The 247,926-nt window shown below is 43.3% G+C and overlaps 2 protein-coding genes across 3 annotated transcripts in view; one reads left to right on the top strand and one right to left on the bottom strand.

The window, feature by feature from the left end:
• Positions 1–22,347: 22,347 nt before the first annotated feature.
• Positions 22,348–182,956, top strand: LOC128706306 (uncharacterized). Of its 2 annotated transcripts, XM_070102475.1 has the most exons (11): positions 22,348–22,493; positions 51,319–51,435; positions 68,526–68,678; positions 71,005–71,151; positions 87,862–88,017; positions 95,851–95,986; positions 116,357–116,529; positions 123,760–124,167; positions 154,646–154,782; positions 156,666–156,807; positions 180,457–182,956. In XM_070102475.1, exons 1-11 carry the CDS (start codon positions 22,401–22,403, stop codon positions 180,883–180,885), a joined length of 2,091 nt encoding a protein of 696 aa, XP_069958576.1. In that variant the 5' UTR covers positions 22,348–22,400; the 3' UTR covers positions 180,886–182,956. The 2 variants fall into 2 exon arrangements, with proteins under 2 accessions (XP_069958576.1, XP_069958578.1); XM_070102477.1 differs by lacking the exon at positions 156,666–156,807 and having other exon boundaries at positions 180,457–180,593.
• A 50,613-nt stretch (positions 182,957–233,569) lies between these two features.
• LOC128699926 (uncharacterized) overlaps positions 233,570–247,926 on the bottom strand; it is a 161,015-nt gene continuing 146,658 nt past the window's right edge. Inside the window, exon 6 of the mRNA XM_070102474.1 lies at positions 233,570–233,805. Coding sequence (XP_069958575.1) covers positions 233,570–233,805 — 236 coding nt within the window. The remainder of the gene's footprint in view (positions 233,806–247,926) is intronic.

Here is a 247,926-nt window from a genome sequence, read left to right as displayed (position 1 = left end):
ATCTTTATTTCACAAACAATAAACTTTGCTAGTTCTTGGAATGTTGTAAAAACTCTGCCCTTTACTCCCACATAACTCTCAAAATATTTGGAATATTTCCACAAATGTGCCACGAGAAATTAGAGAAATCATTATTTTACAATTTCTGTGAATATTATTCCACTTAATTAAGTAATAAAGGCGTACCTTAGCGAAATAAGTGAATAAGTTACTTCCGAGATATTGGCCTGGAGGGCCGGCCAGCCCCCCGTCTCGAAAAAAAAAAATCGCAAAAATCGCGTTCATTTCGGTGTATTTCTTAGTAAACTGGTGTTCTAGTGCAGTTATCCTCTTCAAAACACTGTTTTCTCTTACTCAGAGACAAAAGAATATGACATGAGAGGAGTAACTCATTTATATCGAAATATTCCCGATGGCCTCTCGCCATATTATGGCTTATTTTATTCAGTCTAGAGTATATAACATGTTTATATGTTATTTATAGTGTTTATTATATCACATTAGATCAATTCTGATAGACAAATAAGCCGTAGAGTTGATATATAAGCTGGAATTTGTGCATGGGGCTCAACAACAATTAACCATCTCAGACCACTAATTACCCAACAAAAGGCTGCAGTTAGAATGACAACAAATTCTCACTACAGGCAGCACACTCCACCAATATTCAAAACACTCAACCTACTCACCATACAAAACATCCATACTTATTATTGCACTTATTACATACATAGAACACTTAACTCTGATATTAACCCTCCCCTCAAACATCTTGCCAACCTCAACAGAACACATGACCATAACACAAGGCACAGATCACTCTTTGATGTTCCTCGTGTCCATCTCACACTATGCAAAAACTCAATGCACATAAAAGGCCCTAAAATCTGGAATTCATTACCTGTAAATATAAAAGAAACACTACCTGTTTATAAATTCAAGTCTCTTCTCAAAGATCACTTACTCACCCAAAACCAAATAAATACTGAATAACTGAACCTTATAAATTGTATATCCTGAATGTTACTCACAATTATATCACATAAATGTTAAACCTAAAACCCAATCTAACTTTATTATTTTTTAAATACACTACCTAACAGAATACTCCATTCTACTGAATGAACAGCAATGCAAGCAACCATATGACCTGTTTTTGTAATACTCATTTGTACTTTATAGTTATCTGTTTACATTAATGTTTTATCACTGATTTCATCATTGCTTAGTTAATCTTAAGTTAATTGTAAGCCAGCCCGTAATGCTATGCTTATAAGTGGCTTTGGCATGCTGCTCTTACCTGTATTTTTTTGTACCTCTGTATGTATGCTCAAATTGTTAATAAATAAAAAAATAAATAAATAAATAAATAATAATGAAGTGATTGCTCCTGGCACTCTCTGGAGCGGGAACAGTGCCGAGTGTTCCCAGATGGTGCCTGATTGGCTGGCACTCTACGGATAAGCTCCGCCTACTTTTATATGATGCCAAATAGTCAGTTATTATATTAGAAAGAATAATGCAAGAAAAAGCGATAAAAAACAAGGAAAAAACTCCAAAAAATATATGTGCCGTGAGCAGACTCGCTACCAACATCACCGTCACCTTACCTGATATAAATGACTGTAATTTCTTATAGAAACGTCGTAGAACATTCATTCTGGTACCATTGTGTTGCCAAAGAGTTAAGCTATTTTTTCTGTACATATAACTCAATTTCCATAATTTTTCGATTTTTTTTTGGACGCGCGGAAAATTGCCTGGTCGGCCCCTTATTGATTCAAGCGTTCCCAGTAATTGAGGTGTTTTATCTCCATTATGCGCACCGTGAAAGTTCTCTGTACATTTTCTAGGTCAGCAATTTCACCTGCCTTGAAAGGTGCTGTTAGTGTGCAGCAATATTCCAGCCTAGATAGAACAAGTGACCTGAAGAGTGTCATCATGGGCTTGGCCTCCCTAGTTTTGAAGGTTCTCATTATCCATCCTGTCATTTTTCTAGCAGATGCGATTGATACAATGTTATGGTCCTTGAAGGTGAGATCCTCCGACATGATCACTCCCAGGTCTTTGACGTTGGTTTTTCGCTCTATTTTGAGGTAATCTGACTATGGAGACATCCTTCGCTATACATACAACTGAGCACCTTTTGCAGTAGGAATTGCATATCTTTCATTATGTTGGCACCATGGCCATTGTGTGTAATTCTAATACGGTGGCATCCTGTCTCTAGGACAGGCTGCCATAAACCACGACAGTGGCATCACCTAGTGTTGTGCCAATGACACTGCACACCCGACGCCGTATTGTGACATCTTCCCAACACTGGGTCTCTGTAGTTTACACTAGAGTTTGACATAGAAAACACAGCGGGAACACACCGGGGACACACGTTTAGGAACTGTCACTACGGCCAGACCTGGCAGGTGGTCGAAGGTCCTTGTCCTGAACTACTGACTCACATTTACTACACAGTGTTATAAACCTGTGAGGTTTTGGTTTAATATGTTTATTATGCACCCCATACTCATCCTGTGGGCGGTAGTCAAAAGATTACAGAGGTACATAATGGGTCCAAGGACTGGACTCCAAAGTTTTGATAGCTGAGCAAGTTACAAAGGTAATGAACTAGATCTGTTCACAGTCGTAACCAAGTTACAAAGGTAATGAGCTCCAGGTAGAGCTGGTCACACTCATGACTAATTACAAAGGTAATAAATCACAAACACGTTAATACATGGTTACAATCATGAACACATTACAGAGTAATGATCAGTTAACGAACATTCTAGGGAATGAATCATTGCCCCAACAACAGATGTTGCTAGGTGCCTGTATCTCCTCGGCAGGACAGCCAGACAGCCATTGCAAACGGCAGCAGGTTGCGCCAGGATCTACTGCTTGCAGGAGCATCATCAACCTGTCACTATCTCATCACAAGTCCTGCAGACGACTTGACAACACTAGCCATCTGTTGGCAGAACCTCCACAGCTAGCAATCTCTCATCATCAGGACTATTAATGCCTGTAAGACACTGATTCAGGATGATCCAGAGGATTTCCTCTTATTGGAGGCTAATGTGAGTTTTTTTGGAGGAGAGGTAACGAGCCTACACCCTCGCATCTCAAGAACTTTAAGCCTTATTGAAGGGTTCAGAGGAGGATGTGAACTGGCTGAAGTTCAGGAGAGTTATCCTGATAGGGAAGACTATGTATTAGAGGCTATATGTAGCTACAGATGAGAGCTCGGCCAGCGAGATAACACAGGTGGCGTCCACCAAATCCCAGGAGCTGCCGGGACATGACTCTTGCCCGCAGATGCTGTTAAGATTACCGGAAATACAGCTACCTACATGTAATAGGAGCGAATTTGAAGAGTTTATTGTGAGTTTCCAGTCCCTAATTCGCGAACGGGCCTATCTCGACAATCCTGCCAAATGTAATTACCCGAGAACGCAGTTGAGGGGCGAGGCTTATCAGCTCATCAAAGGACTTGATATTACAGAAGTGAACTATCAGCATGTCATCCAGATCCTGGAACTAAGTTAATGTGTGTCAGGGTAACGTCTTCTGCCTGAACAAAAAATGGTAAAATAAATAATGAATAACTTGAGGAATAATAACTAAGATAATTTACTAAGGATTTGACTTAAAATTAAGTAAAATCAAATTAGCTGCTGCAGTTCCAGTATGATGTTGAGACAGGAGCATCTTACGTCCAAGATGGCCTTCTGTGTTGTTTTAAAAGAAACAGTGTTGATTATCCTGGGTGTCGGTGTTCGTCTGATGCTCTGGAAATCTTGTCGATACTTGGTCTCAGTACCGAACTTCAGATATCAAAGAGATGAGGAGTCGTTATGTCCCGCTATGTCCTGTTGACAGGGATCTTGTTCCAGTTACTAGTGTCTACCCTGGTTGACCAGGCCAGCAGCAGAGCTGATAATAACAACAACACTGGTTATATACGGGTTAATAAGTATAACATTGAAGAAAGACAAAGGTGGTATTCTACTTCAGTATCATTACTGCTAACCAGGTAATTCAGTAACAAAGAATATAAATACTCCTGGTAGATCATCATATCTGATCGGGAGAGGAGTGGAGGTGAAGTGACTCTTCAAACAGTGGACTTCTGGGTTTTGTACACATATCTTACAGTTCGGATTTAGAACACTTTTTGGGGCTAAATTTTGGTCTGGTTTTCATACTTCAGTCCGGAAATCACATGTATTATACGCATCTGCCCGCCTGGGAACCCTGTCAGTCTGGCTTTGTCAATGGCTGAGTGAGCATCCATCTGAAGCATTATGCAGTTTTTGTGCTTGTTTATTGATAGCGTCTGCAAAATAAGACACCATGGGCCCAAAGAAAGTTCCTAGCGGAGGATCACTGAGAAGAGCTAACCTCTGAAGAGCTGCAAGATCTTCATCTGGAACAGCAACAGACCACAGCTGAGGAAATTGCTTCAGAGGAGAAAGAGAGAGGGGAGAAGGTGCTTTCTTCAGTGACATAGCTGATACAAGCCATATCTGCAAAATGTTCAGTGATAATGCCTTGTCCCATTTTAGGCAAATCTTAAAGAAATGCCAGAAGCAAAGCCCTCTGGACATATTTTTAGTGCGACACGGGTCCAGTGCCAGTAAAAAACAAATAAGGGAAGTAACCCCAGAGATGGCTTTGATACCTGAAGTCCTTATGGAGGGTGATTACCTTTCCAAACAATAACCTCAACTCCTCCTCTCCTCGCATTCTTCAGTACGCCAAAAAGAGTCTTCAATGAAGGTATGGAAAATTTTATATGGGGTTACCTGTATGTACCTCAACATTACATTCATACACATAATCTCATTGGGAGGCGACAACCATATATTGTTTACAGTAGTTACCCCATGTAGACATGTGAGAAACTTAGCCACCCCTGGTCACTGCAGGTGGCTCCTTCGACCTCACAATCTTACCCATATCTATCCGAGACCAGTATGCAGTGGATAGCACCCACAAGTACGGTGTTACTAATTAATTGTAGACTGTATAGATTATATTGGTTTGACTGAATGAAAGGTGGGAGTAGGTTACACACATATATATATCCATCAAGGAAAGAACTCTTGTACATAATCTCACCACTTACCAGATATTCTCTGGTGGTCACTTGATGTAGCTGGATCACCCACAACCTATCCAATTACAACACACCTAACTGGCCAGTATCAGTCTGCTATAACTAGAAGGGTTACTTAACTGTGGGTGATTGATGCTCCTTATTTCCTCCATTCACCATCTCATTTCGATGTCCTGCTACACCGATACGGTTCTTATTTCAGCAGGATGAGGTATCCATTGGTTTGTCCCAGTTTAGAAGTCATGACTCCATAAACTTCACAATCCTCGGGACAGGAACCATGAGGTTAAAAGATGCTCACTCGGAGAACGGCGACTCATTTCACTTCACACATTCTCTTAACTTGGTGTTATTATCACTGATTACTTCACAGCCCACCATACAGTTTACCATCTCATAACTATTATGCACATTAGAGGTCACTCCATTAAGATCTGAGATCAATGAGTGATGATTAAATCCCGGGTATTTTCCCCTGAACACACTCCATGGCGTCACACCAGTTCCCACCGGTGCCTACCATTATTCACTAATTTTACCACTTTATTACGGTGGTCCTGTAAATCACATTCCCTCACTCTTCACCAGGAACAGTTATGACACTTCCTATTATAAAGTGAGGCCTATATTAACCCTTAGGCCGCCGTGGATGCCAATTTCCTGGTCCCATTTTTTGCCAGCCTCTTAACTCCATTCAAAACACTCCCACCTCCTCTCCCCTCCACCCGTCCACGCAGGCGCAGAGCTTCCCTGTTAAGTAAGTAAGTAAGTAAGTAAGTAAATTTATTCAGGTATACACAATACAGTTACATAGAATTATCATACATAGCAGCATATGTGTAGAGAACCTGGGATAACCCAAAAAAGTCAGACAGAGTGACTTATTTCCATTGGGGTCCTTTATTTCCATTGTTGGTTCTCTTCCATTTTCAAAAGCTTTTTTTGACCCATATCAACACATTAAACACCTATTAGGCACTATAGCTTCGGAAAATTAAAATATTTTCCACAAAAGGTTTATAATGTTCATTTATCATTAAAATTAGTCATTTATACTTATTTTCATTGTTTTCTGTATGATTTTTTGTTAATATTTTTGAGTGTCTGGAATGGATTAATTGTATTTACATTATTTCTTATGGGAAATATTGATTCAGTTTTCGTATGTTTCAGTTTTAGACCGAACTTCTGGAACGGATTAAATACTAAAACCGAAGTTTCACTGTAATAATAATAATAATAATAATAATAATAATAATAATAATAATAATAATAATAATAATAATAATAATAATATCTTTATTTACTACAAGTACATGTACAAGGTATACAAGTACATGTACAAGGTATACATGTACATGTACAAGGTATACAAGTACATGTACAAGGTATACAAGTACATGTACAAGGTATACAAGTACATGTACAAGGTATACAAGTACATGTACAAGGTATACAAGTACATGTACAAGGTATACATGTACATGTACAAGGTATACAAGTACATGTACAAGGTATACAAGTACATGTACAAGGTATACAAGTACATGTACAAGGTATACAAGTACATGTACAAGGTATACATGTACATGTACAAGGTATACAAGTACATGTACAAGGTATACAAGTACATGTACAAGGTATACAAGTACATGTACAAGGTATACAAGTACATGTACAAGGTATACAAGTACATGTACAAGGTATACAAGTACATGTACAAGGTATACAAGTACATGTACAAGGTATACAAGTACATGTACAAGGTATACAAGTGCATGTACAAGGTATACAAGTACATGTACAAGGTATACAAGTACATGTACAAGGTATACAAGTACATGTACAAGGTATACAAGTACATGTACAAGGTATACAAGTACATGTACAAGGTATACAAGTACATGTACAAGGTATACAGACCATAGCTGAGAACAATGACATACTACTATATAGAAAGTCCCTTGTTATGCTCTGCATGTCGAGCAAATTAGGTCAGTGTCCCAGGATGCGACCCACACCAGTCGACTAACACCCATGTACACATTTTACTGATGGGGAACATAGACAACAGGTGGAAAGAAACGCGCCCAATGTTTCTACTCTGGCTGGGAATCGAACCAGGTGTAGAAATTAAAGCAAATCAGACCTAAAGAAACTGAAGTTTAGCCTCAGGCCACTAGATGGTAGTATGGTTCCAAGTAGTGGGAACAACCATAACCCCCTTCGTAATGACTTTTCCCTCACACTGTGACAAGGGCCATGATTACCACCAAACATGATTACAAGTGCATGTACAAGGTATACAAGTACATGTACAAGGTATACAAGTACATGTACAAGGTATACAAGTACATGTACAAGGTATACAAGTACATGTACAAGGTATACAAGTACATGTACAAGGTATACAAGTACATGTACAAGGTATACAAGTACATGTACAAGGTATACAAATACATGTACAAGGTATACAAGTACATGTACAAGGTATACAAGTACATGTACAAGGTATACAAGTACATGTACAAGGTATACAAGTACATGTACAAGGTATACAAGTACATGTACAAGGTATACAAGTACATGTACAAGGTATACAAGTACATGTACAAGGTATACAAGTACATGTACAAGGTATACAAGTACATGTACAAGGTATACAAGTACATGTACAAGGTATACAGACCATAGCTGAGAACAATGACATACTACTATATAGAAAGTCCCTTGTTATGCTCTGCATGTCGAGCAAATTAGGTCAGTGTCCCAGGATGCGACCCACACCAGTCGACTAACACCCAGGTACACATTTTACTGATGGGGAACATAGACAACAGGTGGAAAGAAACGCGCCCAATGTTTCTACTCTGGCTGGGAATCGAACCAGGTGTAGAAATTAAAGCAAATCAGACCTAAAGAAACTGAAGTTTAGCCTCAGGCCACTAGATGGTAGTATGGTTCCAAGTAGTGGGAACAACCATAACCCCCTTCGTAATGACTTTTCCCTCACACTGTGACAAGGGCCATGATTACCACCAAACACGCATTTTGATTGGCTCGATCTGAACCCCCACCCATTGTTTTTCAGAGTTGCAAGCGTTCAGAATCACACTTGAAACTGTTTGCAGTCTCTACTCTCCTACATAAACGTAGAGAAGAGTGACTGGGTTTTCAGTCCCGCTGTACTAAGGAAGCTGCCAGAGAAAGTTCTGGAGTACTTGAAATAACGATTCAGCAAGTGTAGGTTCACCTGGGCTCAGATAAGCGAAGGATTGCAATATTATTGTGGCTTATGTGTAGAATACACTGCAAAATGATTTCAATCATGTTAAATGGCCACCCAGTGTGTCACCACATAAGGAGCCAACTGCTAACGAGTCTCATACCCCTTGTCACTCTGGGATGAGTGAAAGAGAGGTGGAAAGGCCAGACTCCACCTGCCTCCACCCACACTACTGATTGCTTACTATGCTTTGGGTCACACTGGGCCCCTTCTTGTGATGAGTTCATGACGGTCCCTGACCAGAAACATAGAGTCCAAGTACTAAGATTCTGTGACAAATGCCTGGGTGATCGATCACCCAGGAAGTGACTGCAGTTCCAGATACCTGAAATGTTGGAAGTGCAGGGGTATGCATAACACAACATATTGTTATAAATTTGTGCCCCCCTAAAATTCTAATACCCCAACTACTTTTGATTGTCATTGTTGTATTCAACTACCATTCTACCTCATAGTCTTAATTGTGTTTAATATCTACAGAATCTATCTCCTTTTTTACAACTTACCACATCACTGTTCCATCTTATTTTAGTATAAACTAACCATAACTTGTCTTCAATAATTCTACCTCACTTTAAAAAATACTCAATTACCCATTTTTATTCTAAAATCCCTATTATTGCCCAATTTTGCTTTAAACTATATTGATCAGACTTATTGTAAACTTCTTTTATTGTCCATTTTATTCTATACTTTTTTAAACTAGTATTTTCAACTACAACTTTTATATTATCCTGTCTACCATCTTACTAGCATATTATAACCAAGTCATTGCCATTTTTATTTTTATCATTTTTTTTATTATTCTTTTGCTACCTTAATTTGTGTATTTTATCTTGTCAATTTAAATCTAGTTATACAATAATTCTTGTAAACAACTTATATAAGACCTTAGTGCAATTACAATTGAGAGTCTTGTGCCTTTTTTATATTATTAGATTAAACTCAGTTGTACTATAGTCAATACCAAATTCATTATATTAGACCATAGTGTAATTACTAGTGAGAGTCTGGTGCTATTTTTAATTTGTATTTTTATATTATTAGATTAAATCTAGTTGTACTATAGCTCATTCTAGCTCAAAACATAGACTCCACAAAAGTCATTATATTAGACCTTAGTGCAATTACAAGTGAGAGTCTTGTTCTATTTTTAATTTGTATTTTTATATTACTAGTTTATACCTAGTTGTACTTTAGTTCATTCCAGCACAACACACAGACAACATCAACTTCATTATGTGTAGTAGTGACTATACTCTATATGACCAAAATACTCTAGCTATATACTTGTCCACACTTCCTACCACTACAGATATCAGTACTAGAACTCAACACACAACTCAGGATATAAATAACCATAATTTAAACCTAGAAAATGATTGATCAAGTTGACCCTGATCTAAACCTCCATAATCTGACACCCAATCAAAAACTATTGGAAAGTAACTGCCTTTATTACACAGCATCACAAGCCACCACTATCCTAAACAATGCTAAAAGTCTATCAGTACTTAACTACAACATCAGGTCCTTAAGCAAACACTATGATGACCTCCTAGCACTCCTTGAATCACTAAAGACACCCTTCTCCTGCATTATTCTTACTGAGACCTAGCTTAAGCAGGACACAATAGATATCTACCCACTACCAGGATACACAGCAATTCACAACTGCAGACCAAACCAAGTTGGGGGTGGTATTGCAATCTATTACTCTAACCAATTATCTTGTCTTAGCACCACTTGCTTTAGTGATGAATATGGGGAATACATTTTTGCTAATTTTACTGTAAAAAACCTTAAGGCACCTATAACAATCGGTGCCATTTACCGGATACCTCACACAAACATCCCAAATTTCAGTGAGAAATTAAAGTCACTAATATCAAACAGACAAATGAATAAGCACCACCTTCTCTTAGCTGGAGACTTCAACATCAACCTTGGCTTACTAGATGATCAGCCTGTAACTGATTTCATCAACAATATGAACAACACACTTCTCATACCAACAATAACTAAACCAACCAGGCTCACTGAGACAAGTGCAACCATAATAGACCACATATGGACCAATATACTAGCCCCCCTTAAATCAGTGATAATCACAGATAGCACTACAGACCACTACCCTACCTTCCTCCTGACAAACATTAGTAAACCACCACTTGAATACAATAAAGTTTCATTTAGACTCCATGATGAGGCCTCAGTAAGAAAGTTCACAACTGACCTAGAGACTGTTGACTGGCCAATGGTATTGATGACTGGACAGACATTTTTCTTAACAAATTACTTAGACTATACAACAAACATTGTCCTATAAAAACGAAACAGATCACAAACAAACGGCTTGATTGCCCATGGCTAACCAGCACCATTCTGAAATCCATTGATAAGAAACACCAATATGAAAAGCAATGTAGACAGGGCTTAATACACAAAGATATTCTTAAACACTATTCATCAGTTCTCACCAAAGTAATAAAGAAAGCCAAACAACTATACTACTCCAGTCGATTCACAGACACTAGAGGAGATATGAAAAAGACCTGGAAAACACTCTCTCAGATTCTAAGGGCCCAAAAACTGAAAAAAAAAAAAGCACTAATGATGCAATCATAAAAATGCTAGATCTGCTTTACACAGCATTGGAAAATAAGGAATATCCACTAGGAATTTTTATTGACCTAAGAAAAGCTTTTGACACAGACCACGACATCCTACTCCACAAACTTGACCATTACGGTATAAGAGGCCATGCGCTTGCTTATTTCAAATCTTACCTTACTAATAGGTATCACCATTAAAGACACAGCATCAACAACACGGCCACTTGATACTGGAGTTCCACAGGGAAGTGTCCTTGGTCCCCTGCTCTTCCTCATATACATCAATGATCTTCCAAACGTATCCCAACACCTGAGACCCATTCTCTTTGCTGACGACACGACTTATGTCATCTCTCACCCTAATCTTGCCACCCTCAACACCATTGTTAACGAGGAGCTGATCAAAATATCGACTTGGATGACAGCCAATAAACTTACGCTTAACACTGGCAAAACCTACTATATTATGTTTGGTAGCAGAGCAGGAGATGCACAAATTAACATTAAGATCGACAACACTCTAATTACCAGACATAATGAGGGCAAATTCCTAGGCCTATACCTTGACAACAACCTGAATTTCAGCACCCATATCCAACACATAACCAGAAAAGTATTCAAAATGGTTGGGATCCTCTCCAAGATACGATACTATGTGCCGGAAACTGCCTTTCTCACACTATCTTTGAAAGGGTCCTAAGAAGCAAGATCACCACCCATCTAGAAACCCATCAGTTACACAACCCAGGGCAACATGGGTTTAGAACAGGTCGCTCCTGTCTGTCTCAACTACTGGATCACTACGACAAGGTCCTAAATGCACTAGAAGACAAAAAGAATGCAGATGTAATATATACAGACTTTGCAAAAGCCTTCGACAAGTGTGACCATGGCGTAATAGCGCACAAAATGCGCGCTAAAGGAATAACAGGAAAAGTTGGTCGATGGATCTATAATTTCCTCACTAACAGAACACAGAGAGTAGTCGTCAACAGAGTAAAGTCCGAGGCAGCTACGGTGAAAAGCTCTGTTCCACAAGGCACAGTACTAGCTCCCATCTTGTTCCTCATCCTCATATCCGACATAGACAAGGATGTCAGCCACAGCACCGTGTCTTCCTTTGCAGATGACACCCGAATCTGCATGACAGTGTCTTCCATTGCAGACACTGCAAGGCTCCAGGCGGACATCAACCAAATCTTTCAGTGGGCTGCAGAAAACAATATGAAGTTCAACGATGAGAAATTTCAATTACTCAGATATGGTAAACATGAGGAAATTAAATCTTCATCAGAGTACAAAACAAATTCTGGCCACAAAATAGAGCGAAACACCAACGTCAAAGACCTGGGAGTGATTATGTCGGAGGATCTCACCTTCAAGGACCATAACATTGTATCAATCGCATCTGCTAGAAAAATGACAGGATGGATAATGAGAACCTTCAAAACTAGGGAGGCCAAGCCCATGATGACACTCTTCAGGTCACTTGTTCTATCTAGGCTGGAATATTGCTGCACTCTAACAGCACCTTTCAAGGCAGGTGAAATTGCCGACCTAGAAAATGTACAGAGAACTTTCACGGCGCGCATAACGGAGATAAAACACCTCAATTACTGGGAGCGCTTGAGGTTTCTAAACCTGTATTCCCTGGAACGCAGGAGGGAGAGATACATGATTATATACACCTGGAAAATCCTAGAGGGACTAGTACCGAACTTGCACACGAAAATCACTCACTACGAAAGCAAAAGACTTGGCAGACGATGCACCATCCCCCCAATGAAAAGCAGGGGTGTCACTAGCACGTTAAGAGACCATACAATAAGTGTCAGGGGACCGAGACTGTTCAACTGCCTCCCAGCACACATAAGGGGGATTACCAACAGACCCCTGGCAGTCTTCAAGCTGGCACTGGACAAGCACCTAAAGGCAGTTCCTGATCAGCCGGGCTGTGGCTCGTACGTTGGTTTGCGTGCAGCCAGCAGCAACAGCCTGGTTGATCAGGCGCTGATCCACCAGGAGGCCTGGTCACAGACCGGGCCGCGGGGGCGTTGACCCCCGAAACTCTCTCCAGGTAAACTCCAGGTAATACCACTCATTTATCCATACCTCACCTATGCTATTTGTGCTTGGGGATCAACTGCAGCAACACACCTAAAGCCAATAATAACCCAACAAAAAGCTGCAGTAAGAATAATCACTAAATCCCATCCCTGGCAACACACCCCCCCACTCTTCATAGATCTAAACTTACTCCCTGTTCAGTACATCCACACTTACTACTGTGCAATCTACATCTACAGGACCTTAAACTCCTATATCAACCTTGACCTAAAATGCTTTCTTGATAGTTGTGACAGAGCCCACAGGCATAACACCAGACACAAACATCTCTACGACATTCCCCATTGTCCGACTAAACCTTTACAAAAATTCAATGTATGTCAAAGGCCCTAAAATCTGGAACACCCTACCTGAGAACTCGAGAACTGCAGACACATTCATCACCTTCAAAACTACCATTAGAAAACATCTTATCTCCCTGATAAACCCCATCAACTAACTACACGAATACCACCTGGTGGTTCACACTTACACTCACTCACTCACTCATTTGACCATAAACAGAAATATTAATCTCAATCTTAAAATAATGAATCCTGTGATACTCCAATACTGAAACTATGTACTGTGCCAAAACAAAAGCATTCACATTGCTAAACTCACAAACTAGTATTTAGTCACTTAGCCATAATACCAACTTACCTCATAATTTGTAATATTTTAAAATTAAGAATTAAACTGAGTCTGCCCGAAATGCCTAGCCATGCTAGGTGTTCTAGTGGTACACTCTGTAATTATTATTTTACTACATGTAAACCAAACAATAACCAAATTCTGTAAACTCAGCATTGTAATCCTTATAGAGAATAAACTTTGAATTTGAATTTGAATTCTGTCCCTACTGTACTATAACCACATAGAAAACAGGAGGATGCAGGTCACAGCTGAAAACTGGAGGGAACTATTCTTTCTCCCTCCAGTCTACACGCCTTGAGGGGCGGCTATGTTGTGCGGCGCGCGCGAATTAAAAAAAAAATAGAAAAAAAAATATGAAAATTGAACTAATGGTATATAAATATAGCTTAACTATTTGGCAACACAATGGTACAAGAATCGTTGTTTCACGATGTTCCTACACGGAATTATAGTCCTTTATAACATGTATGGTGACACCACCACTCACAGCATGCCTATTCACATTTCGATTTTTTCATTTAATTCTTGTATTATTCTTTCTAAGATAATTGACGATTTGGCATCATAACAGAGTGAGTGGAACTAATACAGAGTCTGAGAGAACACTACGGCTTATTTACCTATCATAATTGATCAAATATGATATACACAGCATAAATAATACGCTAATACTCCAGAATGAATAGTATTTGGCAAATACCGAGCAGTCCGACAGAGGTATCAAGTTACAGCTACGATGGTATGGGATAGTCCTACCAGTGACTATGCCTACCAGTGACTATGCCCTCGTCTGCTACATGTCTCTCTTCACTGACGCCTATATAAGCGCCAGTCTCCTTACCTGTGCTTCAGAATCTCTACAACCACGGAGTTGTAAACACCACCTCCAAGGCTGAGGGACTGATTACCTCATCTTTTGTATATAGTTCTTCTGTTTTCTAATTATGTCCAAGAATTTGTATTGATAAAGCCACTGGATGGCGAAACGTCTACAATAAAGATATCCAGATGTTGCACAAGTGTCTTAACTTTCATCATAGTCCTACCTACACAAATTCTCCCCTGGGTACTTGTATTATAGAAAATGAAGTGTGCCACAGGGCTAACTATGATATACACTCGTAATAAGCGATAAGATTTTCTTCGGATTTTTAGCCCCGGAGGGTTAGCCACCCAAGATAACCCAGAAAAGTCAGTGCGTCATCGAGGACTGTCTGTCTTATTTCCATTGTGGCCCTCAATCTTGTCCCCCAGGATGCCACCCACACCAATCCACTACCACCCAGGATGCCACCCACACCAGTCCACTACCACCCAGGATGCCACCCACACCAGTCCACTACCACCCAGGATGCTACCCACACCAGTCCACTACCACCCAGGATGCCACCTACACCAGTCCACTACCACCCAGGATGCCACCCACACCAGTCCACTAACACCCAGAGTGCCACCCACACCAGTCCACTAACACCCAGGGTGCCACCCACACCAGTCCACTAACACCCAGGGTGCCACCCACACCAGTCCACTAACACCCAGGATGCCACCCACACAAGTCCACTAACACCCAGGATGCCACCCACACCAGTCCACTACCACCCAGGATGCCACCCACACTAGTCCACTAACACCCAGAATGCCACCCACACCAGTCCACTAACACCCAGAATGCCACCCACACTAGTCCACTAACACCCAGGATGCCACCCACACCAGTCCACTAACACTCAGGATGCCACCCACACCAGTCCACTAACACCCAGGATGCCACCCACACCAGTCCACTAACACCCAGGATGCCACCCACACCGGTCCACTAACACCCAGAATGCCACCCACACTAGTCCACTAACACCCAGGATGCCACCCACACCAGTCCACTAACACCCAGGATGCCACCCACACCAGTCCACTAACACCCAGGATGCCACCCACACCAGTCCACTAACACCCAGAATGCCACCCACACTAGTCCACTAACACCCAGGATGCCACCCACACCAGTCCACTAACACCCAGGATGCCACCCACACCAGTCCACTAACACCCAGGATGCCACCCACACCAGTCCACTAACACCCAGAATGCCACCAACACCTGTCCACTAACACCCAGGATGCCACCCACACCAGTCCACTAACACCCAGGATGCCACCCACACCAGTCCACTAACACCCAGGATGCCACCCACACCATTCCACTAACACCCAGAATGCCACCAACACCTGTCCACTAACACTCAGCATGCCACCCACACCATTCCACTAACACCCAGGATGGCACCCACACCAGTCCACTAACACTCAGGATGCCACCCACACCAGTCCACTAACACCCAGGATGCCACACAGACCAGTCCACTAACACTAAGGATGCCACCCACACCAGTCCACTAACACACAGGAAGCCACCCACACCAGTCCACTAACACCCAGGATGCCACACACACCAGTCCACTAACACCCAGGATGCCACCCACACTAGTCCACTACCACCCAGGATGCCACCCACACCAGTCCACTACCACCCAGGATGCCACCCACACTAGTCCACTAACACCCAGAATGCCACCCACACCAGTCCACTAACACCCAGAATGCCACCCACACTAGTCCACTAACACCCAGGATGCCACCCACACCAGTCCACTAACACTCAGGATGCCACCCACACCAGTCCACTAACACCCAGGATGCCACCCACACCAGTCCACTAACACCCAGGATGCCACCCACACCGGTTTACCTACCTGGATTTTACCTGGAGAGAGTTCCGGGGGTCAACGCCCCCGCGGCCCGGTCTGAGACCAGGCGTCCTGATGGATCAGAGCCTGATCAACCAGGCTGTTGCTGCTGGCTGCACGCAAACCAACATACGAGCCACAGCCCGGCTGATCCGGAACTGACTTTAGGTGCTTGTCCAGTGCCAGCTTGAAGACTGCCAGGGGTCTGTTGGTAATCCCCCTTATGTGTGCTGGGAGGCAGTTGAACAGTCTCGGGCCCCTGACACTTATTGTATGGTCTCTTAACGTGCTAGTGACACCCCTGCTTTTCATTGGGGGGATGGTGCATCGTCTGCCAAGTCTTTTGCTTTCGTAGTGAGTGATTTTCGTGTGCAAGTTCGGTACTAGTCCCTCTAGGATTTTCCAGGTGTATATAATCATGTATCTCTCCCTCCTGCGTTCCAGGGAATACAGGTTCAGGAACCTCAAGCGCTCCCAGTAATTGAGGTGTTTTATCTGCCACCCACACCAGTCCACTACCACCCAGGATGCCACCCACACCAGTCCACTACCATCCAGGATGCCACCCACACCAGTCCACTAACACCCAGTGTGCCACCCATACCAGTCCACTACCATCCAGGATGCCACCCACACCAGTCCACTAACACCCAGGGTGCCACCCACACCAGTCCACTACCATCCAGGATGCCACCCACACCAGTCCACTAACACCCAGGGTGCCACCCACACCAGTCCACTAACACCCAGGGTGCCACCCACACCAGTCCACTAACACCCAGGATGCCACCCACACCAGTCCACTAACACCCAGGATGCCACCCACACCAGTCCACTAACACCCAGGGTGCCACCCACACCAGTCCACTAACACCCAGGGTGCCACCCACACCAGTCCACTAACACCCAGGATGCCACCCACACCAGTCCACTAACACCCAGGATGCCACCCACACCAGTCCACTAACACCCAGGATGCCACCCACACCAGTCCACTAACACCCAGGATGCCACCCACACCAGTCCACTAACACCCAGGTGCCTATTTGCTGCTAGGTGAACAGGACAACAAGTGTAAGGAAACGAGTCGAAATGTTTCTACCCCGCCGGGAATCGAACCCAGGCCCTCCGTGTGTGAAGCGACCATACTAACTTTATTATTTTAAGAATGAAGACAGAATAAATTACAGTAATCAGATTCGTAAGAAGTTCGGATTACCAGTGTTTTATCAGCCGGTAGTGCCAAACAGCAGTGCCAGTGCCAGTACCCAGCTATTTATTGCCATATATGTTTTATGGTATTTTTTTCTCAGTTGTTTGTTGGGCTATCTTACAGAAACTTGGGCATTATGTAATTTAAAGATACTTGGTATGGTACACCAAAAATGGAAAAAAATCAGACGATAAATAACGAAGTTCTTAAATAACGAAGTTCTTAACAGGTGGGCGCAGCCTTTTGACTGCCCTCACTAACCTAAGTTGGACGGCCTTACCAGTAACGCTACTCACATTGCTGAATGAGCTTCTAAGTACCCAAGTAACTGCCTTCTTTGACCAAGGATCTCAGATGTCCTTTATTTTCTAGAGTACGCTGAAGGGTTTGGGAGTAACTCCGCATGATTAGGTGTCACTGGACCTGGCTGGGTTCTTCCAGTATTCTAGCAGCCGGCTTTATGACCTAATGAGCATCACAGTCTGTCTGGGGCAGCGATCCAAGACAACGCTGTGGTCGTTGATCAACTACCTGCAGCCATATACATGGGAGGGTTGCAGACAGCCATCACCACGTTTAAGGCCGCTGGTTTGGAACTAGTCTACCTTGACACTCAAACCTAGAATGTCGGGCTGATAAACCTACAGCAAATTTGTGCATAGCACAGCCACAGTGTGTGTGATATTTAGGTGCTAAACACAGCCGACGGCCAAATGATATTCGGGCCACTTCCCTGGGGCGAGGAAAGTGACCATGGGGAAATCGACCGCAAGGGAAGTGACACTGGGACAAGTGTCCTAATGGGAGCTACTGCCAGTCTCTGCCAAACAGAGACACCCAGCTGGTCAGGAAACGGTTGGGTTACAGCTGAGGGCAGATCACTACAACACCCTCACCTCATACAAGCAGACATAGTCTGCTTAAAACACAGCTGTCCATCCGGAGTTACACACTGATAAGTCCAGGTATCCCACACTAGACAGGGTCCTGTTGGCCACCTCCTGTGTCAACACATCCTTACAAGTCCAGGGAAAAGATAAGTCATTCAAACTATTGTTATACTGGGTGAGAGGAGAACAGCGAGAACAATTCTCAGCTGACCTTGATTGCCTAAAGAGCAGGAGTCAGTCAGCGAGGACACCAAACTTAGTCTGGACTCTGGGACTCCACCTGGACTCTGAGAACATACTGAGGTGCCATGAAACTCTGTACCTATCACTGGGGAAACATCGCTGTGTGAGCACCACCGACACTCCACGGCCACCTACCCTCAATTGTCCATCCAGAGCGAGACCCAGTGCGTCACCTGGCGACCCCGACGAAGCAATTCCATAATTCGGGATGCCTCTTGGGTGACCGCTCATGACCGTGTTTGACTAGGTCAAACACTCACCCTCCCCAAGTGTGGGAAATTTCATGATTCCTCAGAAATGTTACACCCACCCCTAGTTGGGGGAATGTAGGGGAGGGAGAATGACACCTATTAGGTACCAGCTCTGTGTACTTATACTTACTAAGACCTAGCCTTGTATCTCCTTAGGCTAATTATTCACTACAATTACTACTTACCATTTCATTTATTTAAGTTAAGTTAGAGAAAGTCATTTAACTAAACATAGGAAGTACAATACCAATACATTAAATTGGCCGTAGCCACCTTCAGGGCGCCAGTTTGAGTGACGATGGAGTAGCGTGAGCTGATGGCTAGTAGTCATATTTCAGCAGCGAGAAGGGGGTTTACCTGGAGTTTACCTGGAGAGAGTTCCGGGGGTCAACGCCCCCGAGGCCCGGTTCGTGACCAGGCCTCCTGGTGGATCAGAGCCTGATCAACCAGGCTGTTATGCTGGCTGCACGCAATCCAACGTACGAGCCACAGCCCGGCTGGTCAGGTACCGACTTTAGGTGTTTGTTCTGTGCCAGCTTGAAGACACCAAGGGGTCTACTGGTAATCCCCCTTATGTATGCTGGGAGGCAGTTGAACAGTCTCGGGCCCCTGACACTTATTGTATTGTCTCTTAACGTGCTAGTGACACCCCTGCTTTTCAGTGGGGGGATGTTGCATCGTGGTGTGTGTGAATTCATGACGGGGTAGGGTTATTGGTCCCTGTTTCAGTCAAGAAATTCAACTAGGGCCTGCTGCCCCACCTTAGCTCCTAAAATAAAGGGCACACACCTCTATTCTTCACAGGAGAGGTAAGTGGTAAGACTATGGTAAGTGGTAAGAATATGGAGTCTGTCAGGTGCAGGAGATAGCTGACCTTGATACAAACCCCAGTGAACAAGTGTGCACTCAGTGCAACTGGAATACTTACAAGGTGTTAGCTGTGGGTGCACCTGAGCATACCTGTTTGGGGAGTCACAACTCACTTACGTAATGAGTGTTTGCGTTACAGGTCCGTGTCGAGGAGTTACGAGGGAGTTACGGGTAAATCCGCGAGTTCCGCGAGAGTAGTCGCCTCTCAGCACTAGTGTTAACGTGACTGACTCCCAGACGTGGCTCACCTTCCCCTAGCTAGGTGCTTCTTGCTGGGGAAAGAAGTACCTACGAATTATTTAATGTATGGGAAGTGTAATTACTACGTTAAGCTGGTGACTAATGCTAACTGAGCCTAAATATATGTAGTGTAAACAGTTACGATAGTGTGGAAAGAGGCCTAAGACGTTACGAGGTTATGTCTTAGTAATTATATGTACACAGAGCTGGCACCTTATAGGGGTCGTCCCCCTTCCCCTACATTCCCCCAACTGGGGGGTGTAATGATTCTGGGGAATCACGAAATTCCCCACAAAGACTTCCCCTAAAAAAATATGTGAAATATCTATAACATTCCCGTCCATTATCATGGACCATGAGCTGGAGCCACCAGTACTTAACCTAAAATAATAGTATTAACTCCTCTGCTTCAACAAATACCAAGAAGTGGGTCCCAAAAATTTTAAAAGACTTAGTTTAAAGTTTAAATCTATCTCACTTCCCTTGCCAGATAATAAACTGTAATAAAGTTGGTAGAATTACCGACAATATGTAAAGTAAAAGGACACAAGTGCAACTAATGTGACATTTACTTTGGCAACGTTTCGCTCTCCAGGAGCTTTATCAAGCCATTACAAACAGTACATGGACACAGAGGGTATATAAACGCTCCTGAAAACAGTAAACCCTGCCATCACATAGTCTCTCCTGTTATACTACACAAAGCACAGAGAGTGAACACTGAAACAAGCTGCCTCATTCCAGTCTATATTTGTCCAACCTATTTTTATGTTACCCAAGTAATAGCTTTTATATCCTTTTACTCATGTACGAATTAATTGCTCTACCATATTGTATTACTTTTGTCACTACTACTACTACTACTACTACTACTACTACTACTACTAGTATTGCACCTCACTCTGAGCCTTTATATACCCTCTGTGTCCATGTATTGTTTGTAATGGCTTGATAAAGCTCCTGGAGAGCGAAACGTTGCCACAATAAATGTCACATTAGTTGCATTTGTGTCCTTTTACTTTACAGATAAGAGATACTTGTCTAGTTGAAAGGTTATGGTTAAGGCTGGTGGTGATATATAGGAAAGAATAAGGTTATGAGGACAACAGAAAAATTAGATAACGAAATATTGGATATCAGGTTGGAGGGAGAGAGTATGGAGGAGGTGAATGTATTCAGATATTTAGGAGTGGACGTGTCAGCAGATGGATCTATGAAGGATGAGGTGAATCATAGAACTGATGAGGGAAAAAAGTGAATGGTGCACTTAGGAGTCTGTAGAGACAAAGAACTTTGTCCTTGGAAGCAAAGAGGGGAATGTATGAAAGTATAGTTATACCCACGCTCTTATATGGGTGTGAAGCATGGGTGATGAATGTTGCAACAAGGAGAAGGCTGGAGGCAGTGGAGATGTCATGTCTGAGGGCAATGTGTGGTGAATATAATGCAGAGAGTTCATAGTTTGGAAATTAGGGTGAGGTATGGGATTACCAAAACTATTATCCAGTTGGCTGAGGGAGGGGGGGTTGAAGTGATTCGGGCATGTAGAGAGGTAGAAACAAAATGGAATGACTTAAGGAGTGTACAAATCTGTAGTGAAGGGAAGGCGGGGTAGGGGTCGGCCTAGGAAAGGTTGGAGGGAGGAGGTAAAGAAGGTTTTGTGTGCGAGGGGCTTGGACTTCCAGAAAGCATGTGTGAGCGTGTTAGGCGTGAATATAGACAAATGATTTTTAATACTTGACGTGCTGTTGGAGTGTAAGCAAGGTAACATTTATGAAGGGGTTCAGGAAAACCGGCAGGCTGGACTTGAGTCCTGGAGATGGGAAGTACAGTGCCTGCACTCTGAAGGAGGGGTGTTAATGTTGCAGTTTAAAAACTGTAGTGTAAAGCACCCTTCTGGCAAGACAGTGATGGAGTGAATAATGATGAAAGTTTTTCTTTTCTTGGCTACCCTGCCTTGTTGGGAAACGGCCGATGTGTTAATAAAAAGATATGCTAAACACATCAATCACATAGAATGCCTCTTAATTAGAAATTCTAGCAAGACTTACAACTGCAGCAAAACAGATCACTGTCAAAACTAGAATCATTCTGTAAATCCTCGTGTAAGATAAACTCATTTAATTTTTCAGAAAGGGAAGCCGTGGTCCTGTTGACTCCTCTCATGGGAAATGTGAACGTTGCTCTACGTAAGCTCGTTGACCATGGCAAAGTTGGTATGGGCATCACAAGGTACATCAACATTGTCGCTAATCTGGTAAGTAAAGCCTACTTATAACTGTTTTTGAGCTGTGTTATTTATATAGAAGTATCTGGAGTTCGTATCTCTTCCAGTACGGCTGGAAAACTTTAGGGACGTGTTTCCATAAGACACCTGCTGTCCCTGGCCACACCCAGGGTCTAAAATGGGTACCTGGGTGTTAGTGGACTGGTGTGGGTCACATCCTGGGTGTTAGTGGACTGGTGTGGGTCACATCCTGGGTGTTAGTGGACTGGTGTGGGTCACATCCTGGGTGTTAGTGGACTGGTGTGGGTCACATCCTGGGTGTTAGTGGACTGGTGTGGGTCACATCCTGGGTGTTAGTGGACTGGTGTGGGTCACATCCTGGGTGTTAGTGGACTGGTGTGGGTCACATCCTGGGTGTTAGTGGACTGGTGTGGGTCACATCCTGGGTGTTAGTGGACTGGTGTGGGTCACATCCTGGGTGTTAGTGGACTGGTGTGGGTCACATCCTGGGTGTTAGTGGACTGGTGTGGGTCACATCCTGGGTGTTAGTGGACTGGTGTGGGTCACATCCTGGGTGTTAGTGGACTGGTGTGGGTCACATCCTGGGTGTTAGTGGACTGGTGTGGGTCACATCCTGGGTGTTAGTGGACTGGTGTGGGTCACATCCTGGGTGTTAGTGGACTGGTGTGGGTCACATCCTGGGTATTAGTGGACTGGTGTGGGTGACATCCTGGGTGATAGTGGACTGGTGTGGGTCACATCCTGGGTGTTAGTGACTGGTGTGGGTCACATCTTGGGTGTTAGTGGACTGGTGTGGGTCACATCCTGGGTGTTAGTGAACTGGTGTGGGTCACATCCTGGGTATTAGTGGACTGGTGTGGGTCACATCCTGGGTATTAGTGGACTGGTGTGGGTCACATCCTGTGTGTTAGTGACTGGTGTGGGTCACATCCTGGGTGTTAGTGACTGGTGTGGGTCACATCGTGGGTGTTAGTGGACTGGTGTGGGTCACATCCTGGGTGTTAGTGGACTGGTGTGGGTCACATCCTGGGTATTAGTGGACTTGTGTGGGTCACATCCTGGGTGTGAGTGGACTGGTGTGGGTCACATCCTGTGTGTTAGTGGACTGGTGTGGGTCACATCCTGGGTGTTAGTGGACTGGTGTTGGTCACATCCTGGGACAAAACTGACCTAATTTGCGGGAAATGCTCAGCATAACAAGGGACTTTCTATATAGTAGTATGTCACTGATGTCAGCTATGGTCTGTATACCTTGTACATGTACTTGTATACCTTGTACATGTACTTGTACCTTGTACATGTACTTGTATACCTTGTACATGTACTTGTATACCTTGTACATGTACTTGCATACCTTGTGCATGTACTTGTATACCTTGTACATGTACTTGTATACCTTGTACATGTACTTGTATACCTTGTACATGTACTTGCATACCTTGTACATGTATTTGTATACCTTGTACATGTACTTGCATACCTTGTGCATGTACTTGTATACGATGTACATGTACTTGTGTACATTGTACTTGTATACCTTGCACATGCACTTGTACACCTTGTATTTGTACTTGTATACATTGTGCATATACTTGTATACCTTGTACATGTACTTGTATATCTTGTACATGTACTTGTGTACCATGTACATGCACTTGTATACCTAGTACATGTACTTGTATACGTTGTACATGTACTTGTGTTCATTGTACATGTACTTGTGTACCTTGTACATGTACTTGTATACCTTGTACATTTACTTGTATACCTTGTACATGTACTTGTATACCTTGTACATGTTCTTGTATACCTTGAACATTTACTTGTATACCTTGTACATGCACTTGTATACCTTGTGCATGTACTTGTATACCTTGTACATGTACTTGTATACCTTGTACATGTACTTGTATACCTTGTACATGTACTTGTATACCTTGTACATGTACTTGTATACCTTGTACATTTACTTGTATACCTCGTACATGTACTTGCATACCTTGTACATGTACTTGTATACCTTGTATATGTACTTGTATACCTTGTAAATGCACTTGTACACCTTGTATATGCACTTGTATACCTTGTACATGCACTTGTACACCTTGTATATGCACTTGTACACCTCGTACATGTACTTGTATACATTGTGCATATACTTGTATACCTTGTACATGTACTTGTATACCTTGTACATGTACTTGTATACCTTGAACATGTACTTGTATACCTTGTACATGTACTTGTATACCTTGTACATGTACTTGTATACCTTGTACATGTACTTGTATACCTTGTACATGCACTTGTGTACCTTGTACATGCACTTGTGTACCTTGTACATGCACTTGTGTACCTTGTACATGCACTTGTGTACCTTGTACATGCACTTGTGTACCTTGTACATGCACTTGTATACCTTGTACATGTTCTTGTATACCTTGTACATGTACTTGTATACCTTGTACATGTACTTGTGTACCTTGTACATGTACTTGTGTACCTTGCACATGTACTTGTATACCTTGTACATGTACTTGTATACCTTGTACATGTACTTGTATACCTTGTACATGTCCTTGTATACATTGTACATGTACTTGTGTACCTTGTACATTTACTTGTGTACCTTGTACATGTACTTGTGTACCTTGTACATGTACTTGTGTACCTTGTACATGTATTTGTATACCTTGTACATGTACTTTCGTACCTTGTACATGTGCTTGTATACCTTGTACATGTACTTGTGTACCTTGCACATGTACTTGTATACCTTGTACATGTACTTGTATACCTTGTACATGTACTTGTGTACCTTGTACATGTACTTGTGTACCTTGTACATGTACTTGTATACCTTGTACATGTACTTGCGTACCTTGTACATGTACTTGTGTACCTTGCACATGTACTTGTATACCTTGTACATGTACTTGTATACCTTGTACATGTACTTGTGTACCTTGTACATGTAATTGTGTACCTTGTAGATGTACTTGTGTACCTTGTACATGTACTTGTGTACTTTGTACATGTATTTGTATACCTTGTACATGTACTTTTGTACCTTGTACATGTGCTTGTATACCTTGTACATGTACTTGTATACTTTGAAAATGTACTTGTATACCTTGTACATGTACTTGTATACTTTGCACATGTACTTGTATACCTTGTACATGTACTTGTATACCTTGTACATGTACTTGTATACCTTGTACATGTACTTGTATACCTTGTACATGTACTTGTATACCTTGTACATGTACTTGTATACCTTGTACATGTACTTGTATACCTTGTACATGTTCTTGTATACCTTGTACATGTACTTGTATACCTTGTACATGTACTTGTGTACCTTGTACATGTACTTGTGTACCTTGCACATGTACTTGTATACCTTGTACATGTACTTGTATACCTTGTACATGTACTTGTATACCTTGTACATGTCCTTGTATACATTGTACATGTACTTGTGTACCTTGTACATTTACTTGTGTACCTTGTACATGTACTTGTGTACCTTGTACATGTACTTGTGTACCTTGTACATGTATTTGTATACCTTGTACATGTACTTTCGTACCTTGTACATGTGCTTGTATACCTTGTACATGTACTTGTGTACCTTGCACATGTACTTGTATACCTTGTACATGTACTTGTATACCTTGTACATGTACTTGTGTACCTTGTACATGTACTTGTGTACCTTGTACATGTACTTGTATACCTTGTACATGTACTTGCGTACCTTGTACATGTACTTGTGTACCTTGCACATGTACTTGTATACCTTGTACATGTACTTGTATACCTTGTACATGTACTTGTGTACCTTGTACATGTAATTGTGTACCTTGTAGATGTAATTGTGTACCTTGTACATGTACTTGTGTACTTTGTACATGTATTTGTATACCTTGTACATGTACTTTTGTACCTTGTACATGTGCTTGTATACCTTGTACATGTACTTGTATACTTTGAAAATGTACTTGTATACCTTGTACATGTACTTGTATACTTTGCACATGTACTTGTATACCTTGTACATGTACTTGTATACCTTGTACATGTACTTGTATACCTTGTACATGTACTTGTATACCTTGTACATGTACTTGTATACCTTGTACATGTACTTGTATACCTTGTACATGTACTTGTATACCTTGTACATGTACTTGTATATCTTGTATATCTAACCCTTCCATCACGTCATTCACATATACCAAAAATATTACTGGTCCTAGGACCGACCCCTGTGGGACCCCGCTCGTCACAGGTGCCCACTCTGATACCTCATCACGTACCATGACTCGTTGTTGCCCCCCTGTCAGGTATTCTCTGATCCATTGCAGTGCCTTTCCTGTGATATGCGCCTGATCCTTTAGTTTCTGCACTAATCTCTTGTGAGGAACTGTGTCGAAGGCCTTCCTGCAGTCCTGTAGTGTGTATGTACTCACCTATTTGTGGTTGCAGGGGTCGATTCACAGCTCCTGGCCCCGCCTCTTCGCTGATTGCGTGCGTGTGTGTGTGTGTGTGTGTGTGTGTGTGTGTGTGTGTGTGTGTGTGTGTGTGTGTGTGCGTGCGTGTGTGTGTGTGTGTGTACTCACCTAGTTTAGGTTGCAGGGGTCGAGTCCGAGCTCCTGGCCCCCGCCTCTTCACTGGACGCTACTAGGTCACTCTCTCTGAACCATGAGCTTTATCATACCTCTGCTTAAAGCTATGTATGGATCCTGCCTCCACTACATCGCTTCCCAGACTATTCCACTTCCTGACTACTCTGTGGATGAAGAAATACTTCCTAACATCCCTGTGATTCATCTGTGTCTTGAACTTCCAACGGTGTCCCCTTGTTGCTGTGTCCAATCTCTGGAACATCCTGTCTTTGTCCACCTTGTCAATTCCTCTCAGTATTTTGTAAGTCGTTATCATGTCCGCCCTGTCTCTCATGTCCTCCAGTGTTGTCAGGTTGATTTCCCTTAATCTCTCCTCGTAGGACATACCTCTTAGTTCTGGGACTAGTCTTGTTGCAAACCTTTGCACTTTCTCTAGTTTCTTTACATGCTTGGCTAGGTGTGGGTTCCAAACTGGTGCCGCATGCTCCAATATGGGCCTAACGTACACGGTGTACAGGGTCCTGAACGATTTCTTATTAAGATGTCGGAATGCTGTTCTGAGGTTTGCTAGGCGCCCATATGCTGCAGCAGTTATTTGGTTGATGTGCGCTTCAGGAGATGTGCCTGGTGTTATACTCACCCCAAGATCTTTTTCCTTCAGTGATGTTTGTAGTCTCTGGCCCCCTGGACTGTACTCTGTCTGCGGTCTTCTTTCCGCTTCCCTAATATTCATGACTTTGCTCTTGGTGGGATTGAACTCCAGGAGCCAATTGCTGGACCAGGTCTGCAGCCTGTCCAGATCCCTTTGTAGTTCTGCCTGGTCTTCGATCGAGTGAATTCTTCTCATCAACTTCACGTCATCTGCAAACAGGGACACCTCTGAGTCTATTCCTTCCGTCACGTCGTTCACAAATACCAGAAACAGCACTGGTTCTAGGACTGACCCCTGTGGGACTCCGCTGGTCACAGTTGCCCACTCTGACACCTCGCCACATACCATGACTCGCTGCTGTCTTCCTGCCATGGCAAGTATTCCCTGATCCATTGTAGTGCCTTCCCTGTTATCCCTGCTTGGTCCTCCAGTTTTTGCACTAATCTCTTGTGTGGAACTGTGTCAAACGCCTTCTTGCAGTCCAAGAATATGCAATCCACCCACCCCTCTCTCTCTTGTCTTACTGCTGTCACCATGTCATAGAACTCCAGTAGGTTTGTGACACAGGATTTCCCGTCCCTGAAACCATGTTGGCTGCTGTTGATGAGATCATTCCTTTCTAGATGTTCCACCACTCTTCTCCTGATAATCTTCTCCATGATTTTGCATACTATACATGTCAGTGACACTGGTCTGTAGTTTAATGCTTCATGTCTGTCTCCTTTTTTAAAGACTAGGACAACATTTGCTGTCTTCCATGCCTCAGGCAATCTCCCTGTTTCTACAGATGTATTGAATATTGTTGTTAGGGGTACACATAGCACTTCTGCTCCCTCTTTCAGTACCCATGGGGAGATGTTATCTGGCCCCATTGCCTTTGAGGTATCTAGCTCACTCAGAAGCCTCTTTACTTCTTCCTCGGCTGTGTGCACTGTGTCCAGCACTTGGTGGTGTACCCCACCTCTCGGTCTTTCTGAAGCCCCTTCTGTCTCCTCTGTGAACACTTCTTTGAATCTCTTGTTGAGTTCCTCACATACTTCACGGTCATTTCTTGTTGTCTCTCCTCCTTCCTTAGCCTGATTACCTTGTCCTTGACTGTTGTTTTCCTCCTGATGTGGCTGTATAACAGTTTTGGGTCAGATCTGGCTTTCGCTGCTATGTCGTTTTCATATTGTCGTTGGGCCTCCCTTCTTTTCTGTGCATATTCGTTTCTGGCTCTACAACTGTTCTCCTTATTCTCCTGGGTCCTTTGTCTTCTATATTTCTTCCATTCCCTAGCACACTTGGTTTTTGCCCCCCTGCACCTTTGGGTGAACCATGGGCTCATCCTGGGTTTTTCATTATTCCTGTTACCCTTGGGTACAAACCTCTCCTCAACCTCCTTGCACATTGTTGCTGCATATTCCATCATCTCATTAACTGGCTTCCCTGCCAGTTCTCTGTCCCACTGAATCCCGTTCAGGAAGTTCCTCATTTCCGTGTAGTCCCCTTTCTTGTAGTTTGGCTTCATTCGTCCTGGTCTTCCTGCTTCCCCCTCCACTTGTAGCTCTACTGTGTATTCGAAGCTTAAAACCACATGATTGCTGGCCCCAAGGGGTCTTACATGTGTGATCTCCTAAATATCTGCACTACTCAAGGTGAATACTAAGTCCAGTCTTCCTGGTTTATCCTCTCCTCTCTCTCTTGTAGTGTCCCTTACGTGTTGGTACATGAAGTTTTCCAGTACCACCTCCATCATCTTAGCCCTCCATGTATCTTGGCCCCCATGTGGCTCCAAGTTCTCCCAATCGATCTCCTTGATGTTAAAGTCACCCATGATCAGGAGCTTTGCCCTGCATGTATGAGCTCTTCTGGCCACTGCAGCCAGTGTGTCAACCATCGCTCTATTACTCTCGTCATACTCCTGCCTCCTCCTCCTCCTGTTCTGTGGTGGGTTATACATCACTGCAATTGCCACCTTGGGACCTCCAGAGTGAAGCGTTCCCGCTATGTAATCACTTTCTTCTCCGCTGTCTCCTCTCTCCAGCTCATCAAAATTCCATCGGTTTTTCATCAGCAGTGCCACTCCTTCACCCTCCCTGTTCCCTCTGTCTTTCCTCAGGATCTGGTATCCCGTTGGAAAGATGGCATCTGTTATCATATCCGTAAGCTTGGTTTCTGTGAGAGCTATGATATCCGGTGATGCCTCTTTGACTCTTTCGTGCCACTCCTCTCACTTATTTGTTATTCCATCAGCGTCTGTGTAACATACCTTCAGTTTCCTTTCCAACACTGTGGTTTGGGGGGCCTGTGAGGATGGGAGACCTGGTAGCATACTGTGGGATTCTATAGCTCGGTGTTGGGTGGAAGCTGTGGGTATGGACTGTAGTGTGTGTTGGGATGGTGTGATAGGTTGTATGGTTCTGAGGATAGTTGTGTGTGCACTTGCCCTTGCTGCTCTGTTCTGCTCTGACTGTGTGTGTACTCACTCACCTATTTGTACTCACCTATTTGTGGTTGCAGGGGTCGAGTCACAGCTCCTGGCCCCGCCTCTTCGCTGATTGCTACTAGGTCCTCTCTCTCCCTGGCCCATGAGCTCTATCATACCTCGCCTTAAAACTATGTATGGTTCCTGCCTCCACCACATCACTTTCTAGGCTATTCCATGGCCTGACTACTCTATGACTGAAGAAATACTTCCTAACATCCCTTTGATTCATCTGAGTCTTCAACTTCCAATTGTGACCTCTTGTGTCTGTGTCCCATCTCTGGAACATCCCGTCTTTGTCCACCGCGTCTATTCCGCGCAGTATTTTATATGTCGTTATCATGTCTCCCCTGACCCTCCTGGCCTCCAGTGTCGTCAGGCCGATTTCCATCAACCTTTCTTCATAGGACAATCCCCGTAGCTCTGGGACTAGTCTCGTTGCAAACCTTTGCACTTTCTCTAATTTCTTGACGTGCTTGACTAGGTGTGGATTCCAAACTGGTGCTGCATACTCCAGTATGGGCCTGACGTAGATGGTGTACAGAGTCTTAAACGAATCCTTACTGAGGTATCGGAACGCTATCCGTAGGTTTGCCAGGCGCCCGTATGCTGCAGCAGTTATCTGATTGATGTGCGCCTCAGGAGATATGCTCGGTGTTATACTCACCCCCAGATCTTTTTCCTTGAGTGAGGTTTGCAGTCTTTGGCCATCTAAACTATATTGTGTCTGCGGTCTTCTTTGCCCTTCCCCAATCTTCATGACTTTGCATTTGGCAGGGTTAAATTCAAGGAGCCAGTTGCTGGACCAGGCTTGTAGCCTGTCCAGATCTCTTTGTAGTCCTGCCTGATCCTCGTCCGATTTGATTCTTCTCATTAACTTCACATCGTCTGCAAACAAGGACACTTCTGAGTCTATCCCTTCCGTTATGTCGTTCACGTATACCAAGAACAGCACAGGTCCTAGGACTGACCCCTGTGGAACCCCGCTTGTCACAGGCGCCCACTCTGACACCTCGTCGCGTACCATGACTCGTTGTTGCCTCCCTGTCAGATATTCTCTGATCCATTGCAGTGCCTTTCCTGTTATGTGTGCCTGGTCCTCTAGCTTTTGCAGTAACCTCTTGTGAGGAACTGTGTCGAAAGCCTTCTTGCAGTCCAAAAATACGCAGTCGATCCACCCCTCTCTCTCTTGTCTTACTTCTGTCACCTTGTCATAAAACTCTAGTAGGTTTGTGACACAGGATTTTCCTTCCCTGAAACCGTGCTGGTTGTCAATTATACACTTGTTTCTTTCCAGGTGCCCCACCACTCTCCTCCTGATGATCTTCTCCATGACCTTGCATACTATACACGTTAGTGATACAGGTCTGTAGTTTAGTGCCTCATGTCTGTTTCCCTTTTTAAAAATTGGGACTACGTTTGCCATTTTCCATACCTCAGGGAGTTGCCCAGTTTCAAATGATGTGTTGAAGATCTTTGTTAATGGCTCACACAATATCTCTGCTCCCTCTTTAAGGACCCATGGAGAGATGTTGTCTGGTCCCACCGCCTTTGAGGTGTCAAGTTCGCATAGCAGCTTCTTCACCTCCTCCTTGGTTATATGTACCTCATCCAGCACTTGCTGGTGTGCCCCCCTGTTCTGATTTCTTGGAGTCCTACTGGTTTCCACTGTAAATACCTCTTTAAATCTTGTGTTGAGCTCCTGACATACCTCTCGGTCGTTTCTTGTGAATTCCCCATCACCCTTCCTCAGTCTGATTACCTGGTCCTTGACTGTTGTTTTCCTCCTGATGTGGCTGTACAACAGCTTCGGGTCAGTCTTTACTTTTGATGCTATGTCATTTTCATATTGTCTCTGAGCCTCCCTTCTTATCTGTGCATATTCGTTTCTGGCTCTACGGCTGATTTCTTTATTTTCCTGAGTTCTCTGTCTTCTGTACCTTTTCCATTCTCTAGTACACCTAGTTTTTGCCTCCCTACACCTTTGGGTGAACCAAGGACTCGTTCTGTTCTTCCCATTATTTCTGTTTCCCTTGGGAACAAACCTCTCCTCTGCCTCCTTGCATTTTGTTGCTACATAGTCCATCATTTCTTGTACTGGTTTTCCTGTCAGTTCCCTCTCCCACTGAATGTCTTGAAGGAAGTTCCTCATGCCTGAGTAGTTCCCCCTTTTGTAGTTTGGTTTTTCCCAGCCTATTCCTGCTACTCTCTCCACTTGGAGCTCAACTATGTAGTCGAAGCACAGAACCACATGATCACTAGCTCCCAGGGGCCTTTCATACATGATACCCTCGATGTCCGAACTACTCATGGTGAATACAAGGTCCAACCTTGCTGGTTCATCCTCTCCTCTCTCTCTGGTAGTGTCTCTAATATGTTGATGCATGAGGTTCTCCAGTACCACATCCATCATCTTGGCTCTCCATGTTTCGGGACCCCCATGGGGCTCCAGGTTTTCCCAGTCAATCTCCTTGTGATTGAAATCACCCATAACTAGTAACTTTGCTCCCCCCATGTGTGCTCTCCTGGCCACCTCGGCTAGTGTGTTGATCATTGCTCTGTTGCTCTCATCGTATTCTTCTCTTGGCCTCCTGCAGTTCTGTGGTGGGATGTACATTACTGCAATTATCACCTTATGTCCCTCAGACTGGATTGTTCCTACTAAGTAGTCCCTTTCGCCCATGCCATCCATTCCTTCCATTTTCTCAAAACCCCACTGGTTTTTAATGAGCAGTGCAACTCCTCCTCCCCCTCTCCTCCCTCTGTCTTTCCTGAAGATTTGATATCCGGATGGAAAGATTGAATCTGTTATTATTCTGGTGAGTTTTGTTTCTGTGAGTGCTATTATGTCTGGGGATGTCTCTTTGATTCTGTGTGTGTGTGTGTACTCACCTATTTGTACTCACCTATTTGTGGTTGCAGGGGTCGATTCACAGCTCCTGGCCCCGCCTCTTCAATGATTGCTACTAGGTCCTCTCTCTCCCTGCTCCATGAGATTTATCATACCTCGCCTTAAAACTATGTATGGTTCCCGCCTCCACTACTTTACTTTCTAGGCTATTCCACGGCTTGACTAATCTATGACTGAAGAAATACTTCCTAACATCCTTTTGATTCATCTGAGTCTTTAACTTCCAATTGTGACATCTTGTGTCTGTGTCCCATCTCTGGAACATCCCGTCTTTGTCCACCTCTTCTATTCCGCGCAGTATTTTATATGTCGTTATCATGTCTCCCCTGACCCTCCTTGCCTCCACTGTCGTCAGGCCGATTTCCCTCAACCTTTCTTCTTAGGACAATCCCCGTAGCTCTGGGACTAGTCTTGTTGCAAACCTTTGCACTCTCTCTAATTTCTTGACGTGCTTGACTAGGTGTGGATTCCAAACTGGTGCTGCATACTCCAGTATGGGCCTGACGTAAATGGTATACACAGTCTTGAACGAATCCTTACTGAGGTATCGGAACGCTATCCGTAGGTTTGCCAGGCGCCCGTATGCTGCAGCAGTTATCTGATTGATGCGCGCCTCGGGAGATATGCTCTGTGTTATACTCACCCTCAGATCTTTTTCCTTGAGTGAGGTTTGCAGACTTTGGCCGTCTAAACTGTATTGTGTCTGCGGTCTTCTTTGCCCTTCCCCAATCTTCACGACTTTGCATTTGGCAGGGTTAAACTCAAGGAGCCAGTTGCTGGACCAGGCTTGTAGCCTGTCCAGGTCTCTTTGTAGTCCTGCCTGATCCTCATCCGATTTGATTCTTCTCATTAACTTCACATCGTCCGCAAACAAGGACACTTCTGAGTCTATCCCTTCCGTTATGTCATTCACATATACCAAGAACAGCACAGGTCCTAGGACTGACCCCTGTGGAACCCCGCTTGTCACAGGCGCCCACTCTGACACCTCGTCGCGTACCATGACTCGTTGTTGCCTCCTTGTCAGGTATTCTCTGATCCATTGCAGTGCATTTCCTGTTATGTGTGCCTGATCCTCTAGCTTTTGCAGTAACCTCTTGTGAGGAACTGTGTCGAAGGCCTTCTTGCAGTCCAAAAAAATGCAGTCGATCCACCCTTCTCTCTCTTGTCTTACTTTTGTCACCTTGTCATAAAACTCTAGTAGGTTTGTGACACAGGATTTTCCTTCCCTGAAACCATGCTGGTTGTCAATTATACACTTGTTTCTTTCCAGGTGCTCCACCACTCTCCTCCTGATGATCTTCTCCATGACCTTGCATACTATACACGTTAGTGATACAGGTCTGTAGTTTAGTGCCTCATGTCTGGCTCCCTTTTTAAAAATTGGGACTACATTTGCCATCTTCCATACCTCAGGGAGTTGCCCAGTTTCAAATGATGTGTTGAAGATCTTTGTTAATGGTACACACAATATCTCTGCTCCCTCTTTAAGGACCCACGGAGAGATGTTGTCTGGTCCCACCGCCTTTGAGGTGTCAAGTTCGCATTGCAACTTCTTCACCTCCTCCTTGGTTATATGTACCTCATCCAGCACTTGCTGGTGCACCCCCCTGCTCTGATTTCCTGGAGTCCTACTGGTTTCCACTGTAAATACTTCTTTAAATCTTGTGTTGAGCTCCTGACATACCTCCCGGTCGTTTCTTGTGAATTCCCCTTCACCCTTCCTCAGTCTGATTACCTGGTCCTTGACTGTTGTTTTCCTCCTGATGTGGCTGTACAACAGCTTCGGGTCAATCTTGACTTTCGATGCTATGTCATTTTCGTATTGCCGCTGAGCCTCCCTTCTTATCTGTGCATATTCGTTTCTGACTCTTCGGCTAATCTCTTTATTTTCCTGAGTTCTCTGTCTTCTGTACCTTTTCCATTCTCTAGTACACCTAGTTTTTGCCTCCCTACACCTTTGGGTGAACCAAGGACTCGTTCTGTTCTTCCCATTATTTCTGTTTCCCTTAGGAACAAACCTCTCCTCTGCCTCCTTGCATTTTGTTGCCACATAATCCATCATTTCTTGTACTGGTTTTCCTGTCAGTTCCCTCTCCCACTGAATGTCTTGAAAGAAGTTCCTCAAGCCTGAGTAGTTCCCCCTTTTGTAGTTTGGTTTTTCCCACCCTATTCCTGCTGCTCTCTCCACTTGGAGCTCAACTATGTAGTCAAAGCACAGAACCACATGATCACTAGCTCCCAGGGGCCTTTCATATATGATATCCTCGATGTCAGAACTACTCAAGGTGAATACAAGGTCCAGTCTTGCTGGTTCATCCTCTCCTCTCTCTCTAGTACTGTCTCTAACATGTTGATGCATGCGGTTTTCCAGTACCACATCCATCATCTTGGCTCTCCATGTTTCGGGACCCCCATGGGGCTCCAGGTTTTCCCAGTCAATCTCCTTGTGATTGAAATCACCCATAACTAGTAACTTTGCTCCCCTCATGTGTGCTCTCCTGGCCACCTCGGCTAGTGTGTCGACCATTGCTCTGTTGCTCTCATCGTATTCTTCTCTTGGCCTCCTGCAGTTCTGTGGTGGGTTGTACAATACTGCAATTATCACCTTATGTCCCTCAGACTGGATTGTTCCTACTAAGTAGTCCCTTTCGCCCGTGCCATCCATTCCTTCCATTTTCTCAAACCCCCACTGGTTTTTAATGAGCAGTGCAACTCCTCCTCCCCCTCTCCTCCCTCTGTCTTTCCTGAGGATTTGATATCCGGGTGGAAAGATTGAATCTGTGATTATTCTGGTGAGTTTTGTTTCTGTGAGTGCTATTATGTCTGGGGATGTCTCCTTGATTCTTTCGTGCCACTCCTCATACTTATTTGTTATTCCATCTGCATTTGTATACCACACCTTCAACTTTTTTTCTAAGATTGTGGTCTGGGAGGTGTATTGGGGTTGGGGAAGTGGGAGACCTGATAAGGAACTATGGGTGGTTGCTGTGGGGGTGGAGTTTGTAATGCAGTGGGTGGGGGCATTGGATGTGGCATGGGTGTTTTGGTTTAGAGCGTTTGGTTGCACTGGGGTTGTGCCTGGTTGGGAGGCTTCTATAGGAAGTTGTGAGGGAGGCTGTATTTGATCTTCCTGTGTCTGGGATCTCCTGTCTGTCTTCTCCATTCCCTCTCTTTCCTCCTTTCGACTTTGTACCATCTCTCTCTGTTTCTGCCTTTCTGATTGTGTTCTGTTGCAGTCGAGATACACCTTCCTGTATGCCTTCATGTCCCTTAATCGTGCTTTCTCCTGCAGGATCCTATTCCGAGTCGATTCTGCCTTGAAGGTCACTTTCACTGGCCGGGTTCTTTTTTTTACAAACCCCCCTATTCTCTGAAAATTTTCCAGCTGGGTCATGTCGTCTTCTCCTATTGCTTTCATGATGCTTTCAATTGCTTTTTTTTCCCCACTGCATATCCCTGTGTATCCCCTCTTTCAGTTTGATTTCCTCCATTGCTGCTTTCCTTTCTTCAGTTTCACTAGCTAATGTACTTGGGCTTAGTGGCCTGTCATTTTCCTTTCTCGGCTTTCCCTGGGCTCTGCTGTGGTCTGTTAGGGCCTCCACATATAGCTTAGCTCTTTCATTTACTACAGTCTCCACTGATTGAGCTTCTACATGCAGTTTTTCTCCTTCTTTCCCTACAGTCCCCTTATATGTGGCTGAGGTAGCAGTCTCTGTTGTCTATCCCAAAATGTTCTTTAGTTCTTTAGGCTGTTTCAGATTTTTCAGTTCCTCTTCTAAACTCTGTATCCTAGCCTCTGCTGCTTTGACTTGCACCTCCCACTTCCTGCTTTCTATGTCTAACCTCTCTTCCATTCTCATGCTAAGTTCTTCTAGTTTCTTTTCCCATTCATGTTCCATTTTTGTGAGCTCTGCTGCCCAATCTTCCTTTGCAGTTTCCTATTCCTGTCTCTTGGCTTTTCTTGTTGCTCTCTGGCAACCCATTTTTGTTTTATCCTGATTGCCTCAGAGTGGGAAACCTATGTAGTTCTGTATGTTAGGTTAGTAGTGTGTATGTCAGAGTGTGGGGGGGAAGGTAGTGGAGGAACTGTGGCTATGTGGGAAGGAGGGAGAAGCAAGTGGGTGAGTGGGAGAGGGAGAGGGGGAAGGAGGGAGAGGTGGGGAGGGGGAGAGTGAAAGATGGTGGGGAGGGATCAGGTGAAGGAGTGAGATGCCAGTGGGGGGAGGAGGGGAGTGTATGTGTAAGTCTGGCAATGTGTGTGTGTACTCACCTATTTGTACTCACCTATTTGTGGTTGCAGGGGTCGAGTCCTAGCTCCTGGCCCCGCCTCTTCACCGGTTGCTACTAGACCCTCTCTCTCCTCGCTCCATGAGCTTTATCAAACCTCGTCTTAAAACTGTGTATGGTTCCTGCCTCCACTACGTCATTTTCTAGGCTATTCCACTGCCTTACAACTCTATGACTGAAGAAATACTTCCTACTATCTCTCTGACTCATTTGTGTCTTCAACTTCCAATTGTGGCCTCTTGTTTCTGTGTCCCCTCCCTGGAACATCCTGTCCTTGTCCACCTTGTCTATTCCACTCAGTATTTTATATGTCGTTATCATGTCTCCCCTGATCTCTCCTGTCCTCCAGTGTCGTCAGGTTGATTTCCCTTAATCTTTCTTCATAGGACATTCCCCTTAGCTCTGGGACTAACCTTGTTGCAAACCTTTGTACTTTCTCTAGTTTCTTTACGTGCTTTATCTAGTGTGGGTTCCAAACTGGTGCCGCATACTCCAGTATGGGCCTGACATACACGGTGTACAGTGTCTTGAATGATTCCTTACTAAGGTGTCGGAATGCTGTTCTCAGGTTTGCCAGGCGCCCATATGCTGCAGCAGTTATCTGATTGATGTGTGCTTCTGGAGACATGCTCTGGTGTTATACTCACCCCAAGATCTTTTTCCTTGAGTGAGGTTTGTAGTCTTTGGCCACCTAGCCTATACTCTGTCTGTGGTCTTCTGTGCCCTTCCCCTATCTTCATGACTTTGCATTTGGCAGGATTAAATTCGAGAAGCCATTTGCTGGACCAGGTGTCTGCAGCCTGTCCAGATCCCTTTGAAGTTCTGCCTGGTCCTCATCAGATTTAATTCTCCTCATTAACTTCACATCATCTACAAACAGGGACACTTCTGAGTCTAACCCTTCCGTCATGTCGTTCACATATACCAAAAATAGCACTGGTCCTAGGACCGACCCCTGTGGGACCCCGCTCGTCACAGGTGCCCACTGTGATACCTCTTCACGTACCATGACTCGTTGCTGCCTCCCTGTCAGGTATTCCTTGATCCATTGCAGTACCCTTATTGTTATATGTGCCTGATCCTCTAGCTTCCGCACTAATCTCTTGTGAAGAACTGTGTCGAAGGCCTTCTTGCAGTCCAAGAAAATGCAATCAACCCACCACTCTCTCTCTTGTCTCTTACTTCTGTTACCTTGTCATAAAACTCCAGTAGGTTCGTGACACAGGATTTGCCTTCCATGAATCCATGCTGGTTGTCGTTTATAATCTTATTCCGTTCCAGGTGCTGCACCACTCTCCTGATAATCTTCTCCATGAATCTGCACACTATACACGTCAGTGACAAGGGTCTATAGTTTAGTGCCTCGTTTCTGTCTCCTTTCTTAAAAATGGGGACTACATTTGCCATCTTCCATACCTCAGGTAGTTGCCCAGTTTCGAGGGATGTGTTGAAGATTGTGGTTAGTGGTACACACAGCATATCTGCTCCCTCTCTAAGGACCCATGGGGAGATGTTGTCCGGTCCCATTGCCTTTGAGGTATCAAGTCACTTAGCAGTACTTCTTCACCTCCTCCTCATTGTTGTATGTCATCCAACACTTGTTGGTGTATTCCTTGTTGATGTCCCCATCTGGTCTGTCTTCCCACAGTCCCTTCCTGTCTCTACTGTAAAAACTTCCTTAAATCTCCTGTTGAGCTCCTCACATACCTCCTTTCTTGTTGTTCTCCTCCTTCTTTCCTCAGCCTTATCTGGTCCTTGACTGTTGTTTTCCTCCTGATGTGGCTATACAACAGTTTCGGGTCAGATTTGATTTCGATGCTATGTCATTTTCATACTGTCGCTGGGCCTCCCTCCTTATCTGTGCATACTCATTTCTGGCTCTGCGACTGATCTCCTTATTTTCCTGGGTCCTCTGCCTTCTGTACTTTTTCCATTCTCTATTGCACTTTGTTTTTGCCTCCCTACACCTTCGGGTAAACCAGGGGCTCATTCTGGTCTTCCCGTTGTTACTGTTGCCCTTGGGAACAAACCTTTCCTCTGCCTCCTTGCATTTTGTTGCTACATATTCCATCATCTCATTTACTGGCTTTCTGTGTGTGTGTTTGTGTGTGTGTACTCACCTATTTGTACTCACCTATTTGTGGTTGCAGGGGTCGAGTCATAGCTCCTGGCCCCGCCTCTTCACTGATTGCTACTAGGTCCTCTCTCTCCCTGCTACATGAGCTTTATCATACCTCGCCTTAAAACTATGTATGGTTCCCGCCTCCACTACTTCACTTTCTAGACTATTCCATGACTTGACTACTCTATGACTGAAGAAATACTTCCTAACATCCCTTCGATTCATCTGAGTCTTCAACTTCCAATTGTGACCTCTTGTGTCTGTGTCCCATCTCTGGAACATCCTGTCTTTGTCCACCTTGTCTATTCCGCGCAGTATTTTATATGTCGTTATCATGTCTCCCCTGACCCTCCTGGCCTCCAGTGTCGTCAGGCCGATTTCCCTCAACCTTTCTTCGTAGGACAATCCCCGTAGCTCTGGGACTAGTCTTGTTGCAAACCTTTGCACTTTCTCTAATTTCTTGACGTGCTTGACTAGGTGTGGATTCCAAACTGGTGCTGCATACTCCAGTATGGGCCTGACGTAAATGGTATACAGGGTCTTGAACGACTCCTTACTGAGGTATCGGAACGCTATCCGTAGGTTTGCCAGGCGCCCGTATGCTGCAGCAGTTATCTGATTTATGTGCGCCTCAGGAGATATGCTCGGTGTTATACTCACCCCCAGATCTTTTTCCTTGAGTGAGGTTTGCAGTCTTTGGCCATCTAAACTATATTGTGTCTGCGGTCTTCTTTGCCCTTCCCCAATCTTCATGACTTTGCATTTGGCAGGGTTAAACTCAAGGAGCCAGTTGCTGGACCAGGCTTGCAGCCTGTCCAGGTCTCTTTGTAGTCCTGCCTGATCCTCATCCGATTTGATTCTTCTCATTAACTTCACATCATCTGCAAACAAGGACACTTCTGAGTCTATCCCTTCCGTTATGTCGTTCACATATACCAAGAACAGCACAGGTCCTAGGACTGACCCCTGTGGAACCCCGCTTGTCACAAGCGCCCACTCTGACACCTCGTCACGTACCATGACTCGTTGTTGCCTCCCTGTCAGGTATTCTCTGATCCATTGCAGTGCCTTTCCTGTTATGTGTGCCTGATCTTCTAGCTTTTTCAGTAACCTCTTGTGAGGAACTGTGTCGAAGGCCTTTTTGCAGTCCAAAAAAATGCAGTCGATCCACCCCTCTCTCTCTTGTCTTACTTCTGTCACCTTGTCATAAAACTCTAGTAGGTTTGTGACACAGGATTTTCCTTCCCTGAAACCATGCTGGTTGTCAATTATACACTTGTTTCTTTCCAGGTGCTCCACCACTCTCCTCCTGATGATCTTCTCCATGACCTTGCATACTATACACGTTAGTGATACAGGTCTGTAGTTTAGTGCCTCATGTCTGTCTCCCTTTTTAAAAATTGGGACTACATTTGCCATCTTCCATACCTCAGGGAGTTGCCCAGTTTCAAATGATGTGTTGAAGATCTTTGTTAATGGCACACACAATATCTCTGCTCCCTCTTTAAGGACCCACGGAGAGATGTTGTCTGGTCCCACCGCCTTTGAGGTGTCAAGTTCGCATAGCAGCTTCTTCACTTCCTCCTTGGTTATATGTACCTCATCCAGCACTTGCTGGTGTACCCCCCTGTTCTGATTTCCTGGAGTCCTACTGGTTTCCACTGTAAATACTTCTTTAAATCTCGTGTTGAGCTCCTGACATACCTCTCGGTCGTTGCTTGTGAATTCCCCATCACCCTTCCTCAGTCTGATTACCTGGTCCTTGACTGTTGTTTTCCTCCTGATGTGGCTGTACAACAGCTTCGGGTCAGTCTTGACTTTCGATGCTATGTCATTTTCATATTGTCGCTGAGCCTCCCTTCTTATCTGTGCATATTCATTTCTGGCTCTTCGGCTAATCTCTTTATTTTCCTGAGTTCTCTGTCTTCTGTACCTTTTCCATTCTCTAGTACACCTAGTTTTTGCCTCCCTACACCTTTGGGTGAACCAAGGACTCGTTCTGTTCTTCCCATTATTTCTGTTTCCCTTGGGAACAAACCTCTCCTCTGCCTCCTTGCATTTTGTTGCCACATAGTCCATCATTTCTTGTACTGGTTTTCCTGTCAGTTCCCTCTCCCACTGAATGTTTTGAAGGAAGTTCCTCATGCCTGAGTAGTTCCCCCTTTTGTAGTTTGGTTTTTCCCATCCTATTCCTGCTACTCTCTCCACTTGGAGCTCAACTATGTAGTCGAAGCACAGAACCACATGATCACTAGCTCCCAGGGGCCTTTCATACAAGATATCCTCGATGTCTGAACTACTCAAGGTGAATACAAGGTCCAGTCTTGCTGGTTCATCTTCTCCTCTCTCTCTGGTAGTGTCTCTAACATGTTGATGCATGAGGTTTTCCAGTACTACATCCATCATCTTGGCTCTCCATGTTTCGGAACCCCCATGGGGCTCCAGGTTTTCCCAGTCAATCTCCTTGTGATTGAAATCACCCATAACTAGTAACTTTGCTCCCCCCACGTGTGCTCTCCTGGCCACCTCGGCTAGTGTGTCGACCATGGCTCTGTTGCTCTCATCGTATTCTTCTCTTGGTCTCCTGCAGTTCTGTGGTGGGTTGTACATTACTGCAATTATCACCTTATGTCCCTCAGACTGGATTGTTCCTACTAAGTAGTCCCTTTCACCCGTGCCATCCATTCCTTCCATTTTCTCAAAACCCCACTGGCTTTTAATGAGCAGTGCAACTCCTCCTCCCCCTCTCCTCCCTCTGTCTTTCCTGAAGATTTGATATCCGGGTGGAAAGATTGAATCTGTTATTATTCTGGTGAGTTTTGTTTCTGTGAGTGCTATTATGTCTGGGGATGTCTCCTTGATTCTTTCGTGCCACTCCTCATACTTATTTGTTATTCCATCTGCATTTGTATACCATACCTTCAACTTCTTTTCTAAGACTGTGGTCTGGGAGGTGTATTGGGGTTGGGGAAGTGGGAGACCTGATAAGGAACTATGGGTGGTTGCTGTGGGGGTGGAGTTTGTAATGTAGTGGGTGGGGGCATTGGATATGGCATGGGTGTTTTGGTTTAGAGTGTTTGGCTGCACTGGGGTTGACCTGGTTGGGAGGCTTCTATAGGAAGCTGTGAGGGAGGTTGTATTTGATCTTCTTCCTGTGTCTGGGATCTCCTGTCTGTCTTCTCCATCCCCTCTCTTTCCTCCTTTCGCCTTTGTACCATCTCTCTCAGTTTCCGCCTTTCGTCTTGTGTTCTGTCGCGGTCGAGATACACCTTCCTGTATGCCGGCATGTCCCTTAATCGTGCTTTTTCCTGCAGTATCCTGTTCCGAGTCGATTCTGCCTTGAAGGTCACTTTCACTGGCCGGGTTCTTTTTTTTACAAACCCCCCTATTCTCCGAAAATTTTCCAGCTGGGTCATGTCGTCTTCTCCGATTACTTTCATGATGCTTTCAATTGCTTTTTTTTCCCCTTGTTTTCTTGCTTCATATGTTTCCCCTTCAACTTCCTGTAGCCCATACACAAAGACTGACCTCACCCTTTCATTCTCCCACTGCATATCCCTGTGTATCCCCTCATTCAATTTGATTTCCTCCATTGCAGCTTTCCTTTCTTCAGTTTCACTAGCTACTGTACATGGGCTCAGTGGCCTGTCATTTTCCCTTCTCGGCTTTCCCTGGGCTCTGTTGTGGTCTTTTAGGGCCTCCACATATAGCTTAGCTCTTTCATTTACTACAGTCTCCACTGATAGAGCTTCTACATGCAGTTTTGCTCCTCCTTTCCCTACAGTCCCCTTATTTGTGGCTGAGGTAGCGGTCTCTGTTGTCAATCCCATAATGTTCTTTAGTTCTTTAGGCTGTTTCAGATTTTCCAGTTCCTCTTCTAAACTCTGTATCCTGGCCTCTGCTGCTTTGACTTTCACCTCCCACTTCCTGCTTTCCATGTCTATCCTCTCTTCCATTCTCATGCTAAGTTCTTCTAGTTTCTTTTCCCATTCTTGTTCCCTTTTTGTGAGCTCTGCTGCCCAATCTTCCTTTGCAGTTTCCTCCTCCTGTCCCTTGGGTTTTCTTGTTGCTCTCTGGCAACCCATTTTTGTTTTATCCTGATTGCCTCAGAGTGGGAAACCTATGTAATTCTGTATGTTAGGTTAGTATTGTATATGTCAGAGTGTGGGGGGGGGGGAGGTAGAGGAGGAACTGTGGCTATATGGGAGAGTAGTGGGGAGGGGGAGTGGGAAGGAGAGTGAAGCAAGTGGGTAAGTGGGTGAGGGAGAGGTGGGGAGGGGGAGGGTGAAAGAGGGAGGGGAGGGATCAGGTGAAGGAGTGAGATGTCGGTGGGGGAGGGGGGGAGTGTATGTGTGAGTCTGGCAATATGTGTGTGTGTGTGTGTGTGTGTGTGTGTGTGTGTGTGTGTTGTGTGTGTGTGGGTTGGGGGGTGGGGGGGGGTGTGTGGGTGGGTGTGGGGGGGTGTGTGGGTGTGTGTGGGTGTGTGGGTGTGTGTGGGTGTGTGTGTGTTGTGTGTGTGTGTGTGTGTGTGTGGGTGTGTGTGTGGGGGTGTGTGGGGGGTGTGTGTGGGTGTGGGTGGGTGGTGGGTGTGTGTGGGTGTGTGGGTGTGTGTGGTGTGTGTGGGTGTGTGGGTGGTGTGGGTGTGTGGTGTGTGGGTGTGTGTGGGTGGGTGTGTGGGTGGGTATGTGTGGGTGGGTGTGGGGTGGGTGTGTGGGTGGGTGTGTGGGTGTGGGTGTGTGTGTTGGGTGTGTGGGGGTGTGTGTGTGTGTGGGGTGTGTGTGGGTGTGTGTGTGTGGGGTGTGTGTGGGTGTGGGTGGGTGGGTGTGGGTGGTTGTGTGTGGGTGTGTGTGGGTGTGTGTGGGTGGGTGTGGGTGGGTGTGTGTGGGTGTGTGGGTGTGTGTGGGTGTGTGTGTGTGTGTGGGTGTGGGTGTGGGTGTGCGTGCGCACACTAGGCTACGCTACTCTTTTGAAGATTATAAAAAAAAAATTTCACAATCAATTCCTTATTATATGCACTAATATATACTATATAATATTAATTGCGTACACTTGTGTTTGTGTGTGTGTGTGTTTACTAGCTTGTCGTTCTTTGAAAAAGAGGGGGGGGGGGTTACGTTAACACTATTTGTTATTGTTGTTGTTTCACCGGTACTCTCCCGGCCCAGATCTCCGCACACTAGGCTACTTTACTTTTTGAAGATTATAGGATTATTTTTTCTCACTCAATTCCTTATTATTATATACTAATGTTTATTATAACAATAATTACGGGTGCACACGTGTGTTTGTATGTGCGTACTTGTTTACTAGCTTGTCCCTCAGAAAAACGGGGGGGGGGGGGGGTTCACTAGGCTACACAACTCTTCTGGAGTTTACCTGGCGATATTTAGATAATTTACTAACCACTATCTATCTCCTGGTACTGAAATAGGGAGAGAGAGATGGTATAGCATACAACCAGCAGGGCGAGACACTTGAGACTTTAGACACTAACCAAAATTAACCACAAATAGGCAAGTGATGTCGTCTGCACAACAATGGAGGTTCCTGCTGGTCGTCTATCAACTCCTTCAATTTTGTAACTCCTTCAGGAACTTTATCATGCATTCAAGTTTTTATTTTCTTTTTCTTTTAAGACTTGGTATTCCCTCTTTTTTCTTTAGTACAGTATTATGGTCATAACAAGTCTGATGATGTTAGCTACATTCACAACACCAACAGCTGGGGATTGACTAATTTTTCTTACTTTCAGTATTTACTTAATCACTCTTTTATGACCTTATCACTACACTGCTGCTATAATCAACCAACATATGTATTTGTTAATATTTCAGATCACACCGTTAACCCAATTAACTGTTTGGATATTTTGTGTCAACACTGCGGCCAGTAGCCTGATCAGCTGACTGCTACCCTCCCTCACTCAAATTTCATTCAAATTTAAATTGTAAAATTCTTGATCCTATCACATTATTCGCACTCTTGAAAGCTATTACACTCTTGTAGGTATGTTCACTGATTCACTCACGTACGATGACCGCTAATAATATCTTAGGACAGCCACTAGAACGCTAAATCCTGGGAGCACTATTTAGCGATACTGCTTCACGTGTGTGTGTGTGTGTGTGTGTGTGTGTGTGTGTGTGTGTGTGTGTGTGTGTGTGTGTGTGTGTGTGTGTGTGTGTGTGTGTGTGTGTGTGTGTGTGTGTGTGTGTGTGTGTGTGTGTGTGTGTGTGTGTGTGTGTGTGTGTGTGTGTGTGTGTGTGTGTACTCACCTAGTACTCACCTAGTTGAGGTTGCAGGGGTCGAGTCCGAGCTCCTGGCCCCGCCTCTTCACTGATCGCTACTAGGTCACTCTCCCTGAGCCGTGAGCTTTATCATACCTCTGCTTAAAGCTATGTATGGATCCTGCCTCCACTACATCGCTTCCCAAACTATTCCACTTCCTGACTACTCTGTGGCTGAAGAAATACTTCCTAACATCCCTGTGATTCATCTGTGTCTTCAGCTTCCAACTGTGTCCCCTTGTTACTGTGTCCAATCTCTGGAACATCCTGTCTTTGTCCACCTTGTCAATTCCTCTCAGTATTTTGTATGTCGTTATCATGTCCCCCCTATCTCTCCTGTCCTCCAGTGTCGTCAGGTTGATTTCCCTTAACCTCTCCTCGTAGGACATACCTCTTAGCTCTGGGACTAGTCTTGTTGCAAACCTTTGCACTTTCTCTAGTTTCTTTACGTGCTTGGCTAGGTGTGGGTTCCAAACTGGTGCCGCATACTCCAATATGGGCCTAACGTACACGGTGTACAGGGTCCTGAACGATTCCTTATTAAGATGTCGGAATGCTGTTCTGAGGTTTGCTAGGCGCCCATATGCTGCAGCAGTTATTTGGTTGATGTGCGCTTCAGGAGATGTGCCTGGTGTTATACTCACCCCAAGATCTTTTTCCTTGAGTGAGGTTTGTAGTCTCTGACCCCCTAGACTGTACTCCGTCTGCGGCTTCTTTGCCCTTCCCCAATCTTCATGACTTTGCACTTGGTGGGATTGAACTCCAGGAGCCAATTGCTGGACCAGGTCTGCAGCCTGTCCAGATCCCTTTGTAGTTCTGCCTGGTCTTCGATCGAGTGAATTCTTCTCATCAACTTCACGTCATCTGCAAACAGGGACACCTCAGAGTCTATTCCTTCCGTCATGTCGTTCACAAATACCAGAAACAGCACTGGTCCTAGGACTGACCCCTGTGGGACCCCGCTGGTCACAGGTGCCCACTCTGACACCTCGCCACGTACCATGACTCGCTGCTGTCTTCCTGACAAGTATTCCCTGATCCATTGTAGTGCCTTCCCTGTTATCCCTGCTTGGTCCTCCAGTTTTTGCACTAATCTCTTGTGTGGAACTGTGTCAAACGCCTTCTTGCAGTCCAAGAAAATGCAATCCACCCACCCCTCTCTCTCTTGTCTTACTGCTGTCACCATGTCATAGAACTCCAGTAGGTTTGTGACACAGGATTTCCCGTCCCTGAAACCATGTTGGCTGCTGTTGATGAGATCATTCCTTTCTAGGTGTTCCACCACTCTTCTCCTGATAATCTTCTCCATGATTTTGCATACTATACATGTCAGTGACACTGGTCTGTAGTTTAATGCTTCATGTCTGTCTCCTTTTTTAAAGATTGGGACTACATTTGCTGTCTTCCATGCCTCAGGCAATCTCCCTGTTTCGATAGATGTATTGAATATTGTTGTTAGGGGTACACATAGCGCCTCTGCTCCCTCTCTCAATACCCATGGGGAGATGTTATCTGGCCCCATTGCCTTTGAGGTATCTAGCTCACTCAGAAGCCTCTTCACTTCTTCCTCGGTTGTGTGTACTGTGTCCAGCACTTGGTGGTGTGCCCCACCTCTCCGTCTTTCTGGAGTCCCTTCTGTCTCCTCTGTGAACACTTCTTTGAATCTCTTGTTGAGTTCCTCACATACTTCACGGTCATTTCTTGTTGTCTCTCCTCCTTCCTTCCTTAGCCTGATTACCTGGTCCTTGACTGTTGTTTTCCTCCTGATGTGCCTGTACAACAGCTTTGGGTCAGATTTGGCTTTCGCTGCTATGTCATTTTCATATTGTCTTTGGGCCTCCCTTCTTATCTGTGCATATTCATTTCTGGCTCTACGACTGGTCTCCTTATTCTCCTGGGTCCTTTGCCTTCTATATTTCTTCCATTCCCTAGCACACTTGGTTTTTGCCTCCCTGCACCTTTGGGTAAACCATGGGCTCATCCTCTTGTAGTGTCCCTTACGTGTTGGTACATGAAGTTCTCCAGTACCACCTGTGTGTGTGTTGTGTGTGTGTGTGTGTGTGTGTGTGTGTGTGTGTGTGTGTGTGTGTGTGTGTGTGTGTGTCAGTTTTTTTTTTTATATTTTAAATGTGTGTCAGTGGTCCTTGACTGGCCGCAACTTCTTGTGACCTGACCCCCACTCTCCTGGGGCTTACCCCACCTACTTACAATGTTGCCCTTAGAAGCTGTGTGTGTATATGTGTATACGTGTGTATTCGTGTGTATTGGGGAGGTATTGGGGAGGTATGAGGGGTAGATACTGTTAATACATACCAGTAATTCTGGGTTGTAAAAAGTGGAAATTGCTACTAGGGTCTAAAGCTTCTATGAGTGTCTGCCCTTGTGTGTGTATATGAGAGAGGGATGGTTAGGGGGGTGGGGTAGATGGTGTGGTTTAAAGATCCGTTATACCTCTCTGTTCCAACTGTCTTTCCTAGAAATGCTACTCTCTCCACTTATTGCCCTCTCTGGATTTAAGTATCAATTATTGCTGGTTATTATCCTATTCCTTGTTAACGTTGAGAGAGGACTTCCTAGCTTCCTAAGTATTCTTAGTACTAATAACTACTGTAATAGCTTGCAGGAGTGAGTTACCAGTATCTAACAGCGATGCAAAGCCTGCAACATGCAAACCACAAAATATGTGAGTGATACTTGCGCTGGCAACGGTCATGACAAGTTGCCAGATGCTAATGACGAAGTCGTCGTACGTAGTCCTTAAATCCCTATTTTGGAGATCCTTACCTGTGTTGATTATAGCCACATGTGCTCATACATCCCTCGTTCCTCACGCGATTTCACTTTTCATTTATGATAGTATACACTTCACATTATATGCACTTCACTTTATATGTATAATGGCACACAACTTGTCGTGACGTCACTGCTTTAAGCAGGCCTACTGCTGCCACCTTCCCTTGTTATATATTTTATTTTTCCTTTCCCCTTTTACTTATTAACTTTTTCACTCTCACTGTATGGTGCCCCACATTTCACTCGTTAGCCAAACGCTGATAATTCTTGAACAGCCGCTTCCACACTCACTTTGATCTTTGTATGTTTGAATCTGTGTGGCAACAGTGCCTATAGACTCACAATGGCTTGGCGCTTTGAAATATTGATAATTTCAGCTTCGTCTCGACTATTTTTAACTAATAACTTTAGTTATCACTCGTATTATTGTTCACTGACGATGTCACTACCACTTATTACTGCTAGCATTTACTGCACGCCTTAAAAAACACTAGGGTTCTCGGAGCCTTGTGCACTCACGTCTGCGTGTGTGTGTGTGTGTGCGTGCGTGCGTGTATGTATGTGTGAGTATGTGTGTGTATGTATTACTATCTTGTCTCACTCTCTGATGAGGTTCCCATCTATTTTGTATTCACATAAATATGTCGGATAGGCTGTCAACAAGGATTGTCGGATAGGCTGTCAATAAGGATTGTAATATCAAAGCGACATCACTTCAAGCTCTGCCGAAGTAAAAACCTGTCAAACACCTGTAGTTGCTGACCTATGTGATGAATGGTTTTGAAAACCGACAAGTTGAAGAATTGAGACACTTATGCAACACATGGGAATCTTTATTGAAGAAACGTTTCGCCACACAGTGGCTTCATCAGTCCAATACAAAGTAGAAATGAGTAAGGAGAGTAGAAGTTTGAGGTAATCAGTCCCTCAACCTGGAATCGATGTGTTCAGTCCATCACTCTTGTAGGAAGTGCAGCATAGGGCCAGAGAGGTGGCTTATATACTGCGGTGAGATGAGTCCAAGCTGGAGGAGGTGGGATCACAGTTGGACCTGCCACTAGTGTAAGTAGGTCGTCGTCCAAAGGTTGGGCAAGCGTTGAAGTCTTTGTACCAAGATCCCATGATGTTGCAGTGTCTGACAGATGTGATGAATGGTTTTGAAAACCGACAAGTTGGTACAAAGACTTCAACGCTTGCCCAACCTTTGGACGACGACCTACTTACACTAGTGGCAGGTCCCACTGTGATCTCACCTCCTCCTGCTTCAACTCATCTCACCGCAGTATATAAGCCACCTCTCTGGCCCTATGCTGCACTTCCTACAAGAGTGATGGACTGAACACATCGATTCCAGGTTGAGGGACTGATTACCTCAAACTTCTACTCTCCTTACTCACTTCTACTTTGTATTGGACTGATGAAGTCACTGTGTGGCGAAACGTTTCTTCAATAAAGATTCCCATGTGTTGCATAAGTGTCTCAATTCTTCAGCTGCTGATCACACAGTTGATTGCTTGCTGGTGATGTTGTCTCTCGGAAACCTATCTCAATCAAAAATTTATTACCTGATATATAAAATCCATCAACTGGGAAGGAATATGACAGGAAAATCATAGCTAGTTCTATGCTTCGTCTATGTAACTGACACAGACTGGGAGCTGCACACTACTGATAAACCCAGTTTTGTTCGATGTAAATTAACTGAATTAAAAATTTAGCAAGAGGTGTTAGCAGGCATGTATTACCATATGTTTGTGTCTTAGGACATTGATCACAAGAACATAAGAACAAAAGAATGGAGGAACACTGCAGAAGGCCTACTGGTTCATGCAAGGCAGGTCCTTATAGCAAGGCAGGTCCTTATTGCAAGGCAGGTCCTTATATGCAAGGCAGGTCCTTGATCAGTTCCAGGACCTTGATCAGTCCCAGGACCTTGATCAGTCCCAGGGCCTTGATCAGTCCCAGGGCCTTGATCAGTCCCAGGACCTTGATCAGTCCCAGGACCTTGATCAGTCCCAAGACCTTGATCAGTCCCAGGACCTGGATCAGTCCCAGGGCCTTGATCAGTCCCAGGACCGTGATCAGTTCCAAGACCTTGATCAGTCCCAGGACCTGGATCAGTCCCAGGACCTTGATCCGTCCCAGGGCCTTGATCAGTCCCAGGACCGTGATAAGTCCCAGGAACATGATCAGTCCCAGGACCTTGATCAGTCCCAGGACCTGGATCAGTCCCAGGACCTTGATCCGTCCCAGGACCGAAAGTATTTCTAATAAATATCCTCTACTGTTTGCTCTCGTGTTGTTTTTAAACAACGTTTGGGAATTAAGTATCAAGGTTCATATATATATATATATGAATAATCAGAACATAGGAGAGAGGAACTTACGACGACGTTTCGTTCCGACTTGGACCATTTATAAAGTCACACTGACACAGTCGAAGTCTAAAGGTGATAGTGTGACTTTGTAAGTGGTCCAAGTCGGGCCGAAACGTCGTGGTAACCTCCTCTCCCCTACGTGGGTGTTATCTGTGTATTATTCCAGTCACGATATTGTGCCATTTTGTTCTTAATCATTTGTTCCATGTATACCTTTCTATATATATGTATACCCTTAAATTTATTCCATGTATCCCCCTGAATATACTAAAGTAATGAAATCTCCCTTTTTTCTTGCAGGTGTTCAATCTTTCTCCGAATAATGCAAATTTTGGATCGTCCATCCAGGAGGCAGACAGGAAGTTGATTGCCTTGTTTGAACTGTTGTCACATCGCTTGGATCAGATAGAATATGGGGTGGGTACAGCACTAATAATATTAATAATAATAATAATAATAATAATAATAATAATAATAATAATAATAATAATAATACCTTTATTTACTACAAGTACATGTACAAAGTATACAGGTACATGTACAAGGTATACAAGTACATGTACAAGGTATACAAGTACATGTACAAGGTATACAAGTAAATGTACAAGGTATACAAGTACATGTACAAGGTATACAAGTACATGTACAAGGTATACAAGTACATGTACAAGGTATACAAGTACATGTACGAGGTATACAAGTACATGTACAAGGTATACAAGTACATGTACAAGGTATAAAAGTACATGTACAAGGTATACAAGTACATGCACAAGGTATACAAGTACATGTACAAGGTATACAAGTACATGTACAAGGTATACAAGTACATGTACAAGGTATACAAGTACATGAACAAGGTATACAAGTACATGTACAAGGTATACAAGTACATGAACAAGGTATACAAGTACATGTACAAGGTATACAAGTACATGTACAAGGTATACAAGTACATGTACAAGGTATACAAGTACATGTACAAGGTATACAAGTACATGTACAAGGTATACAAGTACATGTACAAGGTATACAAGTACATGTACAAGGTATACAAGTACATGTACAAGGTATACAAGTACATGTACAAGGTATACAAGTACATGTACAAGGTATACAAGTACATGTACAAGGTATACAAGTACATGTACAAGGTATACAAGTACATGTACAAGGTATACAAGTAAATGTACAATGTATACAAGTACATGTACAAGGTATACAAGTACATGTACAAGGTATACAAGTACATGAACAAGGTATACAAGTACATGTACAAGGTATACAAGTACATGTACAAGGTATACAAGTACATGAACAAGGTATACAAGTACATGAACAAGGTATACAAGTACATGTACAAGGTATACAAGTTCATGTACAAGGTATACAAGTACATGTACAAGGTATACAAGTACATGTACAAGGTATACAAGTAAATGTACAAGGTATACAAGTACATGTACAAGGTATACAAGTACATGTACAAGGTATACAAGTACATGTACAAGGTATACAAGTACATGTACAAGGTATACAAGTACATGTACAAGGTATACAAGTACATGTACAAGGTATACAAGTACATGTACAAGGTATACAAGTACATGTACAAGGTATACAAGTACATGTACAAGGTATACAAGTAAATGTACAAGGTATACAAGTACATGTACAAGGTATACAAGTACATGTACAAGGTATACAAGTACATGTATAAGGTATACAAGTACATGTACAAGGTATACAAGTACATGTACAAGGTATACAAGTACATGTACAAGGTATACAAGTACATGTACAAGGTATACAAGTACATGTACAAGGTATACAAGTACATGTACAAGGCATACAAGTACATGTACAAGGTATACAAGTACATGTACAAGGTATACAAGTGCATGTACAAGGTATACAAGTACATGTACAAGGTATACAGACCATAGCTGACATCAATGACATACTACTATATAGAGAGTCCCTTGTTATGCTGAGCATTTCCCGCAAATTAGGTCACTTTTGTCCCAGGATGTGACCCACACCAGTCCACTAACACCCAGGATGTGACCCACACCAGTCCACTAACACCCAGGATGTGGCCCACACCAGTCCACTAACACCCAGGATGTGACCCACACCAGTCCACTAACACCCAGGATGTGACCCACACCAGTCCACTAACACCCAGGATGTGGCCCACACCAGTCCACTAACACCCAGGATGTGACCCACACCAGTCCACTAACACCCAGGATGTGACCCACACCAGTCCACTAACGCCCAGGATGTGACCCACACCAGTCCACTAACGCCCAGGATGTGACCCACATCAGTCCACTAACGCCCAGGATGTGACCCACACCAGTCCACTAACGCCCAGGATGTGACCCACACCAGTCCACTAACACCCAGGATGTGACCCACACCAGTCCACTAACGCCCAGGATGTGACCCACATCAGTCCACTAACGCCCAGGATGTGACCCACACCAGTCCACTAACGCCCAGGATGTGACCCACATCAGTCCACTAACGCCCAGGATGTGACCCACACCAGTCCACTAACGCCCAGGATGTGACCCACACCAGTCCACTAACGCCCAGGATGTGACCCACACCAGTCCACTAACGCCCAGGATGTGACCCACATCAGTCCACTAACGCCCAGGATGTGACCCACACCAGTCCACTAACGCCCAGGATGTGACCCACACCAGTCCACTAACACCCAGGATGTGACCCACACCAGTCCACTAACACCCAGGATGTGACCCACACCAGTCCACTAACACCCAGGATGCCACACATACCAGTCCACTAACACCCAGGATGTGACCCACACCAGTCCACTAACACCCAGGATGTGACCCACACCAGTCCACTAACACCCAGGATGTGACCCACACCAGTCCACTAACACCCAGGATGTGACCCACACCAGTCCACTAACACCCAGGATGTGACCCACACCAGTCCACTAACACCCAGGATGTGACCCACACCAGTCCACTTACACCCAGGATGTGACCCACACCAGTCCACTAACACCCAGGATGTGACCCACACCAGTCCACTAACACCCAGGATGTGACCCACACCAGTCCACTAACACCCAGGATGTGACCCACACTAGTCCACTAACACCTAGGATGTGACCCCACACCAGTCCACTAACACCCAGGATGTGACCCACACCAGTCCACTAACACCTAGGATGTGACCCCACACCAGTCCACTAACACCTAGGATGTGACCCACACCAGTCCACTAACACCCAGAATGTGACCCACACCAGTCCACTAACACCCAGGTTTGACCCACACCAGTCCACTAACACCCAGAATGTGACCCACACCAGTCCACTAACACCCAGAATGTGACCCACACCAGTCCACTAACACCCAGAATGTGACCCACACCAGTCCACTAACACCTAGGATGTGACCCACACCAGTCCACTAACACCCAGAATGTGACCCACACCAGTCCACTAACACCCAGGATGTGACCCACACCAGTCCACTAACACCCAGGATGCCACCCACACCAGTCCACTAACACCCAGGATGCCACCCACACCAGTCCACTAACACCCAGGATGTGACCCACACCAGTCCACTAACACCCAGGATGTGACCCACACCAGTCCACTAACACCCAGGATGCCACCCACACCAGTCCACTAACACCCAGGATGTGACCCACACCAGTCCACTAACACCCAGGATGCCACCCACACCAGTCCACTAACACCCAGGATGTGACCCACACCAGTCCACTAACACCCAGGATGTGACCCACACCAGTCCACTAACACCCAGGATGTGACCCACACCAATCCACTAACACCCAGGATGTGACCCACACCAGTCCACTAACACCCAGGATGTGACCCACACCAGTCCACTAACACCCAGGATGTGACCCACACCAGTCCACTAACACCCAGGATGTGACCCACACCAGTCCACTAACACCCAGGATGTGACCCACACCAGTCCACTAACACCCAGGATGCCACCCACACTAGTCCACTAACACCCAGGATGTGACCCACACCAGTCCACTAACACCCAGGATGTGACCCACACCAGTCCACTAACACCCAGGATGTGACCCACACTAGTCCACTAACACCCAGGATGCGACTCATTATTATTATTAAGGCAGCTTATAACCTGCCCACCACCAGTCAAGACATAATTTAACCCTGAATTATTTTCGGTAAAAGTCTCAGCACATACACACTGAGAAACATACACCTCTCAGGGGATACGACACACACACTGAGAAACATACACCTCTCAGGGGATACGACAAACACACTGAGAAACATACACCTCTCAGGGGATACGACATACACTCTGAGAAACATACACCTCTCAGGGGATACGACATACACACTGAGAAACATACACCTCTCAGGGGATACGACATACACTCTGAGAAACAAACACCTCTCAGGGGATACGACATACACACTGAGAAACATACACCTCTCAGGGGATACGACATACACACTGAGAAACATACACCTCTCAGGGGATACGACATACACACTGAGAAACATACACCTCTCAGGGGATACGACAAACACACTGAGAAACATACACCTCTCAGGGGATACGACATACACACTGAGAAACATACACCTCTAAGGGGATACGACATACACACTGAGAAACATACACCTCTCAGGGGATACGACAAACACACTGAGAAACATACACCTCTCAGGGGATACGACATACACACTGAGAAACATACACCTCTAAGGGGATACGACATACACACTGAGAAACATACACCTCTCAGGGGATACGACAAACACACTGAGAAACATACACCTCTCAGGGGATACGACAAACACACTGAGAAACATACACCTCTCAGGGGATACGACATACACACTGAGAAACATACACCTCTCAGGGGATACGACATACACACTGAGAAACATACACCTCTCAGGGGATACGACAAACACACTGAGAAACATACACCTCTCAGGGGATACGACAAACACACTGAGAAACATACACCTCTCAGGGGATACGACAAACACACTGAGAAACATACACCTCTCAGGGGATACGACATACACACTGAGAAACATACACCTCTCAGGGGATACGACAAACACACTGAGAAACATACACCTCTCAGGGGATACGACATACACACTGAGAAACATACACCTCTCAGGGGATACGACAAACACACTGAGAAACATACACCTCTCAGGGGATACGACATACACTCTGAGAAACATACACCTCTCAGGGGATACGACATACACACTGAGAAACATACACCTCTCAGGGGATACGACATACACACTGAGAAACATACACCTCTCAGGGGATACGACAAACACACTGAGAAACATACACCTCTCAGGGGATACGACATACACTCTGAGAAACATACACCTCTCAGGGGATACGACATACACACTGAGAAACATACACCTCTCAGGGGATACGACATACACTCTGAGAAACATACACCTCTCAGGGGATACGACATACACACTGAGAAACATACACCTCTCAGGGGATACGACATACACACTGAGAAACATACACCTCTCAGGGGATACGACATACACACTGAGAAACATACACCTCTCAGGGGATACGACAAACACACTGAGAAACATACACCTCTCAGGGGATACGACATACACACTGAGAAACATACACCTCTAAGGGGATACGACATACACACTGAGAAACATACACCTCTCAGGGGATACGACAAACACACTGAGAAACATACACCTCTCAGGGGATACGACATACACACTGAGAAACATACACCTCTAAGGGGATACGACATACACACTGAGAAACATACACCTCTCAGGGGATACGACAAACACACTGAGAAACATACACCTCTCAGGGGATACGACAAACACACTGAGAAACATACACCTCTCAGGGGATACGACATACACACTGAGAAACATACACCTCTCAGGGGATACGACATACACACTGAGAAACATACACCTCTCAGGGGATACGACAAACACACTGAGAAACATACACCTCTCAGGGGATACGACAAACACACTGAGAAACATACACCTCTCAGGGGATACGACAAACACACTGAGAAACATACACCTCTCAGGGGATACGACATACACACTGAGAAACATACACCTCTCAGGGGATACGACAAACACACTGAGAAACATACACCTCTCAGGGGATACGACATACACACTGAGAAACATACACCTCTCAGGGGATACGACAAACACACTGAGAAACATACACCTCTCAGGGGATACGACATACACACTGAGAAACATACACCTCTCAGGGGATACGACATACACACTGAGAAACATACACCTCTCAGGGGATACGACATACACACTGAGAAACATACACCTCTCAGGGGATACGACATACACACTGAGAAACATACACCTCTCAGGGGATACGACATACACACTGAGAAACATACACCTCTCAGGGGATACGACAAACACACTGAGAAACATACACCTCTCAGGGGATACGACATACACACTGAGAAACATACACCTCTCAGGGGATACGACATACACACTGAGAAACATACACCTCTCAGGGGATACGACATACACACTGAGAAACATACACCTCTCAGGGGATACGACATACACACTGAGAAACATACACCTCTCAGGGGATACGACAAACACACTGAGAAACATACACCTCTCAGGGGATACGACAAACACACTGAGAAACATACACCTCTCAGGGGATACGACAAACACACTGAGAAACATACACCTCTCAGGGGATACGACATACACACTGAGAAACATACACCTCTCAGGGGATACGACATACACACTGAGAAACATACACCTCTCAGGGGATACGACAAACACACTGAGAAACATACACCTCTCAGGGGATACGACAAACACACTGAGAAACATACACCTCTCAGGGGATACGACATACACACTGAGAAACATACACCTCTCAGGGGATACGACATACACACTGAGAAACATACACCTCTCAGGGGATACGACAAACACACTGAGAAACATACACCTCTCAGGGGATACGACAAATACACTGAGAAACATACACCTCTCAGGGGATACGACATACACACTGAGAAACATACACCTCTCAGGGGATACGACATACACACTGAGAAACATACACCTCTCAGGGGATACGACATACACACTGAGAAACATACACCTCTCAGGGGATACGACATACACACTGAGAAACATACACCTCTAAGGGGATACGACATACACACTGAGAAACATACACCTCTCAGGGGATACGACATACACACTGAGAAACATACACCTCTCATGGGATACGACATACACACTGAGAAACATACACCTCTCAGGGGATACGACATACACACTGAGAAACATACACCTCTCATGGGATACGACATACACACTGAGAAACATACACCTCTCAGGGGATACGACATACACACTGAGAAACATACACCTCTCAGGGTATACGACATACACACTGAGAAACATACACCTCTCAGGGGATACGACATACACACTGAGAAACATACACCTCTCAGGGGATACGACATACACACTGAGAAACATACACCTCTCAGGGGATACGACATACACACTGAGAAACATACACCTCTCAGGGGATACGACATACACACTGAGAAACATACACCTCTCAGGGGATACGACATACACACTGAGAAACATACACCTCTCAGGGGATACGACATACACACTGAGAAACATACACCTCTCAGGGGATACGACATACACACTGAGAAACATACACCTCTCAGGGGATACGACATACACACTGAGAAACATACACCTCTCAGGGGATACGACATACACACTGAGAAACATACACCTCTCAGGGGATACGACATACACACTGAGAAACATACACCTCTCAGGGGATACGACATACTGAGAAACATACACCTCTAAGGGGATACGACATACACACTGAGAAACATACACCTCTCAGGGGATACGACATACACACTGAGAAACATACACCTCTCAGGGGATACGACATACACACTGAGAAACATACACCTCTCAGGGGATACGACATACACACTGAGAAACATACACCTCTCAGGGGATACGACATACACACTGAGAAACATACACCTCTCAGGGGATACGACATACACACTGAGAAACATACACCTCTCAGGGGATACGACATACACACTGAGAAACATACAACTCTCAGGGGATACGACATACACACTGAGAAACATACACCTCTCAGGGGATACGACATACACACTGAGAAACATACACCTCTCAGGGGATACGACATACACACTGAGAAACATACACCTCTCAGGGGATACGACATACACACTGAGAAACATACACCTCTCAGGGGATACGACATACACACTGAGAAACATACACCTCTCAGGGGATACGACATACACACTGAGAAACATACACCTCTCAAGGGATACGACATACACACTGAGAAACATACACCTCTCAGGGGATACGACATACACACTGAGAAACATACACCTCTCAGGGGATACGACATACACACTGAGAAACATATACCTCTCAGGGGATACGACATACACACTGAGAAACATACACCTCTCAGGGGATACGACATACACTCTGAGAAACATACACCTCTCAGGGGATACGACATACACACTGAGAAACATACACCTCTCAGGGTATACGACATACACACTGAGAAACATACACCTCTCAGGGGATACGACATACACACTGAGAAACATATACCTCTCAGGGGATACGACATACACACTGAGAAACATACACCTCTCAGGGGATACGACATACACTCTGAGAAACATACACCTCTCAGGGGATACGACATACACACTGAGAAACATACACCTCTCAGGGGATACGACATACACACTGAGAAACATACACCTCTCAGGGGATACGACATACACACTGAGAAACATACACCTCTCAGGGGATACGACATACACACTGAGAAACATACACCTCTCAGGGGATACGACAAATACACTGAGAAACATACACCTCTCAGGGGATACGACATACACACTGAGAAACATACACCTCTCAGGGGATACGACATACACACTGAGAAACATACACCTCTCAGGGGATACGACATACACACTGAGAAACATACACCTCTCAGGGGATACGACATACACACTGAGAAACATACACCTCTCAGGGGATATATAATGGCGCTTATTTGGTAGCCTGTAGAGCGGTGTTAATGATATACTTCTTCGGAGGCTTCTTACTTTATTGATAAGTAGTGTTGGGTTACACAGGCTTGTGTGTTTGTGCCCATGGCCCGGGCAGGGCCATCCCACGAGAGAGAGCTGGGAGTACTTGTGTCTTGATGCCAGGCCGCTGTGTGAGTGAGAGCGAGGCAAGTCTGGGCATACTGAAGTGGCAAGGCCTATAGATGGCAGCACCAGCATAGCGCGAAATATGAACTAAGCTGGCAGACAGCATGGGCTGTCTGTGCAGACAGTACAGGCTGTCTACATACGCTCGGCCACCTACCGCGCGTCGTCCCGACGCGACAATACTGGTAGTAAAAGAAACTCTGTCTCTCTCTCGTAGGAACAGGGCACAGAACACAAAATAAAAACATATATATACATATGGACATGGAAAAAAAAAAAACTTCCTACAGGGAGGGAAGAAAAAAACATGTGGGGTGTGCTAAACATCGTGGTCAAAGGCAGTGAGCGTCGAAGGGCATCACTGCACGCCTTCCTGCGTCTGGACAGATACTGCAACACGGGAGACATCGCTGCGGCTGAGCTGTGACGTAACAGGGTACGGTCTCCTCTGGAACGGTGAAGCAGACATCGTAGGAGTCGCTGCAGGTTTTCACTCAACCTGGGGCACGACATGCTGGTGCCCTCGAGTGAGGCGTCGACAAAACTCGGCAACTGGGCAGGACTTCTGGCAAGCGACTCAGGACACTTCTCGACTGGTACTGTCACTGCTGGGCTGTCACTGCCGGCGAGCGTGGAGCGAGTTGTGGAGCGAGTCGTGGCAGAGACGACTGGGCGAAACATCTGGGAGTCGTAACATCATACACCAGACTGCAGTGAGAGAGCTAGCAGTCAAAGTGACATCTTCTTTGTGCAGGCTGCTCACTGAAGCTTGTGACACGAGGCTGACACAGCGCCTGCCGACAGGCCTGGCTGCGGCTTGACGAGTATCATCTCTCGACAGTGGAGTTATAGCAGAGGGTAGTCTAAGCGTCCCCAGACTTGTTTCTCTACATATAACTGCACTCTGAAGGTCTGGAGGTGAAGTGAAACAAATCTCGATGGGAATCGTAGCAGGTACGATTCTACAGAACATCACGAGCGACGAGCATAAAAGCTTTCTGTACAAGGGGGCTCATACGCTCAGGGCTGAGTAATCAGCTGTCAAACACACTGGTCAGGCGGGTGACTTAGTGGTACAACTCAAGGGTCTGACCACAGACCTCACTGGACACACGGAAAACTTACAAACACACCGCTGTACATACGGTACAACATGGCTTAACTAGCAAAAGATGCTTTTCTGCGCATAAAACTGACTAAGACATACTAAAATGTGAGAACACTGACTGAGAGGAATTAATTAACACACGACATATATCTTCTCTCAATCTTCTCGACAATACTGAAATAATTACTAGAACACTCGATGTGACATCATGTGATGTCAGGCGTGATGTCGCGAGGTGACGTCAGCAGCAGTGACGTCAACAGACATCTCGAGGTGACGTCAGGCAGACATCGTAAGGTGACGTCATGAAGTCGGGCAGCATCGTGGGTGGCGTCGATGTGATGCGGGCAGCAGACCACAGCATGTGGCCTGGGATATCTGGTAACTCACGTGGCTTTGTAGGTCTACGTGACATCGGCCACACCCACGTGACGTCGTAATCCACGTAGCTTCGAGTGGCCTCGGGCACTCGGATACACAGCACTGGCAATGAATTCATACGAAAAACAGCAGAAAACACAGCAGAGGGAGTGGGCAGTGGTGAGTGGTGTATGGTAGGCTAGGAGCGTGGTGAGTGTATGGCAGGGCGAGCACCTAGCCATTCCTCCTCCTCCTCCTCCACCCACAACCACGTGGAGAAGCTCACACTGGACGCAGAAATCACCACAAAACTCACCTCTGGCTTGCTGAAACAGCTGTGCTGAGCTGAACAACAACAGCAACATACAAGTGACGCTGAACACGTGACTTGAGAAACAGCGTGGGACACTGTAGCGTGGAGTCACTGGGACGCCACTCACAATTCTCGGAGAATTTCGGCAAATTTCGGCTGGATCCTGCTTGTACCTGTGTCTGGATGCTCAAACGTGCAGACACGACATCAGGATAACTCGTTGAGAGACGGATGCTTCTTGTGTAGGGTGATGAAGTGAAGATGACTTCATAACTCTTCCTCCTCTCTCTCCAGGCAAACACAACTGCTGCAAGCACCGCTGGTACCATTTATAATGGCGCTTATTTGGTAGCCTGTAGAGCGGTGTTAATGATATACTTCTTCGGAGGCTTCTTACTTTATTGATAAGTAGTGTTGGGTTACACAGGCTTGTGTGTTTGTGCCCATGGCCCGGGCAGGGCCATCCCACGAGAGAGAGCTGGGAGTACTTGTGTCTTGATGCCAGGCCGCTGTGTGAGTGAGAGCGAGGCAAGTCTGGGCATACTGAAGTGGCAAGGCCTATAGATGGCAGCACCAGCATAGCGCGAAATATGAACTAAGCTGGCAGACAGCATGGGCTGTCTGTGCAGACAGTACAGGCTGTCTACAGATACGACATACACACTGAGAAACATACACCTCTCAGGGGATACGACAAACACACTGAGAAACATACACCTCTCAGGGGATACGACAAACACACTGAGAAACATACACCTCTCAGGGGATACGACAAACACACTGAGAAACATACACCTCTCAGGGGATACGACATACACACTGAGAAACATGCACCTCTCAGGGGATACGACATACACACTGAGAAACATACACCTCTCAGGGGATACGACATACACACTGAGAAACATACACCTCTCAGGGGATACGACATACACACTGAGAAACATACACCTCTCAGGGGATACGACATACACACTGAGAAACATACACCTCTCAGGGGATACGACACACACACTGAGAAACATACACCTCTCAGGGGATACGACACACACACTGAGAAACATACACCTCTCAGGGGATACGACATACACACTGAGAAACATACACCTCTCAGGGGATACGACACACACACTGAGAAACATGCACCTCTCAGGGGATACGACACACACACTGAGAAACATACACCTCTCAGGGGATACGACATACACACTGAGAAACATACACCTCTCAGGGGATACGACATACACACTGAGAAACATACACCTCTCAGGGGATACGACATACACACTGAGAAACATACACCTCTCAGGGGATACGACATACACACTGAGAAACATACACCTCTCAGGGGATACGACATACACACTGAGAAACATACACCTCTCAGGGGATACGACATACACACTGAGAAACATACACCTCTCAGGGGATACGACATACACACTGAGAAACATACACCTCTCAGGGGATACGACATACACACTGAGAAACATACACCTCTCAGGGGATACGACATACACACTGAGAAACATACACCTCTCAGGGGATACGACATACACACTGAGAAACATACACCTCTCAGGGGATACGACATACACACTGAGAAACATGCACCTCTCATGGGATACGACATACACACTGAGAAACATACACCTCTCAGGGTATACGACATACACACTGAGAAACATACACCTCTCAGGGGATACGACATACACACTGAGAAACATACACCTCTCAGGGGATACGACATACACACTGAGAAACATACACCTCTCAGGGGATACGACATACACACTGAGAAACATACACCTCTCAGGGGATACGACATACACACTGAGAAACATACACCTCTCAGGGGATACGACATACACACTGAGAAGCATACACCTCTCAGGGGATACGACATACACACTGAGAAACATACACCTCTCAGGGGATACGACATACACACTGAGAAACATACACCTCTCAGGGGATACGACATACACACTGAGAAACATGCACCTCTCATGGGATACGACATACACACTGAGAAACATACACCTCTCAGGGGATACGACATACACACTGAGAAACATACACCTCTCAGGGGATACGACATACACACTGAGAAACATACACCTCTCACTGAGAAACATACACCTCTCAGGGGATACGACATACACACTGAGAAACATACACCTCTCAGGGGATACGACATACACACTGAGAAACATACACCTCTCAGGGGATACGACATACACACTGAGAAACATACACCTCTCAGGGGATACGACATACACTCTGAGAAACATACACCTCTCAGGGGATACGACATACACACTGAGAAACATACACCTCTCAGGGGATACGACATACACACTGAGAAACATACACCTCTCAGGGGATACGACATACACACTGAGAAACATACACCTCTCAGGGGATACGACATACACACTGAGAAACATACACCTCTCAGGGGATACGACATACACACTGAGAAACATACACCTCTCAGGGGATACGACATACACACTGAGAAACATACACCTCTCAGGGGATACGACATACACACTGAGAAACATACACCTCTCAGGGGATACGACATACACACTGAGAAACATACACCTCTCAGGGGATACGACATACACACTGAGAAACATACACCTCTCAGGGTATACGACATACACACTGAGAAACATACACCTCTCAGGGGATACGACATACTGGCCATAATGTGTTATATATCTGTCATAATTTAAAATTTCGACTTAACGTTTGCAATTTTGCTTGTCTGTTTTTTCCACTCGACAATTAACAATAATACAGTACTTGTTCTGTGTGCGAACGGCTCAGTTATATCTGTCAGTATGTTAGATAGAAGTTATGGGAATGAATTATTATAATCAAGGGGGAAGCGCTAAACCCGGAGGGTTATACAGCCCACGGGGGAGGGGGGGATGTGGAAGGCATTCAGGGTTAATTCGGGGAACTGGAGCACAGATCCAATTCCCTAAATCAAGAGCCCGTCACCAACATCAAGGAACCTTCCTTGAGGGGCAGAAGTTATGGACATGAATTAGAATTTGTATCCGGAATCAAAGTTAATATTTTAAGTCGTTAATGTTTATTAAGGCAGAGACGTCTATCTAATACACAAACTAATTTTCCGGGAGACTTATCATTTAGTATACCTGGAGTATATCTGGGGAAGGTTTCGGGGGGCAACGCCCCCGAGGCCCGGTTTGAGACCAGGCCTCATGGTGGATCAGGGTCTGATCAACCAGGCTGTTATTGTTGGCCGCACGCAACCCGACGTATGAACCAAAGCACAGTTGGTCAGTTACTGACTTTAGGTACCTGTCCAGTTCCTGTTTGAAGACTGCCAGGGGTCTATTGGTAGTCCCCCTTATGTATGCTGGGAGGCAGTTGAACAGTCATGGGCCCTGGACACTTATTGTATGGTCTCTTATCGTGCTAGTGACACCCCTGCTTTTCATTGGGGGGATGTTGCATCGTCTCCCGTGTCTTTTGCTTTCATAGGGAGTGATTTTCGTGTGCAAGTTCGGTACTAGTCCCTCTAGGATTTTCTGGTGTATATAATCATGTATCTCTCCCTCCTGCGTTCCAGGGAATACAGGTTTAGGAACCTCAAGCGCTCCCAGTAATTGAGGTGTTTTATCTCCGTTATGCGCGCCGTGAAAGTTCTCTGTACATTTTCTAGGTCAGCAATTTCACCTGCCTTGAAAGGTGCTGTTAGAGTGCAGCAATATTCCAGCCTAGATAGAACAAGTGACCTGAAGGGTGTCATCATGGGCTTGGCCTCCCTAGTTTTGAAGGTTCTCATTATCCATCCTGTCATTTTTCTAGAAGATGCGATTGATAGAATGTTGTGCTCTTTGAAGGTGAGATCCTCTGTCATTATCACTCCCAGGTCTTTTACATTAGTTTTTCGCTCTATTGTGAAGTTGGGATTTGCTTTATACTTCGATACAATTTTAATTTCCTCACGTTTTCCATATCGAAGAAATTGAAATTTCTCATCATTGAACTTCATATTGTTTTCTGCGGCTCATTTAAAGATTTGGTTGATGTCCGCCTGGAGCCTTGCAGTGTCTGCAATGGAGGACACTGTCATGCAATTTCGGGTTGCAAATGAAGACACGGTGCTGTCTATGTCAGATATGAGGATGAGAAACAGAATGGGAACGAGTACTGTGCCTTGTGGAACAGAGCTTTTCACAGTAGCTGCCTCAGATTTTACTCTGTTGACTACTACTTTTTGCGTTCTATTTGTTAGGAAATTATAGATCCATCTACCAACTTTTCCTGTTATTCCTTTAGCACGCACATTGTGCGCTATTATACCATGGTCACACTTGTCAAAGACTTTTGTAAAGTCTGTGTATATTACATCTGCATTTTGTCTTCTAGAGGATCCTGGACCTTGTCATAGTGGTCCAGTAGTTGGAACAAGCAGGAGCGACCTGCTCTAAACCCCTGCTGCCCTGGGTTGTGTAACTGATCTGTATTTAGATGGGTTACAGTCTTGCTTCTTAGAACCCTTTCAAAGATTTTTATGATATGGGATGTTAACGTTATCAGTCTGTTGTTCCTTGTTATTGCTTTACTGCCACCTTTGTAGACTGGGGCTATGTGAGTGAGTGTGGGACGACTCCTGTGTCTATGTTGGATAGAGTTTTTGCTGTATATACATTTTTTTATAATATAAATTTGAGAACTTTGATCATAACTATTGTGACCCCTGAATGGGTCACAATGTATATAATGTATATTACCTGTTCTTATAATTTTATATTGCTTATATTTGCGATAATAGCTAATCGAAAATATATTGCTTTATATTATTATTTGACTTAGTTATATTATTAGGTAGGATGTACTATTTATATATATTATTCAGTGCTCATAATTAAAGTCTTGAGTGTCTAACTACTGTAATTATCGCTCGTTGCTCGTTACTCTGCCGGCTTCTCGGTGTTGCTGGGCAGCAGCAGTCCACGGAGTCATGTGATCAGGGGGGGTGATCACACCTCGCCTGGAGTAGTCTTCCTGGGCTGGCTCAGTCTCTGGTCAGTTGGACGTTCTCCTAACAAGACGTCCCACACTCCTCTCCCTTGTGGGCCCTTGTTGGAAGATCGTCTCTCTCTTATTATTATTGTTGTTGGTTCTGTAGAACTCTGTTCACAGAACATTGTATAGACTTAGTGATTTTCGACGTAGTACAGTGGACCCCCGCATAACGATCACCTCCGAATGCGACCAATTATGTAAGTGTATTTATGTAAGTGTGTTTGTACGTGTATGTTTGGGGGTCTGAAATGGACTAATCTACTTCACAATATTTCTTATGGGAACAAATTCGGTCAGTACTGGCACCTGAACATACTTCTGGAGTGAAAAAATATCGTTAACCGGGGGTCCACTGTACTGAGGTTGTGTCGCTTAGACACTCTGAGTAACTCAGGTCCTGAGCTGTAGCTTCTGACCTAACTTGTACTGGTATCTGTGTACTGTCACAGTCAGGGATTTTCTAATGCTGAACTTAGATTCAGTAGTATGGGAGTTTTGTGACTTTTGTGGAGGATCTGCTGATGGTCCGTACTTAGTGTCGTTATATTATCTCCTTGTTCCTGAATGTGTCGCTGTTGCTTGTTATATTGCTGTTCGGCTTATCAGTCATTTTATTGTTCAAGCAAGCTGTTCTGATTGCCAGGTTGGTCAAGAAGTTAGTTTATGTGAGGACTTTTAGTCAGTCACTGGTTAAGTCTAGTCGATTCTTGAGACATAGCGAACTACTTAGAGCACTTACACACATACACACACAAACTTACACACATACACACAAACTTACTTGTATATATTTGTATTATGTTATTAAATGTTAAAAATGTACCAGACGGTACTTAAAAGCCATAAAGATGTGATATGTACCTTCAGCACAATACTACTGTACAACAGAGAGAAGTGTACCAACTTGTATCCTATATTATATTCAATTGATTAATTTAATTTACTTTGATAATATACGCCTAGACAATTTTGTTATAAATAAATTTATTAAATTTTAATTTATTTAGTTAGTAGCCTACCAGTTGTAATCTTGAAGCACTACAGAGTCTTATTAAATTCTAATGGATAATTGGACAAGGATACTGACTACTTGTTACGAAAACCCAGTAACAGGCTGGATGCTAGAAGGGCAGTCCTTTCTAGTATTACCTGGAGATCTCTAAGCTTATTAGAAATCACGTTTTTTGTAAACATAACTTATTTAGAATTACCATGTATTATATTAAAATTGAACCTTTGTTATTGTAGGTTCATGGTGTATCAAATTCGTTGCGAAACATAGCTACTGGACTGCAAGATCTGGTCCGCTGGGAAATTACCGTCAATCAAATGGAAGAATACACAAAGTCTATTAACACCTTCTACCATCGATTCCTTTTATACCAGAAGATAAAGGACGAGGCAAGTTTTTTCAATATTTTTATTGCAGGATAATTGAGTGATTACTTTCATATACCTTGAAATATATTTTATAATAGGGACGACATGTGACAACTGTGCTGGTGTGTTGCCTAGCATGTCCTGGAGTAACACTGGTGAAGGTTGCTATGGACGACATGTTACAACTGTGCTGGTGTGTTGCCTGGCATGTGTCCTGGAGTAACACTGGTGAAGGTTGCTATGGACGACATGTGACAACTGTGCTGGTGTGTTGCCAGGCATGTGTCCTGGAGTAACACTGGTGAAGGTTGCTAGGGACGACATGTGACAACTGTGCTGGTGTGTTGCCAGGCATGTGTCCTGGAGTAACACTGGTGAAGGTTGCTAGGGACGACATGTGACAACTGTGCTGGTGTGTTGCCTGGCATGTGTCCTGGAGTAACACTGGTGAAGGTTGCTAGGGACGACATGTGACAACTGTGCTGGTGTGTTGCCTGGCATGTGTCCTGGAGTAACACTGGTGAAGGTTGCTAGGGACGACATGTGACAACTGTGCTGGTGTGTTGCCTGGCATGTGTCCTGAAGTAACACTGGTGAAGGTTGCTAGGGACGACATGTGACAACTGTGCTGGTGTGTTGCCTGGCATGTGTCCTGGAGTAACACTGGTGAAGGTTGCTAGGGACGACATGTGACAACTGTGCTGGTGTGTTGCCTGGCATGTGTCCTGGAGTAACACTGGTGAAGGTTGCTAGGGACGACATGTGACAACTGTGCTGGTGTGTTGCCTGGCATGTGTCCTGGAGTAACACTGGTGAAGGTTGCTAGGGACGACATGTGACAACTGTGCTGGTGTGTTGCCTGGCATGTGTCCTGGAGTAACACTGGTGAAGGTTGCTAGGGACGACATGTGACAACTGGGCTGGTGTGTTGCCTGGCATGTGTATTGAAGTAACACTGGTGAAGGTTGGTAGGGACGACATGTGACAACTGTGCTGGTGTGTTGCCTGGCATGTGTCCTGGAGTAACACTGGTGAAGGTTGCTAGGGACGACATGTGACAACTGTGCTGGTGTGTTGCCTGGCATGTGTCCTGGAGTAACACTGGTGAAGGTTGCTAGGGACGACATGTGACAACTGTGCTGGTGTGTTGCCTGGCATGTGTCCTGGAGTAACACTGGTGAAGGTTGGTAGGGACGACAAGTGACAACTGAGTAGTTAAAGACTCACTGAACACCGAGTCATATTGGGACTCTAGTAACTCACTCATTTGTTTGCTGTTATCTGTGTAGGTCCCATCTTGCCTCAGCAGGTGCCCAATACTAGATGTTGTTTTAGTCTTAGATTTGGCATAAGAGAAGAAGTATTTTGGGTTAATTTCAATTTCCCTTATGACTCTAAGTTCTTTCTGAGATTCTTGTCTCTTGTAAGATTCCTTAAACTCTCGTTCGTTATTTGCTATTTCTCTGACCAATGCCTCCCTTCATATTTCAGATATACTGGCCACTCTCAGCAGCTCTGTGATTCTTCACCTTCGCCTGTATAGGAAGCGTCTATCTTTAGTTTACATCTTCTCTTTCTTTTTCTTAATGGGATGTGCCTTAAGTGGACCTCAAGTGCGACAGAGTTAATTTTTTGTTACTGAAGTTGAATTTTGTGAAGACACCCTCATAATTGGTCATATTTTGCTGGTCAGGAGTCCTGTGCATACATCTGTACCTCTATTATGTTGTGATCTAAGTGTATTGTCTTTGATGCAGTTATATTACGGATCAGATTATTGTTGTTAGTGAAGATGAGGTCCAGCTTCTTTTTCTAGTATTGTAGGCTCTATACTCCTCCATTACAGGTGTCTCAAGTTCAAATCCCCCAGTAGCAAGATGTCTGGGGCAAGAGTTTGGAGATTTTCCAGACAGTGGTCAGTATTCAAAAGCTGTTCCTGGAACTGCTGGGAAGTTTCCAATCTTTACTGCCAAAACTTCAGCTACATCATTAGAGGTGTTTGGTAGTTCTGAGCAAATGAGTGACTCCGTGACGTGCCGGCCAACCCCCCCTTGTTGCCTGTTCACTCTGTCGCATCGGAATAGGATAAAGACTGGAATATAAAACATATAACAAACGTTCCAGAGTAATAATGTATATTGTAGTAATTCTATATATTTTACCAATGTGAAATTTTTGATCTTAGACATAAGCTGAGGATACAATTTGGGCACTTTCTGTGGACGGAAGAATAGAGGTTGACTTAGTGAACGAAAGTATAATGAGAAAAATTTTTAATACGTATTATATGTTGCTTGAATAATGTCTCATTTAAGAAAACTGTGTCTGAAAGATATTCTTTTAACAGATAGAGGATCACACATTACTAGACTTTGCCAACTCCATAGTGTCCCATGACCCACACTCAGTAATGGCATCCATGGTTCACTTATACACTATGACAGCACCGGAGGCTGCTCAGAGAGCCAACCTGCGCTTATTCTCAAACCTGCAGGTACAGTGCAATCATCACTTTACTTACATAATCTAATTTGTGTTAATATATATATATATATATATATATATATATATATATATATATATATATATATATATATATATATATATATATATATATATATATATATATATATGTATATATATGTATATATATATATATATATATATATATATATATATATATATATATATATATATATATATATATATATTCTTCTTTCTTTCAACACACCGGCAGTATCCCACCGAGGCAGGGTGGCCCAAAAAGAAAAACGAAAGTTTCTCTTTTAAATTTAGTAAAATATACAGGAGAAGGGTGTTACTAGCTCCTTGCTCCCGGCATTTTAGTCGCCTCTTACAACACACATGGCTTACGGAGGAAGAATTCTGTTCCACTTCCCCATGGAGATAAGAGGAAATAAACAAGAACAAGAACTAGTAAGAAAATAGAAAAAAAACCCAGAGGGGTGTGTGTATATATGCTTGTACATGTATGTGTAGTGTGACCTAAGTGTAAGTAGAAGTAGCAAGACGTACCTGTAATCTTGCATGTTTATGAGACAGACAAAAGACACCAGCAATCCTACCATCATGTAAAACAATTACAGGCTTTCGTTTTACACTCACTTGGCAGGATGGTAGTACCTCCCTGGGTAGTTGCTGTCTACCAACCTACTACCACAGGATGGTAGTACCTCCCTGGGTGGTTGTTGTCTACCAACCTACTACCACAGGATGGTAGTACATCCCTGGGTGGTTGTTGTCTACCAACCTACTACCACAGGACGGTAGTACCTCCCTGGGCGGTTGTTGTCTACCAACCTACTACCACAGGATGGTAGTACCTCCCTGGGTGGTTGTTGTCTACCAACCTACTAACACAGTATGGTAGTACCTCCCTGGGTGGTTGTTGTCTACCAACCTACTACCACAGGATGGTAGTACCTCCCTGGGTGGTTGTTGTCTACCAACCTACTCCCACAGGATGGTAGTACCTCCCTGGGTGGTTACTGTCTACCAACCTACTACCACAGGATGGCAGTACCTCCCTGGGTGGTTGTTGTCTACCAACCTACTACCACAGGACGGTAGTACCTCCCTGGGCGGTTATTGTCTACCAACCTACTACCACAGGACGGTAGTACCTCCCTGGGTGGTTACTGTCTACCAACCTACTACCACAGGATGGCAGTACCTCCCTGGGTGGTTGTTGTCTACCAACCTACTACCACAGGACGGTAGTACCTCCCTGGGTGGTTGTTGTCTACCAACCTACTACCACAGGATGGTAGTACCTCCCTGGGTGGTTACTGTCTACCAACCTACTACCACAGGACGGTAGTACCTCCCTGGGTGGTTGTTGTCTACCAACCTACTACCACAGGATGGTAGTACCTCCCTGGGTGGTTACTGTCTACCAACCTACTACCACAGGATGGTAGTACCTCCCTGGGTGGTTGTTGTCTACCAACCTACTACCACAGGACGGTAGTACCTCCCTGGGTGGTTGTTGTCTACCAACCTACTCCCACAGGATGGTAGTACCTCCCTGGGTGGTTACTGTCTACCAACCTACTACTACAGGATGGCAGTACCTCCCTGGGTGGTTGTTGTCTACCAACCTACTACCACAGGATGGTAGTTCCTCCCTGGGCGGTTGTTGTCTACCAACCTACTACCACAGGACGGTAGTACCTCCCTGGGTGGTTGTTGTCTACCAACCTACTACCACAGGGCGGTATTACCTCCCTGGGTGGTTGTTGTCTACCAACCTACTACCACAGGATGGTAGTACCTCCCTGGGTGGTTGTTGTCTACCAACCTACTACCACAGGATGGTAGTACCTCCCTGGGTGGTTGCTGTCTACCAACCTACTACCACAGGATGGTAGTACCTCCCTGGGTGGTTGCTGTCTACCAACCTACTACCACAGGATGGTAGTACCTCCCTGGGTGGTTGTTGTCTACCAACCTACTACCACAGGATGGTAGTACCTCCCTGGGTGGTTGTCAACCAACCTACTACCACAGGATGGTAGTACCTCCCTGGGTGGTTGTTGTCTACCAACCTACTACCACAGGATGGTAGTACCTCCCTGGGTGGTTGCTGTCTACCAACCTACTACCACAGGATGGTAGTACCTCCCTGGGTGGTTACTGTCTACCAACCTACTACCACAGGACTTTAGTACCTCCCTGGGTGGTTGTTGTTTACCAACCTGCTACCACAGGATGGTAGTACCTCCCTGGGCGGTTGTTGTCTACCAACCTACTACCACAGGACGGTAGTACCTCCCTGGGTGGTTGTTGTCTACCAACCTACTACCACAGGACGGTAGTACCTCCCTGGGCGGTTGTTGTCTACCAACCTACTACCACAGGACGGTAGTACCTCCCTGGGTGGTTGTTGTCTACCAACCTACTACCACAGGGCGGTATTACCTCCCTGGGTGGTTGTTGTCTTCCAACCTACTACCACAGGATGGTAGTTCCTCCCTGGGTGGTTGTTGTCTACCAACCTACTACCACAGGATGGTAGTACCTCCCTGGGTGGTTGCTGTCTACCAACCTACTACCACAGGATGGTAGTACCTCCCTGGGTGGTTGCTGTCTACCAACCTACTACCACAGGATGGTAGTACCTCCCTGGGTGGTTGTTGTCTACCAACCTACTACCACAGGATGGTAGTACCTCCCTGGGTGGTTGTCTACCAACCTACTACCACAGGATGGTAGTACCTCCCTGGGTGGTTGTTGTCTACCAACCTACTACCACAGGATGGTAGTACCTCCCTGGGTGGTTGCTGTCTACCAACCTACTACCACAGGATGGTATTACCTCCCTGGGTGGTTACTGTCTACCAACCTACTACCACAGGACTTTAGTACCTCCCTGGGTGGTTGTTGTCTACGAACCTGCTACCACAGGATGGTAGTACCTCCCTGGGCGGTTGTTGTCTACCAACCTACTACCACAGGACGGTAGTACCTCCCTGGGTGGTTGTTGTCTACCAACCTACTACCACAGGACGGTAGTACCTCCCTGGGTGGTTGTTGTCTACCAACCTACTACCACAGGATGGTAGTACCTCCCTGGGTGGTTGTTGTCTACCAACCTACTACCACAGGATGGTAGTACCTCCCTGGGTGGTTGCTGTCTACCAACCTACTACCACAGGATGGTAGTACCTCCCTGGGTGGTTACTGTCTACCAACCTACTACCACAGGATGGTAGTATCTCCCTGGGTGGTTGCTGTCTACCAACCTACTACCACAGGATGGTAGTACCTCCCTGGGTGGTTGCTGTCTACCAACCTACTACCACAGGATGGTAGTACCTCCCTGGGTGGTTGTTGTCTACCAACCTACTACCACAGGATGGTAGTACCTCCCTGGGTGGTTGTTGTCTACCAACCTACTACCACAGGATGGTAGTACCTCCCTGGGTGGTTGTTGTCTACCAACCTGCTACCACAGGATGGTAGTACCTCCCTGGGCGGTTGTTGTCTACCAACCTACTACCACAGGATGGTAGTACCTCCCTGGGCGGTTGTTGTCTACCAACCTACTACCACAGGATTGTAGTACCTCCCTGGGTGGTTGTTGTCTACCAACCTACTACCACAGGATGGTAGTACCTCCCTGGGTGGTTGCTGTCTACCAACCTACTACCATAGGATGGTAGTACCTCCCTGGGTGGTTGTTGTCTACCATCCTACTACCACAGGATGGTAGTATCTCCCTGGGTGGTTGCTGTCTACCAACCTACTACCACAGGATGGTAGTACCTCCCTGGGTGGTTGTTGTCTACCAACCTACTACCACAGGATGGTAGTACCTCCCTGGGTGGTTGCTGTCTACCAACCTACTACCACAGGATGGTAGTACCTCCCTGGGTGGTTGTCTACCAACCTACTACCACAGGATGGTAGTACCTCCCTGGGTGGTTGTTGTCTACCAACCTACTACCACAGGATGGTAGTACCTCCCTGGGTGGTTGTTGTCTACCAACCTACTACCACAGGATGGTAGTACCTCCCTGGGTGGTTGCTGTCTACCAACCTACTACCACAGGATGGTAGTACCTCCCTGGGAGGTTGTTGTCTACCAACCTACTACCACAGGATGGTAGTACCTCCCTGGGAGGTTGTTGTCTACCAACCTACTACCACAGGATGGTAGTACCTCCCTGGGTGGTTGTTGTCTACCAACCTACTAACTAGGATATATATATATATATATATATATATATATATATATATATATATATATATATATATATAAATACAAACACTGGTCTCTGGCTGAAGGAGACTCGAACCTACGAACCTTGGAACAAGGTATGCAGTGCTTTACCAGTCTACCGACACTGGACAATACCTTGGAGTCCAGCTTGCGCTAGACTTTGATCCAAGGCAGCCAGCTTTCAGGGAGAAGGCTTACAGCTTTTCATCTCAACAACAAGCCATGGTGCTTGGTAACAGCCCACACTAACTCCCAAGAGCTTAGGCAGGTATGACCACACGTGACCATTGAATAGCTGAGGGATTGGCTGTTAGGGTAGCTTGGCATAGAAATTGACTAGTGGGCACCTTATGAGGAGTTTATATATATATATATATATATATATATATATATATATATGTATGTACTATATATATATATATATATATTTTTTTTATTATTATCACACTGGCCGATTCCCACCAAGGCAGGGTGGCCCGAAAAAGAAAAACTTTCACCATCATTCACTCCATCACTGTCTTGCCAGAAGGGTGCTTTACACTACAGTTTTTAAACTGCAACATTAACACCCCTCCTTCAGAGTGCAGGCACTGTACTTCCCATCTCCAGGACTCAAGTCCGGCCTGCCGGTTTCCCTGAACCCCTTCATAAATGTTACTTTGCTCACACTCCAACAGCACGTCAAGTATTAAAAACCATTTGTCTCCATTCACTCCTATCAAACACGCTCACGCATCCCTGCTGGAAGTCCAAGCCCCTCGCACACAAAACCTCCTTTACCCCCTCCCTCCAACCTTTCCTAGGCCGACCCCCTACCCCGCCTTCCTTCCACTACAGACTGATACACTCTTGAAGTCATTCTGTTTCGCTCCATTCTCTCTACATGTCCGAACCACCTCAACAACCCTTCCTCAGCCCTCTGGACAACAGTTTTGGTAATCCCGCACCTCCTCCTAACTTCCAAACTACGAATTCTCTGCATTATATTCACACCACACATTGCTCTCAGACATGACACCTACACTGCCTCCAGCCTTCTCCTCGCTGCAACATTCATCACCCATGCTTCACACCCATATAAGAGCGTTGGTAAAACTATACTCTCATACATTCCCCTCTTTGCCTCCAAGGACAAAGTTCTTTGTCTCCACAGACTCCTAAGTGCACCACTCACTTTTTTCCCCTCATCAATTCTATGATTCACCTCATCTTTCATAGACCCATCCGCTGACACGTCCACTCCCAAATATCTGAATACATTCACCTCCTCCATACTCTCTCCCTCCAATCTGATATTCAATCTTTCATCACCTAATCTTTTTGTTATACTCATAACCTTACTCTTTCCTGTATTCACCTTTAATTTTCTTCTTTTGCACACCCTACCAAATTCATCCACCAATCTGTGCAACTTCTCTTCAGAATCTCCCAAGAGCACAGTGTCATCAGCAAAGAGCAGCTGTGACAACTCCCACTTTGTGTGTGATTCTTTATCTTTTAACTCCACGCCTCTTGCCAAGACCCTCGCATTTACTTCTCTTACAACCCCATCTATAAATATATTAAACAACCACGGTGACATCACACATCCTTGTCTAAGGCCTACTTTTACTGGGAAAAAATTTCCCTCTTTCCTACATACTCTAACTTGAGCCTCACTATCCTCGTAAAAACTCTTCACTGCTTTCAGTAACCTACCTCCTACACCATACACCTGCAACATCTGCCACATTGCCCCCCTATCCACCCTGTCATACGCCTTTTCCAAATCCATAAATACCACAAAGACCTCTTTAGCCTTATCTAAATACTGTTCACTTATATGTTTCACTGTAAACACCTGGTCCACACAACCCCTACCTTTCCTAAAGCCTCCTTGTTCATCTGCTATCCTATTCTCCGTCTTACTCTTCTTTCAATAATAACTCTACCATACACTTTACCAGGTATACTCAGCAGACTTATCCCCCTATAATTTTTGCACTCTCTTTTATCCCCTTTGCCTTTATACAAAGGAACTATGCATGCTCTCTGCCAATCCCTAGGTACCTTACCCTCTTCCATACATTTATTAAATAATTGCACCAACCACTCCAAAACTATATCCCCACCTGCTTTTAACATTTCTATCTTTATTCCATCAATCCCGGCTGCCTTACCCCCTTTCATTTTACCTACTGCCTCACGAACTTCCCCCACACTCACAACTGGCTCTTCCTCACTCCTACAAGATGTTGTTCCTCCTTGCCCTATACACAAAATCACAGCTTCCCTATCTTCATCAACATTTAACAATTCCTCAAAATATTACCTCCATCTTCCCAATACCTCTAACTCTCCATTTAATAACTCTCCTCTCCTATTTTTAACTGACAAATCCATTTGTTCTCTAGGCTTTCTTAACTTGTTAATCTCACTCCAAAACTTTTTCTTATTTTCAACAAAATTTGTTGATAACATCTCACCCACTCTCTCATTTGCTCTCTTTTTACATTGCTTCACCACTCTCTTAACCTCTCTCTTTTTCTCCATATACTCTTCCCTCCTTGCATCACTTCTACTTTGTAAAAACTTCTCATATGCTAACTTTTTCTCCCTTACTACTTTCTTTACATCATCATTCCACCAATTGCTCCTCTTCCCTCCCGCACCCACTTTCCTGTAACCACAAACTTCTGCTGAACACTCTAACACTACATTTTTAAACCTACCCCATACCTCTTCGACCCCATTGCCTATGCTCTCATTAGCCCATCTATCCTCCAATAGCTGTTTATATCTTACCCTAACTGCCTCCTCTTTTAGTTTATAAACCTTCACCTCTCTCTTCCTTGATGCTTCTATTCTCCTTGTATCCCATCTACTTTTTACTCTCAGTGTAGCTACAACTAGAAAGTGATCTGATATATCTGTGGCCCCTCTATAAACATGTACATCCTGAAGTCTACTCAACAGTCTTTTATCTACCAATACATAATCCAACAAACTACTGTCATTTCGCCCTACATCATATCTTGTATACTTATTTATCCTCTTTTTCTTAAAATATGTATTACCTATAACTAAACCCCTTTCTATACAAAGTTCAATCAAAGGGCTCCCATTATCATTTACACCTGGCACCCCAAACTTACCTACCACACCCTCTCTAAAAGTTTCTCCTACTTTAGCATTCAGGTCCCCTACCACAATTACTCTCTCACTTGGTTCAAAGGCTCCTATACATTCACTTAACATCTCCCAAAATCTCTCTCTCTTCTCTGCATTCCTCTCTTCTCCAGGTGCATACACGCTTATTATGACCCACTTCTCGCATCCAACCTTTACTTTAATCCACATAATTCTTGAATTTACACATTCATATTATCTTTTCTCCTTCCATAACTGATCATTTAACATTACTGCTACCCCTTCCTTTGCTCTAACTCTCTCAGATACTCCAGATTTAATCCCATTTATTTCCCCCCACTGAAACTCCCCTACCCCCTTCAGCTTTGTTTCGCTTAGGGCCAGGACATCCAACTTCTTTTCATTCATAACATCAGCAATCATCTGTTTCTTGTCATCCGCACTACATCCACGCACATTCAAGCATCCCAGTTTTATAAACTTTTTCTTCTTCTCTTTTTTAGTAAAATGTCTACAGGAGAAGGGGTTACTAGCCCATTGCTCCCGGCATTTTAGTCGCCTCATACGACACGCATGGTTTACGGAGGAAAGATTCTTTTCCACTTCCCCATGGACAATAGAAGGAATAAAGAGGAACAAGAACTATTTAGAATAAGGAGAAAAACCTAGATGTATGTATATATATATATGCAAGTGCGTGTCTGTGAAGTGTGACCAAAGTGTAAGTAGGAGTAGCAAGATATCCCTGTTATCTAGCGTGTTTATGAGACAGAAAAAGAAACCAGCAATCCTACCATCATGCAAAACAGTTACAGGTTTCTGTTTCACAGTCATCTGGCAGGACGGTAGTACTTCCCTGGGTGGTTGCTGTCTACCAACCTACTACCCATATATATATATATATATATATATATATATATACATATATATATATATATATATATATATATATATATATATATATATATATATATATATATAAATATATAAATAGATATATATATATATATATATATATATATATTATATATATGTATATATATATATATATATTTATAGTGTATATATATATATATATATATATATATATATATATATATATATATATTCATATATATATATATATATATATATATTTTTTTTTTTTTTTTTATTATCACACCGGCCGATTCCCACCAAGGCAGGGTGGCCCGAAAAAGAAAAACTTTCACCATCATTCACTCCATCACTGTCTTGCCAGAAGGGTGCTTTACACTACAGTTTTTAAACTGCAACATTAACACCCCTCCTTCAGAGTGCAGGCACTGTACTTCCCATCTCCAGAACTCAAGTCCGGCCTGCCGGTTTCCCTGAATCCCTTCATAAATGTTACTTTGCTCACACTCCAACAGCACGTCAAGTATTAAAAACCATTTGTCTCCATTCACTCCTATCAAACACGCTCACGCATGCCTGCTGGAAGTCCAAGCCCCTCGCACACAAAACCTCCTTTACCCCCTCCCTCCAACCCTTCCTAGGCCGACCCCTACCCCGCCTTCCTTCCACTACAGACTGATACACTCTTGAAGTCATTCTGTTTCGCTCCATTCTCTCTACATGTCCGAACCACCTCAACAACCCTTCCTCAGCCCTCTGGACAACAGTTTTGGTAATCCCGCACCTCCTCCTAACTTCCAAACTACGAATTCTCTGCATTATATTCACACCACACATTGCCCTCAGACATGACATCTCCACTGCCTCCAGCCTTCTCCTCGCTGCAACATTCATCACCCACGCTTCACACCCATATAAGAGCGTTGGTAAAACTATACTCTCATACATTCCCCTCTTTGCCTCCAAGGACAAAGTTCTTTGTCTCCACAGACTCCTAAGTGCACCACTCACTCTTTTTCCCTCATCAATTCTATGATTCACCTCATCTTTCCTAGACCCATCCGCTGACACGTCCACTCCCAAATATCTGAATACGTTCACCTCCTCCATACTCTCTCCCTCCAATCTGATATTCAATCTTTCATCACCTAATCTTTTTGTTATCCTCATAACCTTACTCTTTCCTGTATTCACCTTTAATTTTCTTCTTTTGCACACCCTACCAAATTCATCCACCAATCTCTGCAACTTCTCTTCAGAATCTCCCAAGAGCACAGTGTCATCAGCAAAGAGCAGCTGTGACAACTCCCACTTTGTGTGTGATTCTTTATCTTTTAACTCCACGCCTCTTGCCAATACCCTCGCATTTACTTCTCTTACAACCCCATCTATAAATATATTAAACAACCACGGTGACATCACACATCCTTGTCTAAGGCCTACTTTTACTGGGAAAAAATTTCCCTCTTTCCTACATACTCTAACTTGAGCCTCACTATCCTCGTAAAAACTCTTCACTGCTTTCAGTAACCTACCTCCTACACCATACACTTGCAACATCTGCCACATTGCCCCCCTATCCACCCTGTCATACGCCTTTTCCAAATCCATAAATGCCACAAAGACCTCTTTAGCCTTATCTAAATACTGTTCACTTATATGTTTCACTGTAAACACCTGGTCCACACACCCCCTACCTTTCCTAAAGCCTCCTTGTTCATCTGCTATCCTATTCTCCGTCTTACTCTTAATTCTTTCAATTATAACTCTACCATACACTTTACCAGGTACACTCAACAGACTTATCCCCCTATAATTTTTGCACTCTCTTTTATCCCCTTTGCCTTTATACAAAGGAACTATGCATGCTCTCTGCCAATCCCTAGGTACCTTACCCTCTTCCATACATTTATTAAATAATTGCACCAACCACTCCAAAACTATATCCCCACCTGCTTTTAACATTTCTATCTTTATCCCATCAATCCCGGCTGCCTTACCCCCTTTCATTTTACCTACTGCCTCACGAACTTCCCCCACACTCACAACTGGCTCTTCCTCACCCCTACAAGATGTTATTCCTCCTTGCCCTATACACGAAATCACAGCTTCCCTATCTTCATCAACATTTAACAATTCCTCAAAATATTCCTTCCATCTTCCCAATACCTCTAACTCTCCATTTAATAACTCTCCTCTCCTATTTTTAACTGACAAATCAATTTGTTCTCTAGGCTTTCTTAACTTGTTAATCTCACTCCAAAACTTTTTCTTATTTTCAACAAAATTTGTTGATAACATCTCACCCACTCTCTCATTTGCTCTCTTTTTACATTGCTTCACCACTCTCTTAACCTCTCTCTTTTTCTCCATATACTCTTCCCTCCTTGCATCACTTCTACTTTGTAAAAACTTCTCATATGCTAACTTTTTCTCCCTTACTACTCTCTTTACATCATCATTCCACCAATCGCTCCTCTTCCCTCCTGCACCCACTTTCCTGTAACCACAAACTTCTGCTGAACACTCTAACACTACATTTTTAAACCTACCCCATACCTCTTCGACCCCATTGCCTATGCTCTCATTAGCCCATCTATCCTCCAATAGCTGTTTATATCTTACCCTAACTGCCTCCTCTTTTAGTTTATAAACCTTCACCTCTCTCTTCCCTGATGCTTCTATTCTCCTTGTATCCCATCTACCTTTTACTCTCAGTGTAGCTACAACTAGAAAGTGATCTGATATATCTGTGGCCCCTCTATAAACATGTACATCCTGAAGTCTACTCAACAGTCTTTTATCTACCAATACATAATCCAACAAACTACTGTCATTTCGCCCTACATCATATCGTGTATACTTATTTATCCTCTTTTTCTTAAAATATGTATTACCTATAACTAAACCCCTTTCTATACAAAGTTCAATCAAAGGGCTCCCATTATCATTTACACCTGGCACCCCAAACTTACCTACCACACCCTCTCTAAAAGTTTCTCCTACTTTAGCATTCAAGTCCCCTACCACAATTACTCTCTCACTTGGTTCAAAGGCTCCTATACATTCACTTAACATCTCCCAAAATCTCTCTCTCTCCTCTGCATTCCTCTCTTCTCCAGGTGCATACACGCTTATTATGACCCACTTCTCGCATCCAACCTTTACTTTAATCCACATAATTCTTGAATTTACACATTCATATTCTCTTTTCTCCTTCCATAACTGATCATTTAACATTACTGCTACCCCTTCCTTTGCTCTAACTCTCTCAGATACTCCAGATTTAATCCCATTTATTTCCCCCCACTGAAACTCTCCTACCCCCTTCAGCTTTGTTTCGCTTAGGGCCAGGACATCCAACTTCTTTTCATTCATAACATCAGCAATCATCTGTTTCTTGTCATCCGCACTACATCCACGCACATTTAAGCAACCCAGTTTTATAAAGTTTTTCTTCTTCTCTTTTTTAGTAATTGTATACAGGAGAAGGGGTTACTAGCCCATTGCTCCCGGCATTTTAGTCGCCTCATACGACACGCATGGCTTACGGAGGAAAGATTCTTTTCCACTTCCCCATGGACAATAGAAGAAATAAAAAAGAACAAGAGCTATTTAGAAAAAGGAGAAAAACCTAGATGTATGTATATATATATATGCATGTGCGTGTCTGTGAAGTGTGACCAAAGTGTAAGTAGGAGTAGCAAGATATCCCTGTTATCTTAGCGTGTTTATGAGACAGAAAAAGAAACCAGCAATCCTACCATCATGCAAAACAGTTACAGGTTTTTGTTTCACAGTCATCTGGCAGGACGGTAGTACTTCCCTGGGTGGTTGCTGTCTACCAACCTACTACTATATATATATATATATATCAAACTGCAGCAGGCCAGGATTCGACCCCACGGCACATTATCCTGCCTCAAGAGACAACACAACGTACGTGTCACTGTATCCACTATGCCATCGAGGTCTGAGCTTTGTTCAGACGTCTGCAACACAATTGTCCTCAAAGATTTGTTAAGTTATACCATGAATTAAGGAAATATCCTGGACTTCACCTTACGATAGGAAAGTAAATGCGATAGTAATTATGCACAAGGTAGATTACAGGGGAAAAATAATTACGATATTAGGAGACAGAGAAACTAACGCGCCTCTTATGTCACAATTAATTCGTGTTGCTGTGTGGACATAACAGAATCAACACTTCTCTAAAACACCAAGTTATGTTAAATATTCGACTCACAACAGACAAGAGAATTTTATGAGTCACTGATCGCGGGTTCAAGCCCCGCCCGTGGTATGGTTTGTTTGCAATCAGGTCATTACGATTTCATGAGTCACGACATCTGTGTTATTATTATTATTAAATTCAATGAGAAGTTAAAACCTTAAGAATCATACAGAATGTTGGAACGGGAGGTAAACAGGTATTAACCGAAGAAAACAGAAGGTAACTCCAAGTACCGAAGAAAACAGAGGGTAACTCCAAGTACCGAAGAAAACAGAGGGTAACTCCAAGTACCGAAGAAAACAGAGAGCATCTCCAAGTACGGAGGAAAACAGAGGGTAACTCCAAGTACCGAGGAAAACAGAGAGCATCTCCAAGTACCGAGGAAAACAGAGGGTAGCTCCAAGTACCGAGGAAAACAGAGGGTAACTCCAAGTACCGAAAAAAACAGAGAGCATCTCCAAGTACGGAGGAAAACAGAGGGTAACTCCAAGTACCGAGGAAAACAGAGAGCATCTCCAAGTACCGAGGAAAACAGAGGGTAGCTCCAAGTACCAAGGAAAACAGAGGGTAACTCCAAGTACCAAGGAAAACAGAGGGTAACTCCAAGTACCAAGGAAAACAGAGGGTAACTCCAAGTACCAAGGAAAACAGGGTAACTCCAAGTACCAAGGGAAACAGAGGGAAACTCCAAGTACCAAGGAAAGCAGAGGGTAGCTCCAAGTACCAAGGAAAACAGAGGGTAGCTCCAAGTACCAAGGAAAACAGAGGGTAGCTCCAAGTACCAAGGAAAACAGAGGGTAACTCCAAGTACCAAGGAAAACAGAGGGTAACTCCAAGTACCAAGGAAAACAGAGGGTAACTCCAAGTACCAAGGAAAACTGAGGGTAACTCCAAGTACCAAGGAAAACAGAGGGTAGTTCCAAGTACCAAGGAAAACAGAGGGTAGCTCCAAGTACCAAGGAAAACAGAGGGTAACTCCAAGTACCAAGGAAAACAGAGGGTAACTCCAAGTACCAAGGAAAACAGAGGGTAGCTCCAAGTACCAAGGAAAACAGAGGGTAGCTCCAAGTACCAAGGAAAACAGAGGGTAGCTCCAAGTACCAAGGAAAACAGAGGGTAGCTCCAAGTACCAAGGAAAACAGAGGGTAACTCCAAGTACCAAGGAAAACAGAGGGTAACTCCAAGTACCAAGGAAAACAGAGGGTAACTCCAAGTACCAAGGAAAACAGAGGGTAGCTCCAAGTACCAAGGAAAACAGAGGATAACTCCAAGTACCAAGGAAAACAGAGGGTAACTCCAAGTACCAAGGAAAACAGAGGGTAGCTCCAAGTACCAAGGAAAACAGAGGGTAGCTCCAAGTACCAAGGAAAACAGAGGGTAGCTTCAAGTACCAAGGAAAACAGAGGGAATCTCCAAGTACCAAGGAAAACAGAGGGTAGCTCCAAGTACCAAGGAAAACAGAGGGTAGCTCCAAGTACCAAGGAAAACAGAGGGTAACTCCAAGTACCAAGGAAAACAGAGGGTAACTCCAAGTACCAAGGAAAACAGAGGGTAACTCCAAGTACCAAGGAAAACAGAGGGTAGCTCCAAGTACCAAGGAAAACAGAGGGTAGCTCCAAGTACCAAGGAAAACAGAGGGTAACTCCAAGTACCAAGGAAAACAGAGGGTAACTCCAAGTACCAAGGAAAACAGAGGGTAACTCCAAGTACCAAGGAAAACAGAGGGTAGCTCCAAGTACCAAGGAAAACAGAGGGTAGCTCCAAGTACTCAGGAAAACAGAGGGTAGCTCCAAGTACCAAGGAAAACAGAGGGTAGCTCCAAGTACTGAGGAAAACAGAGGGTAACTCCAAGTACCGAGGAAAACAGAGGGTAACTCCAAGTACCAAGGAAAACAGAGGGTAGCTCCAAGTACCAAGGAAAACAGAGGGTAGCTCCAAGTACCAAGGAAAACAGAGGGTAGCTCCAAGTACCAAGGAAAACAGAGGGTAGCTCCAAGTACCGAGGAAAACAGAGGGTAGCTCCAAGTACCAAGGAAAACAGAGGGTAGCTCCAAGTACCAAGGAAAACAGAGGGTAACTCCAAGTACCAAGGAAAACAGTGGGTAGCTCCAAGTACCAAGGAAAACAGAGGGTAGCTCCAAGTACCAAGGAAAACAGAGGGTAGCTCCAAGTACCAAGGAAAACAGAGGGTAGCTCCAAGTACCAAGGAAAACAGAGGGTAGCTCCAAGTACCAAGGAAAACAGAGGGTAACTCCAAGTACCAAGGAAAACAGAGGGTAGCTCCAAGTACCGAGGAAAACAGAGGGTAGCTCCAAGTACCAAGGAAAACAGAGGGTAACTCCAAGTACCAAGGAAAACAGAGGGTAGCTCCAAGTACCAAGGAAAACAGAGGGTAACTCCAAGTACCAAGGAAAACAGAGGGTAGCTCCAAGTACCGAGGAAAACAGAGGGTAACTCCAAGTACCAAGGAAAACAGAGGGTAGCTCCAAGTACCAAGAAAAACAGAGGGTAGCTCCAAGTACCAAGGAAAACAGAGGGTAGCTCCAAGTACCAAGAAAAACAGAGGGTAACTCCAAGTACCAAGGAAAACAGAGGGTAGCTCCAAGTACCGAGGAAAACAGAGGGTAGCTCCAAGTACCAAGGAAAACAGAGGGTAACTCCAAGTACCAAGGAAAACAGAGGGTAGCTCCAAGTACCAAGGAAAACAGAGGGTAACTCCAAGTACCAAGGAAAACAGAGGGTAGCTCCAAGTACCAAGGAAAACAGAGGGTAGCTCCAAGTACCAAGGAAAACAGAGGGTAACTCCAAGTACCAAGGAAAACAGAGGGTAACTCCAAGTACCAAGGAAAACAGAGGGTAGCTCCAAGTACCAAGGAAAACAGAGGGTAGCTCCAAGTACCAAGGAAAACAGAGGGTAACTCCAAGTACCAAGGAAAACAGAGGGTAACTCCAAGTACCAAGGAAAACAGAGGGTAGCTCCAAGTACCAAGGAAAACAGAGGGTAACTCCAAGTACCAAGGAAAACAGAGGGTAACTCCAAGTACCAAGGAAAACAGAGGGTAACTACAAGTACCAAGGAAAACAGAGGGTAGCTCCAAGTACCAAGGAAAACAGAGGGTAACTCCAAGTTCTTGCATCAAAAGCCCCTCATCACCAATATGTTGAATATATTTTTCCAGTTGACTCCCAGAGTTTATCACCACAACAACCATCGAAGAAGCTTACCTGGAGAGGGCTTCGGGGGGTCAACGCCCCCGCTGCTCAGTCTGAGACCAGGCCTCGGCTCGGTCTGAGACTGGAAATCTCCCGCACGTCCAAGGTGTTTAAACAATATTTCTCACGCAGTTTGGAGTCCAGAATGGACGATAAAATAAGAATCAATTACCTACTTACAAAACCTCGACAAGTTTTGCAATTATTACCTAATCAGTTTTCCTTATGTGCTTATGTTCAATTATGTTCTTATTTTTCACATGTGCGTATTTTTCCTTATGTGAATATTTTTCCCTATGTGCTTATTTTCATTATGTTCTTATTTTAATGTTCTTATTTTCATATATTCTTATTTTAATGTTCTTATTTTCCTTATGTTCTTATTTTAAAGGTCTTATTTTTCTTATGTCCTTATTTTAATGTTCTTATTTTCCTTATGTTATTATTTTTGTCTTCTTATTTTCCTTATGTTCTTATTTTAAAGGTCTTATTTTCCTTATGTTCTTATTTTAAAGGTCTTATTTTCCTTATGTTCTTATTTTAAAGGTCTTATTTTCTTTATGTTCTTATTTTAAAGGTCTTATTTTCCTTATGTTATTATTTTTGTCTTATTTTCCTTATGTTCTTATTTTAAAGTTCTTATTTTCCTTATGTTCTTATTTTTATGTACTTATTTTCCTTATGCTCTTATACCCTTGTCTGATTATTTCTCCTTACGTGCTTATTTTTTCAATATTTACGCATTTCCATTCCTTATTAATACAACTTTACACGTGTTTAGTTTCCCACGAACATAAACGACCCGAAGGACGTCGTATTTCCATTCCTTATTAAATACAACTTTACACGTGTTTAGTTTCCCACGAACATAAACGACCCGAAGGACGTCGTATTTCTATTCCTTATTAATACAACTATACACGTCTTTAGTTTCCCACGAACATAAACGACCCGAAGGACGTCGTATTTCCATTCCTTATTAATACAACTTTACACGTCTTTAGTTTCCCACGAACATAAACGACCCGAAGGACGTCTACAACATAGAAGACACCACAAGTTCAAGAGCATTCTATAACTTACTGAAGAGTGTTGTGAAGTGGCAGGACATGCCATCGTCACAACCTAGCTTGTTCACCATGTTGCACGATGCTTTGCAAGTGAGTACTGCAACACATGTGCTTGTTGATATCTCTGCCTTTACCTTCAGCTGATATATAAGTAAGTTAGAATTGTTTTAAATTCACATTGAAAATTATCAAGTGTATTTTTTAGGCATGCAAAAAGAGGACTCCGTAAATGATAGGTAACCTTGTATATTTATCTAATATAGGTTAAGGTTTTATATATATATATATATATATATATATATATATATATATATATATATATATATATATATATATATATATATATATATATATATATATATATATATATATGATGTGTGTGTGTGTGTGTGTGTGTTTGTACTCACCTCACCTTGTTGTAATCACCAAGTTGTGGTTGCAGGGGTCGAGTTACAGCTCCTGGCCCCGCCTCTTCACTGGTAGCTACTAGGTCACTCTTCATGTTCCATGAGCATTATCATATCTCTTTTTAAAGCTGTGTATGGGTCCTGCCTCCACTACATCACTTCCCAGACTATTCCACTTCCTGATTACTCTATGAGTAAGAAATACTTCCTAACATCCCTGTGATTCATCTGAGTCTTCGACTTCTAATTGTGACTCCTTGTTCCTGTGTCCCATCATTGGAACATCCTATCTCTGTCCACCTTCTGAATTTCTCTCAATATTTTATGTTGTTATCATGTCCCGCCTATCTCTCCTGTCCTCCAGTGTCGTCAGCTCGATTTCCCTTAACCTCTCCTCGTAGGACATGCCCTTTAGCTCTGGGACATTAGAGAAAGTGCAAACCTTTGCACTTTCTCTAATTTCCTTACGTACTTGGCTAGGAGTGTGTTCCAAACTGGTGCTGCATACTCCAGTTTAGGCCTGACATACACGGTGTACAGAGTCCACAACGATTTCTCATTGAGATGTCGGAATGCTGTTCTTAGGTTTGCTAGGCACCCATATGCTGCAGCAGTTATTTGGTTGATGTGCACTTCAGGAGATGTGTTCGGTGTTATACTCACCCCAAGATCCTTTTCCTTGAGTGAGGTTTGTAGTCACTGTCCCCCTAGACTAAACTCCGACTGCAGTCTTCTTTGCCCTTCCCAATCTTCATGACTTAGCGCTTGGTGGGGTTAACTCCAGGAGCCTGTTTCTAGACCAGGCCTATAGCCTGTCCAGATCCCTTCGTAGCTCTGCCTGGTCCTCTTCTGATTAAATTCTTGTCATAAACTTCGCATCTGCAAACAGGGGCACTTCTGAGTCTATTCCTTCTGTCATGTTGTTCACATATACCAGAAACAGCACCGGTTCTAGGACTGACCCCTGTGGAAACCCGCTTGTCACAGGCCCCCACTCTGACACCTTGTGCCTTCCCTGTTATCCCTGCTTGGTCCTCCAGCTTATGCACTAATCTCTTGTGTGGAACTGTTTCAAAAGCCTTCTTACAATCCAAGAAAATGCAATCTACCCACTCCTTTCTCTCTTGTCATACTCCTGTCACCATGTCATAGAACTCCAGTAGGTTTGTGACACAGGATTTCCAATCCCTGAAGCCTTACTGGTTGTTGTTGATAAGCTCATTCATTTCTAGGTGCTCCACCACACTTTTCCTGATAATCTTCTCCATGACTTTGCATTCTATACATGTCAGTGACACTGGTCTGTAGCTTAGAGCTTCGTATCTGTCTCCTTTTTTTTTAAATTGGGACTACATTTGCTGTCTTCCATACCTCAGGTAGTCACCCTTTTTCGATAGATGTGTTGATTGTTGTTAGTGGTACACATAGCATCTCTGCTCCCTCTCTCAGGACCTGATTGAGACATATCCTGCCCCATCGCCTTTGAAGTATCTAGCTTGCTTAGTAGCCTCTTCACTTCTTCCTCGGTTGTATTTATTGAGTCCAACACTTGATGGTGTACCCCAGCTCTCCAGCTTTCTGGAGTCTCTTCTGTCTCTTCTGTGAAGACTTCCTTGAATCTCATGTTGAGTTCCTCACATACTTCTCGGTCGTTTCTTGTGATCTCCCTTCTTTCCTTCCTCAGCCTGATTACCAGGTCCTTAACTGTTGTTTTCCTCCTGATGTGGCTGTACAACAGCTTCGGGTCAGATTTGGCTTTTGCTGCTATGTCATTTTTTGTATTATCGTTGGGCCTCCCTTCTTACCTAAGCATATTAATTTCTATGACTGCTCTCCTTTGCCTGCTATATTTCTTCCATTCTTTAGCACACTTGGTATTGGCTTCTCTACACCTTTGGGTGAACTAAGGGCTCATCCTGGCCTCATTATTTCTGTTACCCTTGTATACAAACTTCTCCTCAGCTTCAGGAAATTCTCCATGCGTGTGTAGTCCCCTCCTGTCCTTACTGCTTCCCTCTCCACTTGTAAGTCTATGTGTTTGAAGCTCAGAACCATGTGGTCACTGGCCCTGAGGGGTCTTTCATATGTGATGTCCTCAATATCTGCACTGCTCAAGGTGAATATTAGGTCCAGTCTTGCTGGTTCGTCCTCTAGTCTTTCTCTGATAGTGTCCCTTATGTGTTGGTACATGAGGTTTTCCAGTACCACCACCATACGTTTCTGGGCCGCCACATGGCTCCAGATCCTCCCAGTCAATTTCTTTGTGATTGAAGTCACCCACAATCAGCAGCTTTGCCCTGCTCACATGAGCCCTTCTGACCACTTCAGCCATTGTGTCAACCATTGCTCTGTTACACTCATAATGCTCTTGCCTTGGCCTCCTCCTCTTCTGTGGTGGGATATACATCACTGCAATTACCACCTTGGAACCTCCAGACTGACGTGTTCCTATTATGTAGTCTCTTGCTTCTCCTCTGTCTCCTCTCTCCAGCTCATCAAAATCCCATTGGTGTTTGATGAGCAGTGCCACTCTTCCACCCCCTCAGTTCCCTCTGTCTTTCCTCAGGATCTGATATACCATTGGAAAGATGGCATCTTTCATCATTCCTGTGAGCTTGGATTCTGTGAGAGTTATGATGTCCGGTGATGCCTCTTTGATTCTTTCGTGCCACTCCTCTCACTTATTCATTATTCCATCAGTGTTGGTCTACTATACCTTCAGGGGGCAGTAGGGGAAATTTCCGCGCGCGCTCACCGAAAAATCGAAAAAATATGGATATTGAGTTATATATACTGAAAAATAGCTCAACTCTTTGGCAACACAATGGTACCAGAATGAATGTTCTACGACGTTTCTACAAGAAATTATAGTCATTTATATCAGGTAAGGTGACGGCGATGTTGGTACCGAGTCTGCTCACGGCCTATATATTTTTTGGAGTTATTTTCTTGTTTTTTATCGCCTTTTCTTGCATTATTCTTTCTAATATAATAACTGACTATTTGGCATCACAAAACAGTAGGCGGGACTTATCCGTAGACTGAGCGACAGCTGGGAACCAGATGGGAACGGTCGGCAGTGTTCCCGCGCCTGAGGTGCCAGCCAGGAATCGCCCATTATTACGCTTATATCAGCTTATATATCAACTCTACGGCTTATTTGTCTATCAGAATTGATCTAATATGATATAATAAACACTCTAAATAACATACAAACATGTTATATACTCTAGACTGAATAAAATAGGCCATAATATGGCCAGAGATTATCGGGAATATTTCGATATAAAAAGTGTTACTCCTCTCCATGCCGTCTCTGAGTAAGAGAAAACGGTGTTTTGAAGAGGCTAACTGCACTAGAACATCAGTTTACTAAGAAATACACCCAAACAAACGCGATTTTCGCGAAATTTTTTTTTTTTTTTTGAGACGGGGGCTGGCCGGCGCTCCCGGCCGATATCTCGGAAGTAACTTATTCACCTAATGTCCAAACTTCCCGCTTTATTACTGAATTAAATGGAATATAATACTCACAAAAGTTGTAGAATAATGATTTCTCCGTTTTTCGGTGAGCAAATTTTGGAAATATTCCAAATACTTTGGGAGTTATGTGGGAGTAAAGGGCAGATTTTTTTGCAATATTCCAGGAACTAACAAACTTTATTTTTTTGTGAAATAAAGATACGTTTATTTAGAGAAAAGGGCTCAACGAATATTAGTATAAGCATTGTTCTCTCGGCCCCAAGTGTCCAAACAACCTTGCGTAGTCCCATATAAGAGAAAGTTTGGCCACAAGGGCATTTTCAGTAAATCAGTCATTTCTCAGTTGTTGTTTGAGGTATATTTTTGATAAATATTTTCAAGAAAGAGTGAAACGACTTTGTCTTGTGTACCAAAACTGGAGAAAATCGGACAGTAAACAACAGAGTTACAGATTTTGCCCTACTGCCCCCTTCAGTTTCCTCTCCAACACTGTTCTGGGGGTCTGTGGGGGTTGGAGACCTGGTAGTGTTCTGTGGGATTCTACAGCATAGTGTGCGATAGAGGCTGTAAATGTATATTGTGGTTTGTGTTGAGATGGCATGTTTGGCTGTGGGGTTCTGAGTGTGGTTCTTTGTGTGCTTTTGCTTGTTGCTCTGCCCAGCTTGGGTTGTCCTCTGCTGACTCTGTCTTTGTATCTCTTCCTAGCCCCTCTTGCTTCTGTGTCTTCTCCCTCAGCTACTGTTGTTCTGTTCTTGATCTGTCGTGGTCTAGGAACACAATTTTGTATGTTGATGATTCCTTCAGCCATGGTTTCTCTTGCAGGATCTTGTTCTGCACCATTTCTGTCTTGAAAATTTACTATCTCAGTCATGTCCTCCTCACCTATTTCTTTGATAATGTTTTCAATCTCCTGTTTTTCTTTCTTCTGTCTTACATTGTGAGTCCTTTGCTCTCCTGAAGCCCATGAATAACTACTGACTTCTCCCTCTCCTCCTCCCACTGCTTTTCCCTCTGTGTCCTGGGTCCCGTTTGTGCAAAGCCATTATCTCTCTTATTTTTTCCTGTAACTCGTGGTGGCATAGTAATGCCTCTGCATGGAACCTGTCACTTTCTCTACTTTCTCCCCCTTCATTGCTATCTCTGCTCCTAACAGCTCTTCTGCTATGTTCCTTGGCCTTGCTTAGTGGATTGATAGGGCCTTAGTGTAAGTTTTGTCTCCTTATTTTCCATTGGACTAATCATTTAATAGAGGTGTACCTGCTTCAGGTGCCATGTCTCCTTTGAGCAATAGCCCTGTGACTCACTTTAGCATATTTATCTCATATTCTAGAGTCTGTATCCTGGCTTCTGTGGCTTCAGCTTGTGACTCCCATTTCTTCTTCTCTGCCTCCATCCTCTTCTCCATTTTCACAGAAAGCTCACTTAGATTGCTCTCCCACTTTTGTTTCATTCTTTTACATTGCTCTTCCATCCATTCTTCCTTACCAGGACCATCTTTCTTTGATCCCCTGAGCCTTCGACTTTCCCTCTGAGACCCCAGTTTTTTTTAATGAGTTGGGTTTTGTAGTGCACGTGTGTGCTGTTTGTGGGTGTATTTGTGTGTGTGTGTGTGTTAGTGTGTGTGTGTGTGTGTGTGTGTGTGTGTGTGTGTGTGCGTGTGTGTGTGTGTGTGTGTGTGTGTGTGTGTGTGTGTGTGTGTGTGTGTGTGTGTGTGTGTGTGTGTGTGTGTGTGTGTGTGTGTATGTCATGCCTAATAAGCCAGCCTTGTCAAACTGGCAGAACTCCCTTGACAATTTGACTTTTACCCAAAATTACTCTACAGATTCACAATACTTTTTCGTTGACAGTGATAAAGAATGTTTTTATTTTTGGACCAGAACTAATTTAGAAACCTTAATTAAACGGGCATAATTTTATAGCAAAATTCTGCTGTGTATAGTGTAGATATGTTTAAATTTATTTAATATTGCTTCAAATGGATGATATATATGTGTATATATATATATATATATATATATATATATATATATATATATATATATATATATATATATATATATATATATATATATATATATATGCAATAAGATCACAGTAAACAGGTGATTTCAGAATATGCAAAACAACCACTCTGAAAGAATAGAGAAATTCCAAGCGCTTTCGTGACTACTCACATTATCAAGGAACTATGAAAGTGAAGCATCCAAGGAAGCTATATAAGGGGTCCGGCCAGCACCTCACTATCAGATCCCACAACGGTTAAACACCTGACGCGCGCCGGCCCAACTGGACAGGTCCTTTGCACAACTCACCCACAAACTATTCTACCCAAGAAAATTTAAAAATTATTATTTGTCCAATGCTCTATTTATTCATGTAAGAGATTTTAACCATCCAATTGATTTTCAAAAAGTTGAGAAAGTAGTATCAAGCAAGTCCATGGTCGACAGGAATATAATTGAATCTTGTTTCATAAAAGCAGTTTTGACAATAATATGAATATTTCCTTTGGTTTATATAAATTAGATCCATTTATAATTAATAGAATTTGGGAAGAATTTAATAATACACTGGACAAATAATAATTTTTAAATTTTCTTGGGTAGAACAGTTTGTGGGTGAGTTGTGCAAAGGACCTATCCAAGTTGGGTCGGCGCGCGTCAGGTGTTTAACCGTTGTGGGATCTGATAGTGAGGTGTTGGCCAGACCCCTTATATAGCTTCCTTGAATGCTTTACTTTCATAGTTCCTTGATAATGTGAGTAGTCACGAAAGCGCTTGGAATTTCTCTATTCTTTCAGAGTGGTTGTTTTGCATATTCTGAAATCACCTGTTTACTGTGATATTATTGCAAATATATATATATATATATATATATATATATATATATATATATATATATATATATATATATATATATATATATATATATATATATATATATATATATATATATATATTTAATGTTATGGTCACACTGATTTCCACTGATTTACTGTAAAAAAAAAAAATCTGCTAATTAGTTTCCCTGAATCCTTTCATAAATGTTACATTACTCACATTCCAACAGCATATCAAGTCATAAAAACAGTTTGTCTCCACTCACTTCTAACATACTCACGCATGCCTGCTGGAAGTAAAAGCCTCTCGCACACAAAACCTCCAATTTTGCCAAATAAGCCGAACTCAAAAATTATACTTTTCCAAAAAGTTATTTTGCAGATTGATGAGTTTTTTTCATTGTGTCATACATACATTTTCATTTTTGGGCCAAAAGGAATATAGAAACCTCACGAGCATGACACATACATGACCTTGGAAGCTACAGGACTAATTTCATTATCCTCCCATTTGGAATACTAGTTTTTTTCGAGTGGAACACGTATTAATACATCCATGAATGAGTACTGCAGCTGGTCGGGAACCGAACCCCAGATATTTTAGAATTCCTCCCAGGAAACCCAACAAAATTCCGAGACGACTTAGTCCACTCGGCCATCAATGCTTCAGACATCGTGTACCTAGTACCAGTGGACATGTCACCCTTAACTCGAGCACCTATTCACCTAGTTGTGGTTGCAGGGGTCGAGTCATAGCTCCTGGCCCTGCCTCTTCACTGGCCTCTACTGGGTCACTCTACCTGCACCATGAGCTTGATCATACCTCCACAGTCATGTGTGTTTGTAAACCACTCGTTTGTGAGTGTGTTCGTATCTGTAATGCTCGCGAAGACAGGTATTCCAAATGGGAAGACAATGAAATTAGTCCAGTAGCCATGTATGTCTCCAAGTGAAGACATTTTCAATTTCTTCTCCCTCTCTTCTGGCTTCAGTATCCATTCTTATGCCTCTGAGATTTATTAAGTCACTCTAAGAACAATTCCCAGATGTATCAAACGTGTTTTTTTAATCAGTGTTCAAGAAACATTCTCATTCGTAATATTTTAGGGAGAATCTTTGATGATTCCAGGGAGCAATGTTGAACGTCAGCTGTATCAGTATGCATCCTTAAAAACATTTTTTGTATGCTGACAGATTAGTGATGTTTGTCAGCTGCATCAGTCACCACAGCAGCTGATGAATGGTCTCCACCAGCTGGTGGCAGTTGCACAAGCACGAGGATACATCATGCTAGAGTTTGCTTGGATGATACTCAGAGTACACAATGAGGGTGAGTCCTGTGTCAGGACTCTATCTTAAATTGCATTTTAAATTTTTCTTGTATTTACCTTGTTTTTCCAGCCAAAGGGTAAATTTGATTTTCCAGTTGGAAAATTTTGGTTCTGTATTAAAAATTGGTAAACAAATGCGGTAGGTGTCACTGGAGGTACTCATAAACATTAACCAGTCAAAAATTTAGAGAGAGCAGTCGACGCTTGGTACTCAAAACACCTGGGAAAGGCACTTAACTCGACTCACGAAATCGTGATGTCACGATTGCAAACAAACCATACCACGGGTGGGGTTAGAACCCGCGATCAGAGGGACATGAAACTCCAGACCGACGCCTCAGCCACTGGTCCAGTGGCTAAGGCGTCGGTCTGGAGTTTTATGACTCTCTGATCGTGGGTTCTAACCCCACCCGTGGTATGGTTTGAAAGACACTTAAAGTGGAGAGAAGTTGATCAGTTTTTTCTTTATAATAGTGTGATGAATCTCTTAAAATATTCGTTTAAATATAACTAAATTCTGTCAGATTATGAGTTGAAATTTGGGAACAAAAATCTTATGCAGTAATTATGACGCTTCACCATAGTTGTAGTGCTGGACCTGGAGTTTACCTGGAGAGGGTTTCGGGGGGTCAACGCCCCCCGCAGCTCTGTCTGAGACCAGGCCTCATGGTGGATCAGGGTCTGATCAACCATGAGGCCTGACCGCACGCAAACTGACATACGAACCACAGCCTGGTTGATCAGGTACTGACTTCAGGTACCTGCTGGACATAAATAACAAAAAGACACAATACCGTGACTGGAACGATACACAAATAACCCGCACATAAAAGAGAGAAGTTTACGACGACGTTTCGGTCCGACTTGGACCATTGACAAAGTCACACTAACAGAGGTGGAGCAGGACGGCTATATATAGGCAGGAAGAGGTGGAGGTAGAAGTAGTAGTAGTAGTAGTAGTACAAGAATTGTATATAATACCGACAGGATGAAATGACACATGCACAACACCCGGGCATCCCCACCGTAGACGTTTCGCCATCCAGCCAGCCACTGGATGGCGAAACGTCCACAACAAAGACAACCAGACGCCGCACATGTGTCTTAATTTCATCAGTAGTTGTAGTAGTAGTAGAAGAAGAAGAGGTAGTAGTAGTGGTAGTGGTAGAAGTGGGAAATAAGGAAGGCGAGCCAGTCAAATACAAAGGAAGGGGAGCACTGCAAGAGAGCTAGATGCCCACAGAGGGAGAGCAAGCGCACAGAGGTGCGTGAAAGGGGAAGTGGTGAAATAAATGAAGAAGGAACAGAAACACGAGACAGGAGAGAGAAAGACAACCCAGAGGAGAAAAGGAGAGTGGAAAGGGGAAGAGGAAAAAGAAGAAGAAGAAGAAGAAGAAGAAATGAGGATTCAGGTTAAGTCACGGGTGTTCTGAAGTTTGGAGCATTTTACAATGTAGTGGGAGAGGAAGGCATCTACAGAGACGAAGCCAGGGCTAAGGTTCATACAAGGAAAGTTATGTATTAGAGAGGATTCAACTAAACGGCGACTGTTCGAGTTGGAAGTAGGGAAGACAGATTTAGCAGAAGACCAGTCAATAGGATGGCTATGATCTCTGACGTGACAGAAAAGAGCATTGTTAGTGTCGGCAAGCCTAACACTATTTTTGTGCTCCCTAAGTGTGTCAGAAAGAGATCGACCAGTTTCTCCGAAGTATTGAAGAGGACAGGAGGAGCAAGAAATAGAGTAGACACCACGAACATCTGTAGAGGGAGGAGAGGTATGAACGAGATTAGTGCGAAGAGTGTTAGTCTGGCGGAAGGTAAGCTTGATGTCTAAGGGACGGAGAGAATTGTTGAGATTAGAAAGAACATAAGAACATAAGAATGTAGGAACACTGCAGAAGGCCTACTGGCCCATACGAGGCAGGTCCTTATCAAAACGACATCTACCTAAAGCTACTCAAGAAACAACTCCCGCACCCCCCAACACCAATCAAACCCAGCCCCTCCCGCTCATATATTTGTCCAGTCTCTTCTTAAAGCTACCCAAGGTCCTAGCCTCTATCACCCCACTGGGAAGACTGTTCCACGCATCTACAACTCTGTTAGAAAACCAGTACTTACCTATGTCCTTTCTAAATCTAAATTTATCCAACTTAAATCCATTATTCCTGGTTCTTACCTGGTTCGACACCCTCAGTACTTTATTAATGTCTCCCTTGTTTATGCCCGTCATCCACTTATACACTTCAATGATATCTCCCCTCATTCTACGCCTCTCCAGAGAGTGGAGATTTAAGGCTTTAAGTCTATCTTCATACGGGAGGTTCCTTACACAGTAAATCATTTTAGTCATTCTTCTCTGTATGTTCTCTAATGAGTCTATGTCCATCCTGTAGTAAGGGGACCAAAACTGAGCAGCATAATCTAAATGAGGCCTCACTAGTGATGTATAGAGCTGTAAAATAACTTTTGGACTTCTGTTACTTATACTTCTTGAGATAAATCCAAGTAATCTGTTGGCCTTGTTGCGCACACTGAGGCACTGCTGTCTTGGCTTTAGATTTCTGCTTACCATGACTCCCAAGTCTTTTTCACATTCTGTATGACCAAGCTCTACTTCACCTAGATTATAGCTTCGAGGGTTATTTTCATTACCAAGGGCAAGTACCTTACACTTATCCACATTAAACTTCATCTGCCATTTCTCAGACCAAGACATTAATTTGTTCAAATCGTCCTGGAGTTCATTGATATCCTCCTCAGAGTGAATTATACGGCCTATCTTTGTATCATCAGCAAACTTACTCATGTCACTAGTAATCCCTTCATCAAGGTCATTAATGTAAATTATGAACAAGAGAGGGCCTAAAACTGATCCTTGTGGAACGCCACTAGTGACTAATCCCCATTCAGATTTCACTCCATTAATGGTAACTCTCTGCTTTCTATTGGTAAGCCATGCCTCAATCCATGCTAGAACTTTACCTCCTATACCATGAGCTGCCACTTTTCTTAAGAGTCTCTTGTGAGGTACTCTGTCGAAGGCTTTACTAAAATCCAAATAAACAATATCATATTCCTTATCACTGTCAACTGCCTCAAATGTTCTATTGAAGAACGTCAGTAAGTTTGTCAGGCAGGAACGACCTCTCGTGAATCCATGCTGAGATTCATTTATCAAGTTATGCTCTTCAAGGTGACTTCTGATAATGTCAGCTATAATTGATTCTAATAACTTGCCCACTATAGATGTCAGGCTTATTGGACGGTAATTTGAAGGAGTGGACTTATCCCCTGATTTGAATATAGGAACCACATTAGCCATCTTCCACATCTCTGGCACAACACTGGTAAGGATGGACGCATTGAATACACTCGTTAATGGCTGACTAAGCTCCATCTTGCATTCCTTAAGTACCCTTGAAAACAACTCATCGGGTCCCGGGGACTTATTTTGTTTCAGTTTGTCTATCTGTTTAATAACCTTGTCCCTCGTGACAGTAATATTAGTTAACTTAAATTCATCAGGAACTAAATAATTGTTAATTACTGGAATCTCATTTACATCTTCCTGTGTAAAAACTGACAAAAAATAGTCATTAAATAAGGAACACATTTCCAGTTCATTATCCGTCAGCTGTCCATTCCCAGATTTCAGAGGTCCTACTTTTTCCTTCACCTTCGTCCTATACACTTGAAAGAACCGGAAATGTAGGGAAGGCAGAGGACAGAGGAGTTCCCAGGAGTAGAGAGTTTGGGAGAGAAGAAACTACGTTTAGCACGTGAGAGGGCAGAGTCTATGAAATGGGAAGGGTAGCTAAGATGGGAAAACGAATTATGAAGAGTGGAAATTTCTGCTGGAAGGAACTGAGGATCACAGATGTGGAGGGCACGGAGAAAGAGGGAGATAAGAACACTTTTCTTGACAGGGGAAGCATGATAGGAAAAGTAGTGAATGTACATGCTACTGTTCATAGGTTTACGGTAAACGGAGAAGGCAAAACCTGTATCTGAGAGGTGGACATGACATCAAGGAAAGGAAGTAAGGAATTAGATTCCCATTCAGCTTTAAACTTAATGGAAGGGGCAAGATTGTTAAGAGCTTCAAGAAAAGGTTGGAAGAGACTGGAGTCATGAGGCTCCGCTATGTGGATGACATCTTTGCTCTGTGGCCTCATGACTCCAGTCTCTTCCAACCTTTTCTTGAAGCTCTTAACAATCTTGCCCCTTCCATTAAGTTTAAAGCTGAATGGGAATCTAATTCCTTGCTTCCTTTCCTTGATGTCCATGTCCACCGCTCAGATACAGGTTTTTCCTTTTCCGTTTACCGAAAACCTATGCACAGTGGCATGTACATTCACTACTTTTCCTATCATGCTTCCCCTGTCAAGAAAAGTGTTCTTATCTCCCTCTTTCTCCGTGCCCTCCGCATCTGTGATCCTCAGTTCCTTCCAGCAGAAATTTCCACTCTTCATAATTCGTTCTCCCGTCTTGGCTACCCTTCCCATTTCATAGACTCTGCCCTCTCACGTGCTAAACGCAATTTCTTCTCTCCCAAACTCTCTACTCATGGGAACTCTTCTATCCTCTGCCTTCCCTACATTTCCGGTCTTTCTAATCTCAACAATTCTCTCCGTCCCTTAGACATCAAGCTTACCTTCCGCCAGACTAACACTCTTCGCACTAATCTCGTTCATACCTCTCCTCCCTCTACAGATGTTCCTGGTGTCTACTCTATTTCTTGCTCCTCCTGTCCTCTTCAATACTTCGGAGAAACTGGTCGATCTCTTTCTGACAGACTTAGGGAGCACAAAAATAGTGTTAGGCTTGCCGACACTAACAATGCTCTTTTCTGTCACGTCAGAGATCATAGCCATCCTATTGACTGGTCTTCTGCTAAAACTGTCTTCCCTACTTCCAACTCGAACAGTCGCCGTTTAGTTGAATCCTCTCTAATACACAACTTTCCTTGTATGAACCTTAGCCCTGGCTTCGTCTCTGTAGATGCCTTCCTCTCCCACTACATTGTAAAATGCTCCAAACTTCAGAACACCCGTGACTTAACCTGAATCCTCATTTCTTCTTCTTCTTCTTCTTCTTCTTCTTCTTCTTCTTCTTCTTCTTCTTCTTCTTCTTCCTCTTCCCCTTTCCACTCTCCTTTTCTCCTCTGGGTTGTCTTTCTCTCTCCTGTCTCGTGTTTCTGTTCCTTCTTCATTTATTTTATTTCACCACTTCCCCTTTCACGCACCTCTGTGCGCTTGCTCTCCCTCTGTGGGTTTCCAGCTCTCTTGCAGTGCTCCCCTTCCTTTGTATTTGACTGGCTCGCCTTCCTTATTTCCCACTTCTACCACGACCACTACTACTACCTCTTCTTCTTCTACTACTACTACAACTACTGATGAAATTAAGACACATGTGCGGCGTCTGGTTGTCTTTGTTGTGGACGTTTCGCCATCCAGTGGCTGGCTGGATGGCGAAACGTCTACGGTGGGGATGCCCGGGTGTTGTGCATGTGTCATTTCATCCTGTCGGTATTATATACAATTCTTGTACTACTACTACTACTACTACTACTACTACTACTACTACTACTACTACTACTACTACTACTACTACTACTACCACCTCCACCTCTTCCTGCCTATATATAGCCGTCCTGCTCCACCTCTGTTAGTGTGACTTTGTCAATGGTCCAAGTCGGACCGAAACGTCGTCGTAAGCTTCTCTCTTTTATGTGCGGGTTATTTGTGTACCTGCAGGACCTAAGCTTCTCTCTTTTATGTGCGGGTTATTTGTGTACCTGCAGGACCTAAGCTTCTCTCTTTTATGTGCGGGTTATTTGTGTACCTGCAGGACCACAGAACACATCTCAGAATGCTGGTAGTTAAGGACAGTTTCTTTCATAATAGATCCTCTGTCGATCAGTTTTTTTATTAAGGATTTCAGGTTCATCCGAATTATCTACAGATAATTTCTCATCGTTAAGTAAGTAAGTAAGTAAGTAAGTAAGTAACTAAGTAAGTAAGTAAATTTATTCAGGTATACACAATACAGTTACATAGAATTATCATACATAGCTCTGGTGGCCTGGTGGTTAACGCTCTGGCTTCACACGGTGAGGGCCTGGGTTCGATTCCCAGCCAGAGTAGAAACATTGGACGAGTTTCTTTCCACCTGTTGTCTATGTTCCCCATCAGTAAAATGGGTACCTGTGTGTTAGTCGACTGGTGTGGGTCGCATCCTGGGACACTGACCTAAGGAGGCCTGGTCACAGACCGGGCCGCGGGGGCGTTGACCCCCGGAACTCTCTCCAGATAAACTCCAGGTAGCAGCATATGTGTAGAGAACCTGGGATAACCCAAAAAAGTCAGACAGAGTGACTTAGTGACTTATATTTGGAATTCTCGATAGGTTAAATTAATTTTGATCAGATTAGGGTATGTTTGGTTAAGCTAATATACATATATTTACGTATAAGTAAACGACAATAATTAACAAATAAAAGACAAGTCTCAAAAAGTTTTATTGCCAAGAGTATTTGCATTGTCTTAAATGCTAAAAACAATGGAGAATGGGTCGCTGTTTTAGCCACCCAGGGAGGCAGTACTGTTCTCGGAGATAATTCCTTACCTGCCCCATTCCTAGCTCACCGATCATGCTATTTCCTATTTCTGTTCAATATAAAATATGCACCCGGGTTGCAGGAGAGGGTTAGCACTCTTGATTTTCTCATCCATGAAATTCGGCAGCATTAGGTACCCTCTGCTCGAAATGGAAGTCGAAAAAAAAAATTTAATCTTATACCCTATAAGTCCTGAGACATCCACTAAAATGCTTAAGCCCCAGATACATCTTATAAAATGCTTATGTACTGGTAATCATAGGGTATTCATACATAGTTTTAAGCTCAGGTATGAGTTAGTTTAATATGTTTATTATGCACCCCATACCCATCCTGTGGGTGGTAGTCACCCCATACCCATCCTGTGGGCGGTAGTCACCACATACCCATCCTGTGGGCGGTAATCACCACATACCCATCCTGTGGGCGGTAGTCACCACATACCCATCCTGTGGGTGGTAGTCACCACATACCCATCCTGTGGGTGGTAGTCACCACATACCCATCCTGTGGGCTGTAGTCACCACATACCCATCCTGTGGGCGGTAGTCAAAAGATTACAGAGGTACATAATTGGTCCAGGGACTAGACTCCAAAGTTTTGATAGCTGAGCAAGTTACAAAGGTAATGAACTCACAATTTACAAAGGTAATGAACTCACAATTTACAAAGGTAATGAACTCACAATTTACAAAGGTAATGAACTCACAATTTACAAAGGTAATGAACTCACAATTTACAAAGGTAATGAACTCACAATTTACAAAGGTAATGAACTCACAATTTACAAAGGTAATGAACTCACAATTTACAAAGGTAATGAACTCACAATTTACAAAGGTAATGAACTCACAATTTACAAAGGTAATGAACTCACAATTTACAAAGGTAATGAACTCACAATTTACAAAGGTAATGAACTCACAATTTACAAAGGTAATGAACTCCAGGTAGGTCTGGTCACAATCATGACAAGTTACAAAGGTATTTACAGATTACAGAGGTACATAATGGGTCCAGGGACTGGGCCCCCAAAGTTTTGATAGCTGAACTAGGTACAAAGGTAATGAACTCACAAGTTACAAAGGTAATGAATTCTGTAAGAATGGTTACTTACGTTTATACATGGCTACAAACAGGTATAAGCAGTGAAAAAATGAACCTAGTAGTGACCAGGGAAAAATTACCGTTGGCCAAGCTGCTGTGTGAGTGACGTAACATTATACATATACATTGTGATATGTATATGGGGTAAAATACCAGTGTTAATTACCAGAAACAAAAAAATACTGAAGTGTTGCAGTGTGGGACACTGTACTTGTCCTGGTGTTGACAAGTATTTCAGTGTTCAAACTGAGGTTCAAGTCTCCACATATAATGAAATGACTAGAAAACCGATACATAGTGGAAAGATATAGTGAATGTAAACTGTTAGTGGAACGACTCGAGGATAGTGATTCAACATAACAGAAGTGTCCCCGTGGTCTGGTGGCAAGACCTCTCACTTCACACGGTGAGGGTCCAGGTTCGATTTCCGGCGAAGGGTTGGAAACATTGGAAGTGTTTCCTTACGCTAGTTGTCCATGTTCACCCGTCAGTATAATGGGTACCTGGGTGTTAGTGGACTGGTGTGGGTGGCATCCTGGGTGTTAGTGGACTGGTGTGGGTCGCATCCTGGGTGTTAGTGGACTGGTGTGGGTCGCATCCTGGGTGTTAGTGGACTGGTGTGGGTCACATCCTGGGTGTTAGTGGACTGGTGTGGGTCGCATCCTGGGTGTTAGTGGACTGGTGTGGGTGGCATCCTGGGTGTTAGTGGACTGGTGTGGGTGGCATCCTGGGTGTTAGTGGACTGGTGTGGGTCGCATCCTGGGTGTTAGTGGACTGGTGTGGGTGGCATCCTGGGTGTTAGTGGACTGGTGTGGGTGGCATCCTGGGTGTTAGTGGACTGGTGTGGGTGGCATCCTGGGTGTTAGTGGACTGGTGTGGGTGGCATCCTGGGTGTTAGTGGACTGGTGTGGGTCGCATCCTGGGTGTTAGTGGACTGGTGTGGGTGGCATCCTGGGTGTTAGTGAACTGGTGTGGGTGGCATCCTGGGTGTTAGTGGACTGGTGTGGGTCGCATCCTGGGTGTTAGTGGACTGGTGTGGGTGGCATCCTGGGTGTTAGTGGACTGGTGTGGGTCACATCCTGGGTGTTAGTGGACTGGTGTGGGTCGCATCCTGGGTGTTAGTGGACTGGTGTGGGTGGCATCCTGGGTGTTAGTGGACTGGTGTGGGTGGCATCCTGGGTGTTAGTGGACTGGTGTGGGTCACATCCTGGGTGTTAGTGGACTGGTGTGGGTCGCATCCTGGGTGTTAGTGGACTGGTGTGGGTGGCATCCTGGGTGTTAGTGGACTGGTGTGGGTGGCATCCTGGGTGTTAGTGGACTGGTGTGGGTCACATCCTGGGTGTTAGTGGACTGGTGTGGGTCGCATCCTGGGTGTTAGTGGACTGGTGTGGGTGGCATCCTGGGTGTTAGTGGACTGGTGTGGGTGGCATCCTGGGTGTTAGTGGATTGGTGTGGGTGGCATCCTGGGTGTTAGTGGACTGGTGTGGGTGGCATCCTGGGTGTTAGTGGATTGGTGTGGGTGGCATCCTGGGACAAAACTGACCTAATTTGCCCGAAATACTGTGCATAACAAGCGGCGTTCTATATAGTAGTATGTCATTGATGTCAGCTATGGTCTGTATACCTTGTACATGTACTTGTATACCTTGTACATGTACTTGTATACCTTGTACATGTACTTGTATACCTTGTACATGTACTTGTATACCTTGTACATGTACTTGTATACCTTGTACATGTACTTGTATACCTTGTACATGTACTTGTATACCTTGTACATGTACTTGTATACCTTGTACATGTACTTGTATACCTTGTACATGTACTTGTATACCTTGTACATGTACTTGTATACCTTGTACATGTACTTGTATACCTTGTACATGTACTTGTATACCTTGTACATGTACTTGTATACCTTGTACATGTACTTGTATACCTTGTACATGTACTTGTATACCTTGTACATGTACTTGTATACCTTGTACATGTACTTGTATACCTTGTACATGTACTTGTATACCTTGTACATGTACTTGTATACCTTGTACATGTACTTGTATACCTTGTACATGTACTTGTATACCTTGTACATGTACTTGTATACCTTGTACATGTACTTGTATACCTTGTACATGTACTTGTATACCTTGTACATGTACTTGTATACCTTGTACATGTACTTGTATACCTTGTACATGTACTTGTATACCTTGTACATGTACTTGTATACCTTGTACATGTACTTGTATACCTTGTACATGTACTTGTATACCTTGTACATGTACTTGTATACCTTGTACATGTACTTGTATACCTTGTACATGTACTTGTATACCTTGTACATGTACTTGTATACCTTGTACATGTACTTGTATACCTTGTACATGTACTTGTAGTAAGTAAAGATATTATTAAAATGTGGCATCACATGCGAGAAGTGCGATGTACCCTGGGGTAGTATGTTACAGCCATACGTCTGGCAGTGTTACCAGGCAACTACAAAGGCCCACAATATAACACCATATACCCCACACACCACAATAACACAATCCCTCTAACACTCATCCCTCTAGCACCTCACCACCTGAGTGTACAGCAGAAAGGTAAAGTGAAAATGAGTTTTTTTTTGGTACCCAGATTGCAAGTAGGATACAGGCATAACAAAAAAAGGCACAATACCATGACTGAAACGATACATAAATAACCCGTACATAGAAGAGAGGAGCTTATGACGACGTTTCGGTCGTCGTAAGCTTCTCTCTTGTATGTGCGGGTTATTTGTGTATAGGATACAGGCAGGATGGCAGTACAGTATACCTGTTGGACATGTGAAAAGGTCCTCGGGTGTTGAGAAATGGCATTACCAGCTAAGTTTAAAGAGTTTGAACTTAACTTAGAAAGACAGCTCATCGCTTGCACAGCCGCCCCTGCAGACGAGGTCTTGAGAAGCTGTCGAAGTCATCTCTCAACGGGCTGTAAAGATTTATAATTTGTAAGATTATAAATTACCCCTAGGGGGTGTTATTGCAGCATATTTCATTCACTGATGGCTGACAAATTACATACTTGTTTGGACTCAAAAGTCCGCACCTTACTGCCGACTATAGGTTGATTACAAACTCCTTGCGACTCAAGAACTGCGCAGTCCCCCGTACTACAAGAAATCCGTAACTTACCTTGCTCTTGTAGCGTGAGCTATGGTGTTCTTCACACCATCGACAGATATCGGTGACTTGATAGAAGCTGAAGTGTCCTTGGATGTCCACGTCTTCCATAGTCTAGGAATACGCACACTGGTACACTGTGTTCCACTAGATTTGTCTTTATTGTTCACAATCTTATCACTAAAGAAGCTGATCACACTTCTCTTAAGTGTTTATTGTGTTTTATGAGATTCTTTGTTCACACTAACACACAGATCGTTCTTTGTTGGTTATCCTGGCGTCAGTGTCACTCTCAGTAGAGTCAAAAGTAATCTGAAGATGCCACAGCACCCCATGCTGTCACTGCCCCTTGCACAAAGGAAAAGCTGACATAGTACTTTTGCTTCCTTGCCACTTCCTCGATGAAGCAAAGCAGAATGTTTGATTCTTGCTGTCTTAAGCATAGACAACAATGTCCACTATCTTTACTATGGTAATAAAGTGGGAGCAGGATTTTCCTTAATTGTCCTGCTAAAGTAAGAGATGTACTGTCTCTTATTAAAATACACTCTGCAACACTTGACAGCAAGGAGCCGCGGTGGCTTGACCACATCGCATACTTGTACTGCATCTGTGATCAATTACTCACTGTAGCAGTAAACAAGATGCTTGTCCCTTCTGAGAGGGCTGGGCCCCTCAGGGCTGAAAGGGCTGAAAGGGCTGAAGGGGGCTGATACCCCCCTCCTGGAGAAATTTTCTCCACACTGGGGGGCGGCGGAGGTTCGCTGCAGGTGAACTATTCATCACTTAACATTAATTTGATTTTCTCACTCGCCACCACTGCTGCTTGTCTTTTCTGAACAGCTTTGGTCTGTGCGGTTTCTGGAGAATCACTAATATTGTTTTCAACACTGTGTAATTCTAACGGCACTAGTTTATTTATTGTCCGCTTATTCACTTCACCTTTGCTTAAAATCATGTCTCTTGTGAAAGAATAAACACTACATCCAAAAATGACATCCAACTAGCAAGGTGCTTCTGGATCTGCAATAAGGATATGGAACTTTGGACAGGTGTGAGGAAAGTGCTCAGGAGAGTAATAAATAATAAACATGAAAACAAGAGAGGAGTAAAAACTAACATTCAGAATGCCCAGTTTGCATCAGATGTCCCAAAAATGACACCCACTGGAAAAAATACAAGAAACAAAAACATCAGCTTGCTCAGCCCCCAGCCCTAGGGCTGACCCAGACCCAGCCTCCAGCCTTAGTGCTAATCCAGATTCGGCTAAAGACTCTACCAGAGCCACCACAGCCAGAGCTCCTATCACAGCTGTAGTAGAGGAGGAGTCTTCCTCCAGGGAAAATGTTGGCCTCCTGAAAACAGATTGCAGTGTGTCTGGTTTGGTTATCGAAGATTCTAGTGCAGTTCTAGGATCTGCATTGATTGGGAATACATCCACCACGAACTGTATCCAACCAAAAGCAAAATGGTGCAAATTCTATGCTAGGGGCAACTATAAACATGGAATATTGGGAAAAACAACTGGGACATACAACTTTGAGAATCCTAAAAAGTGCTGCGGCCTCTGGACTATAGGAGTGTGTTGCTCTCCCTCTGGAAAATTCTCCCACCCTGAGATTTGGCACTCTTCAGTCCTCCAAAAGCAATGTTATAACACCACCTGCCCTTCATACCACTCAAAAGGGACAAGGAGGTACGCACCCCATAAACAAACCATAGCAGTGATTTTTTAGTGGCAGGAAACGAAGAAAGATAATGGAAAGAAATAACCAGAATGGTTCAACACTTTGGAGCCTTGCTGAACTGGAGGCACAGCTAATGGCTTCCCTTCCATGGCCGTCTAGAATCACAACTACTGATGTCAACAATAAAATCCTCCCAACAAACACGCAACATGACCTCATATTTGATAATATACAGGGCCTTAAGCCATCCACCAACAACAAAATACTTTTCATCAGTGGACTTCTAGGGGAGTCAAATGCAATGTTTGCAGCCTTCACAGAGACCCACCCAAAAGATCACTTTGACAATGAAATATAGGTAACTGGGCACAACCTTTTCAGATGCGACAAAAAGAACAGGAAACAAGGGAGGAAGGGGGAGGGTTGGCCTGTAGTTGAAGTTCTAACAATAAAGATAGAGAACCAAAACTTAGTCATTGTGCTTGTATATAAACCACCAGATGCAACTTCATAACAGTTCAAGGAACAGCTATTGAAAGTTGACTGTCTGGAAAACCTTCCAGATACATCTCCAGACATCTTGCTACTTCATGATTTCAATCTAAGACGTACAAAATGGAAGAATGTAGCAAATATTGTAGCAAAAATAATCCTTGGAGGCAGCTCAAATGAAAGGTCACACACACACACACATGAGCTGCTGAGTTTCTGCAATAAACACAACCCTAAGTCAGCAGATAGTGGAGCCAACATGACTGGAGAACACACTAGACCTAATTTTCATAATGAAGACCTGGTAAGAAACATAACTATATCAAAAACAACTAATTGTGACCACAATATAATATGCACAGGGATCCTGACCAGCAAAATCATACAGTTATGAAGGAGCTTTCACCAAATTCAACTTTAACAACAAGAACATCAACTGGAACCAGGTAAACCATGTCTTAAACGAAATATTTTGGGAAGATATTTTATATAACATAGACCCCAACTTATACCTTGAGGAGATAAGAAGTAAACTTGAGAGAGAGAGATGCTCCCTCTACAGGAGAAGGTGAAGAATCACTGAGCTTCTCAAGAATGCTGGATTATTTAATTATCTGATACGTGGATAGAAGCGCTAACCAAAAAGACTCATACAGAATCCAGGAGAGGCATGAGGAACTAAAAGCAATTAGTGAAATTGAAAGACGAAATATTTCTCTTCATATGCCAAAAACAAGGCAAAAACCTCATCTAGTATAGGGCTCCTGCTCAGACAAGATGAGACTTACACAGAAGACAACAAAGAAATGAGATACTGAAATCTCATTAGCGAGCCACTAATCCTTCTAAAAATCGAAAATCCAAATATTTTTTCATGAATGAACTTCAAACCCCTGTGAATGTATGCCAGATTTCTGACGTAACCTTAACTCCACAAGACTAATACAGCTTTAAATGTAAATATGTAAAATGGCATATATGTAAAATGAAAAAAAAAACGAATCTTGTAATTAAAAACTTGTGTTGTAAACAACAAAAAATTGTGGATAGTTGATAATTGAAAAACAACTGGTATATTTTAACATAATATTGTTTAAAAGAGATTAAAATTTCAAGATAATATCAATCAAAAATGCAAGAAATGTAAAGATAACTCGGATAATTGCTTGACAGTCACAAGTTAAGACAGACATAAGTTAAGACAGACATAAGTTAAGACAGACATAAGTTAAGACAGACATAAGTTAAGACAGACATAAGTTAAGACAGACATAAGTTAAGACAGACATAAGTTAAGACAGACATAAGTTAAGACAGTCACAAGTTAAGACAGACATAAGTTAAGACAGTCACAAGTTAAGACAGTTAAGACAGACATAAGTTAAGACAGACAAAGTTAAGACAGACAGTCACAAGTTAAGACAGACATAAGTTAAGACAGTCACAAGTTAAGACAGACATAAGTTAAGACAGTCACAAGTTAAGACAGTCACAAGTTAAGACAGACATAAGTTAAGACAGACATAAGTTAAGACAGACATAAGTTAAGACAGTCACAAGTTAAGACAGACATAAGTTAAGACAGTCACAAGTTAAGACAGTCACAAGTTAAGACAGACATAAGTTAAGACAGACATAAGTTAAAACAGACATAAGTTAAGTTAAGACAGACATAAGTTAAGACAGACATAAGTTAAGACAGACATAAGTTAAGACAGACATAAGTTAAGACAGTCACAAGTTAAGACAGACATAAGTTAAGACAGTCACAAGTTAAGACAGACATAAGTTAAGACAGACATAAGTTAAGACAGACATAAGTTAAGACAGACATAAGTTAAGACAGACATAAGTTAAGACAGACATAAGTTAAGACAGACATAAGTTAAGACAGACATAAGTTAAGACAGACATAAGTTAAGACAGACATAAGTTAAGACAGGCATAAGTTAAGACAGACATAAGTTAAGACAGTCACAAGTTAAGACAGACATAAGTTAAGACAGTCACAAGTTAAGACAGACATAAGTTAAGACAGACATAAGTTAAGACAGACATAAGTTAAGACAGACATAAGTTAAGACAGACATAAGTTAAGACAGACATAAGTTAAGACAGACATAAGTTAAGACAGACATAAGTTAAGACAGACATAAGTTAAGACAGACATAAGTTAAGACAGACATAAGTTAAGACAGTCACAAGTTAAGACAGATATAAGTTAAGACAGACACAAGTTAAGACAGACATAAGTTAAGACAGACATAAGTTAAGACAGACATAAGTTAAGACAGACATAAGTTAAGACAGACATAAGTTAAGACAGACATAAGTTAAGACAGACATAAGTTAAGACAGTCACAAGTTAACACAGACATAAGTTAAGACAGACATAAGTTAAGACAGACATAAGTTAAGACAGACATAAGTTAAGACAGACATAAGTTAAGACAGACATAAGTTAAGACAGACATAAGTTAAGACATACATAAGTTAAGACAGACATAAGTTAAGACAGACATAAGTTAAGACAGACATAAGTTAAGACAGTCACAAGTTAACACAGACATAAGTTAAGACAGACATAAGTTAAGACAGACATAAGTTAACACAGACATAAGTTAAGACAGACATAAGTTAAGACAGACATAAGTTAAGACAGACATAAGTTAAGACAGACATAAGTTAAGACAGACATAAGTTAAGACAGTCACAAGTTAAGACAGACATAAGTTAAGACAGACATAAGTTAAGACAGACACAAGTTAAGACAGACATAAGTTAAGACAGACATAAGTTAAGACAGTCACAAGTTAACACAGACATAAGTTAAGACAGACATAAGTTAAGACAGACATAAGTTAAGACATACATAAGTTAAGACAGACATAAGTTAAGACAGACATAAGTTAACACAGACATAAGTTAAGACAGTCACAAGTTAACACAGACATAAGTTAAGACAGACATAAGTTAAGACAGACATAAGTTAACACAGACATAAGTTAAGACAGACATAAGTTAAGACAGACATAAGTTAAGACAGACATAAGTTAAGACAGACATAAGTTAAGACAGACATAAGTTAAGACAGACATAAGTTAAGACAGACATAAGTTAAGACAGTCACAAGTTAAGACAGACATAAGTTAAGACAGACATAAGTTAAGACAGTCACAAGTTAAGACAGACATAAGTTAAGACAGTCACAAGTTAAGACAGACATAAGTTAAGACAGTCACAAGTTAAGACAGACATAAGTTAAGACAGACATAAGTTAAGACAGTCACAAGTTAAGACAGACATAAGTTAAGACAGACATAAGTTAAGACAGACATAAGTTCCTTCTTCGTCTAATATCATGTTCATTTTTCCCCTATAATCTACCTTGACCATGATTACTATCACATTTGTCTTGTCTGCCTTCGTAAGGTGAAGTTCAGGATCTTTAATTAATTCATGGTATAACTTAACAAATCTTCGATGACAAGTGAGTTGCAGATGTTTGAACAGTTGTGTTGCAGATGTTTGAACAATTGTGTTGCACAGGTTTGAACAATTGTGTTGCAGATGTTTGAACAATTGTGTTGCAGATGTTTGAACAATTGTGTTGCAGATGTCTGAACAATTGTGTTGCAGATGTTTGAACAATTGTGTTGCAGATGTTTGAACAATTGTGTTGCAGAGGTCTGAACAATTGTGTTGCAGATGTTTGAACAATTGTGTTGCAGAGGACTGAACAATTGTGTTGCAGATGTTTGAACAATTGTGTTGCAGAGGACTGAACAATTGTGTTGCAGATGTTTGAACAATTGTGTTGCAGAGGACTGAACAATTGTGTTGCAGATGTTTGAACAATTGTGTTGCAGAGGACTGAACAATTGTGTTGCAGATGTTTGAACAATTGTGTTGCAGATGTTTGAACAATTGTGTTGCAGAGGACTGAACAATTGTGTTGCAGATGTTTGAACAATTGTGTTGCAGAGGACTGAACAATTGTGTTGCAGATGTTTGAACAATTGTGTTGCAGAGGACTGAACAATTGTGTTGCAGATGTTTGAACAATTGTGTTGCAGAGGACTGAACAATTGTGTTGCAGATGTTTGAACAATTGTGTTGCAGAGGACTGAACAATCGTGTTGCAGATGTTTGAACAATTGTGTTGCAGAGGACTGAACAATTGTGTTGCAGATGTTTGAACAATTGTGTTGCACAGGTTTGAACAATTGTGTTGCAGATGTTTGAACAATTGTGTTGCAGAGGACTGAACAATTGTGTTGCAGATGTTTGAACAATTGTGTTGCAGATGTTTGAACAATTGTGTTGCAGAGGTCTGAACAATTGTGTTGCAGATGTTTGAACAATTGTGTTGCAGAGGACTGAACAATTGTGTTGCAGATGTTTGAACAATTGTGTTGCAGATGTTTGAACAATTGTGTTGCAGATGTTTGAACAATTGTGTTGCAGAGGACTGAACAATTGTGTTGCAGATGTTTGAACAATTGTGTTGCACAGGTTTGAACAATTGTGTTGCAGATGTTTGAACAATTGTGTTGCAGAGGACTGAACAATTGTGTTGCAGATGTTTGAACAATTGTGTTGCAGATGTTTGAACAATTGTGTTGCAGAGGTCTGAACAATTGTGTTGCAGAGGTCTGAACAATTGTGTTGCAGAGGTCTGAGCAATTGTGTTGCAGAGGTATGAACAATTGTGTTGCAGAGGTCTGAACAATTGTGTTGCAGAGGTATGAACAATTGTGTTGCAGAGGTATGAACAATTGTGTTGCAGAGGTATGAACAATTGTGTTGCAGAGGTCTGAACAATTGTGTTGCAGATGTCTGAACAATTGTGTTGCAGATGTTTGAACAATTGTGTTGCAGATGTTTGAACAATTGTGTTGCAGATGTTTGAACAATTGTGTTGCAGAGGTCTGAACAATTGTGTTGCAGAGGTCTGAGCAATTGTGTTGCAGAGGTATGAACAATTGTGTTGCAGAGGTCTGAACAATTGTGTTGCAGAGGTATGAACAATTGTGTTGCAGAGGTATGAACAATTGTGTTGCAGAGGTATGAACAATTGTGTTGCAGAGGTCTGAGCAATTGTGTTGCAGAGGTATGAACAATTGTGTTGCAGAGGTCTGAACAATTGTGTTGCAGAGGTCTGAACAATTGTGTTGCAGATGTCTGAACAATTGTGTTGCAGATGTTTGAACAATTGTGTTGCAGATGTTTGAACAATTGTGTTGCAGAGGTCTGAACAATTGTGTTGCAGAGGTCTGAGCAATTGTGTTGCAGAGGTATGAACAATTGTGTTGCAGAGGTCTGAACAATTGTGTTGCAGAGGTATGAACAATTGTGTTGCAGAGGTCTGAACAATTGTGTTGCAGAGGTCTGAACAATTGTGTTGCAGAGGTCTGAACAATTGTGTTGCAGAGGTCTGAACAATTGTGTTGCAGAGGTCTGAACAATTGTGTTGCAGAGGTCTGAGCAATTGTGTTGCAGAGGTATGAACAATTGTGTTGCAGAGGTCTGAACAATTGTGTTGCAGAGGAACAATTGTGTTGCAGATGTCTGAACAATTGTGTTGCAGATGTTTGAACAATTGTGTTGCAGATGTTTGGACAATTGTGTTGCAGAGGTCTGAACAATTGTGTTGCAGAGGTCTGAACAATTGTGTTGCAGAGGTCTGAACAATTGTGTTGCAGAGGTCTGAGCAATTGTGTTGCAGAGGTATGAACAATTGTGTTGCAGAGGTCTGAACAATTGTGTTGCAGAGGTCTGAACAATTGTGTTGCAGAGGTCTGAGCAATTGTGTTGCAGAGGTCTGAACAATTGTGTTGCAGAGGTATGAACAATTGTGTTGCAGAGGTCTGAACTTTGCTCAGACCTCTGCAACACAACTGTCACCAAGATTTGATAGGTTATACCATAAGTTAAGTGAAGATCCTGGGCTTCACCTTACGAAACATGATATTAGCAGACGGGGGAACTTATGTGCCTCATAAGGAAGGTACATAACACTGTACCTAGAGCTGTGAGGTTAGGTCCTTTCCTGAATTACCTTTCTCCAAAATTTCCTTGTACATCATGTATAACCTAAGAAGCCCCTCAAATTCTAGTCGTTTGAGTACTGTGATTAGAAGGATCGTGCAACTATTACCTAATAAATAACCTATTCCAAATTTTCTGGAACGAATTTATATACTTTTAAAAGTTTCTTTTCTCATTAACATCAGTTATTGGTTTTCGTAATGTAAATGAAACTCCCTGAAAAAAAAATTCTTGTTTAGTAACAGACACAGCCACAATGATGTATGTTGCTGACTGGATCACCTGACGATCCTGGGGATGCAGAACGCTTACATAACATAACTAAAAGAAAGACACAATACCGTGACTGGAACGATACACAAACAGCCCGCACATAGAAGAGAGAAGCTTACGACGACGTTTCGGTCCGACTTGAACCATTTACAAAGTCACACTAGTGTGACTTAGTGTGACTTTGTAAATAATCCAAGTCGGACCGAAGCGTCGTCGTAAGCTTCTCTGTTCTATGTGCGGGTTATTTCTGTATAGAAAGCTTTCAATACACCTACAACATGCCAGCTCTCACTCGCACCTTATTGGACATGTTGGTATAAGAGTCCTGGAGGTTGAAGAGAAACTACCAAGTGTGCTAATCTAGGATGTACAATATGTTTCTCGTCTCCGGAGGCCTACAAATGCGTGGTTCCAGAAAAACAGCAACACCAACATTGTAATCGTGTGTCCATAGGAGACTTAAATGATTGTAGATGAATGGTTCAAAGAACCGACATGTTGTTAAATTAGACACATGTGCAACTCTTGGGTATCTCTATTGAGGAAACGTTTCGCCACACAGTGGCTTCATCAGTCCATTCTCCTCCTGTTCTTCAAGTTCATCCTTTGTATGGACTGATGAAGCCAATGTGTGGCGAAACGTTTCCTCAATGAAGATACCCAAGAGTTGCACATGTGTCTAATTTAACAGACTTAAATGAATTGAGTGAGGGGGCGGTTCTTCCACACCTTCGATGTTGACCAAACATACCTCTCCCCTTTCCCTGTTCGAATTTATGGAGAAGAATGTTACTTCTGATTACTCCTCTTCAGGTGCCTACTCAGGTACCTACACAATAATTTTTCGTGTTTCAGGAAACATGACTCTGTTTTGGTTCTGTTCTTAATATTACACGAGTTTTCCAATTTACTTATTCCATTTAATTAATTATTTTATACTATATCAGATTATCCTTTCTATCACAGGTAACTTCACAGCGGAACATGAAGTCTCAGAGCAACTGTACCTACAATATTCCGATGACATTTTAAGGGAAGCAAAGCGAGTGATTGCTGATGAATCACGGGGTTTCTACAGGTGTGACCCGTCTGAACATATTGAGGGTGAAACCTACGTTCAACTTACTGAGCTTCTGCAGGTACAGTTTTAACCTATTTTGTGTTTCTTATCTTACTATGTCATATTTAGAATTTCGGTACGTAAACGGGGTTTTCTGTCTTCATCTGACCCATTTTCCAATCTAAGAACAACGTCTGGGTTTATATTAGACAGGAAAATGGGCCATCACGACACGTGAACTTAGGCTCATCTGAATCTTTCTGTTGGAACACACTACATGAGGAATTGTTTATCAAAATATTACGCTGAATTGAATCTTGAATAACTTGGATTTAATATTTCAGAGATGGCGAAGTTGAATGTATTCTGTTAAACAATGTCTTAAAAATATTAATGACGATTCAATGCATTTTCTACTTTGAGGGTTTGGTTCCTTAATCATTAATTGTTGACATAGTTCTAGTGTTGTATGCATGTGTTATTCTTCGTTTCTTCATGCGTTGATGTGTTCACGGCGATGTGTTTCTAAGCCTCGAGCTGTTTCACCAATGTATAATTTGTCACAGTCTCCACAAGGTTCTGACTGGATCTGGTCTCTGTTGGATGTTCTGGTTGTGATGGCTGCTCTAGCGTTGGCTTTGTTCGAGTACTTTGGAGACGTTCAAGGCAACCTGGCTGTTCAAACAGATTGAAAAAACATAAACCTGAAAGGTACTGGAATATTAAGGTCCATTGGCTTGTGCGGTGGGCCTTTGTGAAGAGTGAAGTGACATCAAAATGACTAAGCTTCTCGTTTCGGACAGACAAATCACCATGGCAGTTAAGGAGATCGCCTGAGGGTTTTAGACGAGTCGGGATAATATTCTCCAGATAAGAGTATAGGTAGTGTGCTACCTATATCTGATGTAATTGGTCTCAGAGGTATGTTTTTCAGAACTCCAACTAGTTGGTAAGACAAGATTTGCCATCTCTGAACCTGTGCTGACACTGTGATGACACTCTTCAGGTCACTCGTTCTATCTAGCCTGGAATATTGCTTCACACTAACAGCACCTTTCAAGGCAGGTGAAATTGCTGACCTAGAAAATGTACAGAGAACTTTCACGGCGCGCATAACGGAGATAAAACACCTCAATTACTGGGAGCGCTTGAGGTTCCTAAACCTGTATTCCCTGGAACGCAGGCGGGAGAGATACATGATTATATACACCTGGAAAATCCTAGAGGGACTAGTACCGAACTTGCACACGAAAATCACTCACAACGAAAGCAAAAGACTTGGCAAACGATGCAACATCCCCCCAATGAAAAGCAGGGGTGTCACTAGCACGTTAAGAGACCATACAATAAGTGTCAGGGGCCCGAGACTGTTCAACTGCCTCCCAGCATACATAAGGGGGATTACCAATAGACCCCTGGCAGTCTTCAAGCTGGCACTGGACAAGCACCTAAAGTCGGTACCTGACCAGCCAGGCTGTGGCTCGTACGTTGGTTTGCGTGCAGCCAGCAGTAACAGCCTGGTTGATCAGGCTCTGATCCACCAGGAGGCCTGGTCACAGACCGGGCCGCGGGGGCGTTGACCCCCGGAACTCTCTCCAGGTAAACTCCAGGTACTGGCTATTATTTATGAAACAACTCAAGTGTTCTACCACTTTCTTACATTTATCTTACATAGAATCCGTGACAGTGACACTGTCCTGTAGTTCAACACTACCTGTCTGTCTCCTTAAATATAGGCACAACGTTTACCGTCTTCCACATCTCTGGAAACTGTCCCGTATCTTTCGTTTTGCTCTGGATCCTAGCTAGCGGTTCAGACAGTGCTTTTGCTATCTCTGGCAGAGTACATGATGATACCTTGTTATGTCGCATTGTCTCTGATGTATCCATGTCCATCAGAGGTTTCTTTACCTCTCTCCTTGCTGTTTATATGTAATCCAGCACCTGTTAGTGTCTTCCGTCAGTAGAGCTTTCAGGCATTGTCCCTGATTATACTCAGTAGAGCTTTTCAAATCATTTGGTCAACATTTCAAAGACTTGCCAAGCATTTTCTTGTGAGCTCTCCCTCTTCCTGATCTTTTACTGTTGTCTGAAGTGGCTTGTAAGCAGTTATGGTTCTGACTTATACTTTATTTCTAAGCCATCCTTATATTGTGTCTGAGCCTCCCTTCTCATCCTTGCACATTCGTTTCTAGATAATCTGTTCACTTCTTGAGTCTCATTTGCCCCTCACTTTCCATGCTCTTATGCATTTCTTTTGCTTCTCTATATTTTGCTGAGTCAAGGGCTCCTTTGTCTTTGCTGTTCCCATTTTTTCCTCGTTTTCCAACTAGGTGCATATCGTTCACTGAATTTCCTTCCAGGTCTCTATCTCACTGCACTGCATTCAGGCAATCCAACATTTCAAAATTCCTCCTTCTGAAGACTGTCTTCTCGCTTTCTCCACGTACCATTTTTCCCTCTACCTTTAGTTCCATTAAATAATGGAAGATTTGGACTGTATATTCATTAGCACTCAGTAGGTCCTCATATTCTTCTTCACTTACATAAGATGTACTTGTGGTAAATACTAGAGCAATTCTTGCTGGCTCATCTCCTTGTCTCACCAAATTGTTGTGTCCCTGACATGCTGATCCATAACATTTTCCCTAACCACCTCCATCATCTTAGGCTTCTCATTTCGTGTCTCCCACGTGGGTCCCAATTCTCTTACTATGTTTCTTTGTAAATGAAATTACCCATGATAAATAGTCTGCTTTAGCAATTTGAGCTCTTCTTCCTTCTTCTGCAGTGGTGTCAATTATTGCTGATTTGCTGTCTTCGTATTCTTGCTTTTCTCTTACATTTGGTGTTGGGCTACAGATCACTGCCTTTGGTCCTTCAATCTTTATTGTGCCCGCTGAATAATTTGCGTTTATCCTCTGCATATATTCAAAATTCTAATGATTTCTGATTTGCAGTGCAACTCCTTCGCCTTCTCCGTATCCCTATGCGCCATTTGTGTTCATCAGTGCTTCATGTCTGTCTGGAAAAAAATGGCATCTTTGATCACTTAAATTACTTTTGTTTCTGTGATTTTCATAATCATTTGGGTTTCCTTAACTATTTATACTTTCAGTTTACATTATTTGGTACATCTGTACCATATTCTATACATTATTTCTTGAGCTATCTCTGGTTTATGTTGTCTAGGCTTTCCGTTCATTGATAAATGATAAACTTAATTTCTATGTTTTTCGGTTGATTCGGAAAATGTACTGAAATACTTTAGAGAAAGTCCCTGGTTATGCAGAACATTTTGAGCAGCCTTAAATTAGTTTGTCACAACTCATAATTTATATTATTACAACCCAGGAGTCCAAATGGCCTGTTATCCTGGGTGTAAAGGGAGCAAAATAAACACAGCAGAAAAGTTTTGACTTACATTATCCTTCACCAATTTAGAGCAGCAATATGTACACTATATACACTATGTACAGTGATAAGTATAGTGCACTCCACGGTAAGCAAGGCAGAATAGAAGCCACAAGATAGCAGACCGTGCTTCAACCAGCTCTAGAATGAGAATGACAAGGGCAGACAGGAGAGCGGTACCCACATAACCTCTGCGATTGCCAAAACCATCTTCTTATTGGCTAGAACCTGGTCACTAGTTGAACGACGGGGCCCCATCATCAACTCTTAGCAACCTGGTTCGCTGGTTGGGGGAGATAGCCTGTAAATGAGGGTGTGTCCATGCGCCGAATAAAAGTTACGTACTCTTTGCATGCCACATATATCTGCTTCTAAAATTTTTACAAGAACAATCTATTGGAAGTTTTACTGAGACGATTTGTTTGCTAATGTTGGTCAGATACAAAGGTAGATATTAATCTAAGCTTAAGTATAACTGCATAAGACATTTAGTAAGTGGAAGACCCAAAAAATGCATAACATCTCAGGCTAAACCTAGCCTATACTATAATTGATATAATTGATAATTTCAGCAGAGTGTTACTAGTTACTTAAATTACAATACAAATATAATGAGATAGTATATGTATCTAATAATATATGGGAGTGGAAAGAAAGCTGGATGAAGATAAACAGAAACAGAACCGGCTGAAAACAGCGGGAGTCATGAGTTGTTTGATATAGTATCATGCTGTGCTGTCAGTAGGCATGCTGCAGTGTTACTCAAATTCAAATTTTTATTTCCCTGTAAAGATTAAAATGGGTGGTTAACATTGTTGTTATTAAGGCAGGGAAGTACTTTTAAAAAATAGATGTGAAATGGTTGACAGATAGGAAACCTTTGGAAATCTTCAGCTAAGGAGTTGTTAGGTAAGACACGTATGCAACAGTTAGGTATCTTTATTTCGAAACGTTTCGCCTACACAGTAGGCTTCTTCAGTCGAGTACAGAAAAGTTGATAGAAGCAGAAGATACTTGAAGACGATGTAATCAGTCCATCACCCTTAAAGTTTTGAGGTGGTCAGTCCCTCAGTCTGGAGAAGAGCATTGTTCCGTTGTCTGAAACAATATGGAGTTGAAGTGACAGGATGGAGCCTTTATATAGCGCCAGGAGGTGAGACGTAGGCCACTAGTAGAGGTAAGAATATTGTCGCTGGAAGGAACAATACTCTTCTCCAGACTGAGGGACTGACCACCTCAAAACTTTAAGGGTGATGGACTGATTACATCGTCTTCAAGTATCTTCTGCTTCTATCAACTTTTCTGTACTCGACTGAAGAAGCCTACTGTGTAGGCGAAACGTTTCGAAATAAAGATACCTAACTGTTGCATATGTGTCTTACCTAACAATCTGTCGGTATTTTATACCATTTTAATGTTCATTCTGTCAGACACTGCAACACAAGGGTATCTTGGTACAGACCATCAACTTCGACAATCTCTACTAGTGAGAACGGCTGGGTTTGAGAGGGACCTGCCCTCCCAACGCAACCTACGTCTCACCTCCTGGCACTATATAAGGCCCAATTCTGCCACTTCAACTTCATATTGTTTCAGACAACGGAACAATGCTCTTCTCCAGACTGAGGGACTGACCACCTCAAAACTTTAAGGGTGATGGACTGATTACATCGTCTTCAAGTATCTTCTGCTTCTATCAACTTTTCTGTACTCGACTGAAGAAGCCTACTGTGTAGGCGAAACGTTTCGAAATAAAGATACCTAACTGTTGCATATGTGTCTTACCTAACAACCTGTCGGTATTGTATACCATTTTAATGTTCACCTAAGGAGTTACATATTTAATGCTTTTTAAGTACATTGTCCTTTGACACATGACGAGTCGGATATAGGGGACATCAAAGAGGTTATGTTTTGTGTTATGTTTATGAGTTCTGTTGCAGCTATCAGGAAAGAGTTTCAGGATTTATATCAGAATTGACTGTCCTGTATATATAGTATGCACAGTAGTTCGAGTGAATATAATATATATTGAGTGAGTTTAGACATTTGAAGAATGGTGAAATGTGTTGTCTGGCAGTAGATATGTGTTGTTATCATTTTATTTTTTTGTGATTTGCTGTAATAGATTCCCAGGCACAAACACCAAAGGTATTTGGTATACCCTTGGTAAACGAAAGGTATCTGGTATATGTGCCTACTGCTTAATTTTCAGCCCAGCTACCCCGAGAGCCAGAACTTATCAGAACTAACACTTTGTCTTAAGTATCCTGTATTTTTCCCATTGGGTTTATCCTGCTCAAGCTCTTATTCCTTGTGTCTCTTCTCCATATTCTTAATTGAGAGAATTGAACCTTATCTTTCTTTGCTCTCAAATTTTAGTTATAGATCGTTTTTATTTACTTACTATTTATATATATATATCTTAGTTCACCTCGAGTTTCCGCCTGTGGGAAGATAGACATTATGGCATTGTCTGTTGCTCTGTCTACCCAAGGGTGAAACTGCGGTAGTAACTTCGTTTCACAGTCCTCTTTCTCTCTATATCTCCATTGCTTTCCAGTCTCCTGAGATTGTTTCTTTCCAGTCTCCTGAGGTTGTTTCTTTCCAGTCTCCTGAGGTTGTTTCTTTCCAGTCTCCTGAGGTTGTTTCTTTCCAGTCTCCTGAGGTTGTTTCTTTCCAGTCTCCTGAGGTTGTTTCTTTCCAGTCTCCTGAGGTTATTTCTTTCCAGTCTCCTGAGGTTGTTTCTTTCCAGTCTCCTGAGGTTGTTTCTTTCCAGTCTCCTGAGGTTGTTTCTTTCCAGTCTCCTGAGGTTGTTTCTTTCCAGTCTCCTGAGGTTGTTTCTTTCCAGTCTCCTGAGGTTGTTTCTTTCCAGTCTCCTGAGGTTGTTTCTTTCCAGTCTCCTGAGGTTATTTCTTTCCAGTCTCCTGAGGTTATTTACGCCAATGACTTTCCTCAATTTTCATTTCCAGATCCCCATGTTAATTAATTTTCCTTCATTATTACTACACTGTCTATTCTCTCACACAGATTCTCTACGATCTCTAGCTCTTTCATTTCCTGTGTCAAGATAAGATTTTGTTCGGATTTTTAACCCTGGAGGGTTAGCCATCCATGATAACCCAATATTTCTTATTTCTATTGTGGTGCTCAATCTTGTCCCCCAGGATGCCGCCCACACCAGTCGACTAACACCCAGGTACCTACTTGCTGCTAGGTGAACAGGACAACAGGTGTAAGGAAACGTGTAGAAATGTTTCCAACCCGCCAGGAATCGAACCCGGGCCCTCGGTGTGTGAAGCGGGAGCTTTAGCCACCAGGCCACCGGGGTCTGGTGGCTTACATCTCTTTTTATTAGTTATATCAGTTCATTGTTCTTGTTCTCCAATATATTTCCTTTTATATCACATCTCAATTTCTTCCTTCTGAAAATTTTTAAACAATTTTCCCTTTCCTCATCCAACATGGGCCTCAGGACAACTATTATCTCATCTACTGCTACTCATTATTACCTTTTTTCCCCTCTCATCCCTCAAATTTAGCATTGCTGTTCTGATTTACCAGATTTTTCCGTCTAGGTCCAAAGCATATGAAGAGACAAAACTTTTATCTACGATTTCTGCTTGTCCAGAGAAGAGAATCTATATTTCTGGGCTTTGTCTCCGTTTCTTCATACGCTCACTCTACTCTCAGGCTGAAGAAATATTTTCTCATGACTGTATGGCTTATTTGGGAGCATTTTTTCCATGTTTCATCATTGATATATATGGCACACTTGTTTTCCTTGTGCGTGCCATTTAAAATTTTGAATTCCATGGTGATATGTATGTATGTGTACAGAAATAATATTGCGGAATGTAACGCAACCTCTCTAGATTAAATAATTCTGTTTCAGGGTTACGTAGAGAATGAAGTGGACATGAGCACAGATGGGTCTTGTTCACAGAACTGTGCATACTATCAGCATGCTAAGAGTGAAGGCTGCTACATACATGAAATCCAGTACTGTGGCAAGAGACGTCGATGTATGGGTACCCTTCATGACTGCCAGTATAACCATGCATATTCCGGTATATGCCATTCCAGGAAGTTATACCGTCGATATGAGTCCATCAAGTATGGTAATGGTATTCTGCTGGGGTCATCTGAACCTTGTAGTGGGTCTGTCATCAAGGTAAATTCCTGGTGGAGATTCTGGTATCACTGTTCCTACTGTTTCTGCCTTTGTGATGATGGCAGTTCACCCACCACCGACAGATACATCAGTCTTGTACCCGCTCTCAGCGACACCAGAAACAATATGGTAGGCTCATTTGACGAGAGGTAATCTCACTTCTGTACATATATTTAGTTCATCATTTTCTTACATCTGTACCTATCTTTTGTGTATTTTATATATTATTTGTGAAGAAGAAAAAGGCACAATACCGTGACTGGAACAATACATGAATAACCCGCACATAGATAGCAGGTTACAACGTCTGAAACGTTGTCGTAAGTTTCTCTCTCCTACGTGAGGGTTATTTGTGTATTTACATAAGAACATAAGAGTGGAGGAACACTGCAGCAGGCCTGTGGGCCCATGCTAGGCAGGTCCTTCACAAATACATCCCACTAACAGAACATTTGCCCAACCCACCTTCAATGCTACCCTAACAATAAGCTCTGACAAATCAATTTACTCATGTGCAGGTCCCATTCAAATCCAACCCATCTCATTCATGTATTTATTAAACATAAACTTGAAACTACCCAAGGTTTTAGCTACAATAACCCTACTAGGTAGACTGTCCCTCTCATCAACTACCCTATTTCCAAACCAATACTTTCCTATATCCTTTCTAAATCTTAACTTATCTAATTTGAATCCATTACTGCGGGTTCTCTCTTGGAGAGAGATCCTTAAGACTTTATTTATACCCACTTTATTAATACCTATCTTCCACTTATATGTGTATATGTGTATCTGCTGGTAACTTTTATTTATATTAGCCAATCCCTCCATGATACTTACCCTTCTATTTGTGTTAAAAATTTTGAAATCTGGGTATGTGCACCCAATTCATAGTCTCAAAATAATTGACATTTCAAAGACCTCTGCTATAAATTAATTGGAACTCAATGACAGGTTAGGAACCACTCTCTCTCTCTACTGAATCAACAGAAGCTTTGACTTCCAATCATTAAGGGTGTATTCCATTCCTTGCATATATTACATGTTTTGTAAGGCGTGGAAGCTGTAAATAAACAGACTCTTCACTTCCTCTGAACACTTACGGAGAGGAACGTTAACTGAAATGGCTCAGGGTTATCTTTCGTTATCCACCCACGGAGTAAACCGTCGATTAAGACGATAGTTAGGTTCCTGAAAATGCAGTGTTAGGCGAATCTGTGTTAATGGAACTGATGAACTTATGGGAAAAATAGTGTTAGGTTCCTGGGACCCCTCAAAAAGCCAAACACCTTTTATTTAGGCCTACAAATCTTACAAAAATAAAAATAATAATGCAGTTGTTGTTCATTATTGCTACAATGTATGTTTTTCTGTTGCTTAAGGCTAGAAATGCAACAGAAATAATATTTCTTACCTTAAATAATATTTCTTACCTTAAATTGTGGAAAGGCATCCCGAGGCCCATCTAGGCTGAGGTGGATGGTAGTGTAGTCAGTAAGTCAGCCCAGTCAGGTGAGTCAGTAGGTCACTCATTCAAGTTAGTCAAGTCATTCATTAAATCTATAAAGTTGGTCAGTCAAGTCAGTAAGCCAACAGTAGTATCTCGTTGAAGTCAGTTAGTCAAGTAGTAAGCAGTCAGTATATAAAAAAGTCATTCAGTAAATCAGTAAGTCAACCAGTAAAGTCATTCAGTAAATCAGTCAAACTGGTCAGTCATGTCAGCAAGTCAGTCACATCAGTAAATCAGTCAAGTTAGTAGGTCAGTCAGTCAAGTAAGCCAGTCAGTAAATCATTCAGGTCATTCAGAAAATAAGTAAATCAGGTCAGATAATAAGTCATTCATGCAGCTTGCACCGATGAAATTTTTCCCTACCGAGAAGCAGGACAGTTTAAATTAAATTTTACGAAGTGTAAAGCGAGAATATGCCGCAATTTGACAATAGTTCAATGGAGAAAACGTTATAAAGAAAACCGTTTTAATTGGCAGTTTACTGTAGCTCAATAGCTCATTACACACATTATATATATATATATATATATATATATATATATATATATATATATATATATATATATATATATATATATATATATATATATATATATATATATGTTGTGATAGAAACACAGGCCTTATCTCTAGGCTTTATTGAACATAGAATCTTCATAGTACTTCTGCAACAACAAAATATAATGACTAGTACATCTAATAATGGCTTCTACAGGGATGGTGATGTCTTGCATATGTCAAGAGAAAAGTTATAACTACAGGCCACATATTTAAACTCACCATGTAATCTGCATCGCTGATAAATGGATAAAGTAGGAGAGAATCACACACCATGTGTTAGTGCCCATGACACACACCAAACTGTTGTTGTTGTTAAGGGCCCCTAGAGGTGGTGCAGTATTATCCTGCTGCTGCTCCCCACAGGACCAGTATCACTACAATCTCCCCCTTCTAAAATATCAGAGACAGTAATCTCCCAAACTGTTAGGTGGGCGACGTACACGTCCCGACCTTCGTAGCCCTTGAGCCTCTTCACCAGGTTCGATATTTTCCAGCGGGGTTTGATTAACTGCTGGAGCAGAATCCTCTATTTCCATAGGGGTAGTCTCAAGGGGCTTTCCAGGAGAAAACGAAGCATCTTTCACATCTATTGGTGTATCTTGAGATTCCACACTAATAGGGATTTCAACTGGGGCTAAATGTCTTGTAGATACTGTAGTCTCTTCACCATTTTGGTAGCGAATGTGGGCGTAATGTGGATTAGCTTGCAGGAGCTCTACCTCTTCCACTAAAGGATCCGTCTTGTTCATCCTACGGTGACTCTTCAGGAGAACGGGTCCAGGATGACATAACCAAGTGGGCACGGAGGCTCCCGTAGAGGAACGACGTGAATAGTTGAGGAGTCTTTCATGAGGGGTTGCATTAGTAGCTGTGCACAGCAGTGATCTAATAGAGTGAAGAGCATCAGGTAGGACAGTTTGCCAGTGTTGAACAGGTAGATTGCGCGACTTTAATGTCATTGTAACTGCCTTCCATATAGTACCATTGAACCGCTCCACTTGACCATTGCCTTGAGGGTTGTAGCTTGTTGTTCTGCTGCAGGCAATACCTTTGCTAGCCAAAAACTCCTGAAGTTCGTTACTCATGAACGAGGATCCCCTGTCTGAATGGATATAAGCTGGCATACCAAAAATAGAGAACAACTGTGAAAGACAACTAATAACAGTTGAAGCAGCCATATTTGCACAGGGGAATACAAAGGGAAACCTTGAATATTCATCTACTATGTTAAGGAAATACCTATTCTGATTTGTGCTTGGTAGAGGTCCTTTGAAATCTATATTCAATCTTTCGAAAGGCTGGGTGGATTTTATGAGATGAGTCTTCTCTGGCTGATGAAAGTTTGGCTTGCACTCTGCACATACTCTGCATGCTCTGATCACTTGTCGCACATCTTCCACTGAGTAGGGCATGTTCTTTGATTTGACAAAATGGTACAGGCGTGTAACTCCTGGGTGACACAAAGCCTTGTGGAGAGCTGAGAGTGATTGCAAATCATGACATGCTGCTCCACAGTGGGACCTAGAGAATGCATCAGATGAGATGTTCTCTTGACCCGGTCGGTACAGAATATCAAAGTCATAACACGATAGTTCCATCCTCCAGCGTAATATCTTGTCATTCTTTATCCTACTTTTGTGCCTCTTGTCGAACATATACATCACGGACCGTTGGTCAGTCCTTATGGTGAAATGTCTACCAGTTAAATAATGCCTCCAGTGGCGAACTGCTTCTATGATGGCCTGGGCTTCCTTTTCTACAGCAGCATAACATTTCTCTGATCCTTGAAAAGTTCTCGAAAAGAAGGCTACTGGTCGTCCTGCCTGAGATAAGACTGCAGCAATGGCAATGTCAGATGCATCCGTTTCCACTTCGAATGGTAGGGACTCATCAATGGCTTGAACTACTGAGTTTTCAATGTCCTGTTTGAGAGTATGGAAAGCGGCTTCTGCTTCCTTTGTCACAGGAAATGTGGTAGCACTCAATGGGCGGACTTTACTTGAATAGTTGTAGATCCATTGTGAGTAATAAGCAAAGAGACCAAGAGTTCTTCGGAGTGACTTTTTGTCTTGAGGCATTGGAAGTTCCCGTAGAGGTGGTAGTCGTTCAGGGTCTGGGAATATTGAACCTCCTTCCACTACATAACCAAGGATGCTAAGCCTTTTAGTTGAAAAAGTGCACTTTTCCTCATTGTAACTGATATTTTTCTTCTTGGCGGCTTCCAAAAACTTATCAAGGTTTGCATCATGTTCCTCCTGGGTCTTGCCACAAATGGTAACATTATCTAAATACGCGTAGGTTCCCATGAGTTGCTCTTCCTGAATGAGTGAATCCATAATTCGTTGGAAGCAGGCTACCCCATTGGTGACTCCAAAAGGGACTCTGGTAAACTGATACAGGCCATCACTAGCCTGAAACGCTGTGTATGGTTTATCTTCATTCCTTATAGGGACTTGATGATAGGCACTCTGCAGATCAATTGTGCTAAACACGTAGTACTGAGCAATTTTGTTCACTGTATCGTCAATTCGAGGTAGAGGGTACCCATCAAGAAGTGTAAATTTGTTGATTGTCTCAGAGTAATCGATAGCCAGTCTCCGTTTCCTATAACCATCTTTAACAACAACAACCTGTGCACGCCAAGGGGAATCACTCGGTTCTATAATACCCTCCTTCAGCAGCCTCTGAGTTTCTTTCTCAATGAACATAGCGGCGTGACTTAGCTGATATAGGATGGCAATCCGCGGTAAGATTTGCAAACAGCTTTGGTGGGTCTACCCTTAAAGTGCTAAGTCCACAGACAACAAGAGGAGGCAGTTCACCTCCATATGTTAAGGTGACACTACCATGCAGCTTCTGAAAGTCCTGACCAAGGATAACATCAGAGCACAGTTGTGGCAGAATAGCTAAATGTACATCTTGATAATCCTTTCCATTAACTCTGAGATTTACCTTACAAAACCCTAAGGTCTGAATAGAGAGAGATGTTGATGCCATGGAAACGGTACCTGATGAGTGATGTAGAGTCAAGGAGAGCCGTTTAACTAAGTCAAGGTTGATGAAACTCTCTGAGCTGCCACTATCAATAAGACCATCTACTTCTGTTCCTTTGATGAATACTTTCACAACTGCCTTTGACAGTGAATTTGGAGTAGCCGCAGAAGTCACTGTTGCTAGAGTCGCATGATCACTGGAATGTGTGGAGGCACTAGCTCTTGTTGATGCATTAGCACGACATACTTTAGCAAAGTGACCTTTCTTGTGGCATTTATGGCACATTGCTTCACGAGCAGGACACTTTGGACGTGGATGTCTTGAAAAACCACAAAAGAAACACACCGTACCTGCTGCTGCTGTCACTGAGGCAGGTTCCCCAGTAACTTCATTGCAAGAGTCTTGGTCAGGAATTGCAGCACTTACCACTCGAGAAGGCTGAGTGGTACTGTATACTTCAGAATTCTTCTGGGCTGAATCTAGAGCTCTTGCCTGGTCAAAGGCAGCGGCTAAGTCGAGAGTTTTATTCTCCAATAAACGCTGCCTTATTATTGGTGATTGCAGGCCACTGATAAAAGCATCCCTGATGGACTCTTCACAATACTGAGCAGCTGTCACTGCTTGGAAGTGACAGTCCTTACCTAAAATTTTCAGTGCTTGAAAGTATTCCTCTAAGGACTCATCAATCTGCTGGCGGCGAGTTGCAAGGCGATAGCGTGCAAAGATTTCATTTGTAGGTTTAATATACTGAGACTTGAGGGTTTTGATAGCATCTTCGTAGGTATTACACTCAGAAATAGCCTCATATATCTTAGGTGACACAAAATTGATGAGCAGACTTAGTTTATCTAGATCTTCTTTAGGAAGGGCTCCCAAGAAGTTTTCGAAAGTCTTAAACCAGTGCTTCCATTCCTGAGCAGCCGTTGATAAGCTGGGGTCACAGTCTAGCCTCTCAGGTTTCAGTAAACGCTCCATGTTGTGATGTAGTCTAGCGCAGGATCACCACCAGGTAGCCCAGGATTCTATGTTCAATAAATTGTTGTGATAGAAACACAGGCCTTATCTCTAGGCTTTATTGAACATAGAATCTTCATAGTACTTCTGCAACAACAAAATATAATGACTAGTACATCTAATAATGGCTTCTACAGGGATGGTGATGTCTTGCATATGTCAAGAGAAAAGTTATAACTACAGGCCACATATTTAAACTCACCATGTAATCTGCATCGCTGATAAATGGATAAAGTAGGAGAGAATCACACACCATGTGTTGGTGCCCATGACACACACCAAACTGTTGTTGTTGTTAAGGGCCCCTAGAGGTGGTGCAGTATTATCCTGCTGCTGCTCCCCACAGGACCAGTATCACTACAATATATATATATATATATACACATATATATATACATATATATATACACATATATATATATATATATATATATATATATATATATATATATATATATATCGTACTGAATAGGTAAAACTGGTCAATTATCAAGAACTCATTTAAAATTAAGTCCTATCTAAAATTTTCTCTTATACATTTAAAGATATATTTTTTTCTTTGTGTTAATGTAAAAATTAATAATTTTGTACCAAAAGAACCTTAGAAAACTTACGTGGCCTTGTTATAACAAGCGCAGTTTAACTTAGCCTAATCCAACTAAATATATTTAAGATAAGTTTACGCAAACAGAGAGACATAAAACTCCAGACCATCGCGTTAGCCACTGAGTCAGCTGCCTACAATAAGATCCATCCAGCTAGGTATATTTCTACACCATAGGAAGGTTAGCATAGACCACCACTGTGACCACAAATGCAAGTTTTTGCAGACGAATCTCTCGCTAGCGTGGCCTTGACGATCTCTAGCTCAAGTCCCCTCAAAGCCGTCAACAATTGTGTCATTATGATTTCGTGAGTCATGTTGACGGTTTCGAGGAGACTTGAGCTAGAGCTCGTCACGGCCACGCTAGCAGGAGATTTGTCTGTAAAAACTTGCATTTGTGGTCACAGTGGTGGCCTATGGTAACCTTCCTATGGTGTAGAAATATACCTAGTTGGATGAATCTTATTGTGGCTAGCTGGTCCAGTGGCTAACGTGACGGTCTGGAGTTTTGAGACTCTCTGATCGCAGGTTCTATCCTCACCCATGGTGTAGTTTGTCTGTAATCATAGTATTATGATTTCGTGATATATATATATATGTCGTGCCGAATAGGCAGAACCTGCGATCTTGGCTTAAATAGCAACGCTCATCTTGCCATATAGGACAAGCGAAAATTTGTGTATGCAATAATTTCGCAAAAATCATTCTGAACCTAACGAAAAAAATATATTTCACTGTGTTTGTTTAGTATTAAATTATTGTATACAAATCTAAAACATATTTAGTTGGGTTAGGCTAAAATAAATTGCTCTTGTTATAATAAGGTTAGGTAAGTTTTCTAAGATTCTTTTGGAGCAAAATTAAAAATATTTACATTAACATTAATGAAAAAAATATATCTTTAAACGTACAAGAGAAAATTTTAGAAAAGACTTAATTTTAAATGAGTTCTTGCTAATTGACCAGTTTTACATATTCGGCACGACATATATATATATATATACAGTGGACCCCCGGTTAACGAACTTTTTTCATTCCAGTAGTATGTTCAGGTGCCAGTACTGACCGAATTTTTTCCCATAAGGAATATTGTGAAGTAGATTAGTCCATTTCAGACCCCCAAACATACATGTACAAACGCACTTACATAAATACACTTACATAATTGGTCGCATTTGGAGGTGATCGTTAAGCGGGGGTCTACTGTATATATATATATATATATATATATATATATATATATATATATATATATATATATATATATATATATATATTGTAACCACGTACGAGTGGTATTTAATTAATAACAACATTGCAACCAAACAATCTCTTTCAACTTGTGTAATATAACTTGTGCAAGATTCATGGCACTATTTGCATGGGTGGCTCCCTCATGATCTATACTACACAGGACACTCCCATATTTTTGTGTACATGTGGTTGTAGGAGAACGTCTCCATCTTATTGTAATATTTCCCCACTGATGCAGGTAAGGGGCTCTTGATCCAAGGAACTTGACTTATCGTGCCCTTGCATGAACTGGATTTAAATGTCTCATATTCCACAGGTGCTATTTGACCCTTACAGGTTTTGTCCTTTCCTTTGATTAAAATATAACTGTGTATATCATCAAGGTTCAATATCTCACGAAACTATAATGATATGATAGCAAACAAACTATACCATGGGTGGGGTTAGAACACGCGGCCAGAGAGTCATGAAACCCAGAGTTTTAAGATAAGATAAGATAAGATTTCGTTCGGATTTTTAACCCCGGAGGGTTAGCCACCCAGGATAACCCAAGAAAGTCAGTGCGTCATCGAGGACTGTCTAACTTATTTCCATTGTGGTCCTTAATCTTGTCCCCCAGGATGCGACCCACACCAGTCGACTAACACCCAGGTACCTATTTGCTGCTAGGTGAACAGGACAACAGGTGTAAGGAAACGTGTCGAAATGTTTCCACCCGCCGGGAATCGAACCCGGGCCCTCCGTGTGTGAAGCGGGAGCTTTAACCACCAGGCCACCGGGCCACCGGACTCTCTGACCGTGGGTTCTATCCCAGCCAGTGGGATGGTTTATCAAGGTTCAATGGATGGGAAGTTGCATGTCTACAGGCTGTGTTGGCACAATTTTTGAGATCTCCTCATAAACTACAAAATAAATTACTGATCATCTATAAATTTTTAGTTCTAATAAATTTTCCTGAAGGTAAAGTGTCTCTTAATGTTGTGTAAGTTATCATATGCTAATTTTGTTAATTGGTTTTTGTAGGACGGTTAAAGAAAATCTGTTTTGACCAGAAAATTCACAGATTTTATATTATTTGATTATCTTACGTTAGTTGTTTAATATACCAGTTACATCTGTGTTCTCAAGACCTTTCTTAAACATTTGTAAGTTATGGACGATAAGTTATGGACGATAAGTTATGGACGGTAAGTTATGGACGATAAGTTATGGACGGTAAGTTATGGACGATATGTTATGGACGATAAGTTATGGACGATAAGTTATGGACGATAAGTTATGGACGATAAGTTATGGACGATAAGTTATGGACGATAAGTTATGGACGATAAGTTATGGACGATAAGTTATAGACGATAAGTTATGGACGATAAGTTATGGACGATAAGTTATGGACGATAAGTTATGGACGATAAGTTATGGACGGTAAGTTATGGACGATAAGTTATGGACGATAAGTTATGGACGATAAGTTATGGACGATAAGTTATGGACGATAAGTTATGGACGATAAGTTATGGACGATAAGTTATGGACGATAAGTTATGGACGATAAGTTATGGACGATAAGTTATGGACGATAAGTTATGGACGATAAGTTATGGACGATAAGTTATGGACGATAAGTTATGGACGATAAGTTATGGACGATAAGTTATGGACGATAAGTTATGGACGATAAGTTATGGACAATAAGTTATGGACGATAAGTTATGGACGATAAGTTATGGACGATAAGTTATGGATATAATACTTTCTTACAAGTTAGTTAATCTTATATTGCAGTTTATGTTGATTTCTGGTGTGTAGGTCCAAATTTGCAAGAAAATGCCGTATTTCTTGTGATAGTTTTAAACTGCCGTACTTGACCAGCTTCAAGCTTAATGTATATAACATGATAACGAAGTTCTGACCAGCTTCAAGCTTAATGTACATAACATGATAACGTTAGTTCTGACCAGCTTCAAGCTTAATGTATATAACATGATAACGTTAGTTCTGACCAGCTTCAAGCTTAATGTACATAACATGATAACGTTAGTTCTGACCAGAATTCAAGCTTAATGTATATAACATGATAAAGAAGTTCTGACCAGCTTCAAGCTTAATGTATATAACACGATAACGTTAGTTCTGACCAGAATTCAAGCTTAATGTATATAACATGATAAAGAAGTTCTGACCAGCTTCAAGCTTAATGTGCATAACATGATAAAGAAGTTCTGACCAGCTTCAAGCTTAATGTACATAACATGATAAAGGAGTTCTGACCAGCTTCAAGCTTAATGTACATAACATGATAAAGAAGTTCTGACCAGCTTGAAGCTTAATGTACATAACATGATAAAGAAGTTCTGACCAGCTTGAAGCTTAACGTACATAACATGATAAAGAAGTTCTGACCAGCTTGAAGCTTAATGTACATAACATGATAAAGAAGTTCTGACCAGCTTGAAGCTTAATGTACATAACATGATAAAGAAGTTCTGACCAGCTTGAAGCTTAACGTACATAACATGATAAAGATGTTCTGACCAGCTTGAAGCTTAACGTACATAACATGATAAAGAAGTTCTGACCAGCTTGAAGCTTAATGTACATAACATGATAAAGAAGTTCTGACCAGCTTGAAGCTTAACGTACATAACATGATAAAGAAGTTCTGACCAGCTTCAAGCATAATGTACATAACATGATAAAGAAGTTCTGACCAGCTTCAAGCTTAATGTACATAACATGATAACGAAGTTCTGACCAGCTTCAAGCTTAATGTATATAACATGATAAAGGAGTTCTGACCAGCTTCAAGCTTAATGTATATAACATGATAAAGAAGTTCTGACCAGCTTCAAGCTTAATGTACATAACATGATAACGAAGTTCTGACCAGCTTCAAGCTTAATGTACATAACATGATAACGAAGTTCTGACCAGCTTCAAGCTTAATGTACATAACATGATAAAGAAGTTCTGACCAGCTTCAAGCTTAATGTACATGACATGATAAAGAAGTTCTGACCAGCTTCAAGCTTAATGTACATAACATGATAAAGAAGTTCTGACCAGCTTCAAGCTTAATGTACATAACATGATAAAGAAGTTCTGACCAGCTTCAAGCTTAATGTACATAACATGATAACGAAGTTCTGACCAGCTTCAAGCTTAATGTACATAACATGATAATGATAGTTCTGACCAGCTTGAAGCTTAACGTACATAACATGATAAAGAAGTTCTGACCAGCTTCAAGCTTAATGTACATAACATGATAACGAAGTTCTGACCAGCTTCAAGCTTAATGTACATAACATGATAACGAAGTTCTGACCAGCTTCAAGCTTAATGTACATAACATGATAAAGAAGTTCTGACCAGCTTCAAGCTTAATGTACATAACATGATAACGAAGTTCTGACCAGCTTCAAGCTTAATGTATATAACATGATAAAGGAGTTCTGACCAGCTTCAAGCTTAATGTATATAACATGATAAAGAAGTTCTGACCAGCTTCAAGCTTAATGTACATAACATGATAACGAAGTTCTGACCAGCTTCAAGCTTAATGTACATAACATCATAACGAAGTTCTGACCAGCTTCAAGCTTAATGTACATAACATGATAAAGAAGTTCTGACCAGCTTCAAGCTTAATGTACATAACATGATAAAGAAGTTCTGACCAACTTCAAGCTTAATGTACATAACATGATAAAGAAGTTCTGACCAGCTTCAAGCTTAATGTACATAACATGATAAAGAAGTTCTGACCAGCTTCAAGCTTAATGTACATAACATGATAACGAAGTTCTGACCAGCTTCAAGCTTAATGTACATAACATGATAAAGAAGTTCTGACCAGCTTCAAGCTTAATGTACATAACATGATAACGAAGTTCTGACCAGCTTCAAGCTTAATGTACATAACATGATAACGAAGTTCTGACCAGCTTCAAGCTTAATGTACATAACGTGATAACGAAGTTCTGACCAGCTTCAAGCTTAATGTACATAACATGATAAAGAAGTTCTGACCAGCTTCAAGCTTAATGTACATAACATGATAAAGAAGTTCTGACCAGCTTCAAGCTTAATGTACATAACATGATAAAGAAGTTCTGACCAGCTTCAAGCTTAATGTATATAACATGATAACGAAGTTCTGACCAGCTTGAAGCTTAATGTACATAACATGATAAAGAAGTTCTGACCAGCTTGAAGCTTAACGTACATAACATGATAAAGAAGTTCTGACCAGCTTGAAGCTTAATGTACATAACATGATAAAGAAGTTCTGACCAGCTTGAAGCTTAATGTACATAACATGATAAAGAAGTTCTGACCAGCTTGAAGCTTAATGTACATAACATGATAACGAAGTTCTGACCAGCTTCAAGCTTAATGTACATAACATGATAACGAAGTTCTGACCAGCTTCAAGCTTAATGTACATAACATGATAACGAAGTTCTGACCAGCTTCAAGCTTAATGTACATAACATGATAAAGAAGTTCTGACCAGCTTGAAGCTTAACGTACATAACATGATAAAGAAGTTCTGACCAGCTTGAAGCTTAATGTACATAACATGATAAAGAAGTTCTGACCAGCTTCAAGCTTAATGTATATAACATGATAACGAAGTTCTGACCAGCTTCAAGCTTAATGTACATAACATGATAACGAAGTTCTGACCAGCTTCAAGCTTAATGTACATAACATGATAACGAAGTTCTGACCAGCTTCAAGCTTAATGTACATAACATGATAAAGAAGTTCTGACCAGCTTCAAGCTTAATGTACATAACATGATAAAGAAGTTCTGACCAGCTTGAAGCTTAATGTACCATTTGTGTCAAAATTTATTATTTATATTGAAGTAATTTTGATTTTAGTGGCCTAGTGGCTAAAACTCTCGCTTCACACGGCGAGGGCCTGGGTTCGATCCCCAGCGAGGGTAGAAACATTGAGCGTGTTTCTTTCCACCTGTTGTCTATGTTCCCCATCACTGAAATGGGTACCTGGGTGTTAGTGGACTGGTGTGGGTCACATCCTGGGTGTTAGTGGACTGGTGTGGGTGGCATCCTGGGTGTTAGTGGACTGGTGTGGGTCACATCCTGGGTGTTAGTGGACTGGTGTGGGTGGCATCCTGGGTGTTAGTGGACTGGTGTGGGTGGCATCCTGGGTGTTAATGGACTGGTGTGGGTCACATCCTGGGTGTTAGTGGACTGGTGTGGGTGGCATCCTGGGTGTTAGTGGACTGGTGTGGGTCACATCCTGGGTGTTAGTGGACTGGTGTGGGTCACATCCTGGGTGTTAGTGGACTCGTGTGGGTCACATCCTGGGTGTTAGTGGACTGGTGTGGGTCACATCCTGGGTGTTAGTGGACTGGTGTGGGTTACATCCTGGGTGTTAGTGGACTGGTGTGGGTCACATCCTGGGTGTTAGTGGACTGGTGTGGGTCACATCCTGGGTGTTAGTGGACTGGTGTGGGTCACATCCTGGGTGTTAGTGGACTGGTGTGAGTCACATCCTGGGTGTTAGTGGACTGGTGTGGGTCATATCCTGGGTGTTAGTGGACTGGTGTGAGTCATATCCTGGGTGTTAGTGGACTGGTGTGAGTCATATCCTGGGTGTTAGTGGACTGGTGTGAGTCATATCCTGGGTGTTAGTGGACTGGTGTGAGTCATATCCTGGGTGTTAGTGGACTGGTGTGGGTCACATCCTGGGTGTTAGTGGACTGGTATGGGTCACATCCTGGGTGTTAGTGGACTGGTGTGGGTCACATCCTGGGACAAAACTGACCTAATTTGCGGGAAATGCTCAGCATAACAAGGGACTTTCTATATAGTAGTATGTCACTGATGTCAGCTATGGTCTGTATACCTTGTACGTGTACTTGTATACCTTGTACATGTACTTGTATACCTTGTACATGTACTTGTATACCTTGTACATGTACTTGTATACCTTGTACATGTACTTGTATACCTTGTACATGTACTTGTATACCCTGTACATGTACTTATATACCTTGTACATGTATTGGTATGCCTTGTACAAGTACTTGTATACCTAGTACATATACTTGTATACCCTGTACATGTACTTATATACCTTGTACATGTATTGGTATACCTTGTACATGTACTTGTATACCTTGTACATGTACTTGTATACCTTTTACATGTACTTGTATACCTTGTACATGAACTTGTATACCTTATACATAAGAACATAAGAACATAAGAAACGAGGAACACTGCAGCAGGCCTGTTGGCCCATACTAGGCAGGTCCTTTACAATTCATCCCACTAACAAGCATTTGACCAACCCAATTTTCAATGCCACCCAAGAAATAAGCTCTGATGTGAAAGTCCCTCTCAAATCCAACCCCTCCCACTCATGTACTTATCCAACCTAAATTTGAAACTACCCAAAGTCCTAGCCTCAATAACCCAACTAGGTAGACTGTTCCACTCATCAACTACCCTATTTCCAAACCAATACTTTCCTATGTTCTTTCTAAATCTAAACTTATCTAATTTAAATCCATTACTGCGGGTTCTCTCTTGGAGAGATATCCTCAAGACCTTGTTAATATTCCCTTTATTAATACCTATCTTCCACTTATACACTTCGATCAGGTCTCCCCTCATTCTTCGTCTAACAAGTGAATGTAACTTAAGAGTCTTCAATCTTTCTTCATAAGGAAGATTTCTAATGCTATGTATTAATTTAGTCATCCTACGCTGAATGTTTTCTAACGAATTTATGTCCATTCTGTAATATGGAGACCAGAATTGAGCTGCATAATCTAGGTGAGGCCTTACTAATGATGTATAAAGCTGCAGTATGACCTCTGGACTTCTGTTGCTTACACTTCTTGATATAAATCCCAGTAATCTATTTGCCTTATTACGTACGCTTAGGCATTGTTGTCTTGGTTTAAGGTTGCTGCTTACCATAACCCCCAAGTCCTTTTCGCAATCTGTATGGCTATGTTCTACATTATTTAACTTATAAGTACTAGGGTTATGGACACTCCCGAGCTTCAGAACCTTGCATTTATCTACATTGAACTGCATCTGCCGCTTTTCTGACCAAGAGTAGAGTTTGTCTAAATCCTCCTGAAGTTCCCTAACATCTACGTTTGTATCAATTATCCTACCTATCTTCGTGTCATCGGCGAATTTGCTCATATCACTAGTAATTCCTTCATCAAGATCATTGATATATATTATAAACAACAACTGGCCCAAGACTGATCCCTGTGGAACGCCACTTGTTACTGATCCCCACTCGGATTTAACCCCATTTATGGACACTCTTTGCTTCCTGTCTGTGAGCCATGATTCAATCCACGAGAGCACTCTTCCCCCAATGCCATGAGCTGCTACTTTCTTCAACAGTCTTTGGTGCGGAACTCTATCAAATGCCTTACTAAAATCTAAGTAAATAATATCAAATTCTTTATCGTGGTCAACAGCCTCAAAAGCTTTACTGAAGAAAGTTAATAAATTAGTTAGACAAGACCGGCCTCTTGTGAATCCATGCTGAGTATCATTAATCAAGCTGTGCTTATCGAGATGGCTTCTTATAATCTCAGCTATAATTGACTCTAGTAATTTGCCTACAATTGAGGTCAGGCTTATTGGGCGGAAATTTGACGGTAACGACTTGTCCCCTGTTTTAAAAATAGGAATTACATTAGCCATCTTCCACATATCAGACACTACACCTGTTTGAAGAGATAAATTAAAAATATTAGTTAATGGTTCACAGACTTCCATTTTGCATTCCTTTAGAACCCTTGAAAAAACCTCATCAGGACCCGGTGACTTATTTTGCTTCAGTCTGTCTATCTGCTTCACAACCATTTCACTAGTGACTGTGATGTTACATAATTTATCTTCTTCTGATCCACTATAAAAATTAATTACCGGAATATTGTTAGTGTCTTCCTGTGTAAAAACCGAGAGAAAATAATTATTTAAAATCGAGCACATTTCATTCTCTTTGTCAGTAAGATGCCCATAGTTATTTTTAAGGGGACCTATCTTATCTCTGACTTTTGTTCTATATACCTGGAAAAAATTTTTTGGGTTAGTTTTAGAATCCCTAGCAACTTTAATTTCATAGTCCCTTTTAGCTTTTCTTATCATAAGATGACCCTCGCCTCTTTTGATACGCCTATAAATTCCTTTCTCATGCCCTAATAGATATTTCAGCCTATTATTCATCCATTTTGGGTCATTTCTATTTGATCTAATTTCCTTATAAGGGATAAACGTTGTTTGAGCAGCATGTATTGTGTTCAGAAAACTGTCATATTGATAGCTCTCTTCGTTACCCCAGTCAACAGATGATAAGTGTTCTCTAAGCCCATCGTAATCTGCTAAGCGAAAATCTGGGACTGTTACTGAGTTATCCCTACTATCATACTTCCATTCAATGCTAAATGTAATTGATTTGTGGTCGCTAGCACATGTATTGGTATACATTGTACTTGTACTTGTATACCTTGTACATGTACTTGTATACAATGTACATGTACTTGTATACCTTGTACTTGTACTTGTATACCTTGTACATGTACTTGTATACCATGTACATGTACTTGTATACCTTATACATGTATTTGTATACCTTGTACATGTACTTGTATACAATGTACATGTACTTGTATACCTTGTACTTGTACTTGTATACCTTGTACATGTACTTGTATACAATGTACATGTACTTGTATACCTTGTGCATGTATTGGTATACCTTGTACATGTACTTGTATACCATGTACATGTACTTGTATACCTTATACATGTATTTGTATACCTTGTACATGTACTTGTATACCATGTACATGTTCTTGTATATCATGTACATGTACTTGTATACCTTGTACATGTATTGGTATACCTTGCACATGTACTTGTATACCTTGTACATGTACTTGTATACCTTTTCCATATACTTGTATACCTTGTACATGTACTTTTGTACCTTGTACATGTACTTGTAAACCTTGTACATGTACTTGTATACCTTGTACATGTGCTTGTATACCTTGTACATGTACTTGACTTTGTCAATGGTCCAAGTCGGACCGAAACGCCGTCGTAAGCTTCTGTCTTTTATGTGCGGGTTATTTGTGTATCGTTCCAGTCACGGTATTGTGCCTTTTTGTTATTTATTTATGTACTTGTATACCTTGTACATGTATTGGTATACCTTGTACATGTACTTGCATAAAAAAACCATACCCCCGGCCGGGATTGAACCCGCGGTCATAGAGTCTCAAAACTCCAGCCCGTCGCGCTATGGGTATGGTTTATTTGCAATCGTGTCATTACGATTTCTTAAGTCAAGTCGTACTTGCATACCTTGTACATGTACTTGTATACCTTGTACATGTACTTGTATACCTTTTCCATATACTTATATACCTTGTACATGTACTTTTGTACCTTGTACATGTACTTGTATACCTTGTACATGTACTTGTATACCTTGTACATGTGCTTGTATATCTCGTACATGTACTTGTATACCTTTTCCATATACTTGTATACCTTGTACATGTACTTGTATACCTTGCACATGTACTTGTATACCTTGTACATGTACTTGTATACCTTGTACATGTACTTGTATACCGTGTACATGCAACCTTTGCTTTTCAAAACATCATGTTACCTGTGCAAGAATAAACACTGCAACCAAAAATGACATCTATCTAGATAGGTGTTTCTGGATCTGCAACAGGGATGTGGAACTATGGATAGATATCAGGAAAGCACTCAGGAGGTTAATAAACAATAAACACGAGAAAAAGGAGGAACTATTGAATAGTCTACCTGGAATATATAGAGCATGGGAAGATAGGAGAGGAGTAAAGTCTAACACAGAGAACGCCTAGTCTACAACAACTGACCCAAAAATAAGCAGATACACACTAGAAAAAACACGGGAAACAAAAACAACAGCTAGTTCAGTGCCCAGCCTTAGGGCTGACCCAGACCCAGCCCCCAGCCATTGTGAAAATCTGGATTCAGTTAAAGACTCCTCCACAGCTACCAATGCCATATCCCCTAGTACAGATGTAGTAGAGGAGCCCTCCTCTGGAGTAGACTCTTATGCAACCATCACAGTCATAGCCCCAGCCCCATCCCCCAGCCCCAGTGCTGACCCAGACCCAGCCCCCAGCCTTACTGCCAGCCCAGACTCTCCTAGGGACACTACCCAAACCACCACAAAAACAGTAAATATACAACCATCATTGCACAAGACCGTGGCCCACAGTACAGATGTTGGAGAGGAGTCTCCTTCCTCTACTGGGGAAAGTAGATGGAATCCAGGACGGGGTGGCCCTGGCTTGGATACTGAGGATTATAGTGCAGTCCCAGAACCTGCAGAAATTGACAACACACCTCCCAACAATTCTCAACCAAAGGTGAATTTGTGCAAATATTATGCTTGGGGCATCTGTAAGCATGGAATAACAGGGGAAAAAAATGGGACATGCAACTTTGACCATCCCAAAAAATGTAGCGACCTCCTGTCTAAAGGAGTGTGTCGCTCTTCTTCCTGTACTTTCTTTCACCCAAAAATGTGCCACTCCTCGGTCCTCCAGAAGCAGTGTTACAACATCGAGTGCCCTGCATACCATCTAAAAGGGACCAGGAGGCACAGACCCCACAGGACAAACAATAGTAGCTACGACTACCCAACTCCAGGTGATTTTTTAGTGGCAGGAAACGAAAAAAGAAAATGGAAGGAAATAACAAAAATAGTCCACCACCTTGGAGCCTTGTTGGACTGGAGGCGCAGCCAGTGGCCACCCATGGCCCTCCAGAATTACAACTACTGATGCCAATAACAAAATCCCCCCAACAAACACAGAATACAACCTCGTTCATATTTGCTAATATACAGGGCCTTAAGCCATCCACCAACAACAAAATACCTTTTATCAGTGGACTTCTAGTGGAGTCTAATGCAATGTTTGCAGCCTTCACAGAGACTCACACAAAAGATCACTTTGACAGTGAAATATGGATAAGTGGTTACAACCTTTTTAGATGCGACAGAAAAAACAGGCAACAAGGGGGGGTTGGCCTGTATGTCAAAGAGTCCCTTATCTGCACGGAGTTGCTGAACACCACAAATGAGGTAGTTGAAGTTCTATCAATAAAGATCGAGAACCAAAACCTAGTCATTGTGGTTGTATACAAGCCACCAGATACAACCTCCCAACAGTTCAAGGAACAGCTACTGAAAATCGATTACTGCTTGGAAAACCGTCCAGCTCCATCCCCAAACATCTTACTGCTTGGTGATTTCAACCTAAGGCATACAAAATGGAAAAATGTAGCAAATAATGTTATAGCTGAAACAATCCCCGGAGGTAGCGCAGATGAAAGGTCTCACACACATGAGCTACTAAGTCTCTGCGAAAAACACACCTTAAGCCAGCAGATAGTGGAGCCAACAAGACTAGAAAACACACTTGACCTTATCTTCACAAATAATGAGGACCTGATAAGAGACATAAGAATATCAAAAACAACTAATTCCGATCACAATCTAATCGAAGTCCAGACGTACATGCATAGGGGTCCTGAACAGCAGAATGCATGTACCGGTGAAGGTGTCTTCACAAAATACAATTTCAACAACAAGAACATCAACTGGGACCAGGTAAACCATGTCCTAAACGAAACATGTTGGGAAGATGTCTTAAATGACATGGACCCAAACCAGTGCCTTGAAAGGATCAACTTCCTGGTAGCCGAAGCATGTTCTAGGCATATTCCCCTAAGAAAGAAGAAGAGCAGGAGTAAACTGGAGAGAAAAAGACGCTCCCTCTACAGAAGACGACGAAGAGTCACTGAGCTCCTCAGGAGTGCTAGAATATCTGATACACGAAAGGAGGCGCTGACCAGGGAAGTGGAAACTATCGAACTTAAGCTAAATGACTCTTACAGGAACCAGGAGAGGCAGGAGGAGCTTAAAGCTATTAGTGAAATTGAAAGAAATTCAAAATATTTCTTTTCATATGCCAAAAACAAGGCAAATACCACATCTAGTATCGGGCCCTTACTCAGACAGGATGGGACTTACACAGACGACAACAAGGAAATGAGTGAAATATTGAAATCCCAGTACGACTCTGTGTTTAGTGAACCACTAATCGGTCTGAGGATCGACGACCCAAATGATTTCTTCATGAATGAGCCTCAAAACTCCATAAATGTATGCCAGATTTCCGACATTACCATAACTCCTATAGATTTCGAAAAAACCATTGACAACATGCCTATGCATTCAGCCCTGTGCCCAGACTCGTGGAACTCTGTTTTCATCAAGAACTGCAAGAAACCCCTCTCGTGTGCCATAAGTACACTATGGAGGAGGAGCTTGGACATGGGTGAAATTCCACAGTCACTTAAAACAACAGATATAGCCCCGCTCCATAAAGGTGGCAGCGAAGCATTAGCTAAGAACTATAGACCAATAGCTCTGACGTCCCACATCATAAAAATCTTTGAAAGAGTGCTAAGAAGCAGGATTGCAAATCACCTGGATTCCCAAAATCTGCACAATCCAGGGCAACATGGGTTCAGGGCAGGTCGCTCCTGCCTCTCACAACTACTGGATCACTATGACATGGCCTTGGATGCACTGGAAGAAAATCAGAATGCAGATGTAATATACACAGACTTTGCAAAAGCATTTGACAAATGCGATCATGGTGTAATAGCCCATAAAATACGTGCTAAAGGAATAACTGGGAAAGTGGGGAGATGGATCTTCAACTTCCTAACAAATCGAACACAAAGAGTAGTGGTCAACAGAGTTAAATCGGAGGCTGCCATAGTGAAGAGCTCTGTTCCACAAGGCACAGTACTCGCCCCCATCTTATTCCTTATCCTCATATCAGACATAAACAGAGATATACACCACAGCACCGTATCATCCTTTGCGGATGATACTAGGATCTGCATGAGGCTGTCATCTGCTGAGGACGCGGTTAACCTCCAAGAAGATATAAACAAAGTTTTCCAGTGGGCAAAGGTAAACAATATGATGTTCAATGAGGACAAATTCCAACTACTCCCTTATGGAAAACTGGAGGAGATAATAACTAGAACAGAGTATACTACTGACTCCGGCCATACAATAGAGCGGAAAAATAATGTAAGGGACCTGGGAGTAGTAATGTCTGAGGATCTCACTTTCAAGGATCACAACAGTGCCACGATCGCACGTGCAAAGAAAATGATAGGATGGATAATGAGAACTTTCAAAACGAGAGATGCCAAGCCCATGATGATCCTTTTCAAATCACTTGTTCTCTCTAGGCTGGAATACTGCTGTACATTAACATCTCCATACAAAGCAGGTGAAATCGCAGATCTAGAGAGTGTACAGAGATCCTTTACTGCACGTATAAGTTCTGTCAAGCACCTTAACTACTGGGAACGCTTGAAAGCACTTGACTTGTACTCGTTGGAACGCAGGAGGGAGAGATATATCATAATCTACACTTGGAAAATCTTGGAAGGAATGGTCCCAAATCTGCACACAGAAATCACTCCCTACGAAAGTAAAAGACTGGGCAGGCGATGCAAAATGCCGCCAATAAAAAGTAGGGGCGCAATTGGTACACTAAGAGAAAACACCATAAGTGTCCGGGGCCCAAAACTGTTCAACAGCCTCCCATCAAGCATTAGGGGAATTGCCAATAAACCCCTGGCTGCCTTCAAGAGAGAGCTGGACAGATACCTAAAGTCAGTGCCGGATCAGCCGGGCTGTGGCTCGTACGTCGGACTGCGTGCGGCCAGCAGTAACAGCCTAGTTGATCAGGCCCTGATCCATCGGGAGGCCTGGTCGTGGACCGGGCCGCGGGGGCGTTGATCCCCGGAATAACCTCCAGGTAACCTCCAGGTAACTTGTATACCTTGTACATGTACTTGTATACCTTGTATACCTGGAGAGAGTTCCGGGGGTCAACGCCCCCGCGGCCCGGTCTGTGACCAGGCCTCCTGGTGGATCAGAGCCTGATCAACCAGGCTGTTGCTGCTGGCTGCACGCAAACCAACGTACGAGCCACAGCCCGGCTGATCAGGAACTGACTTTAGGTGCTTGTCCAGTGCCAGCTTGAAGACTGCCAGGGGTCTGTTGGTAATCCCCCTTGTGTGTGCTGGGAGGCAGTTGAACAGTCTCGGGCCCCTGACACTTATTGTATGGTCTCTTAACGTGCTAGTGACACCCCTGCTTTTCATTGGGGGGATGGTGCATCGTCTGCCAAGTCTTTTGCTTTCGTAGTGAGTGATTTTCGTGTGCAAGTTCGGTACTAGTCCCTCTAGTATTTTCCAGGTGTATATAATCATGTATCTCTCCCTCCTGCGTTCCAGGGAATACAGGTTTAGGAACCTCAAGCGCTCCCAGTAATTGAGGTGTTTTATCTCCGTTATGCGCGCAGTTCTTGATGAACACAGAGTTCCATGAGTCTGGCCCTGGGGCAGAGTGCATGGGCATGTCATTTATCGCCTGTTCGAAGTCATTTGGCGTCAGGATAACATCGGATAGACTTGTATACCTTGTACATGTACTTGTATTCCTTGTACATGTACGTGTACACCTTTTACATGTACTTGCATACCTTGTACATGTACTTGTATGCCTTGTACATGTGCTTGTACAGCTTGTACATGAACTTGTATACCTTGTATATGTACTTGCATACCTTGTACATGTACTTGTATACCTTTTACATGTACTTGTATACCTTGTACATGTACTTGTATACCTTGTACATGCACTTGTATACCTTGTACATGTACTTGTATACCTTGTACATGTACTTGTATACCTTGTACATGTACTTGTATACCTTGTACATGCACTTGTATACCTTGTACATGTACTTGTATACCTTGTACATGTACTTGCATACCTTGTACATGTACTTGTATTCCTTGTACATGTACTTGTATACGTTGTACATGTACTTGTATACCTTGTACATGTACTTGTATACCTTGTAAATGTACTTGCTTACCTTGTACATGTACTTGTATACCTTGTATATGTACCTGTATACCTTGTACATGTACTTGTATACCTTGTACATGTACTTGTATACCTTGTACATATACTGGTATACTTTGTACATATACTTGTATACCTTGTACATGTAGTTGTATACATTGTACATGTACTTGTATACCTTGTACATGTACCTGTATACCTTGTACATATACTTGTATACCTTGTACATGTACTTGTATACCTTGTACATATACTGGTATACCTTGTACATGTACTTGTATACCTTGTACATGTAGTCGTATACCTTGTACATGTACTTGTATACCTTGTACATGTACTTGTATACCTTGTATATGTACTTGTATACCTTGTACATGTACTTGTATACCTTGTACATGTACTTGTATACCTTGTACATGTACTTGTATACCTTGTATATGTACTTGTATACCTTGTACATGTACTTGTATACCTTGTACATGTACTTGTATACCTTGTACATGTACTTGTATACCTTGTACATGTACTTGTATACCTTGTACATGTACTTGTATACCTTGTACATATACTTGTATACCTTGTACATGTACTTGTATACCTTGTACATGTACTTGTATACCTTGTACATGTACTTGTATACCTTGTACATGTACTTGTATACCTTGTATATGTACTTGTATACCTTGTACATGTACTTGTATACCTTGTACATGTACTTGTATACCTTGTACATATACTTGTATACCTTGTACATGTACTTGTATACCTTGTACATGTACTTGTATACCTTGTACATGTACTTGTATACCTTGTACATGTACTTGTATACCTTGTACATGTACTTGTATACCTTGTACATGTACTTGTATACCTTGTACATGTGCTTGTATACCTTGTATATGTACTTGTATACCTTGTACATGTACTTGTATACCTTGTACATGTGCTTGTATACCTTGTACATGTACTTGTATACCTTGTACATGTACTTGTATACCTTGTACATGTACTTGTATACCTTGTACATGTACTTGTATATCTTGTACATGTACTTGTATACCTTGTACATGTACTTGTATACCTTGTACATGTACTTGTATACCTTGTACATGTACTTGTATACCTTGTACATGTACTTGTATACCTTGTACATGTACTTGTATACCTTGTACATGTACTTGTATACCTTGTATATGTACTTGTATACCTTGTACATGTACTTGTATACCTTGTACATGTACTTGTATACCTTGTACATGTACTTGTATACCTTGTATATGTACTTGTATACCTTGTACATGTACTTGTATACCTTGTACATGTACTTGTATACCTTGTACATGTACTTGTATACCTTGTACATGTACTTGTATACCTTGTACATATACTTGTATACCTTGTACATGTGCTTGTATACCTTGTACATGTACTTGTATACCTTGTACATGTACTTGTATACCTTGTACATGTACTTGTATACCTTGTACATGTACTTGTATACCTTGTACATGTACTTGTATACCTTGTACATGTACTTGTATACCTTGTACATGTACTTGTATACCTTGTACATGTACTTGTATACCTTGTACATGTACTTGTATACCTTGTACATGTACTTGTATACCTTGTACATGTACTTGTATACCTTGTACATGTACTTGTATACCTTGTACATGTACTTGTATACCTTGTACATGTACTTGTATACCTTGTACATGTACTTGTATACCTTGTATATGTACTTGTATACCTTGTACATGTACTTGTATACCTTGTACATGTACTTGTATACCTTGTACATATACTTGTATACCTTGTACATGTACTTGTATACCTTGTATATGTACTTGTATACCTTGTACATGTACTTGTATACCTTGTACATGTACTTGTATACCTTGTACATGTACTTGTATACCTTGTACATGTACTTGTATACCTTGTACATGTACTTGTATACCTTGTATATGTACTTGTATACCTTGTACATGTACTTGTATACCTTGTACATGTACTTGTATACCTTGTACATGTACTTGTATACCTTGTACATGTACTTGTATACCTTGTACATGTACTTGTATACCTTGTACATGTACTTGTATACCTTGTACATGTACTTGTATACCTTGTACATGTACTTGTATACCTTGTACATGTACTTGTATACCTTGTACATGTACTTGTATACCTTGTACATGTACTTGTATACCTTGTACATGTACTTGTATACCTTGTACATGTACTTGTATACCTTGTACATGTACTTGTATACCTTGTACATGTACTTGTATACCTTGTACATGTACTTGTATACCTTGTACATGTACTTGTATACCTTGTACATGTACTTGTATACCTTGTACATGTACTTGTATACCTTGTACATGTACTTGTATACCTTGTACATGTACTTGTATACCTTGTACATGTACTTGTATACCTTGTACATGTACTTGTATACCTTGTACATGTACTTGTATACCTTGTACATGTACTTGTATACCTTGTACATGTACTTGTATACCTTGTACATGTACTTGTATACCTTGTACATGTACTTGTATACCTTGTACATGTACTTGTATACCTTGTACATGTACTTGTATACCTTGTACATGTACTTGTATACCTTGTACATGTACTTGTATACCTTGTACATGTACTTGTATACCTTGTACATGTACTTGTATACCTTGTACATGTACTTGTATACCTTGTACATGTACTTGTATACCTTGTACATGTACTTGTATACCTTGTACATGTACTTGTATACCTTGTACATGTACTTGTATACCTTGTACATGTACTTGTATACCTTGTACATGTACTTGTATACCTTGTACATGTACTTGTATACCTTGTACATGTACTTGTATACCTTGTACATGTACTTGTATACCTTGTACATGTACTTGTATACCTTGTACATGTACTTGTATACCTTGTACATGTACTTGTATACCTTGTACATGTACTTGTATACCTTGTACATGTACTTGTATACCTTGTACATGTACTTGTATACCTTGTACATGTACTTGTATACCTTGTACATGTACTTGTATACCTTGTACATGTACTTGTATACCTTGTACATGTACTTGTATACCTTGTACATGTACTTGTATACCTTGTACATGTACTTGTATACCTTGTACATGTACTTGTATACCTTGTACATGTACTTGTATACCTTGTACATGTGCTTGTATACCTTGTACATGTACTTGTATACCTTGTACATGTACTTGTATACCTTGTACATGTACTTGTATACCTTGTACATGTACTTGTATACCTTGTACATGTACTTGTATACCTTGTACATGTACTTGTATACCTTGTACATGTACTTGTATACCTTGTACATGTACTTGTATACCTTGTACATGTACTTGTATACCTTGTACATGTACTTGTATACCTTGTACATGTACTTGTATACCTTGTACATGTACTTGTATACCTTGTACATGTACTTGTATACCTTGTACATGTACTTGTATACCTTGTACATGTACTTGTATACCTTGTACATGTACTTGTATACCTTGTACATGTACTTGTATACCTTGTACATGTACTTGTATACCTTGTACATGTACTTGTATACCTTGTACATGTACTTGTATACCTTGTACATGTACTTGTATACCTTGTACATGTACTTGTATACCTTGTACATGTACTTGTATACCTTGTACATGTACTTGTATACCTTGTACATGTACTTGTATACCTTGTACATGTACTTGTATACCTTGTACATGTACTTGTATACCTTGTACATGTACTTGTATACCTTGTACATGTACTTGTATACCTTGTACATGTACTTGTATACCTTGTACATGTACTTGTATACCTTGTACATGTACTTGTATACCTTGTACATGTACTTGTATACCTTGTACATGTACTTGTATACCTTGTACATGTACTTGTATACCTTGTACATGTACTTGTATACCTTGTACATGTACTTGTATACCTTGTACATGTACTTGTATACCTTGTACATGTACTTGTATACCTTGTACATGTACTTGTATACCTTGTACATGTACTTGTATACCTTGTACATGTACTTGTATACCTTGTACATGTACTTGTATACCTTGTACATGTACTTGTATACCTTGTACATGTACTTGTATACCTTGTACATGTACTTGTATACCTTGTACATGTACTTGTATACCTTGTACATGTACTTGTATACCTTGTACATGTACTTGTATACCTTGTACATGTACTTGTATACCTTGTACATGTACTTGTATACCTTGTACATGTACTTGTATACCTTGTACATGTACTTGTATACCTTGTACATGTACTTGTATACCTTGTACATGTACTTGTATACCTTGTACATGTACTTGTATACCTTGTACATGTACTTGTATACCTTGTACATGTACTTGTATACCTTGTACATGTACTTGTATACCTTGTACATGTACTTGTATACCTTGTACATGTACTTGTATACCTTGTACATGTACTTGTATACCTTGTACATGTACTTGTATACCTTGTACATGTACTTGTATACCTTGTACATGTACTTGTATACCTTGTACATGTACTTGTATACCTTGTACATGTACTTGTATACCTTGTACATGTACTTGTATACCTTGTACATGTACTTGTATACCTTGTACATGTACTTGTATACCTTGTACATGTACTTGTATACCTTGTACATGTACTTGTATACCTTGTACATGTACTTGTATACCTTGTACATGTACTTGTATACCTTGTACATGTACTTGTATACCTTGTACATGTACTTGTATACCTTGTACATGTACTTGTATACCTTGTACATGTACTTGTATACCTTGTACATGTACTTGTATACCTTGTACATGTACTTGTATACCTTGTACATGTACTTGTATACCTTGTACATGTACTTGTATACCTTGTACATGTACTTGTATACCTTGTACATGTACTTGTATACCTTGTACATGTACTTGTATACCTTGTACATGTACTTGTATACCTTGTACATGTACTTGTATACCTTTTACATGTACTTGTATACCTTGTACATGTACATGTATACCTTGTACATGTACTTGTATACCTTGTACATGTACTTGTATACCTTGTACATGTACTTGTGTACCTTGTATATGTACTTGTATACCTTGTACATGTACTTGTATACCTTGTATATGTACTTGTATACCTTGTACATGTACTTATATACCTTGTACATGTACTTGTATACCTTGTACATGTACATGTATACCTTGTATATGTACTCGTAGTGAAGAAATATATTATTTAATATTAATTATTAATTATGTTATGCTCCACTCTGTGTACTCATATCAAGAGCATTGATGCTCGAATTACCTGGATCATGCAACATGGGGATGCTTTCCTGGGATCATGCAACATGGGGATGCCTTCCTGGGATCATGCAACATGGGGATGCTTTCCTGGGATCATGCAACATGGGGATGCCTTCCTGGGATCATGCAACATGGGGATGCTTTCCTGGGATCATGCAACATGGGGATGCCTTCCTGGGATCATGCAACATGGGGATGCCTTCCTGGGATCATGCAACATGGGGATACCTTCCTTGGATCATGCAACATGGGGATGCTTTCCTGGGGTCATGCAACGTGGGGATGCCTTCCTGGGATCATGCAACATGGGGATGCCTTCCTGGGATCATGCAACATGGGGATGCCTTCCTGGGATCATGCAACATGGGGATGCCTCTCTTGGATCATGCAACATGGGGATGCCTTTCTTGGATCATGCAACATGGGGATGCCTTCCTGGGATCATGCATCATAGTGATGCCTTCCTGGGATCATGCAACATGGGGATGCCTTCCTGGGATCATGCATCATAGGGATGCCTTCCTGGGATCATGCAACATGGGGATGCCTTCCTGGGATCATGCATCATAGGGATGCCTTCCTGGGATCATGCATCATAGGGATGCCTTCCTGGGATCATGCATCATAGGGATGCCTTCTTTGGATCATGCAACATGTGGATGCCTTTCTTGGATCATGCAACATGGGGATGCCTTTCTTGGATCATGCAACATGGGGATGCCTTCCTGGGATCATGCAACATGTGGATGCCTTCCTGGGTTCATGCAACATGGGGAGGCTTTCCTGGGATCATGCAACATGGGGATGCCTTCCTGGGATCATGCAACTTGGGGATGCTTTCCTGGGATCATGGAACATGGGGATGCCTTCCTGGGATCATGCAACACGGGGATACTTTCCTGGGATCATGGAACATGGGGATACTTTCCTGGGATCATGCAACATGGGGATGCCTTCCTGGGATCATGCAACATGGGGATACTTTCCTGGGATCATGCAACATCTGGATGCTTTCCTGGGATCATGCAACATGGGGATGCCTTCCTGGGATCATGCAACATGGGGATGCCTTCCTGGGATCATGCAACATGGGGATGCCTTCCTGGGATCATGCAACATGGGGATGCCTTCCTGGGATCATGCAACATGGGGATGCCTTCCTGGGATCATGCAGCATGGAGATGCCTTCCTGGGATCATGCAACATGGGGATGCCTTCCTGGGATCATGCAACATGGGGATGCCTTCCTGGGATCATGCAACATGGGGATGCCTTCCTGGGATCATGCAACATGGGGATGCCTTCCTGGGATCATGCAACATGGGGATGCCTTTCTTGGATCATGCAACATGTATGTATATGCAGAACAACCACTGTTAAAACGAAGTGAAATTCCTAGCGCTTTCGTCATATCTCACATTATCAAGGAGCTGTAAAAATAAATAAACGAAATGAAGGCATATAACTCGACTTACGAAATCGTAATGATATTACTGCAAACAAACCATACCATGGGTGGGGTTTGAACCCGCGATCAGAGTCATATAACTCCAGACCGACGCTTTAGCCACTGCATCAGCTGGTTACAATAAGATTCATCTAAGATTCTAGGTATATCTTATTGTAGCCAGCTGGTCCAGTGGCTATCACGTCAGTCTGGAGTTTTATGATTCTTTGATCGCGGGTTCCAACCCCACCCATGGTATGGTCTGAAAGCATGTTAGAACGAGACTACACCTCACGGTGTGGTGGCCCGGTGGCCTGGTGGCTAAAGCTCCCGCTTCACACACGGAGGGCCCGGGTTCGATTCCCGGCGGGTGGAAACATTTCGACACGTTTCCTTACACCTGTTGTCCTGTTCACCTAGCAGCAAATAGGTACCTGGGTGTTAGTGGACTGGTGTGGGTCGCATCCTGGGGGACAAGATTAAGGACCCCAATGGAAATAAGTTAGACAGTCCTCGATGACGCACTGACTTTCTTGGGTTATCCTGGGTGGCTAACCCTCCGGGGTTAAAAATCCGAACGAAATCTTATCTTATCTTATCTTATCTTATCAAGGTCACCTAACAACACCTGACCTTTTTATGATGATGTAGGTAGGTATTTAAGGGCCTCTCAGACTCAGCTTACATTCTTGCTAATCTTTAATATTTCAACTTGTCTAATGAATATTATTTTCTGCTTATGGTGACCCAGTTATTATTATTTTTATTATTTATCCCAGGTGGTGACTGGAGTCCAGTTTACCAAGCAAAGAAAAGTTGTACATATCCAGGTACAGCAAGGTCAAGCCCTTCCACAAGGACTTGTCAACATGTCTACTGTAGACTGGGTAGACGTAGAACCCGTCAACTTGATCAGGTAAATTATTACGTCTGGATAATTATGATGTATAATTGATTGTATACACTGGTATATATTATATATATTGTATATGTTGGTACATATTGTATATATTGTATATGTTGGTACATATTGTATATATTTGTATATATTGCATATATTTATATATATATTGCATATATTTATATATATATTGCATATATTTATATATATATTGCATATATTTATGTATATATTGCATATATTTATATATATATTGCATATATTTATATATATATTGCATATATTTATATATATATTGCATATATTTATGTATATATTGTATATATTGTATATATATATATATATATATATATATATATATATATATATATATATATATATATATATATATATATATATATATATATATATATATGTACTTATATATATATATATATTGCATGTATTGGTATATATTGCATGTATTGGTATATATTGCGCATATTGGTATATATTGCATGTATTGGTATATATTGGCCTTATCGCCAATGCTCCAAAGCCTATTTTTACAGTCATTACATACAAGTGTTTTATACTGCTAAATCATCCAGGTACATTGAAGACTGAGACGACTGTATTTACGTCGTACCTCATACATTCTTCCACATTCAACATCTTGACAAAATCGCTACGTTCCCAACATTATATACTTCTCACTTTATATGCTGCACAGACCCAATTTTTATATATTTTTACTAAATCATAAAATCTTATTGTCCCTATACAAAGTTTTTCAAACACTAAGATACAATTCTCGTGTTTTTTTGTTTACTGGTGGTACTATACTTTTTGTGATCAATGGTTTAAAAAACCGACATGTTGAAGATTGAGACACTTATGCAGCATATGGGAATCTTTATTCAGGAAACGTTTCGCCACACAGTGGCTTCATAAGTCCAATACAAAGTAGAAAGGCATAAGGAGAGGAGGAGTTTGAGGTAATCAGTCCCTCTGCCTGGAGTCGATGTGTTCAGTCCATCAATCTTGTAGAATGTACAGCATAGGGCCGTAGACGTGGCTTATATACTGTAGTGAGGTGAGGTGAAGCAGGCGGAGGCGGGGTCATAGTGGTACCATCCACTAGTCGAAGTAGTGAGGTGAGGTGAAGCAGGCGGAGGCGGGGTCATAGTGGTACCATCCACTAGTCGAAGTAGTGAGGTGAGGTGAAGCAGGCGGAGGCGGGGTCATAGTGGTACCATCCACTAGTCGAAGTAGTGAGGTGAGGTGAAGCAGGCGGAGGCGGGGGTCATAGTGGTACCATCCACTAGTCGAAGTAGTGAGGTGAGGTGAAGCAGGCGGAGGCGGGGTCATAGTGGTACCATCCACTAGTCGAAGTAGTGAGGTGAGGTGAAGCAGGCGGAGGCGGGGTCATAGTGGTACCATCCACTAGTCGAAGTAGGTCTTCGTCCAAAGGTTGGACAAGTGTTGAAGAATTCTTTGTAAGAAGATCCCATGATGCTGCATTCATCACAACTGTCAGACACTGCAGCATCATGGGATCTTGTTACAAAGAACTCTTCAACACTTGTTCAACCTTTGGACGAAGACCTACTTCGACTAGTGGATGGTACCACTATGACCCCGCCTCCGCCTGCTTCACCTCACCTCACTACAGTATATAAGCCACGTCTACGGCCCTATGCTGTACATTCTACAAGATTGATGGACTGAACACATCGACTCCAGGCTGAGGGACTGATTACCTCAAACTCCTCCTCTCCTTATGCCTTTCTACTTTGTATTGGACTTATGAAGCCACTGTGTGGCGAAACGTTTCCTGAATAAAGATTCCCATATGTTGCATAAGTGTCTCAGTCTTCAACTATATGTTTGTTCATGAAAGTATTTCAACATCACAGTCAGTCGTATGAAGACGGTAGACACTACAAGAAATTATCGTACGAGGAGCGTAGTATAGACCTGGACCGTCTTACGGCACCAGAGAACCACGTTGTCACTGGTGTCCGGTTCAGAATGCTGGGTACCCATGTTAACCTGGAGGTAGGTCTTCAATGTTTATTCTGATGTGTTAAATGGAAGCCAGAGGATAAAATTTAATTTACCACAAAACTGTCCTTAATGATCACGTCAAAATTCTCTGGGTTTAGCAGTGTTTCTCCTATGTTTTCTGAAGAGTTTAATAATGAATATTTTAAAGTTAGATACTCATCTTGTTTAGATTAATGTTCTCCCTGGACGATTAAAATTATGAGAAAGAGCTCAACCTAGAGGAACAATGTAGATGATGGGGAATGTGGAGTGATTAAGCTTGATCCAAGGGGAATGTGAGGTGACTAAGCTTGATCCAAGGGGAATGTGAGGTTACTAAGCTTGATCCAAGGGGAATGTGGAGTGATTAAGCTTGATCCAAGGGGAATGTGAGGTGACTAAGCTTGATCCAAGGGGAATGTGAGGTGACTAAGCTTGATCCAAGGGGAATGTGAGGTTACTAAGCTTAATCCAAGGGGAATGTGGAGTGATTAAGCTTGATCCAAGGGGAATGTGAGGTGACTAAGCTTGATCCAAGGGGAATGTGAGGTGACTAAGCTTGATCCAAGGGAAATGTGAGGTGACTAAACTTGATCCAAGGGGAATGTGAGGTGACTAAGCTTGATCCAAGGGGAATGTGAGGTGACTAAGCTTGATCCAAGGGGAATGTGAGGTGACTAAGCTTGATCCAAGGGAAATGTGAGGTGACTAAACTTGATCCAAGGGGAATGTGAGGTGACTAAGCTTAATCCAAGGGGAATGTGAGGTGACTAAGCTTGATCCAATGGGAATGTGAGGTTACTAAGCTTGATCCAAGGGGAATGTGAGGAGACTAAGCTTGATCCAAGGGGAATTTGAGGTGACTAAGCTTGATCCAAGGGGAATGTGAGGTGACTAAGCTTGATCCAAGGGGAATGTGAGGTGATTAAGCTTGATCCAAGGGGAATGTGAGGTGACTAAGCTTGATCCAAGGGGAATGTGAGGTGACTAAGCTTGATCCAAGGGAAATGCGAGGTTACTAAGCTTGATCCAATTGGAATGTGAGGTGATTAAGCTTGATCCAAGGGGAATGTGAGGTGACTAAGCTTGATCCAAGGGGAATGTGAGGTGACTAAGCTTGATCCAAGGGGAATGTGAGGAGACTAAGCTCGATCCAAGGGGAATGTGAGGTGATTAAGCTTGATCCAAGGGGAATGTGAGGTGACTAAGCTTGAGCCAAGGGGAATGTGAGGTGACTAAGCTTGATCCAAGGGGAATGTGAGGTGACTAAGCTCGATCCAAGGGGAATGTGAGGTGATTAAGCTTGATCCAAGGGGAATGTGAGGTGACTAAGCTTGATCCAAGGGAAATGTGAGGTGACTAAGCTTGATCCAAGGGGAATGTGAGGTTACTAAGCTTGATCCAAGGGGAATGTGAGGTGACTAAGCTTGATCCAAGGGGAATGTGAGGTGACTAAGCTTGATCCAAGGGGAATGTGAGGAGACTAAGCTTGATCCAAGGGGAATGTGAGGTGACTAAGCTTGATCCAAGGGGAATGTGAGGTGACTAAGCTTGATCCAAGGGGAATGTGAGGTGATTAAGCTTGATCCAAGGGGAATGTGAGGTGACTAAGCTTGATCCAAGGGGAATGTGAGGTGACTAAGCTTGATCCAAGGGGAATGCGAGGTTACTAAGCTTGATCCAAGGGGAATGTGAGGTGACTAAGCTTGATCCAAGGGGAATGTGAGGTGACTAAGCTTGATCCAAGGGGAATGTGAGGTGACTAAGCTTGATCCAAGGGGAATGTGAGGTGACTAAGCTTGATCCAAGGGGAATGTGAGGAGACTAAGCTTGATCCAAGGGGAATGTGAGGTTACTAAGCTTGATCCAAGGGGAATGTGAGGTGACTAAGCTTGATCCAAGGGGAATGTGAGGTGACTAAGGTTGATCCAAGGGGAATGTGAGGTTACTAAGCTTGATCCAAGGGGAATGTGAGGTTACTAAGCTTGATCCAAGGGGAATGTGAGGAGACTAAACTTGATCCAAGGGGAATGTGAGGTGACTAAGCTTGATCCAAGGGGAATGTGAGGTGACTAAGCTTGATCCAAGAGGAATGTGAGGTGACTAAGCTTGATCCAAGAGGAATGTGAGGTGACTAAGCTCGATCCAAGGGGAATGTGAGGTGATTAAGCTTGATCCAAGGGGAGTGTGAGGTGACTAAGCTTGATCCAAGGGGAATGTGAGGTGACTAAGCTTGATCCAAGGGGAATGTGAGGTTACTAAGCTTGATCCAAGGGGAATGTGAGGTGACTAAGCTTGATCCAAGGGGAATGTGTGGTGACTAAGCTTGATCCAAGGGGAATGTGAGGTTACTAAGCTTGATCCAAGGGGAATGTGAGGTGACTAAGCTTGATCCAAGGGGAATGTGAGGAGACTAAACTTGATACAAGGGGAATGTGAGATGACTAAGCTTGATCCAAGGGGAATGTGAGGTGACTAAGCATGATCCAAGGGGAATGTGAGGTTACTAAGCTTGATCCAAGGGGAATGTGAGGAGACTAAACTTGATCCAAGGGGAATGTGAGATGACTAAGCTTGATCCAAGGGGAATGTGAGGTGATTAAGCTTGATCCAAGGGGAATGTGAGGTGACTAAGCTTGATCCAAGGGGAATGTGAGGTGATTAAGCTTGATCCAAGGGGAATGTGAGGTGATTAAGCTTGATCCAAGGGGAATGTGAGGTGATTAAGCTTGATGCAAGGGGAATGTGAGGTGATTAAGATTGATCCAAGGGGAATGTGAGGTGACTAAGCTTGATCCAAGGAGAATGTGAAGTGACTAAGCTTGATCCAAGGGGAATGTGAGGTGACTGAACTTGATCCAAGGGGAATGTGAGGTGATTAAGATCGATCCAAGGGGAATGTGAGGTGACTAAGCTTGATCCAAGGAGAATGTGAAGTGACTAAGCTTGATCCAAGGGGAATGTGAGGTGACGGAACTTGATCCAAGTGGAATGTGAGATGACTAAGCTTGATCCAAGGGGAATGTGAGGTGATTAAGCTTGATCCAAGGGGAATGTGAGGTGATTAAGCTTGATCCAAGGGGAATGTGAGGTGATTAAGCTTGATCCAAGGGGAATGTGAGGTGATTAAGCTTGATCCAAGGGGAATGTGAGGTGACTAAGCTTGATCCAAGGGGAATGTGAGGTGACTAAGCTTGATCCAAGGGGAATGTGAGGTGACTAAGCTTGATCCAAGGGGAATGTGAGTTGACTAAGCTTGATCCAAGGGGAATGTGAGGTGATTAAGCTTGATCCAAGGGGAATGTGAGTTGACTAAGCTTGATCCAAGGGGAATGTGAGGTGATTAAGCTTGTTCCAAGGGGAATGTGAGGTGATTAAGCTGTACACCAAGTAATGTTGCGTTAATTAATATAAACAAGTTGATTGTTGATTGTTGATTGTTGATTGGAGAGACAATGGAAACTGACCTTGGATCCTATGAGACACTATGTAAACCACTGGACCACTATTATTCCTTTTGCCTGGAGTTTACCTGGAGAGGGTTTCGGGCGTAAACGCCCCCGCTGCTCGGTCAGAGACCAGGCCTTGTGATGGATCAGGGTCTCATCAACCAAGCTGTTACTGCTGGCCACAGGTAAACTGACGTAGGGACCACAGCCCGGCTAGTCAGGTACTGATTTTAGGTGTCTGTCCAGTGATTTCTTGTGGACAGTCAGGGGTCTTGTAGACAGCCAGGGGTCTTGAAGACAGCCAGGGGTCTTGAAGACAGCCAGGGGTCTTGAAGACAGCCAGGGATCTTGAAGACAGCCAGGGGTCTTGAAGACAACCAGATGTCTTGAAGACAGCCAGGGGTCTTGAAGGCAGCCAGGGATCTTGAAGACAGCCAGGGGTCTTGAAGACAGCTAGGGGTCTTGAAGACAGCCAGGGGTCTTGAAGACAGCAAGGGGTCTTGAAGACAGCCAGGGGTCTTTAAGACAGCCAGGGATCTTGAAGACAGCCAGGGGTCTTGAAGACAGCTAGGGGTCTTGAAGACAGCCAGTCGTCTTGAAGACAGCCAGGGATCTTGAAGACAGCCAGGGGTCTTGAAGACAGCCAGGCATCTTGAAGACAGCCAGGGGTCTTGAAGACAGCCAGGCATCTTGAAGACAGCCAGGGGTCTTGAAGACAGCCAGGGGTCTTGAAGACAGCCAGGGGGTTTGAAGACAGCCAGGACTCTTGAAAACAGCCATCGGTCTTGACAGCTAGGGGTCTAGAAAACAACCAGGGGTCTTGAAAACAGCCAGGGGTCTTGAAAACAGCCAGAGGTCTTGAAGACAGCCAGTGGTCTTGAAGACAGCCAGGGGTCTTAAAGACAGCCAGGGTTCTTGAAGACAGCCAGGGGTCTTGACGACAGCCAGGGGTTTTGAAAACAGCCAAGAGTCTTGAAGATAGCCAGGGATCTTGAAGACAGCCAGGGGTCTTGGAAACAGCCAGGTGTCTTGAAGACAGCCATTGGGTCTTGAAGACAGCCAGGGGTCTTGAAGACAGCTAGGGGTCTTGAAAACAGCCAGGGGTCTGGAAGACAGGCAAGGGTCTTGAAGACAGCCAGGGGTCCGGAAGACAGGCAGGGGTCTTGAAGACAGCCAGGGGTCTGGAAGACAGGCAGGGGTCTTGAAGACAGCTAGGGGTCCGGAAGACAGGCAAGTGTCTTGAAGACAGCCAGGGGGTCTTGAAGACAGCCAGGGGTCTTGAAAACAGCCAGGGGTCTGGAAGACAGGCAGGGGTCTTGAAGACAGCCAGGGATCCGGAAGACAGGCAGGTGTCTTGAAGACAGCCAGGGGGTCTTGAAGACAGCCAGGGGTTTTGAAGACAGCTAGGGGTCTTGAAGACAGCCAGGGGTCCGGAAGACAGGCAGGGGTCTTGAAGACAGCCAGGGGTCTGGAAGACAGGCAGGGGTTTTGAAGGCAGCCAGGGGTCCGGAAGACAGGCAGGGGTCTTGAAGACAGCCAGGGGTCCGGAAGACAGGCAGGGGTCTTGAAGACAGCCAGGCATCTTGAAGACAGCCAGGGGTCTTGAAAACAGCCAGGGGTCTTGAAGACAGCCAGGGGTCTTGAAGACAGCCAGGGGTCTTGAAGACAGCCAGGGGGTTTGAAGACAGCCAGGACTCTTGAAAACAGCCATCTGTCTTGACAGCTAGGGGTCTAGAAAACAACCAGGGGTCTAGAAAACAACCAGGGGTCTTGAAAACAGCCAGAGGTCTTGAAGACAGCCAGTGGTCTTGAAGACAGCCAGGGGGTCTTGAAGACAGCCAGGGGTCTTGAAGACAGTTAGGGGTCTTGAAGACAGCCAGGGGTCTTGAAGACAGTTAGGGGTCTTGAAGACAGCCAGGGGTCTTGAAGACAGCCAGGGGTCTTTAAGACAGCCAGGGGTCTTGAAGACAGCCAGGGGTCTTGAAGACAGCCAGGGGTCTTGAAGACAGCCAGGGATCTTGAAGACAGCCAGGGGTCTTGAAGACAGCCAGGGGTCTTGAAGACAGCCAGGCATCTTGAAGACAGCCAGGGATCTTGAAGACAGCCAGGGGTCTTGAAGACAGCCAGGGGTCTTGAAGACAGCCAGGGGTCTTGAAGACAGCCAGGGGTCTTGAAGACAGCCAGGGGTCTTGAAGACAGCCAGGGGTCTTGAAGACAGCCAGGGGTCTTGTAGACAGCCAGGGGTCTTGAAGACAGCCAGGGGTCTTGAAGACAGCCAGGGGTCTTGAAGACAGTCAGGGGTCTTGAAGACAGCCAGGGGTCTTGAAGATAGCCAGGGATCTTGAAGACAGCCAGGGATCTTGAAGACAGCCAGGTGTCTTGAAGACAGCCAGGGGTTTTGAAGACAGCCAGAGGTCTTGTAGACAGCCAGGGGTCTTGAAGACAGCCAGGGGTCTTGAAGACAGTTAGGGGTCTTGAAGACAGCCAGGGATCTTGAAGACAGCCAGGGGTCTTGAAGACAGCCAGGGATCTTGAAGACAGCCAGGGGTCTTGAAGACAGCCAGGGGTCTTGAAGACAGCTAGTGGTCTTGAAGACAGCCAGGGGTCTTGAAGACAGCCAGGGGTCTTGAAGACAGCCAGGGATCTTGAAGACAGCCAGGGGTCTTGAAGACAGCCAGGGGTCTTGAAGACAGCCAGGGGTCTTGAAGACAGCCAGGGGTCTTGAAGACAGCCAGGGGTCTTGAAGACAGCCAGGGGTCTTGAAGACAGCCAGGGGTCTTGAAGGCAGTCAGGGGTCTTGAAGACAGCCAGGGGTCTTGAAGACAGCCAGGGGTCTTGAAGACAGCCAGGGGTCTTGAAGACAGCCAGGGGTATTGAAGACAGCCAGGGGTCTTGAAGACAGCCAGGGGTCTTGAAGACAGCCAGGGGTCTTGAAGACAGTTAGGGGTCTTGTAGACAGCTTAGGGTCAATTGGTAATCCCCCTTATGGAAGTTGCTCAATAAATTATTGCTACCACTTACCACTATACAAAAACAATATCGCAGATGTTTAAAACCCACGAAACAGTAAAAATAAAATCGTGATTTTTGCAATCTATTTCCCGTCCATCTCAATAAAGTCCATATTGGTAGGTAAGACACATAGGCAACAGTTAGGCAACTTTATTCCGAAACGTTTCGCCTACACAGTAGGCTTCTTCAGTCGAATACAGAAAGTAGGCATGAACAATAGAGATGTGAAGACGATGTAATCAGTCCATCACCCTTAAGTCGTAGAATTGTGTCTTACCTACCAACCTGTCGGTATTGTATACCATTTTAATGCTCAAAGTCCATATTGCCTCTCAGTAGACGAAAATAAAAGACGGATTTTTTGTTTTCCTAAAAATATCGTAATTTTTCAATGATTACAATTAGTCAATGACTTGTATGTGCTGCTACATGACTTAAATTATATTTACAAATGAAATCTGAATGAATGAAAACCACGCCTCAGACAGGCTACACGGCGGGGCCAGGAGCTGAGTATCGACCCCTGCAACCTCAAATAGGTGAGTACACACATACAAGGGGTCACAATTGGAAGTTGAAGGCTCAGATGAGTCAAAGGGATGTTAGGAAGTATTTCTTCAGCCACAGAGTTGTCAAGAAGTGGAATAGTCTGGGTAATGATGTAGTGGAGGCAGGAACCATACAAATCTTCAAGACGAGGTATGATAAAGCTCATGGAGCAGGGAGAGAAAGGACCCAGTAGCAGTCAGTGAAGAGGCGGGGCCAGGAGCTGAATCTCGACTCCTGCAACCACAAATAGGTGAGTACACAAGCAAGCACGCATGCACGAATGCACAAGGGTAAAGAGGGGTTCCCAAGGGTCAGTCTTAGGGAAAGTGCTGTTTCTGATGTATGAGAATGACGTGACAATAGGGGTAGAGTGAGAGGTGTCCCTGTTTGCAGACGATGTGGAGAATTTAAATGGACGAGGACCAAGACTACAAAGGGATCTGGACAGGTTGAGATCCTGTTCTGACAAATGGCTCCTGGAGTTCAAAGTCATGAAGCTTGGGGAAAAATAAAGAATATCTTCTTCTTCTTATGACCAGAGCTTTCGTAAGATGGGTAAGGAAGAAGGATGGGTAAGGATAAAAATATTGGAAAAGGGTGGGAGGGGGGAGAGAGGTAGGATATAAAAGGGTGGGAGGGGGGAGAGAGGTAGGATATAAAAGGGTGGGAGGGGGGAGAGAGGTAGGATATAAAAGGGTGGGAGGGGGGAGAGACGTAGGATATAAAAGGGTGGGAGGGGGGAGACAGGTATGATATAAAAGGGTGGGAGGGGGAGAGAGGTAGGATATAAAAGGGTGGGAGGGGGAGTGATGTATGATATAAAAGGGTGGGAGGGGGAGAGAGGTAGGATATAAAAGGGTGGAAGGGGGTGAGTGAGGCAGAATATAAAAGGGTGGGAGGGGGAGTGATGTAGGATATAAAAGGGTGGGAGGGGGAGTGATGTAGGATATAAAAGGGTGGGAAAGGGAGTGAGGTAGAATATAGAAGAGTGGAAGGTGGGATTGAGGTAGGATATAAAAGGGTGGGAGAGGGAAGTGAGGTAGGATATAAAAGGGTGGGAGGGGGTAGTGAGGTAGTATATAAAAGGGTGGGAGGGGGGAGTGAGGTAGGATATAAAAGAATGTGAGGGGGGAGTGAGGTATTATATAAAAGGGTGGGAGTGGGAGTGAGGTAGGATATAAAAGGGTGGGAGGGGGAGTGAGGTAGGATATAAAAGGGTGGGAGGGTGGAGTGAGATAGGATATAAAAGGGTGGGAGCGCGAGTGAGGTAGGATATAAAAGGGTGGGGGGCGGGAGTGAGGGGATATAAAAGGGTGGGAGGGGGAAGTGAGCTGGATATAAAAGGGTGGGAAGGGGAGCGAGGTAGGATATAAAAGCGTGGGAGGGGGAGTGAGGTAGGATATAAAAGGGTGGGAGGGCGGAGTGAGGTAATATATAAAAGGGTGGGAGGGAAGAGTGAGGTAGGATATAAAAGGGTGGGAGGGGGAGTGAGGTAGGATATAAAATGGTGGGAGGGGGGAGTGAGGAAGGCTATAAGAGGGTGGGAGGTGGAGTGAGGTCGGAGATAAAAGGGTGGACGGGGTACGGGAGGTAGGATATCAAAGGGTGGGAGGGGGGAGTGAGGAAGGATATAAGAGGGTGGGAGGGGGAGTGAGGTAGGATATAAAAGGGTGGAAGGGGTAAGTGAGGTAGGATATAAAAGGGTGGGAGGAGGGAATGAGGTAGGATATAAATGGGTGGGAGCGGGGAGTGAGGTAGAATATAAAAGGGTGGGAGGGGGGAGTGAGGTAGGATATAAAAGGGTGGGAGGGGGGAGTGAGGTAGGATACAAAAGGGTGGGAGTAGGGAGAGGTAGGATATAAAAGGGTGGGAGGGGGAGTGAGGTAGGATATAAAAGGGTGCGAGGGGTAGTGATGTAGGATATAAAAGGGTGGGAGGGGGAGTGAGGTAGGATATAAAAGGGTGGGAGGGGGGAGTGAGGTAGGATATAAAAGGGTGGGAGGGGGGAGTGAGGTAGGATATAAAAGGGTGGGAGGGGGGAGTGAGGTAGGATATAAAAGGGTAGGAGGGGGGAGTGAGGTAGGATATAAAATGGTGGGAGGGGGAGTGAGGTAGGATATAAAAGGGTGGGAGGGGGGTGAGGTAGGAGTGAGGTAGGATAGGATATAAAAGGGTGGGAGGGGGGGGTGGGAGTGAGGTAGGATATAAAAGGGTGGGAGGGGGAGTGAGGTAGGATATAAAAGGGTGGGAGGGGGAGTGAGGTAGGATATAAAAGGGTGGGGGGGGGAGTGAGGTAGGATATAAAAGGGTGAGAGGGGGGAGTGAGGTAGGATATAAAAGGGTGGGAGGGGGAGTGATGTAGGATATAAAAGGGTGGGAGGGGAGTGAGGTAGGATATAAAAGGGTGGGAGGGGGAGTGAGGTAGGATATAAAAGGGTGGGAGGGGGAGTGAGGTAGGATATAAAAGGGTGGGAGGGGGGAGTGAGGTAGGATATAAAACGGTGGGAGGGGGAGTGAGGTAGGATATAAAAGGGTGGGAGGGGGGAGTGAGGTATGATATTGAAGGGTGGGAGGGGGGAGTGAGGTAGGATGAAAAGGGTGGGAGGGGGAGTGAGGTAGGATATAAAAGGGTGGGAGGGGGAGTGAGGTAGGATATAAAATTGTGGAAGGGGGTTGTGAGGTAGGATATAAAAGGGTGGGAGGGGGAGTGAGGTAGGATATAAAAGGGTGGGAGGGGGAGTGAGGTAGGATATAAAAGGGTGGGAAGGGGAGTGAGGTAGGATATAAAAAAGTGGGAGGGGGGATTGAGATAGGATATAAAAGGGTGGGAGGGTGGAGTGACGTTGGATATAAAAGGGTGGGAGGGGGGGGTGGGTGTGAGGTTGGATATAAAAGGGTGGGAGGGGGAGTGAGGTAGGATATAAAAGGGTGGGAGGGGGGAGTGAGGTAGGATATAAAAGGTGGGAGGGGGAGTGAGGTAGGATATAAAGGGTGCGAGGGGGAGTGAGGTAGGATATAAAAGGGTGGGAGGGGGAGTGAGGTAGGATATAAAATGGTGGGAGGGGGAGTGAGGTAGGATATAAGAGGGTGGTCGGGGGGAGTGAGGTACGATATAAAAGGTTGGGAGGATGAGTGAGGTAGGATATAAAAGGGTGGGAGGGGGGAGTGAGGTAGGATATAAAAGGGTGGGAGGGGTGAGTGAGGAAGGATATAAAAGGGTGGGAGGGGGTGAGTGAGGTAGGATATAAAAGGGTGGGAGGGGGGAGTGAGGTAGGATATAAAAGGGTAAGAGTGGGGAGTGAGGCAGGATATAAAAGGGTGGGAGAGCGAGTGAGGTAGGATATAAAAGTGTGTGAGGGGGAGTGAGGTAGGATATAAAAGGGTGGGAGGGGGAGTGAGGTAGGATATAAAAGGGTGGGAGGGCGGAGTGAGGTAGGATATAAAAGGGTGGGAGGCGGGAGTGAGGTAGGATATAAAAGGGTGGGAGGGGGGAGTGAGGTAGGATATAAAAGGGTGAGAGGGGGGAGTGAGGTAGGATATAAAAGGGTGAGAGGGGGGAGTGAGGTAGGATATAAAAGGGTGAGAGGGGGAGTGAGGTAGGATATAAAAGGGTGGGAGAGGGAGAGTAGGATATAAAAGGGGAGGGGGAGTGAGGTAGGATATAAAAGGGTGGGAGGGGGAGTGAGGTAGGATATGAAATTGTGGGAGGGGGAGTGAGGTAGCATATAAAAGGGTGGGAGTGGGAGTGAGATAGGATATAAAAGGGTGGGATGGCGGAGTGATGAAGGATATAAAAGGGTGGGAGGGGGAGTGAGGTAGGATATAAAAGGGTGGGGAGGGGGAGTGAGGTGGGATAAAAAAGGGTATGAGGGGGGAGTGAGGTAGGATATAAAAGGGTGGGAGGGGGAGTGAGGTAGGATATAAAAGGGTGGGAGGGGGGAGTGAGGTAGGATATAAAAGGGTGGGAGGGATGAGTCAGGTAGGATATAAAAGGGTGGGAGGGGGTGGGAGTGAGGTTGGATATAAAAGGGTGGGAGGGGGAGTGAGGTAGGATATAAAAGGGTGGGAGGGGGAGTGAGGTTGGATATAAAAGGGGGGGCTGGGGGAGTGAGGTAGGATATGAAACGGTGGGAGGGGGAGTGAGGTAGGATGTAAAAGGGTAGGAGGGGGGAGTGAGGTAGGATATAAAAGGGTGGGAGGGGGAGTGAGGTAGGATATAAACGGGTGGGAGGGGGTAGTGAGGTAGGATATAAAAGGGCGGGAGGGGGGAGTGAGGTAGGATATAAAAGGGTGGGAGGGGGAGTGAGGTAGGATATAAAAGGGTGGGAGGGGGAGTGAGGTAGAATATAAAAGGGTGGGAGGGGGAGTGAGGTAGGATATAAAAGGGTGGGAGGGGGAGTGAGGTAGGATATAAAAGGGTGGGAGGGGGAGTGAGGTAGGATATAAAAGGGTGGGAGGGGGGAGTGAGGTATGATATAAAAGGGTGGGAGGGGGAGTGAGGTAGGATATAAATGGGTGGGAGCGGGGAGTGAGGTACGATATAAAAGGGTGGGAGGGGGGAGTGAGGTAGGATATAAAAGGGTGGGAGGGGGTAGTGAGGTAGGATATAAAAGGGTGGGAGTGGGAGTGAGGTAGAATATGAAAGGGTGGGAGGGGGAGTGAGGTTGGACATAAAAGGGTGGGAGGGGGAGTGAGGAAGGATATAAAAGGGTGGGAGGGGGGAGTGAGGTAGAATATAAATGGGTGGGAGCGGGGAGTGAGGTACGATATAAAAGTGTGGGAGGGGGAGTGAGGTAGAATATAAATGGGTGGGAGTGGGGAATGAGGTAGGATGTAAAACGGTTGGAGGGGGGAGTGAAGTAGGATATAAAAGGGTGGGAGGGGGAGTGAGGTAGGATATAAAAGGGTGGGAGGGCGAGTGAGGTAGGATATAAAAGGGTGGTAGGGGGAGTGAGGTAGGATATAAAAGGGTGGTAGGGGGAGTGATGTAGTATATAAAAGAGTGGGAGGGGGGAGTGTGGTAGGATATAAAAGGGTGGGAGGGGGAGTGAGGTAGGATATAAAAGTTTGGGAGGGGAAGTGAGGTTGGATATAAAAGGGTGGGAGGGGGAGTGAGGTAGGATATAAAACAGTGGGAGCGGGAGTGAGGTAGGATATAAAAGGGTGGGAGGGGGAGTGAGGTAGGATATAAAAGGGTGGGAAGGGGAGTGAGGTAGAATATAAAAGGGTGGGAGGGGGGAGTGAGGTAGGATATAAAAGGGTGGGAGGGGGAGTGAGGTAGGATATGAAAGGTTAGGGGCAGGGAGGTAGGATATAAAAGGGTGGGAGGGGGAGTGAGGTAGGATATAAAAGGGTGGGAGGGGGGGAGGGGGAGTGAGGTAGGATATAAAAGGGTGGGAGGGGGAGTGAGGTAGGATATAAAAGGTTGGGAGGGGGAGTGAGGTAGGATATAAAAGGGTGGGAGGGGGAGTGAGGTAGGATATAAAAGGGTGGGAGGGAGAGTGAGGTAGGATATAAAAGGGTGGGAGGGGGGAGTGAGGTAGGATATAAAAGGGTGGGAGGGGGGAGTGAGGTAGGATATAAAAGGGTGGGAGGGGGAGTGAGGTAGGATATAAACGGGGGGGCGGGGGGAGAGAGGTAGGATATAAAAGGGTGGGAGGGGGGAGTGAGGTAGGATATAAAAGGGTGGGAGGGGGAGTGAGGTAGGATATTAAAGGGTGGGAGTGGGAGTGATGTAGGATATAAAAGGGATGGATGGGGGAGTGAGATAGGATAGAAAAGGGTGGGTGGGGGGAGTGAGGTAGGATATAAAAGGGTGGGAGGGGGGAGTGAGGTAGGATATAAAAGGGTGGGAGGGGGAGTGAGGTAGGATATAAAAGGGTGGGAGGGGGAGTAGGTAGGATATAAAAGGGTGGGAGGGGGAGTGAGGTTGGTTATAAAAGGGTGGGAGGGGGAGTGAGGTAGGATATTAAAGGGTGGGAGGGGGAGTGAGGTAGGATATAAAAGGGTGGGAGGGGGTAGTGAGGTAGGATATAAAAGGGTGGGAGGGGGAGTGAGGTAGGATATAAAAGTGTGGGAGTGGGAGTGAGGTAGGATATAAAAGGGTGGGAGGGAGGAGTGAGGTAGGATATCAAAGGGTGGGAGGTGGAGTGAGGTAGGATATAAAATGGTGGGAGGGAGGAGTGAGGTAGGATATAAAAGGGTGGGAGGTCTAATGAGGTAGGATATAAAAGGGTGGGAGGGGGAGTGAGGTAGGATATAAAAGGGTGGGATAGGGGAGTGAGATAGGATATAAAAGGGTGGGAGGGCAGAGTGATGTAGGATATAAAAGGGTGGGATTGGGGAGTGAGGTAGGATATAAAAGGGTGGGAGGAGGGAATGAGGTAGGATATAAAAGGGTGGGAGGGGGAGTGAGGTAGGATATAAAAGGGTGGGAGGGGGAGTGAGGTAGGGGTGGGATATAAAAAAAGGGTGGGAGGGGTGGAGTGAGGTAGGATATAAAAGGGTGGGAGGGGGAGTGAGGTAGAATATAAAAGGGTGGGAGGGAGAGTGAGGGAGGATATAAAAGGGTGGGAGGGGGGAGTGAGGTAGGATATAAAAGGGTGGGAGGGGGAGTGAGGTAGGATATAAAAGGGTGGGAGGGGGGAGTGAGGTAGGATATAAAAGGGTGGGAGGGGGAGTGAGGTAGGATATAAAAGGGTGGGAGGGGGGAGTGAGGTAGGATATAAAAGGGTGGGAGGGGGAGTGAGGTAGGATATAAAAGGGTGGGAGGGGGAGTGAGGTAGGATATAAAAGGGTGGGAGTGGGGAGTGAGGTAGGATATAAAAGGGTGGGAGGGGAGTGAGGTAGATAATAAAAGGGTGGGAGGGGGGAGTGAGCTAGGATATAAAAGGGTGGGATGGGGGAGTGAGGTAGGATATAAAAGGGTGGGAGGGAAGTGAGGTAGGTTATAAAAGGGTGGGAGGGGGAGTGAGGTAGGATATAAAAGGGTGGGAGGGGGGAGTGAGATAGGATATAAAAGGGTGGGAGGGGGGAGTGAGGAAGGATATAAAAGGGTGGGAGGGGGGAGTGAGGTAGGATATAAATGGGTGGGAGGGGGGAGTGGGGTAGGACATAAAAGGGTGGGAGGAGGAGTGAGGTAGGATATAAAAGGGAGGGGGGGGAGTGAGGTAGGATATAAAAGGAGGGGGGAGTGAGGTAGGATATAAACGGTTGGGAGTGGGAGTGAGGTTGGATATAAAAGGGTGGGAGGGGGAGTGAGGTAGGATATAAAAGGGTGGGAGGGGGAGTGAGGTAGGATATAAAAGGGTGGGAGTGGGAGTGAGGTAGGATATAAAAGGGTGGGAGGGGGGAGTGAGGTAGGATATAAAAGGGTGGGAGGGGGAGTGAGGTAGGATATAAAAGGGTGGGATGGGGAGTGAGGTAGGATATAAAAGTGTGGGAGGGGGAGTGAGGTAGGATATAAAAGGGTGGGAGGGGGAGTGAGGTAGGATATAAAAGGGTGGGAGGGGGTAGTGAGGTAGGATATAAAAGGGTGGGAGGGGGGAGTGAGGTAGGATATAAAAGGGTGGGAGGGGGAGTGAGGTAGGATATAAAAGGGTGGGAGGGGGTAGTGAGGTAGGATATAAAAGAGAGGGAGGGGGGAGTGAGGTAGGATATAAAAGTGTGGGAGGGGGAGTGAGGTAGGATATTAAAGGGTGGGGAGGGGGAGTGAGGTAGGATATAAAAGGGTGGGAGGTCGGAGTGATGTAGGATATAAAAGGGTGGGAGGGGGGAGTGAGGTAGGATAAAAAAGGGTGGGAGGGGGGAGGTAGGATATGAGGAGGTAGGATATAAAAGGGTGGGAGGGGGGAGTGAGGGAGGATATACAAGGGTGGGAGGGGGGAGTGAGGTAGGATATAAAAGGGTGGGTGTGGGGAGTGAGGTAGGATATAAAAGGGAGGGAGGGGGGAGTGAGGTATTATATAAAAGGGTGGGAGTGGGAGTGAGGTAGGATATAAAAGGGTGGGAGGGGGGAGTGAGGTAGGATATAAAAGGGTGGGAGTGGGGAGTGAGGTAGGATATAAAAGGGTGGGAGGGGGAGTTATGTAGGATATAAAAGTGTGGGAGGGGGAGTGAGGTAGGATATAAAAGGGTGGGAGGTGGGAGTGAGGTAGGATATAAAAGGGTGGGAGGGGGAGTGAGGTAGGATATGAAAGTGTGGGAGGGAGAGTGAGGTAGCATATAAAAGGGTGGGAGTGGGGAGTGAGGTAGGATATAAAAGGGTGGGAGGGGGAGTGAGGTAGGATATAAAAGGGTGGGAGGGGGAGTGAGGTAGGATATAAAAGGGTGGGAGGGGGGAGTGAGGTAGGATATAAAAGGGTGGGAGTGGGAGTGAGGTTGGATATAAAAGGGTGGGAGGGGGGAGTGAGGTAGGATATAAAAGGTTGGGAGGGGGAGTGAGGTAGGATATAAGAGGGTGGTAGGGGGGAGTGAGGTAGGATATAAAATGTTGGGAGGGTGGAGTGAGATAGGATATAAAAGGGTGGGAGGGCGAGTGAGGTAGGATATAAAAGGGTGGGAGGCGGGAGTGAGAGGATATAAAAGGGTGGGAGGGGGAAGTAAGCTGGATATAAAAGGGTGCGAAGGGGAGTGAGGTAGGATATAAAAGCGTGGGAGATGGAGTGAGGTAGGATATAAAAGGGTGGGAGTGCCGAGTGAGGTAGGATGTAAAAGGGTGGGAGGGGGTAGTGAGGCAGGATATAAAAGGGTGGGAGGGGGGAGTGAGGTAGGATATAAAAGGGTGGGAGGGCGAGTGAGGTAGGATATAAAAGGGTGGGAGGGGGGAGTGAGGTAGGATATAAACGGGTGGGAGGGGGAGTGAGGTAGGATATAAAAGGGTGGGAGGGGGAGTGAGGTAGGATATAAAAGGGTGGGAGGGGGAGTGAGGTAGGATATAAAAGGGTGGGAGGGGGAGTGAGGTAGGATATAAAAGGGTGGGAGGAGGAAGTGAGGTACGATATAAAAGGGTCGGAGGGGGAGTGAGGGGATATAAAAGGGTGGGAGGGGGGAGTGAGCTAGGATATAAAAGGGTGGGATGGGGGAGTGAGGTAGTATATAAATGGGTGGGTGGGGGAGTGAGGTAGGATATAAAAGGGTGGGAGGGGGAGTGAGGTAGGATATAAAAGGGTGGGAGGGGGAGTGAGGTAGGATATAAAAGGGTGGGAGGGGGAGTGAGGTAGGATATTAAAGGGTGGGAGGGGGGAGTGAGGTAGGAGGGGAGGGGGCAGTAGGATATAAAAGGGGGGGTGGGGGAGTGAGGTAGGATATAAAAGGGTGGGAGGGGGAGTGAGGTAGGATATAAAAGGGTGGGAGGGGGAGTGAGGTAGGATATAAAAGGGTGGGGAGGGGGAGTGAGGTGGGATAAAAAAGGGTGGGAGGATGTGATTAAGGTAGGATATAAAAGGGTGGGAGGGGGAGTGAGGTAGGACATAAAAGTGTGGGCGGGGGAGTGAGATAGGATAGAAAAGGGTGGGAGGGCGGAGTGATGTAGGATATAAAAGGGTGGGAGGACGGAATGACGTAGGATATAAAAGTGCGGGAGGGCGGGTGAGGTAGGATGTAAAAGTGTGGGAGTTCAGTGTGAGGTGTGATATAAAAAAGTGGGAGGGGTGAGTGAGGTAGGATATAAAAGGGTGGGAGGAGGGAATGAGGTAGGATATAAAATGGCGGGAGGGCGGGTGAGGTAGGATGTAAAAGTGTGGGAGGGCAGAGTGAGGTGTGATATAAAAAAGTGGGAGGGGTGAGTGAGGTAGGATATAAAAGGGTGGGAGGGGGTGAGTGAGGTAGGATATAAAAGGATCGGAGGGGGAGTGATGTAGGATATAAAAGGGTGGGAGGGGGAGTGAGTTAGAATATAAAAGTGTGTGAGGGGGAGTGAGGTAGGATATAAAAGGGTGGGAGGGGGGAGTGAGGTAGGATATAAAAGGGTGGGAGGGGGGAGTGAGGTAGGATATAAAAGGGTGGAAGGGTGGAGTGAGGTAGGATATAAAAGGGTGGGAGGGGGAGTGAGGTAGGATATAAAAGGGTGGGAGGGGGGAGTGAGGTAGGATATAAAAGGGTGGGAGGGGGGAGTGAGGTAGGATATAAAAGGGTGGGAGGGGGGAGTGAGGTAGGATATAAAAGGATCGGAGGGGGAGTGATGTAGGATATAAAAGGGTGGGAGGGGGAGTGAGGTAGGATATAAAAGGGTAGGAGGGGGAGTGAGGTAGGATATAAAAGGGTGGGAGTGGGAGTGAGGTAGGATATAAAAGGGTGGGAGGGGGGAGTGAGGTAGGATATAAAAGGGTAAGAGTGGGGAGTGAGGTAGGTTATAAAAGGGTGGGAGGGCGAGTGAGGTAGGATATAAAAGTGTGGGAGGGGGAGTGAGGTAGGATATAAAAGGGTGGGGAGAGGGAGTGAGGTAGGATATAAAAGGGTGGGAGGGGGAGTGAGGTAGGATATAAAAGTGTGGGAGGGGGAGTGAGGTAGGATATAAAAGGGTGGGGAGAGGGAGTGAGGTAGGATATAAAAGTGTTGGAGGGTGAGTGAGGTAAGATATAAAAGGGTGGGAGGGGGGAGTGAGGTAGGATATAAAAGGGTGGGAGGGGGAGTGAGGTAGGATATAAACGGGGGGGTGGGGGGAGTGAGGTAGGATATAAACGGGTGGGAGGGGGAGTGAGGTAGGATATAAAAGGGTGGGAGGTGGGAGTGATGTAGGATATAAAAGGGTGGGAGGGGGGAGTGAGGTAGGATATAAAAGGGTGGGAGGGGTGAGTGAGGGTTGGATATAAAAGGGTGGGAGGGGGGAGTGAGGTAGGATATTAAAGGGTGGGGAGGGGGAGTGAGGTAGGATATAAAAGGGTGGGAGGGGGAGGTAGGTAGGATATAAAAGGGTGGGAGGAGGAGTGAGGTAGGATATAAAAGGGTGGGGAGGGAGTGAGGTAGGATATATAAGGGTGGGTTGGGGGAGTGAGGTAGGATATAAAAGGGTGGGAGGGGAGTGAGGTAGGTTATAAAAGGGGGAGGGGGAGTGAGGTAGATATAAAAGGTTGGGAGGGTGGAGAGGTAGGATATAAAAGGGTGAGAGGGGGAGTGAGGTAGGATATAAAAGGGTGGGAGGGGGGAGTTAGGTAAGATATAAAAGGGTGGGAGGGCGAGTGAGGTAGGATATAAAAGGGTGGTAGGGGGAGTGAGGTAGGATATAAAAGGGTGGGAGGGGGAGTGAGGTAGGATATAAAAGGGCGGGAGGGGGAGTGAGGTAGGATATAAAAGGGTTGGAGGGGGAGTGAGGTAGGATATGAAAGTGTGGGAGGGGGAGTGAGGTAGCATATAAAAGGGTGGGAGTGGGAGTGATGTAGGATATAAAAGGGATGGATGGGGGAGTGAGATAGGATATAAAAGGGTGGGAGGGCGGAGTGATGTAGGATATAAAAGGGTGGGAGGGGGGAATGAGGTAGGATATAAATGGGTAAGTGCGGGGAGTGAGGTAGGATATAAAAGGGTGGGAGGGCGAAGTGAGGTGGGATAAAAAAGGGTGCGAGGGGGGAGTGAGGTGCTATATAAAAGTGTGGGAGGGGGAGTGAGGTAGAATATAAAAGGGTGGGAGGGGGGAGTGAGGTAGGATATAAAAGGGTGGGAGGGGGAGTGAGGTAGAATATGAACGGGTGGGAGGGGTAGTGAGGTAGGATATAAAAGGGTGGAAGGGGGGAGTGAGGTAGAATATGAAAGGGTGGGAGGGGTAGTGAGGTAGGATATAAAAGGGTGGGAGGGGGGGAGAGTGGGGGGAGGGTGGGAGGGGGGAGGAGGTAGGATATAAATTGGTGGGAGGGGGAGTAAGGTAGGATATAAAAGGGTGGGAGGCCGAGTGAGGTATGATATAAAAGGGTGGGAGGGGGAGAGAGGTAGGATATAAAAGGGTGGAAGGGGGTGAGTGAGGTACGATAAAAAAGGGTGGGAGGGGGAGTGAGGTAGGATATAAAAGGGTGGGAGGGGGAGTGAGGTAGGATATAAAAGGGTGGAAGGGGGTGAGTGAGGTAGGATATAAAAGGGTTCGAGGGGGAGAGAGGTAGGATATAAAAGGGTGGGAGGGGGGAGAGAGGTAGGATATAAAAGGGTGGGAGGGGGGAGTGAGCTTGGATATAAAGTGTGGGAGGGGGAGAGAGGTAGGATATAAACGGGTGGGAGGGGGGAGTGAGGTAGGATATAAAAGGGTGGGAGGGGGGAGAGAGGTAGGATATAAAAGGGTGGGATGGGGGAGAGAGGTAGGATATAAAAGGGTGGGAGGGGGGAGAGAGGTAGGATATAAAAGGGTGGGAGGGGGGAGAGAGGTAGGATATAAAAGGGTGGGAGGGGGAGAGAGGTAGGATATAAAAGGGTGGGAGGGGGGAGAGAGGTAGGATATAAAAGGGTGGGAGGGGGGAGAGAGGTAGGATATAAAAGGGTGGGAGGGGGAGAGAGGTAGGATATAAAAGGGAGGGAGGGGGAGAGAGGTAGGATATAAAAGGGTGGGAGGGGGGAGAGAGGTAGGATATAAAAGGGTGGGAGGGGGGAGAGAGGTAGGATATAAAAGGGTGGGAGGGGGGAGAGAGGTAGGATATAAAAGGGTGGGAGGGGGGAGAGAGGTAGGATATAAAAGGGTGGGAGGGGTGAGAGAGGTAGGATATAAAAGGTGGGAGGGGTGAGAGAGGTAGGATATAAAAGGGTGGGAGGGGGGAGAGAGGTAGGATATAAAAGGGTGGGAGGGGGGAGAGAGGTAGGATATAAAAGGGTGGGAGGGGGGAGAGAGGTAGGATATAAAAGGGTGGGAGGGAGGAGAGAGGTAGGATATAAAAGGGTGGGAGGGGGGAGAGAGGTAGGATATAAAAGGGTGGGAGGGGGGAGAGAGGTAGGATATAAAAGGGTGGGAGGGGGGAGAGAGGTAGGATATAAAAGGGTGGGAGGGGGGAGAGAGGTAGGATATAAAAGGGTGGGAGGGGGGAGAGAGGTAGGATATAAAAGGGTGGGAGGGGTGAGAGAGGTAGGATATAAAAGGGTGGGAGGGGGGAGAGAGGTAGGATATAAAAGTAAGCGACACAACCACTTTGGTGTAATTTAAAAAGGTGTATATGGAATAATAAAATATTGTTGGAGAGGTATAATACTAACCCATCAGAGTCACATAGATATACCACATATATGACTCTGAATTATTGACAGTAAATGTACAAGTTGCAACCTTTTTTTTTTGCGGTTGCACAACGGATATTTAAGCGACGATGAAGGCAATAATTTCCTGGCCAGTTTATAAAGAATTACTTGACAATGGCTTCTTACAGGTGGTGTCCTGCCATAGTAAATGTAGCATAATTTTAACAGTAGAATGTTATGTAAGATGTTTCCCTAATTGGGGGCGATGATTTTCTCAGTACACATAGAAGGGTTCTGGTGTTACCCAATCTTCTTCATCAGGGAGGTTGCTCAATATCATGGGTCGATGGTAATCATCTTTATGTATAAAACGACGGACCCTTTGTGGGAGAGTCATTCTTTGAGTCCTGTGAGGAGGAGTATTGATGGTGTAATCCGTGGTATTTACAACTTGTATAGGATGTTCTCTATTTGGCATGTATAGTTCTTGCATTGTATAGAGTTGTTTCTTTTTTAGGGTGTCAAGGCGTACATTTAAGGCAGTAATATCTTGTTGTACGTGTAAATCTGCCATTTTAACTCTGTCTCTCCTCCTGGTATCGGTAATAAAGCGAAGAGCTCTATAATGGACCCGTTGCAACCGTAGCATGTTGGTCTTTGTTGTTAATGACATTGGGACACAAGGGTATTCGTGTATAGGTCTTATTATCATTTTATATAGATGTTTTTTGACATGTGGAGGGGCTTGATTGAATCGAAAGAGACTGTTAAGACCGGCTTTGGCTATGTTGATCTTTTTAGTTATATGAGATGTTGAGTGGAGCAGCCTGTCTGTTTCATATCCCAAGATCTTGTTAGGGTTCCTAATGGCTACAGGTGTACCTCTGATGGAGATACCCCCTTTATCTTCGATGGTTGATTCAAAACATCCTATCGTGCTAACAAGGACTTTGTCAGGGTTAGTCGTAATTCTCCATTTCTTTTCCCAATTAGATGTTCGACGAAGTTCAATATTCATTTTTTCTATGACTCTCTCATACTTGTATTTTCCTGTTACCGGAGTTGATGAGACGACATGAATAACATCATCTGCAAACTGTGTTATAATTGTGTCATTAAACTCTGGTTGAGGAAGGTCATTCACATAAATGTTGAACAGAAGTGGACTGAGACAAGAACCTTGTGGGACACCAGCTGTCGGTATAAAAGGCTCTGTCGACCTGCCATGAAAGGTGGGAATGATTTTTCTTTGAGTTAAGAAATTATATATTACTCTGAGAAAAGTCCAGTTATGGTCTGGTAGATCAATAAGTTTGTGTATAAGGCCATCATGCCATAAGCTATCAAAAGCTTTATGAACATCTCTGGTGGCAATTAAGGCAGGATTGCCCTAATGTTTCAGACTCGCTACAGTATCGAAAATAATATTTATTGCATGATGGGTACCTCTATGTGTTCTAAAACCAAATTGTTTTTCAGTAAACAGGTGATTAAACTCTGTATAGTAGTTTAGTTTGTTGGAAATGATATTCTCAAGAACTTTTCCAGTGACTTCAAGTAAGGATATAGGTCTATAGTTCCTGGTTGGTGGATGTCTTTATTGGGTTTACCAAGAAAGATCATCCTAGCAGTCTTAAAAACAACTGGAAAATGTCCTGAGGCCAAGATGGCATTAAAGATATTAACCAAAGACTGTTTACAATTTCTGGGTAGGAACTTTATTTGTTTCATTGTTATTCCAGAGAGACCAGGGACTCTATTTCGCATTCTTCCAATAACCTGACTCATCTCGAGTAATGTAATAGGTCTAGTAAGCGGGTGGGCGTCTTCAAGAGTTGAAGTATCGATGGACGGTAGTGGTTGTAGATCATCTAACTTCTCATCTCTCCATTCATTTACCAACTGATAGTGATTATTGTTAAATCTACGACTGTTATTGTGGGAGAGAATTTTCTCCCATACATCACCCATCAAATTAGCCTGGTCCTGTGGATCATCAAGTTTAATCTCAACATCTTCATCATCCTCATCAGTGAAGGTATGAATTAAGTAGTTAGGAGCCTTGTGCTTTGCCCCTAACAGTTGTCGGATCTTACTCCAAAATTTTGCTGGCTCACGTTTATACTGATTAGCTTGGAGAACTAGCAATTTCCATAAGTCCCGCTTGTGATGACTAATCATGTTAATTAATTCTTGCCTCAATCTGTGCAATGTAGCTACTGGTGGTTGTCGCGTTTGAAGTTGCCTTCGACATTCTGCTTGATAATTTCTTAAAGCGTCTCTAATTTCCCTAGTTGGTTTATATTGCTGATAGATCTTTGTGGAAGCTAATTGGCAAGTTGCATTAGTAGCTTCAATTATTCGATTGTGAAGGGACCTGATCGCGTTATCAATTGCAGTGGGAGGTAGATTTTCTAACGACACAATTTCATCTTCACCCAGAAATGCCCTGAAGGGGTCAAATCCTAGGGAGAATACCCCAAATGGCGTACTTGCTCGAAGGTCAAAGACTGCAAACCTCACTCGGCTTTTCTAGCATGGTTTCTGATAATATCAGGTTTAAAAACTTAGACACATGTGCAACATCTGGGTATCTTTATCGTAGACGTTTCGCCATCCAGTGGCTTTATCAGTACAAATTCTAGGACATAATTTGTAGACAGTAGAACTATATACAAAAAATGAGGTAAACTGTCTCTCAGCCTTGGAGTTAGTGCCAAGATCATCGTAGTTGTGGAGATTCTGAATCTTCACCACTACGGTGATCTCCACACCAAGGCTGAGAGACTGTTTACCTCATCTTCATGTCCTGGAATCTGTATTGATAAAGCCACTGGATGGCGTAACCTTTACAGTAAACATTCCCAGATGTCACACACGTGTCTCAGTTTTCATATTAATCGGTATTGTATACTATTCTTGTACAGTATCAGGTTTCCTTATATTAAAGATTTCCTTAGTTCTAATATTTTCATCATTTTTTCATATACATTAGTGCATAAAATCTTGAGAAATACGTTCTTCTCACTATTGCCATTTTCCCATTTGTTTTAGTCTGGTTATCACCTGTAATATCCAGTTTTCTCACAAAAACAATTTGATAGGTCGGTACGTCGTTGGTAGTCTGTTTAGTTTACGTCGGTATGTCTCTGGTACTCTAGTTTACGTCGGTATGTCTCTGGTACTCTAGTTTACGTCGGTATGTCTCTGGTACTCTAGTTTACGTCGGTATGTCTCTGGTACTCTAGTTTACGTCGGTATGTCTCTGGTACTCTAGTTTACGTCGGTATGTCTCTGGTACTCTAGTTTACGTCGGTATGTCTCTGGTACTCTAGTTTACGTCGGTATGTCTCTGGTACTCTAGTTTAGGTCGGTACGTCTCTGGTACTCTGTTTAGTTTTCTCCATGTTAGCTGTTTTGCTCTATTAAGTAGTGTTTAGTAAATATGTGTGATTTAAATTACATAATTCATAAATACTTATTCAATCTTGTGTACTTTCTACAGATAAGAATTACCCCGGTAAACTACACAACAGGCAAACTACAGCCTTACAAGAGCTACTGGATCAGCAACGACAACACTCCAGCGATGTCCAGAAACTCGAGACTGGAACTGGTGACTCTCTATCCTCATGATCCGACTACATTCAGAACCCCTTCACAAGAGGACTCCAGACCGGACACCTTCATACGTTTTGGTCCTACTGATAGGAGGAAGGACGCTGCTCAGCTCACCGTCCCTTTCTTTGATGCACAGACTGTGGCCCCTTTTCCAAGCACTTGGTTTTCAGGCATTGAACTTTTTCACAAAGGTCAGGCTGGTTCTGGAGGCTTTTTAGGCCTCAAGGTCATTACCTATGACTTGTCACGTCACATGGAAGTAACAGACCATGATCAAATTGACGTAAATTTCAATAATTTGCATAGAAAATAGAAAGTTCCATTATATTTTATTAAACAAAGTGCGTCTATGACACACTAGCCTGTTACACTCGATAATGTCTGTGACACACTAGCCTGTTACACTCCATAATGTCTGTGACACACTAGCCTATTACACTCCATAATGTCTGTGACACACTAGCCTGTTACACTCCATAATGTCTGTGACACACTAGCCTGTTACACTCCATAATGTCTGTGACACACTAGCCTGTTACACTCCATAATGTCTGTGACACACTAGCCTGTTACACTTCATAATGTCTGTGACACACTAGCCTGTTACACTCCATAATGTCTGTGACACACTAGCCTGTTACACTCCATAATGTCTGTGACACACTAGCCTGTTACACTCCATAATGTCTGTGACACACTAGCCTGTTACACTCCATAATGTCTGTGACACACTAGCCTGTTACACTTCATAACTTCTGTGGCAAACTAACCTGTTACACATTTGTCTCTCGACCTGCGGGGAGAGAGGACGCTTCTACAGTTTCTCTTGCACGCCACCTGGTGAGGAAAACACAGCATTAGCACCAAGATGGCGGACCGAATGAGTCGGCGCATAAATACTGTCTGCATCTAGCTGATCAGGGGATCTTTAAGCAGCGCCACGATGAACGTTCTCCTGCCAAGCATTATCAGGGACGTTTATGGCATCCCCAATGAAGAGTTGTACGGTGTGGCGCTAAATGGTATGTCAAGGGTCATCGTGAAGTTCATGAGGGCCGACTTCTACTCCAGCATCGTCGATGAATTTCAAGAAAGGAGGATGAGCGTCAATTCGGCAGTGGAAGTATGCTTGCATATTGTTTCTAAGTATTTTACTTGGGTGAAGGTACGGAATATACCTTTTGAAGTGACAGCATACAGCCTACAGGATGTGTTCAGTGGTTATGGGACTGTACACTCGGCGAGCATGGGAATGTGGAGGAACGGCCCCTACGAGAGGCTGCCGGAAGGATCCTTCACATTGAAAATGACCCTGAGGAGGCCGATACCATCGTACATCACATTGCATGGTTACAGAACTCAGGTTTTTGTACACTATGCGGGGCAGCGGAAGACGTGCTGTTTATGTGACTCTTATGAGCACATGGCGGCACAATGCCCCAGGAGACAGGGCCCTAGGGTTCCAGAAAAAGCTTCTGAAGACAAGCAGTTAGAAGCCTTGGACGTTATGATGGGTGATGTGGAAGGTCGGGGGATGGGCCTGTGGAGTGAGGAGGTTGAAAGAGCAGAGGTGGCTTTGGAGACGTGTGTTACACTACCAGAGGAAACAGGGGAGGGGGGGAATATCGCTGTCAGACAGACCGTTAGATGCTACAGATTCAGCTCAGGAGGGGATTTTGGAGGCTGTGCTGAAGGATTTTTTGGAAGAGTCGGAGCATGGTGTGGAAGACGATGTGAGGTTAGGTGATGTCAAGGTGATGGACGATCAGAAATGGAGTAAGGAAGACTTGAGTGAGGTCAGGATGGGGAGCAATGTGGTGGTGGAGGTCCATCAAGAAGATGTGATTGAAGAAGATATGTGTGTAGAGGGTAGTTCCCGCAAGAGATCAGCGGGGGCATCAGACATGGATGAGGTCCTCACACCAGCGCAGCGGCCTGGGAAGAAGGTTTGGGCAGCTGTGGTGGAAACGGCGAGACAGGGAGAAAGGGGGGGGGTAGCAATGGAAAGATCGGTGGGAAGGGACAGGAAGGGGTTGGAGGGCAGGAATGAGGGATTGCTAGAGATGGACTGAGACCTATGAAAGGAGGATCAAGACTCAGCTGCATAGGGGTAAGCCGCCATTCTTGTAATTTCAGGTGTGTAACTTTCAGTGTAAACAGTCTTAAGACCGAGGTCAAGAGGGTATGGTTAGAGTGGTTTTAAAGGAGATTTAGTATTGATGTCTGTTTTTTGCAGGAACATAACCATAGGTTAGGATGTGAGTTGGTTTTTAAAGGTTATAGGTTGTTTACCAGTGATGCTTTGAGGTTGAAAGGAGGTGTGGCTGTGGCGGTAAAGGAGACCAGTCCTTTGCGTATCCTGGGTTGGGAGGAGGGGGGGTGGGAGGGTTGTCAGGGTGGATGGGTTTTGGGGGGCCGGGAGGGTTTGTTTTGTAGGTGTGTACATGCCAGCAACTAGTAATGCTTGGGTGGAGGTGGATTTTGTACGCGTTGTCTTGGTGTATCATTTGAGAGGTTTGCCGGCTATTACAGTGCTTGTTTGGGATTGGAATTGTGTAATTAGGAATGGGGATGTGGTTCCGAGGGGGGCAGGTTGTGTTTTGGGGGCTCTGAAAGATGTTTTGCGGGATGTTGGAGTGGTAGATGTGGTGAGGAGTAGGGGATATGGAGTGGAGCACACTTTTATCCATAGGGGATATGAGGCATGGTTAGATAGAATTTATGTTAGGCAGGGAATAGGTGTGGAGAGGGTGAGGACTATAGATGTGGGTTTTTCTGATCATCGTGCTGTTATAGCAGATTTGAGGGTAGATGGTATAGTGCGAGTTTATACGGGATACTGGAAATTGAATGTGAGGCTCCTTAGGGACGAGGGTGATGCTACAGGATTTAAGGATTGGTGGAAATCCTTTTGGGAGACTAGGAATAGGGAGATGGATTTGCTGGATTGGTGGGAAATGAGGGCTAAAGTTGGAATCACGAATTTTTTTAAAGTACGGGGTAAGGAGATGGCGACGTGGAGCTATGGTCTACAAAATTATTTTGAAGGTCAGTAAAATGACTGTTATGCAGAGGACCGAGTGGGGCAGAGTGAGGACATGGAATGTTTGCGAAATAGGTTGGCAGAAATCCGTAATGAAAAGTTTGAGGCAATTAGAGTTAGGGCGATGTTGGAGGATGTTTTAAGGGGGGATAGGCCGTCGGGATTTGTACTCAGGAAGTTTAAGGAAAGGCAGACGAAAACCACATTCGTGTATATAGTGGCAGGAACAGGGGGGAGGGATTTGAGGAGGGTCAAGACCTATCCACCACAGAACATATTAGTTTGTATGCTGATTTCTGGTTTAGGGAGAAATGGAGGAGGGTTGGCGGGGGAGTGGGTGAGGGACGTTTTGGGGATGAGAGATTTAATAGGGTTATAAGTGAGCAGGACAGTGACAGACTCGAGAGTAGTATTAGTGTAGAGGAGTTGGAGGAGGCAGTTTTTGGGCTGTGCCAGGGTAAAACGATTCTTATAGGTGTTATTGGGGGAGTGTACGGCATTGTCTGGTGGGGGTTTTGAATTGTATGTTAGGTAGTGGGAGGATGGGACAATCGCAAAGAACGGGTGTCACAGTTTTAATGCCCAAAAAGAAGGAATGCTGAGTTTTGAATGATTATCGTGCGATTACGTTAATGTGCTCGGATTACAAGATTTTTGCTAAGATTTTAGGCAACAGAATGAGGAAAGTGTTGGGTTTAGTGTTACAGAGGGGGCAACTGGGGATTCGGGGAAGAAGGATGAGGGATGGACATGGTTTTATTAGGGTATTTCTAGAGAGTTGTACGGGAGGGGGAATACTAGGTTTAGATTGGGAGAATGCATATGATTGCGTGGACAGAGATTTCTTAGGGGTTTGCTTAGAGAGGTTGGGGTTTCGGGAGCAGGTAGTGAGGTGGGTAAACACCCTGTATGCTGAGGCGGAGGTGAGGGTACAGGTCAATGGGAGGTTGGGTGAAAGTGTACCAATGGAGAGAGGTTTAAGGCAGGGTTGCCTGCTATCGCAGCTGCTTTTTGCGTGTGTGCATAATCCTTTCTATGAGTCTGTTGAGCGGGTGATGGACGAACAGGAGATGGAGGGGGTGCAAAGGAGGTATCGTTGAGTATGCTACGGGGTAAGGAGGAGCTAAGGAGGGTGGGTAGAGTGATTCAGATGTTTGGTATGAATGCGGGGATGCGAGTTAATACGGTGAAATCAAGGTTACTAGAGGTGGGTAATTGGATAGGGGGAAGGCTTGGGGTTAGGGTTAGGATGGACAGTGGTTGATAGAATCAGGGTATGTGGAATATGGTATATGGAGGGGGTGCAGGCCTGCAGAAGGGTAAATTCGGAGTCTGTCACGGGTAAGGCATTAGGTAGACTGGGAGGTTTAAGTGCGAGGGCCCTAGCATTACATCAGAGGGTAGTGGTGGTAAATTCACTTGTCTATAGCAAGGTATGGGGGTGGCAGAGGTTTTTCCCTTAGAAGTACAGGACATTGTGGAAATGCAGAGGAGGGTGCTAAAGTTTGTGTGAGGATTTGAGAGGGCATGGTTAAGTAAGGAGGTAGTTGTGACAGATGTTCAAAGAGGGGGTTTAGGTTTGTTGCCTATAGGACTGAGAGTAATGGCTATATATATCAAGCGGAGGTATATTAGGGAAGGGGGTGTGAGGGGAGCTAATGTAGGAAGAGTTATGGAGGAGGCTCGCAAATGGTGGAGTGGCAAGGACCTGCGGGTTCGTGAAGATATGTTGAGATTTTTATTGACAGTGCAACAGGTGGATAACATCAAAGTGAAAAGGTTGGTGAGAGTAGTGGGAGGTCAGGGAATTTTGCAAGGGGTAGCCATGTATCCAACGTATGATTGGGGGGTTATTTGGAAGAATTTTAGTAAGCTTAGGATACCGGCTAGGGTAAGAGAATTAGTGTACCGTTTCATCATGGGGATTCTGGCCTCCAAGGAGGTGTTAAGATGTATGGGGTTGGTGGAAGAGGCTTTTTGTCAGTTTTGTGATGTTGAAACGGCGTTTCATGTGGTCTTCTTTTGTCCCTCCTTGGAGGGGGTGAGATCATGGATGGCTGGGGTTATCAGACTGTTGGGAGGGGACGTTTGCCGCTTTTAAGGACTTTACTGTTAGATGTAAGGGGAGTGCCTAGGGACTTGGGACGGGCTATAATGTATGTCATAGTAGATTATCTGGATATCTCATGGGGAGTGAGGGAATTAAGGGATGATAAGAGGATAAAAGCGTTGGCGGCTAGATTCTATAGGACAAAGTGTAGGAATATGCTGGTTTATGGGGCGTCCTGGGAAAAAAGTTTCCCGGAAGGTTATAGGAACCTCAACGTGGGTTCACTTTGTCAGGGTACCTGAGGATGGGCAAAGGGGTGATCTCCTTATGGGGGGATGTAAAGGGGGGTGGTGGGGTTTGTTTGACGCTGGATTTTTTATGGTGTGTAAGAGGAAGGTAGTGGCAAATTGGTATGGATGGTAAGCTCTGTTTCACGGGAATATTTGTCATAGTGAGATATAAGAGTAGCTTACAAGGTTAACTTTTCTAAACCCGATGGTTATGTTCACTGTGTAAGAAATCTTCCTTGATAGCCAGGATACCGAGCCCATAGGATCTCGGGTTTCAGTACTCAGATATGGCAAGTTGGTTTCAACAAATTTTTCTGAGGTACATTTGGGACGGGCAAGATGAGTGGCCCTTATACTTACTATTGTCTTATACTATATGTTTAACTTTTATTGTTCGCTGGAGGTTCTGTGTGGCAATTCTTAAGAGTATGTAGAGGTCTCGGCTCTATACCAGGTTTATTAAGGGGTTTATACCTAAAATTTCTGTCGACAAGAGTTTCGGTTTACATATGTGGGAGGTTTAATTTCTGTGTAGGGTTTGGTATTTAAACCCTTTTGATGTGCTAAGTTTTATAATATAGTGAAAGCTTGTTTTGGGTTTATATTACTTTATTATTGTATGTTACATGTATGTTGTTCTGTTTTCTGTACAAAAATGATTGTACAGTGGACCCCGGTTAACGATATTTTTTCACTCCATAAGTATGTTCAGGTGCCAGTACTGACCGAATTTATTCCCATAAGGAATATTGTGAAGTAGATTAGTCCATTTCAGACCCCCAAACATACACGTACAAACGCACTTACATAAATACACTTACATAATTGGTCGCATTCGGAGGTGATCGTTATGCGGGGGTCCACTGTACTTGATGGTTTAACATATTAATAACATTAAAATGCTGTTTTTCCATGGTTTTTGTGCATAAGGAATCATACGATCCTTCAGAATTCCTATTGGTTAGGCTATAATGTAACACAATTTTAACCAATACTCTGTAACCTGTCATAGAGGGTCTGTAACCTGTCATAGAGGGTCTGTAACCTGTCATAGAGGGTCTGTAACCTGTCATAGAGGGTCTGTAACCTGTCATAGAGGGTCTGTAACCTGTCATAGAGGGTCTGTAACCTGTCATAGAGGGTCTGTAACCTGTCATAGGGGGTCTGTAACCTGCCATAGCGGGTCTGTAACCTGTCATAGAGGGTCTGTAACCTGTCATAGAGGGTCTGTAACCTGTCATAGAAGGTCTGTAACTTGTCATAGAGGGTCTGTAACCTGTCATAGAGGGTCTGTAACCTGTCATAGTGGGTCTGTAACCTGTCATAGAGGGTCTGTAATATGTCATAGAGGGTCTGTAACCTGTCATAGAGGGTCTGTAACCTGTCATAGAGGGTCTGTAACCTGTCATAGAGGGTCTGTAACCTGTCATAGCGGGTCTGTAACCTGTCATAGAGGGTCTGTAACCTGTCATAGAAGGTCTGTAACTTGTCATAGAGGGTCTGTAACCTGTCATAGCGGGTCTGTAACCTGTCATAGAGGGTCTGTAACCTGTCATAGAGGGTCTGTAACCTGTCATAGAGGGTATGTAACCTGTCATAGCGGGTCTGTAACCTGTCATGGCGGGTCTGTAACCTGTCATAGAGGGTCTGTAACCTGTCATAGAGGGTATGTAACCTGTCATAGAGGGTCTGTAACCTGTCATAGAGGGTATGTAACCTGTCATAGCGGGTATGTTCAGGTTTTGTGTCTGTTTTATACTTGTTATGATAGCTTTAGTAAGGATCTTCATAACCTAACCTAACGTGATTTGTGTTGTATATATATTGTGTGTGTTAAAGGTGGTTATGGCTTTAGTCATGTGATACAACTTTACCTTTAATAACCTTGTGATGTTGTACATTGTATGTTTATTGTTGTAATAAGTTGTGACAGGTATTCCTTTTAATTTTGTAAACCCATGCAAAATTTTCTTTGGTCACAATTTTGCGTGGCGGTGCCTACAAGTGACTAATACTTAGTGAGTGTTATTTTAGCGTGTACTGGTCGCTATAACAGGATGTTGTTATAATACTTGTGACCTCCAGGAATAACCTGCTACTAGTAGCGGAATTTTTGTTTTTACATTTTATTTAAAACAGTGAGATACACAATGATAAATGTATATTAAAAACACACAAAAGAAAGCCGTTAATTTTACAATAATCTCAGACGACCAACGATACCGCACAATATAACGGTAATGAATCTTACACATAAAGTATTGACAAAGGTTTTATACTCAGACACAACACATTATACATTATTAAAGAATATATCTATGTTGTATATACAAATGGCAAGCATACATGGGTAAGTATATACACTGTATAATAAATTATTGTGTTAACAAACCAACACACAATAACACACAATAACACACACTAACACACACACTAACACACAATAACACACACACACAAGCACACTCATACACACCAACATACACACCAACATACACACCAACATACACACCAACATACACACCAACATACACACCAACATACACACCAACATACACACCAACATACACACCAACATACACACCAACATACACACCAACATACACATAGGTATTAATGAATCCACGACGAAAACATCCAAATATAACAAATACGATGAGTTATATTACATCTCAACAAATAATGTAATCAATTGCATCTAATATCATATATATTACATGTAATAGGAAAACACATCTATACAAATACCAATGATTGGTATACAAGAATAAAAACACATCTATACAAATACCAATGATTGGTATACAAGAATAAAAACACATCTATACAAATACCAATGATTGGTATACAAGAATAAAAACACATCTATACAAATACCAATGATTGGTATACAAGAATAAAAACACATCTATACAAATACCAATGATTGGTATACAAGAATAAAAACACATCTATACAAATACCAATGATTGGTATACAAGAATAAAAAAACATCTATACAGATACCAATGATTGGTATACAAGAATAAAAACACATCTATACAGATACCAATGATTGGTATACAAGAATAAAAACACATCTATACAGATACCAATGATTGGTATACAAGAATAAAAAGGCAAAACTTTTAACGTTCTGTACATACAAAATTATTAATGACATCATCACACTGGAGACATACATACAACATTGGAGACATACATACAACACTGGAGACATACATACAACACTGGAGACATGCATACAACATTGGAGACATACATACAACATTGGAGACATACATACAACATTGGAGACATACATACAACACTGGAGACATACATACAACATTGGAGACATACATACAACATTGGAGACATACATACAACATTGGAGACATACATACAACATTGGAGACATACATACAACATTGGAGACATACATACAACATTGGAGACATACATACAACATTGGAGACATACATACAACATTGGAGACATACATACAACATTGGAGACATACATACAACATTGGAGACATACATACAACATTGGAGACATACATACAACATTGGAGACATACATACAACATTGGAGACATACATACAACATTGGAGACATACATACAACATTGGAGACATACATACAACATTGGAGACATACATACAACATTGGAGACATACATACAACATTGGAGACATACATACAACATTGGAGACATACATACAACATTGGAGACATACATACAACATTGGAGACATACATACAACATTGGAGACATACATACAACATTGGAGACATACATACAACATTGGAGACATACATACAACATTGGAGACATACATACAACATTGGAGACATACATACAACATTGGAGACATACATACAACATTGGAGACATACATACAACATTGGAGACATACATACAACACTGGAGACATACATAAAACATTGGAGACATACATACAACATTGGAGACATACATACAACATTGGAGACATACATACAACATTGGAGACATACATACAACACTGGAGACATACATATAACATTGGAGACATATATACAACATTGGAGACATACATACAACATTGGAGACATACATACAACATTGGAGACATACATACAACATTGGAGACATACATACAACATTGGAGACATATATACAACATTGGAGACATACATACAACATTGGAGACATACATTCAACATTGGAGATATACATACAACACTGGAGACATACATACAACATTGGAGACATACATACAACATTGGAGACATACATACAACATTGGAGACATACATACAACATTGGAGACATACATACAACATTGGAGACATACATACAACATTGGAGACATACATACAACATTGGAGACATACATACAACATTGGAGACATACATACAACATTGGAGACATACATACAACATTGGAGACATACATACAACACTGGAGACATACATAAAACATTGGAGACATACATACAACATTGGAGACATACATACAACATTGGAGACATACATACAACATTGGAGACATACATACAACACTGGAGACATACATACAACATTGGAGACATACATACAACATTGGAGACATACATACAACATTGGAGACATACATACAACATTGGAGACATACATACAACATTGGAGACATACATACAACATTGGAGACACATACAACATTGGAGACATACATACAACATTGGAGACATACATACAACATTGGAGACATACATACAACATTGGAGACATACATACAACATTGGAGACATACATACAACATTGGAGACATACATACAACACTGGAGACATACATACAACACTGGAGACATACATACAACACTGGAGACATACATACAACACTGGAGACATACATACAACACTGGAGACATACATACAACACTGGAGACATACATACAACATTGGAGACATACATACAACACTGGAGACATACATACAACATTGGAGACATACATACAACATTGGAGACATACATACAACATTGGAGACATACATACAACATTGGAGACATACATACAACATTGGAGACATACATACAACACTGGAGACATACATACAACACTGGAGACATACATACAACACTGGAGACATACATACAACATTGGAGACATACATACAACATTGGAGACATACATACAACATTGGAGACATACATACAACATTGGAGACATACATACAACATTGGAGACATACATACAACATTGGAGACATACATACAACATTGGAGACATACATACAACATTGGAGACATACATACAACATTGGAGACATACATACAACATTGGAGACATACATACAACATTGGAGACATACATACAACATTGGAGACATACATACAACATTGGAGACATACATACAACATTGGAGACATACATACAACATTGGAGACATACATACAACACTGGAGACATACATACAACACTGGAGACATACATACAACATTGGAGACATACATACAACATTGGAGACATACATACAACACTGGAGACATACATACAACATTGGAGACATACATACAACATTGGAGACATACATACAACACTGGAGACATACATACAACACTGGAGACATACATACAACACTGGAGACATACATACAACATTGGAGACATACATACAACACTGGAGACATACATACAACATTGGAGACATACATACAACATTGGAGACATACATACAACATTGGAGACATACATACAACATTGGAGACATACATACAACATTGGAGACATACATACAACATTGGAGACATACATACAACATTGGAGACATACATACAACATTGGAGACATACATACAACATTGGAGACATACATACAACATTGGAGACATACATACAACATTGGAGACATACATACAACATTGGAGACATACATACAACATTGGAGACATACATACAACATTGGAGACATACATACAACATTGGAGACATACATACAACATTGGAGACATACATACAACATTGGAGACATACATACAACATTGGAGACATATATACAACATTGGAGACATACATACAACATTGGAGACATACATACAACATTGGAGACATACATACAACATTGGAGACATACATACAACATTGGAGACATACATACAACATTGGAGACATACATACAACATTGAAGACATACATACAACATTGGAGACATACATACAACATTGGAGACATACATACAACATTGGAGACATACATACAACATTGGAGACATACATACAACATTGGAGACATACATACAACATTGGAGACATACATACAACATTGGAGACATACATACAACATTGGAGACATACATACAACATTGGAGACATACATACAACATTGGAGACATACATACAACATTGGAGACATACATACAACATTGGAGACATACATACAACATTGGAGACATACATACAACACTGGAGACATACATACAACACTGGAGACATACATACAACATTGGAGACATACATACAACACTGGAGACATACATACAACATTGGAGACATACATACAACATTGGAGACATACATACAACATTGGAGACATACATACAACATTGGAGACATACATACAACATTGGAGACATACATACAACATTGGAGACATACATACAACATTGGAGACATACATACAACATTGGAGACATACATACAACATTGGAGACATACATACAACATTGGAGACATACATACAACACTGGAGACATACATACAACATTGGAGACATACATACAACATTGGAGACATACATACAACATTGGAGACATACATACAACATTGGAGACATATATACAACATTGGAGACATACATACAACATTGGAGACATACATACAACATTGGAGACATACATACAACATTGGAGACATACATACAACATTGGAGACATACATACAACATTGGAGACATACAACATTCACAAACACAAGACATTTACACACAAACGCAGCTGACCAGCCCGTTAGATTACCCACTGAACAAACACAAATTATCTCAATTCCTTTAACTCTAACGCTCTATATGCAGACGGGAAATCTTTCTCCCATCTCCCCTCATATACCAACTGATTTCGACACTTAGTTCTAAGAACTGTTCCCGCTAAAACCCGGATTCTGCTATTACCTACAACATGTCTCATAGCCCATGACACACAAATATAATCGGCTATGACATACGACACAGCACGTTGTACACAGATGTCAACCCCACCCACATCAAAACTTGATGCCCTAAGTACCGACAAACCTCCCCCCCCCAACCATTCATAAAACCCTGCTTAACCACGCACGTACTATACCTAAATCTTCACAGAAATACACAACATGAAACGCTGATTCGTCCTCCCCGCACGCTGAACAACTCCGGTCCTCCTCTACACGCCGATTAGACAACACCATCTTGGACGGTAGAATCCCGTGCAAAAATTTAAAAACCACTTTACGTACTCGAGGAAGGAGACGTAACTGATGAACCCGCTTCCACATATCACACCACGCGTACATGGGGAACATTCCCTGAACTCTCACCTCAACTTTCACCATACCCACTCTTTCCAAAGTACTCAATTTAACGCTCCGCACGTCTCGCATGCACAGTAACACACGTAGCATCGTATCGCACCTGATTACATCTGCCCGTCCCCACCACCTGCGCAGGTCACGATACATTTCTGTTAAACCACCATGCCTGCCACCCAGTCGGGGAAAACGACGTTTCACATAACAAGCAATGACTCGGTCTGAAGAATTGAGACACTTATGCAACACATGGGAATCTTTATTGAAGAAACGTTTCGCCACACAGTGGCTTCATCAGTCCAATACAAAGTAGAAGTGGGTAAGGAGAGTAGAAGTTTGAGGTAATCAGTCCCTCAACCTGGATTCGATGTGTTCAGTCCATCACTCTTGTAGGAAGTGCAGCATAGGGCCAGAGAGGTGGCTTATATACTGCGGTGAGATGAGTTGAAGCAGGAGGAGGTGGGATCACAGTGGGACCTGCCACTAGTGTAAGTAGGTCGTCGTCCACTGTGATCCCGCCTCCTCCTGCTTCAACTCATCTCACCGCAGTATATAAGCCACCTCTCTGGCCCTATGCTGCACTTCCTACAAGAGTGATGGACTGAACACATCGAATCCAGGTTGAGGGACTGATTACCTCAAACTTCTACTCTCCTTACCCACTTCTACTTTGTATTGGACTGATGAAGCCACTGTGTGGCGAAACGTTTCTTCAATAAAGATTCCCATGTGTTGCATAAGTGTCTCAATTCTTCAACTTGTCGGTTTTCAAAACCATTCATCATGACTCGGTCTCTTAAAGGAACAAGATCTAACCCTCCTTGACGCACTGGTGTCTCTACCACCGCTCTTGTGAGCCAGTCGCACCCTGAGCCCCACAAAAGTCTATAAACTCTATTTAAAAGATGTTTGAGATCCCCCTGTATTTTTTTATATATTTATATTAAAAGCGTAACTACATACAAAATTTGAAATCATACAAAAGTGAACTCCAGACCATAACCATTATACATATGTCCTCCTGCGGACGTTATACCTTCAAACTATGTCTAAAAACCCTAAAGGTATTCCTTCCATCTTACAACATACAGTACGACCTAAGAATATTACAACTTAAGTTTTCTACCTTCAGTTAAAATTAAATTTCAAACTCATCTAATTGACGACAGTTGCAATTGTTATCAATGACCTAAGATCCTCTCATGCTTATGACATTTCGTATTTCTCTTAATATACAAACAATATAAAATATTCCTTAAACAGTTGCTTAATCCCGTATATATATACCTACTATACCATGGAAAAATTCCTCTGATAAGATGACCACTTCCCATATTATATATCCTCTGACATTGTTAACAATATGTATGACATGGACAACCATGGTTAACAATATGAACTTAAGAAAACTACAGTTATAATTATCCCCCATAAACCTTTCTCTTCCTGACAACACACAATCTCCCTCTTTTAACCCCCCCCATGTTACCCCCCATGTTACCCCCCATGTTACCCCCCATGTTACCCCCCATGTTACCCCCCATGTTACCCCCCATGTTACCCCCCATGTTACCCCCCATGTTACCCCCCATGTTACCCCCATGTTACCCCCCCATGTTACCCCCCATGTTACCCCCCATGTTACCCCCCCATGTTACCCCCCATGTTACCCCCCATGTTACCCCCCATGTTACCCCCCATGTTACCCCCATGTTACCCCCCATGTTACCCCCCATGTTACCCCCCATGTTACCCCTCCATGTTACCCCCCCCATGTTACCCCCATGTTACCCCCCATGTTACCCCCCATGTTACCCCCCATGTTACCCCCCATGTTACCCCCCATGTTACCCCCCATGTTACCCCCCATGTTACCCCCCCATGTTACCCCCCATGTTACCCCCCATGTTACCCCCCATGTTACCCCCCATGTTACCCCCCATGTTACCCCCATGTTACCCCCCATGTTACCCCCCATGTTACCCCCCATGTTACCCCCCATGTTACCCCCCCATGTTACCCCCCATGTTACCCCCCCCATGTTAGGTTCTAAATTCACGGAGTATGTTACACATTACTAACTAAAACCAGTCAGTTCTTTATATCTCACAAGAACATTATATGCACATGCTAAAAAGGTCGCCTTACATAAAAGGCAGACTTTTTTAAAAAATGGTAACATACATACCTATACTCTTACAAGTATGTACATTTGCGTTTATACTCGATCACACATACCCACACCGACTCATACACACATATATTAACACAACAATAGATAAGACTTTTACAACCTTATATGTTAATCCTTTATTAGGAAAAAAACAAGGCAACTGAATAATTTTGAGAAAAACATGATTACTCTGTATCCTTTATACCTGTTAACAATGATTACTCTGTATCCTTTATATGTGTTAACAATGATTACTCTGTATCCTTTATACCTGTTAACAATGATTACTCTGTATCCTTTATACGTGTTAACAATGATTACTCTGTATCCTTTATACGTGTTAACAATGCGTTGATTGTTCCCTCTTGTAGTTGTCTCACTTACAAAGATCATTTACCTTATAAAACTATGATCATCATTGATCTATTGTCTTTCAACTAAAACATTCACACACAAGAAAACTCTCCAGTTACACCACATCTAACATGTCATCCCTCCCATACAACTCTCATGACAATCCTACCACATTTATATATCCTTCATTATGGTCATATTCACTCTCGAAAAGGAAAATGGTCCCTTAGTACTTAAGTGGCCAAATTACTGAGTCCCTTTACCGTTATATTTCTATATGCCTCCGGGAACGCAGTTGCCCATCTTTTACCATAAATGAGTTAATGTCTGCATACTGTGCGATAAATTCCTGCTGCAGTTGCCCTTACCCTAATCCCCCCACCTTTTTCCTTCAAGCCCCAGGAATAAAACAAGAAATTCCTTCTCTGTATCTCCTTTATCTCCTGTTCCCGTAAAGGATACACCACTGCCACGTTCCACACTTTACTATAAACCAATGAATTTATTATTATTGCCCTTTGCATTAAAGTAACATCCTTCACTCTTAGGTTCCTAATCCGTTGTACAACTTTCTCTCCTACCAATTCCTAATTCCTCAGTCTAGCCACTTGCTCATCTGCCATATAGATAATCCCACAAATTTTCAGCTGTTCAGTCACATCCCATCCAAACTCCATCCCCATTCTACCCCCCACCCAATCTCCTATCTCTAATAATTTTGATTTAGCTCTGTTGACACGCATGCCTGACGCCTCTCCAAAAAACTTCATTACTCTCTCCACCTTTCGCAAACCTTCGACATCATTGACCAGTATTGTTGTGTCATCCACATAACCAACTACCTCTGTGAACCCCGACCCCTCCTCCTGTAATGTTGTTGCTTCCTCAACCATTCCATAAACAGAATTTGAGACATAGGACACCCCTGTCTCAAACCTTTCTCCATTTTCAACACGCTACCCAACCTACCATTAATTTGCACCTGAATCGTGGCTTCGGCATACAAGGTCTTCACCCATTTTACTATTCCCTCCCCAAAACCTATAAGCCTTAAAGTGTCAACCATGTACTCCCTATTCACACCGTCATAAGCATTTTCCCAATCAATGCCCAAAATTCCACCACCCTTACAACCCTGCACAAATTCCCTAATACGACTATGTCCATCCCTCATACTACGACCCGGAATCCCCAACTGACCCTTGTGCAAAATCCCACCTATCACCCTCTTCATCCTGTTCCCTAGAATCTTCGCAAAAATCTTATAATCCGTACACATTAAAGATATGGCTCTGTACGTGCTCAGTGTTCTCCCCTCCCTCTTTTTCTTTACAAGCACGACCACACCCGTCCTCTGTGACGTTCACAATTTTCCTTCCTTCAGCATACTATTCAATACCTGAACCAAACAAACATTTATGGTTTCCCAATGCACTCTGTAAAAATCATTGGAAAGCCCATCAATTCCCGGTGCTTTCCCCTTACTTAAATTGATCACCGCCTCTTTCACTTCTTCCATACTTATTATTCCTTCCAATCCCCCTCTGTCCTCCCCACCTTTCCCCAAGACCTTCACCCCTCCTCTTTCTTTATTAACTATCCCCACATTACCCTTTTCCCATTTCCTTTTAAACCAATAGTCCGCATAATTACTTATCCCCTCAGTTGTCACCAACATTTGCCCCTCAGTATAACCTTCCAAATCGTCACTAACCTCTAAAAGTATTATAGTGGACTCCTGTTGTCTAATGCGAAAACTTCTTAACACACTACCCGACGGTTTAACTTCCCATAGCACGGCATCCATACCTGCCCTTACCCTTAATTCATCAAATCTTTCATTATGTATGTCCCTTAGTCTCCCTCTTAGCCCTGATATTTCTTCAAAAGACTTCCCCTCATCTCTTGCGTAACACTCACTGAGCTGCTGTTCCAAATAATTCTGTAAACCGTACCTCCACCTCGCCTCCTCCCTTCCTTTATATTTATAAAACCCCGCGATACCAGGTTTAGCCCTATTTTCCCACCAATCCAAAATACTCCCTACCCCATCCCTTGCCCTCCACAATTGTCTCCACCAGTCTCTAAACTCTGCGTTCACCACCTCACTCCTCACCAACCTCGCATTTAACTTCCAGAAACTTGAATATACCTTTACCACACCCTCCCAATCCAGTTCTACCAAAACTGCCCTATGATCCGAAAACCCTACGTCCACTGTTGTTACCCCTCCTACCCTAACTGCCTCCGTTATATAAATCCTATCTAACCTCGCTGAATAATTTCTCCTAACAAAAGTGTAATCCACTCTCCAAGCCCCACTCCCCTTCACGTCCCTCACCCCTGCATCCTGTAAAACATTGCGTAACGACCGTAACACACAACCCGCCCCCCTTGGCTCCACGTCCCCCCCCCTTATAACACAGTTCCAGTCCCCCCCAATTACAGTGACTAGAGGTAAACCCCTTAAAAAATACACCAAAACGTCTCTCACAAAATCCTCTTTTACTTTGATTATATTCTCTGCTGGCATATAAACCCCAGTGAAACATACTCGAGATGCTCCCCACTCACCATCCACCCTCACTACCCTCCCCCCCCCCTTCTTCCCACTTTATAATACGTAAGGGACTATTTTCCTTCACAGCCACTGTCACTCCCACTTTTAACCTAACAGACCCACTTACATACAATTTATAACCCTTTAATGCCAAAGCACAGCCTATCTTATAATTATGTTCTTGTATAAAGCATACATCCACATTATATCTCCTCAAAAACCATTCCATCCATACTCGTTTCACTTCATTCCTCAATCCATTTACATTTACAGTTACTACCGTGAATTATTTTAAAAGTGGTGGTTTACCCTTTCTTCTTGGCACACACCCTCCTATACCGTCCTGCTGTATTGCGTCTTTCTTGACAGCTTGCTTATTCACCCCCCCTATCCCTTCGTTATCCCTAGAACCATTAAACCCTTCATTACCCCTCCCCTCTTTCCCCTTATGACATACATCCTTTCTCCAAGATTTTACTCCTGTTCTTTGTCCTGGAGTAAGAACATCGTCTATCTCAGACATTCCTGCAGTTCTCTTACGAGAACTCCCCTCCCCACACACCTCGTCACCTGTTTTTTCTGCCCTATGGACCTCTGCCACAACGTTGTGCACATTAACATTAGTGCACACAGGATTCCTAACCTCCTGATCTTGCTGCACTGTCGCCTGCACCAGGTTACACCCTTCATCCTCCTGTCCCTCCTCAACGTCATGCAAAAAGGAATTTAGTACTTCCTCCAGCAAGCCATCCTGTTGGCTCGTACCCTCCTCATCAGACGTCGATGTCGTCTGTCCCTTATCAACTGTTAGTGTTACACATTTCTCCATAGTCGCCTCAGCCCTATCCACTTCTTCACTACATCTGGAAGGATTCTTGTTTGGCCTTACTCCTTCCTCCAACGCCCCCATAGCATTCCTCTGATGTAAGATCACTGGTACCTGTTCCCTTCGTCCAGCTTTTTTATAGCATTGAGCTGTCATATGTTCAAAAGAACCACATAATCTGCAAGTCTTCTGCTGCCCTGAGTAGTACACGTAGACCTGCGTCCGGAAGACCTCCATAAGTATGTATGATGGAATTGGCTGCCTCAACGTCATTTTCAGCGTAAATGATCCTTCAGGTAACCCCTCATAAGGTCCATTTTGCCACACCCCCATCTCAGCTGAGTGGATTTTTCCATAGCAGCTGAACACCGCCATCACATCATGCTCCGTCGCCTCAAAAGGCACGTTTCGTACTTTCACCCACGTCACATAGCTGGACACATCATGTAAGCAGACTTCCACCATAGTGTTCACTGCTAGCCTCTTCTCTTGATATTTGTTGACTATGCTTGTGTAGAATCCTGCGTCTTTAAACTTGATGAAAATTCTCGACACACCATTTACTGGTACTCCATATAATTCTTCGGTCGGTATTCCATATACCTCACTGATGATGGCAGGTAGTAACACCTGCATTGTTGTTCCTGTAAGCGTGCCAAGCACCAATTCCACACAAACAGTGCTCACCCGGCGTCCAATGCGGTCCGCCATGTTGTATGCACAAAACAGGAAAACTGCGCAGTAAACCAGTTGTATCAGGAGCCACTGCGCAGCCTGTCCGCACGGCACAATAGCGATGAGGACAATGCACCAATGCAACGTGCCAAACTTACTATAAAGAAGAACATTAATTATTATCGCCCTCTGGTGTAGGGTTAAATGTCGTGGCCTGAGACTATTTACACGCCTCAAAACACTGTTTACCACCCTCCCCGAATTACATGCCCTCGTCTTATCAACCTCTCTCATATACTGTATACCACATATGTTGACACAGTCAACCACCGTCCACGTCTCTATACCTACCTGGCCTGTACATTGCAGAGTCACTTGTTTGCACAGAACTGCTAAATGCCTCAATTGATGTAGTGGAAGTTTTAGCAGTAAAGGTCGAGAACCAAAACCTAGTCATTGTGGTAGTCTACAAGCCTCCGGATGCAACATCCCAGCAATTCCAGGAACAGCTGTTAAAAATTTACCACTCTCTGGAAAATCTTCCAGCTCCTGCACCCAACATCTTGCTCCTGGGGGATTTCAACTTAAGGCGCCTAAAATGGAGGAATATAGCAAATAATATTGTTGCAGTAATAACACCAGGAGGCAGCTCTGATGAAAACTCACACTCACACGAGCTTTTAAATCTCTTCACAAAATTCAATTTAAACCAGCAAATAATAGAGCCTACTAGACTGGAGAATACACTAGACCTCATCTTCACTAACAATGATGATCTGATAAGAAATGTCACCATATCAAAAACAATATACTCAGATCACAACATAACTGAGATTCAGACATGTATGCGCGGAGCCCCAGACCGACATAATGAGACTAGTCACGAGGGAGCATTCACCAAATTCAACTTCAATAACAAAAACATAAAGTGGGACCAAGTAAACCAAGTCCTAACCGATATAAGCTGGGAAGATATACTAAGCAACACAGACCCCAACTTATGCCTAGAACAGATTAACTTGGTGGCACTTATTCCTCTAAGAAAAAGGAGGAGTAGATGTAAAATAGAAAGAGACAGGCGCTCCCTTTACAGGCGACGGAAAAGAATAACAGAGCGGCTAAAAGAGGTCAATATATCTGAAATGCGTAGGGAGACACTGGTCAGAGAAATAGCAAGCATCGAACTTAAGCTAAAGGAATCATATAGGAGTCAGGAATCGCGGGAAGAACTAAAAGCCATAAATGAAATCGAAAGAAACCCAAAGTATTTCTTCTCCTATGCCAAATCAACCACTCAAGGAAGGTTCCTTGATGTTGGTGAGGGGCTCTTGATTTAGGGAATTGGATCTGTGCTCCAGTTCCCCGAATTAAGCCTGAATGCCTTCCACATCCCCCCCCAGGCGCTGTATAATCCTCCGGGTTTAGCGCTTCCCCCTTGATTATAATAATAATAATATGCCAAATCAAAGTCGAGAACAACGTCCAGTATTGGGCCCCTACTTAAACAAGATGGGTCCTACACAGATGACAGCAAGGAAATGAGTGAGCTACTCAAGTCCCAATATGACTCAGTTTTTAGCAAGCCGCTAACCAGGCTGAGAGTCGAAGATCAAAATGATTTTTTTATGAGAGAGCCATAAAATTTGGTTAACACAAGCCTATCCGATGTTATCCTGACGCCAAATGACTTCGAACAGGAGATAAATGACATGCCCATGCACTCTGCCCCAGGGCCAGACTCATGGAACTCCGTGTTCATCAAGAACTGCAAGAAGGGGCTTCTCCATCCTATCGAGCCTTTTCCATCCTATGGAGAGGGAGCATGGACACGGGGGTCATCCCACAGTTACTAAAAACACAAAGGGGGCAGTAAAGCAACAGCAAAGAACTACAGACCGATAGCACTAACATCCCATATCATAAAAATCTTTGAAAGGGTCCTAAGAAGCAAGATCACCACCCATCTAGAAACCCATCAGTTACACAACCCAGGGCAACATGGGTTTCGAACAGGTCGATCCTGTCTGTCTCAACTATTGGATCACTACGACAAGGTCCTAAATGCACTAGAAGATAAAAAGAATGCAGATGTAATATATACAGACTTTGCAAAAGCCTTCGACAAGTGTGACCATGGCGTAATAGCGCACAAAATGCGTGCTAAAGGAATAACAGGAAAAGTCGGTCGATGGATCTATAATTTCCTCACTAACAGAACACAGAGAGTAGTCGTCAACAGAGTAAAGTCCGAGGCAGCTACGGTGAAAAGCTCTGTTCCACAAGGCACAGTACTCGCTCCCATCTTGTTCCTCATCCCCATATCCGACATAGACAAGGATGTCAGCCACAGCACCGTGTCTTCCTTTGCAGATGACACCCGAATCTGCATGACAGTGTCTTCCATTGCAGACACTGCAAGGCTCCAGGCGGACATCAACCAAATCTTTCAGTGGGCTGCAGAAAACAATATGAAGTTCAACTAGTATCAATCGCATCTGCTAGAAAAATGACAGGATGGATAATGAGAACCTTCAAAACTAGGGAGGCCAAGCCCATGATGACACTCTTCAGGTCACTTGTTCTATCTAGGCTGGAATATTGCTGCACACTAACAGCACCTTTCAAGGCAGGTGAAATTGCTGACCTAGAAAATGTACAGAGAACTTTCACGGCGCGCATAACGGAGATAAAACACCTCAATTACTGGGAGCACTTGAGGTTCCTAAAACTGTATTCCCTGGAGCGCAGGCGGGAGAGATACATAATTATATACACCTGGAAAATCCTAGAGGGACTAGTACCGAACTTGCACACGAAAATCACTCACTACGAAAGCAAAAGACTTGGCAGACGATGCAACATCCCTCCAATGAAAAGCAGGGGTGTCACTAGCACGTTAAGAGACCATACAATAAGTGTCAGGGGCCCGAGACTGTTCAACTGCCTCCCAGCATACATAAGGGGGATTACCAACAGACCCCTGGCAGTCTTCAAGCTGGCACTGGACAAGCACCTAAAGTCGGTTCCTGACCAGCCGGGCTGTGGCTCGTACGTTGGTTTGCGTGCAGCCAGCAGCAACAGCCTGGTTGAGCAGGCTCTGATCCACCAGGAGGCCTGGTCACAGACCGGGCCGCGGGGGCGTTGACCTCCGGAACTCTCTCCAGGTAAACTCCAGGTACCTCCTCTCTCGCCCAATCTTCCAAATTCATAATCTTTGATTTTTCGTTGTTAACCCTCATTCCTGTTGCTCTACCAAAAACGTCTACAAGTCTTCCCACACAACTCAATTGCTCCCTCGTACGTAATAGGACAGTTGTATCATGTACATAACCTACTATGGCAGGTCGATCACTACCTGAACCCCACGAAGAATCTACTCCCCGCCCACAAACTGTCCAATAAAAAGGGTCCTGCATGCAAGCAAAGAGCATTTGAGACATAGGGCATCCCTGTCGGATGCCTCTATTCAATTTGACAAAGTCTCCTAACTTCCAATTAATTTGTACTTGAAACCCAGCACCATTATACAAAGAACGAGCCCACATGATGATCTCATTACCAAAACCCTGCCATCTCATAAACTTCCACAGCACCTCCCTTTCCACACTATCAAAAGCAGCTTGCCAGTCTAAAGCCAAAACACCACCCCCGCCCCTCGTTCCGCATTCCTCGACAAACTCCCTGATATTCCCATGACCATCATACATTGTCCTACCTGGCACGCCAAACTGACCCTTATGTATTACCTTGTCAAACACTTTCTTAGTCCTATTCATTAAAATTTTTGCATATAATTTATAATCACTACACATTAGTGATATTGGTCGGTAATCCTTAAGTGATACGGGTACGTCACATTTTTTAACTAACACTGTGAGGGAAAAGTTCAATAGATAGGAGTAGAGAGGGAATATATATTAACAATAGTTTCATTGCCAGCTACTCGTTAAGGTAGGGTCAGTCTAGCTCCCGATATTCCCACCTTTTCTCCCCCAACCCCTAAATTGATAGTTTGTCTGCCGGCTACTAGTTAAGGTAGGGCAAGTCAAGCTCCCGTTTTTCCCGCCTTTTTTCCCCCCTCCCTGAAAGTGATAGTTTGACTGCCGGCTGCTTGTTAAGGTAGGGTCAGTCTAGCTCCCACTATTTCTTCCCCTCCCTCTTCCCCCCCCCCCGAAAGGTGACGTGTGGGGCTCTGGTGAAACAGTAAATCACTCGACTCACAGCTCCCAACTCTACTCTTGGATGTCAGAGAGGGTCACCTGGCAATCAACGAGCAGAACAGGAGAAGGACTAATGTCCAGAGACTTCTCCATTTTGTATTGAACTACCTGTGCACCTGTATGAAAGTGCAGGACGTAACTCCACAGCATTGCAGTGGTAAACAACCTGCTTTCCTGTCATCGGGATAATAATCACGGCGATTCTCTGTGAAGAACTAGCCAGTGGATGGTCACCAACACCTGCGACCCCCCCCCCTTATCATCAGCAACGGCTACGATTTCAACAACAGTGTCACCAACACCAGACACCATTGTAGATATTAGCGTTGAGTTCAAATGTTATTTTATTCATTTCATTTTTCATTTTTCTTTCAAATAGGATATACCTTTCATGTTTTGTTGTTTTATGTTTGATTTAATAAATAATAAAGTGTTTATCTTTGTTAATTATTATTTCTTTTTCTATTCATTAATTTTCCTAAGGAGGAGCCAGCCTTGGTAATACTGTCTGAAGTTGTTACAGGGCTGAGTAAGTCTTCACAAGTGGCAACCTTGCCAGGATCAACTCTACTGAATCAAGATTCAACTGCATCTCGAATCTACCATTGGAACTTCAACGCTGCATACCACAGATGGTTACCACCAGCCATGAGTAATCATTCTCTATGGTAGGACTACAGTACAGGTATTTGAAAGATTTGGTGACTGTTATAGTCTCAATTTATTGTAAGTCAAGTCAGGCAGGATATAATATTTAATTCTGCCACTTTTATATGTAGCTTGAAACACTTTGGAGGATTAGACTCTAGGGACCCGAGATTTTCCAGTGACAACTTGTTTCACTGAGCTCTTCATTGTATCAAGGGAACTGTCATAGGACACTCTTGATTTGTTGGTGAGAAGATTGGATGGTCAAGTGACCTCATTCTACTTACTGTTTGCTCGGAGCCGGCATAGAACCCTTCGTTTTAATTAATACATATTGTTTAATTGAAGCAGGGATCGAGCCCTCTGGTTTATTTACAGTTTGAGCGGAGCAGGAATTGAACCCACCGTTTTCTTTAATACCCGTTTCATTTCCCCTGATAGTTTAAGTTATTCTTGCAAGCATGGAGGAATACCAGTTTTGGATGAACGCTGGAAGCAAGTTAGGAATAACAGGGAAAAATTTAGAATCTTTCATTAGTGCTAAGATCCAGGAAAGACTTGAAAGAGAGAGAATCGAGAGAGAAGAGAGACAGCTAGAAAGGGAAAGAGAAGAGAATAAGGAGAGAGAGAGAATCGAAAGAGAAGAGAAAAAGGAGAGAGAGAGAATTGAGAGAGAAATCCGAGAAAGACAGTTAGAAAGAGAACGAGAAGACCAAAAAGAGCGTGATAGACTTGATCGTGAGGAAAGAGCTAGGGAACGTGAGGAACAAGCTAAGATACGTGAGGAACAAGCTAAGATACGTGAGGAACAGGTTAAATTAAGAGAACTTGAGGAAAGAGCAAAGGATAGAGAAGTTGAGGAAAAAGCTAGAGAACATGAGTTAATAGAGAGAGAAAAGGATTGCGAGCTCGAAAAATCTTGCCTTGAATTAGAGAATAAAAAGTTAACTTTTACACAACAACAATTAGATGAAGGAGTAATGGAACAACGTGCAGTCAGTGCACATCTTCCAACACCTAATTTACCTCCCTTCACAGAGGGGGAAGACATTACTTCATACATTATCAGGTTTGAAAATACCGCTACCCTCTGTGAATGGCCTGCTGACACCTGGGCTACCAGGTTAGGAATATTATTTTCTGGTACAGCCTTAAATATCTATGCAACTTTGTCGCAGGATATCATATGTAATTATAACCTACTGAAGAAGGCAATCCTTAAAGCATATAAAAAAACCATTAATTCTTACAGGAAAGATTTCAGGTATGCCACCTTACAGCCTGGCCAGAACTTTCAGCAGTTACAGGTAACACTCTTTCGTTTGTTCGACTTTTGGATAGAGAGTTCAGGAATTGATCGCAGTTATGAATCTCTTAGAGACTTCATGGTTGCTGACCAGTTCCTGACAGCTCTTCCCCATCAGATACGAACATTCATCAGAGAACGTAACCTGATTAAAGCTGAGGAAGTTTCTGAGGCTGCTGACCTGTATGCTGAGGCTCACAATTCCTATAAAGACCTAAAGGGATCGAACCCTAAGGGCAAGGGTTCATCAAACCTGAAGAAATCAAAGCCTCTAGTGGAAAGTAAAATGACTTCTTTTATTCCTGTTTGTCATTTGTGTGGTGTTAAGGGACATAAACGTCCAGATTGTCCTTCTAAGAAGGTCCAAAAAGTTGGAAGATGTTTTAAAGACTGTAATGACCAAGCAACCTTCTGTTCAGGAACAGTTAATGGACTTAATGTATCTACCATTTTACGAGACACTGGATGCACATGTATAGTCATTTCTGATAAGCTGTTCCCTAACCTTAAAGAAACTCATTCCTCTGCTATACTTTCAGACTACTTGGGCCGTACGGACATTTTTCCTACCATCCGTTGTTACATTAGGTCTAAATGGTTCACAGGTTGGTCTGAAGCCGTACTAGCTCCCATCACTTCTTGCTCCGTACTAATAGGTAATGTAAAAGGTGCCATTCTTCCTTCTGAGGTTGACCTTTCATCACCAAAGATGGATATAAGTGTTTCAGATCCTCTTCCTGTAGAGTCAGAGAAGCCCCTCGAAAGTTCAGATGAGACAATGTCTCGGGAGATTCATGTGGGATTAAAAACCAGTGATGCTACTCTCGAAAGCGAGGAAGTAGGATCACCGGTTCACTTGTTAGATGAAAGTGAAGATATCTCCGATACCATAAATGTCTTGACTAGGGCTCAGACCAAAGTCCAGGCTTCTCCTACTGTCCATCCTTTGATTTTCCCTGACTTTAAGCCTTTAGATATATCGAAGGACTCCTTTGTCAATTTACAACGTAATTGACCCTCTCTTCAGAATTGCCATAATGCCGCTAAACAAAATCAAGTTATCCAAAGGAAAAACTTTTCATATAAATTTGAATATATAAAAGGTATCTTGTACAAGTCAGTATTCAAATTAAATTCAGATGAGATAGACTATTCCATCTTAGTTGTTCCAAGTCAATGCAGAGAGACTGTTCTTAAAATGGCTCATGACCTGCCAGTGGCCGGACATTTCTCGCATCGTAAAACCTTAAATAAAATTAGGGAAACCTATTTTTGGCCAAAAATGTCCTCAGATGTCACTACCTATTGTAGATCGTGTAAAGTTTGCCAACTGTCATCCTCCCGAGGTACCAGGCGAGTACCTATGGTCAAAATGCCTATCTTTATGGTACCGTTTGAAAGAGTAGCTATTGACATCGTTGGTCCTTTATCTCCACTTTCATCTGGGGGACATAGATATATATTAACATTAGTTGATTATGCTTCGAGTTTCCCTGAAGTCGTACCCTTAAAGACCATAACTACTACAGAGGTGGCTGAAGCCCTTTTGTCCATCTTCTCCAGAATGGGCATCCCTAGAGAAATTTTGTCTGACCGTGGGACACAATTCACATCTGACTTAATGCAGCATCTCTACCAACTTCTGGGAGTGAAGCCTCTCTTCACAACACCTTATCATCCCAGCTGTAATGGGAGGATTGAGCGCCAGCATTCGATTCTCAAGTCCATTTTAAGGAAACTTTGCTCCCTTAAACCTAAGGAGTGGCATCGTTACCTACCCTGTGCTTTGTTTACCATGAGGGAAGTTCCCAGTGACTCTTTGGGGTTTTCACCTTTTGAACTTCTCTATGGTAGACAGGCCAGAGGTCCATTGTCCATCCTTCATGACTTATGGGCTAATGAGGAGGTAAATGCTGAGGTTCAGTCTTCTTACCAGTTTCTCCTTGACCTTAGATCCAAACTTGAGGAGACCTCTGACATAGTTTCGAAAAACCTAAGCTTGTCAATGGACCAGTACAAAACCTATTTTGATTCCAAAAGCCAGAGGAAAAGTTTTAAAGTAGGAGATGAAGTTCTGGTACTTTTGCCTATCAAGTCAAATAAATTATTAGTAGCATGGAAAGGTCCATATAAAGTATTAAAAATTTGTGGGAAAGTTGACTACCTCATAGAAGTCAAGGGGAAACCTAAGCTTTATCATATCAACATCCTTAAGAAATATTACCGAAGAAATTCGGTTAACTGCCTTAACAACTTTGACTTAGTTTTTCCACACGAACTTGATACGACAACTGAAGAATGTAAGGTGTGCGTGATTGACACCTCTAACTTAGACTATGATGATGAACTACATGACATGGTGACTCTTGACCACTCGGACGCAACCAACATTAATATTAATGAATCTTTGGATGACCATAAGAGACATGAACTACTTCAATGTGTGAGTAACTTTTCAGACGTCTTTACTGATATTCCAGGTGTTACCTCCACGGTAGTCCATAAGACTGACTTAGTGACGGACAATCCTATCAAACGAAAATTATACCCAGTTCCAGTTCACCTTAGGGATGCATTTGACCGAGAGGTAGACAAATTATTAAAACTAAAGATCATTGAACCTTCAGTATCTGCATATTGCTCACCAGTAGTCATGGTTAAGAAGGAGGATAATTCATATTGACTTGCTATTGACTTCAGAGGCCTTAATGCTATAACTCGGTGGGATGCTGAACCTAGGCCCTTAATAGATAGCGATCTACACAAATTTTATGACGCTTCCTTCTTCTCAGAGATTGATATTGCGCAGGCATATCATCAAGTAATGTTAGATCCTTCTTCTAAGCTTTTCCTACCCACCAAGGACTGATGCAGTATAGAACTATGCCCTTCGGTTTGGTAACTCCCTGTGCTACCTACGTGAGACTGATGAGAAAGGTCTTGGGTAATATGCCAAATGTTTCAGTTTATTCTGATAACATTTACGTAATGACATCCACGTGGGGTGAACATATCCAAACATTAACATCAGTTTTGCATAGGTTACGCTCACATGGCCTCACTGCCAAGCCGAAGAAATGCTTCCTTGGGTATAACAAGATTAGATATCTTGGACTGATACTTTCTAATAACTCTCTGCAGCCTCTCCCCAGTAAGATCAAAGTTTTATTAGAATTTAAATTTCCCAAAACCAAGAAGTTCATGCGTAGCTTTCTTGGTTCTGTAAATTTTTATGCGCGATTTATGTGAGCCTCCCCCTTTCCCTGTCAAATATAATCCCTAATCCCTCCCTTTGCCACTCCATCCCACCAAGCCAACAAATCCCCATCAGCCTCCATCCCTGACCATAACTCCTTCCACATTCCCATATACCCCTCCCTCCTCTCCCCTTCCTCAAGGAGCCTAACGTTCAATTTCCAATAACTTCGATGCCTCCTTGGCAACCTGTTTCACCCCAATTCCATGAATACCGCCTGATCCAAATATGCTACATCCACCGCACACACTCTCTCTACCCGTGCAGTCTGCATTACGTACAGACGGTCTAATCGAGCAGCATACCCTCCCCACACAAACATGTGCTCCACCTCCCACGTTTCACCCCTAGCCACGTCCCACAACCCCACCCTCCGCGAAAGATCCCATAGTACTACAGAGCAAAATCCCACCCCTTGCGGCTCCACATCTTCCTGTGCACCACACAATTCCAGTCACCCCCCACGACTGCCACAGGGGGAAGTGACTGGAGGAGATATACCAACACATCCCTCACCCCAATGGAAATAAGTCACTCTGTCTGACTTTTTTGGGTTATCCCAGGTTCTCTACACATATGCTGCTATGTATGATAATTCTATGTAACTATTTGTGTATACCTGAATAAACTTACTTATTTACTTACACAAAGGCATTCTTGACACGCCCATCCCCCTCTGCTGGCCCATAGACATGCACTAGCACCATCCTCTCCACCATCCACAACACGTCCACTCACACAACATGCACCTTCCCCCCACCTCACTGCAGTATACAACAAATGGGCTGGTCTCTCGCAGCAGGATGGCAGATCCCCCCTTTCAATCAAGTCGAATGTGCCACAAATGCCTCGAAACCATCCGTTACCAACTCGCACTCGGCTTTGTAATTGTGATCTTGCACAAATGCTACATCCACCACATACCTACGGAGAAAATCCGTGAGCCACATATACTTCACTATTTCACAACCCATTCAAATTTACTGATAGACATTTCAAGCCAGCAGTACCTTGTGCCCCTTCGGCACTGACACGCCACTAGATGCCTGCCAGTGTCTGCCACCATTCTCACTACCAGACACACGATGACCTCCTTTAGCCACCACTGGGCCCCTGAGGGCCGCCCCATGCCACCTCCGCCCACACCTTCTTGCCAGGCCTCTGCACTGGGGTGAGGACGTCATCAGAGTTTGACAGCGCTGCCGCCCTTTTGCATGACCCGCTCTCTGCTTCCATAGCCACCTCCAGAGGGCCTTCGTTATGAACCACCACCTCCAGAGGGCCTTCGTTATGAACCACCACCTCCAGAGGGCCTTCGTTATGAACCACCACCTCCACAGTGAATACATCCACGCAGGCATCCTGCCCCACAACCAGCTCCACCACATCCTGTGACCTCAGACCAGATATGTTCTTGAGGGTCTCTAGAAGCCCCTCTTCATCCGCCACACCAGGCAGTTCCAACAAACCATGCAGCACAGTAGCTAACGTGTCCTCTACCACTCTCTCCTCCTCGAGTGTCCCGCTCTTCCCACCCTTCATAACCGGGCAAACGGAGGAAGACTCCACAGGTAGTCACACATGTCCTCTCAAGCAGCTCATCCCACTCCACCTCTGCACTCCACGATGACGTCTTCTGACGTGCACGCGACTCAGGCACAACCGTCATCTCCTGGACGGGCTCTGCCATGGGATGATGCCCCACATCCTTCCACTGTTGGGGACCACATTGCACTGCAATGTGAGCATATGCCCCACAAAGGCGACAAGTACTGTGGTGCCATGCATAGGAAACCATCACTTGCATACGAAAGTCATCAAACACCACTTACGATGGGATAGGGTGCTTCAATGTCGTCTTCAGAGCGAAGGTACCTTCAAGGAGGCCAGCATATGTGCCCTCCATCCACTTCCCAATGGTCACCACTTGCAGTTCCATATCTGCCGAATCCTTCTCGTAAATCGGCCTCATCGGCCTCGAAAGGCACGTTACGCACCTTAACCCACGTGAAGTAACGAGAGGTATCAGCCTCACTGTGACAGCAGGATTAACAACCACTTAACCATCTTGAAATCTGTCCACGAGCCGCTCGTAGACACTGATTGGAGCTTAACAAAGACCTGATAGGCCCCATTAAGTGCTACTTCATTAAGTTCTTCATCAGCCACTCCATAAGTATCCCTGATGATGGCTGGCAGAAGAACAGAGGCTGTTTGGGCCGTCACAGCCCCACGCACCAGCTCCATACAGACGGTGCTAATCCTCCTCCTTCCCTGCTGCACCATGTTGAGAAAATCCCAGCTCGCTCCAACGGCCAGCAGAGGACAGTCAAACGCAAGTCCGCTCACCACAGAGGTCGAGTGACGAATGTCATCGGATTTTTTTTTATTTTATTTAAAACAGTGCGATACAAAATGACAGAAATATATTAAAATGATACACGACAGAAGATTACTGCACTAGAATCTCACTTAACCCGAACACATAATAACGACACCATACAGTACAGTGGTACTACACTCTCACACCATACAGTACAGTGGTACTACACTCTCACACCATACAGTACAGTGGTACTACACTCTCACACCATACAGTACAGTGGTATTACACTCTCACACACCCCGTACAGTACAGTGGTATTACACTCTCACACACACCGTACAGTACAGTGGTAATACACTCTCACACACCGTACAGTACAGTGGTACTACACTCTCACACCATACAGTACAGTGGTACTACACTCTCACACACACACCATACAGTACAGTGGTAATACACTCTCACACACACACCATACAGTACAGTGGTAATACACTCTCACACACACACCATACAGTACAGTGGTATTACACTCTCACACCGTACAGTACAGTGGTAATACACTCTCACACACCGTACAGTACAGTGGTACTACACTCTCACACACCGTACAGTACAGTGGTACTACACTCTCACACACCGTACAGTACAGTGGTACTACACTCTCACACACCGTACAGTACAGTGGTACTACACTCTCACACCATACAGTACAGTGGTACTACACTCTCTCACACCATACAGTACAGTGGTACTACACTCTCACACCATACAGTACAGTGGTACTACACTCTCACACACCGTACAGTACAGTGGTACTACACTCTCACACACCGTACAGTACAGTGGTACTACACTCTCACACCATACAGTACAGTGGTACTACACTCTCACACACCGTACAGTACAGTGGTACTACACTCTCACACACCGTACAGTACAGTGGTACTACACTCTCACACACCGTACAGTACAGTGGTACTACACTCTCACACCATACAGTACAGTGGTACTACACTCTCTCACACCATACAGTACAGTGGTACTACACTCTCACACCATACAGTACAGTGGTACTACACTCTCACACCATACAGTACAGTGGTACTACACTCTCACACCATACAGTACAGTGGTACTACACTCTCACACCATACAGTACAGTGGTACTACACTCTCACACCATACAGTACAGTGGTACTACACTCTCACACCATACAGTACAGTGGTACTACACTCTCACACCATACAGTACAGTGGTACTACACTCTCACACACACCATACAGTACAGTGGTACTACACTCTCACACACACCGTACAGTACAGTGGTACTACACTCTCACACACCATACAGTACAGTGGTACTACACTCTCACACACACCATACAGTACAGTGGTATTACACTCTCACACACAACACACCGTACAGTACAGTGGTATTACACTCTCACACACAACACACCGTACAGTACAGTGGTATTACACTCTCACACACACACCGTACAGTACAGTGGTATTACACTCTCACACAACACACCGTACAGTACAGTGGTATTACACTCTCACACAACACACCGTACAGTACAGTGGTATTACACTCTCACACAAAACACCGTACAGTACAGTGGTATTACACTCTCACACACACACCGTACAGTACAGTGGTATTACACTCTCACACACACACCGTACAGTACAGTGGTATTACACTCTCACACAACACACCGTACAGTACAGTGGTATTACACTCTCACACAACACACCGTACAGTACAGTGGTATTACACTCTCACACAACACACTGTACAGTACAGTGGTATTACACTCTCACACACACCGTACAGTACAGTGGTATTACACTCTCACACAACACACCGTACAGTACAGTGGTATTACACTCTCACACAACACACCGTACAGTACAGTGGTATTACACTCTCACACCATACAGTACAGTGGTAATACACTCTCACACCATACAGTACAGTGGTATTACACTCTCACACACACCGTACAGTACAGTGGTATTACACTCTCACACACACCGTACAGTACAGTGGTACTACACTCTCACACCATACAGTACAGTGGTACTACACTCTCACACACACCATACAGTACAGTGGTACTACACTCTCACACCATACAGTACAGTGGTACTACACTCTCACACCATACAGTACAGTGGTACTACACTCTCACACACACCATACAGTACAGTGGTATTACACTCTCAAACCATACAGTACAGTGGTATTACACTCTCACACACTCCGTATATTAGTGGTATTACACTCTCACACAACACACCGTATATTACAGTGGTAATACACTCTCACACACACACCGTACAGTACAGTGGTATTACACTCTCACACACCCCGTATATTAGTGGTATTACACTCTCACACAACACACCGTATATTACAGTGGTAATACACTCTCACACACACACCGTACAGTACAGTGGTATTACACTCTCACACACACCGTACAGTACAGTGGTATTACACTCTCACACACACCGTACAGTACAGTGGTATTACACTCTCACACAACACACCGTACAGTACAGTGGTATTACACTCTCACACACACCGTACAGTACAGTGGTATTACACTCTCACAACACACCGTACAGTACAGTGGTATTACTCACACACACACCGTATATTAGTGGTATTACACTCACACACACACCGTATATTAGTGGTATTACACTCACACACACACCGTATATTAGTGGTATTACACTCACACACACACCGTATATTAGTGGTATTACACTCTCACACAACACACCGTACAGTACAGTGGTATTACACTCTCACACAACACACCGTACAGTACAGTGGTATTACACTCTCACAACACACCGTACAGTACAGTGGTATTACTCACACACACACCGTATATTAGTGGTATTACACTCACACACACACCGTATATTAGTGGTATTACACTCACACACACACCGTATATTAGTGGTATTACACTCTCACACAACACACCGTACAGTACAGTGGTATTACACTCTCACACACCCCGTATATTAGTGGTATTACACTCTCACACAACACACCGTACAGTACAGTGGTATTACACTCTCACACAACACACCGTACAGTACAGTGGTATTACACTCTCACACAACACACCGTACAGTACAGTGGTATTACACTCTCACACACACCGTACAGTACAGTGGTATTACACTCTCACAACACACCGTACAGTACAGTGGTATTACTCACACACACACCGTATATTAGTGGTATTACACTCACACACACACCGTATATTAGTGGTATTACACTCACACACACACCGTATATTAGTGGTATTACACTCACACACACACCGTATATTAGTGGTATTACACTCTCACACAACACACCGTACAGTACAGTGGTATTACACTCTCACACACCCCGTATATTAGTGGTATTACACTCTCACACAACACACCGTATATTACAGTGGTAATACACTCTCACACACACACCGTACAGTACAGTGGTATTACACTCTCACACACACCGTACAGTACAGTGGTATTACACTCTCACACACACCGTACAGTACAGTGGTATTACACTCTCACACACACCGTACAGTACAGTGGTATTACACTCTCACACAACACACCGTACAGTACAGTGGTATTACACTCTCACACACACCGTACAGTACAGTGGTATTACACTCTCACAACACCGTACAGTACAGTGGTATTACTCACACACACACCGTATATTAGTGGTATTACACTCACACACACACCGTATATTAGTGGTATTACACTCACACACACCGTATATTAGTGGTATTACACTCTCACACAACACACCGTACAGTACAGTGGTATTACACTCTCACACACACACCGTACAGTACAGTGGTATTACACTCTCACACAACACACCGTACAGTACAGTGGTATTACACTCTCACACAACACACCGTACAGTACAGTGGTATTACACTCTCACACAACACACCGTACAGTATAGTGGTATTACACTCTCACACAACACACCGTACAGTACAGTGGTATTACACTCTCACACACACCATACAGTACAGTGGTATTACACTCTCACACAACACACCGTACAGTACAGTGGTATTACACTCTCACACACACCGTACAGTACAGTGGTATTACACTCTCACACACACACCGTACAGTACAGTGGTATTACACTCTCACACAACACACCGTAGAGTACAGTGGTATTACACTCTCACACACACACCGTACAGTACAGTGGTATTACACTCTCACACAACACACCGTACAGTACAGTGGTATTACACTCTCACACAACACACCGTACAGTACAGTGGTATTACACTCTCACACAACACACCGTACAGTACAGTGGTATTACACTCTCACACACAACACACCGTATATTACAGTGGTATTACACTCTCTCACACACAACACACCGTACAGTACAGTGGTATTACACTCTCACACACAACACACCGTACAGTACAGTGGTATTACACTCTCTCACACACACACCGTACAGTACAGTGGTATTACACTCTCACACACAACACACCGTATATTACAGTGGTATTACACTCTCTCACACACACACCGTACAGTACAGTGGTATTACACTCTCACACACAACACACCGTATATTACAGTGGTAATACACTCTCACACACAACACACCGTATATTACAGTGGTAATACACTCTCACACACAACACACCGTATATTACAGTGATATTGTTTTATTTAAGAACACCACTAACAAGGTTACATATTACAAAACATCAAACACTGGAAATTATGTAGATTGAATAATAAACCATTGTAATAAAAACAAAACACACAATAACACACACACACACAAACACACACGTATACACAACATGACACTACATCAGGCACATACTAGGTGAGGTTTCCGCTTGTCAACACACACGTATACACAACATGACACTACATCAGGCACATACTAGGTGAGGTTTCCGCTTGTCAACACACACGTATACACAACATGACACTACATCAGGCACATACTAGGTGAGGTTTCCGCTTGTCAACACACACGTATACACAACATGACACTACATCAGGCACATACTAGGTGAGGCTTCCGCTTGTCAACACACACGTATACACAACATGACACTACATCAGGCACATACTAGGTGAGGCTTCCGCTTGTCAACACACACGTATGTAAGACTTAATCTAAGATCTCAAGTGCCCAACAGAGCACCACGATACTCAAACATTAATTTAGGCGATTATCACGAGATCTTAACATAGACACAGGTATTTAGGATTCAAAGAAGGAAACGGGATAATACCACAAGTCACAATATAAAAACATCCAATATAACAAAACTTCGATGTGATATTTTACATCTCAGGCTCTGGTGGCCTGGTGGTTAACGCTCTGGCTTCACACGGTGAGGGCCTGGGTTCGATTCCCAGCCAGAGTAGAAACATTGGACGTGTTTCTTTCCACCTGTTGTCTATGTTCCCCATCAGTAAAATGGGTACCTGGGTGTTAGTCGACTGGTGTGGGTCGCATCCTGGGACACTGACCTAAGGAGGCCTGGTCACAGACCGGGCCGCGGGGGCGTTGACCCCCGGAACTCTCTGCAGATAAACTCCAGAAAAAAAACACAAAGAAAAAAGTAATGCAATCTGTTACATGTAATATAATATTACAGAAAAACACACTATAACAACATAAAATATAAGCATAAAATAAGTACCAATCGCTTATGGTAGGAAACACATCTATACAACAGTGACTTGTATCGAGAGATAAATGACGGAAGACCTTTTAATTTCTGTACATGGAAATATAAACACATATGCAGTATAATGTGATCCTTTATTGATTACGTTTCGCCCACACAGTGGGCTTTTTCAAGTCACAAACAGAACTACCTGGGGTGGAAGGAACACGAGTATTTATAGTCAGGTTCAGAATGCTGAGGTCAGGTGGAGAATGCTGCATCTGATGTACCGAGTGGGGTTATAGAGTCTAAAAACTTGGGTAGCTTGGAAAGGAGATTGGACATACAAAGTCTTAACAGTTATAGCGACGTCACCATCACATAGGAGACGTATATAAACACAGACATAACAAAACATTCACGTAACTATTATACACAATTAGTCACAGCTGACCAGCCCGTTAGATTATCCACTGTACGCTCATAAACTATCTCAAATCTCTTAACTCCAAGGCTTTATATTCAGACGGGAAGTCTTTCTCCTATCTCCCCTCATATACCAACTTATTTCGACACTGTCCTATAAATCGTTCCTGCTAAAACCCGAATTCTACTATTACCTACGTGCCTCATTGCCCATGACACATAAATATAATCGGCCACAACGTACAACACCGCACGTTGTACATGCATCAAAACTCAACGCTCGGAGCGCCGACAAACATCCCCCTCCCACCAAAGGCAAAACCCTACTAAACCACTCACGCACCATGCCTAAAGTCTCACAGAAATACACAACGTGAAATGCAGATTCCTCCGCCCTGCACGCCGGACAACCCCGGTCCTCTCCCAAACGCCTATTATACAACACCACCACGCCGGCAAGATTCCATGCAAAATTTTAAAAACCACTTCTCGTACTTGAGCAAGGAGACGCAACTGTTGAACCCGCCTCCATATATCACTCCACACATACATGGGATACATCCCTTCAACTCGCACCACGACTCTCTCCATATCTGGTGGCCTGGTGGTTAACGCTCTGGCTTCACACGGCGAGGGCCTGGGTTCGATTCCCAGCCAGAGTAGAAACATTGGACGTGTTTCTTTCCACCTGTTGTCTATGTTCCCCATCAGTAAAATGGGTACCTGGGTGTTAGTCGACTGGTGTGGGTCGCATCCTGGGACACTGACCTAAGGAGGCCTGGTCACAGACCGGGCCGCGAGGGCGTTGACCCCCGGAACTCTCTCCAGATAAACTCCAGATACCCGCCCTTTCCAAAGTACATAATTTAACACGTCACACGTCCCTCATGGGTAATAACACTCGGAGCATCGACTCGCACCTAATTAAATCCCTCCCTCCCCACCACCTGAGAAGGTCGCAATACATTTCAGTTAACCCACTATGCATCCCACCCAGTCTGAGAAAACGACGCTCACGTAACACGCTATGACACGAGCCTCTAGAGGAATGAGACCTAACCCTCCCTGACGCATTGGTGTCTCTACTACCGCTCTTCTGAGCCAATCGCAACCGGAGCCCCACAAAAATCTATAAACTCTATGCAGAAGAAGTTTGACATCCCCCTGCAACAGAGGATACAGTGCAGCAACATGCCATACTTTGCTATAAAGCAGAGCATTAATGACGCCTGCCCTCTGGTGCAGGGTTAAATGTCGCGGCCATAGACTATTTAAGCGCCTCAAGACAGTGTACCACCTTCCCCGAGTTACATGCCCTCGTCTGATCAACTTCCCGCATATACTGAATACCACATACGATCAACCACCGTTCACCTCTCTGGACCCACCCCATCCCCCACCCACTCTCCCAACGCCATAATCTTCGATTTTTCTCAATTAACACACATCCCTGTAGCCTTACCAAATACATCAACAAGTCTCCCAACAAAACCCAATTGCTCCCTCGTACATAATAGCACAGTAGTATCATCTACATAACCAACAAGGGCCGGTCGACCACTACTCGAACCCCACGACGAATCTACTCCCCGCCCACGAAAGGCCCAGTAAAAAGGGTCCTGCATACATGCAAAAAGCATTTGAGACATGGGGCATCCCTGTCGAATGCTCCTGTTCAAGTGGACAAAGACACCTAACTTCCCATTAATTTGTACTTTAAAACCAGCACCATTGTACAACGAACGGGCCCACATGGCGACCTCATTTCCAAAACCCTGCCATCTCAAGAACTTCCACAGTACCTCCCTTTCCACACTATCAAAAGCAGCTTGCCAGTCTAAAGCCAAAACACCACCCCCGCCCCTCGTTCTGCATTCCTCGACAAACTCCCTGATAATCCCATGACCATCATACATCGATCTACCTGGCACGCCAAACTGGCCCTTATGGATTACCTCATCAAACACTTTCTTAATCCTATTCATCAAAATTTTTGCATACAGTTTATAGTCACTACACATTAACGATATGGGTCGATAGTCCTTAATCGCTAAGGGTACGTCACATTTTCTAACTAACAGCAAAACCGCCGTACGCTGAGACACACCTAACACCCCCCCCCTCCTTCATCGCATTAAGTAAACGAACAATAAAAGTCTGTATTACCTCCCAATGTTGGATAAAAAATTCACACGGGATGCTGTCAATGCCTGGCGCCATCCCCTTGCTCATTCCCTGCAACGCCTCCCACACCTCCGCCTCAGTCATAGGCCCGCCCATGAGAAAGCGATCATGATCATTCAACTCGCATAGTACACACCGCCCCAATTCTTGTATCGCATGCTCACTAACTTATTTACTTCGCATTTGGAGCTTACACCATGTATCGACATAAAAACTTATTCCTTCAGTTGTTAAGACCTGACCCTCACTATACCCGTCAACTCCATCCTGCACCACTAAACTCACAATTTCAGTCGCCTTTCGCCTTTGTGCCTGACTACGTAAAACACAAGTAGACGGCTTATCACCCCACACAGCCTCCTCCACCCCACTCGAAATATGCGCCCCATCAAAAACCTTATTTTCAGTACCTGGATTTGTTCCTTAAGATCGTCAATCTCGTCCACTGGGTAAATTCCAGACGCCTCTCCCTGCACATAACAATGCCGTAAAAAACCCTCCAGGTACCTCAGAAAACCATACTCCAAGTGTGAGGCCTCCTTACCCTGATGCACATAAAAATCCTTAATTCGAGGCTTTACAACCTCATCCCATTGTTGCACTCAATCCCATCCTTCCCAGGAGTATACTCCTATAGACGCCCATAAGTCCGTGAATAGTGTCCTATCATCTGCACTTTGTAGCAGTCGCGTATTTAACTTCCAATAACCCTTAAAACGGTTCGGGAGACCCCCCCCCCCCCCAGTCAAGCTCCACAAGAACTCCGCGATTATCGGAGAAATAAACGTTTAACACGCACATACTGATTACGACCCGCCGAGACACATACACCCTATCTAAGCGTGCCGCATAGCCCCTATGCACTAAAGTATGTTCAATCCCCAAGTCACGTCTTCCACTTACATCCACCAACCCCAGCCCAGACAACAAATCACCCAAAATAAGCGAACATAAACCCGCCCCCCTTGGCTCAACGTCTTTACGGCGCACCACACAGTTCCAGTCACCACCGACGACTGTAATATCCGGCAAGGACCTCAAATAGTGCACTAGAACATCTCTAACAAAAGTATTTTTAATATTAACATCATGTTCGGCCGGCCCATATACTCCTACGAAACCAACCCTTCTATTACCCCAATCTCCCATGACTCTCACCACCCGACCCCTCCTCCCCCCTTCCTCCCAATGTTTCATCACAAACGGGCTGGTCGCCTTTATCAACACAGCCACTCCACCTTTCAGACGTCTCGAGTGAGTCATATAAACATCATAACCATCTATCTCAAACAAACTTGCTACTTTATGATTATGTTCTTGCAAAAAACACATCCACTGCAAAGCGATTCAACCACTCACGTACCTGCACACGCTTTCTGAGAGTTTTCAAACCATTATCATTAATAGTTACACACTTAACTTTGCCAAAGGTGGCTTTCCTCTAGGGGACACCACACCCTTTTTCTCTTTGCGTCAGCAAGCACCCGAGGGCGGCTGGCGCTGAACACATTGTGCCGCGATGTGATCCAAAGTGCCACAGAGGCGGCAAGTTCGTCTCTGTCCAGGATACGTAACGTACACCTGGGAACGAAAATCATCCAGGTGTACGTACGAAGGAATTGGCTGGCGTAGGGACATTTTCAAAGTGAAGGACCCCTCTTGAAGACCAGCATAGAGGCCGTCAGACCATCGACCCCTAGTAACCTGGTAGATCTTCCCATAACTTTCAAAAGCGTCACATATGTCGACTTCAATGGCCTCAAAAGGCACGTTTCACACACGTACTCACGTATAGTATCGTGAAACGTCGTGCAACTGGACAGTGACTGCTGGGGTGACTTGCTTGCTAACATCCTTGTACTGGTTGACAATCTGCTCATAGGTCTGAGCATCACAAAACTTGACGAAAATCCGGGAAAGTCCATTCAAGGCGATGCCACACAGGGATTCATGCTGGATGCCATATGTATCACGAATGATCGCTGGCACTAACACGATAATCGATGCGCTGGTGATTGTGCCCCGTATTAGTTCAATACAAACAGTATTAACTCTCCGGTGAAAACCAGTCGCCATTGTTGTTGATGTATCAACAGCTCCTCCACCAGGTGTCAGGACTGAGCAGAAGCAGCTGACAAACGCTCAGCACAACGTCTGAGCAGAGAATGAATGTCATCGGAATTAGTTGTTTTTGATGGTCTCTTACCAGGTCCTCATTATTCGTGAAGATAGTAAAGTGTGTTTTCCAGTCTTGTTGGCTCCACTATCTGCTGACTTAGGTTGTGTTTATCAAAGAGATTTAGTAGCTCAGGTACTCACCCATTTGTGGTTGCAGGGGTCGAGTCACAGCTCCTGGCCCCGGTGTGACCTTTCATCTGCGCTGCCTCCAGGGATTGTTTCTGCTATCACATTATTCCCTACATTCTTCCATTTTGTATGCCTTAGATTGAAATCACCAAGCAGTAAGACGTTTGAGGATGGAACTGGAAGGCTTTCCATGCAGCAATATATTTTCAGTATCTGTTCCTTGAACTGTTGAGGTTGCATCAGGTGGCTTATAGACAACCACGATGATTGGGTTTTGGTTCTCGATCTTTAGTGCTAGAACTTCAACATTATTTGTTGTGTTCAGATGATTGGGTTTTGGTTCTCGATCTTTAGTGCTAGAACTTCAACATCATTTGTTGTGTTCAGATGATTGGGTTTTGGTTCTCGATCTTTAGTGCTAGAACTTCAACATCATTTGTTGTGTTCAGATGATTGGGTTTTGGTTCTCGATCTTTAGTGCTAGAACTTCAACATCATTTGTTGTGTTCAGATGATTGGGTTTTGGTTCTCGATCATTAGTGCTAGAACTTCAACATCATTTGTTGTGTTCAGATGATTGGGTTTTGGTTCTCGATCTTTAGTGCTAGAACTTCAACATCATTTGTTGTGTTCAGATGATTGGGTTTTGGTTCTCGATCTTTAGTGCTAGAACTTCAACATCATTTGTTGTGTTCAGATGATTGGGTTTTGGTTCTCGATCTTTAGTGCTAGAACTTCAACATCATTTGTTGTGTTCAGATGATTGGGTTTTGGTTCTCGATCTTTAGTGCTTGAACTTCAACATTATTTGTTGTGTTCAGCATCTCTGTGCAGGTGAGTGAATCATTGACATATAGGCCAACCCTCCCCTGTTTCCAATTCCCAATGGAAATAAGTCACTGACTTTTTTGGGGTTATCCCAGGTTCTTTACACATATGCTGCTATGTATGATAATCTATGTAACTGTATATGTGTATAACTGAATAAACTTATTCTGTCACATCTAAAAACGTTGTACCTATTCATCCATATTTCATTTTCAAAGTGATCTTTTGTGTGGGTCTCTGTGAAGGCTGTAAACACTGCATTTGACTCCTCTAGAAATCCACTGATAAAAGGCAGTTTGGTGTTGGTGGATGGCTTAAGGCCTTATGTATTAGCAAATATAAACGAGGTTGCATTTTGTGCTTGTTGGGGGATTTTTGTTACTGGCATCAGTAGTGGTGGTTCTGGAGGGCCATGGGGGCCCTTGGCTGTGCCTCCAGTCCAACAATGCTCCGAGATGGTGAATTATTTTTATTTCTTTTTATTCCCTTTTTTCGTTGCCTGCCACTAAAAATCTCTTGGAGTGGGGTTGTCGTAACTACTATTGTTTGTCTTGAGGTCTGTACCTCTTGGTAACTCTTAGATGGTATGCAGGGCAGCTGGTGTTGTAGCACTGTTTTTGGAGGAACGAAGAGTGGAACATTTCTGGGTGAAAGAATTTACAAGAGGGAGAACGACACACTCCTTTAGACAGGTCGTCACTACATTTTCTGGAATGCTCAAAGTTGCATGTCACATTTGTTTTTCCTGATATTCCATGCTTACAGATCCCCCAAACATAGAATTTGCACAATTTCGGTTTTGGCTGTGTAGAATTATTTTTTGGTGAGTTCTGAATTTGTGCAATTTCTAGGACTGCACTATAATCCTCAGTACCCAAGCCAGGGCCACTCCGTCCTCCTTCTGGGGAACTACATTCCCCAGAAGAAGACTCCTCCACTACATCTGTAATGTATCCTATGTACGGTCTTCTGCAATGATGGTTGTATATTTAAGGTTTTAGTGGTGACTGTGGTAGAGTCCCTAGCAGAATCTGGACTGGTACTAAGGCTGGGGGCTGAGCCTGGGCCAGCACCAGTGCTGTGGGCAGTAGTGCTAGGGCTGGGGGATGGGTCTGGGTTAGCACTGTGTGGGGGTTGGGTTAACTCGTTCTTTTGTTTCTTGTATTTTTTTAGTGGGTGACTATAGTGTCGAGTCATAAGTTGCGGTATGGGAAATCTGCATTTTTGGACATAAAAGCTACTTATCTCCATTCACTTCTATCTAAAACTCTTTTACAAGTTTCCTGAATGTCTCAGCCCCTTGTACACAAAAATCTGTTTTTTTCCCAATTAAAGAGACGATGGAACGAAATAGAATGACCTGGAGAGTGTATAAATCTGTAATGGAGCGAAGGCGGGGTAGAGGTCGGCCTAGGGAATGTTGGAGGGAGGGGGTAAAGGAGGTTTTGTGTGCGAGGAGCTTGGACTTCCAGCAAGCGTGCGTGAGTGTGTTAGGAGCCAGTGGAGACAAATAGTTTTTAGAACTTGACGTGCTGTTGGAGTGTAAACAAGGTAACATTTATGAAGGGGTTCAGGGAAACCGGCAGGCCGGACTTGAGTCCTGGAGATGGGAAGTACAGTGTCTGCACTCTGAAGGAGGGGTGTTAATGTTGCAGTTTAAAAACTGTAGTGTAAAGCACCCTTCTGGCAAGACAGTGATGGAGTGAATGATGGTGAAAGTTTTTTTTTCGGGCCACCCTGCCTTGGTGGGAGACGGCCAGTGTGATAATAAAAAGGGTATAATAATATAATAATGATTTCTTTATTTCTACAAGTACATGTACAAGGTATACAGACCATATCTGACATTAGTAACATAGTACTACAGAAAACCGCTTGTTAGGCAGACCATTTCGGGGAAATTAGGCCAATTTTGTCCCAGGATGCGACCCACACCAGTCCACCATGGTATTTATCACCCCCAAAAAAAGGCTATAGGACAACATTGGGAATTAACTATTACATACATTCCACGTATCTCTATGGACCACCTAATTACACTAGAAAACATTGAATCTGGAACAAACTAGGAGAATAAATATAGTTTTAAATACAAGAATCATTCCCTACTTGTCACTGTACGATATTTTGTTTGTCACATCCTGTAGGAAACAGATTTCAGTGTAATTACCTTATGTCAATTACCTTATGTCAATTACCTTATGTCAATTACCTTATGTCAATTACCTTATGTCAATTACCTTATGTCAATTACCTTATGTCAATTACCTTGTGCCAATTACCTTATGTCAATTACCTTATGTCAATTACCTTATGTCAATTACCTTATGTCAATTACCTTATGTCAATTACCTTATGTCAATTACCTTGTGTCAATTACCTTGTGCCAATTACCTTATGTCAATTACCTTATGTCAATTACCTTATGCCAATTACCTTATGCCAATTACCTTATGTCGATTACCTTATGTCAATTACCTTATGTCAATTACCTTATGCCAATTACCTTATGTCAATTACCTTATGCCAATTACCTTATGACAATTACCTTATGTCAATTACCTTATGCCAATTACCTTATGTCAATTACCTTATGTCAATTACCTTATGCCAATTACCTTATGTCAATTACCTTATGTCAATTACCTTATGTCAATTACCTTATGTCAATTACCTTATGTCAATTACCTTATGTCAATTACCTTATGTCAATTACCTTATGTCAATTACCTTATATCAATCAATCAACATTTTTTCCATTAGCTGTTCCATTAGCTTGTTCCATTAGCTTGTTCCATTAGCTTGTTCCATTAGCTTGTTCCATTTTTTATATAATTTTATTCCATCTGTGCTTGAAAGCCAAAAATACTGAACAATTAAGTGCCTAAATTATTATAGTATTTTTTTATATATTTTATATATTTTATATATTTATATATTTTTATATATTTTATTGAAAATCTCAGGTACAAAATCCAGAAACATATAAGCAACAATAACAAGTACAGAAAATAAATAAGGGACACTTTCCCATACAATCCACTCAAGGAATATTGTTAAAACGTGTCAAACTACAAACAAAACATAGCTAACCTGAAAGGTAGTCGGAAGCATCACTTTTCTAATAATGATAATCCCTGTAGAACTTCTGAAAAGTCCCACCAAACACAATACAATAGTTGACTTCGCTCAACAAATCATATAATTCACATGGTTAGAAAAAAAAACATAGGAGCGCGTTAGATACATGGAACAGTAACATATATGCAAAATAACCGAGGTCAAGTGATACAAAATTAACAATGTCTGTACTATCCACGCAATGAATGCCTATGGAAATATATGTTTCGACATAGTACATGTTAGATACATAAAAGCACACACGCTGTAACATCACCCACTTCTTCTCTTCCCCTTCCAACACAACCCCGGCACACACACCCATACCCCAACTCTTCCTTTACATTACACATCTAGGGGCCATACCTGCATGTATCAAGGCAATACACATGAGGGTTTGCCACACCACAATCAATAACATTACTGCTTATAAGGTAATCTTAAAGTTCATATGGGAATAAAGTAATCCATTACAGTATATGTAGTGACCTCCTCACAGGTCACACCAAAGACAACACAATGTGCGACTTAACACAACAAACTATAAACGTTACATGGTGGGTATAACACAGGAATACATGAAATACGTAAAGCCAAATCGAACATTACGTCTTGGTACCCTAAACTGAGATGCCTCAAAGTACATTACCTGGTATGCTACACCTTACACAACAGGAAACTATGCTGAATGGCATCAAGGTTCGTTCCTGCCTCTACTTCCACCATATAATCTCCGCTGAGAGTAATACTCTCGAAATCACACCTTACACCCCTCCCCCATTTGCACTCATGAGTGATTAAAACTCGTCCTCGTCAAGCATACACCACACACTCCAAAAGTCATGTCCTCTGGGAGACGAGCCCGTTTCTACCCCTGAAACTACAGTCGCCACAAATCCCCCAATGTAAAAGCACTGTAAATTTCCGGAAAATCTCGCTCCCACCTACCTCCGTACATCCCTTTATTGCAACACTTAGTTTTATGAAAAGTTGCTGCTAATGCCCCTAGTCTTTCTCGTACCGTCCTTTCTCGCAACGTCCATGACATGTAAACAAAATCAACAATTACGTAAGCCAACGCCCATTGAACCCTGTTCTCCACCCTGCCCAGATCTAAACTTAAAGCCCTTAGAACTAACAATCCACCCCCTCCCACCAGTCGAAACACTTTCCCCAACCATTCCCTCCCGACTCCTAAACGCTTACAGAAATAAACGACATGGAATGCAGTCTCTTCCTCCTCACAATAGGAACACGGGCCACTCTCTCGAATTCGTCTGTTCTTTAAGATCATCCCTGATAGTAGGATGCCGTGTAAGAATCGGAACATCACTTCGCTCATACGTGAACGTAAGTGCAATCTCTTCAAATGCCGCCAAATGCTGTACCACGCTCCACAGGGACTGTCCCTCCACAGGGACTGTTGTCTGAGGCCAAACCCTCCTTTCTACTGACACGACCCTCATTTTGTTGTTGCACGGGTCTGCAAAAATATCTGCAAAATAGTTTCACAGTCTCGTAGATCCTTCCCCCTCCACCACCTCTGTATATTTTCTCTCATTTCACACAGCCCCCCCCCCCACCCCTTCCCCATACTCTCACCTGAACTCATGCTTGATATAAACTCGCTTTAACCTATTTCCCAGGGAAACTAAACCCAGCCCGCCCTTGGCTACTGGAAGTGTTACTACCTCCCTCCTTAACCAGTCACACCCCGAACCCCATATATATTTAAAAACTTTACCCAATAGCCTGAAACCAACGGGTACACCGCAGCAACATGCCAAATTTTGCCATACAAAAGCGCATTCACCACAATGACCCTCTGATGTAAAGAAAGGTGAGGCGTTCTCAACCAATTCAAGCGTCCCAGCACCTTATTCACAACACACATGGAATTTTCTTCTCTGGCAATAACCTCATTAGCCATATACACAATCCCACAAATCTTGAGTCTGTCCACTACTCGCCACCTTTCCCTTGCACACATCTCGTCTCCCTCTCCCCACCCACCCAAACCTAGAAGTTTAGACTTATCCACATTCACCTTCATACCTGTCGCTGCCCCGAACACATCCACAATTCTCCCCAATCACCTTAACCCTTCCCTCCCTCTCACTAGAACCGTTGTGTTATCGACATATCCTATGATACCCGGTTGACCACCACTTCTATTCTCCCACATACCCTCACACATAAGGATTCTGCAAACACGAACAGGATTTGAGACAGAGGGCACCCATCTCAAATCCCGTGCCAACCTCACACGCATTCCCAACCTCCCATTGACTTGCACACACATTCCAGAGTCCCTATATAACAACCACACCCATTGCACAATTTCCTCTCCAAAACCCTGCCATCTCATAAAGTGCCGCAACACCTGATGCTCCACACTATCATAAGCCACCTCCCAATCAATCACTAACACCCCCTTCCATTCTCACTCATACTCCCAATAAAATGTCTTATGACCCCATGTCCCTCATACATAGAATGCCAAGTTGGCCTGTAACAATTACTTTATTGATGACTTTCTTTAAGCAATTACCTAAAATTTTCGCAAATAATTTAAAGTCCCCACACATAAGTGATATCATACGATAATCCTTGATTGTTGGCTGACTAACACTATCGCCGTTGTCTGTGACGCCCCTAACTCCCCCCCCCCCGTGTCTTCATAATATTAAATAAGGTTACCAAAAAATCCCCAATGTTGAACATAAGTCACTGGGCAAACCGTCAATACCAGGAACCTTGCCTCGACACATACCCATTAAAGCCTCCCACATCTCCACAGTGATGGCCCCACCCATCGACGCCCTATCACTCTCGGTAAGCACACACTCTACGCTTTCCCCCATCTCCCGTATAGCCTCCTCACTTGTACCCACACTGTCCATGTAATCTGCAACCCAAGTATCCACATACCCACCCATCCCCTCAGTTGACACCAATTCGTGTCCCTCCACATATCCTGCCATTGTAACATGCACACGCCATGCAACTATTTCCGTTGCCATACGCTGTCGCGTCTGTCCATGCAGGACAAGTGCTGATGGTCTATCACCCCATAATACCTCTTCCAAATCACCCGTTACCCACACCGCGTTAAACCTTTCATTATGTAGGTCCCTGAGTCTATCTTTCAAACTTACGATATCCTCCACTGGATATCCTCCACTGGATATCCTCCACCCCCCCTTGATAGCATACCGTAATTGCCCTTCGATATACCTAATAAGTCCATAAGCCATTTGACTTTCTCGACGCTCCAGATGAATATAAAATTCCCGTATCCTCGACTTTGCAACTCTGTCCCACCATGCCAACACATCACCCTTCTCTCTCCCACCCTCCCACAATTCCCCCCAGAACCTCGCAAATAAGAATCCCCCTCATCATCCCGTAAGAGTCGTACATTTAATTTCTAATAACCCCTATATGTATGTGGTAACCCCTCCCAATCCAAAGTCACCATGATGCCCCTATGATCCGAAAGCCCCACATCCATAACCCTGACACTCGTTATCACCACAGGTTTAGTAATATAGATTCTATCCAGCCGAGCTGCGTATCCCTGCCGTACAAATTTGTGTTCGACATTCCGCGTCGTACCCCCTGCTACATCTACCAACCCTACTCCTTTTATCAGTTCGCCCAACATTCCTGAACAAAACCCCGTCCCTCTTGGTTCCACATCCCTGCACAGAATCACACAGTTCCAGTCCCCTCCCACCACCGCAACTGCCGGCAACGATCATAAGTGATAAACCAGTACATCCCAAACCAAGTTATTTTTAACCCCTCTGTCTCTCTCCGCCGGACCATAAACACACACCAAAGATACTCTCACCCTCCCTCACGACCCATCACGCGAACTATCCTCTCCTCCCTTCCCTCTTCCCAATGGTGAACAGTAAACGGGCTAGTCTCCCTTATTAAAATTGCAGCACCCCCTCTCAAACGTGACGAATGGCCTGCATAGACAACAAAGCCCTCAACCACCAACACACATCCAGGTTTATAATTATGTTCCTGTACCAACACCACACCCGCTCCACATCGTACCACAAATTTCTGTAACCAGTCGCGCTTCCTTTCATTCCTTAAACCATTAACATTTATAGTGAATCTCTTGAAACTGTAATTGGAGGTTTACCCTTATGCACTGTGGAACCTCTATCCTCTTTCCTCCGGACATTCCCAAGGCCCTCAGCCGGACCTTTGTGGCCTCCTTTAACAGGACTTTTACCCCTGGGTCCACCAGGGCCCCGCTCATCGATATTAGCCCAAACCTTCTTCCCTATACGTTGGGCAGGTGCAAGCACGCCGTCTATGTCCGACGATGCAGCCGCCCTCTTCCGAGACGCTGTGGTCCTCCTCCTCACAATCTTTTGAAAGCCTGCATCATGCACCTCCGCTTCTACAGTTTCATGCTGCAAGGCGTCGTCCATACTGGACCCCGACACATCCTCCACCACTTGCACGGTGGGCGGAGCAGACTCCAAAGCACTTACAAGGCCCTCTACAGAACTGCTCTTGGGGAACCCAGCAGGTCATGAATCATGGAGTCTATGGGGTTCCTCACATCCCCTGCGTCCTCGAGTGGCGCCTTACTCACGGGAACCTGTGTCGTCCCTGTAGTTTCCTGTTCACCCGTCAGCGTGGCGCATGCATCATCCTGTGACAACTCTTCGTCAGCCTCCACACTCCACGCCTTGTGACCTGCTGTCCCCATCGCAGATGCCTCCACAGGCGCACCTTGATTCTCTGATGATTCCTGGTGTTGCTCCGGCTCTTGTACGTTCCGACGACGAGGACAGTTCACTGCAATGTGGTCGTAGGCGCCACACATTCTATATGTCAGTTGTTGCCCTGCGTATGTGACAAGTTCTTGCGTCCTGAAATCCTCCAGTTGCACATAAGGTAGAGGGTGTCGTAGCGTCATCTCTAGCGAGAAACTACCCTCAGGCATTCCTGCGTATGATCCGTCCTTCCATGTACCCATCGTCGCCAGGTGTACAGTTCCGTATTCCTCAAATACAGCTCGTAGATCCGCCTCGTCTGCTTCGAACGGCACGTTCCTAATTTTCACCCATGAGAAAAACCGAGATACATCATGTAGTCACCGTTACCGCCGGATTCACCGTCATGTTGACGTCTTGAAATCCTATGACGATATCCTCCAAAACACTTGTGTTACGGAATTTTACGAAGATTCTGTAGGCCCCATTCAATGCTACTCAGTATAGCTCTTCAGTCGCTATGCCATACGTGTCCCTGATGATAGCCGGTAACAGTAGCTGTGCCGAATGGGGAAAAACAGCCCCACAAACGACTTCAATGCCAATAGTATTCACCCGGCGTCTGTGTCTCGCTATGTTATGAATAGCAATAGTTATATAATAATAATAATAATAAATCCCTTGTGGCTTAGCGCTTCTTTTTGATTATAATAATAATATATATCTTTATTTCTACAAGTACATGTACAAGGTATACAAGTACAAGGTATACAGACCATAGCTGACATCAATGACATACTACTATATAGAAAGTCCCTTGTTATGCTGAGCATTTCCCGCAAATTAGGTCAGTTTTGTCCCAGGATGTGACCCACACCAGTCCACTAACACCCAGGATGTGACCCACACCAGTCCACTAACACCCAGGATGTGACCCACACCAGTCCACTAACAGCCAGGATGTGACCCACACCAATCCACTAACAGCCAGGATGTGACCCACACCAATCCACTAACACCCAGGATGTGACCCACATCAATCCACTAACACCCAGGATGTGACCCACACCAGTCCACTAACACCCAGGATGTGACCCACACCAGTCCACTAACACCCAGGATGTGACCCACACCAGTCCACTAACACTATTTTAAGTTGATGGGTGGACAGGGACAGCAGTTGTCTTATGGAAACACGTCCCTAATGTTTTTCAATCGTACCGGAGGAGATTCGATCTCCGGACCTCAGAGTGTGAGCTGAGTGCACTACCGATCGAGCTACGGGACACCTACTTCTATTGTAGACTACTGCAGTGTCTAGATAAGGGTTTGTCAGAGCATAGATTGTGATCCAGTACTTGATGTTTTTTCACTGTCACAAACATGTATTCATGTTGGTCTATGAGTTGTATTTATTGCGCATTTATACAATACAGTTAATCTGATAAATCACTCAAGTGTTTCTCAACTATAATAAACCAAAATGTTTTAGTTAGCTTGTTTTAGTTTTGTAGGGGTAAAACTTGGAAACTTATCAAGATAAACGAGTGAAAATCCTTCCATAACAAAGTTTAGAATATAATTTATGGCCCTTCAAAACGCAGATAGTATTTACTTAAATCCAAATGTCAGTGTTTCAAAATGAACAGCTGATCAGAATTCGACAATGGTATACAACGGTAACTGTCTAATATGTCTATTTTGCATCTGTAATACAGAACTACATAAGTGTCAACATTTTATGAATATACACTAAGATTTCGAGGATTGTCTTAAGTGGGCACAATTCACTCAACTCCCTGACCAAAATTATTGTTGAAAGTACTGGAGATTAACTCGGTCTTACTGCATGTCAGTGGCCCATAGAGTACATTTTTATTTTCCCAGTCTGTTTCCAGGTATCTTAAAATATTTTGTGGTCGTCCCTGATGTAAGGTGCTCGTAGCTACTACTTAATAGCTCTGTATTTTAAAAGGTATATCTAACTGTTGTATCAAATTTACTGCAAGTCTTTAGAAGTGTAATTTTTAAGATATATTTTGCATGGGAGATTGTGCTAGCTGTAAGACGCGTTGTGACTCACGAAATCGTAATGACACGATTGTAAACAAACCATACCACGGGCGGGATTTGAACCCGAGGTCAGAGAGTCTCAAAACTCGTTGTCTGTGGATGAACTGTTGTTGGTATGCTTTTCTCACCCTGTTACTTGCAAATGAACAGTTCTTGTTGCCATAATCACCATTATGTCATTAATACCGATCTCATTATGGAGGGAAGGGTAACTGACAGCTTCACTTGCTGTCATGTTCACTGTCCTGTGGGGAAGGGAGAAGAATGGACATTGGATAACTTCCGTTGTTCTGTAACCTTTACCATTATTCCATAAACAAAAGCCTCGTTATTGTTACCGGAAAAACAGCCATTAGATTACTTTAGCTGTTCTTCCATATCCGTTATCACTTCATAGATATCGTTCTCACTGTTGTGAGGAGAAAAACGGCCATTGGTTATGTCTTGTTGTCCAGAAGTGTTCGTTGTCACGTTGTTGACGTTGTCCTTGTGAGGCGACGCAGAGGCTGCAGGTGGGATCTCTGCCCACTCATCATATATATTTTCACCAGTAAATGATACGGGTGCCGCTCCCCGCAGAGAACTTGGATTATCTGGAATATAAAGACAATCAGACAGGGCTTAACAATAGTAAGAAATAAGTGGAAAACTACAGAATATATTAATACATATAGGAAAATATATTACGGAAGGTTTTTGGGTAAACACTAAATTTTTTTTCTACTGAAATAGCTAAATTATTACTTATTTATAGACAAGTTAGGTGAGAGTATAGCACAAAGTTCTGTTTATTCATGATACATTCACTACTGCTGCCGCTATGAACAAGGGGGTGAGCAAAACTACTGTTAAATTTTGTCGAGATTGACTGGAGATGAACTAGGATCTTCATCCTATCATGCAATATATTGTAAAAGGAGTATGGTAGGTTGAACTGCCTACCTTGCAATTAAGCAGAGCTAAATGGACTCTGACACAGAGCTTGCAAAATATTTCAAACCTAATATTACATAGAAATATACACAAATAACCGGCACTTAGAAGAGAGGAGCTTATGACGACTTTTGGGTCCGACTTGGACCATTTACAAAGTCACAGTGTGACTTTGTAAAGTCGGACCGAAACGTCGTCGTAAGCTCCTCTCTTCTATGTGCCGGTTATTTGTGTATTGTTCCAGTCGCGGTATTGTGACTTTTTTGTTATATAGAAACCCCGACATCACACTGGCCTCATGAAATATACGCACTAGGCTTGTGTGGAGTGGAGATTTCTGTTTACAATTTGGCTGAGCAACGGTGCTACGCACACAGATTTTGCCGAGTTGATATTGCTCTGAGTTTACTATTGAATGATAAAGAATTTAACCTTTATTCCAGCTTATGTACTTGCTCCTGTTTATACAATAACAGTGACAACAGATACAATAACAACAACAACTACTAATACTGTTATTACTGCGAACAAAATGGTACAATACCGTGACTGGAACAATACACAGATAACCCGCACATAACAAAGAAATTAATGTCGACATTTTGGTCAGATTTGGAAAATTAACTAGTCACAGTGTGACTAGTCAAAATGTGGCTGCTTAACGTGCATAAATACACGAAAGCACTTCGGTTTTATTCTTATATTCACTTTGATATTACACACGTAAACAAAAAAAAAATGGGGGATTAGAGAGGAAGTCAAAGCCTCAGGGGATCAAAGGAAGATAGTTCTGTAAAGAAGAATGGATGAAAGAGCAATGTAAAAAGATGGAACGAGAGTGGGAGAGAAGATCAAACTAGGTGAGCTTTCTGTGACAATGGAGAAGAGGATGGAGACAGAGAAGAAGAAATGGGAGCCACAAGCTGAAGCCGCAGAAGCCAGGATACAGGCCCTAGAATATGAGGTAACTATGCTGAAGTGATTTACAGGGCTATTGCTCAGAGAAGACATGGCATCTGAAGGAGGCAAGACTTATGCTAAGGCCCTATCAGTTCACCAAGGAAGGCCAGGGATTGAAGGGGGAGAGCTGCTGGGAGCAGGGATAGCAGTATGTGAGGGAGGAGAAAGTAAAGAAGGTGACAGGGCCACGCAGACGCACGACCATGCCACCAAGAGTCACAGGAAAAAATAAGGGAGACAGTGGCCATTGATTGAATGTATGACAACTCTGTGACTGAAGAAATACTTCTTAACAATTCTGTGACTCGTCTAATTCTTCGTCTTCCAGTCGTGACTTTGTTGCTGTGACCCATCTCTGTAACATCCAGTCTCTGTCCACCTTGTCAATTCCTCTCAGTATTTTAAATATCGTTATCATGTCTTCCCTACCTCTCCAGTCCTCCAGTGTCGTCAGGTCGATTTCTCTTAACCTCTCGTCGTAGGACATTCCCTTTAGCTCTGGGACTAATCTTGTTGAAAACCTTCGTACTTTCTATAATTTCTTGATGTGCTTGACCAGGTGTGGGTTCCAAACTGGTACTGCGTACTCCAGTATGTGCCTGACGTACACAGTGTACAGTGTCTTGAACGATTCCTTACTGAGGTATCGGAATGTTATTCTTAGGTTTGCTAGTCACCCATATGCTGCAGCAGTTATTTGATTGACGTGTGCCTTGGATGTGCTCGGTATTATGCTCACCCCAAGATCCTTTTCCTCGAGTGAGGTTGCAGTTTTTAACCACCTAGACTGTACTCTGTCCGCGGCGTTCTTTGCCCTTCCCTGATCTTAGTGACTTTGCACTTGGTGGGGTTTAACTCCAGCAGCCAGTTGCTGGACCAGCCTTGCAGCCTTTCCAGATCCCTTAATGTATGTATGTATGTATATGTACGTATTTCTATACGTACATATACGATTGACTGAGTCACTGATTAATTAATTGACTGGCTGATTAGTGGTTTGATTTCTTGATTATCTGCAACTCCTCCTCCTTCTACTGCTGCTACTGTTATTAAAATTACCTCTACTACTACTACTACTGCAAGAACTACTACTGCTACTACTACTACTGCAAGAACTACTACTACTACTACTAAATTTCCAATTTATAAAATGACTACTGCTTCAGCAATTACTGCATGTACGACTACTTGCACTCCTGTACAACTACTACTGTAACTACTACTGATGTTACTTCTGCAACTACAACTACTACTATTACTACAATTGCTGCTACTGCTACCACCACCACTACAACTACTGTTGCTACTTCTGCAACTATTATTGCTACTACTACTACTACCACTACTACCACCACCACTGCAACTACTACTATTGCTACTACTACTACAACAAATGCTATGACTTCTACAAATCCTATTATCTCTACCACTGTTATCAGAACTTTTACAATTTAAAATACTCGAGGGATTAATATATTTTCCGTATTACACAATACTTCCCTCCTCCAAAAAAAAAGAAAAATCTTCACTTGTCACCGGTAATTCCTCTGTTGTTAACTGACACCGGTAATTTGACTCTCTTTCAGTTTCACTCCCGGTAATTTGACTTTCAGTTTCACTCCCGGTAATTTGACTTTCAGTTTCACTCCCGGTAATTTGACTTTCAGTTTCACTCCCGGTAATTTGACTTTCAGTTTCACTCCCGGTAATTTGACTTTCAGTTTCACTCCCGGTAATTTGACTCTCTTTCAGTTTCACTCCCGTAATTTGACTCTCTTTCAGTTTCACTCCCGGTAATTTAACTCTCTTTCAGTTTCACTCCCGGTAATTTGACTCTCTTTCAGTTTCACTCCCGGTAATTTGACTCTCTTTCAGTTTCACTCCCGGTAATTTGACTCTCTTTCAGTTTCACTCCCGGTAATTTGACTCTCTTTCAGTTTCACTCCCGGTAATTTGACTCTTTCAGCTTCACTCCCGGTAATTTGACTCTCTTTCAGTTTCACTCCCGGTAATTTGACTCTCTTTCAGTTTCACTCCCGGTAATTTAACTCTCTTTCAGTTTCACTCCCGGTAATTTGACTCTCTTTCAGTTTCACTCCCGGTAATTTGACTCTCTTTCAGTTTCACTCCCGGTCTGTAAATGATCGACATGTAATAACGACGTAACTGTAAATGATCGACTTGTAATAACGACGTAACTGTAAATGATCGACTTGTAATAAAAACGTAACTGTAAATGATCGACGTAATAACGACGTAACTGTAAATGATCGACTTGTAATAACGACGTAACTGTAAATGATCGACATGTAATAACGACGTAACTGTAAATGATCGACTTGTAATAACGACGTAACTGTAAATGATCGACTTGTAATAACGACGTAACTGTAAATGATCGACATGTAATAACGACGTAACTGTAAATGATCGACTTGTAATAACGACGTAACTGTAAATGATCGACTTGTAATAAAAACGTAACTGTAAATGATCGACATGTAATAACGACGTAACTGTAAATGATCGACTTGTAATAACGACGTAACTGTAAATGATCGACATGTAATAACGACGTAACTGTAAATGATCGACTTGTAATAACGACGTAACTGTAAATGATCGACTTGTAATAAAAACGTAACTGTAAATGATCGACATGTAATAACGACGTAACTGTAAATGATCGACTTGTAATAACGACGTAACTGTAAATGATCGACTTGTAATAACGACGTAACTGTAAATGATCGACTTGTAATAACGACGTAACTGTAAATGATCGACTTGTAATAACGACGTAACTGTAAATGATCGACTTGTAATAAAAACGTAACTGTAAATGATCGACATGTAATAACGACGTAACTGTAAATGATCGACTTGTAATAATCACCAGGCAGCCCCAGTTGTACTCAACTCTCACCAGGCAGCACCAGTTGTACTCAACTCTCACTAGGCAGCACCAGTTGTACTCAACTCTCACCAGGCAGCCCCAGTTGTACTCAACTCTCACCAGGCAGCCCCAGTTGTACTCAACTCTCACCATGCAGCACCAGTTGTACTCAACTCTCACTAGGCAGCACCCGTTGTACTCAACTCTCACCAGGCAGCCCCAGTTGTACTCAACTCTCACCATGCAGCACCAGTTGTACTGAACTCTCACCAGGCAGCACCAGTTGTACTGAACTCTCACCAGGCAGCACCAGTTGTACTGAACTCTCACCAGGCAGCCCCAGTTGTACTCAACTCTCACTAGGCAGCACCAGTTGTACTCAACTCTCACCAGGCAGCCCCAGTTGTACTCAACTCTCACCAGGCAGCCCCAGTTGTACTCAACTCTCACCAGGCAGCCCCAGTTGTACTCAACTCTCACCATGCAGCACCAGTTGTACTGAACTCTCACCAGGCAGCACCAGTTGTACTCAACTCTCACCAGGCAGCCCCAGTTGTACTCAACTCTCACCAGGCAGCCCCAGTTGTACTCAACTCTCACCATGCAGCACCAGTTGTACTCAACTCTCACTAGGCAGCACCAGTTGTACTCAACTCTCACCAGGCAGCCCCAGTTGTACTCAACTCTCACCAGGCAGCCCCAGTTGTACTCAACTCTCACCAGGCAGCCCCAGTTGTACTCAACTCTCACCAGGCAGCCCCAGTTGTACTCAACTCTCACCATGCAGCACCAGTTGTACTCAACTCTCACTAGGCAGCACAAGTTGTACTCAACTCTCACCAGGCAGCCCCAGTTGTACTCAACTCTCACCAGGCAGCACCAGTTGTACTCAACTCTCACCAGGCAGCCCCAGTTGTACTCAACTCTCACCAGGCAGCACCAGTTGTACTCAACTCTCACTAGGCAGCACCAGTTGTACTCAACTCTCACCAGGCAGCCCCAGTTGTACTCAACTCTCACCAGGCAGCACCAGTTGTACTCAACTCTCACCAGGCAGCCCCAGTTGTACACAACTCTCACCAGGCAGCACCAGTTGTACTCAACTCTCACCAGGCAGCCCCAGATGCACTCAACTCTCACCAGGCAGCACCACTTATACTCAACTCTCACCAGGCACCCCCAGTTATACTCAACTCTCACCAGGCAGCCCCAGTTGTACTCAACTCTCACCAGGCAGCACCAGTTGTACTCAACTCTCACCAGGCAGCACCAGTTGTACTCAACTCTCACTAGGCAGCCCCAGATGCACTCAACTCTCACCAGGCAGCACCAGTTGTACTCAACTCTCACCAGGCAGCAGCAGTTGTACTCAACTCTCACCAGGCAGCACCAGTTGTACTCAACTCTCACTAGGGAGCCCCAGATGCACTCAACTCTCACCAGGCAGCACCAGTTGTACTCAACTCTCACCAGGCAGCACCAGTTGTACTCAACTCTCACCAGGCAGCACCAGTTGTACTCAACTCTCACCAGGCAGCACCACTTATACTCAACTCTCACCAGGCAGCACCAGTTGTACTCAACTCTCACTAGGCAGCCCCAGATGCACTCAACTCTCACCAGGCAGCACCAGTTGTACTCAATTTTCACCAGTAGGACCAGTTGTACTCAACTCTCACCAGGCAGCACCAGTAGTACTCAACTTTCACCAGTAGGACCAGTTGTAATCAACTCTCACCAGGCAGCACCAGTTGTACTCAACTCTCACCAGGCAGCACCACTTATACTCAACTCTCACCAGGCAGCACCAGTTGTACTCAACTCTCACCAGGCAGCACCAGTTGTACTCAACTCTCACCAGGCAGCACCAATTGTACTCAACTCTCACCAGGCAGCCCCAGTTGCACTCAACTCTCTCCAGGCAGCACCAATTGTACTCAAATCTCTCCAGGCAGCACCAGTTGTACTCAACTCTCTCCAGGCAGCACCAGTTGTACTCAACTCTCTCCAGGCAGCACCAGTTGTACTCGACTCTCACCAGGCAGCCCCAGTTGTACTCGACTCTCACTAGGCAGCCCCAGATGCACTCAACTCTCACCAGGCAACACCACTTAAACTCAACTCTCTCCAGGCAGCACCAGTTGTACTCGAGTCTCACCAGGCAGCACCAGTTGTACTCGACTCTCACCAGGCAGCACCAGTTGTACTCAACTCTCACTAGGCAGCACCAGTTGTACTCAACTCTCTCCAGGCAGCACCAGTTGTACTCAACTCTCTCCAGGCAACACCAATTGTACTCAACTCTCTCCAGGCAGCACCAGTTGTACTCAACTCTCACTAGGCAGCCCCAGATGCACTCAACTCTCACCAGGCAGCACCAGTTGTACTCAACTCTCACTAGGCAGCCCCAGATGCACTCAACTCTCACCAGGCAGCCCCAGTTGCACTCAACCCTCACCAGGCAGCACCAGTTGTACTCAACTCTCACCAGGCAGCACAAGTTGTACTCAACTCTCACTAGGCAGCCCCAGATGCACTCAACTCTCACCAGGCAGCCCCAGTTGCACTCAACCCTCACCAGGCAGCACCAGTTGTACTCAACTCTCTCCAGGCAGCACAAGTTGTACTCAACTCTCTCCAGGCAGCACAAGTTGTACTCAACTCTCACCAGGCAGCACCACTTAAACTCAACTCTCACCAGGCAGCACAAGTTGTACTCAACTCTCTCCAGGCAGCAGCAGTTGTACTCAACTCTCTCCAGGCAGCACAAGTTGTACTCAACTCTCTCCAGGCAGCAGCAGTTGTACTCAACTCTCACCAGGCAGCACCAGTTGTACTCAACTCTCACCAGGCAGCACCACTTAAACTCAACTCTCACCAGGCAGCACCAGTTGTACTCAACTCTCACCAGGCAGCACCAGTTATACTCAACTCTCACCAGGCAGCACCAGTTGTACTCAACTCTCACTAGGCAGCCCCCAGTTGTACTCATCTCTCACCAGACAGCACCAGTTGTACTCAACTCTCACCAGGCAGCACCAGTTGTACTCAACTCTCACCAGGCAGCCCCCAGTTGTACTCATCTCTCACCAGGCAGCACCAGTTGTACTCAACTCTCACCAGGCAGCACCAGTTGTACTCAACTCTCACCAGGCAGCACCAGTTGTACTCAACTCTCACCAGGCAGCACCAGTTGTACTCAACTCTCACCAGGCAGCCCCTAGTTGTACTCATCTCTCACCAGGCAGCACCAGTTGTACTCAACTCTCACCAGGCAGCACCAGTTGTACTCAACTCTCACTAGGCAGCACCAGTTGTACTCAACTCTCACCAGGCAGCACCAGTTGTACTCAACTCTCACCAGGCAGCACCAGTTGTACTCAACTCTCACCAGGCAGCACCAGTTGTACTCAACTCTCACCAGGCAGCACCAGTTGTACTCAACTCTCACCAGGCAGCACCAGTTGTACTCAACTCTCACCAGGCAGCACCAGTTGTACTCAACTCTCACCAGGCAGCACCAGTTATACTCAACTCTCACCAGGCAGCACCAGTTGTACTCAACTCTCACCAGGCAGCACCAGTTGTACTCGACTCTCACCAGGCAGCACCAGTTGTACTCAACTCTCACCAGGCAGCACCAGTTGTACTCAACTCTCACCAGGCAGCACCAGTTGTACTCGACTCTCACCAGGCAGCACCAGTTGTACTCAACTCTCACCAGGCAGCACCAGTTGTACTCAACTCTCACCAGGCAGCACCAGTTATACTCAACTCTCACCAGGCAGCACCAGTTGTACTCAACTCTCACCAGGCAGCACCAGTTGTACTCGACTCTCACCAGGCAGCACCAGTTGTACTCAACTCTCACCAGGCAGCACCAGTTGTACTCAACTCTCACCAGGCAGCACCAGTTGTACTCGACTCTCACCAGGCAGCACCAGTTGTACTCAACTCTCACCAGGCAGCACCAGTTGTACTCAACTCTCACCAGGCAGCACCAGATGGAAGAGTATATTAAATTAAAAGTTTATTTCTGGCTAAGTTTGAGTGTGTGTTTACATTTCGTAATTTAATTATTACGAAGACCGAGCCGCGGGGGCGTTGACCCCCGGAACTCTCTCCAGGTAAACTCCAGGTTATCATGCCGAGGCTTAAAGTTGCTTTCACACGTTTATTTGTCAGTCACAGCGTCCTGACATGGGTCTTGTTCCAATGATGGCTAGCTGGCGTGTGTGGGTGTCGGCTGGGTGTGACTCCGAGGTCTTCCTTCAGGCTAGCTGGCGTGTGTGGGTGTCGGCTGGGTGTGACTCCGAGGTCTTCCTTCAGGCTAGCTGGCGTGTGTGGGTGTCGGCTGGGTGTGACTCCGAGGTCTTCCTTCAAGAATGCTTACATCTGTGAATCTGTTCGTTACCATAAAAGTCAAAAGTTTGTTGCTGTGTTTTTACAGGCTGTAAGTGTGTTGGCGGTAACTCTACTAGCACCTAATTCAGTTTAAGTGAGAGTTTACCTGTTAACCCTATTCAGTCTTTCCAAGGTTATTGCTAAATAGGGTCTGGTGGAGGTCTTTATACCCGTTACAAGACGGCCTCAGTGTATAGAAATAAGTAGGTAACAGGGCCTCTCCTCTGCATTTACTTACACGTAGCTTAACCACAATACATGCTACTCAGTATTCCCAGACGGGAATCGTACTCATATTGCTTGTGTGAGCCCCCTGAGAGTACATAATTTTGATAATAATAGTATCCCTTATTAAATAACGAGAAAAGGCACAATACCGTGGCCGGAACGATACACAAATAACCCGTACATAGAAGAGAGGAGCTTATGATCCACAGGTCGTAAGTTAGGGGCCCACAGAGGCTCCTAACTCCCTTGCAGTGCTCCTCTATAATAGTATATGACTGACTCCACTACTAATACCTCCAGTATTGCCTCTCTTGTCCCGCCCTTGTCTGCTGACCTATATATACCCCATCCTTCTCTCCTTCTTGTTAGTGTGACTTTGTAAATGGTCCAAGTCGGACTGCAACGTCGTCGTGAGCTCCTCTCTTCTATGTGCGGGTTATCCGTCTAACTATCCCTTATTTCACGTATTTATCAAGTTTACTTACTTATTTAGGGGTGGAAGCTACTTCAGTGTTCAGTGGTTATAACTATGACCATAATGTTTAAAGGGACGGACCCGTGAGCCAGCGGAAGGCCTCGGTCAGGTGACCAAAAGCTCCAACGGCGGGTCAGGAAACATTTGTCCTGTTTCCAGAATATGTTTTATTACTATAAATATTAAGGTGTCGGTCTGGAGTTTCGTGACTCTCTGACCGCGGGTTCTAGCCCCACCCGTGGAATGGTTTGTTTGCAATCGTGTCATTACGATCTCGTGAGTCATGTTGACGACTTTGAGGGGACTTGAACTAGAGTGCGTCACGGCCACGCTGGTGGGAGATTCGCTTGTGAAAACTTGCATTTGTGGTCACAGTGGTGGCCTATGCTAACCTTCCTATGGTGTAGAAATATACCTAGTAGGCTGAATCTTTTTGAAACCAGCTGTTCCAGTGGCTAAAGCGTCGGTCTGGAGTTTCATGACTCTCTAGCCGCGGGTTCTAACCCCACCCGTGGTAATGTTTACAAATAAAAGTTAGGTGACACTGGTAAACATGTCTGAAACAAAATCACCCATAATGGAGGAGGTGGTTTGGTTAATTATTACTTTTAATTAGGGAAACATACCATTATTAGATGGTACTCTCTACCTCTTTACCGTCTTAATTACCATAATAAGCGTCTTAATTACCATAATAAGCGTCTTAATTACCATAATTAGCGTCTTAATTACCATAATAAGCGTCTTAATTACCATAATAAGCGTCTTAATTACCATAATAAGCGTCTTAAATACCATAATAAGCGTCTTAATTAATATAATAAGCGTCTTAATTACCATAATAAGCGTCTTAATTACCATAATAAGCGTCTTAATTACCATAATAAGCGTCTTAATTACCATAATAAGCGTCTTAATAACCATAATAAGCGTCTTAATTACCATAATAAGCGTCTTAATTACCATAATAAGCGTCTTAATTACCATAATAAGCGTCTTAATTACCATAATAAGCGTCTTAATTACCATAATAAGCGTCTTAATTACCATAATAAGCGTCTTAATTACCATAATACGCGTCTTAATCACCATAATAAGCGTCTTAATTACCATAATACGCGTCTTAATTACCATAATAAGCGTCTTAATTACCATATACGCGTCTTAATTACCATAATAAGCGTCTTAATTACCATAATAAGCGTCTTAATTACCATAATAAGCGTCTTAATTACCATAATAAGCGTCTTAATTACCATAATACGCGTCTTAATCACCATAATAAGCGTTTTAATTACCATAATTAGCGTCTTAATTACCATAATAAGCGTCTTAATTACCATAATAAGCGTCTTAATTACCATAATACGCGTCTTAATCACCATAATAAGCGTTTTAATTACCATAATTAGCGTCTTAATTACCATAATAAGCGTCTTAATTACCATAATTAGCGTCTTAATTACCATAATTAGCGTCTTAATTACCATAATAAGCGTCATAATTACGATAATTAGCGTCTTAATTACCATAATAAGCGTCTTAATTACCATAATAAGCGTCTTAATTACCGTAATAAGCGTCATAATTACCATAATAAGCGTTTTAATTACCATAATTAGCGTCTTAATTACCATAACAAGCGTCTTAAATACCATAAATAGCGTCTTAATTACCATAATAAGCGTCATAATTACGATAATTAGCGTCTTAATTACCATAATAAGCGTCATAATTACCATAATAAGCGTCTTAATTACCACAATAAGCGTCATAATTACCATAATAAGCGTCTTAATTACCATAATAAGCGTCTTAATTACCATAATAAGCGTCTTAATTACCATAATAAACGTCTTAATTACCATAATAAGCGTCTTAATTACCATAATAAGCGTCTTAATTACCATAATAAGCGTCTTAATTACCACAATAAGCGTCTTAATTACCATAATAAGCGTCTTAATTACCATAATAAGCGTCTTAATTACCACAATAAGCGTCATAATTACCATAATAAGCGTCTTAATTACCACAATAAGCGTCATAATTACCATAATAAGCGTCTTAATTACCAAAATAAGCGTCATAATTACCATAATAAGCGTTTTAATTACCATAATAAGCGTCTTAATTACCATAATAAGCGTCATAATTACCATAATTAGCGTTTTAATTACCATAATAAGCGTCTTAATTATCATAATTAGCGTCTTAATTACCATAATTAGCGTCTTAATTACCATAATAAGCGTCATAATTACGATAATTAGCGTCTTAATTACCATAATAAGCGTCATAATTACCATAATAAGCGTCTTAATTACCATAATAAGCGTCTTAATTACCATAATAAGCGTCTTAATTACGATAATTAGCGTCTTAATTACCATAATTAGCGTCTTAATTACCATAATTAGCGTCTTAATTACCATAATTAGCATCTTAATTACCATAATTAGCGTCTTAATTACCATAATAAGCGTCTTAATTACCATAATAAACGTCATAATTACCATAATAAGCGTCTTAATTACCATAATAAGCGTCTTAATTACCATAATAAACGTCATAATTACCATAATAAGCGTCTTAATTACCATAATAAGCGTCTTAATTACCATAATAAGAGTCTTAATTACCATAATAAGCGTCTTAATTACCATAATAAGCGTCTTAATTACCATAATAAGCGTTTTAATTACCATAATAAGCGTCTTAATTACCATAATAAGCGTCTTAATTACGATAATTAGCGTCTTAATTACCATAATTAGCGTCTTAATTACCATAATAAGCGTCTTAATTACCATAATAAGCGTCTTAATTACCATAATAAGCGTTTTAATTACCATAATTAGCGTCTTAATTACCAAAATAAGCGTCATAATTACCATAATAAGCGTCTTAATTACCACAATAAGCGTCATAATTACCATAATAAGCGTCTTAATTACCAAAATAAGCGTTATAATTACCATAATAAGCGTTTTAATTACCATAATAAGCGTCTTAATTACCATAATAAGCGTCATAATTACCATAATTAGCGTTTTAATTACCATAATAAGCGTCTTAATTACCATAATTAGCGTCTTAATTACCATAATTAGCGTCTTAATTACCAGAATAAGCGTCATAATTACGATAATTAGCGTCTTAATTACCATAATAAGCGTCTTATTTACCATAATAAGCGTCTTAATTACCATAATAATAAGCGTCTTAATTACGATAATTAGCGTCTTAATTACCATAATTAGCGTCTTAATTACCATAATTAGCGTCTTAATTACCATAATTAGCATCTTAATTACCATAATTAGCGTCTTAATTACCATAATAAGCGTCTTAATTACCATAATAAACGTCATAATTACCATAATAAGCGTCTTAATTACCATAATAAGCGTCTTAATTACCATAATAAACGTCATAATTACCACAATAAGCGTCTTAATTACCATAATAAGCGTCTTAATTACCATAATAAGAGTCTTAATTACCACAATAAGCGTCTTAATTACCATAATAAGCGTCTTAATTACCATAATAAGCGTCTTAATTACCATAATAAGCGTCTTAATTACCATAATAAGCGTCTTAATTACGATAATTAGCGTCTTAATTACCATAATAAGCGTCTTAATTACCATAATAAGCGTCTTAATTACCATAATAAGCGTCTTAATTACCATAATAAGCGTCTTAATTACCATAATAAACGTCATAATTACCATAATAAGCGTCTTAATTACCATAATAAGCGTCTTAATTACCATAATAAACGTCATAATTACCACAATAAGCGTCTTAATTACCATAATAAGCGTCTTAATTACCATAATAAGAGTCTTAATTACCATAATAAGCGTCTTAATTACCATAATAAGCGTCTTAATTACCATAATAAGCGTCTTAATTACCATAATAAGCGTCTTAATTACCATAATAAGCGTCTTAATTACGATAATTAGCGTCTTAATTACCATAATAAGCGTCTTAATTACCATAATAAGCGTCTTAATTACCATAATAAGCGTCTTAATTACCATAATTAGCGTCTTAATTACCATAATTAGCGTCTTAATTACCATAACAAGCGCCTTAATTACCATAATAAGCGTCTTAATTACCATAATAAGCGTCTTAATTACCATAATAAGCGTCTTAATTACCATAATAAGCGTCTTAATTACGATAATTAGCGTCTTAATTACCATAATTAGCGTCTTAATTACCATAATAAGCGTCTTAATTACCATAATAAGCGTCTTAATTACCATAATAAGCGTCTTAATTACCATAATAAGCGTCTTAATTACCATAATAAGCGTCTTAATTACCATAATAAGCGTCTTAATTACCATAATAAGCGTCTTAATTACCATAATAAGCGTCTTAATTACCATAATAAGCGTCTTAATTACCATAATAAGCGTCTTAATTACCATAATAAGCCTAAGTACTGAGACACTACACATGTCTATGTGAATATTTATCAAATACTGTTAATTATCTGATCACAGTGCCACCTCTCTGTGCCTACCACAGTCGTCTGATGATCACAGTGCCACCTCTCTGTGCCTACCACAGTCGTCTGATGATCACAGTGCCACCTCTCTGTGACTACCACAGTCGTCTGATGATCACAGTGCCACCTCTCTGTGCCTACCACAGTCGTCTGATGATCACAGTGCCACCTCTCTGTGACTACCACAGTCGTCTGATGATCACAGTGCCACCTCTCTGTGACTACCACAGTCGTCTGATGATCACAGTGCCACCTCTCTGTGCCTACCACAGTCGTCTGATGAT

Source organism: Cherax quadricarinatus, chromosome 81, assembly GCF_038502225.1.
Source record: "Cherax quadricarinatus isolate ZL_2023a chromosome 81, ASM3850222v1, whole genome shotgun sequence".
NCBI lineage: Eukaryota > Metazoa > Arthropoda > Malacostraca > Decapoda > Parastacidae > Cherax > Cherax quadricarinatus.
The sequence above is the reverse complement of the archived record's forward strand: the minus strand, read 5'-3'. Positions and strand labels throughout refer to the sequence as shown.

Bases quoted from the DNA above. Each gene is read 5' to 3' on its own strand.
- LOC128706306 (XM_070102475.1), top strand. From the start codon at position 22,401: ATGGGAAATGTGAACGTTGCTCTACGTAAGCTCGTTGACCATGGCAAA. The intron at 22,494-51,318 runs GTAAGTAAAGCC...TTTTTCTTGCAG, and splicing joins TCAACATTGTCGCTAATCTG to GTGTTCAATCTTTCTCCGAA. The intron at 51,436-68,525 runs GTGGGTACAGCA...TTGTTATTGTAG, and splicing joins TGGATCAGATAGAATATGGG to GTTCATGGTGTATCAAATTC.